Below are 288,358 nucleotides of genomic sequence, written 5' to 3'. Positions count from 1 at the left end.
TGTTCTCACATCATGTCTGTAGCAGAGGATACTTTACCTACATTCAGTGGCTTTTACCTTAAAAGTTTCTATGCACTAAGCATCTGTGTGCAACAGCAACTAGAAAGGAAAACTGGCTTGTAAGATGAGGTAATATTTAAACCACTAGTGATCCAGACCTTACCTCAAAACCAATACAAGGAAATGTATTGCCATTAAGCAGAATATTTCACAGAATTCTCTACTGACATAACACAGAGAACATTTCTGAAAGACTACCTGAGAATGCAAGTGAAAAGTGCTTTATCTTTATACAAAAAGAAAGAAGCAAAAACAGTGTCAGCAATACTACTCTACCTGATCCAGACCTCACAAAAGTCAAAGACCTGCTAGGCCTTGCTGCGTATTGAAATCAAACCCATGATGCTCTCTTCTCTGAGCTGCAGGGCAGCCTTCCACAGAATATGGAACAACTCAATTTTTTACAGAAGTGGTCGGCTTTGCATGCAATGAGGTTTGTGCTCATTCTGCAATGTATTTACATATAAAGATACTTGACCACACTGAGAGCAACAGACTTTAAATAAAAGTAGCCATTCTTCAATCATGCTTCAAGATTCAATAATCAAAAGAAATCTGTAGACTTAAACAGCAAATTCTAATAATCTCTCTCAGAGATAAAAAACCCACAAAGGCAGAAAGAAATAAACATCACTGGGTTCTTAGGCTGACCAAGTCAAACATCTATGGTAAGAAAGAAGACATTTTCTTCCACAATACCAAAAGAAACTAAAGCATTAAAAAAGTGGCAGCCTGAGACTGTGCCTTGGAATACAGGTCTTGTTCTGGGTCTGGCTGCATCAATTTGGCACATTTCCACTTGCTCAGTTCTCCTGTTGGCATTAGCTAGCTGAGGGAACAGTCCGAATCTCTAGTACCAGACCTTCAGCTTTGTTCCAGTTGCTTTGCTCTACTCTACATCTTTAGGTAGCCACAAAACCAATTCATCTAGCATCCTACATATTCCCACTGAGTGGCATCCATCTCTTCTACAGTCTTTGATATTAATTATGCCCCGTCCCTGAGAGCAGGAGAACACGCAGCTCTAATTTGTGCCAAGGACCAAACCATGGTTGGCTCCATGCTAAGATCCCTCAAAGCTGCCCTTGTGACTGTTGGGTGTTTTTCCAAGTTCATCAGACTAGAGAATCCGAGCCTTACAATTTATGGTTTGACTTGATAATGAAGACCAGCTTTCCATTGCTACTAGAAAACCAGAGTCTGTTCAACAGAAAAACATCTCCCCACTTCCTGGGGCACTGTGTTGGACTTCAGTTCTGAACACAAAAAGCCTAAATGAAGGAAAACCATGAAGGTCACCACAGACCTCACTCCCATGGAACTTGGGCCCACTATCTTTAACAAAAGGAGAGATGCACAAAGAAACCTCAAAGAATGGGTTAAATACTGCCAGTTCTCTAGGTGAGAAGCTTTACTGTGGACTCTATAGCTGCTTCTAGACAAAAAAGAAGGTGGAATTAAAAGGTTTTTAATGAAACACAACCATCAAAATTGACCTGAACAAACACATCACTCTCAAAAAGAAATACTTTCTACCATTTTGAGGCAAATGCAACCACTGGGTCAGAGTTTAACACAGTACTCTGTTAGGTCCTGAATTGTTACAGACTACTATGAATAAACCAAAGTTTCAGCTTGGGACTCTGAAAAGCAGAAACTTGGTGCAAACAACTTCTGAAAGATACTGTTTTCGTTCAGTTGAGAATGAAACTTATGAAGCTGTGCCTTCAGTTAACAGCAAGAGTTGAACAGGGAAGTAAGGATACAAACAGCCAGCAGGCCATGTAAATAAGAGATGTACCTTGTGTGCATATGGCAAGGTAAGCAGAGGACATGTGTGCATGAGAGGATTGGCTGCTGAGTAAGAGTTTGCCTGATCTTTACCCAGAATATGTATGAAGGCAAAATAAGCTCAGTCCCTATTAATCTGAAAATATTTCTCCATATATCTTTTACACTGAAAGTCTGATCTGGACAAGAACAGTCTCCAGCACATCTAAAATTAAGATATTTGCCTGGATAACTTATAAAGCTGATACATCTGAGAAATTTCAGATCTCTACTACATTTTAGCTACAGTTGTTAAAAATTCTTGTTTTAATTTTGAGCTTCCTTCACTTTTGTGTCCCATCAACTGCTAGGTGAAGCACCCATCTACCACCCATCCACTGGCACTGGGAGCTGTAACCTTTCCCCAGCAGCATGGCATGGTATGGTGGGAGTCCCACAACACCTGGTACAGTGTTATGCAGCTACATAGCTCTCCTTTGCCAAGGCAGACTGTGACCGTGATGCCCCTGTAGGAAGTGGAACCTTTTGCTCCTAATGCTATAGACCCTACGAAGGCTTGAGTAGATGCCTGGAGGTGAAGTACTAATTTCACTGATAGCCTGGTATAGCATATAAAGGGGTTGGTGGAGCAACATCTGTCAGTGATGCTCATGTAAAGCAATAGCTTACAGTCAGATCTCCTGTATTACAGCAAAACCTAAAGTGGACACAGGGTTGCAAACAAGGCAGCTTCTCTGCAGCAGAAGCTCCATTGGGATGTACCTGCCCTCACTACTTCATGGAGTGCAGACTTCAATCAGATTATCATCACGATGACTGACACAAAGCTGGACCTTCCTACATCTATGGCATAAAGAATTTGGGCAACTCTAAACAGTGAAAATCTGTTCTACATTTGAAATTCAATGCAGTAAATTTTACTATGGCCTTACATAAATGCATGGTTTTAAGCTGAAATAAGTAAAATTGTAAATGATACCACAGAGATGAAACTCTTATGAAATGTCTTTCAAGGACTCCTTGAAATTACATTTGGGAAACCAAACCCTCATGAAGTATCTTTCTTTCTAATAACAAGTGAGAAAAGAGGTTTGAAAATACATGTCTCCAGAAAATAAAGAAAAATCTGAACTTTCTATATACAGATGCAATATACATTATACATACTTAAACATACCACAGATCATTAGAAATTAGGTGAGTCTTGAAGTAAACATCAGCAGGACAAGGACCTGCTGTAGACATGTGATTTCCAGACAAAAGCAAGGACAAAAAGACTAAGAGGGGTCTTCAGGCTGTCTGAATCTTACATTTAAGTAGCTTTTTTAGCTTAAAATCAATAAAATGCAGGGCACAATCCGCTGATTTTCCAAGGCTATGATCTCTCTAGGTATCTTCAGTCATCAAATTCTTCTTCTTAGTCTGAAAGTGTCTGCGGGTTTTAAGTGTAGACTGTCACATCAGAAAGGCCCGTGCTGGAGAAACAGGCACCTGTGTTTCAGCTGAAGCACTACTGCGTGTGATGCACTTTTGGGCAGACAAATACCCTAGATACATGGATGTTCTCAACAAAAGTCCATATGAAGTCTTACCTGGTGAAACCTGTAACTAAGAGTGGCAGTAGAAGCAATATGTGTTTGCATCCACACTAACGTCTTGCGCAGATGTTACCGGTTAATCTCAAAGTGGAAACTCAGATGAAGGAGATTTAATTGGCACCTCCTACATCCAAGCAGATTCTTTGACCACTAGGCTAGGGTTTTTTTGGGTGACAGCTCTTTCCTTGCCTTTGCTGAAGCCAAGTCACTATTCTACCAGGAGTATATGAGTCATGGGGCAAGACTGTGTCTGAAAGCAGCTGAGTGCTTTAAGAGCAGTCAGCTGTAAGGGGCAAGGAGCTGAGTTTCTGGATACTGCTCTGGAATGCGTATGCATTTTACATTAGACCATCACTAATAAAAGCAGCCATTAATTACATTAACCAGTCTGGATTCTCCTTTGTATCTAGACAGACTGATTCCATCTCAATGACTCTAATGGATGGGACTCATAAAAATTCTAGAAGACAACACTGTTTTATTCTGTGTAGAAAGAAGCAACATCTCCTTCCTTGTTATTTGATACACTCACTAGCCAAAACTTAGGACTCACAGCACAAAGGAGGCCCAAGCTTTTTAAAGAACCCAAAAGAAAATTTCCTCCACTTAAAAATGTTACAGGATTTTCTAAACTGATATTAGTTATCTGAAGATTTAGCAGAAAATCAGAATGTTAAAGCTGGTCCAATACTAGACTTTGTTATTCTTTATTTCCCAATTTTAACTTTAAAGCTTGTATGATTAATTTATGTTATTTTCAAGAAGCCACATTTCAAAGGAAAGTAGTCACAGATAACATATTGTATTAGTTGGATGAAAAAGATCTGAATTAGTCTAGATCACTGAAGACTCTATTCCAGAGTGGTTATAGACTTACAAAAATATAAAACGTTTTCTTAGTGAAAATAATATTGTAGAACAGGCTTCTGCAGATGACTCAACTCTCTCAAAATTGATACAAAGTATCTTATTTAAGCTAAAGAGATAATACCTTAAGACAATACAAACAGGAATGTTCAAGGTAATGAGTACTTTCATGTTACAAGTTCTCAAGTCTGAGGGCACTGCATCAGGCTAAAGGACAATGAGATAAGAGCAATATTGCTAGTTACTAACAAATAGCAGATAAAAGACCTCTTCTGGATTCTGATATTAAGTGACAGCATTCTACACATTCCTGTGAGTTGAGAAAGTTTGCCTGAGAACAGCAGCTATGTTACATGTGAAGCACCACTAAACAAGCGTATCTCTATGTTTTGAAATTCCAGCGTGAGTAATGGCTCTTTCCCCCATCTCTCCAACTCGAACAGAAGCTCCCTCTCTCCTGGACATGCAGGAATAACTTGCCGTGCTTCAGTTTCCATTAAGACATATGAATGTATATGCTGAAAGTAAAGAGAAGTTCTGTAGGACTCCATGGCTGTGAGCCAATGTTTACAATCCCCTGGGTGGGAAATGACGGGTGAAAGGCTCTCCATGGCAGGCTGTAGGAGTCTTTGCTGTTGCCGACAATGACCTTCTGCCTCTATTTTCAAAGTAGCTCCCTTGTTAACTCCTTGCACACTGTGTGCAGAGAGGCCTTAGAGAGGAAATACTTTCTCTGAGAGCCCAAATCCACTCCCAGGTATCTGTTTGACAGACTCAGATTTCAGCAGTGGTTAAGGGAGCACGGACTAGTATGTATACTCTGCATCTGCTATTGGAGCTGTGGCACTGACACATAATTTTAGTAGTCCAGAACTGGGTTTAGCCGTGTTCTGCATGATACAAAGTGAATCTTCGCAGCTTCAGGGAATGGACATCAGTTTAGAGGCACAGGAGTTGTCAAACATGGAGCATACTGAGTCTCCAGGACCAAAAGAAACATCCAATTTACAGAGACATGATTTAGTTCTCTCTGTCCAGTCAGTAGCAATATTGTTTCCTGGTAGTGGCAATACCTTCTCCTGGGGTCTCCTTGAAAATTGAAGACAGACTGAACTGTCATTGGTGCAATGAAGATACACCACAACGGAGCACCCAGTGTGGAATGGAGATTACTGCTTTAAGAGGTTTTGACCCTCTCCTGCCTGACAATGTAAAATACAGGGTTTAGCAGATCTCTTCACATGTCACATCCCTTTTGCTGCTCCGTAAATCACTTCTGGCTGCTAACTATTCAGGAAGAGTCCTTATAAAAAGGATAAAAATGGACTTACAAAAAAGGCCTTCTAAAATGCTTCTTGAAATACATAATCCATCTTTGAAAAGGGAGAATAAATCAAATAGGAACTAATATTCAAGCACTAGTGTAGATGCTTTAATGTTCTCAGAGAGGGAGTCAAGACTTGTCGTAAAAACATTAACCTTACTATCAGCTGACCTTGGAATATATGTTTTCCTATCATCATCATGACACTTGTCCAAGTTTTTTCCCCACAAAGATCTGTTCTCAGAAGCAATCATTCCATGCAAAAATTTCTTTTCATATTCTCTGAAAGGGAACAAGAGTGCTTGCCACTTCCAGAAACTTTCACAGCATTAACAGCCACATAAGGACAGCAACATCTACCCCCTCCTTGAACTTTCAGAGGAAGTCCTTAAATAACATCCTCACATGGTCAGGAAATTCTTCTATGTGTGGCTCCATGGATGCTGAGGAGGAGAGAAGAAAGAAGCAGTACTAGAAATCAGAGCTTCTGCAGAGAAACTAGGCCCAAGTGCCAACAGCTCTGAGACTGACTCAGATCAACAGTCCCTGAAGTTGCTGCATGGTCTAAGGTTCTAAACTCTATAAACTTAAAGGTAAGGAAGGTAGACAATAAGCTGTTAGGCCCTCACTGGTTCCTCTGAGGCAAAAAATGTCATCCACGAAAAGGCTAATGTTATTAGGCCGTGTTAAAAAAGCCAATTGGACATCTCATAAAAAGCTCCAATCTAACTCCAAACATGCATGTAATTCCTAGTGATTTCAGTGGAAGTTCTGGGTGGTTAGAGGAAGACATCTGCAGGCAGTGAAATCATTAATATTTAGATCTGTCCTTAATTGCTAGTATTTTAAAAAGTAGTTTTAGAGACAAAAAATTAGAAATACCCTGTATTTTTCTAAAGAATACACAACTCCAGCTAATAAATACTATCTATTTTTTTCTAGAAAAATGGCAGCCTGCAAGGAAAAGGAATTTTTTATGACAGCAAACAAAGAACATATTTAGTTTAGAATGTTTTTCTTTTTTTGTTAATATGAGTTTATGTTACTGATGTTTAAAATCATTAATGATCCTAGGATCAGAAACTAAGTGTTTTCAAGAGCTAACAGTATTATTGTTTTTAGAAGGAAATGCTCAGGCTGAATTTAGAGTAAGTTAAATTTTGCAATACAAAGTCTTTACAAACATGAGTCTAAATGAGCCCTTCTTAAGCTTTTTTATTTACAAAGCATCTTTAAACACCAGATAAACTTCATTTTGTTTTGGGCTACTGCATGAAAATCTGAAAATAAAACTTTATTGAAAAGAAGTAGGAACAATACTAAAATAACCCATGAGCACAATCCAAGAGAAGGAAAACAGAAGTGAACTGCACAACTAACGAAAAAAAAAATTAATGGATTTTAAATCCTTTCAGTTAGAGCAAAGGTGTTATCAGCATCAATGAAAGAGGCCTCTAGTGCTTCTTCTGAGTAACTGAAGTGTTAGTTTGGCAACATGCCTTGAAATCACTTATATGGAGATTCACAGTATTTCTTAAAAACAAGTCTGGGGTGTAATCTTCAGGCTGAGAAATAATGTGGAATACTGGAGATGACCTCTCTGTACCATCTTACTGTTCCTGTCTCACCTGAGATGAACAACAGTTGACTGGGAAATGCTGTACACAAGAACGTTATGTGTTGTACCTCACACGAGGCACAAATGTAATTTTAATCAATTACATCCCAGGTAACTACAACATAGATTACGTACAACTCCCATAATAAGTGATCTATAAATGACCTTATTTTTCAAAGTTTGAAAGAATTTCCTTGTTCTTGACTGGAGAAGTGTACTTACAAAAATGAAGCCAATTCTAACTAATCTGACTTCCAGTGAAGTTTTGCGTACTTTACAATGAGTAGTAGCTCACTATGTGCAAATATATGATTTTTCATTTTTATGAGAAAAAAAGAGGAATCTGTAATTTGGAATGGAATTTTGGTATCAGTACATTTATGAACTTTGCTAACTTACGGGACTCTTTTGAGTCTCATGCCTGCCAGTGATCAGTAGAGCTAGGTGTGCTCATCTCTGCCATAGATCTAACCCTTTTCTTCATCTAGTGCTTATACACCACTTTGACAGCTTGTTCCCAACTGACATCCCTAACTGTGAATAAATTACATTTATAGATGCCATTTGGAACTGGAAATGTGTGGAGAGTCTTTAAAGTGAATACGAATCTGTTTCCACACGTGGTGGGATACACAACGGCTTGTTATAAGGGTATGAAGAACGGATCCATGCATAGGAGATAGCACACGTATTATTAAAAAATGACTGATTCTGCACCTTGGCTTCTACTGAAGGAAAGAGAAAGACTCTTCTGAGACTCTCTCAGAACTTTGCAGATTCCTTCTGTTAGGAAACTGCCAGCAGAAGCAGAACATATGTAACACATTCAAGCTTCTAGCATGACCTACTATTGAAGTTATCTATGTAAGACCTTATTTTCAGCAGTTTTTAACTTAACCAAAATTTCACTGATTACAATACCATTTTCCATGCTGTATGTCTCTGGAATATGCTCAGCTTTATTGGAATATTTCGGTTGAAACTGTTCAGTGGTTTCCATCAGTAAGGCTAGGGAAAACGACATGGTTTGCCAATATTTAATTCTAGGGACCATCTTTTTGAGAAATGCTGGTGCCATCATGTTTTGGAAAAAAGGCTATAAAACTTGGCCTCTATGTCAAGGATGTGCCTCTTGCCACCCTTGTAAAACCTGGTGCCAAATTTGGCCGTGTCATAAATCTCAAAACCAGCACATGCTCATTAAGGATTTTTACTAGTGTATAATTATTGCACTTTTGGAAGGTTTTGTTTTCAACGAGGACACTTCAGGACAGCTCCAGGGGGTTCAGTGGGACATCATGACATCTCAAGCTTTTGACTGAGTGCAGAAAGCATGTTACTCTATAAAAGGTTTATACCATGTCTGAAGAGGAACCTACCGGACTCAGTCACAGAGATGAAAACAGCTGTACACACTGGAGAAAGCTGGATTAAGAGAAGAGATTAAGATATCCCCTTGCAGGATTGAAGAACAATGGGAAGTGGGAGTGTGTGGAGAGTTGGGGTAATTGACACTGACTGAGAAAGAAGACTATGAGCTATGGAGGGAAGAAGCAGCAAAAATGACCAGTAAGGCATATGAGACCGGGATCAGACAGAACTTTTACTGAGGTGGAGACTGTTACAGAAGGCCCAAAGCTGAAAACACTGGAGACTGTGAAGTTGGTGAGAGGTGCGTCTGGAGCCCAGTGAGAGATAGACTTCAAAGATTATAGTGGGAACTAGATTCAGTAGAGACAGGAGACAGGACTGGAGGAGAGGTAGGAACATAGGTTTGAGAGGAAGGAATCGTATTTGTGTGTTGGAAGACAAACGGAAATCTCAGAAATCTACTGTCAACGTATCCTCCTTTCATCTAGTTTAATCAGGCACTTATGACAGCCATCCCCTACAGACAGGTATTCTGCTAGCTCAGGTTGAAGAAATCTATATGGCTGATCCATAGATTTAGCCCTGCTGATACCCAGAATGTATACAAATATAATGCCAATTGAAAATATCCAATATTTTAAAATATACTTTTCTTTTCTTACAGAAGAAAACTGCACACGTACAAAGGGATAATGGAATACTTGACTTCCATATTTTGCAGCTAAAGTCAATCACAACAAAATCTGTTCTAAAACCAAAGTCACAAACAAATTAAAAAACAAAATACTTAACACCAGAAGGAGCATGTGAGTTGGGAAATGAAGCCTGTGGCAACAAGAGCCATTGGTCACTGGAAGATGGTCCAAGTACATCAAAAAATGCTGTATAAATGTACAACTTAAGCTCATAAAAATAATTTATTCCTCATTAATTGAACCTGTTGTAGCTGCAAACCCCGTCACTGCCCAGTGCAGTTGGTTCTCCTCTCTACACATACTGTTAGCCTTCGCACCATCTTTCACCTTCTTTGGAGAGGCCTATATCTTCAACCTGTTCTTGTCTTCTCTGCTGTGTACTAGTAGTAACAAAATGACTTACTACATTGCATATAGTAAATCAGGAGTATAAAACTTCCTCATAAAAAAGACACCAATACTGTTAACTGTTTATAAAGACAAAGAAAATAGAAGAACAGTATCAAACTAGCATGTTTATGCAGGTCTTCTGTTTTTACCCAAGTGTTAATGCTATATTGTGGGTTTTTCCCTAAACCAGATAACTCTAAGGACATTGATGAGTTTAAAAAGGCAGCATTCACTTCTACTGAGGGTCTCCTCCTTGCAGCTGTTGCTGTGATGGGCATTTAATGAAATTTTCTCCCTCTTTTCTCTGAAAACTTAACACCTACAGTTTAACATTTAAAACTCATCTTCTGTTCAAACACCTCACAACAACAAAAATACATGTGCATTGACATAATTTTATTTCTTGTAACAAAATCATTAGATTCATGCAGCAACAACTGAACTGCTCCATACACAGTATATAGTTAAAACTGCACAACTGAAGCCAAAATATGCACAGCTAAAAGGAATGTTACAGGGGGGCCTCTCTTAGTGAACAAAGCAGGCTCAGTTTGGCTCTTTTTCCCTAGCGCTACCACATCCGCACATCGTTAGTTGGAAAATTCCAGATATATGCTGTAATTTTTTGTGCTTTTTTTTCCCAGTACACTTGAGGCTTTAGTGTCCAGATGCCATTTTCCCCCCCTTATCTGTCCCTGCTAGTTTGGGTCTTTGCCAGTTGTGGTCAACAATTAATACAGCAAAAGAAAAATACAGTACACTCCCTGGCAACTGGCAGAGGCTCACAGGAAATACCAAATAAAAACTTTATTATGTATTGTTTAACTATTTTGTTTGCCTGTGGGCCACCCTGTTGTTGGTGTAATTTAGAAAAGCATGCTCCATCTGGATGATCTGTGCGCAGGCTCATTGTTCCCAGAATCTGTCACGCACAATCACTGCTTCAGCCTGTGGCCCTCTGCAGAAAGAAGCAAAGGCATGGCAGCCCTCCAGCCTGCATTCCTTTTCATTAGACAACTTGTGACCAAATGTTAGAATAGAAGAGTAACCTTTTAATATTCATGTAATTAATTTACTTTCCCCTTTAATTATAAACCTTCACATGAAAAGAAGAAAATAAAGACTTCCCTTCATGATTCTCCTCCCTCCCCCATCCTTTCTATCTGCTTTTTGGGACACGGAAGGTGCTGGGAGTTTCATTATACATAGGTACCAGTACCTCTGTCCATTGGGAAATTTGCATGGTCTTAACATGTTTGCAGGCTTTTACTTTATGTATTAATTGCCCTGGAACATGGAATAGATTCTGAATTATAACAAAATGAGAGAAATTAAATTCTTTGCTCTATACGCCCTTGCAGCATCTGCTTCCTTGTCTTAATCAGTGGGGTAATCCATTGAACACAAAGCCATTCTTCTCTATTTGAAAACACAATAGACATCTAATTGAAGTTCCCTTTCACAGTAAGGTCAGCATATGACTCAAAATACTGCATCAGCTGGGATTTTGGCTGCGCAGGTTTAGGTGTATAGGCAGCACTTTGTCAATTCTGCTTTCCTGGAAAATGGTGGCATTTTTTCTCATAGGTTAGACCAATGTTGAACTGGTTATCATGATGCAAAAGTTTGCTCCCCACAACTCAAAAAGTGCCTTTGACTACAAGGGAAAGTATCTGAAGCTGTGAGGTCCCACCATATGAGTTAATTTCAGCACACCAAACCAGGGCTCTGATTTCCATGTGGGTAGTTTACCTCTTCATTGCTGCAGCCCATTCAAAGGAATCCAACTGTAGTAGGTTGTAATTCAAGTAAATAAAGCTAAGGTAGAAATTCTTGTCTTCGAGGCAGCATTTAAGTTCTTACTGCCTGATTTTGATTGCAGTTTCAATAGGTGATGAGGACATTAAGGACTCACAGTCACTTGGCATATCAAAGGATGGGGGCCCAAATGCTGTCAAGTATCCTATATAAGATGCAACGGTTTCTATGGCAACCAAGGCAATGTTACTGAACTTCACTAATTTTTCTTTTATTAAATAGGTGTACTGCCATGTTAATCTGCAAGTGATCAGCATAGATGTTAGTGGTTTTGATTAGTTCATGTACCAACCCATCTTAGGAATGGAGTGTAGCACAACAGAGTTTTTGTTGTGGTAACTTAAGCACAGAGATAATGTAATAAGTCAGGATGTTTTCGATGAGGGCAAGACTTAAAACGTCTTTTACTTAGTTTTAAATAGCACTTAATTGAGTTGGAATGATTCTTCCTGTGAAGTACCTTTAGCAGGGAATATAACAAAAAGATGACATTTATCATATTAATTGCAAATTTGGGGTATAATATTTCACATATTCACTGTGAAAGAATTCCAGCTATGTGGGAAATTAAATTGCTTTCATATAAAAAAGTAGCATCTTCTGTCCAGAAGGCAAAGCAGCAACTGGAAATAAAAGTGAATTCAAACACTCCTTGGCCTAAAGCAACAAGAAATTAAAAAAACTCAACCAAATAAAATGCAACAAAAAAATCCTTGTCATTGTATTTAGTATGGCCTAATTTTCCCTGTCAATGCAATGACTGTCCTGGTCTTTTTATGCTTTTTCACTTTTCCTTTTGCTCTCCTTTCTCCTAACTTCCTCCACGTACTCTATAGACTGCTAGAGGTGTGCCTCAAATACACAATTCTTGTGAGAAAGATGATATTAGAACTGTGCTAAGTAGAATTCAAAGAAAGAGATAGGATGGACTATATTATAGTCAGAACCCTACAATTTAAAAAAAATATTGCAGTATACTTATGACGAGTCATTAAAGATGTAACAGAGGTCAAGCTCCTCCTACGATTTCAAAATTCCTGTCCATTTTCATTTCCTGACCATATAAGCTTGAATACTAATGTAGAAACTCAGTAATTAAATTTACATGAATTTTAATGACATTCCTCAGAGGATAGAACCTCCAGAATGAGGAGCAATATGCGTAACTACACCCGCATGCTTATAAATATCAAAAGAGAGTAATACACTCACATAAGGAAATCTTCTTTCCTCTGAAGAACAGGAGATAATGTTAAAATCCTTGATTAAAATAATTATGTTGACTAACTGGAAGAATTAGTCTATTAACTAGGAATTTATCATAATGGATAAATTTAATGCTTGGCTGTAAATACATAATATGACAAAATGTCTTCAAAAAAGGCTATGAAAGAAAACTAGATCTTGATTCAAATTTGTACAGCTATAACACAATGATGTTCTGCTCCTCAAAGGAATCGTTTCTGCTGAGAGAATTACAACAGCAAAAGCTTAAGTGTAAACAAGTTCTTTCATGATGTCAGAACAGAAATCCATAGTTTCTCTGAATGATCTTAGCCTGACAGGACAGCCCTGTAACTTCCTGTTCCACTGACCAAATCTGGAATCCTTCACAGTGTAAAAAATGTCCCAATGCCATATGTATACATACACATGACATATAATGGCACATTTCCTGAAAATTGTGGAAGCATGCAGGAAGAGTTCTATTGAGCTCCTCACTTGGACAAGGTGCTTATACAGACCTATTAATTCTTGGAAATACCCACAGGACATTTCAGTACTGAAATGAATGTTCAATTAGGATTAAAGGGCTTCTCCATTTTAGCAAGTGCCTTACCAGGAATTACTGCGATGTTTGTGCTCACACCTCTGAATGGGTTCCAGGGCCTAAAGGACATGTAGGAAATCCTCAGAAGAAAATGTCAGATCCAACAGATATGATTGTCTGTTCAGTACTCATGCTGTCTTTTCAGACTTCTGGGCTTCATTGTAGCTGTCTATGGCGTTGTTCATGTTAATCATAGAATCACAGAATATACTGAGTTGGAAGGGTCATTGTGTCCAACTCCTGGCTCTGCACAGGACACCCTGAAAATCACACCATGTGCCTGAAAGTGTTGTCCAAACCCTTCTTCGACTCTGTCAGGCTTGGTGCCATGACCACTTCCCTGGGGAGCATGTTCCAGTGCCCAGTCATCCTCTGGGTGAAAAACTTTTTCCTAATATCTAACCTAAACCTCCCCTGACTCTGCTTCATGCCATTTCCTCAGGTCCTGTCACTGGTCACATGAGTGAAGAAATCAGTACCTGCCCCTCCGCCTCCCCTCATGAGGATGCTGAAGACTGCAATGAGGTCCCCCCTCAGTCTCCTCTTCTCCAGGCTGAACAAACCAAGTGACCTCAGCTGCTCCTTATAACACTTCCCCTCCAGGCTTCACCATCCTCTTGACCCTCAGAGAGCCTATTCCAATGCATATGAAATAAAAAATACATGGTTCTTTCCCTTCACCTTTAGCTGCTCTTCACGATAAACCATAAAATGCCTTCTATTTTTTCATACTAGTTATCTGCGTACTGTAGCCTACTACCACTGTTTGTGATGTTACTGAAAGCATAGAGGAAAAGAAAAACTTTGATTTTTTATATGACTTAAAATGCTTCAGGAATTGTGCATATTTTTGATTTTCTGTACCTACGATATGGGAAGATGTTAATAGTCCTCTTATTAGAAACATTTTTTTTTCATTTCTTGGCATGAAAAATACTAAGAAAAAATTATTAGCGAAGTACCCAGCAGAAAGTGACACAACACATAAAGTGAAACATATTACTCAATATAAAGAAGAATTAGCGTCCACTTATCATGAACATTTTTCTTTCTAGTCAGTCTAATACCTCCCTCAATTCAGAATGAATCTAAGAGTTTTGGAAGGATTTATGCATTTTACTTGCTAATACTGTGAGGGTCAGATTACACTTGCAATGCATCAGCTACAGGAAAAGTAAGTTCTGCATAAGCATAGCAGTTCCACTCTCAGACAACCTGGTCTTTGCACACTATGCTGAACACTAATGATGTAGAAAAGGGTAAATAACAGCTCCTTAGTCTCTTCTTAAGAACAAAATTTCTTTAAAAGGTGAGGGCTGGAGCTATCGGAAAGATCTGCAAGACAAATATTACCGAAAACAGAAGGGAAACGAGAATATGTAAACATAAAGTAAAAAAAATAAAATCAAAGTTGGGGGAAAAAAGTATCATCGCTTGTAAATTCTAAGAAGAGCTGTAGTTTTTGTCCTTACTTTTCTGTGAGTTAGTGATAATGCCCAAGGACTACAAAACGGGATGAATATACGCATATCTTCAGCAGTGTACGACTTCCATTTTCAGAACCTTATGGTTCGATACTGAAGCAGTGCAGAAGTTGATCTGTCACATGTGACTATACACAGAAAATGCACAGAGCCTCCTCACAATAGGGTGGGAACTCCAGCCCCTCGAGGGCCTCAAAAAATCTCAGCAGGGTAAATATATAGCTGATGTTGTAAACACTAAGTAGAGCGAGACAGAATTCAGGAAACTCAGGCTAAGTTCAGAAGATGTTTACATTAACTATAAAAACTGAAAACAGTGTTTACATTACGTGAGGCTTTCTTCTTTCCTAGTTTAATACAGATTCTTTATTCAAACTTGTTAAAACCTAATGTATACACTTTCTAATTTTTAATCTGAATTAATCTGAATGTTTGACAATGCAAACATTTTTGTTCTTAAATTTCCTTGGTTTATCTAATGTTGCTTTTTAACAGTTGCATCTATTACTGCCTATATCAAATTTCATTTTATAACATGGAAATGATACTATTTTGGTAGTTCTGCTGATAACTGAAGATATGAATACATTTTTATGCAGCAATAATTGTTGCGTTAGTTGATCTCAAGTGGCTACTTCAGTTTTTAAATGATGCACTCAAAAGTATTATTCATCAATGCCTTTTAATGTTATTTCACATTCTTGAACTGTGAAAACATTTTTCATTCTCTTTTGCATTAAAACATGGATCACTCATGAGGCCTTGAGAGTTTTAATAAATTGATTTGAAACTAGAGGAAAAAAACCAAGGAGGTTGTATTCTACAAAGTACCTGTGAGAATTCTGTGGCCAAAGCCCGTGAGCTGGATAGGCACTTACATCAATAGCACTTCCCAAGGTCATTGCTGTTCTTTGCATATCCTTCTCCTCCAGAGCAGCTTGAATATTTGTTCGCAGAAAGTGCTTGTATTTTTCAAATAGAATATGAAAACCTGGAATGAGATCTTGGCCACAATGAAGTTAAAGGGATGTTTTCCATCAGCTGCATCAAAGGTAGGATTTCATAGCACGGAGATTCAATAATACTGTGCCAGTTCACCATCAGCGAAATTTGCAGCTATAACCAAAGCGGCATAATTTTCTTGCTCCCCATTTCTTCATTTGTATCACAGGGTCCTTGCCAGTCAAATGACTATGTCTGGAGATACAAAGCTTTGTGTTTAAGACTTAGTTCGTAGTATAAATCCAGTTTTACTACAAACTCAGGTTTTTTACATTTTCAGATATTGACAGTAATACAAATGGCCTTGATTTCTGTTGAAAATTATTCACTTATCTCATAAATTATTTGATTTCATCTGGCTACATTGTATGCCACTGTCTGCTTTTAATGTCCTCTGAAATTTCGGTTCAAACCATGTTTAAAGCTCATAGTCAACTTCCCACAAACCAGATAAGTTCATAGTGGAATAACAGGGTCTTTTTATCTCCTCTGTTCCATCTACATAACTTTTTCTCTGGCAAATCTAGCTGCATTTTTCATAAACTGATTTTTTTTCACAGACTGGTGAAAACTAGCTTTCTGGAACTAGGTTATGCACCGACTTTGGTCCATTTAACAAGGTCAGACTGTTTATTCTTGACCAAATTCTTTCCCACTGTAAAAAGGTACTTTTAAATGCCACATTCCAAAACAGTGCCAGTAAGTCAATGAAGCATATTTTCCCACAAGAACTGATACCATGCACAGGCCCCTTCCTATTTAATTCTTCGTGTTTAAATTACATAAGGTGCAAGATATCTTTAGTGTCACAAATCACTTAAATCTATCCATAGATTACTGGCACTGAATCTACACAGTGCCAGCTGTGCCTTTATTAACTTAAATAGTTCCATTCATTTCAAAGCAATACTGTCTGAGCAGCATCAGACAGCAAGAAAGAAACTAAAAGACATTTCAGTACAAAATTTAAATATAAAATAAAAATACGATCTACTGCAATAGCCACAACAAAATGTAAACCAGTAAACATTTCTAATTTTTAAGCTATGTTTCTAAGTTTCTGGTTTTCATTTTATAAGAATATAAATATGTAAACAAAATTAAGGAAAATACCATCACATTAAGAAGATACGTCTACCTCTGATCCTCTCTGTTTAGATGTTATATTGAGCATGTTTTGAGATGTTTTTTCTTAATGTAACAAGGCACCTAGATCAACCGAGGATACTAAATTGCATACCAAGATTTTAGAAATTTCCAGTAATCCTCTTCTACATTTTAAGAATGACTTGATTAGTTCTGACCTTGCAAGTGCAATACAAAGCAGAACTTACAAGAATCACACAAAAAAATGTACATCCAAATAAAGCAGGGTTAAAAAGCATCAGCTACATATTTGTTCTGAGATGTACTGCCATTGAAATTACAGTACCAATGGTGGAAGTATATTCGTTGAAGTGATCAATAATATATTTGCAAGGTAGCCAAAACTTCCCTGCCTCTAACTAAGATAAGAAATATATATTATTCTAAAAGAATATTAGAAGAAATTTACTCAAATACACTGGAAGTGTTTAAAGTACAGAAAGCATTTAGGCACAGGAAATTTGTATTGATCAAAGTTTGATTATACTTTGATTTCAATAGAACACTTGAAATATACACCACTCCCCCAGATTAAAAAAAAAAAAATCAAAAGTTCTCCTATATGTTTTTTCACAGGAATTTCAACAGGACTCTATGCACTCTAACATGAAATCCATGCCACTCTCCTTTCTTGCACTTCAAGAACTCAGTCACACTGTTCAATAGAAAGCATTTAAAAAATCACCAAAACAACTGCGTTTCCATGAATGGTTTTAACATTTTGTGAAAAAAAACCTACTTAATTTCCACATTTTGTAGTCTACCCTGTTAAACAGCTATAATTTTCATTCACCATCACTGAAGAAGTGCCAGGCTTTATGCCAGAGTGAACCAAATACCTACTTTGACTGTTCCATCAAGCCAGTCAGTAGAAGTGGTGCTAATACCAACTAACACTTACTCGTATGTATCTCAATGTTACTGATATTCCAAGTAGATTAAAAAGTGTTACGTAATTATTCTCTGAAAACTATTGCCATGAGTGGTATTACGAGGTGTTCATACCACCGTAGAAAGCCTCAACTGATTTATGGTACTCCCAAAGATATTACACCTTGGCAGCTCCTGAGAGATTTCATTTTCAAGCTTGTACTTTTCTTTTAGGAGTATTAAGATTCTCACAGACTTAGGCCTTGCATGTTCTTTTGTCCAAGATGTTTCTGCTATGTATATAACAATTATACATAGACAAAACTTTCCATGTTTTTCAAAGACACAACATCCTCGGGCTGTATTACTTTACAGTATCTTTTGCCTGAAAATTTAATAAAAATAGGGGACTCATTAATTTTTTAAAGGCTGGGTGAGGAAGGGCAAGAAGATATGAAATGATGATAGAAATCATGTATTTCTTTGTTTTGTTTCATAAAAAAGGTGTAGAAAATCCTAGGTTTTTTAACAAATCAAAGAGGAGGATACAGTTTTCGTCTAGGACTTATTCCAAGTACTCCACTCAGAAGCTCTCAGCTTTCTCAACACTTTGCTGTATATGTTCCTATTGCTGTCTGTATGTGACTTGTGTGTCTGCATTTGTGCACTGCTTCCCATTGCTTCTCTCACTCTCTAAGATATCTTATCAAACACCACTGGCTCTTCCGCATTTCCATTCATATTTAAGTCAGACCTGCTCACCCACATAGCTTAGATTCCTAAGTGGCCTTGCATATGTCATGTATTTTGGGTGATGGTTCATATTATTTCAGCTATATATTCCAGAAAAGTGCTTATTTGCTTTTACAGATTTATCCAAAATATACCATTGCTTTTATGCTTCAGTTAGACTTCATTTCAGAGGAAGCTGCCTCAGCTCTGTCCATATCTTGATGGAATCCTTGATAATGCAGTTCTTTATGACTCACCAAGAGCTCAAATGGTAATGGTACCAGGATTGACTTGGGCTGGATTCATCTCAGCTGACTTCAGATCTGAGTACCATGTAGATGTTCACATCTGAACTTGTCACCCTGGACAGCCAGTGGAAAGAAGTAAGTTCTTCTGGAGTCTGAAACAGCTGACCTATGTTAACTGTCTTCTTAAAGCTAAGTCACTCTAGTGATTACACTGATTAGGAGAATACTTTGATTACCAGTAGACTACTTACTCAGTGGACTAGATTAGAGTTAGATGTTTACAGTTTGTCAGATAAACCCCACTTACACTACTTCTATATCAGGAGATATTGATGTGGCCTTCCAAGTCCCTTTACAGTTTTTCCTCCTTTGTGCTTTTCCTTTCAACTATTTCTCAGATATCTCCAAGAGACAGATTTTGCTTTTAAATAATAATAGGTTGTCTGGGACATACCCTGATAGTTTTATCCTAACTAGGAATGTATCACTATTACAGTTTTTTCAACTTCCTTTTGGCAGCATGCATACATATTTGATAGGTGCTCAATGGGGATTGGTTGGACAATGCTGAGTTTGCTACGGGATCCATTTCTTGACTTCTTATTGACCACTCCATTTATTCCGGTCAGCACTGGACAGTAATATACTCAGAATTTCTTCAGTATTGATTTTTATCCCCCAATTTCTCCTATCCCTCCAGGACAGTATCAAGTCCCCCTTTTTAAAAGCTTTTGCATGTGTTATAAGCCATTGAGCCTTTTTAACTTATGAGAGGTTATTACCAACTTTTCCTCAGAAAGAGATGAGCTCTTTGGACAGTTTCTGCATCAACCAAGTGGTCCAAATTGCTGACTCCTGTAAGGAGAACCATGGTCCCTGCAGATCCATGCAGTGTGCATGATATAAATGTGGATCATTAGCTCATACCTAGCCAAAATGAATGCTGAGACACACTATAGGTTTAATGACTTCTGTATGCTATCATAATGAAAGTTAGATGCTGATTCCAGTTCCTTTTGTGATGTTCTACAAAGGTACGCAGCTAAACCGTTTTGTTTGAAAAGCTTCAAAATTGCACATTCCTGACATAAATTTCCTCTTATGCCTGGGATGCCACAACTAGTGAAGAATTAATTAGACAGTAGTTCTGTTACTGTCAGGCCTCTTGGTTCCTTGCTTTGTGGTATCTTCAGCGATCTCAAAAAACTGCCTACCCCTAACACAGCACTGACTGACAGGCTTCTCCATCAGCAGCCACGTGCCTCACTGCTCCTCTCAGTGATACTGTAGCCAGTTGGATCTTTCTTTCTCCTGGGAAGAAACTTCTTTGCTGTACAACCATGGCATAGCCTGCACTTGTTTTCCATTTTCTCTGTGCCCTCCACTGAATAAAATTCTTCCTCTAGGTTAAAAAAGGGATTTCCCAGTCCCAAAATGTGCAACAGTTCAACAAGCACAGCTGAATCTTTCTTTAACTGATACCTGTAGTTATCACCTGCTGTTTCTCCACACTCCTTGTTGATTCTGTATCTCATCTTTAACTTCCAGACTAATGCCATCTGCTATCATCATTTTGTTACTCAAAGATGATATTAAATTCCACATGCCAAACAACTTTTCATCTCACATATCACAATGCTCTTGTCTGGAAGCTTTTAACTGAACAGGGGATCATTCCAGCTGCCTCAGTGGATAAGCCATAAACATCCGTCCTTCTGTGAACTACATGAAAGGAGAAAATAAAACTTTTGAGGATATATGTTTCTTTGCCAACGTATTCCTCATGGTTCCACTTAGGGTTGCACTTGCAATCAGAACTTGACTAAGGCACATAATCTGTCCTATCCTCAAACTTTCCCTCATACAAATGACAGTGAAGATAATTTAAAGATTCAAGCACCTCTAAATGTCTGGATTTTGCTGAGTGGCATAAGTTCCTTCCATACTACTGTGATCATCATCCAAATTTGTGGTGTTTCTGTGTCAATACTGCCATGGAATTGTAAGCTCCAGGATTTGTATTCAGTACAAGTGAAAACAGTTTTGAAAGTGTTTTGAAAAGGGATACGCAAAGAGAGAAGAACTCCTAAAAACTATTTCCAACACGGAAAATTAAAAAGTCTTACTCTTTTGTTAACTTATACAGTTAATAATTTTGCAATAATTTTGCAAATAATTTTGCAATGTTGGTCAATGCATAAATAAACATCTCTGATGTTCTGTTCAAGTGAGTGGCTGTAGATCTGACAACTCTGTAGACCTGCAAGTTTCTTGTCTTCAGCAGAAACTCCCCCAGTCACAGACTGTGTGTGCAAGGTAAAAGACTTCTTTTGGAAGCAACTCACTGTCCACTAGACATTCTTCCTCCTGTTCTGCAGAACACAACATCTGTATTTTCAGATCATTTGTGCTAGGAATAATGGGGTTAAAAATGTTTCTTCCAAAACCAGGTCATTTACCTTAAGCATAGCAGAAGAATCGGTGGAGAACAGGAGAAAGAAATATCGTGGACTGTCTTTTCCACTAGCTACTGAGCTTGTCCCAGCCAAAGACCCCTTGCTCTGAATTGCTTCTAAAGTTTTTTTTGAAGTTAGTGTACTTTTCCCTCCATCCTTTGGACCTCCTTGACACTATCTACTTAGTTAAGGTGAAAAGCAAGTACTATAGCATTAAGGGTACTATTATTCACTGTAATAAACAATAATTGTTTTAGGATAAAACTATTAATTTTGGATGACAATACCCATACAAAATATGATGCTGCTGTTTTGGAATCATAGCTAAGGATAAAGCCCAAGAACTAGCTGAAGGCACATCTCTGTCTCTACATATTTCTTAAAAACTTATTTCTTTTTTCCTGCTGGTGAACAATGAATGAGCTGTTTACATGGCAGGTTTCCATGGTAACAATCTTGCATGGGGCCCACATGGTACAACTTATATCTTTGTTAAATCAAAAAATATCTCCTGCTTCCTAAGACTCTACTCTCGTTATTCCTCTATTAAATCCACAACATGACCTCAGAACACAATCAGCACGAACTTGCATGTGGTTGTTTTACCTCTTTTTTTGCATCAGTTTTCTCCTGTTTCTGTGCTTCCTAGATTAATTGCTCATGTTTCGTAATGCTAGTTTGCTTTGAGTTTTTTTCTTTTTATCATCTGTTCTTTGTCACTCAGGCTCAGCAAATGATGAAAACTCTGATTCTGTTTCAAATCAATCTGAACTTTAAAAGCAAAAAATGTACCGAGTCTTCAAATAATATGCAGTCATTCAATTTTTTTATTGTTTTTTTCATCTTTACTGGAAAGCTACTACAAGATGCCGATGTCGTTACGATAGTTGCCCCGGAGAGCAGAACAACTTGCTGACTGCAAACCAATTCTCCACAAATCAGCTCTTCTATGCTGGTCACAAGTTAAAGGCTGTTTCACAGACTCTCTGTAGAACAAGTTTGCCTTGCATTCGTTGCAGAAATAGCAAAATCCAGTGCAATGGTTAATTTATCTGCTCCTTTAGCTGTCCTAATTCACACTCACATTCTAGAGACTCCATTTTCAAGTTCAGTTTTCCCAGTTTTGCAGTGGACAACTTCTATGCGCATTTTAGAACAACTGTTTTATTTTCAAATCTTCTCCTTCATTTTTTAGCATGTCTTATTCAGTAACTAACTGATGGTAAGATTTGCATATTTCATAGAACCATACATTTTACTAGACCAATATTGACTACTGCTACTCATCTGACAGACCTAAACAAAAACTGAAGGCCCTGCCTGTACCTCCAAGGTTTGACTTTCAGTCAGGAGCAATTTATTGAACTATACTGGGAGTTTTTAATATATACTAGTATGTCCTGTCTGGTTTTGTAGTCTTGAAAAGCATTCTGCAGTTATCTTCCATGGCACTTATATTTAACCGAATTATTTTTTAATCTTGGCACTTAGGTGAATTTTTCCTGTTTTATAAACCATAGTATTTTTTCTACTTACAAACAAATACAATTTTTGAGATCAGAATCTCTTTTTCCATTGTCTTTTAAACAGAATTGTTCCCCTAGAGTTTCAGACAAGCAAATTCTGCTGCAGCTGTATCATCTCAGAGATCTTACAGATCCCCAGAGTGTTTTGGCTTCTTTGCTTTACCTTGATTGCAAAACCCAGTCACCATCAGGCTCTGTGGTATCTACGTGTTGTAAGAATGCAAGTGTCCCTGGGTGTCTCTATCTTCTTCCTCTCTGTAGCTCTTAGTATCCAGCCCACTCAGAATGATGCCTGTTCCTGACATATATATCATGGCCTAATAGGAGGTCTGAACAGCTGTGGCTGAGTATAAATTCTGAAACTCTGTCAGAGCCAGGCTACCTAGAAAGGCTACCAGAAGTCCTCCTTTCTGCTGCCTTTCCTCACCATACCTGTAGAATACAATGTAGTCAGCTTCCCTGGGATTTTCTATTATTTGAGCTGCAAAAATGTAAGTCTGCGGGATGCACAAAGTAAAAAAATCATAAACATCAACAGTCTCCTGGCAGGTTCATTTTTATGTCCAGGTGTTTACTTCCACAGTAGTCTGTGTTTCTGCTTACTTGCACATGCTGATTCTTCTGCTCAAGTCCTTGTTGAAGATTATTTTTGTTAGCTACTTCCAAGTTTATTCAAGCTTTTCGGGCATCCCCTGTTTCATGGAAGGCCTTCTGTCCAGGTTTTCAGAAGTCAGGTTGCTCACTGATGGTGAGGTTCATTCCATTTCCAGATAGGGGAACATTGCAATCAGACTTCTCACTCCATCTGGACTTTTTCAACTTGCTGTACCAACAAGGATGCAATTTTTGCTTTCAGATTATCTTTCATTCCTACTTGTGAAACCTTTAAGTTGTTTTTTTTCTTCTTTAGTGAAGGGTCTCTCTCTTTTCTATCTCATTTTAATTCTTTCTGCTTTCATGCTAGCCTTTATTTTAACTGTAGCCTCCTTTGGTTTATGAGACCATCTCCGTTATTTGCTCTGTCTCAATAAAGTCAAGTAGCTCAGCATTTCTTTCTTTGGTAAATGAATTTTGCTCTGACATTTATGCCAATCCATCTGACCTGCTGAAAGCTGTTTCCATTAAGAGTGGAGCTCGTGATGCGCATTTCTGACAAAGCTGACTATCTGGAAGGGGCAAATACAGAGATATGGAACTGGAATGGACTACTCAGCCACCAAGATTTGCCAACTGCATCACAGAAATTCATCAGGCTCCCTCTCAAAGTCATTTATATTTCTTGCCTGCACTGGTCCTACTATAGGCTGCTTCAGAATCTCACTATTTTGTTTTCTAACTTCCTGTCAAAAGTTATTTAAGTTATTTAAAGTTCTGTAAGTTAGTTTAACTAGCTCTCATGCCATCATTGTTCTAATGTGTTCTCCCTCTCAGGGTCCTTGATCATGCTTTTAGATATGAATTGTATCTACTGTTATGATTAATTTTGTTAAATTAAGTCAGATTCTTCTTGCCTCACAGAAAAGAGTGTCCCCTGTTCCCTAATCATTAGACAGAAATGGCTGTTCTTGTTCAAAATCATTTCTCAACCACACAGAAAGTAAACTAGTATTCTGATGAACTAATTTGTGTTGTGACACCAGTATTTTATTATTTCTTAGAAAATATCCTACCTATAACAGTCTAAAATTCCATTTGCTCTTTTTGTTCATCTAAATGGTGACTCCTAGGCTGCATGAGATCTCTGCAGATTGCTACCAAGTTATTTGTAAGATATTGAGGAATTTATCTTGTAGCTCAATAATCCTTTTAGTGTAACTTATCTTCCTCCTCTCCAAATGTTGAAGATGGGAAGTCTAGAGAAATCTAGTGGAATTCTCTGGTGTCCTATAATTTACTGCAATCTGGAAAATCTAGGGCTATTACACTTTCACTATTTATCAAATGATATATCTTACCACATTTTGCAAGGATGAATGTATACAGAAATATGTAACTGACTTCTTTAATGCAACTACAAGGCCATGGTCATCTACTACCCATCAGCATATAATGACAAAGAATAGGATGGATTTAAATTAAGAGTGGGAAATTGAAGGCTAGACATCAAGGAAACTCTCTGAGAAAGAGGTTATATAGAGGTTTTGGAATAGGCTCCCATGGGAAGTGATGGAATCCATACTTCTTGGCACATTTGAAATTAATAGAGGCAAAACATTAGAAATGACACAATAGAACAATCTTGCTAGTTTCACAAAAGGACTGAATGATTTCTCAGCTCTTCTCATTTTGACCTCAAGAATTCCATACCACCAATACTGAGCAAGTACTAAATACTGTTAGGCTAAGACAAATTTCCTGGGGTGTACCTTACAAGAGAGTTCTCAATTAGAAATATCTTCTACAGCAGGACTTTGGCCAGCGCACAGAGGAAATTTATGGTTACTTCCCCGCCACAGCAAAAATGTGTCAGTGACTCATTTTTATTACACATTAAGCCCTAAGAGCATTTCTGTCAGCACTGTACAGACACCTGTCTTCACTCTGGAATAGCAGGAGCTCCAAGAAGAGTATGCTGTTTTGTCTGCTCCTCTTCCTTTGGCTGTCTCACATTCAAGTACCAAACAGGCCCATGCCTGTTTACTCAGTGTGCTCTGATAAGAGCATAACCTGAGGCTGCATTTTAGTGTTTCAGGATGGTTTGAAATTATGTGGGAACAGTTTTGTAAATACACAGGGAGAGACCTTGTCAAACAATCAAATTGTTTTTACAATCCAACCCACTCAATTATCACTGGGAGTAGATGTAAAAACAGACCCACTTAAATCAACAGAAAAATAGTACAAAGATGTAAATCACTGGGTGGGGGAAATGCATCACATATTTTTACATCTGAAAACAGAAGACAGAAGTGCAGTCACACAAAAGCGGGATGCTCTTTTATAATCTAGAGAAAATACGCAGTAGTAATTCTCTGCCTTCCCTTTCCCCTTCTACAACCTGTGCCCCCATTTTTTAAAGCAGATTGAACACAGTCTGTTCCTTACAAATTCAGTTCTATATCCTACAGTCTGCTCACCAGATATTTGTTTGAAAACCATAACGCAGTTCTATACCATTACTAGCAATGTAGACTGTATCTTATTACATGAAAGAGAAAGAGGTCATTTTATCTTCACATCAACATGTGAAGGCCTATTTGCACTGAGCACATTTTTCTTGCATCAACAGAACCGTGCTGTTGCAAACTACCACCAAATTTCACCCTAAAGTGAAAAGGGTATGACTCAAAAAGATAAGAGGATAATATTAAGTAATATTATCAGGTATCAGATTTAAAACAAAATATAGAGCTTTTCTCACAGTGCCAAAGTTAACTGCAGCCCAAAGCAGAAATGGTTCAGAAAGTAAGGAGATTACTTTATGGAAGATAGGTACTTGAGTAATTATTACAGAAGATGATCCAGACACAAGCTCCAGCACTGGAAATTGCTACATTTCTGAAAGCTGATTGCTGAAAGCTCTTTCTTACTCTCCTTCATAAGCATCCTCTGTTGAACATTATCCTTTTATAAAGCACACAGTCAAACTTTGGCCCAACTCAGCAAAAACTTCCTTTGTTCTGATATGAACTGTGCTCAAAGCTGTGCCTCTTTTCCTTTTTTTTTTTTTTCCACCAGCACAAGGTAAATTTATTCTGCAACGCTGCACTTGTGCAGCTGCAGGGCTGCAAAACATGCTCAGCTCAGTATGTACAAACTCTGTCCTCACATACCATATATTCTAATGTTTGCAACTCTGGAAAGGAGTTTTTGGGCACAGAAAATAGTCTCATATGGAGCCAATTTGCTTGTTTACTGTGAAATAATTTACTTTCTTTGAAAGATTAAAAGATAGGCTTTTTATGGTTCATGATAAACCTGGGCCTGAATCAGAGCAGAGGGTTGCATTCCCTGCATTCCTCACAGGTCTCAAGGGTGAGTCGTGGCATCAGCTGCAGAGAACAGCACAGAGCCCTGAACCCAGGCCTTGGCACGGAGTTGGTAAAAAATACTTCAAACATTGATACAGATGCCCTTAAAAGTTTTGTTACAGTCAGATACAGAAATAGCCTTAAATGAACCAGTAGCTGGTTCATTTAACATCTTCAAAACAGTGTAAGTCAGCATGAGCTGTGAGGTTTTGAAAAACATTTCCGCCTTTGAGTTAGTTATTTGGGTCCTTAATTGAACACTTCAGATGTGGTTTCATAACTGACTCCAACAAATCTAAGACTGTGGTGTCTAGGGAGTGGATGACCCCATCTTTCTGCTCACTCTCCTCTGTGTGTGCTTTATTCATGTGGCTGTGCAGTGATTTGCATTCACTAACCCACCTGAAAATTAACAACTACCTTTACAGGGCTCATTTTCAGACTGATTGCAAGGGAGCAACCACTACTGCCGATGCGAGGGAAGTGATGGGAGTGCATAGTCAAAAGCAGGACCATCCTTTCAGCAGCAGTAGAAGTGTTACATCTACATATGCCAACTGTGAAAGAGCAGCCGTAGATTATCTCTAGGATGTCTCTCTAAAAATAACAACCTTGCCATAAATCCTCTGTCTCTTCATGAGAGCAGCTAGTACTGCTCTTCCAGATAAGCCTTAAAGACTTTAAAGTTTCTTACGATGGCCAACAAAAATTAATAGTTGGTTTTGAAAATGATCCTATAAGATCATAATGCAGATGAATATAAGAAACTTCTAATTTGCTATTTCTGTCCACATATATTTCCATATTGCCCTTTGATTAATATTGTGACAGAGAACAACCTGTTTTGTCATTATTTTCATATAATTCTGAGCCCTCTTAGGGAACATCTGAACTGAGTGACAGCATCATAAATATATATAAAAATGTTTTTAGCCAGCTGCGGACTTTACTGTCAATGTGCCAATAATGATTTGAGTTCCTAAGATGACTCCAGAGATATATGACTCATTTTATGTGATGGAAATAACTTTCCTACGGGGTGTTGGGAGGATGCAATAAAGATACCTCCAGATGTTAAAATATCAGAAAAAGTAGTTTTTTTTACAAAGCCAGATACATGGACTTGTTATGCAGAACTGTGTATTAGGAGGGAAGACAGATTTTCCTTCAATAAGCCAATAATTTTAATCATACTGCATTCCTAAATAGCCTCAAACTCGCAGCAGCAGCATTGACCAGCTCAAAACCAAATATTTTGATCCACTGGATGTCTGTCTGTGACTCATTTTCCTTTTCAGGGACATTTGGGTGGACTGGAAAAATGCACCATAATGAAAGAATTGGAGATGAGGGCCTAAATCTCACAACAGCAAAGGCTCAGTGCATACCAAAACAATGTCACTTCCACCTATCAGAGGGAGGAAGAGTTATGCTCTTATCAAATCATGCATGAAACAAAATCAAGTATCACCATACCGATATCATTAGGACACTCTTTAACATAGTCCATATTTTCATTTAGTTTAACCAGCAGCAGGTGGTTGCTTAATTTCCACAGGTCTCCTCCTGTGTTTGATGATAACTGTGAACTTTAAATAGATTGCCAAATCAGGTCCATTTAGGGATAGTCAACGTATCTCAGGTTAAAGCTGCTCTGCAAGACACTCCTGGTCTGCTGGAACATATTCAACATAGGAATGGGCTCTGCAGAGTGTATATGACATGCAAATAAATATGTGGATTTTGGGAAGCACAGGAAGCGGTGACCACAAAAAAGGGAAAAAAAGAGACAAAGCCAAGGCAAAGCAAAAGAAGTTCTTTGCATCAGCTCTCATCAATCATATTGGCTCAGACAAGATTTAACATTTACATTATTTACTAACAGGTGGCATTTATTAGAAAACTACAATCAAACAGTGGGCAAAAAACAGGGAAGTACTCATTCCTCTTTGAAAGAGGCTTTTTCTATATTCTTTTGTTGCTGTTTTTGTTGCTGTAACTAATTTATATATTTATATTTACAAAGTAAGCCAGTTAGCAAAAATTATTTTATGCTCCCTTGCTACTATAACAACAAAATGAAATCCAAGTTCCTGCATGATGTGACATGTAAACCATTTGCACTGAAGTGACTGCCAGAAATGGAAAGTTTTTATCCTGAAGAAACACTGAAATAAAATGCTAGCATAATATAAAATTATTTACTGATAGCAACTGCAGGATTTTTTGTGTCTTCGCTTTTTAAAAATCTATTTAGCCAGGTCTAGTATTCAACTCAGCAGAGAAAGTGATGCGTTTTCCCATCTAATGCTGGGTAAATCTGAAAACAAGTGCGTTTTTTTAAAAAGGAAGACATAAATCAATTTTGTTGGAATTTCATGAGTTGCACCTAAGTGCAACTCAGATGCACCTAAGTTACACCTACGGTAAATCACATATGTTTTCAAAGAAAGTATTTTGTGTTACAAATGCTTAACATTTTGCTAGTTTCACTCAAGATCCTGATGCTGGCCTGGTTTTAAAAGCTGGACAGCTTCAGCTCCACCTAGATGCCATGATCACAATTGTGTGTACTTATCTCACTTAACATTCTTGTATGCAATGATTCAGCTTCATTTCCTTTCTTTAAGGCAGTTAGAAGTCAATAGAAATAGATAAATGGATTACTTCTTTTTCATAATACAACTTCAGATTTTCCAGACACCCACTTACTTGCTCCTTTGCTCAGAGAAAGGCAGAATGAAGTGCCTATTTTTCTGCACCAGGAAAAAAGTGACAGTTCATTAGCTTTTGCTATCAAGCTCTAAAATTACAGTCACATCGATCCACCTCCTCTGTCCTACAGAGCTTCTCTGTTACCACAAAGCCTATTCAAAATTTCCCCAAGGGCCAACACCAACACTTGAAAAATAGTCTAACTTTGTATGAAACCAAAAGCATGCCTTATTACCTACCATCTGAGATACCCCTGCCCGACCTCATTCTTTCTAGTTGCTGTTATTTCAGACCCATATCAGTTCTCAGTCTGAACACAGCTGGGAGCAGTGATCTCCACCCTGCCCCCCCCAAGCCTGCATAACATTTGTTTGAATCTTTTATTCATTCACTGATAGAAATATCAAGAGGTTTCTTTAAATGACAGCAATATGCCTGGACAACCAGTCTGCCAGAAGGATTCTTTAGCATTGTGTAAATAACTGGCTGTTAGAGAGAGATTGCTTTGAAGTTACTATTTGCAGCACCCAGAGCACTTGGGCTGGATCGGTTTTTACTGGATTACTTTCATGGCAAGCTCTTTTTTCCCATCTGAAGAGTTTCTTTGTGAGCAATGAATGAGGATGCATCTTGGGAACGATTTGATACTTCAAAAGTTGATTCTTGTAGTTTATCTTGCAGAAAGCTTCTCTTCTGAAGGAAATGCTGCAGAGCCCTTTTATCAATCACAATTATAGCACATGCAATGGGCCTTTTATCACTAGGCTGTCTGCACTATCACTTTTCAATATACTCCAAAGCAAATCCTTGCAAGATAGGATTTTATTAGCTTTTATAATGCTACGTTTTTTTTCTGCAAACAGTTCAAAACAAAACTGGTCTTGCTGTAGTCAATGAAAGTTTACTCACTTCCGTGTGAATAACTACAATTTACACTATTTTAGGAATGGCAAAATCAAGAATGTCTTCAAGTTTAAAAACCAGAAATTTGGGAGTTTGGGTTTGTTGGATTTTTTTTTTTTGGTTTTGTTTTCTGTACTGAGGGGAAAAAAAAAGAAGAATTTGCACACCCAAACAGCTAGACAAAGGTAAAAGTTAAAATCAGAAAAGAAAAATTGATGCCTAATACACATTTAGTAGAAGTTTCTGACCATCAGTCTGTAGAAGCAACAAAGACTGACATTTAAAACCATATCACATTTATCACATTCTAAGCAACACTCCCCTATAAGTTTCTACACACCCAGACAAAAGTTTATTTTGAAGGTGCTAAACACTAAATGTGTTAAAAGCAATAAATTTTTAACTTAAAAAAGCCATGGTCAATAGTTTTTAATACTTGATTATCCTTTGTCACTGAATGATTCAATTATTTTAATATTCTTTAGCATAGCTGCAATGACACTGGAATGCTTATGTGAACACAGTACAAACTTTCATGTAGATAATCCTTTAGTCTGAGCAACTCTTGTTCACAGCAATGCCAAGGGTACTAGCTAATGGGTTTTAAAACATGATTTCTAGCATGCAAGTATTGGATACTTGAGCACATGTACATCCTTTAGAAAGTAATTCTGGCAATGTTCTCTTACAAGCAGGTCTTTTGCCATGGTAGATGCACTCTATTTCTTTTGACCTTCCTTCCTATGAAGGCTACATGATCATGGGCAAACTCCTGCTCAGTTCTGTAGATATTTTTTCCTTATTATATGAAGAACTTTTCAAAAACATCCTACTGGAAAACTTACAATATTCTTCAATTTTAGCTTAAATAATTTTATGGATCAATTGAAGCTGCTACTGGTAACTGGGAAACAAAAAATTACGTCAATTCAGGAAGAACCTTTCTCTCGTTTTCTTCAAAGCTCTGTTTTGAGGTACTACATGATCAGTCTTCATTGATCTCAGCAAACAGATTCCTCCAGCTTTGAATTAGACTAAATCCTACAGGCAATGAAAAAACCTAGTCCCAAAACACAGGTTTACATATGCTTTATATGACAAGGACACTTTCCTATGCTTAGCAAAATGATCATACAATTTTCTGTTGCTTCCTGCCTTCATTCACACTGAAGCCAGGTGTCCATAGATGCATCACATAACAATGGGAAGACCCCTGCAGTAACTAATAATAAGAATAAATTGCTTTTTATCAACATGAGGCAGGCTCACTTCTACAATATGATGTAAAATGCAAAGAGCATCCTTTCAGTTTCTTTTCTTAGCAGTTCTCCATTTTCTGTTGTTATCGTAAGTGATACTGTCATGGCAGTTGTGATATTCAGAATAGAAAATGGAAGCAAAAAAAAATCATGAGCAGGCAACAAACCTAAATGATACCAAACACACACACAGTATGGCTGCTCTTCAACATGCTTCAGAGATGCCGTCCCAATCTAATAGCAGCTGACTGGGGGGCAGGGCCAGCAAATATGGAAATGGGGTCAAAAAGTGAGGAGCTAGCAGGGCATCTCCAGCACTAATGCAGGAGAGAGCTCGACCTTCTGTGAGTGACCTCATGTCTGAGCCAAGGACAACCAGGAGAGCCGCTGGGAGAGGGGCAATAGTAGCAGGGGTCCTAGTGATGCTGGGGGTGCTCTTGAACAGCTAGCTTGGGAAATAGCTGTGATTTTGGCTGCCAGGTCCATCTGAGCTTCCTCCAGCACAGCCCTATTTGGAATCATTTAGTAACATACAGAAGGAAGCACTGAATCCATATTCACAGAGGTGGAAAATCAGAGCGCGACAGTGCAGCATTTTCTCAAGTACCTGTGGGGTTTTTTTGGGCAAGATACCTCAGGATCAGAAACTTCAACCCTACCTGTCTGACTTAATGTACAAAAGAAGTCAGTATCACTACAGAAGCTTGACTGATGGAGTTTCAGAAAACTAGCACATAGCTATCCTTCACTAATCAGTCATGATTTAATTTAGAGCCAGCAATCAGTAATCGATTACTTGTACAACGTAACCACAACTTCAATCCTGGCTGGAAAGTAACTTTTTTCAGAGACATGAGTAACTTCAGTTGTAGAGATGGTTCACTCTGCTAGGTTAAAAGAAAAAAAAAAGCCTTGAGAACTTACCACTGAGGTAAGAGCCATTTGAAAACTGTAGATTCTTGCAAGGCCAAAGTCAGCTAACTTTATCTGCCCATTGCTGGTTACAAGGATATTTTGAGGTTTCAGGTCCCGATGCACCACACGATGCGAATGCAGAAAATCCAGTCCCCGAAACAGCTGAAGCATCATATCCTACATATAAGGAAGAAATTAATATGCAATTATCAAGAGGAAGTGCCAGGCAGACAAGCAAACTCCTTGTCATAATCTGCAAAACTGATTTACTAAATATCAACCTAAATATGTGCACAGGAGATAAAACCAACTAATAATATAAAATGGACAGGATGTTGTTACAACCAACAGACTTGAACAGGTATCCTTAGTGTATTGTTTCTAGTTGAACTGAAGCTGATTGACAGAAGTATTAAGATTAGTCAATATACTTAAAAGAAATAGCAAAAGCATGTCTGTAAATCCCAGGACAACTTTAAAAGAATGCTGTTCAAGTAAAAAAAAAATACATAGTAATTTTTTTTTAACTTTAAACCACACATCATTTTCCATCTCACTAGTTTATGCTTTGTCCTGCCCCAGTGAAGTGAAATTTTATCATTCATTTCAACAGGAACAAAGATCTGTTTCAATCAGAAAAACCGTTTAAATGACAAACTTCTCAGGATTTAATGTTATAGAGGGAAAAAGTTCACTTGGCAAAACCTGTTGTACAGAATTTACTGAATAGTACAGAAACTATCTTTAGATGAAAGTTTAGCACTAAATTAGTGTAATAATAATACCTAACAGTTCTTGTTTTTCTTTCTGTTTTGTTATATGACATTTCCACAGCTGAAGAAACTATTTGATCTATACTCATGTTTTCACATCAATCTTAGTAATGTGAAAAGAATGAACCAACAAACTCAAAACCAAATACTAGAAATCCCCTGAATTCCAAATTAGAATTATAATGTCAACTTTAGAATTATATTTGCAAAACAGGCAGTTACAAGAAGATGCTGCAACAAGAAAGCAACAAACCAGATAAAGTTTATTTTCTGTATGCACTTGACTTGAGCTCATGAAACTTCAGTTCTGTGTTTGCTGGTGACATATGCCCTTTCCATAAGCCATGCAGCAGGGTGTCTGCCAATCCTGTTATTAGCAACCAATATAATCTTGGAGAGGGCGTGGCATGAAATATGAGAAAAGGGAAGAAGGATAAATTGAAGTTGATTGCTTTTGTTCTTCTCTATGGACTTAGGCATGTTTTGAGTAAATATTCAAGGCACTATTAAAGGGAATTATATCTGAAAATGGGTTTAAAAATAGCTCAAAACATTCAAATTGATAACACCGCTTTAGTTGGATGCATTTTTAAGGGACACTTTACAGACACTGCTATGTAATTTAACACAAAATTATTATTTTCCTGTAATGTTCCCTGATCATCTTTACAGAAAATGTTATAAAATGTATAGATATTAAGGTTGGAAGCTCTAACCTGACCTCCGATAAAAGATGGCCACTTCTGTATATAGCCTGCTCATAAATAAATAAAAGGTTTTATTTGAAGACTGATGATGGAGATTCTACAATGAAGCTATGGATGCTGTGACAGCATTTAATTATTATCACCTCTGAAGGATAGTGGTAAACCAAGAACCCCATTTCCTGTTAGCTGATGCCTTTTATTTCCTTTGCTTCCCCAGAAAAAACTGAGATCTGATAATTTCGATAACTGGTATAATACAGATTACATCTTTAAAACAAATATACAAAGTGTATTTAATCCTCTTATATTTATGTTATTTTCCTTTGCAGTTTAGAAATTTGTGTAAGAACTAGGACTACAGCTCTGTGGGTTTCATTCATCAGCAGAATTAATACATGTCCTATCTGCTCACTCCCTGTCATTATAACTTATATCAAAATTCAACAGTCTGGATCAGTCTTGCAGATGTGAAGAACACACCAAGAACATTGAAGTGTATGGTTATTTTAAGTACGAACTTAATTGTTTAATTGAATGTGGGCCTATTTTTACTTTTTTATTCCAGGTAGACATAATATTGAATAAAAAAATCATTTAAAGAAATGAAGGATTAGTCAGTAGACCCTGGCAAGTCCCTTTTTGGTGACATTTATGCACCGTACTCATTTGTCAAGTATGTAAACTCATTCCTGCAGTTACCAAACATATCAAGAATATTTTTTCCTATAACTGATGCTGGTTTTGTTTCGACTTTCTTCCTCAAGCACAGCAAACACACTTCTGCTCTGTTCATAGCAAGTTGCAAGCAGTCTTCTTCCAGGCACAGGTAAAAGAAGAAAATATTTGAAAATGGAAAGTGATATATCTTTCCCTCCCTTCATAGGACTCAAGAGATGAATATAATTTACAGAAGTTCTTTTCACACAGAAAAAATGAGATGTGCTGCAGAAAAGTGTACCAGGAAACTGTAAATTTAAAAGGTCTTAGAAAGAAGAAGAAAAATTGAGGGGGAAAAATGCTGTATTTTCTCTTCCAGGAAATTCAGAATTAGTCCATATAGGCTATTCTCTAGTATTCATTTTGGACTGTTGATTATGATTATTACTTACTATTACAGGTATGAACAGATTTCAGTTTAAAATTATGCTGGAAGAACAGCCCAGAGATTCATGTGTGTAAAGAAGGGTGCTTGGATGTAAAAAGACTATTTGGTATTTTTGTCCTGTTTTTAAATTCCCAGCAACTTAGGAAAAGAGCAGAAGCCAAAATCATGACATGGGCTTATTATTACGCATTTTAAATAAGCCCCAAATAGTACAGCCTAGAATTTGATACTTATTTGCACAAATGGATTTTCAATACCAAAGCAAATAAAAGAGAGAATTTTAAATTGGTTTTTTATCCATAATGAATGATTAATTTTGTGCTGTACACAAGCCTAGTCAAAAACCATTAGGCCTCACATTTGAGAAATGATTTCATTCTCTTGTTCAGCCACTTGTAAGAAACATCAGATTCAGTCTGGGCTGTGTGCTTTCTTTGACACTGTAACACCAGAAGATACTAACCTTTGCTAGCAAATTGGATAAAAGCCGTAAACATGCACAAGCCAGATCACTACCTAATTAAATCAGGATAATTCCACTCATCTGACGGAAATGGATCCATTTTTATTAGTGATGAATACCCAGTATTATCTCAATTACTATGATCTAGAAATAACTGCAAGAGAGTCTTCATGTGCCTCAAGGATTAGTTTTTTCCATGTCTGCTTTTCACTGAGAAATTTTCTGTGGTAGAGAGGCATACTGCACTTCGGAATTACAGATAAAATCATATTTAAAAAGTTAATTGAAAAGTGATCAATTCTATTACACAAACAAGAAGTTTCATGCCTTAGGAGATTAATGGAACAAGCTCTAATGAGTCATGATCAAACCTCTACTGACGTCTATCAGATGTTCTTTGGATAGTGCATGTTTACAAACACAAGACACAGAATGTGCCTGTTGTTTCAGACTACACAGTTCTGTCATGCTCTAATATTACAAAACCTATGATGGCTGCTGTTGCTCAAGTTGAAGATATGTACATTATCCCCCTGTGGTTATGTTCAGACAATCATGGCTTTACAATTTCTTCCTTTTCAGGCTACATTTTCAATTCAGTCTATGCAGAAATCTAAAATATTTATCTATGACTGGAAAACCGAGATATTTTGGGATGCAACAAACAAACACACTTTCTTTAGAGGCAAATATGTAGCTTTAATTTTTGTAAAAGCCTCATAATGGAAACAGGAGCAAAATTTGTTATGGATATGCTGTATCTTTGCCTGTTCCACCATATATGGTATTGACAATGATTGCTCAGTCTGATATTTACTGAATTTATCAGCAGTGAAGTCAGGACCAAATTATGATGAACTTTTCAAGCAACACCGTATTATGTCATGAGTCTCAATAATACACAGAAGTACATTCTGCATATTCTTCCTCTAGCATCAAGGAGGATGGGGCTAGGCTTGGGCGAGGCTGAGCAGCTGCTGCTGCCTTTGCCAAAGGGAGCTTCACAGCACACACTTCCCCACTCAGGGGCCGCAGGAGCAAAAAGCCCGACCTCCTACAGACTTCTGTCTCCACCTTGTCCCCTCTTGACTCTATCTTTCACTGACCCCTCTTAATCTTCCTCCAGTGTCTGATCCATAAATCCCTTCCAAGCCATTGGCTTTCAAATACCACTCTGATTCTTTAAGAGTCACCAACCTTCTTGACTTGCAAAGAAAATACCTGTGAGTTATCTGCAGTAACTTACTACTTGTTTAAGACCAGCCAGATTCTCTGGAGGAGGACTCTACCTGCCTAACCCAAAAGAGGATGGCATGGCTTACGACAAAACATTCAAATATCTACTCAAAATAAAAAGAAACTGTGAAGTTGGTTGTGGTGTTGGTGCCTGGGCACCAGCAGCTGGGACTGCAGTGGCCTCTGTCAGGGGAGACCATGGGCTGTCTCCTGCCAGACACACTCAGCTCCAGCCAGCTCTGTCGGATCCACTGCAGCATAAGGCTGGGCCTATCAGCCAGGACAGTCGTGCTTCTGTGAAAACATAACTAAGAAAGGGAAGAAAAAGATGGAGGAAAAGAGGAAAAGGGAACAAAAGGAGTGAGAAACAGCACAGGAAACACCAAGGTGACAGGAGGAGGAAGAGAAGTAAGAGAAGAAAGAGGAGGTACTCCACGGTGGAGCAGATATCCACACTGCAGCCCATGGAGGACCTACACTAGAGCAGGCAGATATTCCTGAGGAAACTGCAGCCTGTGGAAAGGACCTAGGCTGGAGCAGACAGAAAGTGTGAAGAGGAAGGAGTAGGAGAGAGGAGCTGCAATGGACTGATCACAACCCCTCACACTCCATTCTCCTGTACTGCTCGGGGTGAGGACAGTCAGAAGTGATGTGTAGCCTGCAAAAAGACAGGGGAAGGTGTTATTTGAACATCTGCCTTTTTTCACCACCATCTGAATTAGCAATCCAATATCTATCTTGACTGGTATTAAACTAAGTTGATTTTCTCCAAGATGAGTCTGTTTTGCCTATGATGTGACTGGTAAGCAATCTCTCTTCTCTCAGACTATGAGCTTTCTTGCTTCTTGCTCTTTTCTACTTTCTGTAGCTGAGGTGGGGGAAGTGAGTGAGCTCCTAGGTGGAAGTTTGACTGCTGGGCTAGGCTAACCCACAACCGTGGTAAAGGCATGAATGCTACATTTTGTCTTGGTAAAGGGGAACACAGTAAGATGCAACCTGAAGGAAAACACCAAAGTAATATGACTTCAGAAGACACATGCACCCCAAAGTAACATACACTTATGACTGGCTGCTTGTTATGTGAAACTCAAACTCTTCCTCCATTGGCTACTACATAAAGAAAGAAAAACCTTTAACCAGATTGCTCTTTGTTATGGTGATAGGACTTCCTAATACCAAATAAAAGCAACACAGTACAGAACCTTGTCAGCTATAAGAAACTCTAAATTTATACTAACACATGCTTTGTATGGCTTTTTTTCATTTTTTTCTACCTGCCTATTTTCCTCTTCCTGCTCAATTTCTGTGCTAACATTTTGTAAAGCACAACAATCCTTTGAAATCTCCTAATGTTTCTCCTACTTTTCTATGGAGTATCTCATGCAGCTGCACAACAACCTGCATCCTTCACCCAGAGTTTCTGTCTATCTGTAACTCATTTTTCTCCTTTTGCTGAGCAGAATGCAATGTCCCTATTTTGGGTGGCAGGTGTTGGGATACTCATCCTGAACATTTCCTGTAGGAGTGTTTGCGTAAAAGGCGACCACAAGTGTAAACAAAGGAGATGAGTTTTAGACAGCAATGTGTAATGAATCAGTCAAGGTAGTTTGATAAAAAGGCTCACTGCCTCTCACTGAAACAGGACGTTCTCTGAGCAAAAGGGGAGCAGGATGAGGCTTCCTTCATATCCTACAGGATTATACAGAACCCTCAACCATCATAATGCTTTCAATTTAAAGAGTGATTTTAAGCATGATGGAATGAAAGTTTAAAGAGTTGTCACATTCTCTGAGGCCCATTTTTGAAGCAGAATAATTACAGCACTTCTATGGTTATGCTTTGTAACAAACAGTCAACATTAATTAATGCCAAAAAAACAATGGCATTCCTGAGGAATTACACAGTACAGATCCATGAATAGCAAAAGACATGATTAATGTTGTTATATTGAATCCCAAAGGCATTAGCAATAACGTAGTGATTCCCTGTTAAATACAGTGATTTTCTTTTTTAACTCTTGTCCTCACACTGCGCTGGGAACCCATCACACCAGCCTATCTAGAATGCCATGACTGTGATGGTGGGGGCAGACATGCAATCTGCCACTGTCTGCGGAGCTGCAGGATGCTCCTCTCCATGCAGCTGTCTGGGTGCAGTGGCTGGGACACAGTAAGAGCAGACAGATCCCTGCCTTTGTGCCCTGTTCCTTCTCTCAGGAGAAAGCTATTCTGCTCAGTCTCCCTGCAGGGTATTCAGACAGGGGAGGAGGAGGCTGCGCTCTCTGCCTTCTCCTAACCACACTACAGCTTCTCAGGAGTCATCCATGATCCAACTCGATATACAGGATATAAAGCTCTTAATTTTCATTACATTGGGCAACAGTTTATCTCAGAGTAGTTCTATTGCTTTTCATGAAAGTATTCACAGGGTTAAGGGTCATTCCTCATAAGAGAAGACTGCTGTGATATTCCTGTCAATGAACTACAGAGTACCAAGACAATGTGAACTTCGTAGCACGTCCAATTTAAATATGTTGATTGTTTTGATAAGAAAACAATACATTCAAATGATCCACTCACTTAGCCATGTTAATCAACCTTACTATACAAAACATTCGTTTTCTGTTCTTAGAGTAAAATGCTGTGCAGAGCAAAATACAGCCAATTCATTTAGTGCATTATTAATATCTCCCAAGCACACACAAGGAATTGGTCTAATAGTTGTCAAAATTTTTCTATGTTGATACCCTAAAGGTAAACAATCTACTGGAAAATAATTAACAATTATATATATTTTTAAATATGAAGTAAAATACTGGTGCAATTACCTCTGAATTGTAAAATTATTTTAATCATATCAGAGATACTTTAATACACTCAGAGTAGATTAAAAGATATTTTAAAATATATTCTCATAAACAGTCTCTAATCTATTTTAAATGACTTCTGTAAGAAAGAAAGCACAGATCATGCAAGGGATTCTGGATTATCCAATTGTTAGGATGAAGAACTCTATGGACATGCACACTCACAAAAATATGCATGTATGTATACATGCATTTTAATGTTTTGAATAATACCATTAAAGGCAATGCTATCTATGGTAGTCCACTGCAATAAACACTGAAACAAATATAACGAAGTTGTCTTGTTTTTTGTTTTGTTGGTTTTCTGGTTTTTTGTTTGTTTTTTTTTAATGGCTAGAACTGCTTGTGTAGCAATTTAAAAGATACAATACCTGAATGCATAGAGATTCTAAAACACTGTTTTGAAGACTATTTTGTTGCTATTGGAAGTAGAAAGGTAACCACGACTAGGAAGTCCTTTAAATTACTGTGAAATACAATAATCAGTCTATTAGTTCACAGCCAGACTAGTAAAACTGGCAAATGTCACTATTATGCACAGACCTGCCTGTGTATCACAAACATTATATGTCAGTCTCAGGCAAAAGTACCACAACTGAGCACAAAATTTAGGAAAAATACAAAATTTTAACTAAACTATAGAGGTCCATGGAAAAAAAGGCTTTGAAAAGCTCTCAGGCTTAACAATACTATTTCATTGCCATAAGTTTATGATTGAATTTTATGTATATATATATCATAGCTTTCAGTATACTGAGGCACTATTTTCCTTGATGGTCGTACTCCTGTGTGCAGATTGAATTCAATTCATAGCCACCACAGCAGGTTTAACATGTTCTAGTCCTCTGTCAACTGTCCCTTCTGAGTTAGAAAAGAACCACTGAATTTGCACTGCTGCAGAAACTAGATTATGACAGTAGATGCACCTGAGGAACCTTCTGTCTGCCCTCCTTAAGGGGACCTGGATTAATATTTTAGGGGTCATTAAAAGTTTCAGCCTAAGTACATGTCTGTTTTACCACTATCTTAATAGTGCCAGATTTCCACACTGATCTCAGTACCCGTGAACCAAAGACCAAATACAACATGTCTACTTAACATCTATGGGACACCTATGTAAATGCACATGCCTGGGCACACACGTGGACGCATACTATTTAAGTATATATAAGTCTTTCCACATAATTTTCTAATTTTATAGTTCAACACCTGTCGAGTCATTTTGCAATACAGATCTTTCAAGTTTTACTTTTTCCTCTGCTATTTTTTATATTTGATGAGAAGAATATGCACGACTGAAAGGAAACCTATGTAATTATTGTCCTACTTACTTATGTTCAGTCAGTCAGAGTACCAAAAATTCCTATCAAAGTGGAATTACCAGACATGCAAATGCAACATACAGTATCTCCTATCTGGCTACTGGCGTTTTTAAGATAAAATATATGCAAATTCAATGAGAACAGAGGGGAAACTTGTTTTAACAACCTGATAGAAATTGGCAAATGTGGCACTGTTAGCAAGACCTCTACTGTATGTGAAAATTTTATAGCAGGTAAATGTGACTGTGATTAATAGTCTTTTTCACTGCTCAAACCTTTCCACTCTTTGTGCTCTGTAGAAAAACCAACAGAAGGCATAGCTATTAACAGAATTTATGGATCTGAGACAAGATAAGCAAAAAACACAGATTTTTTCCTGTATCTCCGGATGATATCACAGTTTTGTACATCCCCAAATACTTTCTGGGAAACTTCCTTTCTTTTAATACAAGCTTTTTATAACTGTATTGAGACAGCCATTTCTCACAGAGCTTCCTGGTTTGACAAGTTCTTACACACTCAGTTCTTTTATTCCTCATACCATCTAAAAAAAAGATGAGGACTAAAATGAACCGAGAAATCCTCCAAACTCTTTACTGCTTCACCCAACTGGTAAGTTCCACACAAATGACTTAGCACCTGTGATTTGTATGCATTGGCTCTGAAGCCCCTTCCAGCACATGTCTAGAGACTGACAACAGCCCAAATTTGGTATCTAAGCATCACAGCAGGTCCAGCTGGATAGCTGGGGCAGAGCTGCAGTTTGAATTCTGGAACACACTTTTCATCATATAATTCCAGCATCTTTAGTAATCACGTTTCTCAACAGGACAAGTCACATTCTTCCTTCGACTGATGTTGTGAGCCTCTTCTGAGGTAAAAGCCAGACTTAAACTTGACTAACTCAATCTGTTCTGGAGCACTGTGCATACACCCCTATCTCTATCACCTCTCAGTAGAGCTTAGTATTTTCAGTTTTTAAAAAAGATTTTTGATTGCTCCTAATAGTATATATTTCCTTCTCTTGTTGTGGGACATCATTACCACTTCCTCTTCATAGTCTTTGTTTCTGCATTCCCCATCTGTATTTTGGGACCTCCTAAGCTGATCATCACTTGTTGCAATCCTTGTGGAAGCTCTCCTGACGTAATTAGATATCCATCTAAGAGAAGGTCACTCTATACAAACCTACGTCCTGAGGACCTCACTGCCACCGTCCAAGCTTGCTCGGCCCCGGCAGATGAACCTCAGGATTAAAGGGTGGGCTCAGCTCAGCGCACACTGTGTCTCACCTAAAAAATCCACTGCGCAGGCTCGAAGGGTAAAGACCCTTCCCAAATCTTCGTTCGCGAAGACTGGCCATACTACCATCCAGAAAATCTACAAAGCTGGATGTGACTCCCCTTAACTACTTCACTATGCTTTTGAGAGGAATTCACAGAAATCACTCTCTCACTCCCTGCTAGAATCTACAAACTACAGTAAATTATCAATCACTGATGAGTGGATTCTCCTCCAGTGCCCCTCACACCACTCCTTACAAGGAATGGCATCAACAGACCAACCCCTTTCCCTAAACAAGAATGCTGCTCAAGCAGCACTATAGCTCTTCACCAGCACCTTCCTGACACTGCTGGTCATAATTTACTCAAACTCCATGAAGGGTTAAAATATGGCATATGTTGACAGACAACACTCCTTGCTAACAGGAAAGACACTTTGCTGTGGGGCCCAGATCTCGGCTTCTCCTTCCCTGCAGCTGTCTGTGGATAGCAGCTAATTGTATCCACTTGTTTAACCTCGGGGATAATGTCTGGAGGGGACCAAGTGCCACAGGCATACTTTTTTTTTTTTAACGGTCATTTCCTCTCTGGTGTAACTTGCATGACAGCATGTGACAAGCAGAAATTAATGGGGACACTGCTGTGCCAATACCTCTTGAATTGCTTTGACACTGGCTGCAGGCTGCCTGCTTGGCCACCCAGCCAAGACCTCACATGAAATGTGGCAAGGGGCCCACAGCTCTATTCACTAACAAGCCAGCTGGTCAGTGATTAGAAAGCTGAAACAATGCTGTGCACATACATCAAGAAAAATGCTTTACAAACAGCTTCGGACTTAGGAGGTAAAGTCTCCCAGAAGAGTAAATCTGTAAATTTTTCTTAGGGACTGCTAACTTAAGCTAACATTAGAGATAACATGGAAGGCCCTGGAAGATGACTGCCCTACTCTGTCACCTAAGCACAAGAAGGGCTAACCCGAGAACAAAGACTAAGATCTTGATGTGCTCAAAATCATGTGCAAACAGCTTAGACCACATGGATTCTGGTCCAGAGGAGCATTCAAATTATGTAAATACATAGAGATTTATGACAGACTACTTTTCCTAATGGTCATCAACACCTTGGCAACATTACTGACATTTCTACAGAAATTCTCATTGGCTTTGTCTGCTGTGTTTACACTGATTTGTTTATACACTGATACATAACAACAAAGGATGAGTCTTCAGGAGCATCCCAGGGGATTTGGATGATCAGATCTCATACACCCAAGGCAGCTTTGTACCTTTCAGCCCAGACTTTTTTGAAAACTGTCAAATCCTTGGCTAGACACAAAAGGCTCAAGAAGATTGTTCCTTTAATTTCTCTCTTCACTTGCTTTTTTAAATAGTAGCCACTAGAAATGCATGGGCTCTTGATGAAACACCTGCACGGCAACAAGAAAGTAAGTTACGATTTTTTAAAACTGAGAAAAAAAGCAGTCAAAAGGATCCTAGTGATCAAAAACATAACCATCATTTGAAATCAATAAGACTTGGGTAGCTAATTCCTTTGGCTTCCTCACAATTATAAACTCATTCTAGTAATTTCTGTTTAATGGAAAACTTGTTTAAACATTATAATACAGCCTTGACCGATTTCTTGATATATAAGCAAATGTATTTTGTGGTCCATAAGGGCTCAAGGCCCTGTAAAAGAGGCTAGACAGTAGAGTCACTTTTTTGAATTAGAACTGGGGTTACTGAAGAGTTTGGACTTAATTTTGAGTGCTTCCATCATGAAAACTTTATTCAGCACAGTCATGAATGACACCCGCATGCTGAGGAAGAAGATGATCTCGTATCAGGCACAGCCAAAGTCCAATGAAGTCATGGGGACTCTATCCATCAAAGACCTGAGCTTGTCCCACTGCTTTTTAATATTTCCATTCTCCTCCCACACTCACTGCAACTAACAGGACCTTCAGAGAGATGCAGACAACCTTCTCTGAGACAAAAATGTCAGCATGACACCAGACATCAAAATACTGCTATTCTCTAAAGTTAGACACTTTTAATAAATAGCTAACAGTTTTTATTAAAGATATGAATACCAAGGAAATTAAGGAGATAATCTCTTCCTAATCTCTCCAGGGAATACATAATAAATAAAAGCTCAGTTATGTACTTTTTAAAAGCCACTTTTCAATTTTGGGGGTTTTTCTAGCTTGTAATGTACTTGCACAGCAGAAGAATCATGGTGCTTGTCAATGCTGTACAATGGCACTGGGGTCTACTACTACCTGAGCTCTAGTCGCAGGAGTGCACTTAATTTTGCTGCCTCTCTTGCTCCATATTATAAATTCAGGGATAATGGTTAACTAATTCATGAGTGTTGCAAAGATTAACTGGTTAATGTTTGTTAAATACGCTAAAGAACTAGAATTTGCTTTCAGTTGTAAAGGCTTAACAACCTTCAAGAAAATCAAGGATATACAGAAGAGGAAAGATATATTTTTTTTAAATATAATTTATGGGTATAAATACACTTCAAGAAAGAGCTGCGAGGGGACAGCTTGCCCAAGAGCTCCAATCCAATGACTTTACATATCATTTTGCAATGCTGTTATAGCATTGTTTGAGCTCTCAAAATAGTCTTCAGGATGAGAATCTGACTGATGCCTTACTACACCTAAATTAAAAGTAGGGGACAAGACAGCTGATTTTTGGAAGCACTCAGCAGATTGAGTTGTTCTCCATGTTTACAGCAGCAGTTCATTTGCAATTCTATTAACTTGAATTACAAAAAAATAACAGCTCCTGAACCAACAGCTTTGCAAGGGAAACAGGCAAGCACCTCTTCCTACAGACAAAGCATAGAGAAGAGATTTTGCAAGAGAAATCAGGCAAGTACACACAAGTCTTCTGTTTTCACTGAAAGCATGAGAAGTTTGCAGGGAGCACTAGACTACAGGAATGGCTACCCCTTCCATTCCACTTACATTGTCTATCACTTTCTCCTTTCTTTTCTTATCTTTTCTTTTACTTCTCTCTTTCTTCCCTTCATGAGCCCTGTTGCCCCTTCCTGCTCCATCCCCAGTTCTGACCCTTTTCATCATGCCTGCACTGCATCCCATCCCACTCAGCCATTTCTTCTACCACACAGTAGGGCCTGTGGTCCTACTCCACCTCTTTGGGTTACTGTCTCCCACAGGCCAGGTGATAATGAGTAAAGCAGGTCATCAGAAGATGTGAGTTACTAGCATGCCTCATCAGCTCATCTCTGGATTTCAGATATAACAAACTGTAGCAGACAGAGATGTGACTGTGATGTTTGCTGTGGCTGCAGTGGTGGAAGATGCTAAGTCTTCAGTTACACATTTGCTGAGTCTCTCCAAAGTAACATGTGCCATAGCCCATCCAGGGCTGAGCAAAATGACACGGATTTACATTAGCACAAATTAGTGTAAACCTTGCCTTGTTTTCTTTTGAACACTTGCCTGATCCTAAGAAAAGGACGCATCTTCAACTTGCAGTGACATAATAAGCAATGAGTCTACTTATTTCTTAATGTTAACAAAATAGGAAAGAATCAGCTCTACTTTGGGGGTGAGGGGAAAGGTGTAACGTGAATCAATAGTTGTCTTGAGAGGGGAGAAGATGGCCTCCAATGTTTCACAGGCAAAGGATATTCTCTCCCTTCCTTCATCTCCTGAATATTAAACAAAACAAACTCTAAGAGATTTTTAATAAAAAGCTGAAGGTATGTTAGAAGTTAGCGTGCAAAAAGAGCCAATCAAGGGAACAAACTGCTTTTATGAAGACGTGCCTTTTAAAAGTAAAGTGTCACAAATCATGCACTGGACAAATGCAGCTTGTAAAAAATGCAATATTGCTTCTCAAAAGGGTAACCTGTGACAAGCAGAAAAGTATGCTACTCATTATGTAAGCCAATTGGGAAAATAAAACTACCTATCTTCTTGTGTATCTTCACTATAACCATTCATGGAAAACCTATGAGAATAAAAGTAGCTACCATGAAGACAACCTGGACCACATATGTCTGTACTTTGCTGAATCAGGTCCCAGAAAGACAAGTCTTTTGTTTTTCCTCTCAACAACAATAAAATAAATACAAATCATACAATACAATATCAAACTCTATGTTATTCCAAAATTACAGTCAATTAAGTAGAAACAAACTGTATCTTCAGAAGGGCACATGAGAGAGGCTAGGGATCACTATCAAAGGACTTCTGTTTTCTTTTGTTTATTAAATAGCAACTGTATTATTGACTGCAGCTTTGCAAGCTAGTGAGCAGCTGGGTGTAACACATTTCCATGCTGTGTAACCTCTCCTTATGCTTCGTTAGATTCCTTATCAGGACCAGAAGAAAAGAAATCTCTCTGCTATGCTTTTCCTGTGGCAAAGGAAAAGACAAGATGATGACTTTCCAGCTCATTTCACTTGTACAACGTTCTCATCAATCACCATGGCGTAGGTCTTTGTTATTTTCATTGAAGGACTGTTCTTAGTTTTCTGTCACAATAAAGCGTGACTCCACTAATTAGCAAATCAAGGTTACCTCTACCACATTTGCAAAAGAACAAAATGCAAACATAAGGCTAAAGCTACTTCAGAAATATTTTCCAAGGCCCCAGCTTCACAGAGATAAACCTAAGTCAAGCTAGGTCTAAATTCCTTTCATTGAAACAGAGGTTAAAGAATGAAACACTTAGAGTAGATAATGTAAGGAACCTAAACTAACCATTTCATCGAGAACCAAAAGTTTTCTGCTTGTTTTGCAACTTTCTGCTCCAGAAACCAAGCAGAGAAAGTGTGGTTTATTTTTATATTAAACTTTCTGTCAAGTATGCATGTCTCTGAAGTTTTGGTTCACTATAGCCCACGCAACTTGGCCTCTATTCTCCTTTTCCTAGTCTTCAATAAGCCCTATAGACATCAGCAGGAATTACATGAGCAAACTATAAAAGGAAGGGATATCTTCTTCCCAAGGCAAAAACGTAATAAAAAGTGCTTTGTAAGATGGTCTCTCCTCCTTTAACGTAGTCTTTTTCTATGCATCTTCCTTTTTAGTCTGTGTTGTTTCTCACTGAATGACAGTTATACACAACATACTACTGTAATTACAAGCATACGGCTCAGAGATCGCTGCTGATGTTCTCAAGTCTCAATTTAGACAATTTTATTTAAATACATGAAAGACATCTGTATACTCTTTCATTAACTGCATTTTACATTTGTAATATCCTATGTATTCTTTTGGAACCATTTCCATTAAAATGCTGACTTTGGGGTTGGATTTCAAGTATTTCCTTTGTAACACTAAGGGAGGGGTATGTTACTGTCAAAATTTCTCTCTAAAAAGTCCTTGCTAAAATATTTACCCTGCTTGTCAGAACAGGAATATCTGAAGTTAATTCTGAATGAAAGAATATTTTAAAATGAATCATAAACTAGATGTTAAAAAAAAGCAACACACTGCCATGCCAGTGCCCCTTCCCTGCTGTAAAGCTAAATGAAAAACAACCCTGCATTTGCATCCACAGAATATTGTAACATTTTGGAGCCTTTTGAGATTCCCTAATTGTAGTTATGCAACAGAACCATCAGATCCTAAAACAAAGGACAAAAAATCAGCAGCTGAATTTACTGGCTTGGAAATTAAATGCTCTTAAGAATGGCTAACATGTCTTCTTGATTATTTTTGGCATTTGAAAGTTACGGCGCAACACTTCCTATTGCATAGACCAGAAAAGTGGGACATTTTAGAATACTTAGAATTTTTATGGTGCTGTTTGTAAAGTCACATATTTAGCAATAGTGAAAACTGTTGAGCAGTAACTGTCTTTGCCATTTTAATGAAAGTAATTAAAATGGCAAATTTTATTAATTATTAAGTCACTAATTTATTAATTAATTAAGCCACTAATTTCAAAGGGCCCTTTATGGTATAAGACACTGTTCAACATTAATACAGACAGAATGTGATGACATCTAATGAGCTGGTCAAAATAGTAAAATACAGCTTCTTCTTGTAAATGGGTATTCTCAACTGTCATTATTTTCAAAGAAGGCAAACGGAATAGCCTTTGGCCAGAACAGTTAAGATATTAATGAAAAACAAAATAAACAAACCAGTCCACCAAACCTTGTGATCCTTGGAGCCCTTTTCCATTACTGAGTCAATTTACCATGATGACCAGCTATGACACATTCTTGTGAATAGTCAGGAGTCTGGTTCCAAAGGCACAGACATTGCTTACACGTAAGTTTTGAGAGAAGACTACTTCCTCCCTCTGACAAAGCATTTAAACACAAGCAAAACACATGTTTATGACTAATCGGAGACTATGGAAACAACAGTTTCAACTGTTGTTTGCTCTAACCTTGGAATTCATCAGGTCAGTAGCACAAGGTAACAACTGATTCTCCTTTGTTAGCTCCTCTAATTCAGTTTTTCAACCTCATTTCTTCTAATACTGGAGCAATCTGTTGACATAAAATTAAACAGAAGCTTAAGTGCTTTGCTGGAGCAGAGCCTCTGCTCCTTTGGATTTTCTCCTTTGAGGTCTGAAGTTGAACCAGAAGGTGCAGGTATATATTCCAGCATGAGTTTAAATGTTTTATAGAAGAGACAGTTCTGTATAGCTGTAATGGTTAGAGAGAAGTAAGAACAACCTAAAATAGTGAGTTTATGAGTCTTTGGATAAGGTTTCCAATCCAAAAATGAAGGACAGATTTCATCCAGGAGCTCAAACCTTTGCAGTTTGTTTTTTCTTAATGGCAAACTGTTCAGGCTTTGCATGAAAACAAATGAAAGGCTGCTTGCTAACTGCTGCTAACAGCGTTGCTCCACACTCACCCCTGGAGAAACCCTAAGAATTCCACAGTTACACCACAATAAGATTTGACCCATAGCTGTGCTCTGGAGTACCAACACTGGCAAATCCTACAAACCCATGCCTGCTTTATTAAAACTACAAATAAATTAATAATTTCAATTTCTAAATATTTTCCTTTGCCATGGTATGGAGAACAAACAACAAACGGTATTTCTGTTATTTCACTCGTGTTTCCATTCTAAATTTTCTGTCTTCTAGCAGCTGCTTGTGAAGTTACTAATAATGTGTGTGTTTATTTGGACTTCTTAAAAAGGATATTCTCAAAATGGAAGGAAGCTGATTTTATTTCACTTTGAAACCTGAGAAACCTGTAACATGAACCATATGCTGATTAGAAAGCACTGATATATAAAGGAAGCAGTTGTGTAAATGTGTGATAGGGAAACGGCAGACCAGAGGAGAAGGCACTGTTTCAGTCAAATTAATGCTGTTGTAGGATCTGATTATCATGACTCATGTTTAACAAGGTATTGTGTAAAGGCCAGCCAAAAAGGAGGCACTATTATGGTGGGCACTACACAGTCAAGGGTTTTTACACAGCCTCTTCCATTAAAAGCTCACAGATAAAATGGACAAGACAGGCCCCAGGTGGAGAAACAGCGTGACAGTTCCATGATGTTACATTTTTATGGAAGTAGAGTCAGGAATGGATAAGCAAAATGGAAAGAAAAGTGATGGAGAGAAAAGTTCTGCAGAGAGGGAAAGAACAGCAGAGTGCTTTACACAGTGTGAATACAAAGTGAAAGTGAGGTGAAAAAATGAAGGTTTAAGGGAAGGATGGAAAGACGAAAGGGCTGAACAAACAGGAATAGCATAGGCAGAGAACACTGAGTTGAAATCACTGAAAGCAGCTCTCAGTGTCAGAGGTTTTGGTTTCGGTTGCCTCAGCAGCTGAGTATAGCTGGCTGATGCCAGTGGCTGGTGCTTCTCTGCAGTTTCGTGCCTAATGGCCTGAGGACAGGAAGCAGGGAGGAATCATGTCTGCTCTGGTATCCACAGGGGCGGGTGGGACTGAGGCTTTCATGTGTCCCTGATCCGACACACAGAGTAGGAGGGAGAGGCACAGCCTCAGCTGGGTCTCATATTATTCCTTCCCTATGACTGTAGCAGCTCAGCTGTATCTGGTGATGAGCCATTGGATTGACTCCTGGAATCAGTAGATATATATATGTGTGTGTGTGTGTGTGTGTGTGTGTATAAACATATATATACACGCATATATATATACATACACACACACGTATATGTGTGTGTTTGTGCACATGTATGAGTAGTGTGCCTTCATGTGTATACATGTAATGACAATATACACCAAACAACACTCTAGGCACAGGAGGAGAACTGATGCTATCCCCTAGTGCATTTGTGTACTTTTGACTCTTCTCTAAGCATCTGAGTTGCCAGTTCTGGCCTTTTCTGGGCCACACCTATTTTGAGAAAACGAACTTCATAGACAGTAGAGTGATGATCATCACATTTCCCTTTCCCTCAGTCAAATAGCAATATTTTTCAGCAAATACATTGAGGACTTTTACGATATGTATTTATACATGTACGTGTGTTTATGTGCCTATGTATTCATAAATAACACCAAAATTCTTAAAGCTAATTTTATGGTCTACATATGAAAACATACAATACAAAAAAATTCCATCCCTATCCACTCGCATGGGACTTTGGTATAAGCTAACACATCTGCTACAGAGAGAAAGAAACAAACACATCTCAATTAAATCAATATGCCACTAAAGTAACACGCTTCAAATTAATTTTTACTGTGGGATACAATAACCTGCCTATTCATTGGCATAAAACCAGTGCATACAGCTAGTTCAAGAGTATTAAATTTCTTTTGTGGTGGAGTAGAGAAAACAGCTTTATGGAAAAATAACTTATTTGATTACTATATTATCTTTTATTAGTTATGAGTTGTCTGTGGCCAAGTTTTGAATTATTTTACACTACAGCTGTATAACTGCTGTGAATAAATACAGACACTTCGTGAATATTCTAGTATAGCCAATCTGAGCTGCAATAACTTGGGTTGGCTGAGATGGGAAATGTATCCTGCCACAATGCTGCTTCTCTCAGATCAACTGAGTTTGACCCTTAGAATCTGGAGTTCAACAAGAAAAAATATGTTGGCCAGTTTTCCCAAATATCTACCTTATCACATCATCATTTGTGTTATTCTGTCTACTCTTCCCTATCTCTGTGTGCTTGTTTTGGGGTGAAGTACAGCTTTATGGGTGTACTGCATAGGGGACTGATTTCCTTCCAGTATAGAAACTACTATTAAGCAGTGATTCTTATCTGTCCTCACAAAAATCAAGAATGGCTCTTTGAATGTCCCCTCCTTATCTCACACTTGCTGCAATGTGACCTTCAAATTACTTGTCAAAAGCAACATATGGCTTGTAAGCAAAATTAAGAACATAGGTAAATCCAAACATTTCAGTCTATTGTTCTGCCACTGCTTTACGTGCACCATGAGCTGCAACTTTCTCTCAATTGCTCTAATTGTGGCATCTCTTTGATGAAGAGAAAGACACTGAAAACGAGTGACACTTCTGCTGACCGCTGAGGCAGGATGCACTTGCAGAGCAAGTTGCAACTGTGCACCACCACCACCACCACAAAACAAAAGAAAGCATCTCAAAAATACTCCCCACTTGGAAGAATTGCCACTGGCTCACTGTGGAACAGTATAGCACTGTTTCTGACATGCTCCCTGGCAGCTCAGCCCCACTTCTACACCTGCTGGAGCATTATTCCTACCACGTACTCCCTGTCTTTCAGGGTCATCAAAGCATTTCACATAGCAATTGGTACCACACTGATGTTCCAATATCAAAAAATCCAATCGCATTAATAATACCAGAGTGTCTCCAGAGCAGTAGGATCCCTAAGCCTTTTTATGCATCACATCAATGTCTAGCTCTGCTAAATTAACAGAAATTAAATGAGCTGATAGCAACACTTCACTTCCAGTGTGTGTAATATTAATATTTTGCAATATCTTGATCATAAATCCTGTTCTACCAAAGGTTCAATCTCCGTCCCTGCCCACAATTCAGAATTTCTTCAGTTTCTTAATTCCCTTTGACTTTCTGAATAAAGATGATTTCTGGCCCTCCATCTGTTGAAAACAATAGCTTCCTTCTGACTTCAGAAAAGATGTTTCCCTTAGGGCCCTGCTGGACTCCACTGGTGTCTTAAGAGTTTGGGCTACAAAAGAAAAGTAGGTTGAGATGTCTATTTAGAGAGCCCTTGATAGACATCGTTTCACAGTGATATTTCTAATTCAGTGTCATTGTTTTGAAAGACTAAAATTATTATTTCAAGCAGGTTGCTTTCATGCATTATGCTCCCATGTTGCTTGACTGCTTTCCAAACTGGAACAACTGAAAAAATGTGAAGCGCTCCAATGATTTTAAATCACTCTAGTCAGAACAGAGTGATTTAAAATTATTGGAGTGCCTCACATTTTTATGAGCTCTCAGTTTGCAAGCAATGGAGGTCTGAGCAGTCCTGGGCTGCAGCGCTGCACAAAACAGCTATACATTATCATCAGATTGAAAATGTTTGCATTTGAATTTGGAAATTGTAGGGATTTGGAGATATTTAACACCACCATAATTAAAATCAGTGGCTCTACACTAACAATAAAAAGGTCCAAGCTGAAGAAGTAACTGTATGGATACAACATTATATTGCATAAAATCCTGTGCTCAGCAGTCCCTTTATTCATGACTTCTCCTAACTCCTTGGTCAGACTACCTGCTACCAGCCACAGGAGACGTGGCTGTGTCTCTACATACACATGGTATGGGAAAGAAATTACACCACCTGCAACAGAAGGACCCACCACTCATTGGAGAATATCCACTTTTTAATGTTTAGTTCCTTCAGAGCCACCATTTTTGCAAGGCACCTGCTCTCTTTCCTGCTACTCTTTCATAAAGCAGTCCGGAGTGGGATAACAGAGAAAAAAAAAAAGACTTATCCCAGAACGACGTATCCATTCACCCCTTTTTTAAAAAATTTATTTATAGTGGCAACTCTTTAATTTATGACATGGATTCAGAACAAAACTCACAAAATAATCCACAAAAGTGAAATCCTTAGCAGCTGTAAATGGGCACCATTTCCCTAAGGCTAATGGATTTACACCTCTTAGTATCATCTGGGGGATCTGATCCACTATTTGTACACTCTAAATTCCTCACTCAGTTTTGCTTCTTTCTTTACCACAAAAGCACTGACAGGAAAACATGACTAACAGCTCTTCTCTTAGTATCTTTCTTATTAATTCGAGCAGGTTCTTTTCTTAGTGACTTTTAGCTTTGATGTTGTTAAATACAGCCACACTCTGAAGACTCTCAGTACTGGTAAAGATGTTTTCCTGGAATATCTTGTTTTATTTTCAGAATTGCATGATTGTGTGACATCTGCTCCACATCTCATACGTGATCAACTGAGTAGGTACAACCATGGCAGATGGCTGATGAGTCACCTCACAACACCGAACACTCGTTTGCTTTCTGAGAATCAGTATCTTCATATTAATTTCCTAAGTGTCTTGCAAAGATGTGACCAGTCAGCCTGATTTGATAGCAGGTAATGTAAATTACAGCAAATACACATGGACACAACAGCAACATTTATTCTATGAATGGGGCTAATATTTTAGAATTCAATTTATGTCTACTTTCAGATAAGCCCACAAAAGGAAATTAGGTCATCACTGCACTTTCTCAATTTCAGGCATTTAAATACCAAAATCTGTATACCTGAATCAGATGGGTATCTAGGCTTCCTATGCAAAGAAGAAACCAAAAAACATTCACAGAAGCCATTCACTTGGGTTAGGAACAAGGACACAGCAGAGAAAACATATACATTAAACCAGCACTCACTGTGATTTGGCTGCACTATTCAAGGCTGGGGGGAATACAATAATGATTCACAGATCACAGACCTGGGTAGAAACACATTCCCAGTTCTTCTAACGTCCCATGATAGATAACATATGCACCTGCCATACTGAAGACCTTTGTTCTGTTCCCTCCTCTGCTGACTGTCAGATTGAAACAGGCACAGCTCTATTAGCACACGTAGCTTGGGTAGCCTAAATTCTGATCAACTGTAAGAAAACCATTGAAAGAAGCCACAGGTTTACTTAAAATGACATTAGTTTACAAAGTTAACTTTGCTCATTACTAAAATTAAAGAACCTCAGTAACAGTCTGCTGTCCCCTCTCATTCTTACAGACTCTCTGGACTGGCAGAACAAGATGACTGGAAGGACCTCCAAAGAACCCATGCCAGTCCCACAAGCAACAGAACAAAATGTGACCACGCAGCTTAAACATGCCTCAGTCCCAAAGGCTAAAACATAAAAATGCTTCAGTGCTCTGTTAACTATTTAAAAAAAATAATCTTTCTGTGGGAGAGACGTGTCATTCCCATTTCCATTACCCTTATGTCAACTAACAAAAGTTTCTAATGAGCCCAGTCTGTTGGAGGCTCAACTGCTAACATCATTAACGTTACAAAGGACCTGTGCATGACTAACGGCTGTGTCCGAAGGAAACTGAACTCATACCTTCCATTTCCACATAAACTGCCCTAAAGTTAAAGAGTATCCCAGGAAGAAAAGAAGGGAGGAGACGATGGGCAGAGAGGAAAGAAGGAAGACATTGTCATTGCTGATTCTGATTCATGCCACATGGAACATATATTAATCAGGTCGGACAGAGGAAGCCAGCAAGGGTGAGCATGACTACAATCCAGTAATTACAAAGGCTTATTAATCAAATTAAGGGCTGAATATAGTTCTCTTTCAAAAGTGAACTTTCAAAAGTATTTAGAGTAGTGTTCTTCAACTTGCTGGCCCAAAGTATACTCCATTAAAAAATAATGGAAGAGCTACACCAGAAAAGATTTAAAATACCACTGTCCAAAATAACCTAGAACTCAGTAGCCAGAGCCAGAGCTAGAAAAATGGACTAGAGCATTCATGCTCCTGGCAACAGGGAGGGGAAGTGAGTGTGTCTGCCCTACATCCTAGGTAAGTATTCCCACTACCAGGCAATGTCTCATAGGAAAATTATGTCTGTCATGTTACGGGCACCTGTCTATATCTTCCTAAAACACCCTCTGGGGTGACTCTAACTGCAGGGCACTAGGCATTAGAAAGCCATTGCTGAGCAGCATTCAGACAAAAGCACTAACTGTGTTTAAATGATCAATATGGTTAGTTTCTCTGAACTGCTATGGTCTGACTACTACCTGCAAAACATAAATGAAATTCTTGAAGTGGTCCTGGTGTCACTTATATTCCTTTATTCCTAGCATGCCCTAAACCGGCAAAAGCCAAGCCTCGCTTCCCTAAATGTTATGTAGTGATGGGAGCTAATTCACACAGAAAAGATCTTTTGGGGCTGATAATTCTCTCATAGTAATTTTATGTCATTTAAGTTCTACTAACAATTGTTGATTTTAAACTATGGTGCCAAAGAGGTATATTAGATTCTTCAACATCAAGCTATCCAGAGCTTACTCGGCTCATTTGGCACCACTGTGTTGCTGACACATGCAGAACTTTAACAGATGGTCTTACAATACAGGTAGTTGTTTTGTACTGTGCTAGCAGTGAGGGGAAATACTCTACACAAATTGTCTGCAATTCTGGAAAATAAATGAAGTACAAATCCATATTAACCTCAAAAGCCAAACTATAAAAAGTCAGATTAGGCATTTAACGATGTATGTGCTCTGGGTTAAATGCTCAGCTGTTACAGAATGGCAGGATTCCCCTGCAGCCAGGAGAACTATGGTTTGCTTCAGTTTCTATGAGAAATATCCATAAAGATCATCATTAGAAAGGTATCAAAATGTATTAAAAATAAGCCTTGAGACCCTTCTTCATGTGATCAGCCCTGACTATCAGCAAAAGTACCTCCATAAACTGAGTGTTTTGACATAAACCATGAAGCAACAGGGCGCAACTTAAACTCTTTTTTCCTGTGCCAAAGAGGATTCAAGAAAAAACACATCAGCTACTGTGCAGATGTTGAAATCAATAGCAACGAACAAGTAAACAGTAATTTTACATTTTTCCTCACCCATTTAAAAAGATATGTATGTACCACAAGCTGAATTTTACAGTCACTAATTTCACTGACTGCAGTGGAACCTAGACTGTATATAAAAGACCAAAATTGCTACTCCTTGTTTCTGTGTGGCTACATTTTCTCTTTTATTGTGCCAAATTATCAGATATAGCAACTGGGTTGAACCAGCAAACCATATATACAGAATAGTGCTTTTCAAAAGTAGGCATAACAATTTCCTCCATCACTATATAATCTCCATGAAATGTATATTCACACATACATACTACAGTCTAATAGTGCAATTTTAGAACAGGGTTTTCAGAAATCACAAATATTTAATACAATGCTCACATCTTCTATTTCATTTAAACGAAACACAGCTCAAAAGATATTTCAAATTGAGATTTCAGAGGACTGGTCATTCAATTTCAATATATTTAGTTAGATAATATGCCAGTCACCTTGCACATCATTTTCACAATGTTAGTTATGTTGAAATACAGTTTACTTAGATAGCTTCAAAGTCCCAGGAGGAAGTAGAACTTTAATAGCATTATTGTAAAATAGTCTTACCAATCTAATATGTACATTCCAGTCTTCTGCTGGGACTGCATCAAAGCTGTAACCATTTTTCAGAAATTTTATTTTATCCACAAAGGTTCATTAAAAACCATGGTTGCTGGAACTGACATTATACATATGTGACTTTGATACAAGTGAATAGATCTTTATCTGTTTTAGTTCTAATTTCTAACTGAAAGATCAAACAACTCCCAAGTTTGAAGCTGTTAAATTATTAAAACAACTGAATTTCAAATAGGTTTCATGTTTTCTTTTCCTCCTTCAGGACTTTTGCCAGACTAAGATGACACAACATACTTCCACAAAGTACTTATACAAATGTAAAATAATCCATTCTGAAAGCATAAATTATTTTTCCTCATGAAAATATAAAAATCAAAAGAAATGTTAAACAGACACAGACAAAATGTAGAAACATCAATCTCTCAGCTTCTCTTCCCAGGCATAAACTTTGTTAAACATTTCAAGCTATGATCCTCAATGTGCCACTTTGCTGTGAAACTCCCAGGAAAGAAGTTCCTATATGTGTTTTACTACCAATAATGCAAGCACATCCTCTCCTGGGAAGAAGTCCTCCCTTACAGATGGTACAGTAAAAGATAATATGACAGGAAAACGTCATGATCTTCCTCCCAGTTACTGAGAGCCTTTCCAGCTTCTATAACAACTGGTCAGGACTACCCCTGTCCTTGAGCCCATCCTCTACAGACTGCAGGTCCATGATGAACATTTCTTGCTCTTGGAATGTATGGAAACTGTTCTGGCAAGAGGGGCATGAAACAAAAGTAGTCGCTTTGGGAAACAAAAGGAAAGGGATAGGAGCACAAGATTTATTTTATCCATTCTAACAATATCCAGCACTCAAACAGACACCTTTTAGGGAAGATTCAAGTAGTCTCAGCCTAAACAACATGAGAATCATCTTTGTCTTTCTGATTAATCTCTGAAAATATCCAAAATCTTTCTCCTTAAATACCTTTATAGTTTCAGTAGGCACTCCAGGCTCTGGAACTTTATCCAAGTAAGTAGTCAAGTCTTGATCCACATGTTCAAACACTAATGTTAACTTGGTCTCTCTGTCTGTTCGTGACACAGTGCACACATCAAACAATCTGAGAAGAAGAAAAGAGGAGGTAAGTATACAGGAACCACTACAGACATACATATCTTGCAGCTCATGCATGTCTATCTAAATTTTTTACAGTATATAGAATGGGAAAAGGAGCTTTCCAAAAGTAGTCGAACCTCTGAGCTCTCGATTCATCAGATAATGGTTGATATCAAAAGTACCATCTTGGTCTTTCATGTGTGAATTCTGAAACTGAATTAAGAATTCATCAGCTGTTCAATGTAAAATAATCACATGAAAAAATTTTTTTGACACAGTAACAAGAGTTAATACAGAAAGTTATTGTGATATTTATCCACATTCCATGCTGCAGCACTTGTAGTCATTAAAAAACCAAAAAAGTGAGAAACACTTTTGAGAAAAAATACAATGTTTGTGTGCACCTTCAGTTTCTTCCCATGTAACTCCCATGTTCACCATTTCATAGCTTTATCCCCTTTGGCAGAAACAGAATTTTTTGCTGATTACTTTTGTAAATTCCTGGATGCAAGGAATACCTTCAAAGTCAGGATACAGTTTGGAAAAAAGCTTTGTGCACAAGATGTCACTACTTCTCTCATCACTTCCTGTCATTCTTTTACTAGAAGACTAATCTGTACTTAATGTGTAATAATCATATGAACAAACATTAATTAATTATTAGGGTAATGTAACTGACTGTGACAGAAAATGTCTTGGCAAGTTTCTCGTAAAGACAAATACTGTTCTCTAAGATTCCCCCAATGGGGTATACATGTCCTGTAAACAGTAAATAAGTTTTCTGAAAAGTCACAAAGCTTCCTGAAAAGTGAAATTTGCTGGTATTTGGCTGCAGGTTAATAATCTGCAATATATTTATATAAATCAATGTGGAATGTAGCTGGACTGCCTATAACCTCAACACATGCAAATAGAGAGGAGCCAGACAGGTCTGAACATCTGAACATAAACACTGGAAAATATTTCCAACTGTATGATTCCTTTGCATTGACCTACATTTACCTAAAAATGTTCAAAATCATCCTTTTTGCCAGATATTTAATGCACTGGCAAAAATATATTTTCAACTATAGCAGAGTTATAATTCAACAAAAAAAGGAAAAAAATATTTCACTGTATTAAACATAGAAACAAATGTAATTTCCAACTTGCTGTGGAGGAAAACACTGATTCTCTGTTTAATTCTTCTGTATGTGGCTTATTTTGATTCCAGCATTTTCTGGCACAGCACAGTAAGGAACTCAGAGGAGTACAATTCTGGTTACATATTACTGAGTAATAATATTATCACTGAGTAATAGTATTATCTTTCTTTTTTATACACTCTTTATGTGAAACTCTAAATGCTTTACAGTAAATCATAAAAGCTCCAGATCCTGCACTGGGCTGGGTAGAAGCACAGCATGTTTACTCACAGAAAATACAGCTGCTGCCTTAGAAAGATAATAATTTAAAGCAAAGTTTAGATGAATTCATGTATTAGAAAAAGACAATATTTGGCACTGCTTGTGCTAATCACTCCAGAAATAGACTGAGAAAGACACAGCCTCTTCATTTAGTATTTTCCATTGGGATACAACTACTTTTTATAAATTATACTCTTTTACATCCACTGTGAGAAAATCACCCATGAAGTTGTCTTCTTTAGCTAGGAACATCTCTGCTGCCTATAGTGCACATCTCTTGAAGTCGTTTCCTTATGATTTTCTGACGGGTTAGCATTGCATGTGATTGCCTCCCTGGAACCGGCAACAGCAAAAGACCTTTTATTTAAAGAGTTACTATGTGGACACTATCCTAAGTGAAGTAAACATACCTCAATTAATACAGGATTTCCATATTGAATACTTTGTAAACACAAGCCCTGCCCTTCTATTATACTTACAAAAGAAACGTTTGAATTATTTGATTAAAGTAAGATCCGCTATGGGAAATCCTGCAAGTATTTAACAAGGTGTTTGGCTGGGAGTCATACACCGCCTGATGTGTCGATCTGAACTGGAACTCTGTTGAACAGATGCTTAAGGAGAACCTATGTTTTAATGCAGACAGTTTTTCAACGTAATTGTACTAAAGTAAAAGAAGCTTATCCTCTACAAATCTCTGTCTCTATTTTATTTTATTTTATGTGTCTAGTGCCTAGTGGATCTTACTACAATCTAGCAGAATACCTGCCTTCCTACAAAAATACTTTGTCATTTTTTGCAGGCAGAAAACTAGGTGATGCATCTTGAAGTCTCTATTGCTTCTTACAAAATGTAATCTGACAAATGCAATCAGTTCATCTTCATTTTATGATATGAATGCCTAATACTTTTATAAGGACAGTTACAAAAATTCTTTTGAAAACTATTGCGTCTACTGATTGGTACTAATTCAGTAACTAATCCCAGAAAGTCCCCAATTGTTACTGGACTTGCTTTTGAGACTCTCTTGAGAACTGCTATGAAGCTTTGCACTTTCAAGTGGCATAAACATTTTTTTCCTGAGCAAACTGAGATAACAATGATGGAGATCAGGCCTATCAGCCCAAAGCACCTGCAAGAAATACCAAAAGACAGATCTGACTGTAAGACCTGGAAAAAAAATTTAGGACGTAATTTCTCTCAGCTATTATTTGCATCTGTCAAACAGATGAGTGGTTATGTCTGGAAAATTACCTGGATCATAGTCAAAAGGAAGACCAAAAATGAGATACTTGCTGCTGATGCGTCCCAAGGCTTACTATTATTTTTATTGCAGTAGGACTAATCCAACATGAACACTTACCCCTTTACAGTCACTCACAGGCACTAAACAAAAACACAGTCCTTACCCTCTCAAGATTTCTAATAACATGAATTTACTTTAATTTTGTTTGGAACAGTGTCTCCCTAGGGAGAGTTACTTCCCAGCTTATGCATAACAGAGGAAGAGTACTGGAGCCAATAATTTATGTGGAGGAGAAATGTTTAAGAAGACACTGGTGAGATAAATAGTGGCATAGCAATATGCTACAATTTTAAGATATTGCTAGTCTGAGCAAATATACAGATGAAAAGATTTTGGTGGTCTCAACCTAACTCTGAAGGTATTTATCTGAATGACAGAAAATCAGCACAGAACTTAGGTACTGATACTGCTTATGCAGACACCACAAGACTGGGATACCAAGAGTATCACAGGCCATGACTGAGGTTTATTGACAAATATGGGGAAAGGGACCCGAATAGCTTCTGCTTTTACTGCCTCTGTTTCAGGTTAATCCTTGGAGTTCATAATTTTTAAGGGCACAGAAAATTTCAGCCTCTCATACCTAAAAGCATTGAAGAATGACAGTCAGGCACCCTTTTAGCCCAAATTTCAGCAGCAGCTGAACACTCCTGTGTTCTCTAGAAGTCACTCAGCAGTAAACCCCTTGTATACCCCAACTTTGTAAACGACGTACTCGTTGAAGAAAAACATGGTTTTACCCCAACTTTTAATATTAGCTACCTTTTCATTTCTTGCTTTTGAAGGAAAAAAAACTGCTGACAGAAACCAGTCTCTACTTGGAATCACAAATACCCACTGTATTGTAACAGAGGGGTTGTCTTTCAGATGAAGAAGACAATAGCTGGGCAACTGGAGTGGAACATGTGCGCTAGGAGAACCAAGTCCCAAGTAGCAAAAGAGGAAACAGAGCTTCCCACTCTGAAATGTATGACAGAGCTCTTCCCCTTTGTTCAGGACATGCTCCTTTGTCTCATTTATTCAGCAATTACCTACTTCTCCATGCCTCTGAAATCTGGTACTTCAGATGTAGATTTATCTCGCGCAAAGGTGCTTTAGTGAAATAATTTCAGATAAAAAAAGCACATATGTAGATAAGCAGACCACTAAATTCAAAGTATTTTATATTTTAGTTGCATTTTTATGGGATAACATTTGTAAAATCACATAGTAATGCAAGACCTAAGTTCCATTTCCAAAAGCGTCTTCAGGAGCTTCACAATGTGCTTGTCACGCCAGCTGCAGCTGTCCCGATCCATATCAATGCTTAAGATATCCCTCCACAGCAGACTGCAACATAATGTAGAGATGCTTAGACTCTGCTCAACAGAACAAACTCAGTCCTGAAAATGTACAGTGTGACAGCACAGCGCTGCCTGCAGCACAGTCAGCCAGCCCACTGTCAGCTCCATCTAGCAACAGTCAGATGCGCAGAGTCAAACTCAATTAAATAAAATAGGCTTGGCTTGGGTGTGCCTACACAGCTCATGGCAACTTTACATCTTAAATCCTTATTCTCTAGCTTTCTACTGGGTTCTTGGAGTTTGTGAACATTTTTCCTGCTTTGCTACCTTTCCAGGAAAAAGTAGCAAGATCTTCTCTTGTCTTCAGAAGAAATCTCTTTCAGGCAAACAGCAGAAAAGGGCAGAACTTAACATCAGACAAAACAAATTAATTTATCTAGTACAGGCAGATGTTATGCAGATAGATGTTTTCAACTCTGAAGTCACTCACTGTCTGCTGTGCACAGAGCAGAAAGAGCTACCGTGAAGAAGCAACTGCATGATGAAAGCAAGGCAGCAGAAAGTCCTGTCCTAGAGACTTACTCCAGCAGAGCCCAGTCAGTATTCTTGCTTACAGCCCACTCACCAGTGAAGTTTTAGGGGAAGGAAGGGGGACATTAGAATGACAAGGCAATCGTTCATCTGCAAGCTGAGCTTTGTGCTGTAATTTTTTCCAGTCTCTCTCCCTTTCTGACTTGGAAAAATTATTTAAAATGCTTAGCTGTATAAAAGAGGTTTTTGTTCTTTAAGTGTGTGTGAAGAAGAGAGACAGAGAAAGTGACAGAGAGAAATAGATGCTCTTGAAAGCGAAGTAAATAGCACTGGCTGAAGTCCGATAGTGTGGGCTGACTGGGCAAGCTTTCAACACTCAGTACCGACTGCAGCCCTGACCTGCAACACCCCTGCTCTCCTGCGCTGGGCCCCTCTCGAGCAATGACGGGCCCCGGTGCCAGACTGAATGGTTTTGTGATGCAGACACATGTCTGCTCCGATGAAACCACCAAAACTAATTTTCATTTTCAACAGAAGCCAAGATTGGTGCCCAAAAGATGAAAAAGCCAAGTCTGTTTTACTCACTGTGCCACCCAAGTCACTAAAAGATGCAGTTGTTAAAGTTTTACTTCAAGGAAAAATAGGCCTGACAAGATGTTCTCTGCAACTCCCTTTGTTTATAGCAGATACTGTTTATTTCAGCCCTCACACTGCCATCTCTCCTTCACCTTTTTTGCAAAGGGAGATTATTTTTAATAGACAAGGACCAGAAACGGGTTTGGTAAGGCTCCGTAATTCAAACAATATCCTGCCTCATGTAACTTCACTTCAAGACTCATCCTACAGTACACCAGTTTTTAAAATGCTTAACTCCTCACCAGTCCATTAACAATCTCACTGCAATTGATTTTATCCAAACTGGCCACACACTGAGTCATTGACATTACCGAGGGAAAATTACCAGCTGGGTGGTGCCTAAACATACTCCTGTGTGCTGCTGTACCAAAAAGTCTGTTGGATTCTCTGTGCAAGGGACAGGCCAAGTCACCCCCAAATCAGCAAAATAACATGGCCTGTTATGAAGACAGTCGCTGACAGATTGTTTAGGATCAGCAATAGCTGTCTGACCTATTCATAGTGCTCTCATGTGATCCTTCAGCAAGCAAATGTACACTTCCTTTCAAAGTCATGTACACTGCCGCTATACTGAGCACTCAAGAGCTTCCACTAAGCTTCCATAAGCTTCCAGTTCAGAGGACAAAGATGCTCCCATTCACTGGCAGTGCATGTGCATCTTTTATTAAGTTCTTTTAGATTTTCTTTAGAATACCTTCCTCAGGAAAAGCTGCATTTCTTTTTAGATTCCCTAAAATGCTCAACACATGATTTTGTTTAATTCAAATGAAAGGAGCATGTAGGTTATTCTGGACTCCCAGCTGTACCTGGTGCAAGTTAAGAAACAACAAAGTCCAGTCTTTATTCGTGTGTAGCTCACACACAAACTGATCGATAGACTCCACATTTCGGTTTACATTTTGAATTCAGGCCTGTGCCAAACCTACAAGATCTAAATCTAAGTTGATAGTCTCTTTCTAGATTTAAGTAAAAACAACAACTCTTCTTTGGAATATTTTACAACAACATAAATTATCATTCATTGCATAGTATCTTAATAATCTACTCTATGTACACTTGAGACTTAATGGTGATGCCAACATATCAAAAATAACAAAGGAAATAGTAGCCCTTCACTCCATATAAGTATTCACTGCAAAAAATAAAATGTACTGTTTCATACTCTGTACCACCTCATATTTTTTTTAAATGCTTGCAATATCACAGCCATTCCCAAGGTGTTTATTTCAGCTTTTTTAAAGTAATTCCAATGCAAAGTTGAGTACAAGCTCTTGCTTTTTATAGATGCACGGGGGAACCTAAAAACCAAGAAGCAGCTACCATAGAAGATGATAGAAGAGGTCCTATGTTTTGACGCTTAACCATCAATCCAGGGACTGTTGTTCCTCAAAGACCTTCAGGTTACTCTTCAGCCACAATTCTACTGGAGGATGGTGGCTCTACTCAAAAACCACGTGCTGTTTGAGTCTAAGTTAACCATTCAGTGTAGACTCAGCCCTAAGGAATAGAAGCAATCACAGCCTGACTGCTAGTACTCCTAACAGGCAAATCTAGTTGTCAGAGACACAGGGTAAGGGGCCTTTCTAAATGCTGTAAATATATCAGAGCTCTGATGATGCTGCTACCACTTCCCAGGAAGAAGGAACAGTACTGGCAGCACCTGAGAAGAGTCCAAAGCTATGCTGGTGATGGTTATAGCAAGTATTGTTATAGTGATTTTTGAGACACTGACACACTAAAGCCTTGTAAGAAGATACATTTCTATGTTTCATAGGTAGAGTTGGGACCACGCAGTTTATATTTCTAACAGAAGGATCAAGAGCTGATTTTCAGAGAGGAAAAGTTTCACAGTTCAACAATACTGTGAACTCCACCGCAAAAGCAAAAGATCAGAAAACAAAAGGAAAAAAAAAAGTCTTAAGAAAAATAAAATGCTAAATTGGCTAAAGTTGACAATAATGATAGGCATAAAGTAAATACATAGTTAATAAAGAGAGATGTTAATTTGAAAATAAAATTAATTCTTTTTATTCCTTTGAACTGTATTGTTCTAATGTATTCAAGGAATTATTAAGGAAATCTGTGGACTCTTTAATGTAACATGCTGTATACTCCTGTATTAAACAGAAAGAAATTAGCAGACACAGGAGTAAACCACAGTAAAACATTGTATGGCTCACTGTCATGCCCATTTGTTTGTATTTGGGTTTATTATTATGTATTATTTCTTAAATACACTATTCTTGTCTCTCTAAATGGCATTATACCAAAGGAAATCCTTGGTAAGAGAATGAAACAAGCACGATTGGGAAATCAGGTGCAAACTTTTAACAGTCTGTTCACTGCTATGACAGAATGGTCAGCTGACATAACACAAACTTTGAGTAGTATTTTAGGAGATTTTGTTAGATCTCTCAGTACAAAAATGCAGTTTTGGAGTTAGGGTAGTACTGTGCAGAGTAAACCTGTCCTAGATCTTGATCTTGCATGATCCACTAGCCCTGAACTATCAAAGAAATTATGCTGCGCTTAACTTCCAGCATGCAAAAAAGCAGGCAACTTCTAAGGAAGAATATACAACACCTAAAGCTTCATCGGCCTTACCTGCCTGATATCTTTCAGAAATGAAAGCAGCGAAAAAAAAGATAATTCATTGTCTCTGTACAGGAATAAAAGGTCAAAAAAGGTCATTTTTCTCTTCCTTATACTCAGCCAGTCATTCCTGGACAGAACAGTGTAAATCCCTATATGCCATTTAACCCATATCTAGCTTTTACCCAACTAGTGAGAACTCTACAACTCAGGGCCCTGCATGCAAGCTCCTCCCCCTCAGTGTCCTTATCTGTACCACAGTCTCTCCTTCTTAATTTTTAGTTGTTTTTAGTATTCAAGTTAATTCTTGAAGATGGGCATACATCTCTGAAAACTATGTTTGTGATTTATTCCAGGGAGTTCATCACGGTATTTGTTTTTCCTTCAATTCTGAGACAAACAAAACTGTGAACCGCTGCTTTTCCAGTCTTGGTGCACCAGAAAACAGCAGTGGATATGAACAGTTCTTGTTATCTTACAAATGGAAACAGCAATTTAACACCAGATATTTGAACTGCAAGAAAACAACTTCAAAAAATGTCTACATCTGTTGAAAGAATCTGTTTATGGATTCACCGGAAATGCTTAAAATTTCCTGAAAATTCCAGCACAAGTGGTTAAGCAGCGAACGCAGTTGCCAGATTCAGCAATAAGCCAAGTGAAAATCCAAAAGGTGTCTTACATTTTGTATGTTGATTTCCACGCATTTGTCATGCATGAGGCTAAAAGACACAGAAATAGAAATGTGGTTCACAGTGCTTTTTGTACACATGGTATGGGAAATTACTTTGATCAGGCTTTGATGCCAGATGTATTCCCAATAATATTCCCATGTGCCGTGATGCCAGCGGCACCATCAACTTTAGACAAAGGGAATTCCTCCATTCACTTCAGCAAAACCTGGAAGGGAGCACAGTGAACTCAAACAACCTTCGAGTGGTAGTGGTACTGTACAGTGTCCTGTTACCAGGCTCAACTTGCTACGAATGACATCCCATCTGTCCAAAAAGTAAACAGTACTCAGGCAATTTCCAAAAATCAAAAGACAAAGGCAATTTCTCACATGGGTAAGAAAAACAAACAGGATCTGGCCAGGTTTTTTGAGGCAGCCAGATCTGTACTCATAAACACTGCCCCCTTCTTTATAAGTTGTATTGTAAAAAAAACCCAACTGAGTGGTAGAGAGATAACTTTACGAGAAAAAGAAAAGAGTGAGGGGATATTTATTCTAAAACCAAAGTACCAAAACTATGGGACTAGGAAGTTCAGGTAACAAATTCGGCAGAAGGCAGATTTAAGGCTTGCAAGAAAACTAATAACTTCATTGAATGTATCTGTCTTTGGCTACCCATCATCAGACAGCACAAATGCCATCCATCTACACAACAGCCCAGCAAGTTTGTGAAGTGACCAGTTCTCCTCCCCTCTTCGGCTATCACGGAAGAGATACACCTCCTGTAATGGGGCTGCTCAGTGGTTGGTGGTTAGTCTGAATGGGTCATATATTCAGGGGAAAGAAGTATGTTGGTTCAGTCACTCTGGGGAGGGTACTGCTTGCTATGGAAGACGCCTAGATGACTAATTTAGACAAGATGCTTAAATGTAACTGAATTTAGAAGAGATGACTCTTTCCCAGGAAGACTATAACTGAGTAATTTTGCTTGGTGGGATTCCAGATTCTATTCAGTTCATTTTTGAAGATATTTTAAAGTATTTCTTCTCATGGGGAAGTTAAACAAAATGAGAGAGAAGTCAAAATTAAAAAAAAAAAAAAGACACCAAAACTGCCTCTGCTCTATTCACTCAAACCTCAAAGACCAGGATCAACCTTAAAAAGCTCAGCACACAAGAGCCTTTACCTAAGCCTCACAAAGTCAGTACATGTATTTAACTGGCTTTGGCACGGGTCCAGAATTTCCTTTAATTTGAAAGGGAGTTTCACCTGTGACAAACTTTCAGAATTGAGTTTAATATTCGTGTTGTGAAGAACAGAAACAAACGGGACTAATAAATCTTCAATAGAAATTTACAAGATTCTTCTGGCTTAATAAATTTAGCCAGGGGCAATTGCTCTTAAACACTCGATACATGAAAAGTGATCCTTTTTTCCATTAACATGCAAATTCCTTACACGTTTCATCAGAATTTAAGACATTACATCTTACAAGTTTTTTAAAAGGTGAACTTCACAGTGCTCTTTTTCCCATTCACAGGTGACCATACAAGCTCACTGGCGGTCTTGTAACTTCTTCTATTGAACTGTCTTTTTTTTTATTTTTTAAATTATTTCATAGCACATGCAAAGTAAATTAAAAAAATGTCTGCTTTTGTAAGATTCTCAGGTGCTTTCATCCTCCAGTTCTTCAGGTCTAATACGTTTCCTCCTTTTCCAGCCAGTTTACATAGCACTGTGAGCCAGCCATTTAAAGATTAGTGCACACTGAGTGAAGTATTCTAGAGGCTGTACAGCTCTTTAAGTATTTCCTTTAAGTTCTTGCACACATATGTAAAAGAAAACAAATTAAAGATTATTTGCAGAGTTTGGCAATGAAAATGAGGTGTTAGTAGTATTTTGAGCTGGCAATAAATTTTATTCGACTGTTTTATTACTTCAGGGCAAAGGCAACTATTTCTTTCAGGGCATCTTTTAGCAGCATGAGATGAGGGTTACATTTTAATGTATGGGTAGTTTTGAAATAAATTCAACATTTTGTTAATCATAGTTTATGTCGGATGTAAATATGTAACAAAACTACATTTTTGGTTGTTTTGCAACGTCATCTTTCACATTTCTGAAAGAAACGAGCAAAATGTAATAAATCTTGCAAAACAGGGTCTGGTTCCTGGAGCACTAAAACACTTTTACATCTCGGCAAATGAAAACAAGGTACGTCTACCCAAGCTCTGCCAGCAAACGAGAGCGTGCCCTGCGATGTCCGGGCAGACAGAGCTGGCTCAGGCTGAGCTGAGGGAGGCCTGAGGACAGCAGAACATCATGGCTGAGGCTCTGCAAAGCTAACATGGCTACATGGCTTCCAGCCAGCTCAAAGGCATCGGCAGAGTCGGGAGGCATCTGCCTGGGAGTGAGGCAGGGCTGGCTCCCATCTGCTTGCAAATGCTGCATGGACTTAACAAAGCAGTGGACACAGATTACTTCAGATCATAGAGCAAGGCAGTGTCAAAACTGTTGAGCCTTAACTCGCCAGGAATTGTCACTTCAGATCTGTTCTGCTCTTATACCGTTCCCTATGCCAGTATCTACCTTTCACACTTCAGAAGAATGCCGGGTGAGAGACATATATGAATTGTTTTATTAATGTAACTTTTATTTCAAGAATGAGACACGAGACAATGAGGGCTGAAGGAGCTGCTCCTCATTATTTTCTCTAAACCATCCCCAAACTCTACAGTCACCCTATTTACCTCTGTTTGGAGATACAGCACAAAAATTTATACCACAGCTGATGGTCTTGAGCCTTTGTAGGGTTGACTAAACAGGCAACAGTACACACTAAACAGGACCCAAAGAATCAGCACAGTCTACAGAAGCCTTTTCTGTAGTCAGCTTGCCTACACCAGTGACACACTACTTTTTTTCCCCCTAATTTTCACATTTTTCCAATTTAACAGAACCAATTATTCCTCCTGTCTCTACTTTAATGCTTCCATTTATCTTCAGTTTAAAAAAGTAGTCAAGGAAAAGACAAATGATCACAAATTATGAAATATATGTAATCATATTGGACATCATTATACATGTACAATTTTTTATATGAATTTTCATGCTTATTGCACCTCAGGCATTTAATTAAGGTGCCACTAAATTACCAATTATATCAACTGCTGTACTGTGTAACTTCTGAACTTCTGTGTGAATGAACAGTTATCAGTGGCACTGGCCTACAAAGATAATTTTTTTTTCACTGACATGTCCAATATACAATGGAATAGGAGGAGTGAGGAAATAAAATTTCAAACTCAAGGAGTTATTACATTGAATAGATACAGGGAACATATTAAGGAAATATACGATCTTAGATAGTAAAGATATGGCTCCATTAATTGCATGGAGAAAAAAAGACATCATAAAACTGTCAAGATAAGTGATTTGGAAGAAATGTCCCAATTATAAAATAATCTAGGTATTTCGGGTCATCAGTATATTTGATAATCACTTGTAGTCCAAAGTCTCACGTCTCAATGATTTTCAATTAGTATCCCAGTGCCTAGATCACAAGAATATCAGATTGCAATTAAAAAATGAGACCAGTTGCCTGCATTAAATAAGTACCCACACAAGAGGCATCTATGCTGAGGATGTGTAGATACCGCAGGCCACAGGATGCTTCCCGCAGTCCTGCACGAAATGCAGAGCTAGAATGAGAGCTCCAGCCCTGGAGCTTTTCCTTATGGTGCATTTTAGTTTGAGAGCCTTACTGTCACCCCAGGTCCCTGATGCAGTAGGATATTCGTGAAATAAAACTCCTAAGTTATTCCAGGAAGCTGACCTCTACCATTTTACACAGGATATTAAATAGACCCCAGCTGTCTCCACTTAGGGAGTGACTTAGTTCACATGTTTTATAAAGGTCCATTCAGTTGCTTTCTGAGTTATCGCAGAATTGAAGTGACTTTCTGTGGAGAAAAAGACAAACTATCTGGTGATTTCCCTCACCTACTTTTTGTGCAGGCGTATCTTGGTTTTCAAACATCACAACTGGCATCTGTATGTTCTAAAATAAGAATCTGTGTCCAGATTATGAAAATATTTGACCGACAAATATTTTGTCAGTCCATTCCCTGAAGTCCATTGGAAGAAACATAGACAGTGAAACTTTTTGGTTTTTTTTGCTAAATCCAGGAAGACACAGTGGTCTTGGTTTCCAAGAGTGCCTCCATGAACATGGAATTAGATTTTCCAAAGCAAAAGAACACTTTTTCAGGCTTGTGAAAATGACAGGGATCAAAACGTTAGAAATGCCAAGATAATCACGTTCATTCAGAAAATTCTGGAGAAATTATTTCAAGAACTCAACAGCCTTTTCAAGAAAAGTCTCCATTTAAAAGCTGACAAATGATATTGCAATATTTTTGTATACAGGATGTGCTCTGGGATGAATGAGTTCTGGAAGTGAGTGACTAAAGCAATTAAGGGATGGCAATTTCATGCTTGAAAGAAGACAGATTAAAGTGACCATGAATTTTGCAAGATTTGAAAAATTAAAAAATAGTTAATACTAAAATGAGACACATAATCCCATCATCTAAATATTGCCTAAAGCCTTTTAAAATATGTATTTGTACTGCAAACAAGAGGCAAAAAAAGCCGCCTATTAAAAAAATTAGTTCTGCTGCTTTTAAACATTGACATTCCCTGTTCAATGGCCTGCTGCAGTGGACTGTGCCCCAGTGACGTTAAGCCAATAGATGTTTACTTTTTCTGGATATTGCCCGGGCTCTTTGCCACTGACAATAGAATTTATAATTTTCATTTACTCTTTCCAGAATACATTTAATAAAATTTACTATTTTATTTTACTTAGGAGCAAGATGGCATTTCGGTTCTATGTTCCAATTTTCAGTGTCATGTAACCTTTTAAAAATAATTAGTTTCTGGGACTTTTTTTTTCTCTTGACTTGCCCTCATCCCCTTTCAATTTTTTAACTTAAAAACTATTCAGACATTTTTAAAGCACAGGCAATAAGCTAATTGCAGTCCTACATGTCTAACAATCCTAATCGATGTTACAAAATAATAATGCAACATCCTGGTATAAATGTAGTCAGATCTTGAAATTTTTATGGTTTTCCTTTTCCACATAAATACCATACATATGTAATATGCATATTCAAACAGCTTAACAGAGTAGCCTATTTGCTTTACTACTATTATATTGTTTTAATAGTTCCATAACAAATAAAGCTGTTTTCAAGCCTTGTTAAATTGAGCTATAAAAGAACTAGCTCCAACAGACACCAAAAGATATAAAAAATGATGGAGCAGAATCTGTTAGTATTATTGACTGGTTTTTATTTTGAAGGCTATTGCAGAGCAGTGTGGGCTGACATGTTTTGAGATTATGGAAAAATAAAAATTCCTTCAAAATTATTCTCTAAGATAAAGGTATAACACTACTGTTCTTCAAGAACCCAGGTCTTCAATAATTCAGACGGGAATATAAGTTAGACACCAGAATTTCCAACTATTTGCCATTGTACAATCATGTAATTTGCTCAAAATTAATTTGAGGCAATGAAACTATGTACAGCATCAGAATTTTACCAGTAATGACAATTTACCAATAACTAGCTCACTCAGTGGCAAATCCTGTACAAGACCAGTACGGCAGAGTAAAGGGTAATGACAAAAAGAGAAACCACAACTGAGAAAGCTTTGAAAGGTGCCTTAAACTACTTGTAGACTGCATGAGCAGCCATTTCCAACACATATCTTCAACTATTTTTCCTCTCGTAAAATATTAACAACTTTTTACCAAAATGGCTTCTGCTGGAGCTTAAAATTGGGTGCAAGACAAGCAGGCAATGCCCACCCATCCCAGATACATCCTGTTCCCTTTAGTACTTTAATGCCAAATGCAAACTAGAAACAGATTGTCTGAAGTCAGAACATTTCACAGAAACCCACACTCTGCTATTAGGGAAAGCACATAATTTTTGCCAATTGATAAAAGAAGTGTCTTGTACAAGCTCTTACCAACAATCCATATATTACAGACTTTGGTAAAAAAATAAATTGCCCTGTAAAACTAATTTCTTCTTCCATCTAATTTCTCATAGTCCAAGTACTCTCTGATATCAATACTAGCTCTTTGTTCCCCCAACCCCAAAATAATTTCCTACTTGATTTTGTAACATATGTTACTTGCTGCACAAACTTCCTACTTAGCGTTTCCACTTTTCACCCTCAAACTTTACTGACTGGCATTAATCTCATTGAGCTCTAGCAGGCTACAGCTGGGTGACCACTCAATTAGAATCATAGAACGGTATGGGTTGGAAGGAACCTTAAAAGATCACCTAGTGCCAAACCCCCGTGCTGTGCACAGGGACACCTTTCACTAGACCACATTGCTCAGAGCTCCATCCAACCTGGCCTTGAACACTTCCAGGGATGAGGCAGCCACAACTTCTCTGGGCAATCTGTTCCAGGGCCTCATCACCCTCACAGTAAAGAATTTCTTCCTAATATCTACATTAAACCTACTCTTGATTTGAATCCATTCCCCCTTGTCCTGTCACTTCATGCCTTCATAAAAAGTCCCTCTCCATCTTTCTTGTAGGCTCCCTTCGGGGACTGGAAGGCTGCAATTAGGTCACCCCTAAGCCTTCTCTTTTCCAGGCTGAACAATCCCAAATCTCAGCCTTTTCTCATAAGACAGATACCCATTCCTCTAACCAAATTGGTGGCTTTCCTCTGGACCCATTCAAACAGGTCCATGTCCTTCCTGTGCTAGGTACCCCAGAGCTGGATGCAGCACTCCAGGTGGGGTCTCACCAGAGTAGAGTAGAGGGACAGAATCACCTTGCTCGACCTGCTGGACACACTGCTTTCAATGCAGCGCAGAACACAATTGGCTTCCTGGGCTGCAGGTGCACATTGCCAGCTCATGTCCAGCCTCTCATCTACCAGCACCCCCAAGTCCTTCTTGGCAGGGTTGCTCTCAATCTGTTCATCCCACAGCCTGTATTGATAACAGGGGATGCCCTGACCCAGCTGCAGCACCTGGCACACGCTCGCTCTGCATTCACAATGGGGAGACTCTAATGAGAAGAATGAAGTATACTTTTAATATTCAGTTGGTTAAATTTAAGAGTCTGCTCACAATTATCTTACATTCCTGTTTTGTTACATGTGGCTATTTGTACCTTTTGTGAATCCACCATGATACACTGGAGCACAGCCATAAAAAGGGTGAAGAAAGTTTGGTGTCTCTCTTTGACATTCCCCACTCCTCCAGAGAGTTTGAGGTTGCAGTACTCTTAAACTGACCTGCTATATCTAGCAGCCAGGAAAAGGCTATAGGACAGAAGCAGCAGCCAGGATTTCCAGTGACAGGAAATAGCATCACACTAAGGAATAGTGTATGACCCAAGTGACAAAACATGCCGTTACAACTCTCTAAGTACCTACCATTTTAAATCTAAGCCTTTTCATATAATTCCTCTTGACAGTTAAATTTTTGATTACTTTTTGTTTCTTAATCTCTCTTTTCTAAAGTCTATTGTTACTACATCAAGTTTGGGAACCACCCCTTTCCCAAGGATATCAGATTTAATTATTGTGGCCACTATGACTGTGTGTCTTGACTATTAGAGTTCCTTAAACCAGCTTTGCAAATTCCTTCAGGTTAGGTAGAGAGTGATCTCTCTTTGTTGTACTCCAGGAACAGTTGCTTCAATGACGGTTTAAGTTTTGACTTTAAACCTTGTCTATTATGAACAGTGGTTGAAATTGTCCTTTATTACTGTTTTAGTAAACTTAATTGACTTTACAGCTTCTTCCAGAATTACAGGCTCAATATCCTTTCACTGATCTAGAGGATGGCAGAAGATTCGTATTTTCTTATGACTTAAGCTTTGCTTCTGCAGAATAGTCTTGTTTACTCTAAACTTTTGGTTACTGGAGTAATTTTCTGTATTTCCTTACAGACATTGCAGTATCCTACTAATTTGGGATATTCCAATATACTTTAAATGTCTTCTAAGAAGACTCCCTCATCGGTGTCATTCACCTGTCTACAATTTATCTACAGCCACAAGTACCTTTCATTTTCAATCAAACAGGTTACCTGACTCTTCTGTGCAAATCCTAACTATTCTTGCTGTTGTACCGCCAGGATCTTCAGTTCCAGTCTCATTTCTGTTTGCATGTTTTCACTACTGCATAAACATTTGCCTTTGAAATAACTGACTTCTCTAATAGATGTTTTAATCTGACCAAATAAAATTAAGAAGTAACGAAACCTTCTTAAGAGCAGAGGAAAGAATAATAAGCAGCATAGAATTCAGTAATGCCAGGTAACACTTTTTTTGTCTTAAATGATGTTACAAACGTAGCAATATGATGAATGGGATTCTGTACAATGAAGAGATACAGGTGCTCAGTTCTGCAGAAGTACTGACTTGTCTGGGCCCTTCCAAGAATGCCAAATCTTTTAAGTTTAATGAGACATTTAATTCTGATTTTCAGACTACAGTCATTGATTCCAACCTGTCTGGATATGGGTATTACTGCTTTGATCAAAACTTGTTGCTCAGCTTTTTATAAAAAGCAGAGAGAAACATTAAGGCAACAAATTGATTAGAGATGTCTGCGAGGAAACCACAAAGATCTGTGGGTAGGCCTATCTCCATTAACAATCTTGAAGGTTATCTAAGGATAAACAATGTATTAGTTAGAAGTGCAGATGCTGCTCAATCTCTATGTCATAAAGCTCACAGATACAAACAAAGTATGTCGATAGATGAAGTTAGCAAAACAAGATTCACTTTACCTCTACTTCCTAGTAGAGAAAAGTAATACAGGTCATTAACTTTCACTGAAGGGAGCTGGAAATCAGTAATAAAGGTTCTAATGCTGTGCTAGCGAGTAACATTAGAAATAAACTTTCAATGCTGTACAGTAATCAGAAAGTCTCTAACTGTAGCTCCAGAGGCATTTGCATTTGAAGAAGAGATGTATACAGCACTGAAATGACTGTGTCTGTGATGCAACCTGGAGTTCCAGGGTAAGCACAGCACTGCACAAAATGCTTAGGTGAAAACATAGAGGATATTGAGTATTTCAGAGGATACATACTAAGCTAGAGAGGAATTATTTGTGGTGCTAAAAGGGAGTGTAATTAGAAGGAGTGAAACAGAAAGTCTGTCAACAGAAGGTCAACAGAAAGTCAACAGAAACTCTGAATCCATACCAGTGAAAAACCTCCTAATGACTAAACTATTTTTATACCCCAGTTTGGTGAACTCAATAGCTGCAGCATCTAAAATGTAAATGGTGAAGTCTCAAATGTGCATGCTTGATAGGACACCTCTGCACAGTCTGCCTGTCCTAATGCATTTTTGTTCATCTTAAATTACGACTTTATGATTTGAACAACTAGAGCTGTTTGAATCAGTGTAGCTCTATGGACCTTAAATTCACCAGCCGAAACTCGAGCCTTAAATTTGCAACTGGATTACTGGATTAGCTGGAAGATGTGTATGCAATTTTCCCATTAGTAGCAAGTGTTAGGCTGGTCACATAAATGAACAATTAACTATGCATATTGCTTTTCAGAACATAATACAAGAAGCAGCAGAAGCTCCTCCTTCAGCTATAATCTTCAGGTTAAAATATTGTATATATGATGATCCACTACAGTAAAGTCAGAGCACTTACAGATAAGAACCACATTTTCTAGAGAATACCAGCTGACTATAATTTATTGAAGGGCTATCATTTATTATGAGATACATTTATATTCTAGACAGCCACAAGACTTTTTCTAGAAAAATTATGTCATTACCAGTGAGGGAAACTCAAAAGCAAAAGTCATATATTATACATAATACTGTAAATCTGAATTATCTAATTTTATCTTTAATATGCAACTTAAAAAAAGAAAATCACAGTATATTTATATGATGAGAAAAAGGTGTAGAAGGTCAAAACTCAGAGAATGACAATGTGGGAATCTTACTAAGACTTACTAACACTGATATAATGTATCTACGAGAATCTCACCGTATTTCTCTTAACATGCTGGATTTTATAATAACTTTATTCAAAATGCTGTTGCTAGGCATGTTTAAGTTTGTTGTAAATAAATGACTTTCACATCCTACATATATTTTTAATATCACAGTGTTTTTTAAAAATTGTATGATTCTGCATTTCTATGTGTTAAACATTTCCAATTTTTTTTGTAGAAACACTCATAAGGAGTCCAATTCCTTCTCATAATCAGAGAAAGTTAAATGTGACATTCAGTGGCTTTACAGCCTTCCTTTTCTATGGGGAAAGAGCAGAATGGGCAAGGTTCTCTAAGGCTGTTTCACTTCAGTGGTAGCTGTGTGTCCAAATGAGTCCTCCCCCAAACATCTAAGCACAGTCAGTACATTCCCAACTCCTACTGCCAAGTTAAAATGAAAACGGTCTTAGTTCAGTAATGATTGAGGTGGTTTGCTCTAATCAAATTAAACCAGCCAAATGTTCTTTTCAAAGGTAACTGTCTACTCTGCAGCTGTATGCAAAATACCACATCAAATGTGGAAAAAAAAAAAAGTGATAGAATTCTATCCTTACAGTAGAGCCCTGGCTCCACTGATGAAGAGAAACAAAAGCACCAGTGCAGCTAGGAATTACGATCACAGAAAGCTCCTAGAAATATGTTAACTTAAGAAACGGTGAACAAAGTACTGAAATTTCCAGTTTATAATTAATTGATTTCAGGGAGAAGGGAATTCTCTGGCATTGTTAAACAGCAATTTATCACACCGACTACACTTCAAATAGATATTAAAAGACTAGCCAAAGCTTCACATAAAAGAGAGAAGAAAAATCACACAGGCTTTTCCATTCTAGTTCTCACTCAGTTTCTCTGTTTCTATCAAAATATGTAACATTCTGCACTGACTAATGTTTCAAAAGTCCAAACTCAATAGGTTTCACTTAAACTCAGTATGATTCATCTGCACTAGAACTGAGTGCATTAAATACGGGAAATTCCTGCAAAGATGAATTAATGGCTGAGATAGTTTTTTTGGGTTTTATTTTCTTTTATTAAGAGAAGATCATCTGTTAATGATAATTCAGAGTGATAAACAGTCAGTGTTAGTATGAACCCTTTTAAAACAGCATGGAACTTTTTGCTCGGTCTGTAGATTATTTGCCAGATATGTCATGGGAAATCCAACCTAGAGCAATGCTACAAATATCAGCAAACTGGCACACCCTGCATTTAGGTATGTGAAATCACTTGGTCCTTCTGAGACTAGAAAGCCATCTTCTTCTAAAACCCTAAAAAGACATCTAAAGTATCATATGGAAGAGTGCTGTTAGAATTTTAAGGTTTAATTTCAAAGGGATTATTTAGTGGAATATTTCCTTCATTTTCTAAGGATGAGACAAATTTTCAAAGGTGAAAGGTAAATAAATAAATAGGAAAACCAATACAATATTTTGGATGCAATGAGGTATTTTGAAAGAGTTCAGAAATCAACAGACATATTTCCACTCTTTGATGATCATCTCATCAAAAGCTTACCAAATGGCAGTTTCCCAAATGGAAAATGTCAAAGTACACAATGGAAAAAACCACTCCTTGGAAAATTCTGAAGTGGTTTATTTATCAATGCCTTACAGTTTAAAGGTATAACTGTTAAACAATCATACATGCATGCTTAAAAGTATTTTTCAGAATTTAAAAAGATATGAAGAACAGGGATACGTGGAAAAATTTCCTCTCTTTTAAAAGAAAAAACTCGGCTTAGTTATATATGTATATGGGCACAGTTATCTTTCGATAATTTGTTAGATCATTAAGAAACAAGAGTGAAAAGCAAATCTTCTGTATACAGCGAAGTTTCGGAATGAACAGCAACTTCTACTTTACTTAGTGTTATGAAATTTCACAAAATAATTTTAAAACTTCAGAACTAAATTACATCACCTAAGAATTACCACAAAGACAAGTAATCACTCTTGATGTCAAATTCACATTACTGCTCCATCAGGATAGTTGTGCAATTTAACTTTTAATAGAAACATTCTCTAGAAATAAGGCTCTAATCTAATACATGATAAGAATCAGTATCTGTGATTCATATTCTAATGTATATTGTTCCTGAACTCTATTCAGAAAGTCTTAAAATTCAGTGCACTCTTCATGTCATAGCTCTTTCCAATTGATAATGCACTTAGATTTGTGCTAAGCTTCACACAGTGGCTTAAATCCCACCAAGTGTACCTGAGTGACTCACTTGGTGCTTTGCTAAGTCACAGCCTCCAGCTCCAGACTACCCTCTTTCAAACATTTGGAAAGCATCACTTTTCTTCTCCCTGCTTTGTTCCACACTTCAGCCAGAGGTAGATACCATGAAGCAAACCAGAAAGTCCCAGTGATTCTACCTTGGTCCTTGCTTGTGAGTGTGGACCATCCATTTTCTTGTCCTTTTCAAGGCTCAGTTTTGAATCCTGGATCCCACTCCATTAACTCTGGGGATGCTGATGCCTCACCTGGCAGTCACAGCCTGCCACCAACAATTGTTGTGGCAAAATGAGTTGGTTTTCCATTCTGTGCAAGACCCAGCAAAACTAGATCTCTCCAAGAACAGCAGACACAACCATCCACAGATCAAAAGAAGGCAGGGAGCACTGGATATAATCTAAAATGGCCAACATTTACTCTCACAAAGACTGGAAACATGCTTTTCGTAAAAAGCTTAGATTCAGAATAAGATAAAATACTTTTTAGAAAAAGCTCTTGTACTCCCTCCAGAAACTGAATTTCCTAAGGCTCAGAACTCTATTTTGTATTCAACCCTTCCTTCCTGATATGCTCTTATCTTGTCCTGTTTCTGGCAGATCATGTATTCAAACTACATCATCACATCCATAACTAATAAACAATTCATATGGACAGGAAGAATATCACTTATTTTCCCTGTACATGCTCATTCTGTGTATTGTAAGGTTGCAAGCAAATGATGACAGGCCAGCATTCATGTGCAGTCTCTGCCCAACGGTCTCTGCCAACTTAACAAATTTCTCCAAGTCCCACCTACCACCAAACTCTATTCAGTGGCAACCACAACATTCCCCTCTGCCCACCTGCCATCAGAGAAGCCATATTTCCAGGCCAGTAGTCCCTCCCTTCCCAAGACCTTTGCAGTGTCCCTTCTCGCAGTAGCTGGGCAGCGCAGGGACTGTCTCCCTTTCTCTCTGACCACCACTGCTCTGCAGTCTGGAAATGCTTCTCTCCCGCCAAAGCACTTCCTGTCTTCACATATGCCTTGAAGACCATCCTGTTTGTGTTAAACTAAAATCGATTCCAAGGCTCATTCAGTTTTTCCTTCCCATTACTCATCCACCATTTTTACCTCAGCTGCGATTCATCTACCACACTAATACTTGGCAAGTGTCAAGTTCAGTTTCTGCTCCACTCCATCCCTGCATCTTATTTTACTCTTTCTGTGTGCAAGACAATCCCTGCAGCTAGCAATGCAGGGGTCACCATTTCTTTGTCTCCTGGGGCCTGCCAGATGCCATATGAGTGGTGCTACACAAAAATAAATTGTATCGCACAAAACAGTGCACTGCTGATGTGCAAGAATGACTTCACACACTAGAAGTTTAACATTAGCTTGGCAGAAAAAGGAAGTAAGGAAGGAAGCAGAATTCACTAGAGACAAACACCCCCCAAAATAGAAATGTTTCACTTGACAGGATGGAACATCTCAATGATTTTGAGAAGATCATCCTTTAAACTTATTAACAGTACAGTAATAAAGCCAGAAGCCAATATTGGCGTCACCACAAAACGGAAAGAGAAGTAAAATTAACTACTGCCTTTTGAATATTTTTCCCTCTCTATGTTCCTCCATCATTTCATTTCAACAAAGAGAAAAAAGCAAAACAACTACACGTTCAAATTGCCTCGCAAAAGGTTAGCTAGGTATTGATGAGCTGCTATACACGTGTTCTGAATGCTTTATCAGGTCAGACAGGGAACGTTAAGATACTTATAAAAAGATACCTTCTAAGTATAGGGAAATTTTAAGCAGCAAACCTTTTATACAGTTCTGGGACCTTTGAGCAAGGTCAAGTAAGTGATGGTCTTTATGTCAGGGTACATGAGGATGGGGGAGTGTGCCCAAACCTCTCTCCCCCACACTCAGATTGCCTTGCCAAGGGAAACAGTTGATGGGCTCCATCAAGCACTCAAGTTGTCCTACTTAGAACAGTTGGGACCAATTCATTACTGTATGGTTATAACCCAAAACTGTGTATTCTATAGACTTCCATGCCATTTCCCAGAAACTGTTATCAATGAACCATTTACACCATCTGCCCACAGAGCCTGACTCCTCAGGCTATAAACTAGGTGTTAAGAAGCCTGTGAGATAGGAGGATGCTCTTGTCCTCATACCCTTTGTGGAGCTCCCCACCCTGAGAGAAGTGCTGGGCATTCCTGCCTGAACTGGAGAATATATAATCTTGGAGTCTTGGAACTTTTTTTAACCAGTCGTGGAATCCAGAGGAAGACTGCAGACCACCCTCTCAACCAGACTGCAGACCACCACTCCCGACTGGACTGCAACCACCACTTTTCAACCAGACTGCAACCACCACTTTTCAACCAGACTGCAAACACCACCCTCGACTGGACTGCAATCACCACTCTTGACCAGACTGCAACAGCACTCTCACCAACAGGTTTCCCCCTCTCCTTTTACTTTGGACTCAGGGGGCCCAAAGAACACCACTCTGTTCATGCCCCAGGGTGCTGGGTTATACATTTGGGTTTTGTGGGTTAAAACCAATTGTTTGTCTGTATAATCATACTTATTGTATTATTTTATTAAATTGTTATTCTGACTTATAATCTCTCTTTTGAGTTGAGTTCATTTCCCCTGCTGGTTTACCTTTAAACCAGCACAAAAGTGTAAACCTAGAGATAACATCATGGACCACTGGACTCCAAAAGTAAGGAAAAAGCAGCATGAGAGTACTGCTGTACCTCAGAGGGCAGTTTATGGTGTCATTTATGGATATAAAATAACATAAAAACTTGAACATGGCATAATTGTGCAGATACTCATAACTACTGTGTTCTCCCTCCACTGATTTGTATACCAAAAAGAGTGAAGAATAGAGTTAGACTTCAACTAGGTGCATTGTTCTGTTTAATGTAAGTCAGTCAGCTGGAGCATCTATTTTGCAAGTTAACAGGAAGGAGAGAATTAAGGTTTTTAATTCCTTCTTATATGGCTATAATCACCTTGAATGGCAAGATTTCTGACACTTACTTTTGAAATAATAACCCAGATTAGATTACATTGTAATAGGTCATATTCAATATAGTGTTGGTAATTTTAAAATCTAACACTTACTAACCCATGAAAATACTAAAGAAGTTGTATTTATTAAAAAATTATGAGACAGGAAGCAAAAATAGACAGCTTTGCAGCTTTGTTCTATTTGCTTAAAGTTTAGCACTATTAAAACTGTTGAATATAAATAGGATAGAAAACAAGCATGGCAAGAATTACAGTAATCTGTCTTGCATATCACCTTCCCAGAGTGTGAATTCAGTTTGATGGATTATTAAGATTAGGGGAAAATTATTCCTCTGATTACCAGCAGGAGAGAGATAAACTGAATGCAATATATAGCTGAATTTAGCATTATAATCCCAAGAAGAATTTTTACAGATATATTGCATCAGGGAATACTCCTAGTTTTACACACAAGAGTTTCCTGAATCTAATGTGTCATTTACTCCTGGCAAAGTCTGTTCTTTATCTACATATATTTCATTTTGCTCAAACAGAACAGCACTAAACTATGTAAGCGCTGGACCAATTTTTGCCAGATTTACTTACTGTATGTAGTAAAGTTTTAGTAAAGTACTACATCTTATGATCTGAAAGGTGAGCTAGAGGAGCATCTTAATCACCCTACCAGTTAAAAGGGACTTTCCCAAGCCTATGACATACCTAGTTTTAGAGGAATTCACAGTAAGATTTACTTTTGAAGATTCTATTTTTAACTTTGGTTTGTGAAGATAAATAGAGTAAGGCATAGTGGTGGAGAGGAACTAAGGGTAAATGTGAACAGGAGAGGATTTTAAGCACATTGCAATTACCCTTTTAACTGCATTTTCCCATGCCTTTCTATACACCATTCTTGACAGTGAAAAATTTTAGATCAGTCCTCAAAGCCTTACTTCCATTATAGTTCAGAGATTTCCACTAACATCACTTTTCTGTTGAATATCTTATTTCCTTTTGATTCTTTTCTTACAACTTTTTTCTTTACTCTGCAGTGAAATCTTATCTCATTTCATTATCTATCATTGTAAAAGCACCTGTGCTGCAAAAAATGCATATCTTGATTGTATGAATATGGACTTGGAGCAAAGGAACATGAAACAAACTTCTCATAATTAGTAAGTAGTAGCATGGAAAAATATGATAAATATTATGTTTAAAATTATTCTGTGCTATTTAGACATTTCTCCTTTATGTAGAAAATTCTCTTTCAATGCTAATGCCGGCACTAGGAATCACTTTTGGCTCTAACCATTTCTCAGATGAAGTGAATCTACAATCACTATGACAAACCTGCAGTAGCAATGCTGGTCCTGAATCCTGGTTCTACGACCAATAAAGCCATGGAGCTCTACTTCTGCCTGGTAGCACTGGGGCTCTCCTTCTGAAACTGTTCTTCATGTTTAGCACCATTTTATGGCGACAGAGAAGCCCTGGGCTGCTGTGCTCCACATTTGAGTTGAGCATGACACTCAGCCTAAGTTCATGTGGCTTGTGATTTCTGCCACTGCCATCAGCTGATGCCAGAGTACCACAGCTGAGCACAAGGTGTATGCGGCTCATCACTTTAAAGTCTAGGCTTTGACTCACAGAATGACTACTGGTTGGCATTGAGCAACTCATGGATCACACATGCCACTACTCAGAGGTAACACATACAACATATTCGCAGTTCCAACTGAGTTCTCTCAGGTTAGTTACCTGTAATATTCAGAAAAAAGCTCAGATATCCCCTCAAAATCAAAAACATTTGATGTTAAATACTGGTGTTGTTACCCTAGTACTCTGAAAACAATGTACATTTTAATCCAGTATGCAGACAATGCATTTGGCATTGTTTTTATTTAGTAGCCTGACCATGATAGCAGCTTCCAGAATGCATGTCCAAACAATGAACATTTTTTGAGCACAATATGTTTAATAATTAAGTAGAGTTAGGTCAGCAACTTAAAACTGCTGGTCTTCTTTTACGCTATTTCCTTTTCTCTGAGTATATTTAAATAATACAAAAATAGATGTTTAATTTCAATAAATTGCAAACTCTTCTACTGTATTTTGTAACAGAAGTGGGCCATTTAAATATTCTCAAATATTTTTTCTATTTTAAGGATATGATTTCAGTCACTCCAACGGGCTCTACAGATTAAAAACATGCACAAAAGAGGCGAGTTTTTGAATAGCATTCCTCACATTTTAGAAGAGATAATGTTTGAAATTGCTCATCTTCTCCTACTTGTTTGTGGAAAAAGGTGTGCAGCCAAGATCCCAAGCACCCTGATTCATCACAGACCAAGTCCTTGTGTCTGAAATGCTGCTTATGGCAAAAAGCACAGGCTTCACAACACCACTACGAGGACCTGAAACACACTTTCAGAGATCTTTATATTGAAATTACATTCTCATATTGCTGGTTGAAATACTTACTGCTTTGCAGAGAATTAGATTTCATTCAAGCCTGTAAAAATATTTGAAGCTTCAATGTATTTATGCAACGATCTGTCCAGATTCGACTGCACTTAAACCAAGCAAAAGAAGCCTGCAGCTGCATAGTCAGTTCATCAAATAGCTCTTTGGAAAACAAGAACTTTATTTTCATGATTCAAGACTAGAAAGCTCTTAAAAAAAATCTTTTACTTCACATGGAAAGATCTCAATGGCAGAAAAATTCATAAGTATTGTTATGTTGAATTATTCCCAAACAAGGTTTACACTTTCCAAATATGTAAATGTCTAAACCTGGACAACTGAATCCTCATTTACTCTCATAAATTAATGGGCTGGATTTCAGAGACTTTGAGAACTCCCAATTATCTCTCTACTGCCAAGGAAGAACTTTGTGGGCACTCCTCCGTAAACAGAGCCCCTCAATATGGTGATCAAATATATGTTGTCCACCTAAAGATATCCCCACTTTTAAAATTTATTTACTAAGCCCCTGGCATTACTAAGTGCCAGGCAAAATAATGGTTATTAAGCGAATTGTGGATTTGCTTGATTGGCAGTGGAAACATGAGCTGCAGTCTGTATCCCATTGCTCACTGAAGGGAGACTGATGACACGCACTCCATTATCAGTTTTTTGGAATACAAACACTGCCTATTCAGTTTTGACATAAGTAAGACTGCTACATTATGCTGCCTTAAAATAACAAAAATTAATTTATCTCTAGCTATTGACTTTTGAGTTTCGAATATTATTTTCTGCCTCATCTTTCCTCTTGCACCTAATAAAACCCCCCCATCTCAGACCCTAAAAAAAGGATTATTAAGGGGGCAAAGCATTTTGAAGGTCACCTCTAACTCCAGCGTCTATTTCTCTAGGCCTGGTGTTAGTGAAGTGCAAAATATTTTCCTTTTGCTATGCAATATATGCTTACAACAACACAAAGAACAGGAAATAGTCTTGCTAAGACAGCACCACCAGCAAGATGCTGACCAGTTTGAAATCACTGCATATCTGGGTATCTGCAAAGAGAACCTTACCTCTCAAAGCTTATAGTATTAATAAAAGATGCTCACGAGCTGCTGAAGGTTTCCAGCTATAGAAAAATCTAAGAGGTCAAAGTAGGGCTAGCTTTATCACTGAGAACAAATCATTTATCCAGGGTTTATGCTATTGACATGACAGAAGGGACATCCTGGGGTCACTGCCACCATTTTACAAGCAAGGTCTGACACCTGTACTGTTGCATTCTTGATAGCACAATCAGCAGCACATAGTGAAACTAGTACCAGTCAAAGAGGATTCAACCATGAGGCTGCCTGCAAAGCTTCAGGTCTTAAGCTGTTACTTCTGTTTAACATGATAATCTACAGCTCTCTACAAAACCATCTAAAAAGGCAGAATGCACATTTTATTACTGCTCTCATTTTTGCCATTTCTGTAATGAACAAAGCTGCTAAAAATCAGCTGGCTGGCAGTACTAATAGTTCAGACAAAACCAGGGAGATTTTTTTTTGATCCTCTCTTATGCCTGAGGAAATAATGTATATATGGCTCCTTGCCCATCCATTACAACACAGGTCACACATCTATGCCTCTGGAGATAGGTGTTTGTGTGTGTGGGAAGCAATGCACAGGGATGAGGTGAGGTCTGGCAGGCAGCACCACGGCCTTTTGAAACCTCAAACCACACTTCACGTACACAGTTTAGTGCTCACTTCAGCCACAAACCCAAACTAGTGTCCATTCCATACAGGTCCCCAAACTCTTGCTTGCCCGATTCACGTACTAAACCCAGGACTCCACTGATCAGGACATTGGTCCCACCTCCTCACCTGACCACATTGGGGTGCTCGAACGTCTCCAGGTGCCTCAAAACCGCCACCTCTCGGATGGTAGACAGTGGCATTCCCTCCTCACTGGTCTGCACCCGTACCCGCTTCAACGCAACAAAGCGACCTCCGTTCTTCAAGTCTCGGGCTTTGAACACCTTTCCGTAGGCCCCTTCCCCAATCTCGGCCACATATTCATACTGCTGGTCAGCCAGGTTTGTGCTGTCCTTATCCATGCTGGCACCACTCCTCTTCCTCTCGAGTTCCAAGTGCCTTGAGGTGGCTCTCAGTCTCGCTTACTTTCTGAAAACTAGTCCTTTGCTTGTGTTGCAGATAGGCCACGCACTTTGTACCTCTGCCAGAGGGGCAGTAGGAAGCTCTTGCCCTCCTGTTCTTGTTCCTTTTCTGTACAGGCTCCAATGTGCCTCCTCTTTCAGCCACCAGGAATTATCATACAGTCTTCAGGAGCATTGCCTGTGTAAAGCCAATTATATCTGGAAGGATAAACCAAGCAAGAAAAGTGAGTTTAGTTTACTTCGTTACTTTACATGCAAAGCAAAAACATGGTGGAAAGGAGGATGTGAGCCACGAGGGTGACATATGTATCAACGTCCCTGCATGACTGATACAACAGTACAAAGTTATCACAGTCTGCGCAAAAGGCTATGCACACAGCTACAGAGCAGTGGTGTGCTGAGGGGTTTTACTGAGCAATGGGCTCAGTATGACGACCCTGTGAGACATGGGTGATGGGGATGGCAGAGCTAACTATGCATGGCTGAGAAGAAGTTATGCCAAAGAACTTTTCTTCATCGTGCATGGTGGACTCTTGGAAAGATATCCCATTACTGTCACTTGCTTGCAAATAATAGCATTTAGAGGTTTGTGCCTTGGTCTGCTGTCTCCTGTGCTAAGCCCTTCATGAACACATCATGAACACACCGCAAGAAAAAAGGTCCTGCCTCAAAGTGCCTGTGGGGAGGAGAAATACATACATGTTTAAATGACAATAATACGTTATGTACTGAGGTAAATTCAGGAATGTGCACTTTAGCCAACTTATCAACAAGCAAGGGTTTTGGCTGTGGATACTGCTACCATTGTATCACCGGCAGTTCCTTGCAAACCAGTATGATGAAAGATGTCCTCAGGAACCACATGTTCTGCTGTGAGTGCATAAGGCTGGAGAGCAGAAGCAGTTCCTTCTGTATCCAGTTTCATCCACTTTCTGCAGGACTGGGCAAATCCTCTCCCTTCACAAAACTCCATATCAATTCTCTCCCTGCCCCTTTTTAATGTAGCAATACTATGACCACGACTGCAGCTCTCTCCCACACTGCATTTTTACCGTGCTAGGATTAAAGAGCTCCAGACAGCTCAGTCGGGGATCCCCTAAGTGGAATCCACGCACAAAGCCAGGGGTATTCCGCACACTTACGCTGATTTTACACCCTAGTTGCAGATGAAAAGAGCAGTCTCGAAGAAACCTGTGCCCGCTGCTCATCCCTTCTCCCCGGCTGCAGCCAGAGGCGGCTCCCTGCCTCGCCGGCGTCAGTTCCCACCACCACAGCTGCCACCGCACCGCCCCAGCCAGCGGACAGCCCCGCGTCACCCTCCTGCAGCATCACCGGCCGACACCGACCGCGGGGGGGGTCCCCCGCCCGCCCCCGAGTCCCGGGGGTCCCTTGCCCGCCCCCGAGCCCCGCGGTGCTGGGGGATCCCTGCCCGCTCCCGAGCCCCGGGGGTCCCCTGCCCGCCCCCGAGCCCCGCGGTGCTGAGGGATCCCCGCCCGCCCCTGAGCCCCGGGGGTCCCCTGCCCTCCGCCGAGCCCCGCGGTGCTGAGGGATCCCCGCCCGCCCCGGTCCCCCCGCGCGGCCGCCCGCGCCCCCCCGGCCCGCGCCGCTCGCAGGGCGCCCCCCCGGCGGCGGGCAACGGCGCCGCGTGTGCGTGGCGGCGGAGCTGGCGGGCCTCTGCCCCGGCGCAGCCGCGTGGAAACTTACCCGTGCTCGCCCTCCCCGGGCACGGCGGGGCACCGGGGCTGCCCCTGGCCCCCGCTGCCCCCACCGCGCCGGCGAGCTCCCCTCTGCGGGCGCCCCGTAGGCGGCGGGGGGTGGCGGCGGGGGACACGCGGGGAGACGCGTCCCCGCGTTTCCTCTCAGCGGATGGAGCGGGGGGGGGCGGCCCGGCTCGGCTGCGCGGCAGGACAACGAGGGGACTCCCCCGGCGGCTCCGCCGGAGGGCCCCCCCTCCCCCGTGGTCCCCTCCGCGCCCCCGCGCCGACCCCCAGGGCGTTGCGGCGGCACCGCGGATTGCGCTGCCCCGACCCGGCGGCCCAAGGGACTCGTCCGCGGTGCCGCCTGCGGGGGGGGGGGGTGCTCGGCGTGGGCTCCCGGGCCGGGCAGGGAGGGGGGCAGCGTGTGGGCCACGCCGCGGAGCCGGGTGCGCGGAGCACATGGGCGCCCCGCGTTACCTGGTGTGCGCCGCGGTCCCCTGCACCGCCACCAGCTCCCCAAATAATCCTCAGCCCCGGGGGGCGGGGGGGGGGGGGGAGAGGGAGGGGGTGAGTCCTCCCTAACACAAACCTCCCACTGAGCGAGGCGGGGTGGAGAGCCGGCCTGGGGTCTGCCCCTTCACATGGCGATGTCTCCGGCAGGTCCCGGCAGCGGCCGCCCGGGCCACACAGGTAGCTGCTCCGCGGCTCGGCCGCCCTCGGCTCGCATCCTCCTGCCGCCGCCGCCGCCGGGCTGCACCTTGGCGCAGAAGGAGCTCGCACTCGTCCCCCAGCCCGCTCCTCCCGCCCCCACCCTGCCCGGGGAAAAGGAAAATGCGAAATAAAAATCGCGGCCGGCGGCCCCCGGGGAGCTGCAGCGCCACGACGGCAGCCCCGCCGGCCGCAGCCTGCGGTGCGGGGCTCGGGCACCACCGGCCCTGGGCGCCGCCGCCGCTCCGCCGCTGCCCCGGCGCTGCGCTGCCGCTCCTCGCTCGCTCCCTCGGCCTCTGTTCTGCCTGGGAGCAGCAGCAGCTTGCTGCCTTTTTTTTTTTTTTCCCCTCTCCTCAACTTTTTTTTTTCCCCTTGCTTTCCCACGCTGGCTGAATGTGACTTGACCCCGTTTCAAAAAAGTTTGACATAGTGCTTCAACATTTCCGCATTCCTCCCCGACTACAAAGGCTGCAGCCGCCTCCTTCTGCTTTCTGTCTCTGCTCTCTGTCTTCACACTCAATGAAATCCTTCATGTGCCCCTGCCAAAGGCAGCCGCATACCGCAAGGGTCGCCGCGAGCGCCGCGGCCAGGCATGGCCTGGGGCGAGCGCCCCGGGGGGTCCCGGCAGGGCCCAGCCCGGCCCCGGCCCCGGCCCCGGCCCCGGCCCCGGCCCGGCCCCGCCGGGCTCGGCGCTGCACGGGCGCGGGCTCAGCCGGCTGCGGCAGCACTGAGAGCCCTGACTCATTCCTAGAGCTCCGCGTGCGAGGCGCTGGGAAATAACCCTTTTGGGGTTTCGGGTTTGGTGTTTCCACCCACCCCACCCCCACCCCCCATCCTGAGAAATAACTTTTTTTGTTGGGTTTTTTTTTTTTTCCCTTCTTTCTCCAAAACATCGCGGATTCTTCTGTGCTTTTTTTTTTTTTTTTTTGACTACTTTCCGTTCACAGAGAGCGCAGAGCTCCGGCAGGAAGTAAGCGCCCATGAATGCTTTCGGGAAGCATCAAGAAACTTCGTTGGTGGAGAACACCCCCTCGTCCCTCCAGCGAAGTCTTTGCCCCAACAGGATTGCAGCTGGAGGTGCACGAGGCAGCGGGGCGAGGATGGCACGGTGTGCGGAGGAGCTGGGCGTGCAGGCTGCCGGTTCTCTGATGCAGAGAATGTTTTATATAGAACCGATTCTTACAAATACTGAAATTCACCACAGAAAAAAAATAATCACAAAACAGATACCTATCTACTCTGTCTCCATGGGAAAAAACACACAGCCTAGTTCACAGTTCTCCCAGCTGGTACCCTCCAGCACATGCTCTTCTGGACCTAAAGGATGACTATGGTCCAGCTCCATAACCACTGCTTATACTGGTTTAACTGGGAGAGGGTGGACCCAAATCCCCTTATACAATTGGAAACATAATTTAACTAAGTGGGCTTATAACTCAAAAAGGGTATGTCTAAGACTTGGCATTATACACTGATTTAGAACAACTAAATATATATATATATATATAATACTGCACAAATGAAAAGAATTCATATCAGAAAGAAGTATATAATTTCTGACTCCAGCAATTCCACATGCCCTTCCAATTTCTGAGAGGTTTAGAAGCAGCACCTGGAGGGGGGGTAGCAAGAGGAAACTGGCTGAGGGCAGAAGGGAGACTCCTTATTTCCCCTGGAGAAAACAGGGAGCTGGTACCACTCAAGTCTTCAAGGAAAAGGCCAGTGGCATGTGAGTGCTTCCAGGAGATCATGCATATTTTGCAAGATCTTAATTTATGCTCATATTTTAGTTTTAATTACAGAAGTTCCTCATCAACTTCTGAAGTCCATGATTTATCAGAGAAATATTCTGAAGTTAATGGCAAACCTCATAACCTTTAAATGTGAAAGTGTCACAGATTCAAATACACAGATCAAATATTTCTTTTTAAAAGATGTGAAAAATCACATCACATTACAAGGTTCATATATACACACACTACCTCCCTTCATTTTTCTGTTTCATAACATTCATGCGTTTCTTAAATGTATATCCTTTCCTTTCCTTTCCTTTCCTTTCCTTTCCTTTCCTTTCCTTTCCTTTCCTTTCCTTTCCTTTCCTTTCCTTTCCTTTCCTTTCCTTTCCTTTCCTTTCCTTTCCTTTCCTTTCCTTTCCTTTCCTTTCCTTTCCTTTCCTTTCCTTTCCTTTCCTTTCCTTTCCTTTCCTTTCCTTTCCTTTCCTTTCCTTTCCTTTCCTTCTTTCCCTTCCCCTTTCCCCTTCCTCTTTCCTTTTTCCTCTCCCTCTCCCTAATATTTGGTCAGCTGTAACAAGCTTAGTACACAAACCCCTCCTCAGGTTCCAGAGGCATTAACTGTCTCACTTTACATGCAATAGGCTTCACTTTTGGGAGGGAGAAGTGAAGCTTTGGTTGCTGTCTCCCCCTGAAGATCTCTGGATCTTTAAAACTCCAGTCGGGCTCTGTTAACTGTGCTGTTTCCAAGGAGGGGCTGAGGGGCACCAGGTCCTTTTGCCAGATAACTGTGCAGCCTTGTGTTCAGGATGAACGTGGAAAGGAGATTTCTGCAGTCCCCTGACATTTACTTCCGTGCTCAAATGTGCTGATTTATTATTCTCTTAATAAACGGTGTTCAAGACAAGGTCACCCTTTCAACTCAAATTTTCCCAATATTTTGGGGAAGTATATGTAATGCTTCTGTCCTTTAAAAGTGTTCTGCCTTTCTGTGTGGTGATGTCAGTAGAGATTGCTGTGGGAGATTATATGCTCATGCTGTCAAACTGAATGAATTATAACATAAAAGTGCCACATAGTTACTGTGGCTTTATATGCTCCTCAGATTTTTTTCCAAGGACTTTTTCAAAAAATGATGTGACTACTTTTTTTCTTTCTCTCCATCTGAAGATCGGGTAATCAAACTACTCTGTATCCCAAAGTTTAGAGTTCAAATAAGCTATACAAACATCTAAAATTACCTAAACCAATTTTCTCAATTTTCTTTATATACAAGTTAAGTGATTCCAGGAAGAAATTTCCAAACATCATTAAATATAAACACCAGCTAAATGGATGATGTTACAAATAATTTGTTGTAGAGGCTGAAATTACTTACCTGAATTGTCAGGTTCTTTGAAAATATAAGATCTCCTACATTTGTTTTAAAGTTTAAAGACAAGAAGATGTTTCAAACAATATACATTTTAGAATAGTTATAAATAATAAAAAGAAACTTTAAATAAAAGATTTTTTCTTTTCATAACAACCTTTAAAAATGTTTAATCTTTTGTGTTCATGAAAACAACATGCTACTTTTAACATGATTGATTTAGAAGAGGTAAGTATATGTTTATTTTTTATCAACAATGGAAGTTTCCCTATACAGAAATTAAGAAATCCCTTACTTGTTTTATAATTGGCAGTATCTTAATTTTTAGAAATTTACAGCTATTTTTAGAAATTAATATTGTAAGAAGCTATTAAATATTGTTATAAAATGAATTCTAACTACCATTTGTAGTTATTTCTACACTTATGTAGTTCTAAAGTATTTTTTGTTCTAGAAAAACAAAAATTTAGGAATGTGTATTGAAAGAGGAAGAAATTTCTACACACTGTTTTCTAATTTTACATCAAAATTTTCTTTGTGAAATTATGTTTTTCCATATTTTTCAATTCCAGTATTTTTAATTCTAGCATTTCTTTAAAATCACAGTGAAAAAGAGAATCCACTTAAACTGAAATGCATTTAAAAAGGAAAATTCTAATGTATTATTTGAACTTGAATTAAACTGCAATGTAACTCCATCGAAACTAAAAAGAAATTGTGTTATATGCTGTATACGAATCATTTTCATAAAATCAGGTCTGAACTGTTTTTCTGGAGATAATGAATAAGCCAGTGGTGTGGAAATGGATAACAAGCAATTACCAGAATGAATATAAAGCAGTTGATTAAAAGAATCTGGTAGTGGTGGGCAATATCAAGAATTGTGGTGAATAGACTAAGACTCGGAAAGGATGAGACATAGTGTATTATTTTGCTTTGTATATTTTATCTGTGTTTCAGGAACAGCTGAGGTTCTGCTGGGGATTCAGAGTTTGATCTTATATGAAGTGTTCTGCAAAACATGAGATTTCCTTTTCAAAGAGCAGATGTTCATGAAGCTCTTGGAAAATAGTTTATTTTCATTATGGTGTTATTGCTGGGGTTTGTTAGCTTGCATCTTCAATCTCAGCTAAGATGATTTCAACCATTTTTTGGGGGCATTTATCCTCAAGAAAACACTGGAACTGATGAGAGACCAGCTATTCTTGTAGTAGAGATACACCAGTCAAAATCAACCAGAATTTGTTTAAAATGTTAGCATAAATTATTACTTTTTAGAAGTTCCCTTTAGCAAGCCCAAATAGGTCTTATAAACAAAAAAGTAGTAATTATACTGCATAGAAAATTGTTCCTGAAAAGATATTTTAGATATCATGTCTAATACCAAAGTTCGGAAATAATTATTCTCACCTATCATTAGTTGTGTTATAGGTGTGTGAAAACAGACTATAAATATATACTGAATATTTTAAAGCTGCTTTTGATGAAGCATAGGCATAATGAGAAAGATTATATAACTGAACACTAAGAATTAATTCCAATGTGAAATGTGAAAATATTGTTCATATGTAACTTCTTAGTTGAACAAGAACCTATAAAAATTCTAACATATTTACAGAAAAATAAGTCATTAATATTCACATAATATTTTCACTAATTCAAGTGAGAGAAAGTACTATCTAATCCATGTAAAACATATGCAGCCATGACATAATTGGCAGTGATTAAGGCATCTAAGCCAATTACAGTATGATTTTTTATTTTGGTTTTCTTTCAATCACAACCTTTGTTTACAGCAGATAATTTTATATTTTACAAATTATATCTTTCTGTTTTTACATTAATAAACTATACTGTAAGGCTATTGTTTCTTAGTACAAAGAACCATAACATAATGTCAGGCATTTAAGCATACACATATTTCCCCATATTTGTTTGTGTATGCTTTAGTAATTACCAGTCACAGGAGTGGCCAAGAAATGTGCCATGTGAAAGGCATGCCTACAACTAACACAAGCCTGTTACTTGTCTCTGTATACTCTGTATACTCCGAAGACTGCACCGAGTTGAATCCATCACCCATATTTTTCTATCTAGCTCTTAAGGCAAGAGCCAACAAATTTCATTTGCTCTCTTCAGAAAGTTGACTTTTGAGGATTATTCTGCAATGGATTATCAAGGGCAAAAAGTATGCCTACTGTCAAGAAAACAGCTTGCTATCTCTATTTGCATTGTTCCCTAAAGCTTTACCTCAGAATTGGGTCCCCTCTTGCACTCCAAACTGCGCAGCATTACCCTGAAAGGCAGTCTGCACCAAAATGCTTGCAGTCAGAGCCAGGGAAATAGAAGGATAGGAAAGGGAAGAAAAATCACTGAAAATAATGCTGCAGATCAGTAGGGAAAAAGTAGAGCAAACAGACGAAGACTTCTGAAGCCCTAACTCTATGATCTAGCACAGGGGTAGTTACAACATGGCATGCATGCTGCAGACTGTGTCCAAGGCAGTGGGGTCCCGGTGGCATGTGCCATGAGGCTGGCAGCCAGGCAGTGCCACTGTGGAAGCTGCTAGGTAGTCCAAATCCCTAACAAGAGTGACAGTGGGGAAGCAAGCCAGCAGAGTCTGCTGAGACGGGCACTGCCAGCTCATCCTGGGACCCTGCGGCATGCAGCACAAGGTGGAACTCCCAAGGAGCTGATGCCATCTCCCATCTGTGGTCTTTTGCTGGCACTCTTCCTTTTAGCCGAGAGTGCTGAGCTGAGGGGTGTCTTTCTTGGCCTCAAGAGTCACATTTTTTTGGAATGAAGCTCATTGGTGCAGAAACATCAGCCACCCTGAAGCTGGAAATAATCAGCAATTGAGGGACGTGGTAGAGGAGGGATCTGTGTTTTATTTGCTTCCAAATGCTTTGCCTAATTTGCAGTCATTGCTTGTTGGTGTTATATTCTACACTTCTTTAAAGCAATATTTGACATGGGTAAGATTCTTCCCTCTTCCTTTCTGCTCTAATTGTTTTAGTGGCTTTTGCATCTGCTCAGATAATTGTATTTACATCTTTGCATATACATTCATTGCATGGCCATATTACTCTTGTTTCATGCCTTTTGTAGAATACTTATTCTTAATCTCTGTTTTCCATTCAGTGCAGGAAAGAAGCAGAGACAAATCTTTAGCTGTGAAAACTGATGTTGTCTGTGGAAGCTTTAAAAGAACACCCTATTTTATTTGTACACCATAATCTTAAACTTTTTGTGTCATTATGGTCTTAAAAAATGACTCAGAATATGACTTATTTTAGAGTGTAGCTCTGATCTGGAAAGTTGGCCACAGAAAACAATACTTAGTTGATCTGGCCCCAAGTGAGCATAGTCTGACTGCTGGTAACAGTGACTAAAACGAGATTGTATACATTTTTCTTCTGTCAGCGTTTCACGAAAGGGAGCAGACTTTGAATGCAGATAATGCATCGACCAAGTTCTTAAACATGTTCCAGCTGTGGGCTTCATTCTGTCATGAAAAAGAACCTACCTTATCCCAGAGCCCACATGTTGTTTATGTAGTGGATGGCCACTAAGCCTTTTTTGTGTTGCATTTGGGAACTAGGTAAATTTGATCTGGAAATTGCCAGTTCACCCACAACTCCAGCATACCATCTGTATCATCCCATTTTGGAGATGAATGGCTTATTTGCTTCTGCTTAATGAAAAATGCATTTTTCATAGTGTGCTAGAAAAACTGGTGTGTGAGATAGGAACATGCCCAAAGCATGATGTCACTGTAAATTAATGAATATTTAGAAAAAAAATCAGTAGAAATATGACAACATGTGATCTCTGGTGTCAATCAGTAAAAAGAAATGTAATGAAAATTAAGTTGAAATTATATAGCGTTTTGACTGGAGAAAAAATTAATAGCGTAAAACTTCTAGGATCTGGTGAGAAACTGATGCCCTAAAGCACTAAAGCAGCATCCTGTCCTATCAGTAAGGTAATGGAGGGGATAAGGAATGGCTGCTGGTCAGCAGCTGCAACAGGGAGCAGTGCTTTCTTAGGCAGAAATAGCTGAGAGTTACGTTGTATCATTGATGGACTTATGGAGGTCTATCATAGAATCACAGAATGTTAAAGTTTGGAAACGACCTTAAAGATCATCTAGTCCCAACACCCCCTGCCATGGGCAGGGACACCTCCCACTAGACCACGTTGCTCAAAGCCCCATCCAACCTATCTATCCAATCTCTGCTATTTATTGATCTAGATCAGAAACAACTGGCTTAATTTACAGCACAGATCTGTGTTAGGCATTAAGAAACATTATCTAAAGACAGGTATATGGTTAAGTACAAGTATTCTAGTGCAGGGTCAGGCAACCACAAGAGACAAATATCTTTTGGGAATGATCTAATTCTGCTCCAGAGAACTGGGATGGACTAGGTCATTCTGAGATCATCTCCTGTTTAGCTGTATGTGTTTCTGATTATGTACCATTCCTGAGCACAAACACAGTCATAGTGTTTAATCATCAACAACAGTTGTGACAGAATGCATAATTTTTGGATAAGAAAGTAATTTTATATATCCTAGAAAGCACTGGGAACATGGAGACCCTGTAGCTAACTGCTCTCCAACATTCAATAGCAAGTGTTTTAACACTGATCACTCTATCTACAGTGTCACATCAGTGCACCCACCTGTTTTTTCCCAGTTATCTGGTAGTTACATAGCAATGATTTGCAAAAGGGGAAACTTGGTCTGCCTTACACAGTTCCATGTATTAGAAAGCTGGGATACAAAGGAAGGCAAACCTTTAACAGCAATCAAAACTAGTAGTAATGACAACAAATCATGCCAGCCAGTATTATTTACCTCTTTGGCATCCAGTGATGACAGTTTTGTGAAAACTGTCATAAACGACTAACACAATGCTGTGAATATTGGTAAGTGATGCCAATATACTCACCTATTGCATCATTTGAAATAGCTATGCACTTTAGAAACTCTGTCAGATGAAGATATATTTCTATACATTATATATTTTACACTGCCTTAAAAAATACTATATTATTCTTATCTCTATGAATCTCTTTTTAATCTCTTCAGCCTATGAAATGTTGAAGGAATAGTTGCCTTTTTGAGTGAAATGGAGGCTGTTGAGGATTATTCATCTCACTGTAGTGCCACAGGGTAGGGACTGATGGCTTCTGGTAAACAATTCTTTAATGTTGTCCATGATAGAGATTTAGAAATATAGTGTCATTCAATCCAAATTGTAATTGTTATTGATTTCATTATACTGCACCTTTGGTTAGACCTCGATATTTCTAGAGCAGGCATAAAATGCAATGCATGCTGAAGTAATGTATATAACAGTGGTTGTAACATGTTGTTGCCTACAGTTTTAAAGGAAAATTAGACTTTGGAAATAGTGGGTAGCTATGTTTTCAGGATAAAAGCACTTCTACTGGTATTCTCTGGAGTATGATGTGATCTCATTGCACATGGATTTATACACATAACTTCTATTAAAATCAATCAAGATTCCTTGCATAAATCCTCTCGTTTATCCACTGGAATAATGTGTCCCTTAAGGCTGCAATACAACTTAATTCTATTTAGTAAATGTAATATAATACTACAGTATGAAAAAGACTTGGGAAACTAATGTTGAGCATGCACTAGCTCATTTCAGGAGCATTCCAGATTCATACATACATGAGCTGTTTACTATCCACACATACCAGAAAGCTTCTATCAAATATAATTATGCAGTAGATTATGTACAATGGATGCCTGCCAATATTCCCTACTTGTACGACCACTATTATAGGAGGGTCAGTTCTGAGTGTGTAGTCTGGCCTTCATCAAGTAATACTCTTCTTAAGCTTCTTTAGAAAATTAATTTTTTGTTCTCGTGCCTGGTGCGAGGAATATCCTGTAGTTATTAAAAGCCAGCATTACTGTCAGGATGTCACATTTCTAATTTCTATACCAAGCAGATGAGGTAAACATGGGATTTCAGGTACCAGATAATGGAAACAGCTAATAAAAAAAAAAAGAGCAGCTATACTAGGTCAGAACAAAGATCTCTATAGTGTCTGTAGTGCGGTCCCTGACAGTGGTTAATAATGTATGCCTAGGGGAATAGTATAAGCGTGGTACTATCAGTTCCCTACTCTACTGTTACACTTTCAAGATAAAGGAAATTGTCTGATAGTTAGAACTAGGGATTAAACTCCCACAGTTCAAGCTCCTAGACTTGCCTCTACTATTAGTACATAAAGCTGAGCAAATAAGAAACAGTGTGCGCGCCAACCCAGCCATTGCTAACATGATTCCCCTATCCCTGTTTCACAGGGTCAAGACTGTGAAGGGTCCTACACAAGGGAGCAGTCATTAATCACTGTCATTATTTATGACAGGGGAGTAAAGCCATTATTTACCTCTTCTTAGCTAATAAGAATATTCCAAACTTTAATGGGAAATTGCATCATCTTTCAAGTGTGGGCATATATAGCCACACATGCGTGTACACACACAGCTCAAATATATTTCTCTGAATAAGATCTAACATCGCTGACAAAACCTCACCAGGTATTCAAAGGAGATGACATTAAAAGGTAAAATAATTACTTCATGGTTAAGCTGCATAATTGCCTATTTTGTGATAGTGTATATATATTGAAATCAGAATCAATAAATGACAAAGTTATCACCAAAATTATATTGAATGCTTTGGGTCCTTCTATGTTGAGAGACCTGGGAGTGCTGCAGTACTCCATGTCAGGGCAAGACCAGGGTGTGTACAGCTCCCTCTTCCTCCTCTTTTGCCTATTCTCTATGCCCCACCTTTTTGCAAAAGGTAAACTCAGATTTCAGGGTTGGACAGGACCTGCGGAACCTTCCCACTAGGATGGAGACACCCAGTGACTTACTGGGGTTTCTCACTGCAGATTCTGAAATTTCTAACATCCACCTAACATAGCTATTGTATTGGTTTTTTATTTCCTAAAAGCTTTGCCATGTAATAATTTACTGCACATATTTTCTAAGTACTTAAGGGAAAAACAAACCAGAAGCAAGAGCAGAAGCAAATAAAGGAGATAGGCGTATACAACCTGCTTCATCCAGCCTGTCCATTATTGGTGTAAGAGCAGCTCTTATTGAAATCTTTCTGTCTCTCTGCTTCACTGATTAAACTACCCTGATCTGTTTTCATGTCACAACTGAAAACATCGACCAGCTTTACCCTTTGGCACAGTTCAGTAGTGAACCTCTTCATACTAATTCTATGACTGAATGTTTGAGTTTATTCTTATATATGACTCCATTCCAGGAAAGACTAATGCATCAAAATGAAACTTGTAAGGAATTTGGATGTCCAGATTTATAATCACAGTCCCAAAAACTCCCACTCTCTTACTGCTTGAACTGAAGCACACTAAATTCAGTAATTCAGTTTTCTGCATTTGGGGATACGGGTATTTCCAAAAATGTCCAGCAATAATGTAGCACAAAGGTTATTAAGACAGCAATTTTAAAAAGTCTACAAAGAACAATAGGCTTCTCATAGGTCTATCCGAATCAGAATTTTGACTGGTTTCTTTTCAAGTATGCCTTTACATATTGTTTCCACAGTCCTTGGAAGCTCTTAACGGTTATGTGTAACAGCTTTGCCATAACACCTGCCATTCAGAGAAAACCAGATAGTTGCAGTTAAAAGCTAAAGGTGTTCTTGTATTTATTGTATAGACTACTTTCCCAGTACTTTAGACCACTGTTTAGCAAAGACTAATTATCCAAAGGATTTTGTTGCAAGATAAGGATCTTATTGCAATTTTCACCTCTTTTATTGTGTTGCATAAGCGTGTGGTAGCTAAAATACAAACATGCTGCATAGGACTGTCTTTTCTCTTGAGACCATGCCTAAAGGAAAAAAAAATAAGGCATGTGGTACTGCAGAAAATATTGCTTCTGTCAAGGTTCCTTCTGTCAGCTTTAGTCTCCTGAGGAAATGATGAATCCTTCTCTTTGCTGTCCTAAAAACAAGTGTAAAAGGTTGGGATGACATGACAGATGATTTTCTTACCATGCTTTGCATCACTGAAGAATGCATTCTCTGACCTCTTCTCTTGGCCATACTACAATTGAGAAAGCCGTTAGTAGATCAGTGGTTTTTTTGAGTGTTGTTAATTAAAAATTGACCCCTGAAAAACTTGGAAGCAGCTTAAAACTCATAAATTTGGAGTATTAGGTAGAGATGCAGGAAACGATCTCTCATATCTAACCTCAGTGTACTCTATAACAACATTGAGAAGCCCTGCAGAACTGCTAAACTCAGTAAAGACACTGCATGAAATTTAAGGATAGAAAAATGGAGCCAAGAAGACTAGTGTAAGGCAGAAACAATGCAGAAAAATCTGAATTTTGCCACCATGGTGTGTAAGAAGGCTGTTCCTGCCACAGGAAAGAGAGTAGCAGGGCTAAGAGACGAACTAGGACAGGACTCTGCAGAGTTAAGCTGAATCCAGCTGCCACTGTGGGGAGGGAAGGGGAGGGAGAGACAGAGACATCGGAGGCTTGTGGCGCTTGTGGCAAGCCTGCCCAGCGTGGCTGCCAGCAGTGCCACCGTACCCCCTTCCTGCCAGTAGCTGTCCCCGTCTTCTGGCGTAGGCAGAGCAGGCAGCGAGGCCACAGACATTGTGCTGCACCCTTCCTCCCCTCGCCACACATCCCCCTCTCTCTTTTCGCCGCTTTGCTGTATATTAGGCTTGTTGTATTATTGATACAGCCACGCCCTTCTCTCTTGCAGTCTTAAAGGTCCCTTGCTGCTGTTTTAACGTTCTTCTAGCATATGTGCATGCTTTCCTGGAGTACACTCTCATCCCCCAAACACAAATGATCCCTAAGTATCAGAAGCTACAGTATAATGGCAACTAAAGCTGCTTTCTGAGTGATGAAGAGGAATGGAAAGGGTGCTTGTGTATGTCAAAGACTCTTTCACTTTATACAGGAACCAGCAATGACGCACTAGAGTAAAAGAAATCATTCTTGAAGAGTTTGGGTTCAGCCTGCCTCAAAATTGTGCTCAGGGGAGTCTCAGGCTGCAAGGAGGAGCTGAACTCCTGATCACTGAAGGCATAGAAAGTTCAAGGCTCTTGCACCACCAGAAGAGGCTCAGTACCTTTTAAGACTGAACCAACAGTAAATTAATGGGCCTGTTTGCATTTATAGTTATGAAGTTAAAATCTTGGGTTTCTGTTTTTTGTTTGTTTGGTTGGTTGGTTGTTTTGTTTTGTTTTGTTTTGAAGTAGAAACCACCATAATAAGGGAAGAAGGCACAGAGCTGACTGGAAATCTACAGACACCAGGATGCATTAAAAGCGACAGCTTTTTTGTATGGGATGTGACAGCTCCTCTAAAAAAAACTATTTAAGGTTTGAGGGAGAAAAGCATGCAAATGGGATGCCTGGTTTACAAAAGTCCGTCCAGCAGCTTGCATGAGCTTCCAGGGGAGCTGCTGGGAACTCAGAGGCTTTCAAGGACTCTAAAGATTTTAAAAAACAGGTCTATTATTTAGTTGTCTAACTTGAGGGTCCTGCTTCTAAAGTCATGTTTTATATCTCCATAATAGGTTGGGAACTTATTCATGCACTAAAAGAAAGAGATCTGAGGGTAAAGATTACAGACTAATTTCACTTATTATCATCAATGAAATTTTTGGTGCTCATCATCCAAAAGAACAAATTAAAAAGATGGAAATTTAAGAGTGCTGCAACAGACTCCCTGTTGAGTAATATTTTATCAACACTTAATTTTTCATCGCAAAAAAAAACGTAGAAATGAAACCAGTAACTGTGGTTATTGCTTATCAGCTACACAACAAGAAACTTGACTCAGCAAAGTAAGCTGTCAGTGCCACACACATCAAATTAAGTACACAACTGCCTTTTTACTGCAGCGTAATAGTGAATATACAAACTTAAAATGAAACTACAAGGTGGTTATTCTAAATGAAAATTACTGATGTGAGGGTCCCTTGTGTTCCCATGCATGTATTTGGGTATTTGGAAACTGATTTTTATGTAGTTGTTCAATCTTTTAGCAGACAGGAAAGTATACGTTGTTCTTGAAAAAGATGAGGTTAATGTGAGTCATTGCTAAATTTACCCATTGCATTAAATCTGTAAAATTATAATTTTAAAATAAGTGAACAAGGTTACTCTGAATTCGGCATTTTACTTGGCAGCAAAAAAAAATCTCAATAAGACTCCTGCAGTATATCTGTACCAGCTCAGACATTTGGAATATAGAAGTTGAGCAAATTGCTGTCTGCCTTTCAATTAGAAACAGTATCACTGGAGATCCACATTATAGTATTTAAAAGCCTGTAACTGCAAAAGGTGAATCCATGAATCAGAGAAAAAATGGATCTGGATAGCCAGGTTCCCACAGCTCTGTTGAAGCCCACTGAAGTTAGAGCCTCAACCTTTCTTGTTGCCTGAGAAATATATGACAGTCCTAATTAATTGAAATAGGCTCTGGACATGCATAAAAATAACTGAAATTGAGGAAAAATGTGAATTTATCTTCCTTAAACGTCAGTTTCCCCATTTGTGTTTTGAAAATGTAATACAAATAAATATTATTATGAATTAAAATGATTAATTATGAATTAAATAAGCATTTTTACATGTAAAGGAGTAAGAATAGATATCTAAAATGTGTTCTAGCACAGTAGATACACAAGTTAACAAGGAATTTGCCATGGTTCTGCAAATGTGCCAGCTGCACACTAAGGAGCTGGTCATTCCCTGTCATGCTAACAAAGACCATTTTTGTCAGGCAGAGGCACCTCCAAAATGTTTCTTCTAGTTCCGATTATTGTCTGATAGGAGCTGTCTGCTTATGTAGCTATTCTGAAAGACATGCCGTAGTTAGATACTATGGAGAGGTCCATCTTCCCGAATTGTAGCTATCTAAAGTTTAGGAAGCTACTCCAGACAAACAAGTTATTTTCCCTCCATAGTTACCAAAGGTAAGCACTTGCAGAGAATTACTCATACTACTGCTTTTAATTATCTATTTTAAGTCCCGATGACTCATGCTATAAGTATTTATGTCTTTCTAAATGTAACACCTATCTTTTTGATCAACAAAGGTAGGTGAGATGAATGCCCTCTTTGGTGTAGGGGAATGTGCCTTTCCTTAAGGGAACTGTGCCTAATCAAAACACCATGAATGATCTGTGCCCTCTAAACTGGAGGGATTGGTGGTGGTTAAAACCAACTAATCCATGTTTCTGGAGGTGGATAAACTGTAGGATTTAAACCAGGAGATCAACCTGAGCAGTTTAGCTTTGAAACCATATCATGAGGTGATGAACTGTAAGTCCCTAATACCAGGAATATCAGTAATAAGACTGTGCTAAGAGATTAAGGGAAGTTTGACTGTTAAAAATTTAAAAGATAAAAAAATTAAGGAGACATCATTATCCCAGTACAAACAATATGTTACTAATGGCTTCAATCTGAAAATCTTTCCCCAGCGACAATACACAGGTTGAAGAAATGATGTGTGATTATAACTCTAAAAAGCAGATTTTTTTTAAGTCTACAATTAATTTATTTGGAGTAACCTCTGCAGTGTTCTGTTCCTTTGCCCTTTCAGGAATCTCTCAATTCTGGGCTGCTTCTGATTTTAATTAAGGGGAAAAATGATTCAGATATCTTCTTTCATGAATCCCAGAAGGGATGATCGAAATTATAAAAGGTAAAGGAATACTTTAGACTCAAGGAAGTAGGAATTATGAATTACAGACAATATACTATTATATTAAACATTCTTTTAAATCATCATTTTTTTTTCTTATCAAAACTTTGCCTTTAGCTCCTAGTTCCACTAACTGTCTTTTGAAATGGATGCCAGGCCTCTCCATTCTTTTTCTGTTTGTTCATTTTATCCAGGGGTGGGAGATAAATGTTAGAAAACAGAAAAAATACTTTGCTTCAAAGTGTGCCAATAGGTAGCTGAATACCAGCACTCTATGGGCAAAAAGTCTGTACTGACCACATTTTAGGCAGATCCACTGACTGCAATAAGAGCTGGAATGAGTACAACTCAAAAGTTGATTCCATCTAATGTAGGAAGGGAATCTCCTTTGATTTATATAGATTTCTATAAAAAGTGTAAATTACAATAGCCTGTGTAAATTAGGTTTAGTGTAATTTGCTTTTTTGTAGATATATTTTCATTGGAACAGGCTTTATCTAAATAGAGCTTTTAAACAACAGGGTCCACCATTCAAACCTTTTTTCAGTGGCGTAGAAACCAGACTTCCATAAAACAAATTCTTTCAATTGGGCTTTTTTTAGTGAAACTTAGAGGGTAATTTAGAGGGTTGGTGATGAGAGACAGTCTTGCAAAATTTGATGATGTTTCAAAGTATTGTAGTAATTTAAAACACGCAGCTTAGGAAATGCAAGAATTTTGTATTTAACCAAGAGGTCAGTTTCCTTGAGTTTTGAATTACTGTTGAAGTTGTTAATATATTCTGTGATCAGCTTGGGAAAGAAGTTATTTTCCAGGTGAATCTTGCTCTATAGCTGAGTGAGTTTCCTTCTCAACCCTTTGGTCTTGAAATGCTGCTTCAATACAGAAATAATAAGAGATTTCTAGATTTTCTAAAATTTTAGTTAGGTAAAAAATACCATGAGAGAATCACTCTTATGGCATTCTGAGATCTGATATCTAAGAAAACTAAGAAGCAGAGAAGCTAAAATGAAACAAAAAGCGAGAGAAGGTTGAACATATTTTTCAATATAGTAAAAACCATAAACCAGAGTAAGTCTAGAAAAAAACCAATAATTACCTTTTAGTTTCAATTAAATTTAAATTATTGATACAAACTGCAGTTGGTTGCTTTTATATTCACAGAATCACAGAATGGTTGAAGTTAGAAGGTATCTTTGGATACCAATCCTGCTGCTCAAGCAGGGTCACTTAGAACCAGTTGCCTAGGACATGTCCAGGCAGCTTCTGAATATCTCAAAGGATGGAAGTATGTCTCTGCAGGTAACCTGCAGCATTTGTTCAAGAAAACAAACGGATGGAAAGAAAGATTTTGTTTTGTTTCCTGACAGGACTTAAAAAAGTACCTCTCGCTTCTGTGAATCAAGGATTCAGTATGGATTTCCTTGGCTGCTTCTTTCCCTCTTCGTCTTCATGCTTAATTGATATTGATGACCTAATAGTCTCAAAATACAGGGAAAACTGATTGTGAACTTCATATCTTGTCTAAAGATACTTGTTTAAAAGGGAACATTGTCTCTCACCACATGAAATAATACCGAGTCTGTGGCTCTGGAGCACAAATACAGCTTCAGGGCATTGTGTGTGGCTCTGATGGAATCCAGAGGAGCTGAGGGAATTTCTCTCTGTGGTTGGGGACCACAGGAAAACCATTACAAGAGTGATTCCTGTGACCCATATAAAACAGAACAATAAAAGGCTGAGCAATGGCACAAGGGAAGACTCTTCCTCCTCTCTCCGCATGCGCAAAATAAGGAAAAGGACAATGAAGGAGAGAAAAAACCCCATACTGTAGTAAGAGATTGAAGATGAGACTGGGGAAAATGAACATTATTATTAGAAACACTTTTTATTCCCTGCAACATCTACAAAAGACGGTAGAATTATGATGAGTGAAGTGGTTGAGATCCACAATAAAAGGCTGAGCTTTGCACTATGGCATCTCTGTGTCTTCTCCAAGTTCAATGATCAAAGGTCAGTGCGTTCTACTCTTTGATGGCATTTTGTATAACAGTGAAACTTGAGTAGGACAATTCTTATTATCCCCATTTCTATGTGCCTATGCGGTTCTATTGTGGAATGATTAATAAAAAAAAAACCAAACCAACAACAAAACCAACACAGAAAACAAACAAAAGCAAAAACACAATGCAGCCTAAAAGTTAGTGGCAAACAAATAAGAATGTTTTGCTCTCTAGGCTCCCTCTTCTGGTTCTGGACTAGTAGTTTTTTAATGAGCACTGTTACTGAAATCATATTAATTTCTGTTAACCGAATAATTCCTTCAGTGCACAAAGAAATAAAGAGAAAATACTGGGGAAATAGAAGAAACTCCTTCTTGCTCAAGAAAAAAACTGAATCAATATCCCAAGAAAGGTTTAGCATTTTTAAGGTGTGGTGGCAAAAGGAATTTGAAAAATACTCAGCTAGTTATTAGTAAATGTCTAGTATTCGATAAGTTAGAGATGATGAATGTTTTATTTATAATGTATTAGATTCGGTAAATATTTAAACCAATATCCCTCTACAGCTTCTGTGACTTATTTGTCAATAACAGGTGTACTGGAACTGAAATATTTCCATAGCTTAAATAAAACTTTTTCCACAGTGGCTTCAGTAGACCATAAAGAACTATCTTGAAACCTAAAAGATGTAAGTCTTTCAATTCAGAGATTGTTGACAAACGTAATAAGTAAAGACCTGGTCATGTCAAAGAGGGAATGGCACAGAGCTGCAGCAGAGCACAGGTGCATATTTTTTCGGGGCACAACAATATATTTTTTTCCTCTTGTCATAAAACCAGAAAACAGGTCATTGCTTGAGGAAAAAAAAATGAAGTTTGGGTGTGGCAGCCTTCTTCCCCCCACATCCCACCTCCCAAGTACTTAATATATGTACAGAGCTAGAGACTTTAGTAATAACATACCATTATTTTTTTTCTGTTCACTTTTCTTACTTACCTGTGCTTGTTTAAAGGTAAACCAGCAGGGGAAATGAACTCAACTCAAAAGGAGATTATAAATCAGAATAACAATTTAATAAAATAATACATAAGTACGATTATACAGACAAACAATTGGTTTTAACCCACAAAACCCAAATGTATAACCCAGCACCCTGGGGCATGAACAGAGTGGTGTTCTTTGGGCCCCCTGAGTCCAAAGTAAAAGGAGAGGGGGAAACCTGTTGGTGAGAGTGCTGTTGCAGTCCGGTCAAGCGTGGTGGTTGCAGTCCAGTCGAGGGTGGTGTTTGCAGTCTGGTTGAGAGTGGTGGTCTGCAGTCTTCCTCTGGATCCCACGAGTGGTTCCAAAAGTTCCAAGACTCCAAGATTATATATTCTCCAGTTCAGGTAGGAATGCTCAGTACTTCCCTCAGGGTGGGGAGTTCCACAAAAGAGTGTGAGGACAGGGAGGCACCCTCCTATCTCACAGGCCTCTTAACACCCAGTTTATAGCCTGAAGAGTCAGGGGGCTTTGGGCAGAAGGTGTAAATAGTCTATTGATACCAGTTTCTGGGAAATGGCATGGAAGTCTATAGAATACACAGCTTTGAGTTACACCCATACAGTGATGAACTGGTCCCAGCTGTTCTAACTAGGACATTAACAGAGCAGCTAAACAATCAAGCTTGCATGTTTGTTTTTTTCCCCAAAGAAGTTCTTTATAGATTTGATAAATCTTAAAAGGACTCAATAAAGTTGCCTTAGAAAGCATCTTAAAAGGCATCTTATACTGTGGGAAAATTTACAGTTAATCACTAGCCAGTTTTGGGGAGTGCTGGGTAGTGTAGAGTGCACTCCCACAGTAGTCTGGAGAAGCTGTGGGTGCCTCTGAAAATCAGGTCAGAATTCTTTCAAAACAGAAGTGCCAGACATCAGGTTCATTCTGGTTTTTATCATACTAATGCACAATAAATAGCTGATACCGGGGGATTAATTTGGCCAATGTTTGTTGGTTTGTTTTGGCCCTGTAGTCGTTGAATCCATCTTTCTAACCTCCTGGAGAACTTTTGTCTTGATTGGAATTGCCAAGCAGTTACAAAGATATCCCACCACTTGGCTTCCAGGCTGCTGGGCTCCCACTGGGATAAACTGAAACCCATCCTGTCGTTTCAGTGGGGGGAACAGGGAGCACAATGACTGCTATAAAAGACATTGATTTAAAAATAAAAGTGGGGACCCCTCCTTAAAGAGAACCATGAAATATAGACTGAAAGGCATCCTTTTCACTGCACATTCCCTCTGCATTGCCTGATTTGCTTGCTTTTAACTATCTGAGAGCAAAGTGTTCTTGACTTAAATGAGTTTCATCCCTGAGCTTTGAACAGTACAAATATCCATCCTTTAGTCGTTCCCTTCAACCTGTGTTTTCCACTGCTGCATGCAGCTATACATGAATATGTCTTTCTTAACGTGTAATAGGGCTGTGATAATAGATTGTTTATTTCTGGATTGCAGAAGCTCTGAAAAGAAACACATACAATGCCTATGAAGAGGAAGTCTAACTTTACCATCTAAGGATTTTATGTTGTTTTATAACAGTTGAACTACAACGCATGGGCAGTATGAGTTCCCCTTATCTCTAGGATGCCTAATGCTTTCAACCACATTAAAATATCATTAATTTTGTTGGAAAGTTTGCATATCTCTGTGGTTTCAAATAGGTTTTGAAATTTGGCAGCGGTGTATTCTTGGAGTCAAGAAAATGCTTTTTGTGAGAACTATGTAGATCTGTTCAAAACTAGCCAAATTATAAGATGTCAAAATCCTGACCTTTCTGTCTTCAGGTGGCACAGCTTGGTTTGGCTCAGTACCAAAGTTCCCTGAGATCTGCTAATGCTGAATGTGTGTTTGGCCAATCTCTTAGCCCTGCAAACTGGAACAAGTACTAAGACAGGACATGCTAGCAGATCCTTCTCCTTATGCTTCTGCCATCATTTTCATGGGCATCCAAGAAACAATTCATTTTGGATTTTTCTCACCATGATATGAATTCTCACTGCACTTTCATGCTGTTGGCTTGTTAACCTAGGACTGCAGAACCTACAAAAGGATTCTCATTCCTTTGGATGGACATGCCATCTTGAGGCTTTCCTGCTGACAGTCCCTACAACAAATCTGAGAAACGGGTACTGGCATACCTAGTGAAAGGAGCTTCTACAGATAAAGCCTGCTGTGGTTTGAGTAAAGAAAAAATCTCCTGTCAGCTGAAACATGCCAGTGCTACATTTTATTGCACTATTTGTTTAAATTGAGAATATTACTTTCTGCTATCTTTTAAAGTTGTTGTTGAAGCAAAAAGCATGCTGTAGTTACGGGGGCACCTCCAGTATGATCCAGTACAACTGTGTTCAACAGCAGGGTTTACTCTGTAAGTTTGTATATGAGCTTCTCAAGCGAATTTCACAATATGTCCCAGAGCAAAGCACAATTTCTGTGAATATAGTGTTATAGTAAATTCATTTGACAAATAAAGGATATCCACTGAGCAGGAGTAAGAAGAGGGTTTTTTTTTTGGCTTGGATCTGCTATTATTTGTTGTATTTTCACTTATGTGCAGGTAAAATGTGCGTGCAATATAATATTTTCACATTTTTTGATGCAACTATGAGATTATGGACTTGAAGAATCACAGGCTTTGTTTACATCCAACTCTGTCGCAAAGTCTCTGTCTCAGACTCGTAGTTTCATGTGAACTCTAAGGCATTTAATGAATGCAGACCCTAGAGACAGCTTTTATCTGAGCATGAGCTATGCTGCCCTGCCATCTTGGTACCTAGTAAATCTCTGTTCACTTACAACTTTGGATGTCATCAGGGACATAATCATTTATGAAGTGCCATAAGTTATCAGAGATCCTGCTATGAAAAGCTTAAAATGTACAAGGCACAAAGAAGTAAGATACTATAATGACAGCTGCAAAGCCGTTTGGTTATTACAGAAGTTGGCTGTAAACAGACCTCTCTACTTTGGGACTTGTCTAGCCTTGAACCCCTCAGAGATGTGGAAGTGGCTGGGGCTGCCCAGTGTGATCCACTTTTACTGGGTTTTTCTCAGCTGGTTTTCTGAGCCAGAAAATGTTTTTTTGCATGGGGGTGTTGGCTTTCTTAGTATGGGCATCTCTAAAGTGAAGGGCTAACATACAGATGCTTTGTCCTGTGCTCACATTCAGTATTATTTATATATAAAAAAACTCCCAAAACATTTTAAGGCTTTCATGCCTGTTAACATAATTTAAAGGTTGGAAACAAGGAGGAACTAGAAGAATATAACAGGTGAATATTGATCTTGACCAACGCTCCATGAATAACTCCCAATAGATAGATATCAAAACAAACGCAATTAAATTCCTGATAGGAAGTGTAAACCTATAGAGGTAGAACTGATGAAAAAGCAAAAAATACTTGGACATATTCCTATCCAGGCAATAAACCAAGTGGTGTACCTTTTGAGTCATTACATGATGACGGAGTGTAAGAATTTTCCACAGCAGATATACACTCTTTTCATATGCAGGGATAAGGCATGCAGAATAGATAAAATGGGAAAAGTCCTTTGATGGTGATGTTTAAGATTATGAAGAAAATAGCCTGAAGAGAGCTTGTGCAGGCAATGAAGAGCATGTAAATAGAAAACAAAGCACAGGAAATAGGGAGGTGGTAACTGATGAAAAAAGATGCTGTATTTGTGTATCATAGATACAGGGGAAAGGTTCACAAATTGGAAAGAGAAGATGTGTTTTGACAGGGGAATGAGGACAACAAGGTTATCCACTTCATAAATGAGGGAAAGGCTGTGGATATGTCTACCTGGACTTTAGTAAAGCCTTTGGCACTGTCTCCCACAGCATTCTGCTGGAGAAACTGTCTGCTCATGGCTTGGATGGGTGTACTCTTTGATGAGTATTTAACTTCTGGATGTCTGGGTGCAGAGAGTGGTGGTGAATGGAGTTACAATCCAGGTCACTAGTGGGGAATCCTCAGGGCACAGTACCAGGGACAGTCCTGTTAATATTATCAGTGATGTAAAAGAGGGAATTGAGTGCACCCTCAGTCAGTTTGCAGGTGACACAAGTGTCCAAGTGGCCCAGGAGGCAATGGTATCCTGGCTTGCATCAGACATGGTGTGGCCAGCAGGACTAGGGAGTGATTATCCCTCTGTACTCAGAACAGAGAAAAGGAGGCTCGGGAGACCCTATCACTCTCTACAACTACCTGAAAGAAGGGTGTAGTGCGGTGGGGTTTGATCTCTTCTCCAGGTAACAAGTGACAGGACAAGAGGAAATGGCCTCAAGTTTGCCAGAGGAGGTTTAGGTTAGTTTCTTGCTGAAAGGGTGGCCAGGCATTGGAGCAGGCTGCCAGGGGAAGTGTGGAATCACCATCTCTGGAAGTGTTAAAAAAATGTGTGGATGTGGCACTTATGGACATGTTTAGTGATGAACATGGCAGTGCTAGGTGACAGTTGGATTTGATGATCTTTAGAGATCTTTTCCAGCCTAAACGATTCTATGATTTTCAAAAACTATGTATGCAGAGAGTTTTAATCTTGATTGCCTATGTCCTGAGGTGGGAAGTTTGTGCACTCCTATCACAGGTTGACTTGTAAAGCTACAGATGCTAATGAACAACAAACTAATGAACATCCTTTCATAAAATTCAACTACATTCTGCAACTACCTCCTGCAGAGCTGAATTTCAGTCTGAATGCACACTGCTGAAGGAAACGTTTCCTTTTCTTTGTCATAAAAGCACTGCCTTTGCATCTCTCATTTTTTTCAATCTACTGTTGCGGCTGCTCAGGACAGCAGATGGGCTCTGAGTTTCTGTGGTTTTCACGAGAATTCTCAATGTTTCAGCCAGGTATCTTTAAACTTTTGTTTTCTTTAGGATTCAAACCATATTCATCTTTACGAGCTCTGTGTGTACCTGAGACTATTTATCCTCTGCATTATCTATGATTTCACTCTGTATTAGAGTAAGGGAAGTTGATATACAAAGAACACCTTAGCAGAACTGAGTATATCACTTCTAGCTTTTTGCTCTGTGTTTGAATAATGGGGCAAGTTTTGTTACAATTTGTAAGGTAAAACAGTATTACGTTTAATACCACTATACACCCAAATGAAACATTGCTAACATTACTTGCTGACAAGAAACAGAAATACATTTATTGTAATTCTGTATTTTCCTTTGCAAAGAGTCAGAGTTTATAAGCAGAAAAAAAGATATTTTAAAGTATTATTTCTCATACGTTTATCAAAAAATGGTTGTAATCTCCAGTATTCTCAACCATCTTTAGCCATGGTACAAAAATTCAAAGAGAAAGTGCAGCAGGAATTTCCACTCCCTGTAATACTTACCCATTTTTATCTTATTCTAATGAAGAAAACTGCTGGGAAAACCAAGATTATTTTATTTCTTTTTTCAGTCTTATCAAAACCTTTTAAAGCCACTGTGATTTCCAAATAGGCAATTACATCTCCTATTCCTCCAGTTGATGTTTAACTTGAGTACAACACCTTTCAAACTAAAACTTCCTCTTTCAAGGCATGAGTTCTAAGTGTATCCTATAATACCATTGCCCATAGCAGCAACTGGCATAACTTACTATTATTTTTATCACTCTGAAGAGCACCTGTTCATTATTACTTTGATTTTATCATTTTAAAAAAATTAATACAGACACGCCATTTGCCCAATGATCCATGATTACTTGACTTCTTTTTTAATTTATTATCAAACTTTTTAAAACCATGTAAATTACATCTCCCACATTGTTTTTTATCTACGGATTTATAACCTACCCAAATCCTGTCAGGTTAAATAATGTTTACTTGTACTTTGCAGTTTCCATAGGATTATGAGGAGGCCAGGTAGTTGTGTTGTTCCAAACCCTTTCTTTTGATCACTTTTTTAACATTCATACTAATACAATAACATTACTGCAGCAGCTTTTAAGATTCTAGATATGACTTCTACTCTGAAGAGTATGTTCTTTATACTGTTAAAATCTCAACTTTTTCACAACTTAATTTCTTAAGGTTTCCCATTCTTACCTACCCCAGTGAGTTATATGAACTAATTTTTTTAGATTGTCCACAATATCTTCCAGAATAAAAGGTACTAAGATTACTAGTCTGTGTGGTTTTTTGATAGTACTATTCTAAATTTTATGCTGTGATATTCATATAATATATTTTACCTGACTTCTCAATTTGGCTAATTTATACCCATTGACATGTTCTCAGTCTTCGGTTAGTCTAGGATAAAACTGAAATATGAGACTGCAAACTATGGTGTTGAAAGATATTTCAGTGGGAGCTTCTCTACATTCTTGCTTAATGTTGGGACAAACTAAAGGAGACATGCTGTATCTTTTGAATAAGAGCTAACTAGATACCTTTACCAGTAATGTTATGACATCTTGTAAAAATAGGGTCACAACAACCTGATTTTTTTAGCCAAGTTCTGATTGAGACCAGTATCCTGTATTCTGACTGTTCTCTTGTTTTCATTAGTGCAAAACTGGGCTTTAACAATTCTTAATTACAGGCTTTAGGAACTGAAGGGGGCATAGGGATTTTGTTTGATCTCTGACATAGCACAAACCATATCTTTTTACTCTCACTACCTGCATCACAGTCTATTAAATATTCCTCAGCCTGTGCTGAATGTAATACGTTGTGTTCAACTATACTTTAATTTTCACCAGAATGTCTATTTTTTTGTATAGATACATCAAGAGATGGAGATTCAATTATTTGCTTTGTGCAAAATTAACCCTCACTCTCACAGGCAGTGTAGTGGGATCTTAAGCTAACAGAAAGCTGAACCAAAAGCTGTTGACCTGCATTTATGAACTGAAGCTTTTGTTCATCTCTATATATCCATCTGGTTTTGGCTGTTTTTTTCCTCCATTTCCTTTCAGACTGTCTGTCCAAGATCATTCTCCAGATAATCCCAACACTGCACAAAAGATGATCCTTCTTCAAAAAAATCAGTAAAATGTCACTTACAGGAAAACCAGCACATGAAAATTTTGGAATTTTCATTTATGTTGCAGTTTGTTCGCCAGCAAGCTATTGAGTGCATTGTACAATTTTGTAATATGTTAAGGCAGGAAAAAATATGAAGAATTTATTTTGATTTTTTTTTGCAAGTCAAGTGATTAACAAAAAATTTTTAAAAATTGCCAATGTTTTCTGATTTTGCTATTATTAGAGGAGGGCCAAGTAAAGGAAGGAGAAAAAACAGAAGAAGGAGGAAAGAGGGGAAGGAGGGAGGGAGGAGGAAGGAAGGAAGGAAGAAGGAAGGAAGGAAGGAAGGAAGGAAGGAAGGAAGGAAGGAAGGAAGGAACCTACCAGATATCATCAGCTGCATCTGTAATTTATTTTAGATAAATGTAGGCACAGATAAGAAGCTATCTGCCTTCTTCCAAGAACTGTGAACATGAAGATAACATTCTGTGCTGCATAAACAGCAAGAAAATATTATTAAAATGGTATGTGAAAGAAATCTAGAAAAGTCATTTTATGGCACTTCATAGTGATTTAATCCTTTGTGAATTTCCTACCTAATGTCAGTTGAACTAAATACAGGATGAATTAGATCAATTAAATAAAATTATTGAAAAAGTGGGCTTTGTCTTATCAGATAACCAATTGCATGTCACAGTATTTTTTTTCTTTTCTATATTCCTCTGTCTTTCTCTCCTGCCCTGATTTTGTATTAAACTAGAAGCCTGAAAACTATAAAAACTCATCTATAAGAAGCAGTAAACAAAAAAAGACCTACAAACAGAGGTGAGATCTACAGAGATTTTATGTATACTCTAGAGAAATCTATTGTCATGATTTCAATAGATTAAAGATTTACTTGGAAATTCTCCATTGAATGAATTAGCTAAGCAAATGAGTCTTAAAATTTGGTTTCTAAATTTTGTTGGAAAAGTGGATGCAATGTGTGGTATGGTTACTGTAAAGCAGAGCTACATCTGAATTCCACAGTTCCTCACGTTTTTTTGGTGAGAAAATAAGTTATCAATATCCTGGCCTATTTGATTTACTTTCAGTCATCTGAGCATTTCCAGCTATTGATCTAAAGCTTCTTTAATAGGATACCTTTTAACAAAATAAAAATAAAAAATTAACCACTATATACTCAGAAAATCAATATACAGTTCTAAAAGCAATCTTATTAATACATTACATAGAAAGTGTATATCGTGACATGGAGCATGAGAAATGTCCAGCTTTGTAGCCATAAAACAATGGAAAACTGCCTGTAAGAGGTATCTATGCTCTAAAAGGTATGTGTAAATATGGATATAATTACTTGTGATCAATCACAGAGACTTTGTGAGAGTTAATTGTTAAAATGTTGGTTTAGGTTATTAAACAAGTACATGGGCAATAGATTTCAAACACAGTATATTATATTATATTCCATTTTACCTTTGAGGGGTTGCTACATACTAATTTGAAATTATACAGGAGCTTGGTAAAGATGTAAGTGACCTTCTGATTTAATGATCGTAATCCAGATGTCTGCAGGACATTGCTCCTATGAAAGTCTCAGGAGAAAGAGATTTTTCATAGGATTTCCCAGTTGAAAATTTTGGCTGAAGTCAAAAGAATACTGCCTGTCATGCCAACATCTTGGGAGATTAGTTCAGTTATTAGCAATCAACAATCCCATTTTTTGGCTCTCTTCAAATGAGTGACTGAGCTGTATAATCTGAATGATGAGTCTCCTCTTTAATCATGATGTTCTTGTGGGAAATAAATAATGATTAATGATGTAACTGGGGATTAAGTTCTTTTGGCTGCTATTCTGTCAACCAAACCATTAAAACATCTGTCTGACCTAATATTTGCTCTGTTGATAAGATTCACCAAGCCTATATCTTCAGATGCAGTCTGCAAGAGATGGTCTGATGTCTCAGCTTGCTGGGGTAAATAAATAAATGAGAAGACCACATCAACAGAAATAAACCATTTAAAGAGAGTTTAGGCCTCCCCTACTATCTCATTCATTAAATGTAATTATTCCCTAATATAGGAGTAGGCAGAGGTTCTCAAGGGTGTCCTCAGTCAAATATTAATTTGTATGAAAGTAGAATGTGAATTAAAGGCAAAATTATTTTTCCTCATATTCTTGTAATTTGGACAGGAATAGGTTTAACTAGAACAATTCTTAGTATGGCCAGAATTAGATTCATGACTGAACAAACTAAAATTAAGAAAATCCATTAATTCATATTTTACTTTATATATGAGGCAGAGAAAGGGTAGTCATGTGGGATATGTAGCAGTTTCACTGGTTATCCTTGTCTTCCTATCCATGACATCTTGGTTACATGCTGGTACCACACAAGGGTCATCTCGAGTCATTGAGACATCACAAAGTTCTTTGTAGACAAACCCTGAGAAAACAAACACAGCAGCCTTCTTCAAAACCTCTTTTGAATGGCCTGAATGATCTGAAGATCTGGGTTAGAAGAGGAAGGAAGCAAATATACCAGTCAGCTGCTGACTTCCATTTCCTTAAATAATGGTCACTGTGTCAGATGCATGGTGTCCATGAAATTGGGACTTCCCCTGCACACCATAAGGCTGGAGTTAGTTTTACCACTGCACTGTGCCTTGCTACGGGCAGGATCAGCAACAGCCATTTCATGTGACACTAAAGGTACAATTACCTGCTGATCAATCATATGTGGTGGAAGAGAAAGAAGTTCAGATTTCTTTAGCCCTCCTGGGAAAGCTGTGCCTAAACCAACCACTTACAGTCCTAGCAATTTAAGAGGCAAACATCAGTGTCTCACTTGTGCTGAACTCCATTATATTCTCCTCTACTGGTACCAGAGGGCCTCGAATACAATAGGAATCGACTCTATTTCTTTTGCACCCTTCAGCACAATCAGCCCTAATTTGTACTTAAATTATATTTGTCCTACTCCTTTACTGCTACTTTTCTCCTGCTGCCTCACAAGAGTCTGAATTAGTCAGCAAGGACAAATCTTGCAATATTTTGCTGTGATTAGTTTGGCAAGCTACAACCATTCCCAAGCAGTGCCATCTTGGTTAGTAAAACCCTCTCAGTTTTCCATAGGACTAGACAAAGAGAAAGAGTGAGCCAGTCAGCCTGTATAGCCAGCAGAGGAAAGCTGGTGTCTGTCAATGGCTAAGGGGCTTGTGTGCCATAAGCTGCACCTGCAGTGTTTCAGCAACTGAACTGCAGCATCAGAGTTTGCAATTATTTTCCTTTTTTCTTGACCTCCATGGATGCCTTCATCTTAAAAACAGAGATGGAAAAATCTTATCTATAATTTCTCATAACATGCTGATACATTTGGTTTAAAAAAAGAGTCCATTTGTATTACTAGGAAGTGTTCAGGTAAGGTTATCCCTCAAAAGATTTTATACAAATACTGAGAGGAGGAAGGGGACAGCAATATGTGGAATAAATAAGTATCAAGTCAAAAACTGTCTTTTTGACATCTCTGCATGCATGAGAGTATTTGTTGGGCTATATAAAGCAGTCCTTTTCCTTTGCTCTCCTTCCATTAAGGGTTAAAGAATTTCCTTAAGGATTGTCAGGAAGATGCTTCCTTCCCTTTATAGCTGAACCCTCTATCAAGGGTAGCCTTGTTCTGGGAGCGTGTAGATACAAATTTGCCCAGTCAGGATATTGCACTCCCTCCTGACCTATCTAGACCTATTTCTATTTCACAGACCTCATGAGAACAGTCCCCCAATAAAACAATCTCCCCTTGCAGAAGGGTCAGCACCAGGCTTCTGCACAGCAGTGAAGAGAAAAATCAGTAAGAGACACAGTGTTTTACAATTTTCAACATATTTTTTGCTAAATGAGAACATAGAAGAAGGCTTTAGATACACATTGGATAGACAGCCCTAATGACAAGCAAGAGCCTTTGACCAAATGGACAGACTCACTCTATCCACCAGACACTTGGCAGAACTTCCAAATTTCAGACACCCAACCATCAGGAACCCACGTCCTTCCCTTCAAAACTGAACTAAGTTCACAAGTAGAATTTCCTTCCCTTCTAGTTGACTCTCTGCCCTCTAAGGCAAAGCCTTTTTATAGCAGCAGCTGCAATTGCCACAGCTGGTCAGCTTCCTGCCCCTCCTTGGGGCTGCAGTTAACTCCTTCCCTGCCTCTTGGTGTGCATGGACTGCACACAGCTCTTCATTATCCTTGGCACTACCCTGCTCTCAATAGCTTTCTGAGCCTTCAGAAACTCACTGCACCACTACTTTGTTATCTCCTACCTAAAGACTCGTAGCGTATTTCCTTGTAATTTAACTTGCTTGATTAAACAAGCAACTTTTCCCATGGAGTTCACTCCTTGCTTTTTAAAGAATGTACTGGGGAAAAGAGGCATTAATGACAGAAGCTTAGTCTATGTAATGATGCTTTCCAGAAAGGTGCTTACACCTGGCTGCAATGTGTGGATAGGATACCTCCTAGGGTGTTGCTCTGAGGTTTGGACTGCAGAGGCACCCGGCAGGGTCAGTTCAGTCCGGTCAGATCACTGACATGCATATGCATTTCATACATCTGAAACATTAGTCTTCAGTATATCATTTGAGTAACAGAATACCTTCAATTGTGTTATTAGGGGCCATTAAAACTCGAGCTGTGGAAAGACTGGTGTTTTCAAGGGAAACTGTTTGTAAATTAGCTGGAGTATGTGTCAGAGAAATGACATCACTTGTAAAAAAGAAGTGTAGCTCCCTAAATTTTCATGTTCCTATTCTGCTTAAATTTTCAAAATCACCAGTTCACTTTTGGGCAGAAATACTGGGCATTTCAATCTGGTGATCAATTTATTTTTAAAGGCATAGATAATTAGAACAAAAAATAGGATGAATAGGCAGGGTTGTTCTTTTTTAAAGCTATAAGTATCAATAAGAAAGCAGCCCTCACATTCATACCCCTGACCCTGATACTGCAAACAGTCAAACATCTGATAACTCCTATGAACATGGATAGTGAGAACTCTTCCACACAATGTCCTCTGTGCATATGCAATTCCAGGAAGCCTGAGCTAATTTATCACCCTAATATCTCAAAAAATCTGGCCCTGAGTGTCTGCAAAACGGGCGAGTATATTAAAACATAAAACTTGTATTTATTAAAAGTTACTGTTCAAAGAGACAAGAGACCAAATAATTTTTCACAATTACATAATAAAGCCAAATTTGAGTTTGTTATTAGCCACTGAAATGTGCACTTTATTGCACCTAAAAGGGGAAAAAAAAGGCTAAAAATAACACTTAATTATCTGCTGGTTGTTTCCAGACACACAAAGTGCTGAGGTTTTGTCCTTCTTAAGAAGATTATCTTCGCTTTTTCCTCTGGAATGCGTGTAAAACAGCTCTTGCCTTGCTGCAAGCTTTAGGAAAAAAGTTCACTGCTAAATTACCTGTTGTCTGGGGAGTTACATTTTGCAATAAGCTGCTGAAATTGCATTTTAATAAGGAGTCTTGACCTGTACTTTGTATTTCCCTGCAAGGCTCTACAAGCCACTTTTCTTATGGAGGTCCTGACCTGAGAAGCTCAACCTGGCTAACCACAGCCAGAGGGGGATAAATGCAACACCTAGGAGATTCAGTAAACAGTAAACCATTCCAACTTAATCTGTGCTAAAATGCTTGGAATGTGAGAGCCACTGATGATGCCCCTTGTCTGTGTGTCTGACTGAATCCTTTCTTTTCTGGGAGGAAAGCAGAGCCTGGGAACTAGGCCAAATGCCTGCCACTTACCTTAAATTGATCAGCCACTTTAAGATAAAAAACACTGAAAACTGCAACACCACGAAAACAAGGCTTCCTTCACATTAAATGCAAAATGCAACATTGGGCTTGCTGTGATCTTTTTTCTGTTTTGCTCAGTGTGTACTTTTTTCCATTTCTACTCAAAGGTAGAAGCCAACAGTCACAGCATCTTGGCCAAGTATTCATTAGGGTTTATAAAAAAGAAATTTATGGTTATTTAAGAGTTGGCACAAAAGCACGTTGTTGCTGGAGAAAAATATAGTTTTGAAAGAGTTCAAAACACTGGATGTATTATTTCAAGTAAAAGCTGTATTCTATCTTTGCCTGTTGTATTTAAAGAAGTATTGAAGTATGTGATTGGGATAACCAACAGGTAAATTTCTCAGTGGTTTTATGTACTCTAAATATTTAGTCAATTCAAGAATTTACTTTGTTCTGCAGGAATTATTCATTGCTGCAATAAAGATAAGTGCAGAGATAAAATAATGGAACAAAGTCATCATTCTTTGAAGCAGGTGCATCTACATGAGTTTTTTTCCTATGTCTGTCTTTTCTGGAAGAACTAATTAAGAGTACAGTAGCAAAAACTTATTTGTCAGAAAAAATTCAGGCTGCATTCATATTTACATATGGATATATCCAGATGATGGTACTGGTAAAGTCTAGTAGAATGGCACTTTGTCTTGTAGATTTAATGCCATTTCCTGAACTTAAATTTAAATCAAAATTATCGTGTCTATATTTGGGTTTTCTCTGTGTGGAATAGCTAGAAATATTTTCTCTCTAACACATGTTAGCAGAAGTGCCAATATGAAACCTGGTGTCTTGTAATTTCATTAGTTCTCAGTGCTCCATGTCTTAATTGAATTATTTGAACAATTTCTCTTTGCTATTTCTTAACACATTCATAAAAATCACCATTATGCAACATAACAGTTTTTCACGTAGCATCACAACACTGGTGCTGTGTATCTGCAGTCAGTCCTGTGGGGGAGCATCAGTGAATTTGTGCTGGGTGGACTGTGGTGTCCATGCAAGATCCCTGGGGACCACCCTGAGCGTTCACTCAGGGGCCCAGGATAAAGGTGAGGGGGAGTGTGCTCCTGCTCTGCTGCTGTGTGCCTTCCAGCAGCTGGATTTTCTCCCTTCTCTCTTAGGAGAGTAATGTGCTTGTATTTAATCCTTTTCTTCTCATTTTAATGTCAGATCAAGCAGAAAAGACACATGACTTCCTGGCCTTGGATGTCTTAGAAGCTGTAAGATGCTGGTCCTTCAGTGAGTTGCCTTAATTAGGGGAAGGTCAGCCAGCGAAAGAAGGCCAAAAGTAAAACAGAATAATATACTGCCTTGGAGGCACATTATTGGTTAAAAGAAGAAAAGCTCATGTTAGATTTACAAAACCTAGTGCTCAAGAGTGTCTCATTTTAGATTTGTCTCTACATATTTCTGTATCTGTGGCAACATCTAAAGTCACTGAGCAGTATGGACACAGCACAGGAAGACAGATGCTACTAAGGCCTGGAGATCTGTACTCATGACTGCACAGCAGAGACATCACTCTCTCCTCTGAACCTTGAGGAATTATTTGGTGTCTTCTTGCCCCCTACACGAAAAAAGCCAAAAGCAACATAAAGCAACCATTGCTTCAAGAACTTATAAGACAAATTATAATGGTAGCATCATTTTCCTTTTGAAAATGCAGCCAGTAACCTTGGAGATCCTTTTCTGTTTTCCGTCAAGATAATACATAAGCCCACTTGTGGATTTATAAGCCGCATAGAATGCAACTAGTGAGAAAGTATCACCTACAAGACAGAAGTCAATGAGGGATATATACCTCTGCTCTGGTCTGTGGAGGCCCCTCAGAAAAGGCATAAGGACCTTGGGTAATCCATGGTCTCACTTAACATAAAGCCAAGGTAAATGGCTGTGGAAAATAATGGGACTATTGCTTGTGGAAATCTGTGTTTTTGAAATTCCTGAGCCACATGATATCTTTTCATGATAGACTTTCTGTAAGGGCTTTTTGAAACCATTTAGATTTTTAGTACTCAAAGCATCCTTGGATAATGGGCTCTATGATGTAATTACATACTTTATATTCCTCTGGCTTGTTTTAAATCTCTTGTGTGAGAATTTTATCTGGTGATTCCTTATTCTTGAGATAGGTGTAAATGAGCAAGTTACTGTTCCTTGGCATCCTCTCCTTTCTCTACCCTCCGAATTTCTACTCCGCCCACAAAATGATAATACAGTAGCATAACGTTGTTTTCCCACTTTATTCTTGCTTTATTTCTCAACATGTTTTTATGGTTTTGCTTTTTTTTGAAAAGTCTTAGGCGTGGAACCAATGTTTTTGGAGAACTAACCAAAATGAGCCCAAGATTTCTATTCAGTGCCATTTGTAGTGCACAGTTATTTTTATCAAGCGATATCCCGAGAACCTTCTTTTTTTCCTCTTTGTATTAAATTCGCTATAGACTGCGGGTAGTGAAGACCAACTATTTACTCATACCTTTGTCCCCTGATTGCTAACTACCTTTTTGTTTATGGAATGACCTTCCTCCAATGACATTTATAATAATTTCTCTTGAGGAGCATTGTCAAAAGACCTTTTGGAAATTCATGGAAGCTGTATAGGCTATCCAGCAGAAATCTTCAATGGCCTGTAGAGGTGTGATTTTTGTGCAAAAGGTCTGTCAAAGTCTCTTCTAATACCTTCTAATACATTTGAATTCAATATTCTTACACCATTTTTCTAGTGTAGAAGGAACATTTGTTCAAATTTTACTTTGAAAGCCGTTTTAAAAATTGAAACATTGGCCACCTTTAGTTCCTTTAATTCAGTTTGTTGTTGGTTGAACTGAAGTGATGACATATATAAATAGCAGATCTCATAGTTCAGCAACATCTGGTTCTGGTGATTTTTTCCTGTTTATTGGATAGATTTGTTTGAAACCTCTTCTGCTGACATGGCAATTTGATACAGTGACTCAAATTCTTCACTTCTGAAGAAAGGCTGTGTGGATTCTCCCTAAGGCTCTTTGTGAGGAATATCAATACAATAACTCATTTAGCCACTTTGCCATGGCTGAGTCTTTCTCAAGTGCTTATTTTAAATTGTAATCACCCATTTGGCAGGGTCTGGCAGGCTTCCCGCTTCCGATATATTTGAAAATGTTTTTATTCCTAGTTATCCACTCAGCTAGTTATTCCTCAAAATATTATCTGGCCTGGTTTATTATGGCTTTACTTGCTCAGTCTTACATACTCTCGGATTTTCCTTACATGAACACAACTTTTACTTTTTGCCAGACCAAGTAGTCTCTTTAAATTTCTAATATTGTTCTCTACTGTTGATTGATTGATATAATAATTTTGTGTGACTGTTTAAAAGTCTCTTTGGATTGATATTATTCAATCACCTTGAGATTGTAATATCATGCCAGTAAACAATCTCCATGTCACATGCAAACATTTTATCGTTTTAGATAATAGGTTTTAATTTTATTTTTAAAATAGGACTCAAATTAAATGAAATGCTACTGAAGAGGCTAGCGTGTTTTTAAGGTCCCTTCCAACACAAATAATTCTGTAATACTTTTAGACTTGCTGCAAAAAGGATTTTGAACTAAAAAATACTATCCCTCCTACCCTTTGGGTTCCTCATTGGTCCTCTTTGTACTGCTTAGAACTACATCAGGAATTGCCTTTTCTGTTATGAATTTTGAACTTGTTGGTCTAGGAGGAAAACAAGAAATTCAGTCTCTGCATTGTAACATTTCTTACGCAGTCTACCCGGGCATAAATAACTCTACAGTTATTACTGTACTTCTTGTCCACTTGGCTCTCTTGGTTCCCTTGATGTGTCACAGTCATTGTCAGTCTCTGAGCTGGTCAATAGTGGTAATAACCTGATGTAATACACTTAATATTTCACTATCTTATTGCTTTCACCAATATCTGCCATTTTAATATTTTCATTTATCATTTAGTATTTCAGCTCATTTTTAGACTTATAACATATGTGTTGAAATCCATGTAAGTTTCTTGTCTGTTTTTACATCCTCTCCTTAAAGAAGGCTTTACTTGAACCTGTTCACTGTTTCCTTCTTTAGTTGTATCAACTTCATTTCTATCTTTTATTTAAGGATACAGTGGTTTATAACTTCCTATCTAGAGGATGCAGCATTCAAAAATCTCCCTCACTTGCCAGTTTTCTTTCAAACTTAAGAAATTTCCATTTGACCTTTTCTATTTTTAGCGTCAGCAGCTGATCCCATTTTAGTTTAAATGAAGATCATCCTTCCTCCTTGGTTTATTAAAAAAAAACCCCTCAAAAATCCATCCTTTCTTCCCTTTATTACTTCTACTGCCATGCATTGAAACTTAGTTTTCTGTTTTTCCTGGTTGCATTGATGGTGAGATAGAGCTACTGCCACAATGCCAAGCACTTCAGCAGGAAGTACAGAAGTTCCTTTCCAGACGTTGCAAGATTTGAAAGTTATTTAAGACCTGTATTTGAAATTCGTGGATTTCTTTTCATCTATGATATTCAACTTCTAGGCTTTAAAATCTACTAAAGCCTAACAGAGCAGAGTTGAAACTCTGTAATTTTTTCTTTCACGAAGTTAAATTGTACTGTCTTAGCGGGTGTCAAAATCTGACCAAACTTGGAGCCTACAAGCTCTTCCTGAAATTAAATGTTAAAACATAAATGCTTCTGAAACTGGGTAAGATGTAGATAAGAATTTATATATGTAGGATTTAAAATTTGTTAAACTCCAAAATTTAATTTAGTGTAAGTAACGTCCTAAGTCAGAGAGCAAAATTTTGAAAGCAGAGGTCACTGGGAGGTTTAGTTGGAAACTTCTTGTTTGTGAATAGCTAAACTACAAGTTCACCTAAAGTCCCTCAGGTAGTCTAAATTCAAAATACTTGAGTCCATGAACAGGGAACACTGCATAGGTGAATATGCAAATATAATGCCCCAGTTCACTTTTGCCTTTACACCTTGACCTACTGAAAATGAAACTAATGCAATATTTTTGAAGGCACAAATGTTAGTTAGGTACCTATCAACCCTAAATGTTAATGGGAATTGTATCCCATATGTCTCTTTAGAAGAAGAAGACTCCAAAGTGACCAATGTGCTTTTGAAAATGTTTCTCAGAGGTCATTTTTGCTTAAATAAGATTATATTTGAAAAAAAGTAACAATTTGATGTCTAAATTATAATCCTGAGATATAAGCAGAAATACAATGATCCAGGAATCAGAAGAATCAAAGGATCTGGAGATCCCAGAGCCATGAAGAAGAAATCCCAAGAAAACAAAGAAGAGATCCTAGAAAAAAGGAGAAATAACTCTCTCATCTTCTGATCACATCAGTTTTCTATCAGTAAGTTAAACTTTTAGTCATTGACAAGGACCCTGTAAATCATCCTTTGCAATTGGACCTACCTCCAGGAAATTACTTGCAAAGAAACAATCATAAAAATGGTCATTAAATGATTGGAAAAATGTTCTTTGCTCAAATAAGGAGCACACACCTGCTAAAACAAAACTCCAGCAGAAATAAAGCATGGCTTTAATTTAACACAAGAAAGATAAGCAGGAATTCTTCAGGATTCATTCAGATAATCAGAGAATCAATCAGAGAACAGTTTGGGTTGGAACTGACATTTAAAGGTCATCTCATGCAACCCCACAGCAACGAGCAGGGACATCTTCAACTATATTCTCAGAGCCCTGTCCAGCCTGACCTTGAATTTTTCCAGGGATGAGGCATCCACCACCCCTCTGGGCAATCTGTTCCAGTGTTTCAAAATCCTAACTGTAAAAAAAAAAAAATAAATTTTCATATCTAATCTAAATTGACACACTTTTAGTTTAAAACCATTACCCCTTTTCCTATCGCAACAGGCCCTGCTAAAAAGTTTGTCCCATCTTTCTTATAAGCTCCCTTCAAGTGCTGAAAGGCCACAATAAAGTCTACCCAGAGCCTTCACTTCTCTAGGTTGAACACTCTCTCAGTCTTTCCTCATGAGAAAAGTGCTCCAGCCCTCTAATAAACTTGGTGGCCCTTCTCTGGACCCACTCCAACAGGTTCACATCTCTCCTGTGCTGGGGACCCCAGAGCTGGATGCAGTACTCCATCTGAAGTCTCACTACAGCACAGTAGAGGGGTAGAATCACCTCCATCAATCTGCTGGCCACACTGCTTTTGTCAGCATACAATTGGCTTTCCAGGCTGCAAGCACAGATCTCTGGCTCATGTCCAGGCTCTCATGCACCAGCACCTCCAAGTCCTTCTTGTCAGTGCTGCTCTCAATTCCTTCATTCCGCAGCCTGTATTGATACTGGGCTTGACCTGACCTAGGTACAGCACCTTGCACTTGGCCTTGTTGAACCTCATGAGATTCTCATAGACCCACTCCTTGAGCTTGTCCGGGTCCCTGTGTATGGCATCTGTCAAGTGCACCACACAGCTTTGTGTCATCTGCAAACTTGCTGAGGGTGGACTCCATTGCTTTGTCTGGGTCATAGATGAAGACATTAAACAGTGCTGGTCCCTGAGGGACACACACTCCTTGTTACTGATTTACATGAGGACATTGCATGTCTCATACCCCAAGTTCCCTGAATGTGTTAACAGCTGCACTGCACAGTTTCTCTACTGTTTGTGCTAGACGCAGGACAAATGACTATCAAAGGTTTTAAAATTCTTACTTAACAAAGTAAGCATTATGAAAACAGGGTTTTTCTTATGTTTGATTTTTTTTTAAGGTCACATTTAGAAACTAAATTTAAAAGGAGAGAAAGAGGAGAAGTAGAACAAACATTGTTTCTATAGCCCTTAATATAGAGTAAAACAGCAAATAACCTGGAATTTCCGGATCATTTTCCATGTGTAAAAATGAATGTCTGTGGATTCTGAATTGGGGTTTTTGGACCTTTAACCTTAAACTTAAGCTAAGAGATAAGACTAGCCTCCCTGTCCCAGAAAATGTAGAAATGTCTGTAAGAAAATTTAGACCTTAGATGAACTCAACTGACTCCAGAGGTAAGAATCAAGATCAAATAAGAGTAATTAAGCTTACAGTTCAGTTGTTTCAGTTATGTGTCAAAAGTTGGACAGTTTGGATATGAGCCCATGATCCATCCACCTGGCTTAAGTTCAGAAGACAGAGCTCTTTATCAGTGTCTTGTTCTCATTGTGTACAGCTCTTTCCTTATCTTGCCTGTTGGAAATGATAGAGCCCAGCCCGGTATATCCTAACCTGCAAATGCCATTGCATTTCCTCAGTGGGAAATGAAGGGCCTGGGCCAAAGTCTTTTCTATCCACCTCATTACTGGAAGCTACTGCTGAAGAAGCTGCTGAAGCTGCTGCCTCTAGAAGCCAGAGAACTTTCACAATTATTCAAGTATCCTGGGCAGGCTGAATGAACTACATCATTAGACCATGGGATTCTTTAACCTTGAAAGATTTGTTTGATAGCCTAGCCAGAGGTCAGCAAGTACTTTTCTTAGGGCCTTTACAATAGGATTTGCCCTTTGCATTTTCTCCCTCTTTTCTCTGTTCTCCTGCAAATGTTATTGTGCACATTTTATAAAGAGGCAACAGCACGATGTAATAGATACGTGTTTCAACCTAGGCCACATGAGAGATTGTTCATAAGTAGCACTGAAAGATATCTGTTGCCATAATGTTGACAGCTATTTTAGTCTTCATGCAGAATGGAAGGTAATGACTTCCCAGCTCTGAGGTTCATGCCTTTCAAAAAATTATGACAAGACGTTTTAGCTGAGATTTTGAAAGGAAATCATATGCTATATTATCATTCTAATTTATAGCCAAATTATAACTTTTAACATTTATAAACCTTTTTTTTTCCTATATCCAAGATTATTCCTTATTTTGAGTGTGATTCAATTGAATATATGGAACAAAAAAAATCTATCCATTTTTCTTTTTTATTCTATTGAAGATAAAACCTGTATAAAGATTCATGGTACTATTTGACTAAGACCCAGTTTGATACTCTGCCTTTTATGTTACTTCACCTTACACACCATTTTTTCTATTATAGTCACAGATTTCTCTGTTGTCTCTATTTTTCTAAATGTTTATCATTAGTGTTAACATACCAACCTTTTTCTCTTTAAAAAGTCAAGGGGTGTATAAGATAGATTCAGAGTAACTCCCAATGACTTGACATTTTTCTCATCAGTAAAGCCTGCACTTTACTTATCTTTTCTCTCAGAAAACAAATGCTCAGCACTTGTATTTAGTTGTGATGAATGTCTACCATAGACAGAGGCCAACAGGACACATCTCATAATAAAACCTCTGTGTTAAAAACCAAATATTTTCCCTTGTTCCATTAAAAAAAAAGGCAGGAATATTCTTTTCCAATACTACAATCCTGAAATTTGGAACAAAATAGTCATCTTCTACCTTGGAAATGGAAGAGATGTCCTATGTTACAAGCATTTAATTGCAAAATTCCAATAGCTGTCACCTTTGACATCTTCCCTGCGTGAGCTGTGGGGAGGAAGGAAAGACAAATGTGGAAAAAGAGTCTGGCAGGCTGCTGAAGCCTCTTTGTTTTTACCCCTGTTCAAAGCTGGCTTTAGGAAACGAAGTGCCCTGTACCTGTCTTGAGAAGAAGGTAAAGATATCTAAAAGCAAATTTACTCTATGCAAGACACCATTATTTGTCATTAAACTTACCACTCTGGAGAGAGTGATGAATCTGATTTTCTTCCTATTTTGGGGAAAGATTACCAGGAAACTAATGAAGGTAGAAAAACTCAGCCCCCTTCAAAAACAAACCCCCAAAACAGGGCAAAGCTGGGGCTGTCCTGTGTTTTTCACAAATGTTGTTTTGCTGACATATGTCTAGCCTAGTGTGATTATGCCGTGTTTCACTGAATTAATCAGCTAGAATGACATGAATCATAATAAGAATTGACAACCTACTCTGTTGTCTTTGTACAGGCTTCAAAATTCAGCAATGACCACCACTCAAAAGCAATGGGTTGAAATCACACACAGATTTTGGACAGTCATGAACATGCACAATTGAACACACAGAATGGACTTTCAGAATGAATCTGAACAGTGAACTAATTCTTTCCATTTTCCCAACACTGAACAGAGTTATAGACAATCATCATGTGAATGTCATTCTCTAGATAGGGCAAAAAAAATGAAGTAACACCAGAGAGAAGTCAGAAAAATATTCTGCCTACTTTCTAACTCATGCACCTTTCAAAGTAAGATGAAGATCGATCAGAGCATACTCAAAAGTGGATATGAGCAAAAGTTTGGACACAGTACAAATATTTGCTTAAGAGTGGGCAGCCTCTTGAACTGTGTGTGTTTGTGAATCTCCAAAATTAACTTGTTTGTTTATTTATTTATTTATTTATATGAACTCTTAAAATCAAACCTTGTCAACTCTAGAATAAGAAACAGTTTTACACTAAATACAACAAAAACTTTAACTGACTTCTGTTACAAAGACAGAACTGAAATGACCTACATCCAGGCCTCTTTATCACCGTGAAGTTATTTATTAAAAAATCACGAAAAGAATCATTCCTCAAAGCAGTATCAGATAGAGTTGTCTCATCTCTATCAAATGTTATCTAACCTCTTATCTCCTTCAACAATAGGGATTCCACACTTCCCAGGACAATCTACACTAGTGCTTTCATAAGTTTCGAATTTTTTAACTTCCCTTGTTAGAGTTTTCTTCACTCCTGTTAAGTCAGAATTTGTTCCAGCTCTCTGTCTGAAAACTGTTCTTTAGTCCCTCTTTGTCTTTTTTGTCTTTAGACATCCTTCTATAAAGACATGAGGTCCTAGTAATTCTCCACACTTAAACTTTCCTCAAAATGTAGCCTTACTAGAGGTCTTCTCCCACTAACTTGCATGTTCTCCAGACAGACTTGTTAACAATCAGTGAGAAACAACTCACAGTTGTACAGTTAACTGTAACAATGTAAAGACTGCAGAAATAATGTGCTATGCTATTCTTTTTGTGATTCAATGTTTACTTACCTGGCTTACTTGTCATCTGCAGCATATACAAACACCTACTCCAGACTGCTGGCTTCTCTGGACAAGGAACTGATTTTCTTCTCTCTAAATCTCTCAGTTATTGTTAGAACTTTCCAGTGACAGGAGTAATGAAAAACACATATTTCATTTATATTGTGATGGGCTTCTTCTTCTTTCTCTAAAGTGTTGGGGAATGTGACTTGAAATGTGTGTGCCCAGGTAGCCAAGTTGCCCAGGTGGCCCAGAAGGCCAATAGTGTCCTGGCTTGTATCAGACAGTGTGGCCAGCAGGACTAAGAAAGTGATTGTTCCCCTGTACTCAGCACTGCCAAGGCCATACCTCGAATACTGGGTTCAGTTTTGGGCCCCTCACTACAAGAAAGACATAGAGGAGTGAGTCAAAAGAAGGGTAATGAAGCTGGTGAAGAGTCTGGAGCACCAGTCCTACGAGGAATGGCTGAGGGAGCTGGGGTTGTTTAGTCTGGAGAAAAGGTAGCTCAGGAGAGACCTCATCACTCTCTACAACTACCTGAAAGGAGGTCGTAGCTAGGTGGGTGTGAGTTTCTTCTCCCAGGTAGCAAGTGACAGGACAAGAGGAAATGGCCTCAAGTTGAGCCAGGAAAGGTTTGGATATTAGGAAAAAAAATTCATGCAAAGAGTTGTAAAGCATTGGAACAGACTGCCCAGGGAAGCGATGGAGTCACCATCTCTGGAAGTGTCCAAAAAATGTGTGGATATGGCCCTTGAGGACATGGTTTAATGGTGAACGTGGTGGTGGTGCTAGGGTTGCAGTTGGACTCAATCTTAAAGGTCTTTTCCAACCTTAATGATCCCATGAATCTACAAAAATGCAGAGAAGAAGCCTAGATAGCTACGCTGGAGGTGATGCTACCTGAACTGTGCTTTGGCAGCTTCTAAGTGCATTCAGGGTGGTTGGATTTTTACTTTCAAATATCTCAATAGTTCCAAATTTTAGAGAAACAAACACATTTTTACCTTTGTCATGTTCACAGTAGTAGCCGTACATTAAGACGGTCAAATCACAGGCGGAAGTGAAAACACAATGTCCAGTGCTGCCCGGGACCTTTTGCAAAAGCCCATGACGACCTATCTGCAATATAATACGATGACTTTGAGAGTGCTACACTGGAAAAGACTGTCAACAACAAAACACTTAAAAGCAAGGAAGATTTATCCGTCAAGTAGATTTACTATGTTTAATAAAGCAAATAGGCAACTTACGTTTTTAAATTTGTTGATCCATGCAAGTAAGACTTCCTTGCACAGCTTACTGCTAATCTAAGAAAGGAAAGAACCATCAATAAGGTAGGAAGAACGGCATAGCAAAAAAATATTTTGTTAATAATATATCACTGGCAATACAATTACATGCATTGTTTTAGTATCTGATTAAATAAGTGAACAATTATAGCCATTTTGAACTGGCAAAATTTCCTTGGTCACCAGTATCCCTTCAAAGGAACTCTGGCTGATAAAATGTCAATAAAGTGCTGCTGTTCAGGCATATCAGATTGCACTTGATTATTTAAAAAAAAATATTTGCAGTTGAGGTTTGACATACAATAAAATGAAGTTACAAAGGAGACCGGTTTTCTCTTTGTTAACGGCAGCTGCAGATATTAAATCAGCTGCTCCAAGAAGAGCACAGCTCACAGAACACTTCAGAACAGCTCATTTCTCAGCCAACTGCTTGAATATAGGATATTTGAACTAACTAATTTAAAACCTTTGAGGTTTTCCATTGATTGAAAGAGCAAGGAATGAGGTGAAATGTAAAGTAGATCTGGGATCATCAAGGTTCAGAAAAATAAACTGTTTTAATGAAGTGCCCAATTAATAAAAATATCATGTTTTTTGGGCCTGTGGTCACTTCCTTCACTCTTTTGTAAAACAGTAGTTTATCCAGCAATCTAAATTGAACTACAGTGTATTTTTTAAGTGAAAAAGCCCATATCTTCTGGTAAATCTGCAAATGCAAATTAAAGTTGTCTGTGTCTCATTTTTAAGTGGTTTGCATTTTTCATCCATTTGTGACAAAAATACAGAAGGCTGGCTAGACAAAAATTAGCAATTTGACTTAATGCCAAAACAATAGTAAGGCAATTACATTAGAACACCCTTTTGCAAATAAGCACACACACCTTTTCAGTTTCTTTCTCTTAAGATCCATTCTGTGCTAAGATCAACTCTTTTCTATTATGTGTGACTGTGGACTAGAAGACGGCAGTGAAGACTTATTGGTCCAGGTCACAGAGTTGTGTGTAGAACAGCGTGACACCGATGGAAAGTTATTGCTATCTAGTGAGCACACAGGGGCAAAATGAAATATATGTTTCAGTCCCTGAGTCCACATCACAAAAACAACTGCTATGTATTTGCTGGCAATCCTCTCTGTGTTAAAATTCAAAAACAGGCATGGAAATTCAGCTGGTTTTACTCCTCAGAGATAGCCCAAACTTTCAGGCATGAGGGATGTTAAGAACATAGTATGGAAAAGTTTACTGATTCATTTAGGCAGTTTATGTATACAGAGTCAGCAGCAGAGCCAAGTGAATACTGCAAGGAGTACTTGTGCAGAGCCCTTTACATTTTGAATACCTCTTTATTCGTGCTGCTACACAGGCACTTTTGAGGGTTTTGTCTGTTTGTTTCTCTTCTGGGTAGAAGGACTGGGGTCCGAAGTGCTAATCATCACAGGACAAAACTGCAAAACATGAGGTGAGCCTCCCCCCAACTGAGCAGCAGTAATGAATTTGAACTAATATGCAGAGATTGATGAAATTTGTCATGCTTAACTTCAGCCATTTCAGAGCTGTGGCTAGCTGTAGCAAGCTACCTAGAGCCCTTCTAAAGGTACTTAGAGTCCTTTTACAGTCAATGCAAAAATATGGGTAACTCCAGAAGGTTGTTTATCCAACCTACTTTACACAATTATCTTGGTGAGCTTCTTCCTCTCAGCTTACCATAGAGAAAGTGTTAATGATGAGCTTAGAATAGACACAACTTCTAGGTGGCTAAATGCAGATGTAGTGAACCCTGTACACCCAGACAAACGTACTTAAACAAGAGCATTCTGGTTACTGTCCTGATTTAAAAAGTTTGATGTAACCCAAACCTAAACCAGCAATCAAGGATCAAGGTGATCAGTTTGGTAGTGTGACAAACAGGTGCAGTGTTAGACAGTCAATAAAGACAATATCCCCTGTGGGGAGTGACAGCAAGTTTGTAATTTGGTAATTCCTGACCACATGAAGACATGTAAAACGATGCCTTCATTTTCTAAGTCAGTAATTAGGCCAGACAATCCCAGTTTCAGAGAGATTTAACACATAGCATCATCAGGATATGATCCATTGTATCCTTAAAAAAAACTATTATTTTTTAGAGCTGATATTTTACTTGTCTCTATTATTTTCTATAACATTATTGTGTAATCCTCAGATCCTATAAGAGAATGGAGATACTGGGAGCATTGAGGTGTACTCTAGGAACCAAAAGGTCTTGTTACAATACTTATACAAAGTGCTTTTACTGATCTTTTCTTCTCTCTCTCTCTCTTTTTTTTTTTTATTTTTTTTTACCAATAGCAGGAACAGGTTTTGTAGCTTCATTATGAAACAATGAAATTGCTATTCAGCCGTAGAGCATATACTGTCCCTCCTACATTAAGCTAAATGTTTTTTAATCCACAGGCTGACTTTTCAGTGCCTAGCTCTAAAAATCTTCTTTTTAACTTATCACTGGAGAAATGTAGGAATCACTTGGAATAAGCATGTGTACCTTCCTGTTCAAAATGCTGAAGAGGAGCTCCAAGTAAAGAATGGAGAGATATCATCCCTCCTACCTCTTTCTGTAGAATAAATGAGTAAAAGGACAGGAATGTTTTCAATTGTACACAACCTAAACTAGTATCCCATATCTCCTAAGGAGACTATAGAATCATACAGTCCAAAGAGTGAATGAATCCTATACAACCTTTTAACAGAATTCCTTTTCAGCATACTACTGCACTTTAAAGCTCTGATCTGTATGTCTTCCAGCTTTTCATTTTAAACAAAACACTCTACCATTTTAGTTTTCATTTGGTTTCTTACGCTTCACTCTACCTCTAAATAGATGTTATTTAATATTTTGAGATTTTTTCTTCATTTCCCCCCCTTATTTCTCATTTCTTGGACTTCTCAACACATCTTTCAGATGTGTTGAAATATCTCTTAGACGGGGGCCCTAGTGAGAAGGAAGATGAAGAACTAAAGATACTCCTTGAAGAAGAGAGAGTAATGTTTGCAGCCATTTCATGAATGGACTACATACACGTGGAGGACACTAAAAAAGAGGGGTGAAGCTAATGAAGGGTGTGGATCTAGGTCAAACGAAAGGAGGACATTTCTTGTGTTTCTGGGAAGGTACAATGAATCCAAGTGGTAGGCACAGAAATGAGATTTCTCAGCTTGAATTCTGTACAAACAGTGAGGAAACAAAGTTTATTTCAGTTTCTTTTAAAAAGCCAGGAGATGTTGAACAATCCAACAGGAGTCTTATGGGAGACTTGAAACGGAGTCCTGAGCTCACTTCCTTACTACTGGGCAAGAGAATGAAAAAACATGGTAGATGCTCCAAGCTCAGATTTTAATGTGGCCCTGGCAGCTGTATTAATGGTGTACTGGAGAGACATGAAGCCTACTCTGAGCAAGGTGGAGATAACCAGGCGGAAAGGAAAAAGGTTGCAGAAGGTCTTGTCTCCAAGCAGTATATATTTTAAGTAACAATAAATCAGCATATGTTGGACTTTGATTATTCTCAATGCTTTCCCTTAATACTAATCCTACAAGGCATAAACCCCTGCCAGCACTAGAATGGTATATATTATGTGAATTACTCATAACTGTACACATCCTAGTTCCCTTTTATGTTGTACTAGTTTAGTACCTTCACATTTCTGACTAATGTGAACCTGAGACCCCATAAATCAAGAGCAAAATGTAATAGAATTCTAGAGAACTGTTTAAATCTGACATTCAGTATACAGACATTTGCCTTCATAGCAGTTTGTTTCTGAGCAGAAGGGAAGCTCAATTTGGTCCATGTCACATTACCAATAAATACTACCTTGGCACCTTGCATCTGTAAAATAAGCACGTATTTCTCCATTTCTATGATGCCAGCATAATCATTCCAAGTAAGAAAAAAAGCAGAACTAATCAAGGTACATAGAGCTGGGGGGGAGCAGAGGAAAGATCAGATTTTCAGGAAAAACCTGAATTCTTTGAAGTCTGCATTTGAGATGAGAGGGCCACTGACAGACATGTAATTACAGACAGAAAACTGATAGATATGTGATTATAGACAGATGGTTAGCTCGGCAGGAGTTTCTGACAGCTGGGCTCCAGCACTTCTTCTCGTAAGTCTTTATGACCTGATCTTTCTTCAGCACATAAATATTCATGTACTTACATTTTTATGTATGATTTAGGTGTAAACCAAGTAATGGTTCTACAAGGTGTTGAACAACCTTGCCTTTAAAATTAACCATGAAAACTTATGCCAGGTGGTTAAATTTAAGCAGCCCTGCTGTCTTTATTGGGTTTTGTGAATCTTTCTATTAGATTCACTGGTCTGTGTCTCAACAGCCATGGGTAGGTTTTATTTAACCTGACTTCGGCTAGAGTAAAGTGAGGTGTCTATTTTAAGAGGTTCTTCAAAGTACCTTCAGAAGGAAATTCATTATGCCCCGTTAGGATATCTCAAACATGTGGGTACAATCAAGCCTGTTAATTAGTTTGGATTAATTTTTAGATTGGTTAATATTAAACAAAATGAACATTTGCCTAAATCGCATTCCCCGGGACATTAAAAAACCGAAAAAGGAAACTCTTCTTGTTTCCAACAAACTTCTCCAAAGCAAAACCAGTACAATTGCTATTTCTAACAGAAGCTCTTAGAACACTTCCGTTTGGGTGTCTGATTCAATTATGCACAAAATCTGTATTAGGACAAGGCATAGACAGGCACTGGCCTTTCATTTCTAGGCAGAGGACACCAAAATGGGGATAGGAGGAAAGTGACAGTTTGCTCTAATGAGATTCCCAAGCCACATAACCTGTAGTGACTGTCTCAGGTGCAAGATAAAAAACCCTCTGAGACAGAAGTCAGCTCTTCCCTTTCCCTCAGACTTAAGTCCTTGCGACCTCTCTCTTCCATTCTTTCACTCTTCATACCAATTTTCTCATCATAGACAGGGCAATAGATTTCTTTGATTTTTTTTTATAAGTATTGCAAAAGCTGAGGCACCTTAGACAGTGATATACCAGGCAGATATTTCTTTAGTAATTATTTTAGCTTTTTACAGGTAGATCAAACACTATCTCATTTTCATCTCAGCATCCTGAATGCCTTGATAGCTGTAAATGAGTTAGTTTGTAGCCGTGGCTCTGAGATCCTGTTACTACATATCTTGTTGATGTTTTAGCTTAAAAAAACCTGCTTCTGAATTTTCCTTCTGTCTTACCAGTTCTAGGCTATTCTTCCTGAAAATGTTTTATCCTAAGGTAACTTCATATGTGTTAAAGAAACATAAAGAAAAAGCATGAAACATTTCAAGTCGAATGTCTGTAGCTGTTCTCCAAGTTTTGGACCTCTTCTCTCATGCATTTAGCAATTAGTCCTTTGTGTTCAGCTCCCAGGCAAGTTATGCAGTGTTACATCATGCTGTGGCTTCTATATGCAGCTCAACAGCAAATTTACCAGTGTGAATTTGGAAGCAGTAGCCACTTTTGCAGAGATGTCAAAACCACAAACCCCCCAAAAATATTTCCATATCTTTAATTAAAATGCAGCTCAGTCTTCTCTGTATTCATTACATGCTAAATCTTTAGCACTTGTCTTGAAAGCTCTGCTGAATGTAGTTATTATGTTTTCAGGACAAGACATATTTTCTACACAGATATAAGCCAGGGATACCTTACACCACTTAGTCTTTGCAATTTGAACATGGTCTTACTTTTTAAATGAAGAGGCGGCTAGCCAGTTATTGTTTGCTAGTATTGTTTGCTCTCTTTCAATTTTGACAAACTATCTTGGTTGCCACTCATTTTTAAGATCTGGCATTAAACTAAATGTATCATATGATAAGACATAGAAAGAATAATATAAATTCACTCTTCCTAATTGCTGGTTGTATACAATCTTTTTGAATTCTAGCATACAGGTGTAGAACAAAATCCGTGTTACAAAACAAAGCACTGGCATTATTTCAACTTTCCTGAGCAACTCAGCAATTGTTCCAAGTTCTGAGATACAAAGTTACTCAGTGATATTTTACACCTGCAAAACCATTACTCTGGTGGAGACAGTGAAGGCGACTCTTACAAGAAGCTGTAATTCTAATTAGCACTGTCTCCTGAAAGCATCCAAATAGACTCTTTGTTGTATACTGCTTTCTCCATTTAGGGTCATTGATGATAACCCTCTGAAACTGTACTCTATGTTACCTGCCACAAAGCAGGCTCCTAACATAGTCCATGAAAATCTTTACTCACCAGACGTGGAATAAAGGAGGAGTGAAGAATCTATGGTCTAGTCTCCAGTGTTGTTTTTAATGGTTCCTAACCTGTAACACTTTTATTCCTTATTCCTACTCTGTGCAGTACAGATATACAATTTGCGAACTGTATCTAAATGGCCAGACAGAGTTCCTCATCTGTGCATTAACCAAAAGCAGCAGCATCCTGACAGATGTGCTTCAGCAGGAATGAAGCTAAATCACCATGCAAAAGAACAGTGATATTTAAAATTAGCAAGGTCTGCAATTTTTAAAAATATCCACTTTCATTTCCTAATCATTTGCAAGCATGAAATTAGAGAAAAATTAGCATGTGATCATTTTATAATCACCTTATATACAGTGGAGCAGTCACATCCAATGCTTCTGGTCAGTTTTTCTCCAGCCTAACTTTCCCTATATAACAATGCAGAATTTGTAAAAAAGTATTTCAGCTTACTTGGGATAATATAAATTAGCCAGGTGCAGATGTAGTGCAAAATTGAATCAGTCCCATAAAATGGAAAGAGTTCACCTCTGTAAGAATTATTTCCCTCAGGATACCTTTTGCCTTAACATTTAGTCATATTTTTTATTGCAATCATCTAAACCCAACCTAGTTTATATAAATATTTTCCATTTTTGAGAAACTAGATACCTTAAACTGCTTCAAGATGAGGTGAAATATGCATCTTTAAGTACTGGAGAACTGCTAAAATGTCTAATACAACCCAATTAATTTGTAAACACCCAGTTCTCTGGGAAAAATGTTCTACTTTCTGAAGTGTTGCTGGCCTATCTTACTCCTTTATATTAACTTTCATGTTTTAATATCAAAGCTATAAGTATATTGCTAATTTCCTGTAGTCAACAATTTTATGTACATGTAAGAGGTGGCTATATAAAACAAGATAATGAAGGAATGATATTTTTGGCATGTTCCTCTTTATGAACTAAAGGGTTCAGTGTTATCCCCTTTGCAGATACACTTGAACATGCTCGTTACATAGAAGTCAAATTCTATGAAAGAAACTCTTGTGAGAAACTAGTCACTCTAAGATGCCGTAGCCATTGTAAAATATAGAAGAAAACCTTTAAGCTGAGTCATTCAAATGCCTCTTCAGGATGAAGAAACAACAGTTATGGGTTATCCTTTTTTTTTTTTACATCTGTTTTACGGTGTTACAGGACAGTCTACTATAAATTAATTCTACTTGGTTAAGATAAATAAGGCTCCAGGGGACCATTTCAAAACTGTTGAGTTTATCTGCCAGTAGGTTGGAGTCTACATTTATTAATGGCACTGAATATTTGCTTAAGAAAATACCTCTCATATGTCTCCAGTATTTAGAATTATTTTCTTATTTTAGGTTGTAAAGATACATCATCTAACACTGATTGCTTATTTGTCTAAGAACAGCCATTAGCATCAACTTGTAAGCCAAATAAAAAACTTACTGGAATCCCATATAGAATGAAATTTTCCTGATTTTGTTGGATTTAATTTCATTCCTTTCTTTTTCTGCTATGTTCTCATTCAAAATGTATTTCTTAATCTCACTTTAGGTATGAATGTTCTACCAAATTAAAGTAAATAAACTGTAATCTTCTGCACCTTAGCAACATTCTTCTGTAGGCTCCATAGACAATGGGTTAAGTATGCCTCTGTTTTCTTATCTGTAATCAACTCAGTCTTATGAGGGGTATATTTATAATCCAATAACTCAAAGAGTTTTTCTTTTTCACAAAATCTGAAAAGAGTCCAATTCTGCTAACACAATTTCAATATTTGGGCTTTGATTTTATGGTTTGTAGACTTAGACGTGTTTTATTGAAAGATTTAAATTTTAAAGGTTTTCTTTTTTTCCTACTAATTTGCACTGTTGCTAAAAAATAAGTTATTTTGAGTTTAAATTTCTGGCTTAGGCCAGAAATCCTTATGGCTTTCTTTAATAAACCAGAAATCCTTATGGCTTTCCTTTATCCTACATAAGAAGTATAAATAATGTATTAGAATGCCCCCTGGAGGAACATTGTCAATGGGTATCTATTTTAGCCATCATCTTTTCAGTGAAGGGATCTGAGAAATCTCCAGTTTTAGTTCATTCCACAACTGACTGTAGTATTCATCACTTAGAACAACACAGCCTGTTCAGAACATGGAAAACACAAGGAAGTAGGATTAAGATACCTAGTTTCCTATTTTAAATGGAGACCACACTGTTTTTCTCTTTGGGGCAGTAAGAAAAAAAATATCCTCTATGTATCTACAAGCAGAGATCAAATGTGTTCATTACATGTGGAAATTCAGATCTTTATACTGAAGAGGGAATGACTAGAAGTTTTACATATTATTTCTACTAATGGTACAGTTTTAGGAAAATATGCATCTGAAAACAACAACAACACAAAGGAAACAAGGGTAAAAACTAATCAGACAATTCACTGTTTTTTAAAGCAAGGCTCCAGAAGACAGCAATCAAAACCAGCCTCACCTCAGCTCAGTATCTCTTAACTGACAAGAACACTGTCTCCTCCCTGGGTGAAGCGGAATTTAATCTTATGCATTGCTCAACAAGGACATAATTTTCTTTGGAGGAGAACTTGTGGGTCATAGAACTCTTTTTCTGAGAGATCGTCACAATTCATAAATAGAGAATGAAGAAAGGATGGAAGAGTGCTGAAACTGAAGGTTTTGTCTTTCTTTTATTGTATCTGTAGGTGTTAGTGTCTCTCATTCCCTATGAGGTAGGAGAATGGCAAAATCCTGATTTCAAACATTTGCTTTACTGTAGATATTGATATTGTAGATACTGTTGAGTTCAATAGATGAAAATCGCAGCATCTATAACAGGTAAAAAGTACACATCACCTACAAAGTGTGTCTGAACAGGAACTGATACCATATGTAAACTAGCTGCTCAACATCCTTCTCTGAGTACAAAGCCATTCTGTCATTGTATGCTCCCAAGGCAATAAAAACCTTGTAGATATAGAAATTGTTCTGAAAACAGGTCTTGCAAAGTTATGGTGCAGAAAATAAAGGTCCTGTGATGTGAGGAACAAAGCTTGTGGAGGTTACACATAGGAAACATCAGGGAGGAAATCATGGAAACCAGATTTGAGAGAGGCAGATAAATCGGAGACAAAAGCTGGTGTCTTTGTTGTACCATATGGACTGATGGGGTGACATAAAGAGAGGCAAAATTGTTCAAATACTGAGGACTTGGTAGGCAAGGCTAACAAGTTTGTTTGCAACAGTTATTTCCAAGATTCAGATTGGAAGGATGATAAATAGTTATGAGGAAGCTTTTAAATTGCCATGGTGAAAAAACATGATTAGTTTGTTAAAGGATTCACTGTTTGGTGTGAGCATTGAACATAAGAATATCTGAGTAGCCTATATTTTATAACAAACACTGTAAACTGTTCTCTCATTGGAGTAAGAAAACTGCAATCTCTGTCCAAGTTCTCTATTTTTCATTACATCTGCTGAAAATTTGGTATTTCCCACACATTACTAAGATCTCAGCAATACACACAGTTGTGCAAAAACATGTGCAAACCCACTTTATTTCCTGTTGCTTAAATGCTTCCACAATGACAAAATGAAAATCTTTTAACCTAGTCCAGAAGTCCTAACAGAAGGTGTAAACTGTGGTAACCCATCTCTGCAGAACTTCAGCTTAAGATTGCATTTCATGTTTTACAGCTCTGATAATGTCCTGTGTGAGGATCTGAATGCTTAACTGGTTTCTGTAGGAGTAAACTGAAAAGCACAGGTGAGTTGGGTAGAGGCTTTTGTTGTTTGGCACTGATCATAAAGCATGCAAGCGGAGATTTTGGCAAAGTCCCTGGATCTGGGTGATTCCTGAACACCCCATCTGAGTCAGTGGCTGGTGAGTTAGCCAAGCTGCACAAGAACAACTTAGGTGTAAGTTTTTCTTTATGGATATAAGTAAGAAAAAAAACCCCTGTGAGAATCCTTGAAGCATGTCTTAGTATGGGGCAGAAGGGAAGTAGTTTCCATGGTTTGTTCAAGAGTCTTAGTGCCAGACTGCAGCTGAGATAAGCACATTTCAGTGCACACCCTTAGCTCTAGATAGTCCATCTTCTTGCAGCAGGTCAGTGCTGCACTTGTGGGATCCTCGGTTTTTTGAATGCAAAACTTGTTTCTCTATTCCCCAAAAAATTGGCAAAAGTTTGGAGTAGTTCTGTCATAAAAGGGACTTCAATCTCAAGTCTTCCTCCAGCAGTGCATTGTAGACAGAGTGAATATCAGTAGGTTAAAAATACAATTAATTTCCCAACCTGAGGAACAGGTAGCACTAATGATCACACATGTGTGGAAGCTCCCTGTACCACTACAGAGACAGAAGAAAAACATCACAAATACAAAAATAAAAGTACAGAAAAGGAGTCTTCCATGTCCAGCAGAGTGGAAGCTTTTTTAAGTAAGGCAAGGGCGATATCCAAGGGCAGTGCGTGCTATCTTGCCGCACTGTCCATTCAGAATATAGATGACAAATATACATGGGAAAATATCCAATTCTCACATCCGAGGAGGACCAGAAATTATGTCTTTCTCCTCAACAACAGAGAAATATTTGATATTCTTTTATTGTATGTAAGCTATTCAAAGCTTACATGTATTGAGGATATATTTTGTTTTACCAGCTGTGTTACAAAACTTTAGTTATCACTGTGAGCACATGGATATGCATTTGTTTAGCCATTTACTTTCTAGGGAACACAAACTGATCTTGGGATCTGAAAAAGGGTGGGTTACCCAGTTTTCCTGAAGCTTCATCTGATGCTTTAACCCCAAATTTGTGCCAGTGAATCAATCTAAATAACTTTACTAGCAAGTATTTTAAACTAATATTTCTCCTCCATGGGTTTTTTTCACTGCAACATAAAGAGTTAGAGTGGACTGATTTTCCACAGTAAACCATTTACACTAGGACTATATGTTAGAGTGTCCTGGCCATTGTGTAAGCCTTTATTCCTACTTCTAATTACTCTTGGTACCATTTCTTTGAGCATGCTTCTTCTTGCTCTTCTGCTGGATTAGTTCTTATTTAAGCATATAGTTTCTTATTCTAGATCATACTTTTTTCATTCAGCATTGGTACTGGTTTGGGCTGTCAAGTTCTTTTTTGCACATTTGTGTTCACTGGACCTACTCAGTCCAAGAAGCTGTGCTTTCAGAGCTCCAGGAAATTTGTTAAGCATTTGCCTGAGACAATAAAATATATTTTCTATCTACTGCCATACTATGTCTTTTAAGATTGTTTCCAAGATCTCATATGCTTGTTGTTAAGTCCATTGATATACAACTTCCTGGTTTATCTTCTCAAGTTTTGGAAGTATGCCTTGATAAAAATACTGCTGTTTCCAGGAACTTGTCCTAATTCCAGTGAATTTTTACAATTTTAGCTTCAGAATTGTGCCTATTCCCCTACCAGTTCCCTTTTAGGCGTCTTCCTGCCATAGTCAAAACTAAGTCTTCCTTGATAATTTAATTTTAAATATTTAGATATGCATTTATTTGTCCTTAATGTTGTTTGGATTTTTTGTTTGTTTGGTGTTTTTTTGTTTTGTTTGGTTTGGTTTTTTCCCTGTCTGTAGTGCCTATAATTTTCTAGTTTGTGCATTTTCTCCCTCTCATATACTAAAACTTTTCTCAACAGATACTGATTTCCTTCCTATAAATTTTGGGTTGGGGTGTTCTGTTGCATCAGAAATCATTCTAACTTAAAAGTGATTTTTCTTTACTGATTTACTAACTTTATACAGATTTCTATTTATTTTTCTCCTCTTCAAAGTTTCTTCTCTGATATGATGATTTGTCTTGTATTATGATATCTTTAAATTTTTTTTATTTCTTCCTTCTTAACTTTTTTCCTAAACTATTTTACTGCAACTAGGAAAGTAATTTTCAATAGCTGCTCTTCCCAAATTTTCTAATGATTTAAAAGTACCCTACCATTTCTTCCTATTGGCTCTAATGTGGCATGGTTATTCCTACTGTATGTGACTGGATTTAGAGTTTGCATAATTTCCACCTGTGCTGAATCAGTCCCCAGTGAATGATTTTCTGTACGTTACTGAATTTCAACAAATTTCCATTACCTTCTCATACTGTTCCAAAGTCTGTTTACAAAGATCAATGGTGTTTTACTAAATAGAGTCTATACAGATCCCAATCAAGTTTTTGAAGTCTAAGAGCCCTCCTCGTAGGTTTGATTCTGGTTTAACGCATCCAGACTTCACGTTTGTCATTTCATTGATATTAGATTTTCTTCTGACCCACAGTGGTATAAAGCAAGGCTGAGTTCCTCTGATTCCCAGTACAGAATGTAACAAACTGCTCAGTTTTTTATGCCTCATTTCCAGCTTTTAGGTATAAAATTGTTTCAGTTCTAGTTGGCTCTTGCACGGTACATTAAAACTTGTTTTCAGTTTGCTGGACTTCCCCCAACTAACAAACATAATGCATTCAAATGCAAAACCTAATATTAGAAGTGAAAAGAACAGTTAAAGACATTTCTTTGGCCTGACTCAGATGAGTAATGAGGATACAGATTTCCCCCTGAAAAGATTTGTTAGCTTAATGTTATCCTTGTGAACTGTACTTCAGAAATAAATGCACAAAGTACTTACACCAACTGAACAAAATGGTGAGACTGTTTAAGCAAGGAAAAGCATGGTTTTTTTAAGCCCTGCATCCCTAAAATGGTATTGATTTTGGTTAACTTTGTTCTCAACAAGCTTCCTTGCCCTCAGTTCCCTGTAAACTCTAACCCTTCTCAAGGTGTTCTCAAGTGTCCAGTCTTAGAAATTGTAAATATATGAATACTATTGTGTATGATGTTCATGCTACATCAGTTCACTTCCCTCAGCAGCTGATGTGTGCAGGAGTGTAGCTGACAGGTTGAGGGAAGTCATTCTCTTATGTTCAGCACTTGTGAGACCAGATTTGTGGTACTGTCTTCACTGTGGAGGCTCCCTAATGGCAACAGTCATTGATGAACTACCATGAACCTGGCAGTGGGTCATGAAGATCACTGAAGACCGAAACACATGACTTCCAGGAAAGGCTGAGAAAACTGTTTTAGTTTCACATTAAGACTAGAAGTCTTAGGGGGATTTATTGATGTGTTGACCTATCTAATGAAATAGCTTAGAGAAGATGGAGCATTAGTGACAGGACTACGAGGCAATAGAGACCAGCTGGAACATGGAAATCCTGATCAGATAGAAGGGGGAAAAATTCTTATGTAGTGGCTGAATACTGAACAGGTGCCCAGAGAGGCTGTGGAATCTCCATCCTTCAAGACATTCAAAACTTCACTGGACAAGGTCTAAGCAACACAATCTAAGTGACTGAGGGCTGGAGGGCACCTAAATCTACAAGGTGAGATCCAGATGTCCCTTCCAACCTAAATTCTTCTATGGCTTTCTGATTCTGTCTTCCCAAATCCTGGCTCTGGTTTAGAGCTTTAGAAATGTGTAGGCCAAAAAGAGTATCCCTGAGACTTTAAAAAAACTCCAAACCATCAAAATTCCAGAAAAAGACTAGACGGAAGTTAACAGACCAGAGAAAAATTCTACTGGCATCCAGGTTACCAGTATTAGCCCTGTGAAAACAGTCTAAAAAGACTCCTCCAACTGTAATGAAAACCAAATTTTGGAAACAGTAAAATTAAGTGAAGTGCAGTTTTAGATCTGCAGCATACCCATGCCTGACAGGTTTTTCTTAGTAATGGCAAGTCTCAAAATTGGCTGTTTTTCAGCAACATGCTGTCGTATACAAGATATCCATCAGTCATAGTGTGTCTGCTTCCCTGTCTCCCCTCCTGACTTTACAGGTTGGTGAACCTCTAGTAAAGGATCTGTCCAAAGAGAACACTTGATTGTCCTAAGCAGTCTCTGGTTTAGTAAGGCAAATATCAAAGTTTGATCCAGTTGTGTGTGGTTTTTTAAGATGTCTTTTATATGTACAAGGTTGAAAATTTTACAGCCTCTCTGGGCAACTTGTTCCAGTGCTTCATAAACCTCAACAGCTCTGTCTTCAGAAACACTGCTGCTTGGTTCTGTTTCCATAAAATCTGTTCTTGGCACTTTTTGCTATCTATACTAATAATCAAGCAGGAGCAGGATCCCATATATTCCATACTGTTTGTTATATTGACCTGGTTTTGGTTTGTGCTTGTGAGCAGTTGCCCAACCAGTGCTTTGGAAAAGCATTTAATGTGCTGTGAATCATTGTAATAGTGACTGTCTGCACAAGACAGTTCATGTGTCCACCCTGTGTGCTGGATGAAGGAGAAATAAGATGTATGAACACATAGCTTATTTCTTTTGCTTACATGATGTACATTTAACCTCTTGGCTTAAATGTGCATCAGAACATGAGAACAATCCCAAATCTGTTCTATGTAGCTGTGACTCACCCTCACAAGACCCCAGTGCTTCTTTTCTCTTATCATGAAGCACTAATATAGGCAGTTGTTGCTGAAAAGAAGTTATTATTAAATAGAAACAGTACATTTCTTCTGACACAGAAGACAAAAAACATATTCTGACCTTGTGATGAGGATTGAGTTGGTGAGCAGGGTACAAGGCTTGCTATCCTCATAGGATATACTGGAGTCATAAAGAGATGTCTGACACCTCAGTTCCATTTTCTCCTTGCCCTTGTATAATCTGGTTACAGTCTGCCCCACATATATCTATCTCCTTTTACAGGTTCCATTTGACTGATTCCTTGTTTTAATCTTGGTTCATATATGCTGTTCATGTACAAACAAAATGGTGCATTTCTACTTACGTAGACATGTTGTTATTACACCTGTAATGGAAAGTCACACCAAAAGAAAACCTTTCTACCTGTTAGCTAATCATTATATTAGTAACGAATCATATACACATGTAAGATGCCATAAAACTAGAATTTTTCTTTTGAGGTGCCACAGACTTATATGAAAACTTTTGCCTTGATTTGACAGTCCAAATGGAATTGCTGGAAGATGCATAGAAAGAGAAGGCAAGCACACAGGCTTTAAAAACTTTAAAAGCGGTGGAAATGCTGAAGTATTGTATTGATAGTGTCTCAAATGTTAGAAGTTTGGTGTGAAGCATTCTTTCAATAATATGAAAAGATGGAAGTTTTAGGGAACTGTCAAAGTTCCAGTAAGAAAAAGGTTGAAAACTCCTGAAGTAAACTACTTTTACAGCTGAAGTTACCATGCCACAGCAGACCAGAAAGACAGGTTTCTATGTCATTGCCTAGATACACAATATCTCCCAAACCTGGAATAATGTATTTTTCCCTTGTGATTTCACTGTGGTGCAGAATTAGCTTGTTCAGTGCTTTGTTTCAGGCTCTTAGTAATGCCAAGTACTGCAGCAAGTCACAATTGATACGACTGAACAGAATGAAAGTCATCATATCACATACAAAGAATGTAAGACACATCTGTGTTATGATGTTGCAGGGCATCCACATGCCATGCAAGATAGGCTTCTTGAATAGTCACAATATTGGTGATGATGGTGTTCATGTAGCAGTCATAGGCAGAGGGAAAAAAAAAGGAAGAATGTTGCTGCAGTTACATGTGAGCTGAAATAGGTGTATTGTTTTCATTTCACTTTGAGCAAGCCTTACTCAGGACTGCTGCAGTGAAAGGATTCCAAGAACTTGAGCATCTACTGACAGAAGAATTGGGAAGTTTAGCTTGTCAACATCGAATCTAGCTTGGTACTTCTTTTCTAGCATGCACTAGTAGAAGGACTTCTGCAGCACTGTGTATCACTGTAGAATAGCTACACATTTACACCAACCTTTTCCAGAGGCTCTCTCCTTACCACTTCTGTATACAGCACTTTGGACCTCTTTGATTTACTGTGGGGAAAAAAAATATAATAACTTTGTCAGTGAATATCCTCTGCAAAAGGAAGAAAATTGTTCAGAAATACAGTGTGAGTACAAGTTGGTAGTGGCCAGATTTCTATGCAACCTGTAACAGCCCTGAAAATCAGACCTATTTATGGTAGTGTTGTTGCTCTGACCTAGACAAAGGTAAGCTTTTTCTTGCAAAATTTCCTGATTCCCCAGTTGAAAAAACCAAGAAACAAAACACAAATAGCAGAGAAAGGGAAAGATAAAGTGACAAGAAAAGGAGAAAAGAAAGAAAAAAATTACGGGAAGAATAAAAGTAATTGAGGGTACAACAATAAAAGAAGAAAGAAAAATAGCTTCAGAAAATTTGAGTCAGAAATAGGGAGGGGGATACTGAGAAAAGGAAACAGAAGGAACAGAATGAATGTAATACAGCACTGGTGTAATGCAAAGTTGCCTACAAATCCAAAATCTATTTTAAAGTTCATTGTGCTTTCGCTGGGTACATGCAACACCCACAGTCTTTGCATTCCAAATGTGACTCCAGTGGCGTAAACTAATGTTATCCCATTCCAGTTCTACAGCAGCAAAAAGGGCTGCATGAAGGCAATATTCTAGAGAGAGAACGGCAGCCGTAGTATATTTTCTTCTACTGAAAGTGTTGAGTTCAATAGATGAAAATCGCAGCATCTATAACAGGCAAAAAGTACACATCACCTACAAAGTGTGTCTGAACAGGAACTGATACCATATGTAAACTAGCTGCTCAACATCCTTCTCTGAGTACAAAGCCATTCTGTCATTGTATGCTCCCAAGGCAATAAAAACCTTGTAGAAATTGACATCTGTGCAAAAATCTTAAATAAAGCGTATTGATTGAATAACTACCAGTTCTAGAAACATAATGGAGAGAAGTGTACGTTTATGAAAATAATCTGAAATCTGAAAAAAAATTCAGAACAACCTGAAGTAGAATTTGTGAACAAACAATAGTACAGAGATTAGTAATCGACCTTACAGAAGCATTTTTTTCCCTGATTACAGCTGTCAAAAAAGCACTCAGGACTTAATAAGAAAAGATCTATTTCCTTTTCTCTTTGTGTTTTATACAGAGATTTTTAAAATCTGCAACTGGGTAAATAAAGAAGTTTGATGGAAACCGTCTAGAAGTTAGAAGTTACTGGGAAAGGGACAAATCACTAAACTAAAATCAAAGTTCCAGTATGACTGGAGAGTTTCAAGTATTTTGAATATCAATATTTTCTCTTAGAATTAACATCTGAAATCCCTTCTCTGTTTGACCTTCTCCTGCTCACATGTGACAAAAACTAGCTGAAGTGCTTCTCGTACATCTGACAGACATCTAGAAATACAGATATAATGGGAACTAAGAACCAGAACAAAGCAGAATTCACTTTAAGGTCAACTTCTTCTTTGGTTATGACAAACACGATCCTCATGTGAGAGGAATAGGTGTGAGCCTTTTATGGCTGATTAGTGAAGAGGTTATCCTAAGTGGTCTGCTCTGAATTACCTTACAAGGTACTACTGACAAAAAAGACAGTTTAACCTACCAATTTCTTAAAATAGGCAAATCCTGCAAACAGAAATCCCTGTACAACACAGTGACCACAGATGTGGTCAGATTGCCTTCTGGAATTATTTTTGCACAAGACTAGATCAGCTTTTCCTAAAACCAATACTAGTTGCAGATGCATAACATCTTAGAAAGTTAAAAAAGATCATACTGGCTACCTGACCAAATATCACTAAAAATATCTGCTATGGTACTTTTACATTTTGAATATAACTTAAACGGATTTGTTTCCATGTATCAGGGCAACACCTGGGAAAACACGGGTGGACAAGACCCCCATATGCCGTTACACAGACACAGCACAAAATGATGGACTCTGGCTGAGAAAATTTGAAATCTGAGGATGGTGTTTCTGTGGGTTATGTGAAAATTTTTTTATCTACTAGTTGCATGGCTCAGTGAATTCATTAGGTATTCAGGTAGCAGCAGAAAACTAGGAAGTTGCTTTAGGTCAACTACACATGAAGCAGTTCTGATCCTGAAACAATTACTGGGGTGCTGAGGTCCCATTAAATGAGGTCTGATTAAAAGCTAGAGAAGTGTGATTACAAGGCTTCTGGATCAGAGCTGTCTTTCCCTCGGGCAATTTGGAATACAGGGGAAGTGGCCATGCAGTTGTCTGGATTTCTCTATGCAGATATGTTCTGCAGATGTTTCTTTCAAGTTTCAAAGGATTTTTTTTTTTTTAATTTTCTGTGGAGATTAGGTTAAGGGAACCTAAAAGTCCCAAGAGCTTGGAAAAATAATGAGGGGGTGAGAACCTTGCTAAGTATGATAAAATTGTATGTTACTTCAAGTTGACTAAAAATTTATTAAGTCAAAGTAAAAGTCAAAGTGCACAGTTGGCACTGTCACTTATTATGTAGAGTCATAAAGGACTTCATGCATTGTAGGGCAACACTTCTATAGGGATTCCACAAGGTAATGGCTGGACCCTGTGCCTTGCACAATCAATTGTAAAGGTTTTCAATGCCTTCAGTCTTTTAGGATCTAGACACTAGAACGATATCTGGAAAAAAACAGTTTGTAGGAACCCAAAACAATGCTTCACCATCTAGAAATACAGTTCCCTTACACTACGCTACAGCACATTTTATCCGAACATTGTTTGGATGTGTGCTCCATGTCACCCAGAAGCACATGTGCTTTTAATGCATACTGTTTTTAGGGCAATCAAACTGACGTGGAAAGAAAAGGAAACACTCAAGAGACAGTTTTGACATGGACAACTAATAAGCACTGTTTGGGATTTATAATTTTTCATGCAAAACCAAACTGAAAGACTAAAATCGTGTAAACATGATTTGATAAGCATTTTGCGTGTAGAATTCCCTTTGATGAACACCCTTTTGGTAGTACAAAAATCTCACTTTGCCCCACTGAACATTAACTCGTGAAATACACTGAACATTATGATGCTCAGTTAAAAATGAGTTACAAGACCACCTTAAAATTAAACTTATTTAAATTTTCTATTATAAAAAGAATGATCTTGCTTTCTGCAAACATCAACAGTAGACTTGTATCAAATGATCCAGTATTTCCTACAACCATAAATTATGTGGATGCTATGTGCAAGCTGTGTAACTGAGACTATAAGACTCCAGAGCAAATGCTCTAAAGAAAAGAACTCCCTGTGTTTGTGAAGGCTCTCATGTAGCAACAGTCTAAGTGTGCCTTTCTCTCAAATGGAGAGAATCCAAAAGTTAAACCATCTGCTGGGATCTATAGATAAAGCTCTCAACCTGTCAACCAAGAGTCATGATTTATTCCTAGTTTCAGGACACAAAAATGTTGATGTGATATACATTTTTTGTTATGCTCTTTGTGAACATTTTCCTTTTTAACCTAAGCCCTCTTAGGACTAATGAGATCAACATAGTTTGTTATACTGAAGTACTTGTTCTACCTGCAGGTCTCTGAGACTATTTTCCCCTTATATTGCATGTCTAGAAAAAAAAAAGCAGGATAATAAAAAAGGAAAAATAGTAGAAAAAAATGTTTCCACAGAAGACAGAACATGCAATTCTGAGTTAGTTTCTTTTCAGGTGCAAACAAGTCATTTTCAGGCAGTCTGACTAACATTTACACACCTGGCCTATTACATACCTCTCAAAGATTGCCACAGTAAACTTTCAGTTTTAGGAATATTAAAAAAATTCTGCTTCTTAACCAGGTATATTTTTAACCTTGATTGCTTGGGAGAAAAAAAAAGAAAATATATGTCATCCTCTTCTTTATTAGTCAACATCCTGTTCTAGGAACAATCGATTCTGAAATAATAAAGGCTTTCTGACTCTCCAGAGGTTCTTAGGTTCTTATTATTGCTTTTGGATGATGATCCCCTTCTGTTTAGATTTACTGACTGCATTTATCCTGGTTGACAGGCCTTCTGATACCTTTAGAGTTGACTGCAGAGTTGTGTGTGATGTCAAGCACGCATGGATTCTAAGAAAACACCTTGTTTGCATGGTCTGTCCAGGGACGTGCTATTGTCTTTCTTTTGTTTAAGTAATACCACAATGACCCATTAGACCAAACGATCTTGAACTGTCTGAGGGAGTACTGACCACAAATACTAACCCTGATATTTGTCTCTCTCTCTTTATAGAGCTTTCCAGAGGACACTCCATTTCCAGCTACCTGAGCATCAGGTCTGCACTGATGTGACTGAGTGGAGCTGTGAGTCACAGGCCAACGATGACCCTGCCAAAGCCAGTGCTCAGACTTCTGCTCACCACAGATTTGTGGATTTTTTTTGTTGAAACAAGAACTTGATGAGAGAGAAGGCTTTAGAAGCTGATCACAGCAGGACCCTGACTGAAATACGTGCTTTGACTTCTCTGAGAGGGTTATGTCTCTTCATTATTGCTAGGAAGCCCTAGCAGAGTGGCCAGGTACCTAAGCAACTAAAAGTGGAGGATTTAAAATCCAGTCTTTGCAACACAAGTGAGGTGAAGTATTGGGGCCTCTATCCTAACAGCTGGTTTTTGTGGGTGAGCTCCTGAAAAATGACTATTGTTTGTTACAGTGTATGGTGATCCTGTGTGATTAGGTTCTCTATAAAAACAATTTTAAAGGTGTTTTGTGCTGTTGGAGCTACCACTGCTTACCCATTACTAAAATAACACTATAGAAATATTAGTCTCCCTGTAGGCACAGTGACTGAAGAACAAACCATTTCACACTGACTAATGAGTAAGGGGGGGTGGAGCATTTTGAATTTTGCATTTTATTGGAGCACAATGAAGCATATGTGCATCTGTGAATGTGTGGGGTTTTTTATCCTCAGAGGAATATATAAAATTAGGTATTCAAGATATTTATACAAAGGCTCATTTCATTTTCATTACTCTAAATGCAGTACTTGATAGAGGCTATTTTAAAAAATGGTGTAAATTAACTTTCACCATTTGCTTACCCCTAAAACTAAGACCAGTCATAGGGATAGCTTCTAAAGGTATGTGACGTGAAAACCACTGTAGACAGCTAGTAAAAGCATACATGTCTTCTGTAGTTCTCAGATTAGAGCTCAGTTACAACACATATAAATAGACACAAAGAATTGCTATTTTAAAGACAAAGTAGCAATAAGGAGTTACTGACAAATCAGAACTCTTTGAGCAGTTTAATTCTATGATTCAGTTCTAAAAGACAGGTTAAATTATTGACATGCATTGAGCAAAATGCAGAAATACTTAACAAATGTTTCTGTCCCATATCAGGAAAGACACACATTTACACATTTCTCATGTTTTGATGATAGAGTAGTTTGCAACCCATTAGTAACTCTGGAGTGTGATAAACAACATTTACTAAATGTTTTTAAATCAGTAAGCTAGATAACTAGGACCCAAAAGTGGCTTCAGGAGTTGGTTGGGAAAATGTCTTTTTTAATAAATCCTGGAACAGTGAGGAAAGTCTAGAAGAGTAGAAATGAGGTAACATTGATTCAGTATTAAAAAGGACATAAAGAAAGGCCTCAGTTATTTTGCTGCTGTGACATCAGGTCCAGACAGAATAAAAGGAAATATTTGTGTAATTCAGTTAGCAGAATGTATGGGTGGGAATAGAATTCACGCTTTTCAGTAAAGCTCTATGTTCTTTAAATTGAGGATTTTAAACTAGACTGTAGCCATTTTAATAGAAAATTCCAAGTTTGCTTGGTAAAGGTAACTGGACAGGTGAAACACCATAATTCATAGGATGTTTAAGTCTTACCTGGTGTTCTGCTGGGCATCACCACTCTTCAGTGCACTAAAACAGTTTATGAACCAGTTTAACAGAAGTTTTAAAAAGTAATCAACAAATCAGAAGTATTTTCACTAGAGAATCATTCTGTCATTATGACATCATGACATCAGCAGTTTTGCAAGTGATCTGGGAGTAAATGTGAAACTAGTTCTGCTAAATTTAACAGGTAAAAAAATGGTTGCTGGAATAATGCAGAGGAACCAGATTAAATAATAATCCCATTCCACAATCTCACATTTTAATACAGCTAGATAGAGGACATATATAGAAGAAGAAGAAGAAGACATGACAACACCACCTTCTAACTGGGGAATAGCAAAGAAAATTTCATATATAAAAGGTTAGTTTCACTGAAAAAGTACTTCTTAGAACAAGGAAGAAGAAGAATAACAAAAATATACATTGGTGGTAGCTAAACAGGGATGAAACTGCTAAGGGGAAATGGAGAAATCGGTCTGAAGAACAATCAGATATCTTCTTAGCATACGTGGTTTAGCTGAAGACAAAACAGAGGACAGTGGTGAGGGACTGAAAAGCAATGGCCTGTGATATACTGATTAGACGCTTGGATCTAATGATCTCTTCTGATCTTAACCTTGACAAGACAACAAGTTGCTTAGTTTAACTGCAGGAAAGATAAGGTTCTGAGGTGCAAATGCTCTCAGCAGAAGAATGGAGGCATGTTTATTTGCAAATAAAGTTAGTTAAGACAAACTGCAAACCCATTATTTAAAGTTTATTACATACATTTTGGGTTTTTTCTATAGAGTTACATTTCATAGCTTTCTGTGGATCTGCTTGGTGCTAAAGCTATGGCACAAACAGAGTTTTACTATGGGGTAGGGACCTCATAGAAGAAAAGAAATATATTTAGAATGTAGGTGGAAGACAAGTAATAACAAAGGTCAGATAACTCCCATGTTGCCTTAACTAAATAGTTAGGACTAGTAACCCTTTGCCTATATTCTGGAAATGTTTGGTAAAGATAAGCAGTCTGTTGTATTGTTAATCCATCAAGCAATGTATTACCAAGGCAAAGCTTTGTTAAGTGTGCCCAGAGACCTACAGCTGTACCTCTTCAGGCTTGCTTTATGGTGCAGCAGAGTATGTGTGTGGTCATGTAGACCTCCATACTAGGCTGAAGTCTGCTCCTGTTAGTTCTCCTACCTTAAAATGGGGCAGTTCAACTGAGTTGGTTGCTTTACTGGCGGATGAACTTCTTAATGACCAGCTCTTTTAAAGAAACTGTGGCAAGCTGAAGTCATGTATACAATGCTCAATGAGGTAGTAAAAATTTTACGGTATGTAGAAAAAAAAAAAGCAGAAAGATTTGCAGAAGCATGTTTGGTTATGTTAACCTCATCACATACATATTCAGGGCCCTGCAAGATATGCAGCAGATTAGGAACTGCACACAGAAAGTACATTAACATAGAGCAAGCCACTTACCCTTATCACTTCTTAGAAACATGAACAGAACTCTGGTAATAGGGAATGAATATTTAAGTAATGAGTACAAACATCAGAAGAAAACATATCTGAATATGATCTATATGTTGATTTACCCTTAACTCACTGCTGTTCCTAATGCACGTCTAGTCCAGAATTCACAGCATGATTCACAATTTTTTTTACTTCTTCTAAATTAACCAATCCCTCTTATGAGAGGGTCAGCGTCTATCAACTTCGGCAATGTTAGTTTAAAAACCTTTACAAACCATCACTAGCTCTCCAGGATCAAGGATATTATTCCCGAATTTTCAGGAAAAATTGCTTTGTGATCTGGCATTTTTAAACTCATACTCAGTTGGACATATATTTGAAGTAGCTAAAATAGTTTGAAAGGGAGGAGGGGAATGAAACTCCATCTTATTAATAAAGTGTTGTTAAGAAAAGTGAGTACGCCAATTGTTAATGCAACATTTTACAAAAGTCCTTGCAGGTTTTATCCAAGCTGTGTCCCTGCCCAGCTAGTGAAAATGTCATAACCTCTCATCCAAATATGCCCCTCTAGCCCTTACTAATTCCTACATTTTTCTCATTCCTCTGCTGTAATGTTAGTTTGCTTACTAAAGTGTGGGTACCTAACTTGAGGTCCAGCTGCTACTGTTTGTGAGCCAATCCATAGGACAGTGCATATTTTTGAAACACTGAGGCTGCTGTTTCCCTGTAGAAAGTAAAAGTGTTTCCCTGATAATGCACAACCAGCTGGCTGACCAGTTTTTGCATATGTACAGTCAGGGTTTATTCTTCATTTCACAGCATTCTGAGACATTCACCACTGATTACTGTCTAAAAAAAAAAGGTTAGATTCTCTTAATCAATTCATTCAAAATTCCCAGGAATCCTTAAATTGTTCATATTCATCAAATCTTAAAAGAAAGCAAGGGTAAAAACCTGTACTATTATCTGACCTGAAGGGATTTATTACAGATACTTTATGCAGGATTTAAATAGATGCTTATAAAGCAAGATAAACTTTGAAAGCATAACTTCGTATGTTACCACAGATAACTATGGATAAATACATAAGGAAAATTAAAAGTGATGAACTAGGGTCTGAAATACTCTAGCTGTTGTTTAAGCTGAGTTTTAATGTCTTAAAAGACATTTATGTTGTGGTATGTTTCCTGGACTGAATATCTATGTTATATAAAGGCCACTGAAGTGCTCTCTTCCCCTTTCCAGTTAGTCTTTTTAGTTTAGATCAATTGTCATCCACCTGAACATGAAAAGCCACTTCTAATATTTTTCCCTCAGTGTTTTCTCTATCTGCAGTAATCAATAAAAGAAATTTTAAAAATATAAAAGAAGAAATCAATTAAATTTTATCGAGCATCAAATGGTGTTTTAACAAAACAAGGGGATTTGCTGAAGAAATGTTTCAGTGAGGAAGGAAATACCATTGACTTTATTACAGCTGCCTAATGTTTTCCACGAACTGCAGAAAATAATTCATTGTATCTTAGTGACCTACAATAACAGCTGACTGCTTGCACTTGATGGAAATGTGATTTGTGCCTACTAAAAATTAACTATTTAACTTCTCCATATTCTTCTCTCTGGTAATACATTAGTTTCCTTTGCATTCTGTTTTGAACTGCTTTGTGAGACGTGAACTCCAGTAAACACAAACACCAATTGCTATTCGATGTTCTCCCATGAAAGAAGAAAAATACGGTCAGACTGCATGCTTCTGTGAGCCATAAACCCCATGCTGAGCTCTAAAAGAATGCACTTAGATGAGGCCCCTTCGTTTTAACAGTCATTTTATCTCAAAGGTTCAATAACGTAATAAATAAAGGAACATTTCTGACAGTTGCACATGTGCAGACACATGCATACATATGCACACTCAGCAGAAAGTTCCAGGGTAAGAATGTTAGAGAAGAAGAAAAACCAGTAAGGTTCAGGGCTGGACTAACTGAAGTGACAGTGTAAATGGAAAAGTAATAATTTGTCTAAGTAGTGTGAAGAAAAATGAGCAGAGCTGAGGCAGGAAGAATGGGAACAAAATCTTTGTCTATTGCGACTTGTTAGATTTACTCCTACTGTTGTTGCTGCCTCCAAGAAACAGAAGATGGATCCAAGCTATCCTGCTGCAACTGACTTTGCTGTAAGTCTGACAGATTTCATATTTGCCATGTAATACCATCCCTTCAGTACACAACTTACAGAATATGTTGTGTCTGCACTAGGCAATAGCACCAAGATATTGTACACATACCTATGAAGATAATACTGTATGTATACACAGTATCTATCTACACAGTGTGAAACTGTATATGTAGGTACATCACATATACAATATCTATGAACATTTACATCCACATTGCATGTATATATAACCACTGATGGATAGCCCTACCATTTACTAGGGAAGGAGAATTTGTGCAGGGATTATAAGGAAATTTTACTTTAATAGGTCACCTGAGATCCTTCATGTTCATTCAGAAGAAATAAGAATGTTCATTTCACCTTCAAAAATGACCAGTATTGTATGTCCCCATAATTTGTATGAAAAATAGATACGAAAAAGGGATATATCTACTTTGATTTTTATTTTATATAACTGGAATGCACTGCTTGTTTTTTCTAGTCTCCCTAATTTAAAGGTGGATAACTAGCATGGACCCAGGACTACTTCCACTGAAGTAATGCACTTACACAGAGGTAAACTAGTGCAAGGAGACACTGGAGTCTTCATTCTACCATTCTACGCTAGTGGGATTTTGTTTATTCCTTCAAATGTGTGAATGGAAAGACCACTTCGCATTACTGAAATGAAACAACACTGTAAGCAAGGAAGTGTTAAGATATTACTGCAGTTGAAGATCGGCCCTTTTAAAACGGTTGAACCACTGTATTATTTAGAGTGCTATCTAAGTCTAGACCTCCATTTTATATGCTACTCAGAGAATGTCATAGTGAACACGACAGCGGCTCTCATCAGCAAGGAAACTGTTTTCTAACTTGCTCGTGGTGTGATGTCAGGGTACTACTCACTGAAATATGAATATCAGTTCCTTAGAGGTTGGTGTTTAAAATACTAAGGAGGCCTGCTTATGAGTTGAGCTTTCTTAATATCAGGAATCAAGAGAATATGCCTGTTATTTAATCTTACCCTTTCTCTGTAACATCTATAACATCTCTGTAAGTTCTCCACTTCATTTCCCACCTGCTGCTTGAAGTACTGGAGACATGTGCCAATTGCCCCTATGCATGGGAAGATGCAATTGGGCTCAAAGAAGAGCTGAAATACCAAAGTGAGAAGGAACCTGTGATTGTTGAACCACAACAAGCTATATAATGAAAAGTTGGACTCTTCTGTCACTGAGGGGTCATTCAAAACACTTCCCTGAGATCATTCATTGTTCTGTCCATCTTTTTATTTTTATATCCTTCCTGTCAAAGGGAAATGATTGGCTAAACAACTGGTATAAGCTACAGCAGACTTAATGCCCCCACAAGTACCTTTATATTGAGCTCAAAGACGGTGAAAAGACGCTTATATTCATATAGACCTATATCTTACCTTTACAGGCATTTAAACAAAGAGAAAGTATGTAATGTAAACCTTGATAAACAGGTTCACAATAATGGTCGTATACTTAAATACAGCGAAAATCAAATTCTACAGAAGGGCAACACCCATCATTGAGAGTTGTGTCATAACAGACCTTGCAGACTAACAGATCCGATAACTAGCTTATGTGATTCTTATGAACTGAAGGTGGATATGTCTGACAGATTTTGTCTTGCTTGACCTCACAGAAAACATCTATATGATGCAAACAAACGTCTGAACAATTTTATAAAACATACTGCAAAGCTTTCTGTCTCAGGTGTTCCAGTAACATGCTTCAGGCACTCATTATGTAGAAAACATCACTAACTGATACTCACTTTTTACTATTAATTTCACTGGATATACACTTTGGAATATAAGAGGCAAAATACAGATGCCTAATGGGCTTTCTCTACACCATCATATTCTACACTTCACCTTTCTTCTAATATCCCTTCTCCCTAAAGGAGCCTAAATTGCCTCAAACTTTTTAGTCTAAATTGCCTCAAAATTTTTAGTCTGAATTTGTGCTGAAATCCTTCTCTGCCCTAGTAAGGATTTTATGACAGCTCTTATGATCTTACACTCAGGTTAGCGAGGTAAAACCTTTTCTATGTGGTATTAAAATGTTTACAATATTATTCCCAATGTTTTTCTTAGAGTGACTTAATTTCTTGCTTGCTTTTCAATGACTCTTAAAAATGGAGTGGATCTTTTTTTTAGTTTGTAATAATATATAGGTTTTGTCAGCAGATTTATAATATATCAACATGCACAAGTAGTTTGATTTCTTTGACTTAACCTGCACTGAAATCTCTATGTTGTCATGTTTCTACTTTTCCTTATTTCCCCTTGTTCTTCCTAGCCTCTTGACATTTTACTACACCTTTTCCCTCTTTTACCAATGTTTGCTATTGTTTTTCCTCCAGGTTAAAAAACAGGAGAGAAACTCTCACTTAGAAAAGATCTTAGAGAGTCCTAACACCTATGATCATACTGTGGAATTTTATATTTTAATGCTATTAAAAAAAAAACCTGAAAAAAGTACACTGAGAAATCTGCACAGATATTGCTTACAACACCAGCTGATAATGGTGCTCCCAGTGGCACCAATGCCAACAGAAATGACAGCACTGAAGCAAATATGGTTACAAGACATAGCTGTATCAATGCTAAGGCATAAAAGAATCAGTTCCATATTCTTTGGTTATACTTTTGAACACTATTATTTTAAGAATGTAACATAAATTCACATTTTTTTCCCTAAAGGACCCCTTCAGATGAGCATGTAGTAATATCTTGTACACCTTCTAATTCCTGTGAGTGCACACATGATCCAAAGTGTATGTGCTAAATGTGTTGTTCTTCCACTGTCAACATAATTGTTCTTAAGTACAGTTCAAAAGATGAGATGGTTAACTAACTGTGCACTTTCTCAAGTTACAGCCATTCTAAATGCAAATTAGGAAGCTGATATTACCCTTACACACAACAAAGCGGGTGTAAAATATTTCCTGTAGTGTTGTAGATATTAGAAGTACTTCAGTCAATGGTTACGATTCTGTATCAGTTTGGTGAGCATTTCAGTAGCTGAGACATCAATATTTTCTTACTGCAGCTTCTTAACAGGAGCTGTGTTTTGCTCTAATGGAGTTAGCTGCATGCAATTGCGGCTAAGTCAATTTTGTATCGTGGGCGTGTAGCAAAACACACCTCCAGTGTTCGGCTTGGCGTGTCTTTAGTGAGCAGCCAGCTTTACAGGCAAATGTGAAAGTCTAGAGGGTACCGTAGCAGAGAAACCACAGTGGAATGCTACAATGAAAACATTAAGACTGGAAGCCCTACAAAACATAAACATTAATAATTATTCTACAAAAAGCTACTCAGTAAATAACTTATGGTAATAAGCTTTTTTTTTTTTTTGCATGCTATGCTAATGGATCTTCTGTGGAAATACAGTATTCTCTCTTACTTCTTAAATATATCCTGACAATGAGACAGCTTGCTCTTTCTTGCCAGGTGGACTTTTCCCTTCCTCTTTCTTCTTTCTTGTTCTTTCTTTCTTTCTTTTTCTTTCTTCCTTCTTCTTGTTCTTTCTTTTTCTTCTTCTTTCTTTCTTCCTTTACTTCTTCTTTCTTTCTTTTTCCTTCCTTTCTTTTTCTCTTCTTCTTTCTCTTTCTTTCTCCCTTTTTTTCTTCCTTCCTTTCTTCCCTTCTTCCTTCCCCTTCTTTCCTTCCTTCCCCTTCCTTCCTTCCTTCCTTCCTTCCTTCTTGAATAGACAATAGAGAAATTTGGAGTCTCTGGAAGGTTTGTCTCTCTTGGGAGTTCAGCAAATACTGGCTTCCATGTCTGACATCAAAAAGTAGCTTTCAGGGACGTCTGCCAGGTTTACCAGGGTGCTCTGCCCTTTCAGACCCCTGTCAATCCATACAGTTGGTCCTCCACAATAAACACATGCAAGTGGGACATCTCTCTTTCACATGCTAAAAGGATTCAGTGTATATATCTTGCTAGAACTGGTGCAGGCAGTGGTTCCTGGAATGGTGACACAGGTCATCTGTAAATCGCCTTTGCTTCAGCTCCTCGGCTGCAAGAGCAGCAAGCGCTGGAGCCAGATGAGTCCAGAGAAGAGGACTTTGCTAAAGGTTGGCCAGCAACCAAGCCACAGGCAGAGACACTGGTACATAAATACATTCCAGTGGTTGGCATCTGGGCCCTGCAGCTGCCAGCACACCTAGTGTGTGGCCGGGGTGTTGGCTTCAATACTAGAACATTTTGAGAGGAGGCCAACAACAGTACCAGAGAAGACAGTTACTACAGAAAATTAAATTCAGGTGCCAATTTGCTTGCTATTTCAAAAGACAAAATTTTATCTCATATGTATAGTTTTGAACATACCCACATAACAGTTAACAGAAATATGCTGATATTTGGTAGTAGGGGAGGGGGTAACATACTCACGTAAGTGAAAGGATGCTCCTTGGGGCACTGGTTAACAAACACAACCATACCCATTATACTATTCCTTAATTAATGCACGAGGTTTCCTTAGAGACCACAGCTCTGTTGGGGGACACAAGTCTGGCGTATTTCTTTCCAGAGACAGTGGGGGGAGAGTTATATAAAACAAGATAGAGGTGAAATGAAAGATATGCCACAAGACAGCAAGTTTCAGCTCCAAGACAGGGACTGTCACTATTAATGTGTGAGCAGGTCAGAGAGTGGTCATGTAAAAACAGAAAGGTGTTATTAAACCTTTAGAACATAATAGAATCTAACATGTGGCTTAGAGTATAGTATATCTAATGGGATGCATGCTACACAGTCCCAAACTGTATCAGGCTGTATATCCAGCTCTTCAGTGGAGACTATATCACAACAGATGATTACATTTAATAATATGTTAAGAATATACAGGGTCAATGTAAAAGCAGAATCTTTGTCTCCTTTTCTTTTTAAAAATGAAAGCCCTTAGGTACTTAAAATACTTGAGCTGTACTAGCAAAAACTTCATAGAGGCTAATTTACCAATCAGATCACACGTTAATTAGCCACAGGGATTATTGTTTTAAACACAGCATTCATTTTCCTTTGAACCAGGTTTGAGGACATTGCTCTTGCATGATTCTGCAGTCCCTGTCTCCCCAAGCCCAAAAGCAATGCTGGAGTGCAGTGCTTCTCTGGAGAGCTCTCTAAAACTGTGAGGCTAAGATCCTGTCTCAATGACTCACAGACCTCCCACCAAATCTTCTCACTTCGCAGCATCTGCAAATTCAGTTAAGAATCTGAATGTCAATCAATGGTTTTCTCTGGCTCAGTAATCATTCACAATAATGATTTTGTTATTGAAACTTCAGCACCAGTTCTGTTGAAGATTTACAGGCCAGAATGGAATCCAGCTCTCTGGCCTTTAATTATCCCAGCTCTATAGTGCTAAAAAACATAGAAAAAAAATCAAAGGCACTGAATTAGATATAACTTTACAAGCTCTTGGGACATATCAATTTAGAAAGACAACATGGTAAATCGAAACAAAAAATCATAAATTTCTATCATATATGGACTTGAATAAATAAAAACAAAACAAGAAACATCAAATTGCACTAGAAACCTGTCAACAATCTACTGTCATAATTTTCTTATGAGAGCTTAGCTTTTAAATGCCTGCCTCATTCAGACTATAAATTATTGGTGAAATCTTCAACAGTTAAAACGGAAAGATATAATAGTCATTCTAGTTAATATGAATGTTTTCTTAACTCAGTTAAAGTCTGCAGAGTGAGAACCAACTACCTTAAATCCTGGCTTAACTCAATAACTATTTTGCCTCTGAATAAAGCTGTTGCATATTAAGTGTTTGATTTTAATCCCTTTGTTATAACTGAGAGTTTACTCACCAAATTACCATGTTCATGTCAATATAAAAAAATATTGTATGTGTATCACAGGAGAGCCTGTGAATTCAAATGGTAATGAGATCTTTTCTTTTCTGTTTCTGTGTTACTGGACTAGATTGTGCTGTACTGGGGCTTCTTAACAGTTTGATGTCTGTGGAACAGATGGCTGAACAGAATGAGTTACTGATGCAGATGCAAAGTTGACATAGAACCATCTCCAGGCAGTGATAATAGAGATGGATGGCTCTGGGAGGGAAAGTTCACAAAATGGTGTATCTTATCAGCACACTGTAGACCCTAATCCTTTAACATTTCAGCTTGTTCTCAAGAAAGATGATTTCTCTTTGCTATTATGCTCATTTTGTTACTTTTGCTACTGGCCTTTTCATGACAACTGCAGGCTGAAGAAATTTAACCAATAAAGATTTGTTCTAATATAAAAACCCTACTTCCAAGACTAGTTACAAACAACTTAATGAGGCAGGACTTTAAAGCACCATTTTGTTTTTGCTTTCAGCAAGACTCTCATCCCTGCTCTATCTTTGCCTTCTACTTGGCCTTTTGGGAGCGCAGGTCTGTATACTAACATGTAATTCCCAAATGATCCCTATGGCCACACTGATCATCACTACCTTGAAATCTCCTATACACATTGGCCAATAGGATTTTTACCAAGGATCTCAGCTCTTGTTTCTTACGTTCCTCTGCTGTGCAGTCCACTGGTCAGTCTATCATGAGGTGGTAACACATGTCTGAGGTTTTGTAACTTGCCCTATATTTTTGTTTCATTGGAGCACACACATCCCATCATATGCATAAACTGGATCCATCTTGATTGCTTGAACTAAACCTGTTCTTTTCTCGTTTCTCTCAGTTACAAGACTTACACACTGCATTTATAATTGAAGAAGGTGGGAATTTAGCACAAAACCAGGTCTCCTGTCTTCCCTTCTTTCTCACTTCTTCTTATTATCATAATTATCAATTCATAACTGTCATTATATTATTTGCTATTGCAACTTTCTCCTTCAGTCTTCCATCTGCTGCAGAGTCAGACCTCTTCCAACTCAACCATACCTGCACTGAAGCTGGTGCTACAGTTTGGCTCAACAAGAAGCAATGGAGTCCTAAGCTCCTCTCAGGGAACACAGTTGCTGAGTAGGAAAGAGTGCGTTTTTCATTCTGAGCTTTTAAGCAACAGCCACGAACAAGTAAGTGCCTATGAAGAGAAAGTCAGAAGTTGTCTTGTGACAGGTTACATAAAGTGAAGATTTAGGCAAAGGGAAACCAGAAAAAGCTTCCTGCGGCAGAGTCCTCAAATAAGCAATGTGGTTTTGTCACTGCCAACACTCCCTCCACTGGAGGGTACATTGTTCTTCTAGCTGAAATCAACCCAAAGTGAGCAAATCCTCGTGGTGCTGGATCTCCTCATTCTCTTTGGGCAAGGCAAAGTCCCTCCAGCTGAGCTCAGCCACTCTCCTCCTGTCTTTTTTGCTCAGGATGCATTAACTCTTGACACACTGACACCTGGATTGGGCCCAACCAAGCTTCCCAACATGGTTGTTTGTGCTTAGACAAAGTCCAGGTCACTTGCTGCAGCCCTGTTGGTCTCCACTCCTACTGCTGAGCATCTGCCCAAAGGGCAGCAGTGATGGAGAGGGCCACATCCCACTGCTCTGGCACAGGTGACACCCTCACACAGGTCCACGCTCAGCCCCCTCACCACACCACTGCTGGTTATTCTCCCATGGGTTCGTGATGTGGTGGGGAAGCGACAGGCCCCGTCCCACTGATGGTGGATTTCGCTCACGGTTACTCTCGTGCGCCTTGTGCGCATTTTCTGGAGCAATTTCCCCGCGGCTGTGGGGATGGGGTTTTCCATATCCCTCTCACGTGGGCACGACACGGGCACGGGCGGTCTCTTGCTATCGTGACTAAAGCATGTGTCAAGAACGTGTCTTTTCTCTCCAGAGGCCGTTTTCATTACAGAACCAGGACAGTCTCGTCACTAGCACCTCTTCAGCTTCAGCTGTCCACTTCGAGCATATCTATGCAAGAGTATAAGATCTGAGTAAAACCTATTATTCTTTTAATTGATATTTCTTTATAACGACCACAATGACCAAATCGCCTCCCTCCCTCCCTGCCTTCTCCCCGCGGCTCCCGGCGCAGCCGCGGCGCTGGCGCGGAGCAGCAGCGCCGCCCGGTGCCCGCCGAGCCCGCGGCCCCCGCCCTGCCGCGGGGCTGAGTCCGGGATTCCACTGTGGCTGAGAGCTAAATAATCTCTGGCCTTTTTGTCGTTCTTGTTGGAAACAGAAGCCCCCAGGTTCACCTCTCATCCAGCACCCGTAGGGCTGAAGTGTGTGAATAATCTTTGTTGCTGCTGCCGTGCAAAACTGCTTCATCGCCTGACTCGTCAGCCCAGGAGATAAACCCAGCAGTCATTTGGTAAAATTCATCCTGCCTTATTTTCTCATTCCACGGATGCATTAGTTCGTTTAAGCCCTGAATCTTTAAACTCTTGTACACATTTGTGTGAGAGAAAACCCAACAACCCAGAAATAAACAGAAGCACATTTGTTCTATCAAAAACTTTGAACCACACCATTTTGGTCTGAAATAAAAGTGTGAAGAGTATCAGAGACACTGCTTCTTGCACCCGCCAGGGGTGAGAGGAAGACTAGACAGCACCAGTAAAATTTAACACACGAATACTAAGTTATTCTTACATATTTACTATGAGTACATAGGAATATATTCCATTTCACAGATGGAAATATTGGCATAACATTGCTTCCTTTATGTTGTATGGAGACTGAATGACAGATCTGAGGTTTCACTTCAGGCATTACCAGATAACACGTGTGGTGTACATGTGGTACCCACCTCAAGTTTATGAAAAGTGGGTTTTTCCTATTGAGTAGACAGTCATTATGAAGAAATAACAATAAAAAAATATATTTTCTCAAATCTTACTCTTGCAGAGATATGCTCAAATCTCAAAGTGGATAGCTGAAGTTGTTGAGGTGCTGATGACAAAACTATCCCAATCTGTAATCACAATGGCCTCTAAAGAGAAAAGACATGCTTTTGCCATGCACTTTGGCACTGAATTACTTACATTTTGATAGACACATTCTTTGCACAGGCAAAAGAGGGGAGTACGGCAATAAAGCTACCTAATCTTTCTCTTTGAATATCTAGGGATGGGACTATAGCATCAGCAGGAGTAGGCAGAACTGCAGACAAGACAGAACCACCAATATAATTTTCATCTTTTCCTCTGAGAGGCGACTGGAATCTCCTCTGATGTTGAACAGCTAGGAGATGTCCTGTGTGGATGCTTTCCCTAGGAATCTCCAGGTAATCCCAGTACCCTATGGTATATTTTTACCCTCACTCTGTGCCCACCTCAGGTGTGGAGAACGTCTTACTACTTTCCCTTTTATCTGCTTCTTTGCAGAAGCGTTTTATCTGTTAGAAGACAGCATATCCCCCTCCACTTTCCCTTTTCTAGAAAAGCTCTATTTGTTCTGTCTTTCCTCATGAGTCCTTCAGTCTCTGCTCTGGCGGCACATCTTGAGAGTCTTCAGCCAAAGACGTATTCCTTCTCCTCCCCTCCTCTTCCCTCCCCTCCTGTCCCCTTTCCTCTTTGTGTGCTTTTTTGTTCCATTGAGCTTTTTTCTCTTAGGCATCATAGCTCTCCATATCTGCCTCTTGTCCCATCACCTTCTGTTTCTCAGTTCTTGTTCCCTCTTACCTAGTCTAGACCCTGCAACTGTTCTTATCCTAAATCTTGGCAGGATGCTCCAGTCTGTTTCCCCTAAGTTCTCCTTAGTGAAAATTTTTCTTTCTGTTGCCACTTGTGAAGCCCCTCCATGTTCTGTACTTCTACCTCTGATTTTAGACAAAGTTCCTCAGTATTCTTAACTTCCACCCCCTAAAACGATATTTGCAGGTCTTACACTTTTCCAAGAGAGGATTTCTTAGCTCCTGTTCCCACACAGGAGTTCACAGTCCACAGATGCTGCCTGGACATGATGGGGACCCTGACCACTCCATCAGCACGGTGGAGGAAGCTGCTGAGGGAGCAGCACAGTGGTTTGTGAAAGCCAAACAGCTCCCTGGGCCTCCCTGTCTCTCCTCCTTCCTGCAGACCTGCCTTTGGCTCCTATACAACCAAGTTGTATCAGGTTGTCTCCTCCAGGTTTCTAGACTCAGGACTGAGTGCAGGGCTGTGTTTTTAGCACTGACCTGGCCAATCACAGCCCAGATCTGCAACTTCTGGGCTGTTACCTGTGTGTAGACCCTTCTGCTAAATCCTAAATTTACATATTCCCACATAGGAATGAATGGCAGTCTTTTCAGGCCTTGCAACTTGATAAAATTAGGCCTGTGCAGATAATTTTCCCCTCGCATCTACCTTTTTTTTCCTTTAGCAGAGGAAAGCCTTTTTTAAACACTACTCCAAAAAATTCCTGAGTATGCTGGCATAAGCTGATAGAGTTGTTTAACATGAGCAATACAACATATTTTTTCCTTGACCTCACATTTGGAAGCTGAGCCTTTTGGCTTTAATTAACATAAAATATGTCTGAGGCAGATATTTGTGATGGGAGAGCTTAGTTTTCAAAATACAAAGATCAACAAAGTTATGAACCATAAAAAAAAAATCTTACAAAGTAATGGAAAATAGGAAATTCTTGTAAAAAGCAATTCTGTCACCGTTTTTCTATCACATATATATAATCAAATATAGTTCCACACTGTGCAATTAAAGATGCTATCAAATACCTGTATTTATTATTAAACTACTACTAAAAATACAATTTTATAACAAACAGACTACTGTATACAAATAATAAGATCTTTACTGTAAACTAAGATAGGCATAGAATGCAGTGTCTGGCATATGATACACTGTACCAGATCCCAAGTGTTATTAGTAAATGTGCATGTGCTGGGAGCAAAACAGTCTTGACTTGGGGAGTTTGACTTAATTTGTTGCCAATTAACATAAAACTTAAATTACTGATTGGGATATTGAAAAGCAAAGCAGACAAACACCTAAGCAGACACAGGGAAATGCCTTTCTTCCTTCCTCTTCAACTTCAGTCCAACACCTCTCCTTCCATCTTCCTAACCAAGGTGACAGACCTGCAGCAAAGGAAGTTGGTCTTTGCTGTGTAGTAGTTTACCTATCTCTTTGAAAGAGGTTTTACTCTGCTAGAAAAAAAGGCAGATGCAAGGGGAAAATTGTCGGCACAGGCCTAATTTTCAATATTTTCTTCTGCCCTTCCTTCTTGTTTCCTCAGCCCCAGTGGGTGTGACCTGTGGGCTGCAGTCCCTCAGGAGTGTCCCTGTCCCAGCGTGGTTCACCCATGGACTGCAGTCCCTTAGGGATGTCCCTGCCCTGGTGTGGGTTGCCCATGGCTACAGTCCCTCAGGGGTTTCCAGCCTTGAAAAAGGTCACCCCTTTCCAGCCCAGGATGGTTCATGGCCTCCCCACCAAGAGCACCCCTCAGCAGCCCACCACTGCACCCTGTAGGTGTGGCCAACATGCCACCCTATACAGCTCAGTTGGGTTTGAGCACATAAAAAACTTGCAGCTTTTAGGAGGTATGTTTGACTGAGATGAAGACTGAGGTTTTCAATTGCCATGAGGCCATGGCAAATTATTTGCTGTAAATCTTTATTTAAAAGGGCAAATACTTTACTCCTTGATAGACTGTGCAGCAATATCCTGAGGTCTAACTAGAACAAATAAAAAATTTTCATGAAAATTGATCCTGTATTATCCTATCTGAAATAAAAGTATACAGTTAGAAACAAAGAGGATATGGATTAAAATGAAATGTACATTCTTGCCAAGTGAAATACATTTTGGCTAGAGTTGAAAAGCAGTCTGGATTATATAATAAAACTCTTTATCTGTATTTACAACTAAAAAAAGACCTGCGCTAGAGCAGAGTGGTCCACAATTTGTCAATTTGTTTTTAGTCTGCTGAGATGTCACTTAGTTTCACCTGCCCCTCAAAGAGCAAAGATGACTTGTGGGGTGAACAAAGTGTAGTCTTGCAGATCTCTTTCAGGCAGTTAATTGCAATGAACTCCTCTGTTTTTCATGAATCATATGCCCAGACAGTAGTAACTTCTCGTTTCTGGTGCTTCACACCAATATATTTTCCCTTTTTTTTGAAAATATTTGTCTAAGCATAGCAGGTGGTTTTATACATGAGCAAGGCAATACAATCAATGACTACTTTAAGCATTTAAATTGCCTGGTTTTTTGCAAGGATCAAAGTTGCTATGAAATCTGTGACTGGAAGAAACTGGTGCCAACTGGTGTGTGCTTCTACAGCACAGCAGAAAGCAGCAGTATCTTTAATAATCACATATTTAAAAATGCCCTGAGAAAGTAGAAGACAAGTGCTTCAGTCCTCCCACAAGATGTACAGCTTGGTTATTCATACAGGCCCATGTACAAATGCATTACATTACTCAAGCATGCACAATAACAACAGAAAAAAACCCCGCTGCTTTGCAATTGAATGGTCTTTTACATTACTCTTGTGCCAAGATGACACCAGATACAATGGAGCATCAGTGAATGTTACATGATACGTGGTTTCTCGCATACATGCCATGTTCTTACATTACTTATACAACAGTATGAAAATCACGGTGAGATATCTGTCATTGCAAGCAATGGCAAAAAAGTTAGCCATGTAGTAGGGTTCTTAAAAGTTTTATCATTTAAAGTTAACAACATTTTCAAAATCATCTTTTTTTATAATTCTCTCTCTCTCTTTTTTTTTTTTAATGACAGTAGAGATAATTCTGCATGGGTTTGAAAGACTAACACAGTGAGAAAGGAAATACAATGGACAGCCTGAAGTTGTAATTTGCAATTATTGACCAAAAAAACCCAAACAAAGCAAAAACTAGTTAAATGATAATTTTGCCTGTAGAAGCCTTGTAACTGAGAAACTGCAATACCTATTATTTTAATGACAGATTTTGTGTGGTATGCCAGGAGATCAGCAATGGAAAACCCAAGGTAAAAAGACACTCTTTCTATATATGGGCCATTTTTTGATAGGCGTGAGGGAACAGGCTGCACTGGTATCCTGAAGTTTCATTTCTGCCATAGCCTATGTGATAACATTACCCTCAGCTCTTCTATCCAAAGGAAGCAAAATCTTGAACAGGTGTTTCCTCCAGATATTCCCACTCTGCCAAAGGGAATTCAGTTCATGTTCTGGAAGTGAACTAAGAACCTGATCTACTTTTCCTTTATGAACAAATCTGTCCAGACTACTGCCTTTTGCCAGATAGAAAAGAGCCAGAGGCTACCTAGAATGATGCAGAGTTCCACAGAGTTCTTTGAAAGACTCATTTAGGCATTTAACAAAAGTTTCCATTTTCCTTGAATCTTCATTTAGTCGTTTGATATTTTGGGTCAGAACAACATAGAGGCTAGGAAGAAAGGCTCTACTCCAGGAAGTTTGGTTCACTTTCTGTAGAACGCTTAGAAGCTTCTCTTTATTTCCTTAGGATGATGTAATTTAGGGGATTTAGGTTTAATGCAGTTAAGAACAACATTTGCCAAAATCAAATTCTGTTCATCTTTCCAAGTTACTTGTTAAATCTTCTCACACAATCGAATACATTTCTACTATGTCTTCTATTTCTCTGTCAGCATTTCTGAGGAGGTATTTAAAAATTCCAGAAAATGTGTCTGCTTGGAAAGCCCCCCCAGTGTCCCTGTGTGCTTCTATATACTGAGAAATGGACCACTTTGAGACCTGTTTACTTCTTTTCTCAAAACTGACATAACAATATTTCTTATTTCTTGTATTTGGTTAAACATTCTTGAACCTTACTCTCCAATTTGCTTCTATAATTTCCTTTATCTGGTCTGTGGTCTATAACAAGATTTCTTTGTATTTGGTTAAACATTCTTGAACCTTACTCTCCAATTTTGCTTCTATAATTCCTTTTATCTGGTCTGTGGTTTGAAAAATACAAGGTAGTCTTCCAAAAGTCAAATGCCCTTTTCACCTTGATTACAAAATACGTAAAAAGCTGAAATAATGTTCAACAACCTTGAACATTTCACTGTCTGTGTTGGGGTTTTCTACATAGAATCATAGAATCAGCTGGGTTGGAAGGGACCTCCAAGATCATCCAGTCCAACCCTTGATCCAGTACCGCTGCGGTTGCTAGACCATGGCACTAAGTGCCACATCCAGTCTTGTCTTAAAAACATCCAGGGACGGAGAATCCACTTCCCTGGGCAGCCCATTCCAATGTCTGATTACCATCCCTGTAGAGAAATTCTTTTGAATATCTAACCTAAACCTCCCCTGGCACAGTTTAAGACCATGCCCTCTTGTCTTGCTGATAGTCGTGTGGGAAAAGACCAACATTCAAAACACTTTTTTCCTGACAGATACTTTGTAATATTTTTTCTACACTGTTAAGTCTTTTTTGCTGAAAATAGGAACGTGCCAAAGGACATCAATAACATAAAGACCAGTTTCTATTTCTCCCAGATAACCAGCAGTTTTGTATATTTGAAACTTTCTTTTAAGGTTTTGATACTGCAGATCTTGTTCATTGACTGCATTTTTGCTTGCCTCTGAGATTCTTGGAAAGCCTGTGAAGCACTCTTAGCAAGCTCTAGCAAGTGTTCCAGTTTCCCAGCTGTCTGAGCTGCACTCTTTGCGCCCTACCCCATCTCTAGCTGACTTTTAAAGATTTGACCTTGTGTATCTGATATGTATGAATTGTGTGGTGCTCTTTTTTAGCTGTTTCATCCCAGTTTAATGCAGAGTCATATTTCCTTTCTTTAATGTAGAATCTTGCTAAGGCCTGACAAATGTAACCGTTTTGCTCAAATCTAAAGAATGCTTGTTCTAGCACATATTCCACATCACCACTCTTTTCTTCCTTATGAATGGCTTCAATTAAGGGGGAAAATGATGTGTCTGACTCATCACCATGTTCCTTGCGCTGCTTAGCAAGCAGCAGGGTTTGTATATCACAAATAAGTTTGTCTGGCTTTAATGAAGTCTTATAAAATGAATCTTCTTTCAATAACTTTAATGTAATTGCACTTTTAATCAAGCCATAGGTTAGTTTCAATTCTGTTAGGCAGTGAGATACTATCAATGGATGAATGATACGAAGACATTTGTATTTCATGTGTACATGTACCTGATCAGATATTAGAATATTGGAACAAATTCCCATATTTTCTATTAATTTATCTTTTCTGAAGCCTACGACTTGAGAATTTTTTCCTAGGATTCTTCACATAGTGATATTGAAATTGTAGATTTTTTTACATATGAGTTTAACAGTGTTAGATAGCAAGCAAGCTGTGCTGGTTTAGAGGCAGTATTCAAGTTATGCAAGGTATTTTTTACCACTTTTTCTATATACTGTGGATCAAAGTTTTTCTTCATAATCATAAATGAATAGAAATGGTCAGGATTTGAATATCTTTTCAATATCTTCTAGTTTTTGATCAAAGGCCCTTTGCTCTTTCTCAGAAAGCACACGTTTTATAGGAACACTGTTCAGGGAATTGATTGTCAAACTTTCGTCAGGCTTCTGAGATCTCACACAGTTTAGAATGATCACTACACGTTTTCCATACCAAAGGTATTTTTCTGTTATAGCTGTCTGAATTTTTTTCTGCAGAACATCAACATTTTCTTGCTCTTCAAAATCATCCACAAGAAATAATACTGGTAAATAGTCTGTGTCATCATTTGTTCCAAAGGTGAGTAAAGTTGTCACCTGTGTTCCAATATTACTTTGTTTGTTTTTCAGAACAGGACATTTGAATTGCTTCCGGAAATTCCAAAGGATATGCATAGATAATGTTGTACCACCACATCCTGGGTGGTGGTAAAGGTTGATAATTTTTACAGGTGGTTCATTAACACTGTTAGATGAAGATACAATTAGGTCTTCAAACTTTTCATAACTGTCCCTTCTGATAAATTCTGAAGCATAGTTTTCAGAAGAAAAGTAGAAATTCCACCATGATACTTTACCACCTTGATAAAACTCTTCTTCCCACTCTTTCAGGAAATTTTGAAATTTATCTTCATCATTCTGTATTCCTGTGCCTTTGCATTCATTTTCACAAGGTATTTCTAGTGCTGCCATGGAACTTTCTTCTTTGGGAGAAGAACAGTAGAATGACCAACAGAGGGCAGAAGTCTTTCAGAAGACCGTGTATGTGGTGCTAGTTTTGTGATGGTACCATTTACCATTTCCAGTGTTACATTAGAAACACATTTCTTTGAGAGTGCTTCCTCACTGACACCTCTAGCATGCAGAAGATCTTTCCATCACTGGTATGTACCTGCACCGATGCAAATGTAGACCATGTCTTCTAGTCCCTTTAATTCTTGGTAAAATGTCATAAAAGTTTCAGTAAGGGGATCCGCTGAATCTTCCACTCTGGAAAGCAAAAGAAACACTATTAAAAACTTTCCATTTTGCTTTACGTCTTTTTGTGAAAGAAAGGAAATAATTTTTCTGATGTCAGCAGCTCTTTCTCATTGCCATGAAGTGGAATCCAATGGTAGTTCCTAGTTGCCTTTGAAGTCTGATCCACCATTACAGAATAAGTTAGGAACTGGCTGGATGGCTGGGCCCAGAGAGTGGTGGTGAATGGTGCTGCATGTAGTTGGCAGCCAGTCACTAGTGGTGTCCCCCAGGGATCAGTGTTGGACCCAGTTTTATTTAATATCTTTATTGTTGGTCTGGATGAGGGGACCAAGTATACCATGAACAAATTTGCAGATGACATCACACTGGGGGGGAGTGTTGATCAGCTGGAGGGCAGGAGAGCTCTGAAGAGGGACCTGGACAGGCTGGAGAGTTGGGCCAATTCCAACAGGATGAGGTTCAACAAGGCCAAGTGCCGGGTCCTGCACTTTGGTCACAACAACCCCATGCTGTGCTACAGGCTGGGGACAGAGTGGCTGGAGAGCAGCCAGGCAGAAAAGGGACATGGGAGTTTGGATTGACAGGAAGTTGAACATGAGCCTGCAGTGTGCCCCAGGTGGCCAAAAAGGCCAATGGCATCCTGTTCTGTATCAGGAACAGTGTGGCCAGCAGGACCAGGGAAGTGATTCTTTCCCTGTACTCGACAGTGGTGAGGCCACACTTGGAGTACTGTGTCCAGTTCTGGGCCCCTCAGTTCAGGAAGGATATTGAGGTGCTGGAGCAGGTCCAAACAAGGGCAACGAGGTTGGTGAAGGGACTTCAACACAAGTCCTATGAGGAGAGGCTGAGGGAGCTGGGGTTGTTTAGCCTGGAGAAGAGGAGGCTCAGGGGAGACCTCATCACTCTCTACAATTACCTGAAAGAAGGCTGTAGCCAGGTGGGGATTGGTCTCTTCTCCCTGGAAACCAGCAACAGGACAAGAGGACACAGTCTTAAGCTGCACCAGTGGAGGTTTAGGTTGGACGTTAGGAAGAAGTTCTTCACAGAAAGGGTGACTGAGAATTGGAATTGGCTGCTCAGGGAGATGGTGGATTCACCGTCGCTGGAGGTGTTTAAGAAAAGACTGGACATGGCGCTTGGTGCCATTGTCTATTTGACAAGATGGTGTTAGGTCATAGGTTGGACTCGATTATCTCAGAGGTCTTTTACAACCTAATTGATTCTGTGATTTTATTGTATGGTCTGATGTGACAACCATTCCTTCCCCAAAACTGGCTCTTAACCTAACATTCCCTAGCTTCTGATCTCAGTAGGGTTTGAAGCAGTATCATCCTTCCTCCAGTTCTGGCCTCTTCTCTTGCACTGATTGTGTGGCGAGCTGGTCCAAGGAACTGCAGCACACTGTTATACATGAGCTTAGTCTACGGACAGGTCAGATCCAGCCAGTTTTCTATGAGGTTGCTTGAGTTCTTTATTAGCGTGGGCCAGATCATGCCAGTGGAATGAGTGGAAGGTGCTGTAAAACCACATACTTGTATGGACATGTGCATTTGCAGGCTTCCGAAATCTACAGCTGAAATTGTTATGCATATTCTTTTGTGTTATGCAATGTTACAAAATTATACTTCACAACCCTTATTTCTTGTGTTGGAAGTTCTAAGTAGATTATATGCATGACTGATGAAGCTGGTACAAATACATTTATTGAGTAGTCTTTTCTTTTCTCAGTTTCCTAAAGAGGCATCACTGACAAATGGCACTCTGTTTTCCCTTCTCATGCTGGCAGTCAGATGGGGATGCTGAAGCTCAGTAGTATTTTTGTGAAGTTACATACTGCTATGACTGCAAGTTGTGCAAACTTAGCTGAATTAGCTAGTGTGAGTACTGGTAGCAGTGCAGACAGACAGCAAGGATGCCTGAGGAGCTGAAACCCAAATTATTACTTACACTTCCCCTGAGCTCTGTGGCCAGCGCTGAATACCTGTGTCTGAGAAAGAAACTTAGGGAGTCAGAGAACTGGAAAAAGCTGGACTACCAGGTGTCTTGACAGAAGGAACCTGCAGACCTCTCAGAGGACCCACGTGGGTCTTTCCTTTTCCTTGTCTTATTAGAGATGGACAAGAAGCGATCACAGTCTCTTTTTTAGAAGAAATTTTCTACATACTAGAGGACTTACTTAATCTTTCTTTGTATCTTTTCCCACCAAGAAAAAATGTTTTTTTAGGCCTGTTCTAAACTTTTTCTCATTTATGTTGCTTCTCTACAGCTTTCCTCATTTGGCTGTATTTTCAGACAGACTTGAAAGGAATTTCAAATGGAATCCAGTTTTCTCATTGTCCTAACCTGCTGTTTAGAATAGTGATCCAGAATATTTGAATGTATTTGGAATTTTCTGTACTTTTAAATATAACTTGTGGATGGGAATAAGCACGACAGACTCAAAGGACTTCAAAAGCGCTTGAAAGCCAGATTTTGAGTTTAATATGATTTGATTAATCAGCATACAAAAATTTAGCAAGATGAAGTTAAAGAGGAAAGTGTAGCTCTAAGGAAAACATTTGAAAGATGTCCAACACAATTTTAGTTCTCTCCCAGGTAAGCTTTTGTCTTGACTAAGCAAAACATCCTTATACCTTTACTATTAAGATGAAAACCAGTTACATAGAAGATACTTTTTAGCACTACAGGAAATAAAAAATATGTACCTTGATGAAGATATAAGTGTTGACCTTCAACAGTAGTTTCCTAAATAAGAACATGTGTCAATTTTTGGTTGGGGTATGCTATTGTATTGAGTTGCTCTAGGTCAGAAGCCCTGCCCTAATATCTCTACATTAAATTGTATCTGAGTTACAAGATCCTCTGTAACCAGCAGCTTTGTACTTTGCCCTGGAACGCAGCGTACAGCCTGAGGAGATACATTCATATTATCTTTCTAGGTGGAGCAGGATTTCAAACATGCTGGTATTTGCATTGCATGTTTAACTGAACTGTGATGCAGATTTACACTTGAACGGATTCTTAAGATGTCTAATCTTTTGTCTATTGTTTATTTACCACAGATTCTAATCATGAAATGATAATTTGCTTTTTTCCCCTCATTATTTTGATGACACGGCACAACTGTCACTTTCCATCACAAGGCTGCATCAGTTTCATTGCTTACAATGTGATCTCTTTATATCTGCTTGTGAAGTCTTTGGAAAGTTTTGGAGCAGTTCTGCCTCTCTAGAAAAGTCCTATGGCCTCCACGGAAAGGCAGTGAGGGAGCAGGGCTCCTACTCTGTAGAAGCTGGGCTCATTTCATACTCATGAGTCTTTAGGAAGAACTACTTGTTGAACAAAACATTTCTGTACAGACTTACATAGACTGTTATACTCTCAGCCAATGATAAAGATTGGATACCGCACTTGAAAGTTTTTAAGAGATGCTTATGAACAACATTCTGCAGTTTTTTGTGTATGGGCAGAGAATATACTCAAAAATAGAGCATGACTGACTGTTCAAGGGCATCTAATACAGCAGCATTAAAAAAATACTTGGTTAGCCACAAAAATATTCACAATACAACCATTTAGCTACCTAGAAAGTACCTATAAATCAGGAAGCCTCTTCCAGGACACAGGATTGAGGAAATAGTCCTCCTTTAAGTGTACAACTCACATGAGACGTGATCAATTCACGTGTCTACCAGGAAGTTAGTGTTTACTAATATAAGCTCCTTTCCCTTTCTCTTTCTCACTGTCCCATGCATAGTTATCCAGAAGCTCCTGCCATGTCCTGTGGGAAGCCATTGCCCTCTAGCTTCCAGAAAGATGTATGATACAGATACATTATAGCACCATACTGGTGACAGATTTCCAAAGGAATTATTCTAACACTAAAGAAAGTCCATAGAAAATACGTAATTCTATTTTATCTGAGTAAGGCAAAAGAAGAAATAAAAAAGAAGCTGCTTGAAAAATTGTTTTAACCTGAGATCATAAAACAATAAGGTCTCTCCTTTTCAAGTCTCAGCTTTCTACAGCTAAAGCATGGAGGTACATGCACAGTACCGTGCACAGTAGTGTTTTATATCTTGCTTAGCTGGCCATGCATGTTTAAGGGAGTGTTATCTGGAGGCATACATTCCCTTTACATTAACATGAACTCATTGTGGTATAACTGCTAGTGTCATTTTTGCTGAGACCTACGTACTAATCATCTCCCTCTCTGAGCTCACAGAATCACAGTTTGACTAAGGCTGGAAAGCCCTCTGGAGATCATCTAGTCCAACTCCTGCTCAAAGCAGGGTCTCAGGAAAATCTCATTCCCTAGCTATTATACCAATTAATCTTTACAGTATAAAAATTGTATTAACTTTCAAACCTAGGTATAGTTTACATTGTATACTGAATAGCCATGCTTAAGCAAGCAAAACAGAGGACCCCAGCTCATGGTAATGAGGACAACCTAGTCCCTGAGATAAGTACTTTGCTTCTTGGAAACTTAAAAACTGTCCATGAAGGATAAAAGATACCCCTGGACAACCAAGATAGCACCAGCATCCTAGCCCTAGCCCTTCTAACATATATTTGAAACCTTCCCACTGTCTGTCTCCATAGATAAGTAACTATAGCAAGACCAACTCCAGGGCCATCTGATCAATAGAGAAGCTGGTGGATGATGACATCCTATAAATATAGTTGCTTTGCAAAGTTTTACTCTGGTGAGTAAATGGTAGTGTGTGTTTGTTAAGCAGCAATTAGTTAAATCATGTTGCACCCGAACGCTTGCATTGCTTTGAATGGGATACCTCATATGCATGAATAAAATAATTACTCTTGTAATTCTATGCTTTGCATCCCAGATTCTCTCCTTAGATGGCATGGGCCAGTGCAAATTTTAGTTCAGCTACAGCAGGTTGCCTGGGACTGCATCCAGTGGGTTTGCAATATCTTCAAGGACAGAGACTCTACAGCTTCTCTGGGCAGCCAGCCACTTCCAGAGTGTGACCACCTTGATACTATAAAAGATTTTTCTTATATTATAAAATTGATAAGATCCCTCTGAGGCACCTCTTCTTCAGGTTGAACAGTCTCAGCTTTCTCAACTCACCATTGTATGGCAGATGATCATTGTTGTGAGTCTTCTCTGGATTTGCTCTGGTGTGTCCATGTCTTGTACTGGGGAGCCCAGCCCTGGACCGAGCACTCCAGATGTGTTTCACCAGTACTGAGTAGAAGGGAAGGGTCACCTCCCTCACCCTGCTGGCAATGCTTCTCCTAATGCTGCCCAGGTCACTGTTGGTCTTCTTGATCTTCCTGCAGTCTTAATAGGACTGTGGAATATAGTCTGTTGCCCCGTAAGAAGGGGTTAATATTTCAAAGCCATAACAAAGTGTAAGATGGAGCATTCCCATATGAGCAGTGGTGACAGCCTATATTCTTCAGTATTCTTATGAATTGCCTTTAAGCTATGTAGTAAGAAAAGATCAAGTACTACACACCACCTTGTGACTTGGTACAAGTGCTTGAAGATGGTCTGACTGTTGTTGCTGTTCCTACACTTCAAACTTCCAGAGTTATGGCTTACGTTCCCCACCTTTGATCTCAAGCCCACAGCCTCACTTCATCAAAGCCATTCTTGACCCTTATCAGTGGGTAAATGAAATGGCAAAAGCCTCCTCCAAAAGGACTGGGGGAAAAACATGGCAAGACTTTTTTAAAATCTCCCCCCACCCCATTTCAAGCTTTGAACATACTGCTTTCTCATTATACCCAACTCATATTTGAACAGCCCAATGTATACATCATCTAGTTCACTGGATAAACCTTCCACTGGTTTGGTAAAATCTGGAAAAGATTTTACATTAATAAATAAAAACTTATCAATCTCTTTTGAATGTTGTAGTTCCAGGGAGAAAAGAGCAAGAATACAATATGAAAAGGCTGCCTTTTTCATCCATTAAAATTACACGACATTTCAGAATTTGTTTTTTCCCCATAGTTTATTGTTTTTATACCTTCACCAAAAGTATTTCTCCATGAAAAGTAGCTCAATGCACTGTGCAGATTTTGGAAGAACAGTAAAGAATAAGCACAGTTTGAATAGGAGTTTAAACCACCAATAGATGTTTGGCTAACAGCTAGTAATACACAAGATGCAGTGAAAGAAAAATAGATGAGAACAATATAATATCAGCAGAAGGCAACTTGCCTGTGTTTGCTTTCTGTCCCTTGCAATAACATAATTCTATTTGCAGAGCTGGTTCTACTGCCATGGCTAGTAGAATTATTTAACCCAGACAATGAATTTTTCTTCTTTCTATAATAAGATAAATTTCCCTACCAGTTGAGTTTTTCTCTGTAAATTTTGGTTGTAAGTGTAGAGTGAGAATGTGGAAGTGGAAGTGAGAATGTGGCAACCATGACCTGCATACAGAGCCCCCAGTAACAATTTACTTGCAACAGGCAGATTTTTGTTTCTTATCTACCAGCCTAATGCTACGTGTCCTTTCCAGTGAAAATGCATACCCATAAATGGACCCACAGAACTATTAGGCATTATGTGATGCATAAACAAAATTATTTTATTAAAATTACAGGTATTTTTACAGGTATTTTGCAGAAGTTTGACAGACTGTTAGGGTGGATTTTTGTCTTGGATTGCTGAGGTCATCTCACATTATTGACAAATGGCTTAATCCAAAACAGCTTGCTGATCCATTATCAAGACACATACACAGATTCTGAAACAAAATGTTTGGGGAAACTTAAAATGCACTTAAGCATGGGCTTAAGTGAGCTTAAAAGCATGCAGAACAGAACTGATATTGAACTAATTTTTTTTCATCAGAAAAACTTAAAAAAATGTATACTACTGTCAGTTTTAAATACAAACGCTGTAGAGATGCAGAAACAGTATTTTTTTTTTTTAATCCATCTGCACTTGCTGCCCTGTGGCCCTGCAGTGACACTAAACGTCTGAGATGGTCTGGATGGAATGGTCTCAAGAAATCTGTATGCTCATTTCAGAGCACTCCATCAAGAAAAGAAAAAGAAGTGGAAAATCAGACTTTGCATATCCCAAAGGGCTGTCTCAATGTGAAACACACAGATGAAGTCAGCTTTAAGTGAATGATGGGAGAACCTCCTGAGTTCCTAAGTAAGTCCTTGGGGACAACTTCAGCCCTTTAGAATTTTGCCCAAATGTTTATACTTACAGCCTCTGCCTGATGCCTTCATGTCAGAGGGTTGTTTCTTAGGGAGCAAATCTGGTGACTACATTCTTTTAGATTACATCAGTACTTCTTGCATATTTGGGCTGCACCAGCTGCCTCTGTGAAATGCCAAATTCTATTTTCCTCACATGTAATGGTGGAGATATCCTTTTCCCCTTTTTGCAGCATCACAAGATCAGAATATTCACTGAAAACTGTGTTATTTTTCCTTGTGTTTTAAAGATGGAGACAGGAAGAATGTTTACTAAATGCATATTAGGGAGGTACTTTAAATGAGTGGAAATAATTTTTCATAAACAAGAGTGCTTTAAATAATCCCATTCAGCCTGTCTTAACAGATGGAGACACTGTATGCTTTCTCATTACTCACACTAATGACTTCCCACACAATTAGCTGTTACTGAAGTATCCTTTTTTTTTTCCTGCAGATTAATTCAGTTCATAATTCCCCTTTTCCCTGGCTGTAGCCAACTGACACCATCTAATAGCTGACTCTGAGGAAATAATAGTCAATTTTTCTGCAGGATTCAGATGCCTGCTAACAGAAGCTTCTGAAGAGTATTCGTCTATTTGTGAAGGTACTTGTAGCATGCTGTTTAAACAGAGTAAGATCAGTTTCACTTGCACTGGAGAATTACAATTTTAATATACAAATAGCCTGAACATTCTGCAGCTTTAAGAAATAACTTGAATATTACTTGCTCTCCTAGTCAATGAGAAACACGCTCTTCAGCAGAAAACAGAAAAACAGTTAAAATGCAAAGGAAACAGAATTTAATGAGAACACATTATTTTGAATAATATACATATGTATATTTTTAAATTCTAACTGCCTGACAGATCAGCTTCTATGTTTGTAAATTAAAATACGGTGTCACATTAAATGAGTTAAAAGACTTTATTTTAAAACTCAAATGCAATCTGTCATATTGCATTTATTACTTTTCATGGCAGTATTCTTGTAAAAGTCAACACCAATGAAAAACTCTCATATGCAATTTTTGCCATTTTTTAATAAAACAAGTCAGGGTGGCATCTTGGGCCTGATTTCTTCTTGCTCCTCTACTGATCATTTTACTAAAATATAGGTTTTATACTGCATTTTTAAAGTTGTCTCTTTGTCTTCTGTTCACCAATAAGGAAAAGAAATTAATGAAAAATACGTGTATTTTTCAGGGAATTATTACTTTAAAAAAGAAAAAAATTAAGAAATGGGCAGTTTGGAGCACCCCAAGGAAAGGGACTGTCAGTCTGAAGAAAAATTGCTATTTCAAGCAAAGGTGGCATAAGCCTTTGCCATTCTTGGAGTTGTTGGCATTTCCTTTCAGTATGTTATAAAGAAAAAGAAGTACTTGCAGATGCTTTGATTTCCTGTTCCCATGTCTTCATATACATCTAGGAAAGAACATATATAGATAGATATAACAGTTGTCCACAATGCTGCCTTTCTTTTCTTTAAAAAAACCCACCGTTGTAAACATGTAAACAAACCAGCAGTTCTAATTACAGAAGTAAAACAGTTCTTCAGCCTGCTCTTGGGGCACATTTGCAACCCATTGACTGAATTTTCAGTATGCATAATATGTCTAATATTTAAAAGACAAGACAGATTTGAACCATAGATAATATAATTGCTAATATGGCACCCTGCATTGCTGCTCTTTCAGTACAGATATTTCAAGCTGCTCATGCATTACCAACAATATGTATCGGAGCACTTGCTAAAGGGTGGTGGTAATGGTGGGCTGAGTCAGTGCAGTCCACAGTACAAACCCTGTGTTGAAATGCCTGGCAAGACTTTGCATCCTCACTGCTCTTCAGTAGCTGGCAGAGCAGAAATCTGTGAAATGATTAATGCTTGATCTGAGAGAAACACTGTGGATCAGAGGAGAGGGAGATGATGTAAAATTATCTTCATTTGGAGTGAAAATGAGAACCAAGTTACAAAGAGTTTCTGTTATCAGAACAGTTGAGGGCTGTCAGTGTTTATCTGTAAAAGCTGGCTAAACCTCTAGCTCATTAGCATTTACAGCCACCTTCATATTTCTTTCATATGTGGAAGAGCCTGTTGTCCTGTTTGTCACACAATTTATATTTTGTTTAAAAAAATGTGCAAAAAATGTCATAAAAACCCCAAACCAACATGGCTTAAAAGAGTCTTAATGAATACTTGAGTATGTGACAATCCTGTAACTCCCACTGACTGTGGAGAGATGGAGCAGAACAGTTTCCTCAAAACCTGACTTTGAGTTTTCCATTTGATTCTTTTGAGGAGCAGAAGAGGTGAATCTGCAAAAGACTGTTGTGAACAGCAACTAATGTGAACACATGAATATAAAACTTTGTACAGCCAGCTATCATCTCACCTCATGTTTCAGCTGCAATTAGGTTATGAGTCCAGCAGTCCAAACCCAAGAGAGTTGAAGAGTTTAATTATTTTTGAGCAGTATTTTTACCTTTTAAGAGCTGATGTGCATTTAAAATTTTGTAACTGTTTAGAGTGTCAAAGGCATAAGTACATGTGTGGATAAAAGGATAAAAATGCTGATAAAAGCACAAAGAAAAGTGGAAGGAAAAAGCTATTCCCAGGTGTTAGGCATTGGCTAGTTTGTGAATGTGCCTGTACTCTCATTGGGATTTCTAAGAGAGAACACCAGCTAATGCTGGTGAAGTTACACTCAAAAGAGGATCTGAAGATTTTCAGACTGCAAATCTGAGAATGAAACATTGCTTTTGACTTTTCTTTGCACATTTATTTTAATAAATTTATGGAATTACAGCAGTTCCAGTCGGAAGCACTGGGAATAAGAGCAAAATGATCAGTTTACTAATAAACCTGTTTGGCTCCCATATCTGTTCTTTTTGTTTTGTACAAAGAGAGATTCCTGCCATAAGCAGAGCGCAAGCAAGTTTTGTACCATTTTTCTCATGAATATTGCTGATTATTGTACAGATGGCTGCATACCAAGTCTGTGGGATTCATCCATAAGCAATCATTACTTTGCACTACAGGAGTTTGCAATTACTTTCCCAGCTTTATTCCCTGTTCTGTGGTGTTTTGTTTTTCCCTTATACCGAATGCTGAAGCATCCTGCTGTAAGCACCAGTGTTGACTGTTGTCCTTATTTATTTATCACTCAGAGTGTTCCTTCTCAGCAGGTCAGGAATTGGAAAATTCATGAACGTGGTCTTTCTAATCTGAGTAGTTTACCCAGTATCATGCTTAGCAGATTTTGTGTTATTAGTGAAAATTTTGTTCCTATGTTTCTTTTTTAAAATATGAAATATGAAAAGAGCAAAACGGGTTTATGCAAATTAGTTCTTTACAACTACAGAATATGCTTTGCGAAGTTTGAGTTGAAATCTGAACTGTCACAAAGTTGAAGTTACCTTTTTGTTGCATTTATTCCTTTTTTCAGAGGGGTCATGTGTCAGTGAGAGAATTGAGAAGGAAGACATGTAGGAGGGAAGAATAAAAAAATATGTATTTTATGAATGCTATTTTGTACATCTAGCTTTAAAAATCATCTTAGGGTTCAAAGTGAAAAATGCCAAGCAGAACAAAAGCATAATTAGTAATTCATTGTTGCTTTCTCACAACTTGTTTTTACAACCATGGCTGTATGTTTGCATACGTAATTTGGACATACAGTTGAAGATAAAACCGGCACAAAATTTTTTGCACTGTAAGTACAGCATGCTAATGCAGTCACATAAGCATTGTGATTACTAAGCCAACTGATTAGTATATGGGTAAGAGTGTGTATTTTTCTTTTCAACGGAAAAAGAAATAGAACACATCATAAAAACATGGACAATGTGATATAATAGGCTTGTTACCAAATAAAGTCTTGTGTGCTGTTCTTAATTTGTAAGAAAGACTTTCAATATTCACAAAAGATTTATGGCAGCTATACTGTAATTCTGCAATTACAGAAACTTTACACTGTACCCACTCTTCTTATGCCAAGAAGTGCTACACAGTAGGTGACTTGAATAAAACCAGGTCTACCAGACGCAAACCACATAAGAACAACATGCTGTGGCCTTCCTGGTATTTAACTCAGCAAAAGTGTTTCTGTGGAGTTCCCAGACAAGGTACTGCAGAACAAAATTCTTTTGCTCTAAAGACACTGCTTACTCAAGCAACTAAGCATTGCTCATTAATATTTCAGTGGCTATTTTAATAACCATTGATAAGTGATCAGCTAACCAGTTTCAACATTGCAAAAAAGCCCACCCTAACTCTACTTGACACATGGCTGGCAGGTTTGGAAGATGTGCTGTCAATCAAGTTGCTTTGATTGAATATTTAACCTGTTCAGTAGGAAGTGCTGATGTCCCACTGCTGTGAAGCTATAGCTACCACCTTAAATTATGAAGGAATTTTCATCTGAAATAGTGTTTGAAGATCTTACCTTTTTTTTCACACTTACACAAAACTGGCACGATGAAACAACAGACTGGTCTTCAGGAAAAGTGAGGAACTGGATAGGAAATGGTGGAGGAACTAGTGTAGCTTTTACCTGTTTTCCTTCCTTACCCCTCTCAATGGAATCAAATAACAGCTACCAAAATTAAATTGTTCCAGATGCTGAAGTTTTTGCCTTTGAGCTACCACATGAGTGAACGCAGCCTTTAACTTACTGTTGGTGGTCTTGTTGTGGCTGGTCAGGAACATGCTGAATAACTTCATAAACCGTATTAAGCATATCCTGGCCTGGGACAAAGTCAGAGCCAGGAACAGATTGACTTGAAACCTAAAAGTAGCAAAGTGTATTCCTACTGTAAGTAAAAATAGGAAAAGATTTAACAGAAATTAGACTGATAATGTAACTTGTCTTTTTTTTAACTTTTCATCAGTGTTTTGTGTGGCTTGAACAGGTCATGTCTATTAGTTTACATTTCATTTTGGGTAAGTATTCATCACATTTATAATAAGGCAAGTAATAGTTTTAAATTCAGTTAGCACCTTAGAAGATTTAGGATGTAACTTCTGCATTTAATATAGCAAGTACTTTATATTAACATACTGCAAGTCAAGAAAGGAACATTCAATAAAGAGAGAAGCAGAAGAGCAGACAGTAAAAAGGAGAGCATATTCAGGGCATGGGTTCAGCATAAAACTCCCACTAGCACGTCAAAGACAGAGAAGTGCAAAGAATTTCCATAAATGAAGTAATAATGAAATTGTTCAATATCTTCAGTATATTAATCTGATCTTATGTCCTAGACTTATGTACCTAGACTCCCCATCCATAAGAAATTCCCAGTCCTTCTGCCTATACCCTACCTCCAGTTCTTCATTATCTCCACTTTCTTATTTTCCCCTTTCTCTACTAACCAAAATCATAGAATCATAGAATCATAAAATCAGCTGAGTTGGAAGGGACCTCCAAGATCACCAAGTCCAACTCTTGATCCAACACTGCTGTGGTTACTAGACCACGGCACTAAGTGCCATGTCCAGTCTCATCTGAAAAATCTCCAGGGACAGTGAATCCACCACTTCCCTGGGCAGCCCATTCCAATGCTGGATTACCCTCTCTGTAAAGAATTTCTTCCTAATATCCACCTAAACCTCCCCTGGCACAGCTTAAGTCCATGCCCTCTTTTTTACTGATAGATGCCTGGGAGAAGAGACCACACCCCATGTGGCTACTACCTCCTTTCAGGGAGTTGTAGAGAGTGATGAGGTCTCCCCTGAGCCTCCTCTTCTCCAGGCTAAACAACCCCAGCTCCCTCAGCCTCTCCTCACAGGACTTGTGCTTGAGTCCCTTCACCAGCCTTGTTGCTCTTCTCTGGACCTGCTCCAGCACCTCAATATCCTTCCTGAACTGAGGGGCCCAGAACTGGACACAGTACTCCAGGTGTGGCCTCACCACTGTTGAGTACAGGGGAAGAATCACCTCCCTGGTCCTGCTGGCCACACTGTTCCTGATACAGAACAGGATGCCATTGGCCTTTTTGGCCACCTGGGCACACTGCAGGCTCATGTTCAGCTTCCTGTCAATACAAACTCCCAGGTCCCTTTCTGCCTGGCTGCTCTCCAGCCACTCTGTGCCCAGCCTGTATGGGGTTGCTGTGGCCAAAGTGCAGGACCCAGCACTAGGCCTTGCTGAATGTCATCCCGTTGGAATCAGCCCAGCTGTCCAGCCTGTCCAGGTCCCTCTGCAGAGCTCTCCTGCCTTCCAGTTGATCGACACTCCCCCCCAACTCAGTGTCATCTGCAAATTTGCTGATGATGGACTCAATCCCCTCATCTAAATCATCGATAAAGATATTAAATAGAACTGGGTCCAACACTGATCCCTGGGGGACACCACTAGTGACCGGCTGCCAAATGAATGCAGCACTGTTCCCCACCACTCTCTGGGCCCAGCCCACCAGCCAGTTCCTAACCCAGCAGAGTGCCCCTGTCCAAGCCCTGGGCTGCCAGCTTTTTCAGAAGAATGCTGTGGGAGGTGGTGTCAAAGGCTTTGCTGAAGGCCAGGTAGACAACATCCACAGCCTTCCCCTTACCCATCAGGCAGGTCACCTGATCATAAAAGGAGATCAGGTTGGTCAGACAGGACCTGCCCTTTGTAAACCCCTGCTGGCTGGGTCTGATCCCTTGTCCATCCTGTAGGTGCTGTGTGACTGCACTGAGAATGATCTGCTCCATAACCTTGCCAGGCACTGACGTCAGGCTGACAGTGGATCAAATCAGTGAATGAGTGGATCAAATGCCGACTTTATCTGCAATACTACAAATCTGAGTAACTGAACATAAACCAGAGGAGTTTCTCCTTGAAATTTTGCTGAAAATTATTATAGATTTCTTTGCTTGTACATCCACTCTGTTGTCCTTGTCACTAGTCTCTCCCTTCTGACCTACAAAGGCCCCGATTCTTGCAGAATTGTGATATGATCAGCCTAAGGGATATAGAATCATAGAAGGTTTGGGTTGGAAGGGACCTTAAAGATCATCTACTTGCAACCCCTCTCCTACCATGGGCAGGGACATCTTTCACTAGACCAGGTTGCTCAAAGTCCAATCTGACTTTGAACACTTCCAGTTATGGGACATTCACAACTGAGACAACCTGTTCCAATGCCTCACCACCCTCACAGTAAATAATTTATTCCTAATACATAATCTAAATATACCCTCTTCAGTATAATATCACAGTGTACTGAAGGCTGTAATCATTTAAGGCTGATCTCTAAATTAATAAGCCTCTCATTGTCACAAACTGTCACAGATACAGTTCAGCTCCTCTGTTTTTAAGCCTTTTATCTCTGCTGCTGTGAAAGTCTGTCCTCTCCACTAACATTTATGACAGCACTCTAGCCCTATAAACGTATATTTCAATCATCCAACTCCATCAGAGAATTTATTAGTCTATGACTGGTTTTTTTCTAATACATCATGTATTGTGAGTACTAATCATAATAACAAAATAGGTGTGACAATGTGACCCTGTAACCATGCTTTAAGAGCTCTCCCTTACCTGAACATATTGATACTCTCAAAAGGCACAACATTCTACTGCCAGAAATTTTCTCTAGCATGAGAAAGTTGCTCTTCCACTTCCTCCCAATTTCACTCTGTTGTCCCTAAATTTTGTGGCCTTGTTTCTGATTTTTTCTTGGTCCTTTTACACAACATTCAGAATCATCTCCAACTACTATACAGTAATCTCGGCAAAGATGCAATGCAAAGGATTTTTTTCTGCTAGCAAAATTCCTTTGCTTGTCCTGCCCTACAATACATGAAGCTAAACAAATACTTTTAGTGAAATACAGCTGAGATTTGGCTTACATATTTTTTTACAATGAAAATTTTAAATACCTCCCTGAAACTTTTCTGCACTGACTGAGTTGAATTTTGCATGAGCAGCAATATTAGGGTCAAGGGACATAATGGCATCACAATAGTTACTTGTGGGACACAAGGGGTTCAGTGTTACTCATCTACCCAACACTACTAATATTCTTTTAATATAGGTAGCTGAATGGAGATTCCTGTCTTTAGAGCTTGGGTATTCCTTACTGCACCATGTTGATTACAAAGTACGGAACTAGTAATGCAGTAAAAAAAGAGTAAATACTGGGTAAACAAAAGCCATGAATATAGTGTCATATAAACATCTGTAAAAAGCAACAAGGAGCAAACCTACAGAAGGATTCTAGTACAGATATTTAGCACACCTTAAGAAATAGATGAGGAACCATCTGCTTATGATATAAAAATCACATACCCTAGAACCACTGCAAGATCAGGAAAGCGACAAACTCATATATCCCAAAATCATCTGAAGCACTTTTCATGTCCTAATTTAGAACAGACAAACACGAAAAAAAGGATCAGATGTAATATGAACCTGGAAAATAATGGCTGGCAAAGTATTTTGGCCTAATTTTTTAAAACATCTGAATACTGTTTATGTGATCTGATTTAAACTACTTTCCCTGCCACGCTCCTAAACTGGTGTAGAGTGAGGCAGGGCAGCTGCACAGCTGGTGTGCACAGTGCTTGGTGATCTCCAACATCTTGGACCAAGCAAGGAGCATCTTGCTGACCTTAGTTTTGGTAGAGCCTTGGTACTGTCTTTGCTGGAAGGCTAAAGTGACAATTTACTTTAATTTCCCATAGAAAAGAGGCCCATCCATAAACTCTGCCAATCTACACTGTAGTGAGGCAGTACCACCTGAATCTTTTACAATGCTGACAATAATAAAAGGAAACATGATACTAATAGGTGCCAAATTATTATTTGGGATGTCAGGTACAGCTTTGTATTTAGGTGTAGTTAACAGCTGGTACTTAGGCGTAGTTAGTCTCTTTCCCTACCCTCCCACTGTCCAGGACATTGGAGACTCTCAGCTGTCTCTTGGGCATCACTCCACAGCAAAGACTGCAGCACCAACAACAATGCTGAGATCCTGTCCTCTGATATCACTTGTTTGGGTGAAGGGCTCTCTGCACTCAAGTGAAATTCTTACCTTCCTAAGATTTTTAGAGTTCCCTATTTCTCGTGCACGTAGCGGTTTACATGCAGTGTCAGAGCAGTCTGCTCTGACACTCTGGTAGAAAGGGATGGGAATAAAATGCTACCCTTCCAAAGGATGGCTGGTCTCCACCATATCCTGCCCAGGATCATGTGGGAAGGATTGTGGAGGGAAAAGAGAAAGTGAAAAAAACCACTCTGGGTCCTGATGACAGAGAGAAAGGTATACAGAATATGGCAGAAGGTTAAATATATATACTGTAATATCATATTATTATCTCATGATTTTGTAACAATTGGTGCCATGAACATCTGTAATTGTGATCCTCCCATGGTGTATCCCCTCTTACTGCTATCCCAGAATGACATTAATTTATGTGATATGGTGAGAGCAGTGGGATACAGATGACTCTAACCTCAAAATACTGGAATTAACAGCTAGAATTCAAGGCCAACAAGGTACATACTACTGTGAACTCCAGGCATGAGCTAAATCTATGCTGACTTGTCATTTTGGTCCTAAGCTAACATAGAGGTGCACAACTCAAGTTAAAACACACACTTCCCTTCCTTGTCTTCTTTCTTTTTTATGTGGAGATTTTTTTTTTTTCAGGAAAGGATTTTGACCTTATGCTCTATATTTCTTTTATTAGCATTACCTGAAAAATGCCTGTGCCTTTCTGTAATCAGCCTCTGGCCTAGAAAACATAAACGTGTCTCAGTTTGACGTCACAAGCCAAGGAAAGAAAATTAATACGATAACATACAATTCTCTTGATGGAAAGGACTTCAAGACCTAAGAATGATTTATTTTGTACCTGCTTTGCAGCTTCTGTTGTATCACTGAAAAGAAGAAGAAGAAGAAATTATTCCTTTTGCTCTGACGATTCAAAAGAACAACTGGACTGTGCCTAAGATTTACATACCTTTATGTGGCTGATATCTTTTCCATAGGAATAAAAAAGTCATAGCTAGGATCAAAAATAATGAAATTCCTGTTATTACTGCAAGTGAAGATAAAGATTTTCACTTCTGGGCCAGCTTTTCCAACCCTGTGACAAAGAAGATGAATACTGTATTTAGTTTCTTACTCTCTACAATGTGCTACATGACACTGAAAATACATCTTTTGAAATTAATTTGAAGCTAGTAAAGCTGCATAGAGATACAAAACAGGTAAAAAATTTGGGGTCTTGTGAATTGGTAATATTTACTTTCCCCACAAATCTTCAACTAGAAAGCAATGATATGCATATCAAACACAGTCCAGAAGAAGGTTGGTACCTAGAGCTAAATGAAGGTTAGTTAATATAATTCACAAATCACAGCATCACAAAAAGTAGGATTGTATTCTAACTTTAGGCATAGAGACACTGAACTACCAAGAAACAGGTGACAATGTGAGCAGGTTGTGTTAGATGGAAGGAAATCTCTACGTGGTAGGAGCTGTAGAGTAGGAGGGGATAAAAGAACCATACACTTTTTATCAAGATTTTTCAGATCACTGATGGTCTGGTTGTTTATCAAACGCCATAAAAACCCAATAAATTATGTTTGTTTAATTCATGTCTAAATATATTAAAATATTTCTTTCCCTTGCTCAGATCTTTTGCTGGGATATGTATTAGCAGCAGTTTGCCAGCAGGATTTACTGATACAACACAAATACAAATTGCCTAAAATTACATATTCAAAAGCACATGGAAAACACTTGCAGTGAATTCTGGAAAGACAGGAACGTGATAGTTAGGAAGTGCCAGACATAGTTGCTTGTGCACCCTTAATCTCCTCCTTTGCTCTGAACTGTGCAGAATTCTCATAATTGACGGCCATGTCACAATCCATATATGTAAATTATTGGCATATTTGTCAGTGCCAGCTTTATAAATACAATTCAAACGTGTATTATTTAGCTGGATGTATTTCCTGTACTTGATGAACTCCTGTGTAGAGAGCTAGAGTTGCTTACATCTACTTACATCTCCATTGTACACTGGCATTGTGCTGGCTGCATGTGCAGTGGTTATCATGAAGATTAAATATGAGGATTTAGAACTAGATGTGTCCTGAAGATAAGGGAAAATAAATCACTCCAATTTCACCAAATTTTTTCATGGTCCTTCAATGTACTGCTTTCCTTAGGGGAAAAAAAGGCCAAATGCTGGAAAATCAGATGAGTCTTAAAATTGTCCTTTAAAATTAATATTGCAAATTTAGATTCAATAATCATACCAGTGCAGAAAACAAAGACATGCTCTGCATGCATTTAACATACTCAAGTTGACTCAACTTGAGAACTGAGCAATGGCTTGTGTACATAATGAGATACCTCCTCTTATTTTGAAATCTGGCTAAAACTGGGTAAAAAGCTTAGTGCAGCTGTTGATATAATTGTAACTTATTGATACAATTACTGAACAGTGCTTGATGCTTTTTTTTTGATGCTTGATCATTTGTAGTATTAATTAGGCAGCTGTTTATAGCACCATATAGATGAGTTTCTATCCTTTAGTTGGGAAGTTGTGTAAGGTCTTCTGAAACATCAGACTTTCTGTTGCTGCTGAAAATGGGGTTTCTGATATTTTAAAAGGCATAGTCCAGGTTCCATATCTAGGATTATGGGGATAGGGAAAAGGAATATGGAACAACTTTCATAGTCTTTGCTTGGTATGTTTATTCAGTTACAACCAGAATTTAGCCTGAGCAGCATCTCTGAGATTTAGCCTTGAGTGTGAATTCATACCTCTCGGAATCAGTCAGTGCTGCATTGCAAAGTGTGGGCTTGACATCTGGATTTAGTGCTATCTGGATAAATACTCATCAAAAAGAATATGGTTACAGAGGGGGAAAATGGTCTTTTTACATTTTTTTAAATACACAGGATAAAATAATAATACATATTTAAGTATTTGTAATTAGGAAATGTATGTATTATTCAAGTGCAGGGGCCCTCTGGTGGTCTAGTGGTTAGGATGCGGCGCTTTCACCGCCGCGGCCCGGGTTCGATTCCCGGTCAGAGGAGTCCCCCCGGGCAGATGGAGCTCGTTAGCCCTGTAAGGCCATCCATCTAAGAGAAGGTCACTCGAAACAAACCTACGTCCTGAGGACCTCACTGCCACCGTCCAAGCTTGCTCGGCCCCGGCAAATGAACCTTAGGATTAAAGGGTGGGCTCAGCTCAGCGCACGCTGTGTCTCACCTAAAAAATCCACTGCGCAGGCTCGAAGGGTAAAGACCTTTCCCAAATCTTCGTTCGCGAAGACTGGCCATACATTTCAAGTGCAACTTACCATGAAGCTGTGGAGTTTTCCCTTCTTTTGGCCCTTTGAAAGGAAATCTCAGCTACACTTCTTAACACATATTGATGAATATTCACATATATATCATAGCTTACATGAACTTCCTGGAGAAATGTCATGTTTATTTCTATTGACACAGCTCTTATTGCATTTGCTTTCACCACTAACCACAAAGTTTAGTTTTCAAGTGCAGTATTTTCATTGTAAAATCGCAACGCATCCTCCTTCCAGCATACTGAAAGCCATGGATTTGTGATGAATCAATAAATCATCCTGAATGATGGACATCTGCTCTCCTTGTTTATCTGACTAACAAATGGTTGAGCTCTTTGTTCTGCACAAGTGAAATTGCTTTGTTAAATTTTCTAAAGGCAATCTATTCTATCTTGTTGAACATTAATAACATGCACTCCTTTATCTGAAAATACTTGTATCCATCTGTACTAATAAAGAGATATCACACTTCCTCAATATCTTGTTCTTCCCTGTATGCTTCTGGAGATTTTCTGAAAAACTGCTTTGTTGCTCTTTAACACAATCTGATAGATGAGCTGAGGTTACAGTGTAGGAGAACAGAACCTAGCAGTCAATCCAGAGATTCACAAAAATGACAGTGAAATAATTTTTATGAACATAGTAATAAAGCCCCACAAAACTTCAGTCTTAGTGGGCCTTATTTGAAGTTGTGTCACACAGCGAGTAAACCTTGTATCGCAAACCTTGAATGGCCAAAAGCCCCTTTACTGCATTGTTAGCCAGACCTCAATTCTGATAGATACTCTAAGAATTATCCCTTTCTATGCAGTTGACACTCCAATCAGATATTACAGTTACAGCAATGACATTAATTCTTACCTACAGAAGTAACCACGACTGTGAAGTGAGTTTCATCTCGTTTTCCAGTCATGTTGTTGAAAGCAAGGCACATGTAATCTATTGTCTTCTGGGCCACTTTATCAGATACAATTTCCAGATGGGGTCCATATTTGATTACATGAGTGGTATTGTCATCCCTTCGAATCCACGAATAAGTATTGGTGGATTTGAATCTGCTGAACAGTCAAACAGTATAACTTCTCCCATGTCAACTGTAAACACTGCCCCTATATTCAGACCTTTATCTGACTTAACTCTAAGACCATAAGGTCCATCTGCATTGAAAAAAAGAAAAAGAAAACACAGTGAGAAAATTAAAATCAAAGTATATAATTAAACTTTAAACGGGAGCATATCTCTAAACTTAAATTTTTTAAGTTAGACTAGCCTTACCTAGAATCCATTCTAAAGGCTACTCTAGCTTTCAGTTCAATAACTGGATCTCTACTAGGTTAGCTCAAACTACATCCACTTGATATTGGTTTATTTGCTGTTTAAGGAAAAGGCACAGGTCTATGCATTGATCAGTATGATAAAAAGAATGAAACTGAAATCAGTTGGAAAAGCTATGAAGTAAGGGAGTATATCTTCTTCAGGGGCATATTTGATTTCTACTTCAATGCCAAATTTACTGATCTTTTTTCAAGAGTAAGTCCTTATGCTGAAAGAAGACTGTGTTTCTGAATATAATTAAAAAGGCATATATTGTCCAATAGTCATGTGTTCATTACTCAAAACATTGAGCAGCTAGGTATTTCTAGGATAATCTTCATAGGAAAATGAGAAGAGAAACAATATCTTTAAATATATAGGAATATTTCCCATGTTATTTTTATTAGATCATTTCAGATCATGGGGCTTTTATATCTTTATATGTTAAAATGATTTTCAAGTTTTGAAAGTATAGAAATTAATGTAGAGAATATAATACTCAAAATGTGCCTTATTAAATAATTTTTTTCAGTTAAAAAAAACCCTAATAATTTTATTGTTGCTAATTCCCTAAGGACTTATGTGAATGATCAAAAATGCACAGACTTAATATTGACAGAGCCAAAAGAAGAAAACATGAAGAATATCTTTTTGGTAGGATCCCTGAAGTTCAGTAAAGCTGCTGACAAGTGCCTCACACAGAACAGCATAGCAAAAAATGGGGACAGTACTGCGTCCATTGTAGACAATGCAATCAAGTAATATTTACACCTTCCTATGGTTGTCTGGAAGAATTAAGATAATGTAGCTGGGTTTGAATGTGAAATTCCTTGCTGCATGAAGCTGCACACTGGTACATTTCAGACTCTCCTTCTTACCAGGAAATCAGGCTGATGTTAGAGCTTCCTCTAACGTACACTTCTATTTACCCATCTGTCTTTTTTATTACTCATTTATTCTTTAAGAACACACAGGCCACCTGCAGCGCCAAAACAGGCCGTTTTTTGGTATGCCTCTGTTTTTTCTGTTTTGTGAAGACTTAGACAAGAGAATGTCTACCACACGTTGACTTCAGTTTAGTCCACTTTGAACCAAATGTCCACATTTCACAACATATACTTGTCAAGCTTTTTATTTTCTGTATTTATTTCCTAGTGGCAAGCTTTTTGCAGCCTCATTTTAAGGACGGTGGTCAACATCATGCAAAATATTTACTTGGGAAATAAAATACAGATTCACTTTAGCATGAATTAGTGCTGCTCCCAACTAGATTGCAGGGGCCACTTTGAAGAATAAAGGCATTTTTTTAAACTCTAGATGCTGGGCTGCTTTCTTCTCTGCAATTCCCGAGTTGCTTTATTGTCTCCAAGGGCCAGCTAACCCCTGTAATGAGCACTCCTCTGAAGCACAGACCTATCCCAGAACAACAGGCTCTTTCAGGTATTTACTTCCCCCCTTTTTCAAATGGGAAAGGATAAAGGAGTACTGATCTTTTTCATAAATGAAAGTAAAGACTTCACACACTATTATAGGCAGGAACATACTTTTTTACTTTTCAGAGCAATTTGTTGCTTCTTCCTATCCAATTTCCTTTCTTAGAAGAATTAGCTTTTATTTTCACTGATAATACAACCTTTGATATGTGTAAACAGAGACTAATGGCAAGAATAGCTGACTGTTGGGTGATTTGCCACATATGCAAAAGAATCAGAACTGAGTTCTGATACCGTTTTATGAGTATCGTAACAGTGCAGCATAGAAAGGTAACACTGACAACATGACTACACTTTTTTATGAAAGCTGCAAATTGAAAGAAACCATTATAAAAACATTGACCCACACTGGCTGGGGATGTATGTTTGAAAAAAACAGAGAGAGGTTTCCTTAAGAAACAGTCAAATCTTGGCAAAATCTGAAAAGTGGCATTCCTTGCTGAAGTCAACACAAGGATTGGGTAACCCTTCTGCTTCACCTGGCTCAGTTTTTGCCAAGGTAGCTGACAGCTGACACAGCTTCAAGGATGATCCTGGAAAAGCAGGTAATTAACCATTTCTGCTCTATAGTAAATATATTCCAGCTTTGGGAAGTCCTCAGGAAGAAAATCCCACTTAGCTTGTAAGTTCAACTCCGTGAATACAGCACAAAAGTTTCTGCTGCAGTCTCTAGGACAACAGCTTTTTCCAGTCTTGAAATAATTAGTTTCTGGGTCAGACTACTACAGTAGCTATGTTCTGGGTGCATTATCATCATAGTTAATGGAGAAGCAGAATATACTAATAAGAAATGAAGAAACACCTACTTTTGATACTTAGTAAAAAACCACAGTGACAGCCTTCATGGATCCCTCCGCTCTATGTCTCTTTTCCAGTATTGTTTTCAACATGCCTTTTGTCTCAGTAAAAACAGTTAACTAAATGACTTGTAAATAATAAATCATCCTTTCTGAGTAACAATTTACTGCTCTATGGGAATATTTCCAATTGCTCCTATCACCATGAGACTGTTACAGTTTCCAAGCAGATGGCAGGTATTTACCGTGAGCGACCTTTTCTTTATCACCTCCAGTAACTCCCCCACAGCAATGACATATGGCACAGAGAGAGATCCCAGGGCCTGTTCTGGATTGTTATTGACAACTGGGAGCTGGGAGACAAACTACCTCTGCAGGCAGAGGTTGAACCAAATTAAGTGACTTCATATAGCTCAGGAAGTAAGACCTCAATCCCCATCACTGACTTGGATACAGACAGCAGCAAATGTATTGCAGTCTTTCAGCATTGCATTGTTTTAACATTTTTTTTCAAATCTTACATTACGCACAAAGCAAACCGTCAGTTCTGATGAATTACAAAGGACATTCTGAAAATGCAAATACTTAAATGCTATTTACACATATGGAGAAAAACTGAATCTCAAAGTTTTTGATATATACCTTCATCTTTTGAGCTGCATATCCCAACCACTCAAACAGCAAAATGTTCCAGAAAACGTGGACACTTGAAGTAACTTTGACATTTTAAAATTCTGATAAACAATAGGTCAAAAATAAGTTTCCAGTTTAGAGATTGGGAAGATTTTTCAAATTGCTGTAATGTAGTTGAAGTGAGAAAAAAGGAAGAAGCAGTACTAGGACTGAGACTGAAGGTCAGTGCAAGTGTCCCAGACACCCATCAGTGTGATCAGTGCTCTGGAGCTGATCCTAGTGTGCAACAGGTCAGAATGCAAAGCCATGCAGGCTGTGCCACAAACAAACAGAGCAGTCTGAAACACTAGCAAGAGTGGCAGATATTTTTCTAGCTTGACCTGATTTTATTGCATTGTAAGAAGGCTGTTGGGCTGGATATAGCGGACCCCAAGTTTGTGTATGTATTCTTTGAAAAAAGAGGTGTATAAGGCCCATTCACAGCTCATTAAAATGAAAAAAGCAATAGAGGTACTGAATTCATAAATCTTCATCTCTCACACTTAGCACTTTAAACACTTAAGTGAGCTGAGATTCTGACTGTACAAAAGCAGGCATTTAAAAATGTGCTACCTTGAGGAAGAAATGTTTTTTTTTTTTAAATTATGGTAATGATAAATTAAAACTCCCATCGTGCTGGAGCTATTTCCTTGTAGAGTGTTTTAGCATGATTCCTCTGTCTAATGAGATAGAAGCTCAATTCACATCTGCCCTGTTTAGGACTCTCTGCAGCAGCTCTTCATCTTCATGTCTGCATTGCTGTCAATTTTATAGGTCTGCATTAGTGATCAGCTCATATCAAACAATGTCCTTGTTAATCTTTGCTAATTTAGGCAATCTTTTTCTCTGCTCTTGTGCAGCGTAGAGATCCTGGACACATTGCTTTAGGTGCAAGAATTAGAATTATCTAATTCTTCCAAGTTATAATTAAAAAGAAATAAGTAGAAGAATGAAAGAGGTGAAAGGAGGAGGAGGAAAATATGACAGTAAGAGGTGTAGGTTCTGAATTTGTTGGTAGTGCAATCATAACAAGTCTAGGGCATATACTGCCTACCAGCTGCCAGATGAACGAGTTTGGTAAAAGCAGGAGTGAGCACTAACACTTGCTGGACAGGAATCCTGTTCCAGACCTTGCACTGTGCCATCCCCTCTGCCATTTGTTAAACTGGTTATATCTGAACAGGATTGGTGGCAAAGTAGGTCCTGACCTGTCTGATTTCAGCTCTCCACTGAGAATGATAGTTCAAACCCCTGAGGACATGAGGAGTAGAGGTCACGTGTAGCATGTGCTACTTGCAAATCTTGGAGGCACTGGGAAAATGAGTGCCCATTCTAAGATTTATACTATAAATTGTTGAATACTGATTAATCATTCATGAACTCAATCTATGTTCACAGTTAGTTTCTCAGGTGCCTCCATTCAGCCAAAATATATGGCTACTTTATGATTATTCTTCTGGCAACACTGGTCTTTATGCAACTCTTCTTTCTCCCCATGTTTCCCATTTGATGTGGAAAGCAAACACCCTGTTCATCTCTAGTGTTTGCTAAGCCTGACTGAGTTCTCTGGATCTCTTCCCATTTCTTTATTTTCTGTTTCTTTCCAGTCTGAGATCAGTGCTCTAGGATCTGCAGAGACTGCACACAGCATTCTACACGGGTCTGACTTTCGGTGTGCCATTAGTATTCCATTGTTTCCTTGTTGGAAATCGTTTGCCCATCACCCTAGAATTACATATGTCTTCTCATGGATGAATCACACTGCTAGTTCACAGAAATCTTGTGATAGCTCAATCATCCGGGCTCACTGCCTTGATTATTTCCCAACAGATCTCAATCTCAGCAGCAGAAGTTCATAATTTTTATTCCCTAAAAGCCATGCCCATTTATTTTTTACTAGCAAATTTCATACCAGTTCTAATACTATGTTTTAGTTATTCAGTCCTCCTATTTATGTTGCAGATTAACTTCATTGAGATATTCCCATCTTTATGCTGGTGCCATTACTGGAAGCATTAAACAGGACTGGACTCCAAATGATCTGAGGAAACCCACTAACACCAATTTTTAGCCTGGTACTTTCTTGCTTAGCTTTTTGACACTGTTTGGCACCTCCATTTTTAACAATATTTACATGTGTAACCATCTGATTATTTTTTTTCCTTTAAGTCCCATCACCTCCAGATATCAAGATGTCTACGGAATTCTTATTTGAATTCTGCAGTGGAAACTGATCTTCACAACTACACAACACTGAGTAACTTGATATCCTATTGTAGTTAGAGCTATTACAAACAAGCTCATTTGGAATGCAAACTCACATATAATGTTGACTCAACTGTTTCTCTGCCCGTTTCCATAGTTAGAGCACTCTTTCCAGCTAGATCATCATACTAAAGTAGTAATGAATATTTCATATACTCACAATATATGGTTGGTGCAATTATCTCACTTTCCATTGCACTGACAGGGTTAGATACTAGACAGCTGTAATTCCCAATGTCTTCTTTTACAACAGGAACAATTAGAAGTGTAGCATTGTTTGATGAAAAGGTAATTAGGGCCAGCATGGAGACGCTTCCCATTTTCATCCACTGGTAAGTTACCCTTGTACCTTTACCCAGAGTACATTTTAGGTAATATTTCCTACATATTCCACTACTCCTGAAGATGGTTCAGTATGTACAGTTGGCTTTGTGACTGGAACTGTAAAATAAAGAGATAAGAGTTGTTAAAGTGACAAGCCACTATATCAACAGTCTTCATTGTCAAGATGATTCAAATAGCAGTCATCATTCTCACTGGAAATTACTCATACTTCAAATTTTATCTATTAAATGTGGTTAAAGGTTAAAAAAGAAAGCCATACTCTCAGCTGGTGACTGCAAGAATTGTTACAGTACTTGAATAAAACCAGACTGTTTAGATTACTGGTAATAAGATAAAGGCTGCAGTGAGGTATACCACAGCCTCCAGCTCCTGCCTCACATACAAATCACTGAGGCCATAGAAATGAAAAGAGCACAAAACATGACACTGCCCATGATGTATGACTTCTCAGTACGACTGCCCACAGCTTTGTCCACACTGGGCACCACTGGGTGATCCAGTCGTGAGGATGGCTGCAAACTGGGATGGGTTTGTCAGTTAAATGGCAGCTACAACTCCATCACCTCAAGATGTCATTCATCTCATTCTTCCAAGCCCAACAGTTACAGGGCTCCCTCTGTGTAATCCATAAATTACAGTAGCCTCTTGTCATTCTCTTAGATAATTCTACCTCTTCAGTTTTTTACTTATGATACAGAAACATCAGTCAATATATTAAGTTTGTTTAAAGATGACATATTTTATCATTCCCTCCAGTAGCGGTACAAAACAACATAACTTGTTAGAATTTATTAATGTATGGTTGCATTAAACGATACACTATTGTAACTGGATACTAAGAACCAGTACTTCAAAACTATTGCAATTCTATTTTCAGAATGAAGATACCGTCTCTTACTAACTTACCATCAACAGCTACTTGAATCTTTTGACTTGCAGCTATTGTCCCATTTCCACGACATTGACTTTTACAAGATAATTGCCCTCATCACTGATATGCAATGGATTGATCATCAAAGATGCATTCGGTGGTACAAGGGTAAACTTGTGCTGGTATTCCAAGTCTGGAACTACTGTTTGATTTACAGAGCCAAGCAAGTATTTTGGATTACTTTGAGGCCTCTCAAAAAGCCAAATTATCTGGATTTCAGAAGCTGTAGCATTGAAATTGTAGTCAACAGTAAGATGAAGTGGTTGTCCCTCAATACCATGGATGGTATGAGATGGTACTGTCAACTTTAAGGCAGAACAAATACCTGCATAAAAATGAAAGAACAAACAAATAAACAAACCCAAACCACAACTGGAAAACCTGGAAAACTTGAATGAGAAATTCTCACCATGAAAAAACTCTCAATGTTAAACTTACACTTTTTTGTACAGTATAACTCAGATATCAAGTAAGAAGAGGCAGACGGTCATTGACCTTGGTGAAGTTGGGTCTAGCTACAGCTTCAAAATATAAAGAAAACCAAAGGAAGGACCTTTTACTGTTGAAAGTTTGAGAAAAATGAGAAAATGTACACTTAAATTAATGTATAAAATATTTTCCCTTTAAAATATTTCAAATTCCTAGGTCTCATACTCTCTAATAGTCTTGGATTGCACACTCAATTTTTAGGAATTTTTTCTAGGTTGGTTCAGCTACAGAGCAACTTCTTAGTTGCTTTGCCAGTTACATTGAGAAACTGACTGAAAATGTGACAAGCAGAACTTCCATGAATGTTTGATATAATTATATATAGTTATTATTGATGACAGCTCAGTACCTGCAAGACTAAACTCATGAAACATTACTAAGCCTGCAAAAGTCAAGTATTCTGATCTTAGGAAATTAGCAGAATTGATGTTGATATCCACAAAAGCAAATTTTTCAGCTACATGATTAATTCTGTTCTCCAAGAATTCTGTCTCTGTTATGGTGCAAAAAGGCCACTCCTTGGTTAATCATTGTCTTTCCCATGTATGTTTTTTTTTAATCATTTTTCACTGTGCCAGCCTGAGACATATTTAGAGAACATTATTAAAGGTTTAGTCTCAGGACTCAGTGATTGATTTTCACATGAACTTTTCCACAGAACTCAAAAGAACAGCAATGATGTAAGGCATAGACATTAATGAACTGATTTCACAACACCATTATAATTGATAAGATTTTACAGGTGAAGAATTTAAGCCCAGAGAAAATTAACAGCAAAAATACCCACTTATTTTAGATGATAATTTTGAAATATTAAGGACTGGATTTCCCAAAATACATATAAATATATTTTAGTGTGTTCAAGATGCAATTCCTATTGACTCCAGGTTTAATTGCTCAGCTTTGAGTGCTCAAAAATGCTGAAAAGCAAGTGCACTGCAAGTGCTAAGACAAAACCCTAGGAAAAAAAAGGCAACCTCTCATAAGTAAGAACGTGTAAAAAAAGGGATTTAAGTAATCTGACACTGCATAAGAGCACACTGGAGACTGAGAATGCACTGCCCAGGACAACACGCAATGTTTTCACCATGCACCATCTATTCTCTTTCTGCTACTGATCATCTTTCTTTGGAGCAGATGATCCTTGAGGTCCCTTCCAACCTGGGATTCTGTGATTCTTGACAAATACCTGTAACCAAAAAGTAAATCCCCAGCTGAAGCACATAGAGTACATTTCTACCTGGAAAGTGTTGTGTAGAAGGGGGAGGGCAGAGGGAGCTACGTGTGAAAAATATGTGACTGTGCTATTAAAGACTGCTAAAAAAATATGCGTGTAACATTTCTCAGAGGTTAATTCCCTGACAACCCTACTGCACAAATCAGATTTAAATTGCTGTTGTCCAGTTGAAAAAACCAGAGAGTAACTTCTCAGTAGAATCCTTCAGAAAATATGTAATGTTGGAGATCTATTTTATATAACATATCAAGTACATTTCAATTTTTATATCAACTGAAATGAAGTAAAAAACATCTCTCAAACAGAGAGCTGGGAGATCTGTAAATGATCAGTTAAAAGATCTGTCCATATCCTTCCTCATTCTTTACACATGATGCTGCTCAATTTCTGGGTTTATTTAGCTATCAATAAGCGATCGTGCTGTTGGATAAGAAGCCAGTAACAGCTGCAATGTAATCATAAAATATGTAAAACAAATAATATTTCTCACAGATCTGTTTGTGCAGAAAATTAGCAAAACCCAAAAAGGTCTTGCAAGCACCAGGGTAAGTGGGACCACCAGTACGAAAGGTAACACCATACTAGAGCAAGAAGAAGAGAATTTTGGCTGGAAAGCTTACTTTCTCTGCAGTTAAAAACTGGGGGAATAGAAACTGCAAATTAACATTGCTCCACTTGATTCACAGGGAAAATTGGCTCCGTGTAACAGCTTGGAAAGACATTTGATGTGCAGTTAAGGAAATTCTTTTAGCCAAGACGAGAGGTGGTGAGGGCTGAAACTCCATTTTTCCCGTGGTGTCCCTTCAGGAGTGGCTTGTTGCTCAATCAGGCTCTGCTAGGATGATTTTGTGGACTGCCACCAGCACACAGGAACTTCTCCACGGCTGGTAGGGTAAGGGACAAGGCAGGTTGAGACTGGGGCAAGTTATTAGAAAATGGTGTTCTGTCGAAGGCAAGGGTTTTACAGGAGCACTGATGGAAGAATTCCGGTTTTTGCAAAGACCATATCTTCTGCAGTCTGGTTATCTTCTCATTATCTTCTTCACCAAAAGTGTTTTCAGGTATTGGAATGGGCTGCCCAGGGAAGAGGTGGACTCACCACTATCCTTGGGGGTACTTAGAAGACACGTAGACGTTTTGATCAGGGACATGGTTTAATGGTGAAATTGGCAGTGTTAGATGATCTTAAGGGTCTTTTCCAACCTAAATGGTTCTATGATTCTCTTGTATTAGACTAGTCTGGATTTTACATTTAAACTGAAGACCGTTTTGACTAATCCTTGAATTAATGTTAATAGCAAAATCAAGCCGATGTGCCAAACTAAATTCATATTCATCAGGCACAAATTCCATATAATTATTCCTATCCCTACAGCCTTCCAAATATGATACATATTTTTCCAAGACAATGTAATTTCAGAAGCTAGTTTTTGTTTAATGACCATAAGGGTTGTACCAAAATGACCTCCACTTGGAGCTCAGTGATCTGTGCTTTGCTTCCATCTCACTTTGCTATCACCAGTATTAGCAAGCACAACAGAATTGTTGACATAAAACAAGGGCTGCAGTTTTAGTTTAAATAAAAAAACTATGACATAACTTCTGAGTTTAAGGCATAACTGAAACCTGCCTAGTGAGGTTTTAGCATTCTCTGAATTAACATGCACATCTCCTTGTCAAAGTGAGTTTAGACTCTCAACTGCTTTTCACCAGTGTTCATTTAGCTCTTCAGCTCTCCAAACTCCCTGAACTCAGTGTAAAATGTCACTAGATCAGTGATAATAGTTTTTGCATTTTTTTCACTTTTTGCAAGTATGTTCATTTATGAAAAAAAACCCCAGATATAATGGATCAGGGAAGCTGTGATTTCTGTATCTCCATTTACATTAGGAAAAACTCGGACATACTGTTCCCCGGGTTGGGATTTTTACCCAAGAAAAAGTTCTACTGAGCTTTGTTACTGGACTTAATTTTAGCTTCTGAGGCCAATGTCTTCAGTGGGCTTTGCATCATGTCTCCAATGCACCTGGTTCTTGTCATGATATTAAGTATGAGTAGCACATTTCCCTTACTAGAAAATGTATATATCTGAGTAAGGGTATAAGACGAGACTTCCTGGTGAACAAATGGACTCTAAAGTACTCTGTTTGCATGACAATATCTCTAGTAGGGTTTTAATGAAAAACATCCAATAAAGTTGTAATGTAAATAAAACATACATTCGCTGTGTTTTTTGTCAACCAAAGACTTTTCATTTTTAAAGAAGAGATCCAATAATCTTCATATAAATCTGCAATTGTTATGAAGCAAAAACTCTTGAAAAAGTATTTAGCACAAAATCAAGGAAACTAGATGACTTTAATATAAGGTTCACAAAGAAGAGAAAAATTCTTATTATAGATGAAAGATTAGAGGATGCACTACACTTGTAATATTATATATTTCCTCTGTTGACATTTACAAACCCAATTAAATATAGAAAAAGTTAATTACAGTAGTTTGTAGAAATAAGTTTCTCTTAACATTTGACAGGATATTCTTGTCAAAGTGCATAGAACATCTGTTTTTTATCCACTGCATGGATAACAAATTCACACTTATGAAAACTCCACCCAGATACCAAACAAATGCACTATTACCGGGGAGACATTCTTCATTTGACTAAAAGCTTAATTGTGTTTTAAGTACATTTAAGTATTACATATAAATTAACCATAATGAAATGAAAAATAATGTATCAGCACTGTCTCAACAAATTTTTAAAGTGGTATGTTTAACAGCTTCTGTATAAACTTTGGTTTAGAACCTCTCCAGCCTTACTTTTTAAAAAGAATGCACAACGTATATAGTACTCAATAAATGTGACTATATATATTTAATCAATGCCCACATTTTACATATAGGTTATGTATAGCACTCATTTTTGTCAGGTGCTAAAACTTTAGCTCCCCTCATAAAACAGGGTGCCAGTATCTGATTTAAATGATTAAAAGCTTTTAGGCTACTTTCCTGAAATAAAACATCTGAGAACACAACAGGAATATCTTTAAATTTATAAAGATAAATCTTATAAAATCAATTTCCATTTCCACAAGGACAATCAAATATAATTTATACTGTATCTTACCTACAAGTAGAAAATATATTCTGCACTCTAAGTCCCAAAAGAAGTTGGCTAAGGGGCTCCATGAAAGCATCCTGTCCCACACAAATGCCACCTTCTCCTCAGCACTAAGCCAGGGCTTGGACCTGCAGCTGGTTTATTTGCTAGGGAAATCAGCAATGAGTTAACAGGCCCTATCCTGTCCCCTGCCTTATGTGATTTGAATATGTGTATACAAAGAACAAAGGGAGTGGAGCACCTGTTAGATGAGCACCCATCTTCATTGCCTTCCCCGGCAGCCACAGCAAATATGACACAGAATGTAATAAATGAGGCACACAATACAAAGTACATTTAATTAATAGAAGTAAGTAAACACACCAAGTGTACAGGTTATATAGTTATTAACTTCCCTTAGTAATAGTTCCATAAAAAATACCCTGATGCTACATGCTTCTGCTTATTTCAAACTAGAATTAGTACTCAGAATATTTTTTTTCAGATCTTTGCCAATGACAGCCTCTCCTCTTCTGTTACAAAAAGCATTAAACAGCTATTAAAGAGCCTCACTTAATTTTTTTCCTAGCACTTTTCAAGCCCATAAATTTTCTATACTTTTTTTCCTTAACATAAGCATAACTCAGCAAAGAGTTTACTCCCTTTCTCTAAACAACACATGATGTCAAGTGTCTATCAGGTATCTTCAAAATAAGAATCCTATGGCTAGAGTGGACAGCTTACTACAGTTGTTGAGCTAGCTGCTGATTATTGTTTGTTCTGCATTAATTTACATCAATAAATTAATATTAATGTAGGATTTGGATTTTGTCCAAACCTGTCACTCACCATAAAAATCAGCAGCAAATCAGGCAAACCCTCCCACACTTGTGCAGTAACAGTTTGCGGCAGCAAATATTTGCAGCAACAGAGATGGTTTATCCATACAAAACCACATTATATTTTTCACTATACAGCACTTAGGCAGGCTATTATGGATTAACAAATATTAGGCTAGACTGTATCCTGCTTTGTGCAAGAGGGACTAGTAGCAAGGAAATGCCTCCCCTCATCGTGTGCTAGGAGTAGGGGTACAGCAAGGTCCTAAGTCCCCAGCAGAAGGGCCAAACATTCAATTTTTACCGTAGTTAAAGGGAGGTGAAAACACCCAGATCATTCCAGGTCCAATGGAAGACATACAAGGGTTATGTCAGGCAAACAAAAACAGAAATACAGTGGTCCCAGCGGAAATAATATCACCATCTGACATTAGCCGGGAGATGAAGAGGGTATTTCACATATTCCCAAAGGCTTCCTGGCTCCATTGTCCTGCCCCTTCTGAATGTTGTTGTTTACAACCTGCTTAATCCACTTAACTGTAGGCTAGATATATCAAATCACAACCTTTTATAAAACCCGAGTTAGAAATTACTATCTACTATTTCAACATGTATTAAACTATCACAGGTTCCAACTAATTTCTAACTGAAATGGGAGCTTTCACATTGGCAAAGAGCCTGTGTTGGTGCTTTAAACACCCGATATGGGCAAAGACATTAAAAAAAACCCCAAACAGATTAGCAGTTATGTTTTTCAAGTGTGTCCCCTCATTTCCAGCATTTGAATAATTCTTGATGTCACTAATATGCTGCAAGTTTTACACTGAATAACACACAAATGTAGTGCATGCTAAAAATGCATGTTATTTTTTCTATAGAATTCTAGGTTGCGCTAGTCGTTAAATGGCATTTAGACTTTACGAAAATCAAAACCTCCCTCTTTTGAATAAAAGCAACTACATTAAAGCAACATTATTTGCTGTACTAGCATTTTGAACATCTGTGTTTCTGCGAATTTTAGTTATTTTATTACTAAGAAGTAACTTCGTTATGTGCTAAACTTGTTAGAGGTTTCCACAGAAACAATTACACGTGATATGCCTTATGGTAGCCAGAAGTAATGAATTCCTGCTAAAGAAAGCAGTGAGGGGACCATCGGTCCTGACCCTCCTTTTGACACTATGTCGTTTCAGACGCCTGCTCTTACCTGACCTACCCTGCAAAAACACACTGGTCAGATGGGGGATAACCAACAACAGGATCGGGAAACACGTGCTGGGCTGACTTATGTGCACACTCTATAAACTCCAGAAGGAAAGACCACCTTTTCTGGAAGTAATACTGTGCTACAGGGAATGTGTTAGTAGTTTTACTGTTGGATGTTAAGCAAAGGTTGTCAGATAAATTCTGCCTTTTCTTGCATTGATATAAAGTAGATTTAAAAAGCTATCTGCTTTTTGTTTGTTTGTTTGCTTGCTTGTAGCTGATATGTATACAACCAAACAGAGATACAAGCCTGTTTTGGCGACGCAAAACCCCATCACCCGTGACCAGGCCAGACGCACTTGTGCATAACCCGAAATAACCCGCGGCAACCGGGAAATGCTCATTGTCTACGTGTACTTTCTAGTTTCTCTCCGCAGACAAAGCCTCGTTTTGTCTTCTCAAGTAACTGCTTTCAAAGTCTACACAAGCGAACCTCAAGGTCCAAACACTCCACCAGCACACCCCAAACCCCAGCCACCCCCGCGCCCCGCCGGGAGGAGCCGGCCCAGCGCTGCCGGCGCCCCGCAGCCGATCCGCGACGGAAGAGACCTCCCACGCCCGAGCCCTTCCCGGAGCCCTCGCGGCCGCGCTGCCGGGGGTTGTAGTCGGGCGCCGCCGCCGCAGAACTACCGGTCCCAGGGAGCCGCGGGCGGGCGCGGTCAGGTGGCGCCCAACATGGCTGCGCCGTGCCCCGGCGCCGCGCGGGGCCGCTGAGCGCTGTCGGGGGGGGCGGCGGGGCCATCATGCAGAAGATCAAGTCGCTGATGACCCGTCAGGTGAGCCGTTCTTCTAAGGGGGGTTTCTCCGCGGGGGTCCCGGGCTCTCCGAGGGCCGCCGTGCCCGGGCCCCCTGGAGGGCCAGCGAGGCGCGGGCATCGCCCTCTGCCCGGCTGCCCGGGGGGAGAGGGCTCGGGGCGTGTCAGGTCTCTCTCGGGGCACAGACATCCACCTTGTTTTTCTCTTTACACCGAGAAAGGGAAGCGTGCGCAGGTGCCAGCGCGTAGCTGTGTCACACTAGACTAATCGGTGTTGGAGATGACAGGGCCGGCCTGTGTCATGTTCCCTTTTTGACATGTAATTTTGTAGCGCTGGGCTGTGTTTCGGTAGCGTGGCTTTGTCTGACAGCAAACGCTTTCGGTCCGAAGGTAGGCGAGGCTGTGGAGGTGCCGGGGACGTATTTGAGTGGGCACATATTGAATGTGTGTCAGAGCAGTCGGTGTGTGTCTGTCACCGCACTGCCGTGTACCAGTTGTACCAGTGGTCTTTAGGATTATGTAGATCTAAGCCTACGTTTGGACCAGTATTTCTAAGATTGAGAGCCTTTTTAAAGAAGTGTATCAGCAGAACATTTGATAATTCATGTATATGAGATACATCTGAAATGAAGCCTCTTTGTCCATGTGTCTAGATTGGAGAACTTAAATAATCACTTGTGTCACCTATCACATCAAATATTCTAGATAGTTACAGAAAATGATGAGAAAGTCAGAAACTTTTCTTTTTTAAACTATGTCTTCAGAGTCATAATGCTTATGCAGGAGGCAGGGCTTAAAAATGAATACTGGCACAGAAATGGAATTTGCAAAATAATCTTCTGTTTCCCTTCAGTATAGGGGTACTTGATGAGTTTACAGCTTGACTAAGAAAAATAGTGGGAAGTCTGCCCTGTGTGGAGATGTGGTCTGAAAATAATGCGGCTTGAACAATTTTCAGTCCTTGGAAAGGATAAAGTTCCGTTTAGCATTTGATAAGTGAAACTTTTGATTGCTTCTGGAGATAAGGTGCTAGTACTACAGATTTTTGAGAGGATATGTGAAGGATTTTGTGTGAAGTACAAGAAGCTGCAGCAGTTGCTTTGTTTATTCCTTACCTTGAATTTCTGATGCATAGAGGTGAGTCATCTTTGATGGTGGTAACTGGAAAGGGAGGATGTTTTGAAATGATGCACAGTGAAATCTGAGAATCAAAACCAAAATGAAGAGGTTTTGCATTTTGGGAAGATGAGGCAATTGTAAAATATAGTAGTTATGAAGTGATGTACAACACTTTAGCGTTGTCCTTTTCAAAGGACAAATACAAAACTTTTCTCATTGTAAACTCATATAGTAATTTTGCAGAGGTCCTTTTGTTTCAAAGAAACATAGATACCTAGAGCCTGAAAGGGGCTTGCAAAAAAACTGTTGGCATCAACTGCGGGAGTACTTATGGTTTTTGGACACACATTCATTTTAAAATTTAAAGTAATGTCTGGAAGTTGAGAGGAGGATGTAACTGAACTTTATTGAAGAGAACGTTAGTAAACTGCATTGAAAAGGTGCATAGTGCAGCATAAAGTTGGAAATGCTTAGATGTTTGAGGAGCATAATTTACAGACCAATGGTCTTGCTTAAATGTTTCTAGAATGAGGTCTTAGCCTTCCAGCCACATCAGAGTATTTGTCAAAGGACCTACAGGTATCTGTTCAACATCAGGTAAGACTTGTGCAGTTTGATTGCAAGATACGTAATCAATCATAACTGATTATGAAAATTCTCTTAAAGGGTCTAAGAAGTCCTCAGGAGAGTGTTAATGACCTCAGTCCTGTTGAAAGCTTTCGGATTCCTACTAAGGTATGATACAACATCCCTCCACTCCCATGTCCTTAGTTTTTATTTTTTCATTTTATAGTTTGATGACACTTAGTTGTGTCTTTTTTTATTAAACACAAGGTTTGCTGTTGTTCTTTTTGAGAGTTTTGTTTCTTGCTGAAAATATTTTATTTTATGAAAGAACTAAGAGCTGTGAGACAAACCTGTTCACCAACTCTGAATGAACTTGCATGAAAATTTCTTTCTTGAAACTTTTGAGTTGTCACTGGATGCTGATCTTAATATTATCTAGGTTTCTTGCTGGAGTGAATTAAAAAAAAAGGAGAAAGGAAAATGCCTTTTTTAATGTTTACTTTGGAAAGTAGATACTGTATGGGTAGCCTGTATAGTTCTGGTCTTGATATTTAGCCTCTTCATGGTTTTGGTGCTGTAAGTATATTTTGTAGGGTCATGGTTTTGATCTTCAGCATATATAGTTAACCTCATGTTCTATTTTAAAAGTTGTATCTTTATAATAATAATAGCTTTTGGCATTTTGTGGGTCTCAATACTTAACTAATGGCAGCTCACTCTCATCTCACAAGTCATGCTGAATAACTTGTGTGTCAGGGAACAATTACCACAATATTTGACCGTTCCTTATACCCTTTTGATCTGAGTGGATGATTCACAAGACTTCTGTGGATTTATTCTATTATTCTCCCCTAATCTGGGCTTTACCTTTAACCAGTAAGATATTTAAGTCACTGACTTGAATTTGGATGGCCATTTTACAATAAAAAAACAACCCAAAAGACTGCTTGTGTTTCTTTGCCTCTATATAAGTACTGTGTAATATGGTGCTTATGCTGAGGCCAACCAGAAAATCAGCATTACAGTATATTTAAAAAATCAAGTAAGAATCTCTGAATTGGTACGTGACACTATTAAACAGTGGCCAATATATTGATATCAACGAGCAAAAGTATTCAGTCGCAGTCGCAATGATGCTGAAAGAGCTGTCTCATCTCCATGGCTTAGATTTCAGAATTGCAGATTCTTGCCACACACACACACTGAGCATCCAGTTTCAAACTGTGTTTTTAACGAAGTTGACTCTTCATGTAAAAGTAGATGAAGGGTATCTTGGCTAGATTTCTGTTCTGTAACAGTTTGATGTTACGTGTCTGGTAAGTCTAAGCTGTGTATCAACAACAATGGGAAATCAAATACTTCTCAATAATTTGTATTTTTTTAACACATTTATGTCAAACATATGCAATGTGAAAAAATTATGTGCATCTGTCCTGCAAACAGAAATCTGTGCCTGAAAAACCTAGATTGCATCAACATTGGAACTTTTAATCTGATTACTTTTTTTTTTTAGAGTTGATAGAATTAAAGTGTTATTCTCTCCTGTGCCACAGAATAAAGCTTTTATATTTTTCAGTCTTTTAATATTTAGGGTAGATTTAGATTAGATGTTAGGAAGAAATTCTTTATTGTGAGGGTGGTGAGGCACTGGAACAGGTTGCCTAGAGAAGTTGTGGATGCCCCAACCCTGGTGGTGTTTAAGGTCAGGTCAGATGAGGCCCTGAGCAACCTGATCTAGTGAAAGGTGTCCCTGTCCATGGCAGGGGGGTTATAACTAGATGATCTCTATGGTTCCTTCCAACGCAAACCACTTTGTAATTCTATAATTGTGGTTTTTTCCTTCAAAAATGTTTTAAGTGACTAGTTCTCAAAATAACAACTATATTCAGAATATACATTCTATATTTGGAATATATTCAGAGTTGCTTTTACCTCCTTAAAAAGCTGTATTGAATGAAACTCTTATAAATTTGAGTGGTTATTTGATTATCTGTATGATGCTCTTAGCCATGTGGTTTATATTCAGGTAGTACTGTGAGGAGCTGGGAATTGGACTTCATGATCCTTATGCATCCCTTCCAACTTGAGCCATTCTATGATTCTAAGAGTATGATGAATAAAACTACTGTGTTTTGATCAGTTTAACTTCTGGCTAGGGTCCCAAGCCATTTGTCACAGTAACTTTACTTCCAGCCCATTTCTTTAAGAGGAATGATTTACATTGTCATACCTCCTCAGCTTTGTTAAAGCCTTTATTGTAGGATTTTACTTTTCAGGTGATGAGACATCAGATGAGGCGCAGTAATATGTTTCTTGTCACTGCGAGCATAGATTCAGATATGCTGAAAACAGGAATTTTGAGGGTTGGGGAGAGGGAGATGTTGTCTCTGTTTCTGGTATGAGTAACTGCCAAGGAGGTTAGGTTTCAGTACTGCACAGAAATTGAAAGTCATTGAGCTTTTGGATATTGGTATTTATTTTGATCTAAAGCTGTATTCAGTGCCCTGGCAATGTACTGATGTCACAAAACAGAATTGCATTATAATTATAGGATCAAGCAGCTTTGCTGGATATAATCTAATGCCTCTCAATAATTATTGTATTTTAATGGACAGGTTTGGTAAAGAGAATTCAGTTTTGAATACAAAAGTAAAGACTTAGGAAAAGGTGCAGATTTTTAAAGGCAATGAGTAAAAGCATAACTGTACTGTTTCAAGCTGCTACTTGAACACAAATGTTGTTCTTTGCTGCCCTGTTTTTATAACTGTTTTTGTTTATATCTTGAATCATGAAAGTCTCAAGATGTTTGATGACAGAATGGTTATGATGCTGCACTTTCATCATCACACTTCCACATTCGGTTTCATATCTCCAGATTGATTTAGGGCAAGTGTTACTGAAAGCTTCAAAAAACTGTGTTAAAGCTATGGAGGGGTATACAGAGTGAAAGGCTGCAGGGCCAGCATGAATTACTGGAAAAAGCAGAAGCCATTGATAGATCATGCTGACTCTGGGAACAAAACCATGTTTTTGAGATGAGGGACTGTCACACTAGTTTGGAGGTCAAATGGGAAATATGGAGCACAGGAAGAAGAACATGTTCACAAGTCATCTCTTGATGGCAAATCCGGCAAAATTCCTTTGAGTGTTGATGTCTGGAAGTTGTTGGTTTGCTGACTGCTTGCTGGCCAGCATGTTCAATGATGATTGTGCTTCTCAAGTTTTTATTTTTAAGGAATGAAATTATTTGGTTCCTGGGTATTTTACTGAGTGAATGCACTCACATTAACCAGTATTCCAATAAGTTCTGCAACTATCTTGAAAAATTTCAATTTGCTTCCATCACATGAAGCCAAATCACTAGCAAAGTTGCTTTACTCTATGTTCCAATACAGACTCGTACAGCCAACTCACACAGGGAAGTATGTGTATAATAGTAATTGTATCATAGTAAGACGTAAGTGTATAATAGTTTAAGTCTCTGGTAGTGTCTGCAGAGCAATCAAATCTGAACTGCTGGGCTGGATATAACAGGTTGACCAGAGAAGCTGTGGATGCCCCATCCCTGAAGGTGCTCAAGGCCAGACTGGACGGGGCTCTGAGCAACTTAGTCTAGTGAAAGGTGGATTGGAATTAGATGGTCTCTAAGGTCCCTTCCAATCCAAACCATTCTATGATTCTGTGATGATTCTATGATATCTAGAAGAGAAAGGTGTTTGCAGAAAGATTTAATATCTTTTTTGTCTGAGATACCTTACTTCACTGGTATGCCTTGATTGCCCTGGCAAACGGTAATTCTTTTTGAACCGTTCTGGAATTGTCAGCTCTGTTGTTTTCCAAGCTGATAACAGTTTTGTTTAGCAGATTCTGTCACAAAAGGGTGAGATAGGTATTTTCTGTGCTTTAATTCAAGTGTGTGGGGTTAATGATGAGTTGACTTTGAATTAGATTATGTTTATTTTGATGATAATCAGCTCATACACAATATACAACTGTTTTTTGACTTTGTGGTTTATGGTGGTAAACAACACCAAAAGTGTATTATTTAATGCTTTTCCTGCAGATATAGAAGTATGGCTTTCTTAGTCTGTGTGGGCTTCTATTTCCCCAGCAGTAGGTGAGTGCTTCAAAGGAGTGCATTAAGTGGTGGTGTGGCTAATAGCTGTTCTATAGATCAGCTTTGTTGTTCTCTTAATCAGGAGAGCTGTTTTCACAGTTTGTTTTGGTTTAGTGAGAACTTTTTAATAAGTACTCTCTATACATACTGAAGGAGGAAAGAGCAAAAGAGAGTTCTGGGCTTTTTGCATCAAAGATAGGGAACACCTTAAACTTCCCTGTGGGACTGCCTTCCTGCATGTGGGGGAAAGTGGGCGAGAAGAAGGGAGGGAAAACAGAGTGAGTTTATGGATATAGTTATATATACATTATAGAACACATATTTTATATCTATCTATTTGTATGTAGATAAAATTAAACTATTTGGTTTATGTATATATGTATATAAATACTTTTTAATATTTTTTAATTTTGCAGTGGTAGGATGTTGCAGTATACTTGCTGATTGAATCTGTTGAGCAGAGCCCTCATCCTGGTATTTAGGATTAGCTTTTAACAGAAGTATTATTCCTGTTCAAAATGGAAGGATATAAATCTACACCATATTCATTGGTGTGTTTTTGTTTCATGACAAAGAGAAGGAGGCTGTGTCCAAGTGAGTATAGCACAGATTTGGCTCCTGGCACTCTCTGGGTAGAGGTACATAGGCTGTTTCTGAACTTCTGCTTCTAATTAGATTAGAATTTTTTTTTTTATCTGAGTAGTATCAGTTACCTTTTTTCAACGTCTTCACTTCCCAAGTCTTTTAGTTGATAGTGACTGGAATACAGAAGGTGTTTGCTTCAACTCCCTACCAGTAATGCTTCATTCAACAGAGCAATATTGGTTTTGCTGTTACAGACAGCATAGAATACAAGGAGAGTGGGAGTGTGACGCACTGGGAAATAGCTGGGTAGTCATCTAAAACTTGCTGAACTGCATTTCAGATGAGTCTGCAATGAGATGACTCTTCTGAAATATATTTCAAGGAATTGCCACAGGCTCCTAGATGGTAAACTTTTATTTCCGTGCAACAGGAAGGCAAAATGATGTGAGAAGTGTGTGGATGCAAGCACTGTGTTTTACTTAGCAATGGCTTCTTCAAGTATATAAAGCAATCAAACTGGTAGGGTTTTTCTTTTTTCTTTCCCTTCTTAGAAGCTGTCTTTCACTGATCTATTTAGGGAGCATTATGAAGAGATCTGCTGCTGAGGGTTGCACTGATGGCAACCTGACAGGATAAATTGTATTTCCATGAAAGTATGATCCAAAGTACTGGGGGAAAAAAGAAAAGCACAGTTGGTTTCACAAGTGACACAAGTTTTACTCAGAAGGTGAAGCCTCTTGCTGAAGAAAACTTTGGAAAAAGGAGTAGCCCGTGACACATCTTCTTAGATGGCTGTTGGCCCTTTATTGCTTGGAGAGATCCAACTGCTGAACGCGTGTATTAACGTGGGCAGGTGGATTAAAGTGACTACTGTGGGATCCACCTTGCCAATATGCTGCTCTTCTTCATCTCCTATATATCTAATTGATTCAGTTTAGCAATGGCAAAGTCCTCTGCATGATTGTTATCATATGATTCCCTCTGTTCCAATTTTTTAAATTCAGAATAGCACTTGGAATTGCTGAATTAACATAAAATTTACTATCAAGTATGTTTTAATGATGACTTTTTTTAAAGGCAGATACTTAAGTGGCAATAGTTAAAGGTTTTGAGGTGAAAAAATGCCTTGAGGGATTCAATAGCACTTCCTTCTCTCCCTCTGCAAAGTGTGTGAGTACAAGCTCCACATTGCTAAATCTGGCCTTTGCTGAGGCTCCTGAAACTGTGGGCTTATTTATATATAGCAAAATTGTTTTGTATATCTAACTGAAGGGATGATGAAAATTGAATATCAGCAAATAAACTGTAGCCAACGGTGGTTGCATCCTTCAGTGGTGAGTGAATACATTGGCCTTCAGCATATTATTCCTTGAAACTAGTGGAGTGTAATGTATTGGAAGGTGCAGGTTATCATGGCATAAAGTCTGGTGGCAGACAGTGTAATTTATATGGGAGCTAAAGCTTATCCTGGAGAGTTATCTCATTAGACTGCTTTTCTAAAAAAATATACAATATAATGAAAAACCTTGTCCATTTAAAAAATATTTTCCTGATTAGTATGTTGGCAAGAAACACAGAGGTGAATGGTCTTTCTGAGGCAGGATAAAATGCTTTCTTAGCCATTTTCCTAGTCACATCAACATCAGCTTTATGTTTGTTTTGGAAACTGTGGTGTTCTATGACAGCAAGAAGGTCATTGATAAGGCTTCATTGAAATCCTAATATTAAAAGCACGCCTCCAATTCATTACCACATGGCTCCAAATCCAGAATATGTGTCCACAGATGTCAGTTACCTTGACCTATGTATTAACATATTATTTCACCAATATGACCAATATGACCAATATCAGTGGTGCAGATTTTAAATGATCTTGAGGATTTCTCCTTGGGTTTAGTTTTTCATCTTTTTTCTGTTAGCAAACAGCAATGCAGGAACTTGTAGGCAAATATCAGATGATAAATTGGATCATTACATTTGCAGTGGTTCAGTAGACTCTGTTTCCTGTCTTGGATAGTTTTTAATTTTAGTTTCATATAGCTAAAACTAAACATACTGTAAGATGTGAAGCTGATTTATAGAGGGATGTACAGTATAAAGCTATGATTTGTTAAGGAGCCCAGAGGGAAATATTTTTTGTTTGTTTTAAGGGCCAGGAATGCATATGGTTAATTAATAGCTTCATTGCTTTCTAAATTAAATTAATGCAAAAGTGGTATGCCATTGAGTCTGAATGTGTGTGTCCTCTGCCAATCCGTGCGCCCTCACGCGAGGGAAATTTCAAACCATAGATTAAAAAGTTGAAACAGACTCTAAAAGGACTATTTGTTAAAAATCTTTTTGCTCTCATCCCTAACCAGCCCTCCTCTCCTCCGTTTCTCGTGATCTTGGTAAAGCTGAAACAAGACGTGGAAAGGTGTCACTGCTGGGTGAATTGTGTGGCTGGCGCTGAAGGGACAGTCCTGGCTGCCTGGAGTGCTGCCTGTCTCTTTGGTGCCGGTGTGGAGCTACAGGCGCTTCCTGCAAACTTGTGTTGGCACCTTCTGCTGTTCAGTGGCAGGAGCTGACCCAGCCTTTGCTTTCGTCTCGGCAAGACGCTGTTGCGGCTCGTGGCACTTGGGAGGCGCTCGCTAAGAGCGGGACCACACTCCAAAAGCGTCTTTAAGAGTTTGCCTAAAAAACGGCATCGGTTTCCTTTGACATTGTTATTTATTGTTGTTATAGATGTAGTTATTGATCTGTATTATTTCCTTGTTTCTCTCGGCCTGTCGGTGCAGTCCATGCCCTCCCTCGTTCACCTGCCGCCGGTGCGTGCTGTTGGTAGATGGGTCGCTGCGTTCACCTGCTCTGGTGGCAGTGACTGCATCAGGCGTTTCAGACGAGATCAGAGGCGCCTGGGGCCGCCCGGGGCCGCCCGGAAGAGAAAGAAGGTGGTTCCGAGGGCTTTTCTCCGAGTTACCCGCTGCCCCGTCGCGGCTCGAAGACTCCTTCCAGCTGCGGCCTCGCCCGCGGCCCAGCGGGTGGCGCCCGAGCACCGCCCGCTCCTTCAGCCTCGGTTGTGGCCGCTCGGGATCACGAAATCCACTGGAAATCTTTTTTTTTCTGTGTATCAGAGCCGCTGCTTTTCGTCTGCCCCCCTTTTATTTATTTTTCTTTCCTTTCTTCTTTTTTTTTACCCCTCTCTTCTTTTCCGGTCAGAGGTATTTCAGAGAAGCAGCGGCTCCTTCTGATGCTCTTCCAAACCGTCCACTCGTCCACCCCTTGGCTGCCTCCAACTCTGTAGAAAAACAGCACCTTGCTTGCATTAAAAGTGTCACTTTGCCTCGTAACATGTACACATTGACCTTGTTTCAGTTGATGTACAAAAGAAGCACGTTAGTGGTTGTTTAGTCAATTAATCTAAAATCTGATGTCTCTAGCTAGTGAAATAAGCCCTTGAGCTCTTGGTGATGAAAATACAGGCACTTTGTCCCTGTAACAGCCTGGCACTGTTGGGAGGCTTAGGGTCATTATGGGACTCTTCAGTCCTCTGGATTGCTTCACCAGGGTTTAATTCCAATATCAAGCAATTTGGTCCATTTTATCTTTATTTTGATGGAAGAATATCCTAGCACTTTTCCCTTTAGAGTGACTGATGAAGGATTTTTCATTCCTTTGCTGGGAACAACATCTGGGACAGGATAAGTATTAGTTGCAATGTCCAGTACAGCAGGGGGAGTCTCAGTTCTTGGTTTGCTAACCACTGGTAGCAGCTGAGTCATCGAGAAGACTGAGGGGAGATCATGACAGCAAGGAGGGGAATGCCTACCTCTTGAATATTAGCTTTCAGAAAGCTGACAGCACGTCTCTGTTTAGACCACTGTGCTAAAATCTGAAAGCTGTTAATCTTGTGCAAAGAAGGCAGGTCTGTTCTGGGTTTACCTGTAGAAAATTCAAGTGTTTAATGACATGACTTTTATTTCAGTGAATTGTGAGTGCTGACTTGGAAAGTTATACATTTGTAGTGTCACTGTCTACCTTACATTTGCAAAGAGGATTCTTCTGATTTTAAAAATTCAGGTTTTATTTGTTTAGGTTTTGGTGTTTTGTTTTGTTTTGTTTTGTTTTGTTTTTTCCTTCTGAGGAATAGCCTGCCAGTTTATTTTTAGTTTATTATGAGAATTTCTAAACTTCGGGGGGAAAAATCCATGGACTCAACATGCATTTGTGCCATAAATGTATTGTGTTTAAATGAGTTTAAGTGTTTAAATGAGCTGCAACGTTGAAATCTGTTCTATGTTTTTTGAAATGTTTTAGGTATCTTGCTGTCCCTAATGGGAAGAACAAGCCACAGCATACTCATCTTTCTGTTTTTTGCCCTTGCTTCTTGTACTAATGTTGTAAATGGCTTTTGAAAGATTTTTGATTTGTTAAAATATTGTTTCTGTGAGGGTGTGTTATTACATTACGGAAATCCTTTTTTGTTTTGTACAGGAGGAGTTCAGAGAACTACATGAAGAACCAACTGATCCTCAGGCACAGCAGGAAATAATTAACAGCATTGAAGAAGTTTATTTTTCCAATGATTCCTTTGATATTGTGAAGTATGAATTAGAGGTAAGCTTTTCTCTGCTTAAGAGAAAAGACAGCAGCATAACAAAAAATGAAGATCAAAAATATGCTTATTTCAATGAGCTATTTTTTGTTTTGTTTCTTATATCTTGCATTAATATGAAACTGTACTCTCCTACGTCATGTTGCAGTTCTAGTGTATAGTATTGGTGCAGTCTCTTTTAATGTGGTAGCATTAATATCAGTTGTGCCAACAGGCACTTCATAATTCAAAGTATAGGGAAAAAACCAAAATGTTCAGGAAAAAAAAAGTCGGTTCTATATTTTGAGTATTTTTTTTAGCAAACTAACTGAGACATAATAATTTCCTTGTTGGGGGTTGTGTGTATATATATATATGGCTTAAAATTAAGTAACTTTGAGGTAATTATGAGGGAATTATGATAATACATTGTATATCTTACCACTAATTGATTTCAGTATCCATCATTTGAAATAATGGATTAATTCTACAAATTAGATTGCAAAATCAGTAAGAATGTTTCTTTAATGAAATTGATTGCTTAGTTAATACTACATGTGATTTAACATCCTTTAATTTCTCACTGAATTTAATTTATTGTTTATATGCAGAGGCTTCCTCCAGTACTTAGTCTTCAAGAACTGGAAGAGTACAGAGACAAATTAAAACAACAACAAGCTGCTGTAAGTAAACTTGTTTCTTCTGTACCCTCACACAATCTGCATATTGTCTGTAAGTCTAGCAAGAAGTGTAACTGAAAAAGTTTTGGTTTCTTAAATGCTTTAGATATTATGCAATTTTAAAAAAATATTATATTGTGTGTCTTTTTAGTGGAAAAGCATCACTACCTCATATAATCGTATGAAATCATGGAAGTAAGTCTTAGTGACAAGTATAGTAACGAGCAAATGTGCTATTTCTTTAGAAACTTGATTTTCTGAATGTTCATCTTTTCATGTCTATTACCAGAAAGGTCATGTTCAACATGGCGCTGAATGGTGCAGTAGTATCTTTCTTTTTGCGGGGTTTCTAACAACGTAAGACGTAAAATGTTTTGAAAACTGTCTCCTTGGAGATGCTGTTTTCTATTACTTTTCATTTGCCAATTTGTTAATTGTCCACAAGAGTTTCTAGTGAATACTGGTACAGAGTTATTACATAATAAACTGAATGGAATGTTATGAGTAGTCGAAGGTGAGAAGTCGAAGCTGCAGTTTTTGAAAGGTACTTGTTATATTCCTGGCTTTTTTATTTTCTATTCATACATTAGTTGTTGTTCCATTGCTCTTTTAAGATGAATAATATGGTACAGGAAACAAATGTATTAACTGTTGCATTTGGAGAGTATCCGCAGGTAAAATAAAAGCAGTAGTCCTAATTCATGTCTTTAAATGAAAGAAATGTATAGAAGGGGAATGTTCCATTGTTAACAATACACAGGGAACAAGTGCCTTCTGCCTAAGGCTGCTTCCCCCAGAATATACATATGAAATTATGTGAAGTACTAGTGAGAAGTTGAGGAAATGAATGAATATTCCAATATCCCATATTTCTCACCAAGAGCTATAAGAAAAGAAGTTGTGAGTGGTAGGTTTTTGTTTTATTTGTTTTTTTTCTTTTTTTAAGTTTAAGGGAACATCTGGTGATTACCTTGTTTTGAAAGGAAATGCTCTCAAGACTGAGAAAACTTCACTGAGATATTCTGAATAACCCTAATGTGTGTTATCAATGTCTTGGCCATTTTTGCTTTCAGGATGGGAACTGGTTGCAGCTGGGGGAATAGTTTCAGGGCTTGGCTGCTGCTGAAATATTTGAACTGGAAAGTGCATGCAACTAATGAATAATAGGGGTGAGAACTGAACACAAGGTTTCCAGTAAATATCATCCAGATGTGTCTTTCTTTTAGAATACAAACAGGTAAAAGCCAAGACTTTTGACAAGAAACATGTGCCCGGTTCTTTCCTACCAGCTCCCCAGTCAGGATTGGACCTTTCTTGTTTGTTCTTTAATCTAGTCAAAATGTGTTTCTGCTATAGGAAGGAATTGTTGCTTGGTTGTTTTCTTCCTTAGGCATGTGCCAAGGTGCTAAAGTTTTTTATATGCTGTATTTCATGTCCTTGTGTCATATTTCCAGGTGGAGTGTGAGAGACTGTTGCATGTTTTCTTCTTCTGTCTCAATTATTGTCCATTTATCTTGTGATAGGTCATTTAGATTACTGTCTGCCTTAAAGGAGCTTAGTGTCCTCTGTGGAAGACAGAATGTTGTATGTTGTTAGTTCAGTCCTAAAAATATTTTAATCGTGATTTGAATAAATTATTAGGTAGAGGACTCAAGAAGTCTGTTGACATATCACACAATACCTCTGCTTTTGAAAAAGACTAAATACTGCCTTTTTCACTTCAGTGTCTGTACCTATAGGTAGCATAGGAATTTACAATGGTGGTTTAGAGATAATACCAACTTCTAAACTTCTCTTATACAAAGCACTCATATGAGTGTGAATTACAGATACTAGAGCTCTAATCTTCCACTTCTCACTGACTGTTACCATCTGCGTTTGCACAGCTGATCTTGGTCATGCCTTTATTTTTAGAGTCACTGTATACTCTGTATTTTCTCTAGTTTGCTCATTGGTTTTTCATTCCACTGGATGGATTCCAGCTCACTCTACTTTTTTTAATGTATGTATCATGACAACTTTAATTTGTAATCACCTTACTATGGACAACTTGTATTAGAAGGCTTCTTGAGTTGTATGTCTGCTAGACTTCATTTTAATTAGTAGGCTAATATCCTCAACTGTGTTGTTTTTTCTTCAGGAGATGAAATATTTTTTACTGATGGGATTAGGAAAGAGGCAATTGTTGGTCCTCTCAGAAAATGTTGTTGGCATGCCTTGATAACCGTGGTGGTCACATTTGTTGCTAGCAACTGCAATTCAGGATTCCAAGAGTTAACAGAGCACAACTGTATCTCTTATTCACTTGTACTGCTTTAACAGTGAAGAATCAAACTGTTAGATTTGTACTAGAGCAATGCATAACCAGCAGGTATATCCATGTCCTGGATATACCTGAAGTTTCTTACAGGTACAGGGCTAGAATGAAGAACATGTTGGAAAAGGGAGGAAAAATTTCACAGGGCATAGACTGTGCAGTGAACAGAACTTCTTAAGAGCCCGAAGGTCACGTAGGCTTGTGTGGCATTTGGCCTGATAACATCCTTTCCTGACCACATCCCACTCTGGAGTGGTTCTTTTGCTGTCCTGCAAGAGGAACATTTTCTAAATTATAGAACTAATGAGAGGTTTTAAGAACCAGCAAGAAGTTTTAAAATTGCTTTGTGATTCTGACCTGCTTTTAATATGGAAGGAAGAAAGCATAGCTAGGTATATGCCCCCTTTTCCAGATTGCTAGCTGATGATATTGTAATACTTTGAAGACCATTTGTATGCAAATATTCTTCCAGAGGATGGGAATTTACTTAGTGGAGCCGGTAGAAGTTTGTTACAGGAATGCTTATTGAAGATCCCAACTCCGTGCTATGTTTGACTAAGCAGGCAGGTGTAGAAAAACCTCATTGTCTCTCTTTGCCAGTAGTGTACTGTGGGCTGGCTGTCAGCCAGTTTTATTTTATTTTTGTTTCTGGGAGTATTGTTCCCTGAGAAGAATATATAACAATACCAATAATTTCTTTGTCATGTTTGAAACCATTTCTTCTTAAATATTTGTAGTCCCTTCTGAAAAACAAAACAAAACAAAACACACTGTTCTCAAGCTTGCATTTACAAGACTGTTAGTGATGTATTTCTTTTTAAGCTTCTATGTTTGTGCACAAGAGGTTGATTAAGGTAGCAATGCCTTTTTTTTAAAATTCAGTACAGACAGCAGCTCTCAGTAGCATTCCACTTACTGTTACTTCAGAACAATGAGGAAAATTTTAAAATACGCATATTCTGTGTGCTAAAGAAAGGGTATAATGTGCACAGGGTGAGTATTCATTTTGACACAGATTTAATTTAATGCAGTGTCAGTCTTTATGGCTTTCTTAGATCTCCGTCTATCATGGCTTAATTCCAGCTGGCAATGAAGTACCTTGCAGCCACTCACTCATTTCCCCACCAGTGGGATGGAGGGGAGAATGGGAGGAGAAAACTCATGGGTTGACATAAAGGTAGATAATGCAAAAAAAATAGCTGAAAAGTAGGTAAAGCAAAAGCATGTGAAGCAAAACAAGGAATTAATTCACTGCTTCCTATGGGCAGGGAGATGTTCAGCCATCTTTAGTAAAGCAGGGCTCTATTAAGTGTAACAGTTATTTGGGAAGACAGGTGCCATCACTCTGAATATCCTTCCCTTCCTTCCTCTCCCTCCAGCTTTACATGTTGAGCATGTCACCATATGGTCACATAGAGGTCATCGTATTGACCCTATGTCCCTTAGGTCAATTGGGGTCAGCTATCCCAGCTATGATCCCTCCCAGCAAATTGTGCACTCACTGGTGAGGTGGTACAAGTAGAAGAGGCCTTGATTCTGTGCAAGCACTGCTTAGCTAGGACATCTCTGTGTTATCAGCACTATTTTCAGTGCAAGTCCAAAACAAACCCATATTACTACTATGGAGAAAATTAACTCCAGCCCAGCCCAAACCAGCACACCTTGGTAGATGGTTAACTTAAATTTGTACTCTAGTAGTTGGATGAGCAGAATATACTTGCAGTGTGCCAAATTATTTATGTACTCTAGCATGTTCCTTAACAAGCAGAGAGTTAAGGGATTAATTTAAAAATGCCCACTAATCCCTAGATGAAACTGTGAACATTTTTCTTACCTTGCTTCTAAGGAAAACTGATCATAATTTTTATGATTTTTTTACGTTGTTGTCGAATATCTATTAAGAAATTTCAAAAATACAGAAGTAAATGATAGAGAAGCACAAACTTGTAGAGCTTTAGTATGGGGATGGCCTACTTAATTGAGATTGCTATGTATTACCTGGAATGTTCTTCTTTTTAAGGTATCTAAGAAAGTTGCAGACTTGATCCTTGAGAAACAGCCTGCATATGTTGAGGTAAGAAGACTAACAGTTACTTTTTAAGAGTGAACTGCTCAATTTTGTGATGTTATAATGCTGCACTGGTTTCATTGGGGATTAAGTATAGTCATCTGTTAGTAGGGATGCTCATGCCTGGTTGGAACCAGGCATGCTAAACCTCTATAGTGAAAAGAATCAAGGGCATATTGAGTTGGAATTCCTAACCTCTAGTGGACTTGGAATAGGAGCTGCTCTAGTGCCTATGCTTAGGAACAGTTTCACTGATCTCAGGCGGTTGTGAGAAGAAAGCATGTAAGAGAAGACTGAGCTGGAAATAGTCTCACCATGTCAGAGATCTCTTAAAAGCAAAACAAAGCAAAATTGCTTTAGCTGTTTGCAGTAGAATATTGGCATGGCTTCTCTCCTTCCTCCCAAAACATATTTGCAACAGCTGTCATAATGATTCTCTAAAATGAAGATGTTTTTTCCTACTCATTTATTCTTCATACTGTTCCTATAACGTGTGGTCAGCACTGCCTGATTTTATGTGATTGTTTCAGGAAACAACATGGAGAATTCTGCAAAGTGGAAAATGGTGATTGTTATCAAGTTAGTCTGAGAATTATCGTGTGATGAATAGTTCTGTGTATGTACAGCACCTTTTGTCACTGTTGTCATACCAGTGATTATGGCAATTCACAATTTGGTCAAGAAGCTGTAAAGAGTGTGGGAGAGCAATGGCTTGTACTTCTGAATGTGTAACCCATGGTAGATGTCATGGAGCTGCAGTTATTTTCCTCTTTCATCCTGAGGGCACAACATCCTCTTCTCGTTGCTTGTGCTTATGGCCCGTGCATCCAGCCTTACTGACCCTGCCATCTGTGCTCTGGCATTTCACTGGGTGAAAGGAGGAGTGCTGCTGTTTAGAGATAAATGTGGGGGATTGGGCACTGCTTGGGTCATCTCCTGCAATAGCTGGTGGAAGAAAAAAGCTGTAATAGTAATGTTGTTTCAGTTTTAGTTAAAGGAGTGAGGTGGGAGGCTATTGCAGAAAGAGGCTGGTAAGTGCTACAGTGGTTGACACTTTGTAAGATAGTGTAGAAGGGGGTAATTGTGTGGTATAAAAACCTTCTGGTATTATTGCACTGTCAGGTGTGTTTGAAATTGATACTTTTGAGTGAGTGCTGCTTTTCTGAATCCAGCAGCTTCACTTTGAAAACCTCTTCTCACTGCATAACAGTACTGCGGCAAATGTGCTGCTTGCATTTTGCTGTGTAATGTTAATGTTCTTATCGCAGTAACATCTTAGTAAGGTGCACATGTTTTATATCAAGAAGTGCTTTCAGGTGTTCCAATGGGACAGTTAAAAATCCATTGTGCCACTAGGAATCTTTTAAAAACGTTTTTTTAAGTGCATATTTGCCTGATTAAGTCAATAATGGCATCTCCAGTTCAGTGTCCAATTACAGTAGCAGGTCATTAGAAGAATAAAAAAATGCAGTTGACTGTCTCCTGGACACATTTTAACTGTGCAAAGTAAAGTTTAGGGATATCATGATTTGCACCCCATTTCTAGTATGAAATACTTGTCTAACAGGCACTTCTATGGGCTAACAGAGGCATAGCACAGACACAGGGCAATGGATTTATAGTTTTCCCTTCTCCTTGAAAGGAAAGGCATGCTTTAGGAACAAACAGCGGGTGGAAGATTGTCTTTGAGAAGAGAAAAAATTTATTCAGCCCTAAATGCTGGGCAGAAGACTCTCTCTGGGGACCTTTAGACTGCATTTTTTCCTTGCGCCTCTTCATCCAGTCACATTCAAAGGAGAGATTTTATAGAATCTTTGCAAGAGGCAAAACTGGAGTTGCTCCTTATTGTATGTGTTTCCTCATGAAAAAGGAAATAAAAGCCTTTTGAATAACTCTCATATTTTCAAAGTATGTTTTTAGTAGGTATTGAGGAAAGGAATCTTTGAATTTGGTTTCTTAAGATATTTTGCATATCAGCAACTAAGCTGTCATTTTTACAAAAGCAACGTTGGTAACATAGAGGAGCTGATTTTGGTGAAAGGTGCAGCTCAGTGATTTGGAGACTGACCAGGAGCTGATTTGGAACTGAACTAAACTTTGAACTTGTTTTCGCTTGTCATATCTTTAGAATTAGTTTGATTTTCAAAGTGAAAGTCTCCCTTCCCCTCATGGAAAACACTTGATATGTTTTGAAATGATGAACAGAATTTAAAAAAAAAATTATCATTTTCTGTAATGTGGGAAAAGCATTCACGTTTCTACAGTACTGTTCCTAACAAAAGAAATCCTAATGGTTGGGATTACGCTAGGCACTTCACTGAGTCAAAAATCAAGCTAAAATCAGGTCACCTCTGCTGAAGAGTTTTCAGCTGAAATTCAACAGGATACAATTAACATTCATTATGAAGTGACATCTATTAAATTGGTAGAACACAAGTGCTTCTAAACAAGAAAATGCTGTGTGAAACATGATTTTTTTGTTTGTTTTGTTTTGCTGCTCTCTGGCATATTAATTACGCCTGTCCCTGTGTTTCTGTCCGTGAAGCTTTGATCATTCTGTTGTGATGCACTAATGGTTTAGAGATTCTTAGGCTAAATGTATAATATATAAATATAGAGAGTCCCACTGCAATGGAAATGGATTTCAAATATCTAACTTCAAAAGAGAGTTGTATTTTAAAAGATAGTTTTCATTAATGTTACATTGCAATGCTTAGCATATATAAAATGATGAAACAAATAATATATACAGCAACTCTACAAGGTCTTTATAACATCTCAAGAGAAATCTACTAATCACTAGTCTTTATTGGTGTGTAGCACAATGTTAAATTGTATATTTTTTCAACCTATTGTCTCTCTGTAGGAACTTGAACGTGTTACATCATTGCAGACTGGCCTTCAGTTAGCAGCTGTTATTTGCACAAATGGAAGAAGGTATCTTGCTTAAGTAACTGCAGAGATTGAAAGGGGGGAAAAGTATTTAAGAAGAAATCTGTACACCCAGGAAGTTTGCTTGCTGATGATATTTCCTTATTATGTACTGAATGCTATTAGCAGTAGTAGTTAAGGATACTAAAATGATTGCAAACTCTTGCAGCTCTCACTTTTGCCATTGGGGGTTCTCTTGAAAACAGGAAGGTTTTGAGATACACCACTGATCCACAGACAGATGCAGAAGGGAGGATGTACCTTTTTAGTAGTCTGTTGATATCTCATTTTCTGAGTTTCCTTAAAAATGCTGATGATCTTATTTTGTAGCATGTATTTTGATGGACATGTTAGAATTGATTAGAAGTAAGTTTCATTTTCTGAATTTGTTGAAGATTATGTTAATTTGTAACTTTTGCAGACACCTGAATATAGCAAAGGAAGGCTTCACACAAACTAGTTTGGGGCTTCTTGCAAATCAGAGGAAGCGACAGTTGCTTATTGGACTGCTGAAGTCTCTGAGAACAATAAAAACACTGGTATGTATAGTTATTTTTTTTCAGTGGGAAGTATTTTTCTTATTTTCTGTGTAGTTATTGTTCTTTGTTTTTTGGTTTTTTTTTGTAGCAAAGAACTGATGTGCGTTTGAGTGAGATGTTGGAGGTAAGTCCCTGCTGGACTGGTTAAATTTGAAGCTATTCTAAGTCTACTTTTGTCTCTTCCCTTCCTCTTGCAAACAGGCTATGGCTGTGTGTGCATCCCCTTGTGTCAGCAAACTTTCTTATTCTGTACCAAGCAGGAATGTACTCATTTTCAGGCAGTGTAAATGTTGCCTTCTGCTCATTAAGCCCTGTACAATGATTAGCTTTTAATTTCTGTGCTGTATTTTGTCGTACAGGAAATCAACTATCTACTAGTAGGAGTTGTCTTGAGACAGAGGTGTGGGTGTTGCATTCACACACAGACTCTGATATCTGATTATCGTAATCCGTCAGTGATATTTAAGGGCTGGAACTGCTGTTTCTAGCTGAGTGCAGTTTTAAAGTTGTGCTCAGTGTCTGCTCCCAATAAGTTACCCCAGATATTGACCAGTTTATTGTCTTTACTCCAAGAAGTTAGTAATGGAATATGCACAAGAGCTATTAGTAGCCATTCACAGAAGAGGATTTGGAAAGGGTTCCCAATTGAAAAAGGCTAGAAATGAAGCTACAGTAGCTTATAGGGCTGAGCTGCATCTGGAATACATTAGTAATATATCTTATGCAAACAGGCTTTCTGATTTGAGCTCTGTTAGACTTAATGGAGCAAATACCAGGTTTACAATGGAGAAAGATGCAAAGACCTGTAAATGCAGCAATCATTTTAGACCAATGTACTGTTCTGTTTTCATCTAATAGATAATTTATTTGGATTTTTTTGTGTATTTTTTTTTAGCTAAACTTGATCTGCATTAGAACACTGCTGTTAAAACCAATTTAATTTCAGAACCTCCTTTATGATAATAGCTGAATATAAATTGCCCCTGCGTTTCTACTCTTCAGTCAATGACTGAAATGCCAGTAACAGCTTTGTATTTGAGCTCTCTAAAGCACATATTATAGCTGATGTAATTATGACAAAAAAGGGAAGCTCTTAGCTATTAAAGAGGGTTTTCCTTTCTCTAAGGCTCTTTCTGGTCTCGTGTCTAATAAAATACAAAAATAGTAGATATATCCAAGGCACTGTCCATGTTCTGATGGCAAGATCCTGGGGTTTTATATTTTTGTGTCTGTGGTTTTTTTTGGTTTTATCCTGACATCTTCATATATTTCCTGATTCATCTGTCTACCTGTTAGATACTCTTTTTACAAATTAGGACCATGTGCCCATATTTTTATTCTAAAGTATGTTCTTTTTGCCCTAAGGCCTTGCGTGGTCTGAGGCCACTTGTATTTAAATTAATTTCTAATAACCTATAGAATGTGTCAATTTAAATAGTGTTTATTTGGGCATAATGTTAGAAGTGTCTTCCTTGTCTCTTTTTAGGTTTTGTAACCTAAGCCTGCCAGTGTCTGAACTTACCTCTTTCCATGCTCATGAATAGATCATACTGTATTAACAAAGGTTGGAAAGATGTTTAACTGAGATGTTAGTTGTTTTGTAATAAAAATTTTCTGATGTATTTTTTATGAATGCAAAAGGAAACAATACAGCAAGTTATTTGCATAAGGTAATGTAATAGATAGTGTTTTCAGACGTTTCTGATGTCTGTTTCAAATTCCAAACTACTTGCACATTAAGTGCTGCAGTAGACCCTCACTCTTTTCTTTTAACTTTACTGTATAGACATGAGGCAAAATATTTTATTCTTAATGTTAATTTGTAAGCATGCAAGCAAAAATGGGTGTTGTACTGTTGCTTCAAATGAGCTTTCAATTGTATTTTATCGTAAGGAAGAGGATTATCCAGGAGCTATTCAGCTGTGCTTAGAATGCCAGAAAGCTGCCAGCACCTTCAAACACTACAGTTGTATAAGGTAAGGTAACATCGTGCAGATTTTAGCTTCTGTATGATTTTATTTGTAAATTGTATAGAATCATAGAATCAACTGGGTTGGAAAAGACCTCTGAGATCATCAAGTCCAACCCTTGATCCAACAGCACTGTGGTTACTAGACCATGGCACTAAGTGCCACATCCAGTCTCAATGTATGAAACAGTGACCATTAATTCTTCTTCTCTAAAGAAAGTTTGATAGAAATGTTATTTTCTTCTTAGAAAAGTAAAATTGAGTCAATTATAAAAATATAAGTATCCACTGTAATTTCCCGCTTTCTGGTACCAGTACTAACCAGTCTTCACAATCATAACACTGTATAATCTGTGTTTGGACTATATCATTGTTTTGTAACTGTTGTAATATGTTGGCAGGTAAAGTTTCAACTAAGACTGAATTATAACTGTGCTACAACATGCAGCCTAGGGATACCTGAGCTGATTTTTTAATAAGCAAGTTTATATTCTGGAATTAATTTACCTACAGCAAGATGGCCTCTGGAGGATAACCTACCCTGATTCTTGGCAATGAAATTAGCAAGTGCAGAATTTCATGCTGACATGAAGAAATTGCTTTCAGAACTGGAACTAATCCAGATATCTGCAGTTCCTAACTTAGAAAAACTTGATGTTTCCATACTTTTAAAAAGGAAAAAAAATAAGCAGGAAATGCTCATAAACTCCAGCAGGAGATGTAGTAACATCAAATTGTTGTGGAGGCTTTTCTGTTTGAAGGCTTGTTGCATGTGGAGAAACAATAAGGAAGTATTTTCTACTCTAGTTTTTAATGCCAGCTTTTTTTGATGCAGTTTTTTTCTATTTAAACCTTTCTTTGGGGGATGTTTTGTCCGGTTTATCTAATGGAACCAAAAAAGGAGGGTGATGGGCATAATCTTTAAGCTACAGAACTAAGTAGGGAGGCTAGAATCTTTTGATAATTAACATAGGCCCCTTAGGAGAAGATTCAGAGCACAGAAGGAAGTTGTTTAAAGTCAGGTATGGTGATTATTTAATGAAAAGTGTGTTTTCCATGCATGAAGAGAATATCCTGCCTATTTCTGTGTTGCTTTGACCCTTCTGAACAAAAACATAATAGTCATGTTTTGTGTCTTATTTTTCTGGCCAGTGTTCTAAAATTTTTAAACCTGATTGTTGCAAAGGCGCAGTGGTGCCTTTCATTGTCCTAAGGAGTGTCTCTTAGGGTAGCTATTTTTTGTTAATCTTTTTATACCAAGTATAGCTCAGAGAAGTGAAATAATGGTGTTTAAAAATTTTTCTGAGAGTTTTGTAAGCTTGAGTTCTTTTATAGCATTTCTGTAACAGATTCCTGAGCAACAAAGAAAAGTTACTATAGTTTACAAAGGCCTGACAGCCTTGACCTTTCTGGGTATGTTCTGCTCTAGACCACAACACCAAACCAAAACATTTAAAGCATGAGTTTCTTAGGGGTTGAGAATGTCTTTGAATACTTGGTTGAACCCTAGCAGGATGGGGCCTTATCTGGGCCATCTTAACAGTGTTGTGTTGTAAACCTAGAGTTATGTGCTGCTGCAACAAATACCTTAATTTGAAGCATTAAGAATACTGCATATGCCTGAAGTAGATACCTTTCAATAATAACAGTGGTGAGATGGTGCTAGTCTGACACAGTAACAGCAGCTTAAATGGTTTATGATAAATTACTATATTGTGGCTTGGTAGCAGGCAAACGTGTTTTTGGAAACAAGGAACTTGGTCTGAAATATTAATGCAATCAGTAATTTTATTTTAAACATTTTTTCTTTCATTAATAGTGAGTTAAATTCAAAACTGCAAGACACCTTGGAACAAATAGAGGTAAAAGTTGATATATTGATGTTTAGTATATTTTAATATTTAACCTCTAAGTATATGTTAGTAATTAACCTCTAAAGTACTAGAGCTTTCCAATACAATGTTGTTAGCAATTACAGAATGTGCACATTTCTTTCAAATACTCTCTTTGGAATGCTATAGTCAGTGCTGTTCATGTGAACTTTTGTGATGCAATTAATCTAAATGCTCTGTAATATGTTGTCATACTTATGAGCCCAGTTCACCAGTTGTGCCAACTGTAAGTGGTAGAGCAGTCAAATTAAAAAGTCAAATAACATTTGAAGCACTGAACTTCTGTGAGTTCTTTAGACTACTTGTAAATAGTTGTGAAAAGTAAATCAGCAGCAAACCAATAGGTTTGGATAAGCTACACAAGAGATCACAGTTTCACTGGAAATTTTAGATGTCAGCAAACTGCTGGATAGGGCCACTGCTAAGCCAGAGGAAGTAAGACTTAAATAATTGTGAAGGATGCAACAAAGATCAGTTTTAAGTTAGTAGATAGTATCACAAAAGCAAATGAATATAATAACATGGTAAGTGTCTTGCTGGAAATTGGTGGTGAAGAAAAGGAATTCTTTTAACTCCACTGTTAGGTAATTTTGAGCTGGAACTTGGTGAGCTTTTTGTAAGAAGTCTGGTAATGTAGATATATATCATGTGTATGTAGTGCATGTAATGCATACGCATGTAATGCTTAGCAGGAACTTGAATTAGCTGTTCCAGCAGCTCTCTACACCTGTGGTCATATGCTCTTTAGAAAGTCAGATTGGTGCATGTATTATTGTACCTTGTTATTAAATTCCCTGTAAAATTAGAACTTTGTTATATTTCCTTCAGTTAGACTAAGTTAGAAATCCCAGCTCTCCCATGTTGGGGTGCTAGGCCTTCTCAGTATCGCTTTGAATTTGATTTCAGTGAAATAATGTACTTTTTACTGTGCTTGTTCTTGGAAATAGTGGAACTCATTGGCTGATAGAAATTTCAGACTGAAATACTTATGCTCAAGGAGTAACATTTAAGCATCTCAGAATAGTCTGATCGTGTACAATCTTGGCTAGTTTACAAACATAATTATCAGACTGTTTAAGTAAATGTCTTCCTCTTTTACTGTCATTTAAGTAATGTATTACTTGGCCTGTTTTTATCTGGTGTTTAACAGTCTTTCATTTATATAGGAACAATTGGACGTAGCACTTTCCAAAATATGCAAGAATTTTGATATCAATCATTATACAAAGGTTCAGCAGGCTTACAGGCTGCTTGGAAAAACACAGGTTAGTACTCATCTTCTGAGTAAGTTACAAAGAACAGTCATGTAACAGTGTGGAACTTTGAGTACTGTGATGGAAATTTATTTTCCTAATTAGTCCCAACTGGCAGCTAAGCCCCACACAACCACTCACTCTCTCCCCTTTAGTGGGATGGGGGACAGAATTGGATAACAGTGAGAAAACTTGTGGGCTGAGATAAAGACCGTTTAATAGGGGAAGCAAAAGCTGTGCACACAATCAAAGCAAAATGAGGAATTCATTCAACACTTCCCATGGACAGGCAGGTGTTCAGCCATCTCCAGGAGAGCACGGCTCCATCCTGTTTAACAGTGACTTGTGAAGGCAAACTTCATCACTCTGAACATTCCCCCCTTCCTTCTTCTTCTCCCAGCTTTTACTACTGAGCATGATGTCACATGTTATGGAACATGTTGGGGTCAGCTGTCCAAGCTATGTCCCCTCCCAACAACTAGTGCACCCCCACCCTCTGATGGGGTGGGATGAAGAATAGGAAAGGCCTTGACTCAGTGTAAGCAACAGCTCAGCAATAGCTAAAACATCCCTGAATTATCAACATTGTTTCCAGCACAAATCCAAAACATAGCCCCATACCAGCTACTATGGAGAAAATGAACTCTATTCCAGCCAAAATCAGCACACTAATGCTTATGAATCTTACCTGGTATTCAAAGGCTTTTATAATGCTCAGATCATTTAACAGTACTTGGCAAAGGTAAACTGCGTATCACTCCAACACGTAGCATACATAGCAGTTCCGTATTTCAGCTCTGTTTTTAATGCTGTTTGCACTATTAATTGATTTTGGGCATGTGAATAATATTTTTCAATAGCTAGATCTGTGTTACTGAGTTGTACACAACCTGTACCTGACATGTGTGTTTCCATTTTATATTGTACTGTAACACAACAGGAATGAAGAGATGAGGAGATAGTTTTTTGCAATAAAATATGTCTCAAGGCATAAAAAAAAAAATCATAGAATGTTAAGAGTTGTAAAGGACCTTAAAGATCATCTAGTCCCACCCCCTGTGCCGTGGACAGGGACACCTCCCACTAGACAGGTTGCTCAGGGCCTTATCCAACCTGGCCCTGAACACTGATATATGTTCAAACATACACTGTGGATATGTCCTAAAAGTTACATCTCTGCATGCCTAGAGCATTTTTTTGTGTAAATGGTAGATCTAAGGTCTCCTGTAGGATGTAAGTGCTGGTGCACTGCCTTGAGTCTTCATATGGTTTCTCTGGGAAGGTGGTGAACCAATTTCCTTCTGAAGCAGATATGAAGTATGGGAGCTAATACCAAGGTCCTGTGAAGTAAAGAGGGATAAAGAAACAAGAAGATCCTGGAGGCATGTTTTGTCGGTGATCAGTGTTCATAACACACTGAGGCTGAGCATGGTGGTGCCAGTGTAGCAGTGATGATTTGCTTGGAGAAGAGATTCCTTCAGAAAGCTTTAGTTGCTATGGGTCACGTCAAAGTGCCTATCCCTTGATGAAGACAGGACAAGAACCCCATTTGTTCTTTATAATGCTTGGGTTTTTTAATGGTATTTCCAGATTTCAGAATTATATCTGTTAGTAGATTGGCTTTTTTTGGGTTTGGTTTCATTTTTTGTCTGTTTCTTTCTTTCTTTCTAATTAGAACCATTCTAGCAAAGTTGGGTTCTTTTTTTCATGGCTCGACAGTGATAACAGTGTAACTCTGCAATAGGATAGAAATGGATTTATCTTCCCATACTTTGTTAATGTGCAGAATTATTGGAGTGCCTAGAGTCTGCAACTTAAAACTAAGGGAGAAGATTAATTAGGCTTTTCCTTTGTTAGTGCATTGTATGCAATTTCTTTATTTACTGAACAAAAGTAGATATAATGCATTCACTGCTCCGAAGTCAAGTGCATGATATGTTGAGAAAGGCAGATTGTTTGTCAGAGGACTGAAGTTTCTGAACAAAATAAAAGTGTTATTTGTTACTGCATGGGTTTGGCTGCTTTGTTCTCACGATAAAGTGACTTGGCTTTGACATTCTTTTTATTACTATTAAAGTAGGTATTTTGAACTTGTCCTAAATATAATTTAGTTGCATTGTTACTGAAATATCTCCCATTTGACCCCTTCTCAGTAAACAAAATGTCAATAACCTTCAGTATATTCAGTAATTCTCATATTTCATTTGTCATTCTGTTTTCTTTGATTCAAGTTAGGACTAGCTGTAGAAGATTGGTTGTTTGCAATAGGATTTAAGCAGAATTGCTTTTTCATTTCTTATGGGATGATTGAGTTCTCAGCTCTTGTCAGTAGCTAAAAATGTCAAATAGGAAGTAGTGAAAGTAAACATTTCAAATCTGCAGGATCTGATAACTTCATTCTGGCATTTGAAAGATATTTTTTATTGGTTCCTATATATATCATATACTGATTATTTGCATATCATGAAACAGTGAGAAAATTCCATTTCTGAAGTGGACTTATGTTATGTACAGTCCATTAACAAGATGAAAACTGAGGAAACATCCTGACCTGTAACTCAGGCACGCTTGTGGCAAAATTAATATGTTATGCCATCATTAGTCCCTAGTACATGTACTGTTATATCTTTCCCTGGAAAAAGTAATCTATTTTTAAACAAATGTCTTTTTTTCTGTAACGAGGAGTTTTATAGGAAATTTATTGATATGAGGTACATGCCTTTCTGTAACACTTAATGCTACTTTATATTCTTCAGTTTGGCAAGTGGATGGATTGAAGACTTTGTAATTGTGGTTTTAGTTTTAATAATTGCAAAGGAAATATTTTTATTTTAGTTGGAAGTGTTTCTAGTGGGAGAAAGAGCACAGATCTCAACTAATTTCTTTTTGACACAAAATCAGTGATTGGGAGAGTAAAAGAATGAATGAGTAAATTCTATAACTAGCTATATTATATAGGTGTACAATTAATATTTACTCCTGTTAATGTAAAAAACCCAGTGAATTGTAGAGGGAGGATAGATTGTAATATTATCAAGTTCTATGTTAGATATTTTTGAGACAAAGATTGAAAGCCATACTGCTTACAGTTTCTTCTGTTCAGAACTGAAAAAAAATTACCTTAAAGGATGATGGCTTAAAGATTATGGCGTATGACAAATTGAATTTTGTATTTGATTTTATGTCACTCCATTTCTTTCAGACAGCAATGGACCAGTTACATATGCACTTCACTCAAGCCATTCACAACACCGTGTTTCAAGTAGTCCTTGGATATGTGGAGCTGTGTGCAGGAAACACAGACACCAAATTTCAGAAGTTACAGTACAAAGACCTCTGTACAGTATGTAATTCTTGTACACATGTATATTTTTTAATCTGAATTTTTCCACTGTTGTAAGTGTGCCTTATGTCAGTAGGGACTTAGTTATGAAAATAACTCTGCAGCTACTATAGTTTATTAGTACAACTTACAGGCTAACTGAGAGATTTGTTATTCACAGCTTAATGCTGATTTTGATTGCACTAAATCTTAACACTTTGGACTTACTGTGCACTCCATCTAAATGCAAAGTAAATCATAGGATACAAACAGAACATTTCAAAACTCCCATGTCTTCAGTATAATATGCTAGTTATTTGCATCATTATTAACTTTGAACTCTGTTCTAGTGCATTTAGGTCGTATTCACAATTTCTATAATACTGCATTTCAGTAAGGATTCTTGTAAAGATGCTAACTTAATTTGAGTCTTCCCAAATGACTTTGTATCAGTTTCATTGCATTTTTGATATCAAGGTAAGGAACAGCTGTTATATTGAGATGTAAAAGCTTGATAATAGGGAAAATGTGGACTGGGAATAACCATATATTTCCCTCTAGTATAAATTTTAGGTGCAGTTTCTTCCACATCTGTATTTTGTTTATTTTTTTAAAATGTTATTAGAATGAATTACTGTATTTTGAGTAGCATTTTTAGTTCGCTCTTTAGTTTTTTCACTTGTGATTTTACTGTTACACCCTGAGAAATTTGCTTAAACTTCAGTGTTGGTGAGGAAGAATGTTAGACATTTTAGGTGGTTCTAACATTGATTTAAAATTGGAAATTATATTTCTATCTTGAATGTTCTGTAGGATGTTTGTTTCAGTCACAGGCTAAATCCTTATCATACTTCATCAGCTCATGGACCCATCCTGTCAGTTGCAATTTATTAAATTAAAGTACAGTCCTAAGAAGATTTAAGTTCATACTCGGATCCACTTTCTGCTCTTTCACTTCTCGTATCTCCTGGAATCATGTAGCTTCAACTAGTAAACACATTGACATTGAAAACCATTTAATTTTAAAGAGGTGCCCCTTTGACTTTGAAAGCTTACATAATCTAAGGACCTTCACATGAATAGACATATGAAAAATTAATTTATTGGGAATAATTGACATAAGTATTAATGAACAGAATGAGAAAGGTTCCAGATGGGTGGAATTCACACTTCACTGAGATCAATTCTAGCTGAAGAAAGCCAGCAAAACCTGATCTCTGTTCTCTAGACTGCAGCCCTTTCATCTTTCGGCTATAAGTCTTCAGAGTGTGGTTTTATTTTCATTTCTTACTTTCTAATCCACTTTTTGTCTAAATTTATTTTTGCTTTATACTTATGTATGTCCTTTAGTTTATTTCTCATTCTTTGCTAATGCTAGTGATACTAAGCCCATTTATTTACACTTATAAACAGTACTACTGAGCTGCTTCTGACAACTTCTAAATACAGGTTGTGTGCTGCTGCTGATCCTTATTCTTTACAGTGTGGAGGAATCTTTCAGATACTTGGAAATATCACATTTTGTAATACATAGGAAAAGAGTGGCTTTAACTGCATGGTTACAAAATTACTACCTCTATTTCTATTTGGTTTTACTTATGTAAAACCTTAATGAGATGATGCTTAAGTTATGTGATCCTGCAATAGCTGGAATCTGGCAGTCTGTATAAAGGAAGGTACTGAGACTTTGGGACTATAACGTACTATGAATAGTGCTGTAATTTGCTTGACATTTAGTTTTTTATTTTTTCATTACTCTCTTGGTAACAATTAGGTATTTAGGGACAGGCTGCAGATGGGCAATTTTGATCTCTTAAAAACCATGCTGCTCAGTGTTGGTTGTTACCTGTTGCAGTGCATTTGTGAAATCAGAATGCTGAATAAACTGGACTGTCATAGCAACTAAATTTCTAACTTCCTGCAGCAAAAACACTAGCAGATTTTTATCTCTTGCATTTTGTTTTGGAGGAATAAATTGTTTAAGACTAAAATATGACCTTTCTTTTTCTTTGTTTAGTTCTAGTGAGAACCCTCTTCAGGCTATCTATGCTGTTAAGCCAGGATGCTCTTAACATATAAGTGATTATGGAGTACTTCCTCTAATTAAACAATGGAAGTCATATAAAATTGAAGTATTCCTTTTTGGACAGATCTCCTGTTGTGTGTTTCTAAAAATCTGTCACAATGAACTCATTTAGCTCATTTCTATTTTATATGGGTAGTGGGAGGCTGTAGTGGCTTTTTTTCTTTGTTTTGTTTGTTTCTTCAGATACTGAAGATTATAACAATGTGAGTTTTTTAAAAAGAATAATATTTTCAGAAATTTTTAAGCATTTATGCAAGTTATGTACTTGTGCACTCAGACTCACTATTTCCTTGTTGACTGTTTCTTTTCCTAGCAATGTGCTGTGCTCTAGCTTTTACATCCTTTCACTTTTGGAATACTACTGGAGCAGGGCAGAGTTTGGCTGCTTCATTTTCAAGTTTTGAATTTCTATATTCAGAGAGTATAAGTCCAAAGAAATCCAGTTGTTCGTTTCCTTAGTCTAAATGGAATTAACTTGGTATTAGTAAGTGATACTTTCTTCCTGCCCACCTGAAGGCCAGTATATCTTCAAGTATAATGATATGCATAAGCAAGGTTTAGATTTTATAGCTACTAAACACCCTGATGAGCCACATTTCCTGATGAGTTGGCAGAGAAAATGGCTGAAGCAGCGGGTGAATTGGCAGGACAATTTACTGTTTGAATAATAAACTTATTACCTTATTTTGTTCAATTGTTAGTAAAGGCCTATAGTGTCTGAGATTAAAATGTCTCAATAATGCAGTCACTAATGTATATAAACTCTTCAGTTAAAGGATGTTTTAGGAAAAAAGTAGTTGTCTCAATTGTGAGAATTTTTATGTACCAAGAACATGACTTTTTTTTCTTTTTTTTTTGTCGATATGTCCAGGATGCCTAATTTATATCCTTGAGGAAGCTCTGGTTTGGTAGGGCACAGAACCAGGATAATAGTTCAGTTTAAAAAAACACAAACAAGCATAATGAAAGGACATGATTATTAACATGAAGCCTCCAGATGCTTTTGCTAGTGACATCTGTTAATGCTGAAGAACAGTTTCTGAGAGTCCTTAATCATAAGTGGAATTTAGGCAAATATGACTTGAGCGGTATGTCCTACTGCCAGGAACATTATTTAAGCTTGGGAAACGAGAACATGATTAAATAGAAAATAAAGATGTGCAGTTTATAAATTTTTTTTACTTGAAAGCTGAAAAATAGGAGGAGTGTAGGAAATCTGTTCAGTGTAATGTTTATTCTCCAACAAATGTACTGAAGATGATCAGTGGTGTTACTGATCCTTCTTGAGAAGGACACACCATGTTTTGAAAGCCTCAGTGAGATCAGTGGATGAGGATGCAGCTGAGGGAATTGATTGCCTTAATTAAAGATTTGCTCTCTATGGAATCCATGGTTGATTCTTTTGGTGGTTATGTTGACACCCTGTTGCAGAAGCAGTTCATATTTTTGAAGAGTTTTCTTGTAACTAGTGTCAAAACTTTTGTACCATCATGGATATACGTATTTGGGTTAGCAGGCACACAGTACCCAGTTGGTAAAAGCTAATTAGCCTTGCAGAAGCCAGCTGTGGACACTGATGTAGCTATTGGAAAACATGATATCTTTTCTAGAGCAGTGTTAGTTGGAAGTGCTAATTTCCAGACTTCTGTGAGAAGCTTTAAATAACAATGTAATTAAAATCATATCTATGCAGCTGGACTTTACCCTTGTCTATAAGTTGTGACACTGCGCTTCACAGTGACTGAGACAAGGGTGGCGTAGCATTGCCACTCCAATGAACAATATATTTTACAGTTTTTTCTTTATCCAGCAAGACCCCTTCTCGAAGTCATCCTTTTTCCTGACAGTCTCATCTTAGTTATTTCTTCTGTGTATCTCACTCTCTGATAAAATAGATACTCTTTGCCTAAAGAGTATCTGAAATCATAGTTGGCTCTTTGGAGCAGGGTAATTCAGGGAAGTAGGGCAGCTACCATCGAAGTTTGTTTGCTTTTAAACTACTCCTTTATATGTCATTCAACCCAATGGGGTACTAACCAGGATGACTTCTATGTACCACTGAAGTACAAGACTCTGCATCATTGAAAAGATGGAGTGTCTGCATGTCATGGATGTCTGCATCCCTCTTTGATAATGAGATGTGCTGATCATTAGACTTTATGGCTTTACCTCTGTCTCTGCCTCATTGTTCCATAAATATAAGAGGTGTTTAACATATGGGCCAACTGAGAAAAGAGAAAAGTGCTAGCAAACAAACTTTGCACTTTTGGACAGTATTTGATTAATTGACTAAAATTAGGAATTTGTCACCTCTCAAATACATTTTAAAATGAAACTGATATATATCAAGCACCTCAACTGTATGAATATGGAAGGGTTTGTATGGTTTGTGTTGCCACTGTAAAAAACAAACACAGTTTTGAAGTTTCACAATGTTATTTTGTTTTTCTGTAGCATATTACATCAGACAGCTACATTCCATGCCTGGCTGATCTCTGCAAAGCCCTCTGGGAAGTCATGCTCAGTTACTACCGAACGATGCAGTGGCATGAGAACCATGACCAAGATGAGGCAGCAGTTGTGTCTTCTGGTAAGAAACTTCTGGAAACAAAACTTCTGATATTTGGATATAACTTTTCTTGTGCTATATCTTTGTGGTCTTGACTCGGTGCCTTCAGCCTTATTGCTTATAGAGTGCAGGAAGAACTGAAATACTCACTGGATTTTTGTACTCTTCAGTATAAGGTTCATTTTTTAATGAATATTTGTATGTGCCAGTCTTGTAGATATAAATGCATTTATTTTAAACGATTCTTAGGGGACATGTCCTTCCCCTATTGTGTGTTGTAAAATCAAGCAGGTATTTATTGCATGGAAACATTATCACAGTTGACAACTTATTCAGCCACAGATGCACTTACAAAACTAGTTCCCCTTAGTGTCGTTCCTTGTGATATCCTGAAGAAAGAAAGTAACCTGCGCTGCAAAGCCTTTTACAGGAACCATTAAGCCTAATGAAGTGGTATATACAGTCATATGAGTAATTTTAAATTCATTGCTTTTTTACACGCATGCCAGAGTGTTTTGGTATGTTTACTACTAATCTTCTGTCTCTTAGTTTTTAAGGTTCTGGAGATGTGGCTTAGCTGTAATGTACAACTGGAATATAGTTGATCTACTGAATCACTTTTTCAAATACCTCTGCAATGATAAAGCACACAGAGGGAATTTTGCAAGTACAATTTCAGAGGGACTATAAATATCTACTAAAGGTTTTTTCTAAAACTTATTGCTCATGCTGCAGTAATTACTAAACCCATACATGGAATTCTCATTCCATACTTACTAGTTTAATGGCTGTGATATGTGCGAATGCCAAAGAGTAAAATTCCTGTAGAAAGGGCATGTATGTGAGAAGGAAACAGGGAGGCAGTTCAGGATATTATGCTAAAATTGTTCCCTCAATTAAACCCCATACACAGAAACAATAGAAGTAACAGGCTTCAGTGTTGTGTGTTTGTCTGCATTTTATCATTTTGAGAACTCGAGGCTGTCCTGGTATTTTTCTGTCATTGTACCAGTTGATGTCAGCACTCTAAGAAAGTACCTGAAATGTGTCAAGGGATTCTTGATTTTAGGGCACAAACACAGCTGTAGAAGTGAGAAGCTGGACTTAGATGGCATGATTTACGTAGCTCTTTCTATTTTAATACTGAAGCTTATCCAAAAGAAGTCCTGCTTGGATTACTGAAAGGAGGTTGCACTTCATCTAGGTCACGTATCATGTGTTTGTGATTACTGAGGCCTGTTACAGATGTTAAAATGTACTTTGCCTAACTTGTAAATAATTGCCCTTCTGCATTTCTGAGGAAAGAAGTGTGTCTGCTTTATATCTTCAAATATTCTGCTTGTTATTTTTCTGAGAAGTCTGAAGAGCAATTGAATGGAGTTCAGAATTTGCAGTTTATTTCAGTTATATTGTGGACTGATCTTTGGGGATTACCTTTTCTAAGATCAATTGAAAAAACACTTGAAATAAACTAAATGGAAACAGATATAAATGGAATCCTAATTATTTTAAAATAATGAGACATATTTTAGAACCTTTCATGAAAAAGGAAATAATCATGAGATTTAGGTTGCTGAAGCGTTCTGTAACAGAATAGCAGTAAATCATAGTGAAATGTATGGTATTAATAGTTCTATGATTATCAATAACACTTAATTGCTCTAATATACTGTTGGAAAGACAGAATTAAGCGTCAATAGGTAGAACTTGTTTAATCCTACTGAAGATAAAATTAGTGAACTAAATTTATCAACTTCATAGCATGAAGTAAGTTCTGTGTCACATTTAATGAACTGTTGCTTATTCTGTGATTTTGTTGCTTGTACAGTAAACAGCAAATTGCTGTGATAGGGGGTTTCATTGCTGAAAATAAACTACTTACTGGAAAATTTTCCATGGCATTATTAGTTGTGGTCAGAGCATTGTTCGTGTTTGTACTAGAGAATCAAATAGAAAATGAATTTTAAAGGGACTTGTGTGGGTCATTTTTGTCTTCCCTGCTCTAAGCAAAGTGAACTTCAAAGTTGCATTGGTTTGTGTGAGGCCTTGTCTGGTTCAGCTGGATTTTTACATACCATAAAATTTACTGTGACATGGATGTAATTTACTTGTATTTATGCAACAATGATTTAACAGAAGAATGAAAGTGGGCAGCAAAATGATCACTTGTAGCATTTACTGATTTCACAAGTGTAATCCTAGTGGTAAAAGGATTACAGTTGGTGTAATCCTTGGTAATAACTCTAATATCTATAATAGATTCAGAGAAAAGCAAGAAGAAAATGATGCAAGATGTAAATCGAATGTCAACCATTTTAATTTTCAAAAATTTTCATTTATAGTACTGTGTAAATTCTCTGCAAGATCTGCTTGCTATTCAAAGAGTGAAAGAGTGAGGCTAGAGGACAGAGATGCGATTGATTTTGGTGGGTTTTTTTTTTCCCTTTCCTCTGTCCAGCAAGGATTAAACAAAAACCTTTTGTTATGATTGAAGGCTGCTTTTATGAGTTTTTGAGAAATACTGAAAAACATAAAGAATTACTGTATTTAAATCAGGCATCTAGAAGAATAACTCCTTGGGTGCTTTTGATTCTTGTGTTTCTGTGTAATTATGAACATTTATGTGTTCTGCTACATGTTACAAATTCTTCAAAGCAAAAAGTATAAATGCTTGTGGACCTTTGTCTAATACTTGATTTTCAAGGAAACTATCCTAAATTAATATGTTTGGATGTGTGAAATTAGCTGCAGTACAGTTCATTAAAAGACTGGAAACAAGACCTTGTAGCATGACTGTCTGTAAACCACGTGAGCACTGGGAGATTGACAGAGAGAATGGTGCATGGATTTTTCATTGAACAATAGCATTTATATGGCAATGTCTGTCCAACCATTCCTTCGTGAGTAGCAGTTTATGAGTACAAGGACTATGGTCTTAATCTAGAGAATACGTCAAAGACACTGACTGTTTTAGGAGTGGCCTCAATCTGCAGAAGTTTAGAACAGAGGAGGTCGCAGAATCATACAAAGAGCGTGCTGTGGCTCAGATAGCTGGGTTTGTTTCCTTGTATAGTCTGAGAAATGGTAAATCCACTTAGAGTTTTTCTGGTTGGCTTATTCCTTCTGTTTATATTTTGTTTAATCTTCCGTGTAAATCACTTATGAAAATGCATTTGTCAGAATTATTACTTTCAGAAGATGAACATATTTAGGAGGCTAATATTTGTTTTATGATTTTTATTTCACAAGGAAAAATTTTTTTAAATGCCCTGCAAGAGTAGATATAGTGTGGAATTATGTTTGGGTCTTGTTTGCATATCAAGCAGCCTTTTATCATCTCATTTTGAGTAATTAGGGTAAATTCTCAGTTAATCCGCAAAAGCAGTCTCAGTGACTTTAAAGAGGAAAAAGTTGAATATAGCTTTGCAACCTTGGAAGAAATGAATATTTGTCCCTAATATAAGCCCAAATTCCAGACCGTATTTTGTTATGTTTTTAATTCTGTTGAGGAGTTATTCAGTTGACAGTACCAGAGCTTTTACATTCTGGCTGCATATATTATTATACTAGTTCTGTATTCCTGAGTTCTAGCCTTGTGGGCAGACATATTGGCTAGACAGTTCTTCTTGATAGTGTTCATACCATGGTCCCTGGCTTGCGGTTGAAGCTGTCTCAGTGTTTGATAAAGTTCTTAATTTAATAACATGTCCAAATACACCCATAGCTCTGTCTGAAAGAAATTAAGCAAGGCCAGCATCCTTCTCAGTATTCATATTCCACACATTTTTTTAAATTTAAATGGAGTTACAGATGTTGAAGATTTCATATTTTTGTTATTCTTGTTATGCTTATATGTTATGTAAACATTCATATAATAGGTAACAGTTCTTGTTCTGAGAAACATACTCTGGAAGGGTTCAAAGCAGAAACCAGATGGTTGAGGGGGAAAAAATGTATATCATGCTCTTCTACTTACACAGAGTCTGGCCTAAGACTGGGAGTATGAAACACTGTTAAGTGCTGTTTATGATTAGTGATAGTTAGAGAAGGAAACTCTGCTCACTTGACAGTGAGTACTGGATGATCTGAAGAAGACATGGTCAGAACATGGTCAGACTGCTGTGCTCTTTTGTATTTCGGTTTAGTTGAATTGTCAGTGTCTGATACCAGTCATAACCATTCCTGTCACTGGATGCTTTTCCTTCCTTCTCTTAAATATGTGGTAGTCCAGGTAATGCCATGGAGATCTGTTCTGCACACATCTGAAAAGGTTGATCAAAGTCTTGTGTCTGGCCTCCCATTCCTTACTTGACTCATTAGTAGAGTGCTCGCAGTATTTACATGATACTCATCCAGACTGCAAGGTCTGGATTCAGGGCGAGGCTTGACAAGTTGTTGACAAAAATTTCTTAGTGCTGACAGATGGAGGACAGTAGGTTTTTTATGTTTCTGGACTCTTTTGCAATTAGACATGAAAAATTGCTCTTTCCTCTGAGGAAACTGAAACTAAGCCAGGAGCTTTTCTGGAAAAAGCTGTGAAGCCTGATAATGAAGAACTGCAAAGGTCAGTCAGGATTAGCTCTCACTGTGGTCCTGGTAGCACATTACCGTCTAAATAACGCTGCTGTGACAGGTATTTGGTATGCAGGTGACATTTTTGTCCTTGCAAGTTTTGAATGACCACATGAAATCCTGTCCCTGCATTGATGAGGTCAGCTCATGAATGAAAAGCTTCTGGAGCTGCACCTGAGGCATCTTGTAGCATCACACAGTTTAAATGCTGAAAAGGCTACACAACCTTAGTGCTGTCTCCCTGGTGACCTTGGATTGCTTCTGAATTCCCTGTTGATGCTAGAAATAAAATGTTATTATTTTTTTAGTATTTATTTATTCCACATAAAGTGTTCTGCAAGTTAGGGCTGACCAATACATTACTGCAGGTCATTGAGGAGCTGTTAAAAGTTCTACTCTTTCCTTTGCCTTCCTGTCTTCATTGTAGCAGTGTAGTATCTACCTGGCTGTGAAGTCTGACGTTAAAAAAGAGTCTATCTTTCAGGAATATAATCTAAGGCAAGAATGTTAGACATGCCCTAATCTGTTAGACATGTCCTTTTTATCTCCAAGTGAACTCATATTATAGATAGTAACTGTCTTTCCCGTGATATCATAAACAACTGCTTTCGTTTGCCTGTTTATTTAGTTTTCTCCAGGTCCTTCTCTGCACACCTATAGGATCTGGGCTTTGTGCTGCCTGTTCCTGTGACTCCTAGGCAGAGGGGAGGAGAATTCCTAATGTGTGTGCAAAGTGATAGTTTAAGGCTCAAGTATTCTTAGTATTCTGAGAGGAGATGCTGGGATCAGGAGTAAGGGAAAGAAATTTCTTTGAGTTGGGAGCCTTTGTGTGGAGGTAGAGAGATGTGACCGGCTGGGCCAGGAACAAGGGACTGAAAACTAACTGCAGGTTGCAGAAGATATGGAAAGACTGATCTGAGCTGCACAGCAATGCTAGGGTACTGCAGGCCATCCTAATTCTTCTGTGTTTGCAGCCTCTTGAATGATGGAACGGAAGGAGGATTGTATGCTGTGTAATATTCCAATGTGTTATTTTATGGGATTTTTTATTTTTCATGTCAAATCACTAAATGGTTCAGGCTTTTGAGGACACATATAGCTTTTCTCCTTCTCAGGGAAGCAGAGTTATCGTTTGTCTGTATAGCCTGGCTAAATCTGAGCTTTCCTGTGGTCAGTCATAGACTGTGAAGCAAACTGTATGACACTGTGCCATCACTGACTGCAGGGGTAACTACTGCAATAGGCTCACAAACTGCATATAAAATATTACCTCTTCTTTCTGAAAATGGAAATCAAATCTATTTCCTCCATGGGGACAGGGAGAGCACATGCAGGAGCAGTTTATCATGCATTACAGTGCTTTTTTGGAAAGTGATGCAGTGCTGTGGGAATGGTTGTATGATTGACATTATTTCATGCACAAGCGTAGATTAGTATGGGGAAAAGGAAAGAAGATGCCATATCGTTTGCATAGCATGGAAAAATTCCAGTATTTTTCTTTGGAGTTGCAGTAAGAATTTGCTGTGGCATAAAGTTAAAAATCTTGCTTCTGAAACTTTTAAGTTCATGATTCTTGTCTACAAAGGTAGAATGTCTTAGAGAATCTTGTTGTAGAGGATAAGCAGTGCTCACTTAAGCACTTAATTTTTTTTATTTGAAATATCAGTATATGTTGCTCTTGTCTTAATTTGTTTAATGGGATATCTTTCTCACATAAAAACCGTCACGAGCTTTCCTGGTTTGCATTAGCATATAATACTTATATGTGCATAATTCATTTCCATTCCAATGTTTAGAGCAAAGTAGGTCTCCTGGAGTTTGCATAATGGATAATATGGCAATAGCTAAAGGAAAAGTTTCATTATGGGTAAGAAAATAAGATACATTTCAAAGCTTTTGGAACTATGTACAGTGCCTTTCACCTTAAGTTTCAGATGGCAACAATGTGATGGGAACTGAAGAGAATAGTTTTGACCGCAACTATGTGAAAAAGAAATTAGAACATGGGCTTTCACGAATATGGCAGGTATGTTTTTTGACTCTTTTTCCCCACTAAATATTTGTTCCCTCCCTTCTCCCGTTATTAATTATAGTTATATTTATGCTAATCTTCTTAAAGAAATATCTCCAGGGATTTTTTTAAAAGTGATTTGGTTTGATTTGAATATATCAATACCATTGAAAAATAATTTCTGTGACTCAGTTACTGCTTGGTTGCTACACTTACAAACTCAGTCAAGATACCAAGATATAGTAACAAGACTTTCAATTTGATTCCATTTCTCACAACCTGTGTGTGCTGCCCCACTATCTGTTTTCTTTTCATGTGCTTTTCTGTGTTAGCACAGTCATACTGCTTTATATTTCCGGTATAATCAGAGCTATGGAGAACTTGGAGTCTTGTGAACCTGCCTGGTTTCACAGTATTCCTGATCTGACCACTGGATAAGTTTGATGTGCAGTGATACCCAGATGTATGATGAAAAAGCTGTAATCCTGAACTCTGCTTTTGCACTGATAATAAAGCATCTATGATTGACCTTGTTGTATAGAGTGTTAAAGAAACCAATTATAAAATTACTTTAGAGAAGTCATCCCTGTTAAAGAAAATGGAGTTCTACTCTAAATCTCAAAAAAAGAAGTTATAAGTGCAAGCAACCAAAAAGTGCTAATGAACCAGGCATCTGAGCCTTCACTTTTTGTCTTTAGTGTATTAGGTATACAAAAACTTGTTTGTGTTTTGTAGGATGTTCAGTTGAAAGTGAAAACATATCTTCTGGGAACGGATCTGTCTAACTTCAAATATGACGACTTCATATTTGTACTTGATGTTATCAGCAGGTATACTGATGTGGTTGTAAGACCATTTAATACACGTCCTCTCTGATAAGATAGCACAGTTGATTAAGGCTGATATTAACATTTTGGCTTCAGTCATATGTGCTGAGCTTGAAGAGCAATACTTCTTTATGTGGGAGTTTATGAGGATGTATTTGGGAGAGGTAGTATGAATTACTTTGCTGCTCAAGTAGTGCTTAAGTGTGATATGATTTCAGTATTGTCTGCCTTTAAGATTTGAGATGTGTGGGTCTAGCAATTTTGTTTCTAACAGCTTTTAAAGGGACTCTCAGTCGAGCAGAGAAATACTGTGGTACTGCCAACCTTTACAATATTATATCTTTCAGTTTTGGTAAAAAAATGACAGATTGAGATTGTGAGCTGACAGCTTGCCCTGCATACTGGGATCTCAAAAAAACATCTATTTTGCTTATGGCTCTTTGTCTCTATGTGTATGGAACATAATGATAAGATTTAGAGGGAAATGAGACATGGGCTTTTGTGGAATGCAGCCTTAGCATTGCAGTGTAACACTGGTGCTCTGCTTTTATGGAGATACATGTTGTACACTCATGGTTGGAACAGCAGTATTAAGAAATCAATAAATATTTCTAAACTTTGTTTTATTACTATAGGCTGATGCAAGTTGGAGAGGAATTTTGTGGCAGTAAGTCTGAAGTTTTGCAAGAATCTATCAGAAAACAAAGTGTTAACTATTTCAAAACATACCACAGGTGAGACTGCTATATGTGCAGTGAATGTTTCTAATGGCATTTAGTTTTGCTGGGTAAATGCTTTTCCGAAGGAGAAGCCTTTGCTTCTGCTATGGTTGTGGAAAGCCCTAGTTCTGTAGCTGGCAAGCCAGATAAAGATGAACAATTTTTTTTATGTAGAATTTTGCAGGTTACCTCTTAAGTTGTCCCCTGGCATCCTGAGGATGAATGCCTCTGAAGTCCAATCTTTGTAGTGAATTGTTACTTCTTTTTCTATGCTACTGCTTAAAAAGAGTGGTCCTGTATGACTATGAAATTTTTTTTCAATGTGCAATTTTGTCTTGCATCAAAAAAGATATTTAGAACTGAGTCCGTCCTTTTGAGTCATGTTTTCATGGTGTTTTCATTGGCAGTATCTAATTACATTTCAGTCAACTCTGTTGTTGTATCTGAGGCCAGTTATATGTGCTGTCATGGACAGGCAGTCTCTGGACTCAAATATGATATATGGCTATGACAGCTTCAAGACTTGTCTTTCTGTTTACTTGTTTTAATTGCCTTGATTTTCCAAATATTTTGGTTTGGATGATTGGCAACTTTTTTCTTCCAGTTGGTCTAGCATTATGTTCTTTCTGTGTGTAAAAAGCTAGAAAGATATGAGAAGAAATAGAATGTTCTGTGTTCTAAGTAACTTACTTTCCTAGTCTTGATCTGTTGTCATCTGTCATACAGCTAATACATCCAGACATATTTGGTCTGAGACTTTCTGCCTAAAATCCATAAAGTATGAAAATTATGGCAGGAGAACATGAGACAGTGTCTAAATTCAGAAGATGAGAATGTGGTTTAAAATTTCTTCCAGCTTTGGTAGTTTGTAGCTAGTATTTCTTTTTGGACATTTGATGAAGAGCTCAGTTGCAGTTTGTCTGAAAAGCTTGAGCTTTAATCATATCTACATTATGTCTTGTCAGGAGATGCCACCTATCTTTATTTCTTGAAAGCATTTCCAAATCCTGAACTGAATTTCATTAACTGATTTTGGTCTACCTAACCATCTTTTACTACACTGCCTTACCACATAATGCCTTATTTGGTTAAGTAAATATCATTTTGACTGCTATGGTTTTGCTTATGTTTAACTGCTTAGGGACTAATTTTCTGAATTATCTTTGGGTAAAATAAAGGTTAAGGAACACTGATGGAATACATATAGAAATAATTTTTTGAAATAACTTGTGTTTTTTATTAATGTAATGTAAATCTTGTGAAAATAAAAGGAAATATTTATTGATATGACTCAAATTGTTTGAACCTTTTAATACTTCCTGTGTATTTTATGCTGTGTGGGTATTGTGACGATTAATTGGCTGATGTTTTCATCCTCAGAAGGAAAAATATTAAAAAACCCTGCCTCACAGCTATGTGCCTTAGGTTATTTTATATAAAAGCTTTAAGCATCTTGCCTTTTCAGATCAAGCTGATGTGGCTTTCACTCCTCTTGTGTATTTAATTGGAGGGGAAGAAGAAAAGCAGTAGCGCTTTTAAGGATTAATTAGTACATAAAAGCTACATAGAGTTGAAATGCTTAGTGTCCAGGAGTAATCAGTTCTTTTTTTGTGTAATTTGGCATATGTGACCTCCTGGGCAGTGTGGGGTTATAGAGAACTGCCAAAACAAATAAAACATTCAAAGGAATTGGCCATGTAATTCAAAAAATGTAGAAGAGAACATAGTACTAGAGCATATGTGAAGCCTTTTTTGTGGTGAAAGCTGATTATTTTGAGAAATTTGAATGGGCTTTTGGTGAAGAGCATCAGTAAGGTGCTTTTTGGAATTCAATTTACTTTTTGTACTGATACACTTGTAAAAAGGTGTGCCTGATCACTAAAGCTTTTCAGAGAATGAATGCATCAGGTCTTCTGTGTGTGCCCCTTTCTAGACATATGCTGGTGAAAATGAAGAGTTCAAATACTTTGTCAGAACCTTGATTTCAGCTTTGAAATGCTACAAAGCCTGTTGCTGTATGGGTTTTAAATGTTTGCTTTTCTGTGATTCTTTCCCCTTAGTCTCCCTCACAAAGAATTTTAATCTAACTCTGGTTTTCACAGCATCTCTGTCTGTTGTTTCTGTTGGCTTTTCTGTGAGGTCTGCAAGCTGAGGCTACTAAATGCACTGAAAATAGCCCTTGAAGTCTATTTGCATTTAACTGGTGAATTTGAATAGACACAGCAAACTGTAGTCATAATTCAACACATTGCTTTATCTCATTGAGGCAGGCAAATTTTAATGGTAGTGGTGGCTGTAGTTCATTATGGAAGTAGTGGTATTTCTAGAATATTTTATTGCCTAATTAGAAACCCAGTGCATAAATTACCAACTGATACTTGTTAAACAAAGCAATATACCAGATATTAAGAAGAAAAGATAGAGCTATGTGACCTCAATAAGCAATCATTGCTGTCTTTTCCTCTGTGTTCCACTTATGTGGCAAAATTTTTTCTTTATTAAAGGTATTTCTGCTTATGACCAAACAGAGGCTTTTCTAGTGATTAAAAACATAACAGAAACAATGCAGGGATGTAATGGCTTGATTACTTTTCCTTATTACAGTTTCTAATTGGTACCAAATGAAAGTTAAGCTATGAAGAAAAATACAGATTAATAGCCATTTAATATTTCTTCTCTGAAAAGTTGAGATGCCCGTGAGACATGAGTTCTTTCCACTTCCCTTTGCTATGTGTTGGCTTCAGTGTGTTTGGTCTTTCAGAAGCTGTTGTGCTGCTGATAGTGTTGCTTTCTACAGTTTACATAGCGGAAAAAAAGTCCAGTGTTGCTGCATAATCATAGATGTCCCTCTATATTTTGTAATGGTTTTGACCAAAAAGATTCATTTCCAAATTTTGGAGATAGACATTCTTTTAGACTTTCTCCAGAGGTGTCATGAAAAGACACTGTGTTAGTAGCCACAGCTTTTGTGTGGTCTGTCAGTTGAATTACTTAAATGTCTGTTTTCAAGTGTGACTTTTTGTACCGTTTTAGAAGGCATTTTTTACTGCATAAGTTAAGTAATTGTCTACTTTCTGATTTACACTTCCTGCCAATTAAGAGTATTCATTTATTGTTTTTCAGAACTCGTCTTGAAGAACTAAGAATGTTTTTGGAGAATGAGACCTGGGAACTTTGTCCTGTTAAATCAAGCTTTAATATTCTGCAGCTTCATGTACGTTCTACGTATAAAACATACAAATGTATTAATACTTTAACAAGTAAGAGTCCAGGTATTCTAAGAAGTAGTAAGATCCATGAACTACTGTTCAAATGTTTTTAGTGGCTGCTAAAAACTCTTAAGTTTTACTTCATGATATTGGAAACCCAAGAACCAAATGGTTTTAAAATGGTAGTGTTCCTGTTTCAGGCAGGTAGAGGTTTATGGAAGATGTTGTAAGCATAATGTTAGCCTTTATTTTTCATGTTTTAATGTACTGTTAATATGTCTGTTTTCAATTTCTAAATTGTTTGTCTGACAGTAAGATGCTAAAAGATGAGCGCCTGAAAGTAGTGGCATGAGTGCTCACTAGCTTGTACCAATCTGGCATCTGTTTCTGGAAACATAGGTCATACTGGCTCATTTGGAAAGGAAAAAAAATATTCTTCTGTGCTGAAGTCCAACTGAAAGCAAGTAATTGGTGTGCTCACTTTCTGTCCTAAAGTGATTTTTGTTAAGTTTAGCATGTGGTGAATGAAGTTCACTTGTTTTGCCAAATAAAACATGGTGCCTGTGATTAAAGCTATAACTAAAGTGAAAAATGATTTAGTGGAGCAATCTTAAGAAAAAGATAGTTTTGCAGCTTCTGTAGAGTTAACTGTAGAAGCAAGCAATAGGCTACTGGGACAGTAATAGTACAAAGGAAAAAGGAAGAAGGACGCTCAGTAGCATCCAGTAACAAAAGAAATAATATTTTTAGTAGAGAAATGGGATTATAAATCATATATACTGCTCAAGGGACTGGAGCAGCAGAAAATTGCAGAAAGTAACTGATTCGTTTAAGCAAACAGAAATCTAATATTATAATCCTTTTAGCTGCATGTGTTTTGATCTTTAAACCTTCAGTTAAATGACGATGTACATTTTACCATTGTTGAAAATCAATAGCTAGAGTTTAATAGATAAAAATGGTATATCAACTAAGTCAAGATTTTTAGAAAAAAATGTCAAAAATCATGCCTTATGTGTCCCACTTGGTCCATTTATTTCCAAAAGTTTTTGCACTCACCCAGTGATCAGAAAGTTTATCTGCAGTGGGTTTGAGAAATAAAAAATTTGGAAAAGAACTTTTTAAAAATAAAGTGTTAGCAAGAAAATTTCAGCTTTAGTAAAGTTCTTGGTAACTTTTGTAATGAAAACTACATTTTTGGATAGAATTTAAGTTGTTTTATCTCCTCATTTCTGTGAAATAAAAAACCAATTAGCTTTCACGTAGTTTTAGACTGTAAATACTTTCAGAATGCAGATGTATTGCATGTCATAGTGAAAAACTGCTAAAATTGCCAAGACCAGCAGTATAAGATTGCTACTTTCAAGGTTAACTTGAGGCAGCGTGAAAAGCATGTTTAAATAAGCAGCAATCTTTGGCTAATTATCCAAAAGTTTGGTTTTATCCTCTGTTTTTATAGAACTGCTGTCATAATAATACTGAAACTGCCTGATTAAAGTTGTACTTTATTTCTATTAATAGGAATTTAAGTTCATGGAGCAGTCACGTTCCCCATCTGTGTCACCTAGTAAGCAGCCTGCTTCAGCAATTTCAGCAACACTGACGTTATTTGAGCAGTACTGTAATGGAGGAAACCCGTTTGAAATTCAGGCCGACAACAAAGATGATGAGACAGAGGACGTGCTAGCTTCCAATGGGGTATGGAGTGATTCAGGAAAAAAAGAAAAAAAAAAAAAAGAAAGCATATTGTGCTTTCAGTAAATGCTGATTCCTTTTGTGTAACAATGACGGCGAAATGTCTTGATACAAGAATCAGTTACCTGCAGTACTGTGTTGCTTTGCTTTTAGCAGTGCCAGAAAGTCAGGCATCCTTTTTAAAGTTCAGTTTGTTTTTTAAAGGTGTGTGAGGCTCAGTCTCAGACAGAGCAGGAGCTACTTTAGATAGTAGGCATTAGTTTGCTAGTAAAGGATTGCCTCATGCTCTGCATGTAGGTGCTGGTATTGCTGCAAGCACTGTGGTGGAGATGGGTCCTGTCAGGATGCCATATGCCTGCTCTGCTTGGGCTGAGAGTGGCTGCCTCAGCAGTTCTGCAGTGGCAGGCTGTGGTTTTCCTTATCCTTTACATAGAAAGAGAAATAACTTGCTTAGGTAATGTGGGATGAAATTTATATGGAGGCTTTATGTTTTGGTTTCTTAACTGACTGGTTAAGATGGAGACACGTTTTAGAACTTAAAATTGAAATTATTGCAGATGGAGGTTGCAAAATTTTGTTTCCAGAGAATGCAGACATGTTTCCAAATATTTTAAGAAATATCGTGACAAGGACATAAGCAATTATTTACTTCTTAAATAATCTATAGGATGGTGAGAACTACCAGGATTTCTTTTGAGAATTTTAGAGTCTTTGTAACTGCTTAGTTGTTGCAGTTTTGGACAACTGAAAATGGGCCTCTGGACCCAGTCACCTCAGCTCTGTATCTTGAGCTTCATTGAGATGCTTTATGTCCCTTTTCTGTAGCTTCTTAAAATGTATTTGTTGTGATACAGTTAACTCACAGTATTGTAGCATTCTTCAACTTTGATGAATCTTACCACTGCCTATGGGTTTGTCTGGGCTGATTGCCTAAACATTTGTGAACTGATTATTGCTACAAGATACTTGAATTCATTTCATCACTTTAAAATTTTACTGCAGACTGTGCATATTCAAGATAGATTTTTAAGATCTCTTTGGGTTGAGTTCACTATTTAATAGTTGTGAGTTACTGCATACGTTAAAATGCAGATGCATTTAACTCATTAAATAACTTTTCCAGATCATTAATAGCATTAGATTGAGGAGACTTAATAAAGTATTTTTCCACATTAAATTTTTTTCTTAAAATCCTTTTATTCTATGATGTTGAGTTAATTAATGTCAACTGTCAGATTCATATATCAGTATGAGTTATAGTTAACGGTTTGTCCTCAATTTATCATTTTACTGTCACTGGATTTTAATTGAGTCAGCATGTCATTTATTATATATTAGTGCATAATAAGTGGTGGTAATTCTCTGTGCTAATGTTCCACCCAAGTTAGTTAAACTGTGGCTCTTTTTGTCCTTAGCCACGGCTGAACTCAGCTCATTTTCTAAATAAATGAGCTGCTTTCATTACAGCTTTCCTTTGTCTAAAATGTCAAGAGGCAGAAATTTTGCCTGTGAATACTATTGATATCAATATTTCATTTTAGAATGTGTCTCATACTACATTCTTTTTTTCCGCCTGAGCTGTTTTTGCTTTGAATTTTTGTAATGTGGGATTCTCGCTTTTATAATATGGTGCTTTCATAATGCTAGGTTTTACAAGTCTCAGGAACTTGGGGTTTGGGCTGGGAATTGCCAGGTGTAATGAAAAAATGTATTTCCTAGTGTTTCGCATGATGGAGAGACTGGGTTTTCCTCTCTAGAGAGGTCTTATCCTTTTTTAAAAACCTGCCATTTCTTAAGGATCCTGGAATCAGACTGTCTGTCATATCTGTCACTTTTGACTACTTGGATAAAGTGGCTTCAAAGCAATGTACATGTTAAGGAAAATTAAAAGGAAAAGTGATAGGGTCTCTTCAAGTGCATTCTGAAGCCTGATGGGTGCGATTAACATTGTGATCGCTGTGTAGGTGTTCAGGAAAAAGGGTTGTATCACAGAGCATCAAGTGTTTGTTTTTCTTTAATCTTTTCTGTCTTAAGAAATTCACTTTGTGAAAAAAATTATTTCATTATTTCTGAAGTGTCTGAAGCATGTATGCTAGAGAACAACCTAGAACACCTGAAAAAGAGATTGGCATTAAATACTGCATTTAATTGGAGTGAAAAAAAAATTGCAAATTACAGGTGTAAAAATCCTAATTGTACACTTTTAATATGTATGTGTGACTTCATATTTATAAAAAGCATTTATTACCTGTATTTGTGACTAGTATTTAGCCACAAAACTCTTACTCCAGCAATAGTAATAGATGTCCAGCATGGAAATGCTAAACTGTATTTTCTATGTGCTAGCCTGTGTTGCTTATTGTTTTCCAGATATCACCTTTTAGGGTCCTACCTCACGTCCTTGAGTTGAAAATAATTCTTTTGTGATCTCTGAAACGCAATTCAACAATTGAACAGAGAGAAACAGTTTCAAAAAACCAAAAATGCAGATGAGAGTTTGGAGGCAGTAGTTGTCTGTATCTACTTCAGTTTCATAGTTTTCAAGAGGTGGAATTACCATCAAATGTATACATGAAATGTATAGAAAGGCATGTCTTGAAGCAGGTGTACATGATTAATTTGTCTATGCTTTCACATATTTTGTAGGGTTATTCTGGAATAATTTGTGACAAATGAAGCAAATGGTGCATGAGACTTTCTTCCATCAAAAAGGATTTGTTTCTTGAATAATTACATCAATATTTTAACTATCAGGATTCTGTGTCTTTAACCAGATAAGGGATGGTGTGTGTTTTAAAACAAAACCAAGAACCAATACACACAAATGAATGCAAGCATACTCCAAACACCTGATAGAGGTTCTGAGAAAGCAAGGGTGGGTGAGAAAGGAAAATACTTTTAATCTAGGTCCCAGTGATTTATTCCACTGATACAGTTGAATTATATCATTAGAGTACTTCTCACAATCATATGGTGTCGTGTGGGTTTGGGATTTGTTTTAGTTTTTGTTTTCTATGAGGAAAGATACGCCAATTTGGGTTGCAGAATCCTGTTGCTTGCATGCTCTGCAATATTTGGTTGTTCCATGACAGTGAAAAGTTTGTGTGCATAGGGCATACAGATGTATGCAAAGTTATCTGCCTTTCTGTTGAGGTAGATAGTATGGCATACATTGCAGAAAAATGAGTGAGAAAAAAAATTACATGCTGATAGAGCCATGAGAAATACTTACATAGTTGTAATAGCATTTCAGAGAATCACAGAATATGCTGAGTTGGAAGGGACCCGCAAGGATCACTGAGTCCGACTCCCGGTCCTGCACAGGACCATCCCCAAGAGTCACACCATGTGCCCAAGAGTATCATCCAAATGCTTCTTGAACTCTGTCAGGCTTGGTGCTGTGACCACTTCCCTGGGGAGTCTGTTCCAGTGCCCAACCACATTCTGGGTGAAAAACCTCTTTTTAATATCAAACCTAAACCTCCCCTGATATAACTTCAGGCTGTTTCCTTTAGGTCTTTCACTGATCCCCAGAGAGAAGAGATCAGTGTCTGCCCCCCTCTTCCCCTTACGAGGAAGTTGTAACTGCATTGAAGTCTTCCTTCAGTCTCTTCCAGGCTGAACAAACCAAGTGACCTTGGTCTGTTGGTCTGTTTTTGTGAAGTGTTTGTGCTTAGTCAAAATTGCATCATCTCTATCAGGTTAAGTGGTTGAACGACTCTCTAATAGAAATGTCTTTTGGAGTATTCTAAAAGCAATTCTGCAAGCAACTGCAAGTTTGGTTTTTTGGTATTGTATTTTTAAAAAAATAAATGTGTACAATATAAATAAGTATTTTTGTGAAGGAATAGTTTAGTCTTTCTTGCAATAATAATTAAGGATTGTGTAGTGTCAGGTTTTTTTATTTTATTACCATTGTAGGGATGAATTTTGAAGTTTTATTACTATTTTTTCGGATTAGAAAGTAAATAATAAAATCTCAGATATGTGGGTACTTGATACACCAACTAGAATGCAAATAGGATGGGAGAAATAGGATGATGCAGATATTTATTCAGTCAAGATCTGAAAATAGAAATGCACTTAAAAATGGCTTTGTATAATTTGCCTGTTGCATTTTTAATGAACCTTGTCAGCAGCCTTTCAACCAGCAAAATTATTTGTATTATGATCAAGGTAAAAGACAAGAAATTACCAAAGTGCCACATTACATGAGTGATATTATTATAAGAGATATGTTAGTATATTTATTTATTTATTTGTTTGTTTGTTTTGAACAGTACGAATCAGATGAACAAGAAAAAGGTGCATATCAAGAGTATGATAGCGACAGTGATGTTCCTGAAGAGTTGAAAAGAGATTATGTGGATGAGCAGACAGGAGATGCCCCGATAAAAAGGTAAGTAGGCTCTGTGAGTCCTTGGTCTAATTTACATGCTTTTCATCTCAGTACTCTAAGTAGTTCACTTTCTATAATCTACAACAGTGGAATAATAATTAAATAATCTTTATGCTGCCTGCACAGTTAGAAGGTCTCAGCACTTAGATCTCCAGAATGGGGAGGAACATAATACTGCTCATCATTATTGCAGAGAGAAGCTGCAAAAAGCAACATTTTGAAAGAGGACAAAGGCTTTCTGAAGCAGGTAGTAGAAAACTGATTAGCAAGGACTAGACGTTAACTGAAGGTTCTTCTATAGCAGCTGTTGTGCATATGTATAATTTCTGTTGTGTCAAAATCAGTTGTTTGCAGACAAATGGCTTGAGTTTTGGGCTTCTGCTTTTGCAGAACAGTAAACTTCTACAGAGGAAGAAAAAAAAATTAGATTCTTCCATAGCTTAAAGACAGTCCTTTGGAATTTTAAATTATCTTTTTCTTTGAGAATATATATACACACACATATATGAATGAATCTATATATTCTATTTTGATGAATATAATAAAAAATTAATATATATTAATATAAACAAAAGCCAACTCTGTAGCCTTTAAAAGGATCTGAAATACAAATTTCTATCTAGTACACTGTACAACTTAGATGTCCGTTCAGACTTTGTAAGGCAGGCTAACATTATTTTTATGTAGGGATTGCAGGAGAACCAAAATGCCATCACTTAGGTCAAAGCAGTGTAATGGGTTTTTTACAAAATAACTCCTCAGGATAAAATATTGTTAAATGATTCTATAAGATACGTCATGTAAACTACTTAATTTCAAAGAATTGATGGAGATATGTTTAAAAATTCCTTAATTGGAACAAACAATATTTACTGTCCTTATGTTTGTGCTGTGAAATTCAAGCATTCCGAATTTTTGGAATAATATTGTTTTGAGCTATGGCAGCTGGCAGAAGGTTTCTCTTATAGGAAAATAGAATATCTGGAATTGCAAAGGATCCATAAGTATTATTGAGTCCAACTCCCTGCCACTTGCAGGACTAGACTTCATGAAAAATTCAATGACTTTTTTTAACTTCGTCTTCCTCAAAATTAATTCCATTTTCAGATAGTAATTTTCATCTGTAGCTGACTAATCTGTCCCTGTTTTGATGTGACTTGTGTTGTTTTCATTTTTTACTTCATGAACTGTGGTCTTGAGTCAGAGTGATTAAAACGGTTCGTGGGGCAAGGCAGAGGCCTGTATAACTCAAGCCTTGGACTACAAGTCCAAGAAATACCTTTCTCTAGTACAATTCTGTGTAAATTAGGTCAGGCTTCTCTCTTAAATGTTAGAATCCTAACCCAGTTATACTTTGGCATAAATAAAATGCTGCACCAGAAGACATACTGACATGTGAAAGAAGGGGGGAGGAATAATTTATTTTCTACTGAATTTCATTTGTATGTCCTCGAGTATTGTCACATTTGGTGTACTTTGTTTTCTTTAAAGTGTTTCTCGAGAAACTCTGAGGAGCAGAAAGAGATCAGATTACAACCTCAATAAAGTGAATGCACCTATTCTAACAAACACTACCCTGAATGTAATACGGCTTGTTGGTATGTAGAACAACTGTAGTTTTTTGTAAGTGTTTTTGATTTTTGTGCAAACGCACCTATTACAGCAAATATGTTGAATGAAACTTAAGACCTTAAAAATATACCTAATTGGGCTCCTTTTCTACTCTTTGAAAATGTTAATAAAATAGGAATAAATCACTAAACAAGTATTTTTTATTTAAATAGACAAATTTGCTTATATCTTATGGGTTACTTCACTTTGAAAGTTAATCTGCATGCTTATATTGATTTTTAACTTATGATGGTGGATTATTTGTCTAATGTATTGAATGTGTAAAAAGAGTGGAGATAGCATGCAAAAAGATGAATGTTTGTGTTGCTGATGTGTCTTATTAGATGCTTTGTCTTAAAGTAGAATTGTTGCAGAAGTAAGAATTTACAGACTAGGTTTTTTTCCCCTTTCATTACACAAATTCTCACATCCAGAAAAATTATTTTTACTATGTGGTAAACAACTAGAAGAAAAGAACTCACCCGTACTATAATTTCAGTAATTGAAATGCATCCCATTAATCCCTAGGGAGTTTAGGGAATCTCTGTCCTTGGATGTGATCAAGACATGACTGGAAAGGCTGCAGAGCAACCTCATTTCCTTACACCTGCTCTGAGCAGGAGGTTGCACTAGGCCACTTCTTCAGCCCTTTTCTAGCCACGTTTTCTATGAAAACACTTGCCTCCAATCTAGGTCTAATGGAATTGATTTTTTGTGATCATGCCTTCCATTTGATTAGCTACATAATTGTACAGTAGCTACTGACTTTCATTTTTTTCAGAGAAGTAACTACCTACATTTATCAGGTTAGGCAGAAGAGAGAGGAATTCTGTATGTGTTGCATTAATGAAGTTTGTCTTCAATATTTATGTGCTTGAAAATGATTGTTGTATTTCAGAGTAAGCTCTTTTAAAAAAGGCTATTCCAACACTTGATTAGTACCTTTTGCTGTCTTTGGGGGCAGCATGTAAATCAGGAATTAATTTTCTAAAGGTTTTTTGCAGGTTTGCTGAAACCCTTTTTTACCTTGAGCATTTACAATATAGAGCTGAAATGAAATTTGAGATTATTATGTTGTAACTTTTCTGGCGTTGGTTTGTGAGTTATGTTGGAGAGATTTGTTTGCTCCTTTCTAATCTAAGAAAATTTAGAATTGAATCTGGAAACCACTCATAGCACTTTCATGCAAACCCCAGCCTCTGCCCATGTCCTAACAGTGTGGGAGTAGGTGGAGCTGTAGTTCTGGTTTTCCAGTTTTACATAAGGAGTCTTTCTATTTGTGGGTTCTGTTCATAACCCAAAATTAAACGTAATTTTCAAAGCTCATATATACACTTTTTTTCTCCTTCTGGAATTATGATTAATTTTCAATTTTTTTCTGCTATTTGGGGTGTTTCATATTGTTTTTGTAATGACTGATAATACCACTATTAGAAACATGGAATTGGAAAAGAACCTCCTGCAGCCCCTTATAGGAAGTTGTGTCATTTACTACTGCCTGTAAATGTGCATGTTTTGAGCTCCGGCATAAAAATACTTTTCTTCCCACCACTCTGTCTAATAGGAATTGTATTCCAAAACCTTAACAACTTAATGGTTAAAAAAAAAAAAAAGAAAAAAATTATCCACATACTTTCTGCCCACTTGATCTTATGCCAAAAGAACCTTTTGTGTTTAACAGATTGTCTTGTTCTTCAGGGCATACTGTGCTACTGGATTTACAGAAAGCAATCCTATTTCTTCTCACTCTCTGATTTGCTAAACAGAATGTACCAAGCTTTTTAGCATCCTCTATATTTATCTGCCAGAAACTTAAATCTCCTGCTTTCTTACCAGTTGTTTTTCTACTTTTGTTAGAGTATTACCAAAATAATGTGCAATACTTGGAATGACATCTCGCTGCATTGTGTCTCTGTTGTATTATCAACATCCCAGTCACAAGTCCCTCCCTTATGTACATCTTTGGATTTCTCACTTCTTGCTTGTACTGGCAGTTCAGTCCATCTGTAATGACCTTGTACAGCTGGCAGGTGTACAAGGTGTACTTTCCTATTGTTTTGCCAAAGAACAAGCTGCTAGTTTATAGTACAGTAGGGGCATCAGACACATTGCTTGAACTAATGGTTAATGACTACAGAAACAACAAAGAAGATACTCCTGTTTAGGCAGACTATTGAATGTATTCATTTTTTCTCCCTCCTTGTCTACCCTCTTTTCTTGTGAATCATCCCTATTAAATGTGAAAATAAGCATGTTGTTGTTTGGCAGATTTGTCTGGGTATGATGCTAGGTTGTAGGAGATCCTGGTGTGATCCACTCCCTTGGATTATCCTCCTACAGGACTGCTGTGGAGTGTGCCCATCTTTTGAAAACAGTCTCTACTGATGCCGTGGAAAATTCCAGTTTGTCTTGCACTGTGTCAGATTTTTGCTAGGAAAATACCACAGTTCTTAACAGTAATTTTGAGGAGTGTAACTGAGATGATTGTGTAGGATCCCTTCTTTGTCAATGGTGAACTCTAGGTGACTCCAGAAAACGATGTAGTTTGTTGGCTGACCTGGATGTCTTTGCTTGCGTGTTATCTCTTACCATTTGACTTGTGGAACTGCTTGAACTCTGCACAGGAGATCTAGGCAACCAGTGTGGGCTCAGGGTCTAGTTTCTGAGTTGGACAAAGTGAATTACATGTGCACCAGTGGTGTGACACCTTAAAAATTAAGTAGAGGCCTAATGTAGTACAGGGGACACTACAGATATGTCCTGTCTACTTTTGAAAAAGTTCAGTTCCTTGAAAAAAGGCCGTGTTGCAAGTGAGGTTTGTTTTGGTGGCAGTAATGTGAGTACTTAAACAGTTTTTGTCCCTGCTGCATTTTGTCACTGATATTCTTGGCTCCTGTATGATGCATCAACACAATGTTTTGTAGATCCAGATCAGCTCCCTTATCTTAGTTAAAAACAGATAATAAAGGAAATTAGGGTTAAAAAGGGAAGTGTGGAGTGAGATGAAGATGCAGATTTAAATTGCTCAATCAAGTAGTAGAAATCGTTTGTTCGCTTTTTTGGAATGGAGTAGTACTCACGGAATGAGTAAAACAGTGCTCATAAACCATTTTGAACTATTTTTGTGTACTGTATGCTTTGTATATGTATGCTAGATGAATAAAACAAAGTCTAGCTTAATATTTATAAACTGTATAAATGAGTTGCTAATGTATAATTGAAGTGGGAACTGCTACAATTTTCTTTAATTCGAATTTCACGTGAACAGACCAGTTTATCAGATTTTCCCTCAAGTTAATAAACGAGGTAATTATTTCTCTGTTTCCAGTATAAAGTAACCATGAGATTAATATATAAAGTTAATTTTTTCTTATAAATTCATTGCATGTTGACTTGAAATGTAAAGGAAGAATAGACTTGTTAAATTTGTATGAAATATTTTGACTAAGCCCTATATATCTACAGGAATAATTAATGACTACGTCATTGTATATATTGATTGGGTGATTTCTTAATTAATATCTTTCTGAACTAAGAAATAGTTTAATGAGTATTTCTTAGGTTGAGTTTTTGTAGTGCTGTTTTGGCCTCTTTTTGCTTGTGTTGTGAATGATTTTTGAGGAGAAACTCTTAGATTTTGCTTGCTTCAAAATCCAGTAAATTTTAAGAAAATAGTAATGGTGATGCGGCTGAAGTAAGTGATTGGGCACATAGCATAGAACCTCATGTGACTTAAAAAACCCTAAATCATATAGTCTTTCAAAATTATATAATTACCATGGACTTTACGCTTTTTCCTTCAAAGTGGCATTTTAGCTCTTAATGGTACGTTTTCCTTCCACCATTCCTTTTCCCTGGTCATCTGGATCAGAGGTTCCTGAGAGATGGTCTTATCAGTGAAGACTGATGCAAAAAAGGCATTTGGTTTCTCTGCCATCCCTGTGTTCTCTCACCAGGGTCCCATCTCCGTTTAGTAACAGACCTATATTTTCCTTAATTTTCCCTTTGTTGTTGATGTATTTGAAGAAGCCCTTGTTGTCCTCGTCATTCCTGATCAGATTTGATTCCAGATGGGCCTTGGTCTTCCTTTCTTGTTTCTACTTACTCTGACAACATCTCTATTCATTCCAAGTGGCCTTTTCTTGCTTCCATCTCCTGTATACCTCCTGCTTATGACTGAGTTTTTGGAGGTGTTCCTTGTTCATCCACACAGGTCTCTCACCCCTTTTCCCAATTTCTTGCTCATCGGGATGTACTGTTCTTGAGCCTGGAAGAACTGGTGTTTTAATACTGACCATCTCTCTTGGAAGGATTTTCCTTGCAAGGCCTATTCCCATGGGATTCTTCCAAGAAGATCCCCGAAGGGATTGGAGTTAGCTTTCCTGAAGTCCAGGGTTGTGACCTTACTTGCTGCCCTGCTTCCTCCATACAAGATACTGTACTCCACATGTCACTGTAGCCAAGGCTGCACCTGATCTTCACACCTTTGAGCCTTCCTTGTTCGTTAGTATAATGTTGAGCCACACACCATTCTTCATTGGTATCTTCCACCATCTGTGTCAGGAAGTTGTGAATGCTTTCCAGAAAGCTTCTGGACTGTTTGTGCTTTGCTGTTTTGTTCTTCCAGCAGATGTTGGGGTGGTTGAACTCCCCCATGAGAAGCAGGGCCTGTGACCACAAGGCTATAAAAGACTTCATCCACTTTCTCCTCCTGATCAGGCATCATGTAGCAAACACCCTTTCTAGTCTGCCCTTTTACCCTAACCCATAAGCTCTCGACTGGCTCATCACCCACCCCAGGATGGAGCTTGATACATTCCAAGTGTTGCCTTATATAGATGGCAACCCCACCACTGCGCTTTCCCAGTCTGTCTTTCCTAAACAGCGTGTAGGCCATCATGACAACATTCCAGTCACACAGACTATCCCACCACACCTCTGTAATTGCGATGATATCAAAGCCCTGTGACTGCACACAGATCTCCAGTTCTTCTTGTTTGTTCCTTGCTCTGCGTGCGTTGGTGTACAGGCACTTTATAGTGGTATATCAGTGCATCAGTATCCCAGTGGGGGAGTGCAAGGGGATGCCCGATGCTCCTGTCTTATAGTCCTGTCTTTGGTTGCCAGTACTTGCTGGAGGTATCCCCACTTAAACCTTCTTTTGATGCTTGGGTGGTCACTATAACTCTCCCCTTCCCCCAGCTTTCCTACTTTAAAGCTTGCTTTTCCAGGTTGGCTGTTCTATCGGCAAAGATTTGTGTGCGCTAATTTGTGAGGTGCATCAGTTTTATATAGAGTAGTCTGGTAGAGAATACTTCTACTTGTTATCTTTAAGGATAGAAGGAGTGCTGGAAGCAGTGCTTCAAAAGAAACCTGGCAAATGTTCAGCAGTTTTAGCTATTAGCAGGGAGCCTCTAGAAAGTCAAGCTGCTTTGAGTTGCTGAAACTGTTAAGTGGTGGTTTCAGGTATTGCTGGAAGTTCTATCATGGTGTGGATTTGTTTGTGCTGTTTGGAAATGTTCTTATATATCCCTTTTTCACCCCAAATAGGAATTTTAGTGCAATTAGGTAACAATGTGTAGAAATGAAAAGTTAGTGTCCTGTTAGAGGGAGCAACTAGGAGGAAATGTTCTTGGAACAGTTGTTGTGTCAAGATGCTGAGTGATGTAGTAATAGAGAAATGTTCTTGGCATCAGAAGATTTTTATAGGGACAATACTTGGGCAGTGTACAGTGTGTAGCCCTTTGGAGGAGTGTAAGATACTACCCAAGAGATTACGTTTAATATTCATGCCAGCTGCACAGATATATGGAAGTCTTAACTGTCCAGAATGTGACACATCACTCTTATGTTGTGTTTAGGTTGCAGGCAGGTTTAAAAATGTGTTTATCACAGAGTAAGTGGAAAAAATCAGCCTGTGGCAATACAGAATATTTACATAGCACAGATGAAGGTGACAGTTGCTTTGATTGGGGTACCATCATTTCCCAAACATCCAAAAATTTCCACATTGGACTGTGCATTTGGGTTTTCCTATTGGAAGGCAAATAGAATTTTTGAAGTCTGCTTTTCAGTTTGTTCATAATACTGTGGGTCAAAGCATTAATAATTATGCATAGAGTTAACGTTTGGTCTAAACTGCCAAATATTGAATTTTACCACCTGTGTCAAATGTCCAAAAATACCAAAATATATGCTTGTGTGTGTTAGCAAACAGGGCTACAGACACATAGCATTCAAGCAGGGATTGAATTCTTTCTAAGCTAGATAAAAATCTGGAAAGTAGCAATATCAGGTTATTGGTTGGTTCTTACCAACCAATATGGTGCTCTACCATATTACTAGGTATGTAGCTGTATTGTGTATTTGTCAAATTAATGTTATCTTTGCTAACCTACCCAATTACTCGCTTAAAAAAATTTAAGTAACTCCCCATCACCTTGGTACTAAAAGGTAACTTTGTTTCTCTGTTACCCAGTTTCTGTGATTAAACCAAGATTTTCTGTATCTATCAGTAAAATACTTTGATGGGCACGGCATTAACTTGAAAAACAGTGTTTTTGACTACAGGAAAAAGAAATTGTTTTAGCACCCTCATGTAATTTTTTCAACCTCTCACGTCAAAACATGTCTGAAATATGACAATTTGTTAAATGATCTGCTATATCCTACGTGCTGGGTAGGCTGCATTTGTGTTGCAGTTCAAAAATTACTGTCTCTTACTATAATAACCAAAAGCTTATTATATATTCTTTATGTTTTTAAAATGCTAAAAGAGCAAGCAGGATGTCATTTTTGAGGTAACCAGCAGGCAGTCTGGGGGCTCTACAGTATCAGGGTTTTCATTAAATCCTCTTCTTGTATGACCTGATGAAGAGCCATGCCCTGTGCTGGAAAACAAAATAACTGAAAACTATAGGCCCCGTGAACTAGGCCTGCAGGGAAAAATTTCTTCTGAGTCCAAATCATATGATCAGTTTAATTCAGATAACATATAGATGAAAGTCCCAAGGTTGTTTTTTTTAATTATTTTAAGAAATTTTTCATTTTCTCAAGTCAAATGTGTTACAACAGAGAACAGGAAGGAACAGTCTTCTCCCTTTTACTCACAGTCTGCCCCTCTAAAAGTATTTCAAGTGTACATCTTAAAACCGGTTGGGATTCTTACCCCAGGATAAAAGGGAGAGAGAGCAGGAAATGCTATAGAACCAATGTGAAACACATTATTTGTAGAGTTCTTCGGTAAAATCCAATCCTGGTCATATCATTTTTATGCTGTGCTTTTCTATTGCTTGAAAAATATCCCTATATGCATATATGAACACACACTAATGCATAAAATCTTCAGTGGCTCTATATAGCACTTGCCAGAGACTACTTAAGGGGATTATTATTTTTTGGCTAAATGAAGCTGAAACTTGTAGAGGATTCAGAAAGTTATATATTTTGAATTTGGTACCAGAAGGTCAAGAATGTCAGAAGACATTTTGATATGGATTAATGTCCACATTTTGAGAAATCTTGAGGCATTTGTGATGTTTTAGGTGTCATTTTTATCTTGGTTTTTAAACCTCCCAATCTCTAAACTTAGAGTTGTTGTTTATCAATATTGGAGGCTAAATAATGTACTTCGTAAAGCTGGTTTTGAGTTTTTAGAACTTGGCACTGTCTTTGTAGCACTTATACTGAGAAAGCTGATCTTCTGTATTTAATTTTTAAGGGAAATACATGCAGATGATGAATATTCTGAAACCAATTGCATTTGATGTGATCCACTTCATGTCCCAGCTCTTCGATTATTATCTGTATGCAGTCTATATGTTTTTTGGCCGAAATGACACGGTAGGTGGAAACATTTTTAGTTTTCAAGCATCACTGTACACACAGAAGGAAAATACAGAGGAGATCTCTTTGCTTAAAATACTACCCAATATGTAATCCCAAAAAAATTAGTGGCAACAGAATGGATTTGAATGTAGAAGTAAGAAAAGGCTGATTAGATCAGCCATAAGGGAAATAAGTACTGAAAGCATTATTGTCACTAGGACATTAATCATGTTATGTTTTGAATAGATAGATTCTCTGTTCTTTTTTCCAGCAGTATTAGAAGGGAGGAAAGAAACCGTGAGACACATATAAGTAGTGGCAGAAAGTGGGTAGCAAAGGAGCAGTCTGCAGAAGAAGGGTGGTGATTTTGAGCCCAGAGAGTGTGAGGTGTTTTATTTTTCAGTATGTATTTCTCCAGCTTCCATAAGAATAGTAAAAGAAAAGAGGAGAAGGGGGCGATGAAAGTTAAATTGTAACTCAAGTTTAAGAGGTTTGAAAAATACTTTTTCAGATCTAGTGTTCTTCTGTCAAACTACTTGCACTAATGAAAACATTTTTCAGTGATCTTGTAGTTGAAATAAGTACTTGTTGGCAATGTCTTTACATAACATAGATCACTTTCAGTTGAATTGTCTTTAAGTGTTTATGAATAATTGCATGTAAAAAAATTTTCTCCTCTCTTGGCCCCTAAATTACTCCACAAGTAGTAATATGAAGGGGTTCCAAATTCATCATCATCTGTTGGCAAATTGTAATGGATTTTCAGACTTGGCATATGGTTCTGAATGGTTTTGAGCTGTTCTATTTGGAAGGGCAAATGTGCTTTCAATTTGTATTTACAAGACGAGTGTTTTGGTTTTTGAATTTTTTTTTTTTCTGGTTGGTTGTTTTTGTTTTCTTTTGTTTGGTTTTTTGTTTGTTTGTTTGGGTTTTGATTTGTTTTGTTAAGATAATTGATTTCTGTTGGCTTTGTCAGTTGCTCTGATATTCACATTGTGTTGCCTTTTTTTTGTTTTGTTTTGTTTCTTTTGCACCTCCCATTTTGTGTTCCTAAGTCCATACCGACTTCCTTACTCTGTGCTTCTAACAGAGAACAGCACAGTGATAGGCAGGTAAACATTATAGCAGATGGTGGTAAAATTGTGATGTTTTTGTAGCATGCCTAATATTTGTTTTGACAGATGATTTTCTGTGGGAAACACAATGCTTACAAGGGTTTATGATTGTAATAAACCCTCTTGTAATGCTGCTTAAATATCCTCACTCTCCACAGTGTTTATAAACCTATAGAAAGTAGAGATGGGTGATGGTATGTGATTTAGACCACTGAGAATATTCATGGTTTATTTTCATTTACAAAATAAATTCAAATGGGATTCTCAGAGTACGCTGGCATAACTTCAAACATAAATGTTTGAAATTATTTGTGAATATTGTGCTTATGTTGTATGTATGAGTTAGTAGGTACATAAGGAGAGTGATTAATTGTACAGAGTTCATTGCCTGTTCCATGAAACCCAGGGATTTAAAATTAATGTGTTGAGTTCTGTGTCTGGTCACGATGCTGAGTCATTGTTCTTTCCAGAGCTGTTTAGAACCATTATCCTAAGTAGTCAGTATTTAGCTTTCTTCACTGTCAAAAATTGTAATCAGAATTGCTCTTTCAACAACACTTTTTTTATTTGTGGGATTCAAGTTAAGGCTGCTTTGTCTCAAATTATGGAGAAACCCAACATAAGTTAACAGAAATTGGCTCTGTTTAATATCTACTCGCTACAGTGTAAGACATTCATGAACATGCCACAAAATAATCTTCCTTAGCAGAAAACAGGTGAGGTGAGTTTTAATTTTTTTTTTGACAGGATATCACACCAATCTGTAAACATAATTTTTTTTCATAACTGAAGGGAGTTATGTAAAATTGGTGATGAGTAGAATTATTCTGCAAATTGTCTAATGCTCTGCTTACTAGCCGTACTAGGTCATCAACCTGTGGAATTTAAATACCTGTCATTTTGCATATAGAACTAGCAAAAACTTCTATGAAGCAAATCAGATGTACTGATGAGTGACACGTTCTGTGTTAAGCCATGAGGTTCTGTCTGTGTGGAAAAATTCTGAGTAACAAGTATTTTTTGATATTTTTTGTTTGCTTCTTGGTTTTTTGCCACTCATACATATGGGTACATGATTCTGACTTCAGGCTGTAACTGGCTGCCTGGTAAATCTGTTTTAAGTAGTAAAACACTACTTAATATGTAGTGTTCCATGGAAATTTAAGTTTATTTTTACATTCCTTTTTATTCAGATATGTGTCAAATATGAAATTACCCTTTTTTAGAAAGAAATATATCATTATATATTAATTATATAATTATATATTATAATTATATTAAGAAATAAGTAAAAGTTACTGATAGCTATTGAAAGTTAGCAATCAAAATGTAGAGAAAGAAAGAATTAGCGGTAGATTGCATGATGCGTAGTTTTCATGGTGCAAATTTCTTAAAATAAAATTTAATGGCTGAAACATGCAAATAGATTTTTAATACATGTATATTTTTCTTTTAAGTAGGATTTTTTTTCTGTTTGTTCTTACCCTGAAAGAGAGAATAGTCAGCCTTGAATTTGCAGTCCTTATGCCCACTTCTTGAACAGCAACTATATGACATTAAGAATTAAGGATGTGTTTCTGTAAGGGAAAAATGTTATTTTATGTTTCAGTCACATACCTGCAAAATCAAAGGCAGTTCAGAACTGATGCTCCTACAGTAAAAAATTGAAGAAAAATACAAATTATTTTTGTAAAAATCTTACTTGCAGAAAAACAAAGGCATGAACATTTCTATTTATCAGTTTATCAAATGTGGACACCAAGATAGTGATTATGTCTCCTAGATCGGGTTCTAGATTTCATCAGAGTGTATTTTCAGTGGGAATTCAGCTCAGATGTAAATTTTCATTTAATAGGTAGGAGAATTGGGGCAGATGGACATCTTAAGTCAGAAACTTAGATTCAGTAGATGGGGACCTAAATTATACTGGTTTGTCTTTTAAAGAAGCAGAGGAGAGGACTTGAACTCAAACACTTGGCTTCCCTGATTCAGCCCATTGAAGAAAGTCGGATAATACAGTGCGCAACAGTGCTCTAAATATTATTCAGTAAATTGCCTTTTGGTGTGAATCACATACCAGAACTGTATTCAAATCCTTCAAGATTGTTGACTTAAATGTGTGTTTCTTAGATGTCCATTTCCACCTTCACTGTTTTGTTAGTTTATTGGTTTTCTTTTTAATTAAAAGTAGAAGATAAGTAGTTACAATAATTATGCATGTCAAGTCAGACCCTCAGCTGGTATAATTCATTGCACTTAGCAGGAAATTAGTATAGCTATATTGATTTATCCCAGCTGAGCCTCTGCACCATATACTCCTGAGCCATTAACATGAAGATGGCACATTTCTCAGGTAGATCTTTATAAGCATTAAGTGATAATGACTTTTTTATAAAGATCAGTGGTTATAATTTCTACATATGCAAGATACATGATGGATAATTAAATGAGATTTTATAGCTAGAGTGAAGACCATTTGGCTTGGGTGTGGTGTGCGTGCAAGTCTCTGAGGGGACATTGTGGTGCACCATCAGGGCTCATTGACCAAATGAGAAAACAGAGAGTCCTGCAGCCAAATACAGTATTATAACAGTAAAGGATACTGGTTGTTTTATTGACATGAATGATAAGATGTCATCTTCATGAAAGATACTTATGTCGGTCCTCACACCAGTGCAGTGTTGAGTGCCATGAGCTCTGTGGATTTTCTTTTCATTTTGTATGGTTGTGATTATGTGCTAAAACTTTAATGTAAGTAAATTGTAGATAGTCTTTGCAAACTTAAGTTTTGCTGTATAACTGTAAAGTTTAAACCAATGAGTTTTCCTTTCCCAACTTATATAGAATGTATTTCTTCCAGTTTGAATTAACAGGGCTGGGCCTCAGTAGCAGCAGATTACGCACCACACTGAACAGAATCCAGGAGAGTCTGATTGATCTGGTAAGTACCTGTATTTTGTTAATGCTCAGTGGAATAGAGGTCTCCGTACAAAATTTAGGAATTATATTTCATCTTGGCTTTTGGATTTTTTCTCTTTTCACGTCAGTGTCTGTAATGAGAAAGGCTTGGTTTCATGATATAGAGGTCATTATTGTATGAAATGACTTGTTTCTAATACATAGCAAAACTAATTTAATAGCTTTTGCTAGATGTAACAATGAAATTCTGTATTTAAATCTTCTATTACAGTTCATGTAATAAAGAGAGACAATCAGTATTATCCTTATTAAGAGAGGTTTTGTAAAAAGAAAACCAAACCAACACAATAGATGACTCATTTTTCTTAGGTGAAAGAATAGCAAGACAGTAAACCATCCTAAAGATTGTTTGTCTTTCAAGATAGTAGAGGTAGTATACAAAGTCCTTCATTAAGTAATTTCTTAATTTTGAGGAACTTTCCCTGATGTATTTTTTACATTGTATCCCATTGGTCACTTCATGACTTATTTTCAAAATGTGAAAACTAAATGCAGTGCTCTGTCACACTGGTAGTAGATTACTGTCTTTCACAGGAGGATAGTAAAGGAGACTTTAGGTAGATTTTGTGGATTCAACTGAGCAGCAGAGTTTATAGAGAAATATCAATAAGAACTACACCAGAAATGGAAATTTAAAGTTCTCTTTTTCCACCAAAATATAAATGCCTTCAAACATTATGAATAAATTTCCTAGGGGTGTGATAACTGGCTTGTATAGTAGTTAATACTGTGGATGCTACAGGAAGGTTTTATTTTCTAAGGCTTCTGCCTTAGAAAGAAGTAGAAAACAGATGCTCTAGTCTGACTTTCACAAAGATTTGACACTCCACAGAAATATACTTTATGCCTTTTTAATTCCTTGAAGTATTATATCAAATCCTAAACTGTTCTCTCAGAGAGGTGTCTTAAAGGGTTTTGGGACCATTTCTTATTGAGTCAGTAGAGGGAGCATAAGATAACTAATAAGACTAGGCCTTTAAAAAACAGAAAAAGGCTACTCATCTTAATAGTCTTCTCAAAGGCAGTGTATTAAGAGAGAAAAATTAATTCTCAGAAGAACTTGCAGTTGAATCAGTTAAAGATTATGGAAAAATGACAAGCTATGGATCCATTCTTTAAACTTACTCTGTAGTGATGGTTCCTGACAGTGCTTTACAGACTTGAATTTTTTTAGCTGTTAAAAAAATAAAATCAAAATAAAATAAAAAAATAAACCAAACAAAAACCCCAAACAAGCAAACAAACAAAACCCCAACCCCCCCAAGTTTCTTGGAGTAAAATGGAAAAATAAGAGCAGTTCTTTTTCTTCCTCAGTCATTAACAGTCCTGTAACAGATAATGTTACTGTCAATTGAAGTTAATGGTTCAAGGTATGATTTTAAAGGGGAAAGAAATCTTAGCTAACTCCTATTGACTTAAAGGCATTCCATGAGATTTATTAATATCTTATGAACTTATGCTGGTCTTATACTAAAAATGGAAATTTTTCACTTTTTGATTTATGAGGAAGACATGCTTCTGATTTCAAACTTTTACAAATATACTAATAATGAAGTTTTGTCCAATTATGGCTCTTTCTCATCTCTGCCCTGCTATTGAAGATACTGGTTTAAGATTGATCTGAAATTTCTTTTGATAAATAAATGAAATAGGTTTAGTTAAAAATAAATAAAAGGGGCCTACCAATTAGCAAAACTGCCTTTATTTGCTTTCTTATAGTAAATTATTTGGAATTGTCCTGGCAGCTTACAGTTTTCTGTAAGTAGTTTTCTGTGCGTAACCTACTTTGCCTTAAAGAAATACTTGTAGGCTAACTCAGAAGTATAAAAAATAAAAGCACTTTGAGTATTTGTTTCAAAATAGTTTAGGGTCCAGTTTAATTTCTGAGAGGTAAGAGAACAGTATGACTTTCAAAAATTTGTTTGGCTGCATTGTACTGCCCTTAATATGTGTATCTGAACTTCATAGTCAGGCCCTTGCACAGATAGTACAAAATGGGTTTCATACAGATTTCTGCTTTGCAGCAGCTTCAGAGTTAATAATTTCAATCCTCCAGAAATAGCACTCTAAAAGCACTCTACTCATTCATATCGGCAGGATGTATTAAAAAGAAAACACAGAAAGAGAAGAGTGAAAAAGGGATGAAGAGGTGCTATCCTTTCAGCCTCACTCAGATGTGATTTTTGATTAGGCTAAATACATCAAAACAAGTCCCTGTTTCTGAGTTGCCTATATCTCCTCACTTGGAGTTCCTGAGTGGGGTGTGTAGAGATACTTGCACACATTTGGTCCTTGTGTTTGTCATTTCTAACAGGAATGTGTTTTTACACAGTAATGATGTTCATGTTTGTTCACTGAGACCTGTAAGCCCCCAGCTAGGTACAAGGCATCAATCAGAATGGTGTGATCTGTGATAATTGGTGGTTTGAAAGGAAAATTTGTACTTCTGATTCCTTGCTTTATCTGTTTCCAACCAGCATCCTTATCTTCACAAAATGTAGTGTACTCGTGATACTGCCATTACCTAGATGTTGTCTGTGAATGTCCTGTGTATATAAATAGTTACTTTGAGCGATATTGCTGCATTCAAAAGAGAATAGTGGGGGCAAATAACTCATAAATATTTCATTGCAATGAAGTTTGCCCAAGCAAAACAGAAATTTAGATGAAGTTTCTTAGAGTTGCTCTGCCTTACAGCAGTAGGAAATAAATCATTGTGGTAAAGTATACAAGCATTTCAGTGCAATGTATAGAAGAGTAGATGGAAGGAATTAGTGATATAAATAAGTATTGGTCAGTGTATTTTATATTCTATCTTTGCTTTGGCTTTTGATCTCTTTCCCCAGAAAGTATATGTCTTTTGAGGGAGTCAGTAAGTTAGAGACTGATGGTGCAGAGAAGGAAAATGTAGATTTTTCGTCTGTGCAAATAAGGATTGGTAAGATTTTCTTCATGCCTGACTTTCCAGCCCATTTTGGCTTTGACTCTTTGATGTTGTGGAATGGTACGGTTCTGTTACATTAGTCCCAGTTCTGGAAACAAACATTTACTAAAATGTCACAGCACAGTCCTGCATTACTTAGTGTGGACATACACCCTGTTATGTATGTTTTTTCATACCAACGGCAAGCTCTGGAGAATCTTGCTGTGGAATTTGTCACTTGACATGGCAGTGCCTAGCATAGGATGCAGCTCCTGAAGGTCATAACTAAGGTCTTCAGTGAAATGGTAGTTGTGATCCTTGATGAGGTTTGCTTGGCTGAAGATAATTTCTGCAATTTTTTTAATCCTTGCTTAGTCTCCTGCTGCTTAAAAGAAAAAAAAAAAAAAAGAAGAAAAAAAGAGGAAACACAATTTGTGGTTTTTTTCTTTCCTCTCTTTGAAAAAGCTTTCCATAAGGTGTATAATGACAATGTTTAAGATGCTGTATGAATTGCTTGTCAAAGGAAGAAAACTCTGTGTATACAAAAGAAAGTTCTGACATGACAAACACTTTGAAATTATGCTAGGACTTCTGCAGCTATTTTGCTTCCTCACATTTATTCATTTAGAGTTCTTCGTACAACTTTTTTTGTTTACTTGGCTGTATTACCAAAGTGGACCAGAATAATTTACTGAAGTTTTCTAGCTTATTTAATTGAATAAATTTTCTGGGTTTTGGCAATTGCTTGATCTCTCTTTGGGCGGTCTCTGAGCCATCTTAGTCACTTCAGACTCTCCTTCCTGGGCACTCAAAACAGTTCCAGAGGAGTGCAATTGTCCACATAGTTACAGCTGAGCACCTGGGAACCAGTGGCAGCTCCTGCTGAAAAACTTTCTTTGTATAAGAAAGTGCGGCAGTAAAAATGTGTGTGAGAAGACCAGATTGTTTTACGTGTTTTTTTGTAAGGTAGTGGTTCAGGTTCCCAAGGCTGTGGCAGTGGGCGTGCTTTTCTTTGGTGTCTCATTTGATGTTTATTTTTTTTAGAACATAGTTAATGACTCCTTTGTGTTTGATGTCTTTGGAAGATGCAAAACTGAAAGAGCCTTTCCGATTTAGCAAATCTACCTCCCTGTTGCCTTGGCCTACCACACCACAGGAGGAAACTGTCAACTAAAATCCAAGACAGTTAAAGTGAAACTTGTGAATTTTTGTTCCTCCACGCCTCAAACCATTTTAACAGCTTGGACACTATTATCTTCTCAGTTGTTTTATATTCTTTATGTCACTTTTGGCTTGGCTTTCATCCAAGCAGTAAACACATTCTGGTGCTGCTTTGTCTATGGCAGCAAAGTGTTGATCTTTCTGCTCATTTAATTTTCACCAAGTGCTTACACATTTTGACATAATCAATTTTCACCTGTCCTACCTTTAATTGCTGCAGTATAATAGGTCTGTCAGATATTTTGCTATCAGAATAACCTCCCTGTTGGTTTTCCACTTTTCACCTGATCATCTGTGCAGTATCTTTTCTCTTGGCTTTTCAAGATCTTCAATGCATATTCCTCTTTGTCTCAGTCTTGACATACAGAATGAGTTACACTACCACTAAGTTCCATTGATGTTTCTGGTCCTCATTGCTCTCCTCTTCTCCTTAGGCAAAAGTGTCTGAAAAAACCTGTGTGAATAGCAATGATTCTATTTCAGGTCACTTCTCACAGTTGTTCTCTGCTGTGAAGCCTGGAAGAAACTCATGGTGACTGTTGTGGTCAGCTTGAGCCTATTTTTCTTCCTCCTTCTTTAGTTACTTCACTGCAATTTCCTCTCATTTTATTTCTATCTCCAGTTGAAACAAGCAAACAAACAATCAGCAAACTTCAAGGCTTTTTTTTTTTTTTCATTATCTTGGTTTTGGCTTCATCTTTGTCCAATTTTTTGCAGCCATTTGAGAATTAAACTGATTTGGTTTTTTGAGTCCAACCGTAAATATTATGTTTAAGCATTATTGTTGTCACATTTGTTGTGTGTTCATATGCTGCTTTACCACAGACATGTTGTGCCACTGATCTTGCTTTTGAAGAAATTATTTTTACTACTACTTTGTCACTGTGTTATTGTTATTTATTTTCATTCCAAACATACAGGCTGATATATTGTAGCACCTGTCTGGCCACAGAGTTTCTATCCCCAGAGCCATAAAAGGCTCTTACTTACTGAATCAGTGCCATGTCATGCCTACTGTCTTTATCTGTTCTGGGGTTTATATTACCTTTACTTTGTAGCATTTCTTACCTTTTTATAGCCTGTGTATAAGCATCATATGAGTAATTAATCCAAAGCCAGAACTACATTTATGTTTTCATGTCCTCATGCGGTTTTGGGAAGTAGCCAAGCTTCAAGGGGTGTCCATTTATACATCCACTTAGACCAATATGATAGCTCTGGGAATTTCTTCCTTCTGTGATTCCTCTCCTAGCTGTAACTTGTATATACATGTACAGATGGGGGTTTTCCCTATTTTTTTTTTTTTAATTTTGCAACAGGGCAATGGTGTAACCTGTTTCTTACTACAGTTACTGTTCCCTTGCTGTGAGTATTTTCTGGTTTTCTGCCATCAAGATGTCTTCAGAATAGAAGTTTTTGTGGAATGGTAGCTTGATTGAGTACATCAATTGTATTTTACTTACATTAGCCACAGCTCACATAAACAGTAAAGCCCACGCATAAGTAACATTCCTTTGATATGTCTTCTCATTTGGTTGCTGTAAGATTGAAAATACTATCTGCAAGGGTGAGAAGTCAGTTTTGCAAAAGGCAATTGGGCTAAAGCCTGTTTGGGTGTTAAGGTGTAGTGAGAAGTTTGTTCTCTGCCTTTTTTTCTTATTTTTATTTTTTCCTTAGATACTGATCTATATTATATGATTTTTTTCACCCATTTGAACACTATACTGTTCAAATAGAATACTCTGTGGTTATCTTTAGATTCAGGCTTGATTTAAATTACCCCTTAAAATTCGAAACATTCCTTCATCTTATCTGGCATCTGAAACTGCTCAGCTGGAGCCATCCTTGCTGGTTTTGTGGGTTTTAATTTGTTTAATTCTTTGTTTTTAGGAGGTCTCTGCTGATCCTTCAGGAACTCTCACAGCTGCTGAAGAGAGAAAAGAGAAGGTGCCAAGCCCACATCTCAGTCATCTTGTAGTTTTGACATCTGGCAATTCACTGTATGGTTTGGCAGAGAGAGTGGTGGCCACAGAATCCTTGTAGGTTGTTTACTGTACACAGTATTTTGTAATCATTGAAACTGGGGATTGTTTAAGAAATTGTGATTACAAGCCAAAACCTTCTTGAGAGCTGAAAAATTCCTACATCTTAATGACACTTTAAATACCAGTGATAGAGGTAATTTCTTTATTAAAGATAGAGGGACCTGACCATCTGGTCTAACAACCTGCAAGCACAACAGTTAAATTTTACTGCAGGTAGTCCAGTAACTTGTGCCAATACAAGAAAAACATTTCATTTTAAAGAGGCTAATTTAATCTGTATGGTTCATTTTAACCTTATATTAAGTACTCAAATAATGATGGCTGAGACTCAAAACTGCTTAGTTCATATTGGTTTAGCTTGGATTACCATATTTTTTCCAATGGGTGGAAGCAGAACTGTGAAGAAGAGATTATAATGAGCAAATAATGCAAAGTTACACAGTGGTTTTTATTTGATCAGAATAATAGTAAGGGTCAGGTAGGAATTATTTTTTCCCTACATAAGATGACACTTAAAGATTAGAAATTAATTTTAAAAATATATTTTTTCATTTACTCTTAGTTAGAAATGTATTTCCTTGTTATGTTGTTATTAACAAATTCTACCTGTGACAATGAATATGATACCAAATTCTGTCTTATAGATTCACTAATGTATAAGTAATTAGGAATTTTTTTTTTAATTATGACATGGATTTATTAATATTGTTGTTCACTATCCTGCAATATGGAAATTGCTTGACACTTGGCCACTAGACCTTGCACCAGACTTTTGCAATGTATCCTGAGTAAAACAGAAATATGCATTGTTGGTATTTAAGCCTTAGTCTCTTTATTTCAAGCATTTTCTTTGCAGGCATATTTTAAAATTGTCAGAATTGAGAATACTTCTTGTTATGCTCATGAAATTGATACAGTTCTTCTCAGGACTAAATTTTCCAAGGTTACATATTGTTATTGTCAAATATGTCAACTGTAGAGTAAAAATTGTAAAGAGACATACCAAACATTGCATTTAGTTCACAGTAAATTTTCTTTGCTTTCAAAGGGTATTTCTGGCTGAGCAGTTTGAATTTCTTCAACCTCATCTTGATGCAGTGATGCCAGCTGCCAAGAAGCCTTTTCTTCAGCAGTTCTATTCTCAGGTCAGAATTGTGTAATTACAGTTGATTTTTGAACAGAAGATTTGAAACTTGTACGTTACAGTGCAAATACTTGTACATAGTAGTTATATATTGTTCCTAATAGCCAGAAATTTACTGAATCGAATTTTATTTATATTCTGTTTCAGACAGTGTCAACTGCCAGTGAACTACGTAAACCAGTTTATTGGATTGTTGCTGCTAAAGCCATTGATTATGAACAAATGCTACTTCTCATGGCTAATGTGAAATGGGATGTGAAGGAAATCATGTCACAGCACAATGTATATGTAGATGCTCTTTTAAAGGTGAATACTTTATGAGAAATGGTGTGCTGGAGTTTATAGAAGCATTAAACTGTTTTCAGTGATGATTTTTTGACTACATGGTAGGTGAAAGTGACCACAAAAGTTTAATGAGTCTCATGTCTAAGTCTAAAATTGTAGAGAAATGTGTAGCAAACAGAGTAACATTGAGGAAAATTCAGTGGATAGAGATAATGTGTTTTGTTTTTTTTTAACAAAGTCTATTTGCTGTTCTGAATAATTTTGGTGATTGTCTTAGGAGCTGTAGGTCAAATCACCACCGATAATGATCACACAGTATCTAATTGAAGTTGCTATATTTAGATGTTAATACTTGAAAAGGAAAGTAAGGGAAGTTATTCATCCAACTTCTCAATTGCATTCAGTAGAAGTGGTTATACAATTGCTACGTCCCTTTCTCATTCTTTTATATATGCCTAAATAATGTTTCTAAAGGTCTTCAGGGGGAAGATCTGGCAGTAGTAGAATTATACTACTACTATATCACAGAGAAACTGAAATTTTTATAGTTTTATTTTAAAGATGTGTGAACTGTGTATCCCAGAAAAAGCTACACATCTGTGCTGAATAACAGTTTCGATAACACCTTTGTACTTTGTAGCTCTTCTCTGCCTGAAAAAAAATCAGGGCAAAGAAGGAAGAATTTGACAGAGGATATATTGTTGCACTGAATTTGTCAGAGTCTTTGTGATTACCCTTGTTTATACTGCCATGGCTTTTTGATATCAGTTTGTACTTAAAATAGTTAATCACTGGGGTAAAACTTTTTCCTTTTGTGAGTGTGCAACTGCTGATGAATTTGCTTCAGGACAATCAGGTCTAATACCATCTAAAACCAATTCTGGTCTGTACATTAGATGGCTAGTACTAATTACTATGAAAGCTTTTAGGTTACTGCTGAGCAATTAGTGATTTGCTGTGTACACTAGGACTCCAGGAATGTCAGATATAGGTGGTGTCTATAAGTAATAATCAACTACTTTCAGCCATGTGCACATATATGCAAAATCCTATATTCAGAGTATGTATGGAAGCAGATAAAATGGGGAAAGATGATTGTTCGAGAAATTGATTGTCGTGGAGCGTTAGGCATCTTCAGAAGTGGGAGTTGTATGCCAATTAAAGCATGACGTTGTGGTACCCTACTTCTTCTTGCCAAATTCATCTTTCAGAAAATTTGTGTTAAACACCAATTGGTTACTGAGATTCCTTTCTGATTTTCTTCACTTACTGAATTTTTGATGAGGAAGGTTATAAGAAGAAATTAACAGCCTTGGAATGAAAACACTTTGTTGGACAAATATGGTCTTAATAGGCTGCACTGCAAACTGCTTTTGCTGGTTATACAGAAGAGTTCATTATCAGTCTGCTTTATATTTAAGTAATTTGATACATTTTTTAAACAATAGAAGCATGAGTCACCGGCAGCAAACTTCTGTTTCACTTTATTTAAGTCACAAAATCATTGTAGTAGTAATTACATTCAGTTACGACTAGTTTCTCGCTCCTAGTATCAGCTCAAATCCATCCAGGCCATTGATGTTTCATGTGGAAACAGGTGCCTTCCCTTAACCTGAATTGTTATCTGGTGCTGCAGTGTGCTCCTAAACTGTTAGATTTGGCCTCTTTCAATGGATGCTCTCAGCTGCTTTTAAAGCACTGAGGAACTATCTAGTCTGAAAGGTTGAAGAATGAAAAATGGTTACAATATTTCTGAGCTTCTCTTTGAAAGCTGATGGGGTGGGTATTTAGAGGGATAAAGAGATCATCGCTGGATTTTCTTCAGTGGCTGTATATTGACTTAAAGAAGTTAAATATGAGTTTAGGGAGTGAGACAATGAAAATGACATTTGAAGGATAAGCTACTTGGTTCATTTTCAAAGGTGTCATTTTCACAGAGAACTACAGCCCTGGGGAGCAGAGCAGCATTTCCTTTTGAAAAAAAAATCACTGAGGTGATGTTGTGAATTATATACCAGAAAGTGGTATGTTTTCTACTTTAGACATTAATCTTGTCTATTAAGTAATCTGTGTCTATTAAGCTTCTTTGCTTTGCTGTTATTTTTCAGTATTCTCTTTCATGTGCATCTCTAATTCTTTGTTGTTGTTGTATGATGTATAGAGTATGATCCATTTTTTGCTAAAAGAATAAATATCTTTTATATTTTACCAGGAATTTGAAGAATTTAACAGAAGGTTGAATGAGGTGTCTAAGAGAGTCCGTATTCCCCTGCCAGTCTCCAACATCCTTTGGGAACACTGCATACGCTTGGCCAATAGAACTCTAGTGGAAGGGTGAGTAGTTCATGAAAGTCTTGCTTTTGGGTAAGTATGTCTGTAATGATAACATATATTTTATGGAAGTTCTAATTTTGTAGTGCCCATGTGCTTTTGGGGAGCCTGAAAAATAGTGCTTAACATACTCCTTAGCAGCTGTTTCACAGAGTGTGGCCCTAAGCCTAAAAGGGATGGTCTTGTTCCTAGATACCTCTGAAGAATGACATCGAATGTTTCACTGAAGCATTTGAAAACATAGTGCTCTTTCAAAGCTACTTCTGTATGAAAATTATCATTTCCCAGCAGGGCAAGAAGAAAGTTAAAAGGGTAATTGTCAGCATCTCAGTGATGATACAATTTATCTTAGCCAGGAAGAAAGATGGAGTTGTCAACCATAGCCATCATCTTAGAGTAGCCTTGGAACAGGATTTTTCCAAATGCATCAGGAAAAGAAAGGTGTCTTAGTTGGCTTGGTCAGTAGAAGCTTAAGCACCTTAGGAACTGTAACAGCTTGCTTATCCCTCTCTTTTTTAATCAGTGTCCCAGTCTTTCCAGACTCAATATTGTAGCCTAAGTATTGTAGACCTTTCATCCACTGCATTTATTTTTGTGAGTTTGTCCCTTTGCTGCATATGTCTGGGCTCTCATCACAACTTCTTCTGCATCATAGAATGTGTGCTGTCTTCCACTCCTTCTTTCCGTATTTCTTTCCTGGTTATCTTTACCCTATGCACTTCCTACTACCTATTTTATTTCTTTACATCCCACTCTCCTGCTGTCTGCTCTAAATTAGGACCTCAACAAAACATCCTTCTTCTCCAAGTGTTAGCTGCCTTTTGAGGATTGTCAGCTTTCACTGTTTCCATCAAACCATCATTTTTTAACTCATGCCCATTTCTTTTCATGCCATGATCCTTTTGCAGTCTCTCGAGAGATCAATTTCATGTTCAGGGCAACTAAATCCAGCCATGACCTCCCTCTGGCTTCTCAATTCCTTCATATGACATATGACCTATACAACTATCTTTCCTTTTTGAAATTTTATTTTCCACTTATCATACCTCAAATCAAAATAAGTGAAATAAAGACTTCTCTCTTCTCCTCTCCCTGCCCACCTTACCTTTCAAGTCAATAACACTCAGGCAATCACTATCAACCTCCTTTCTCTCAGCCTTTGTGTTTTGAACTTGTTTTCTTACATCACAATCTCACTCATCTTTTGTGACTTCAGTGTTCATGACCCACTTCATTCTTAGCTCTTATGTCTTATTCCATGCTGCAATTTTGGTTCACGCTTATAACTTACCATGAAACTTTCACTTTAACCTAAACATTTCACTGGCTGGTCAGGGTGGATTGGGAATACCTTGCTGATATAATTTGTCCTGTACCCTTTCTGAGAGTGTAAAGAGGACTCATTATCATCTCCTCTCAAATATTTGCCTGTAATTTCTCATTCTTGCCCAGTTCTTCTTTTCTTACATATCTTGTAGTTTCTTTTCCCACTGGGGAAAGGGAAGGAAGGTATTCTGAACAGCTGACTCCTGAATACCTTTGTAACTTCTTTCATCTCTGTTTTCCTTGAATGTAGGGAATTCAAGACCTGAAGGAGGTGGTTTTCCTTCAGTTAGCCAGTCAACTGAAATTGCTCTCATTAGGCTCTTTACTGAGTGAAGAATCATCTCCACTACAGTGATATCTTTCTTTGAATTTTAACCTTCCCTATCTCCACTTTCTCTGCTGTCTCTTGTTTTCCAGCTGGCTTCTTGAGCCTATTAAGAATCTTCTTCTAATCTTCTATGAAGATTAGAAGTCCTCCAGAGGACTTTTGTATTGGTGTCCTCTCTTTTTGCCTCTGTTATTTTTGCATTCTGCAAATTCTTTCTACATACCAACTATAAGTGTGAAATTTCTTCTTACTCTTAACCTGATTTTGCTGCGTATCTGGTTTTTAGCTGCATGTTTCTGCTGCATCCATTGCGTCAGACCTGATAATCTAGGGACTGTACAATGATAAGGGCTGACTTCATCAATCAGTGGAAAACTGAGCTTGTTCTACATTCGGTAGAGGAGTAGAGTGGGGCAGGATTATAAATTGTGGCAGCAGCCTGTGGGTGAACTGGATTAAGTCTCTCAAGAGACTGTGCCCCAGACCAAAGCCTTTTTATTCCCTGTACACAACTGAAATTGGCATTAAGGGCATTGCAGTGTCATTTCCTTTGATCTTGACAAATGCAATTCCTTACCCATTTTAAAAACCGCAGAGATCCTTTTCCTCATTTGTTGCATATCACCCCACTGTAATCCTTGCTAGTATTACCTGCCTTAAGCTCATCTAGTGTCTTCTCTAGCCTGTCACCAGTTTTCTGTCAATCATTAACACACTAAGTTCTCAGAGAGATTAGGCAGTGCTGCCACCCTTTATCCTCTGGTTATTGTGGCTGGTTTTGAGCAAACAGCTTTGTGCCTTTCTTTGATGTTCCCACTCAGTTGAACAGTTCTGGTGACCACTCCTAAAGCAGTCATAGTACCTTTCAGACTTCAGTGGTCATGATCGTGTGAAACCACTGTCCAGTGTGCTGATGGCCATCGATTTAATTTCCTCTAGCCCACTTACAGTAAGATGTTCAATGTAGAATTTTTATTGGCTTTGGGAGGGGCATGTGTTTTTTTTTAGTATCACTGGGTAAAGTGGGGTTCTGTTTTATGACTGCGGCTAAGACGTATCATAGTAATGCAAATACAGCTCTACAGGAGACATCCTAGAAGTTCTTGTCTGCTTTTAATTTAAAACCATAATTATGTTCCTCCTCAAGGTTTGAAGGGCTAGGTTAAACAACTTTGAGAAGCAAAATTAATTTTTATTTCCTTGTAAGTTTTGCTTTCCGCTGTTTCTCTTTTTAGTTATGCCAATGTAAAGAAGTGCAGCAATGAAGGACGTGCCTTGATGCAGCTGGACTTTCAACAGTTCCTAATGAAACTAGAAAAGTTAACAGACATTAGGCCTATTCCAGATAAAGAATTTGTGGAGACCTACATTAAAGCATACTACCTAACAGAAAATGACATGGAACGCTGGATAAAAGAACACAGGGTAAGAGTTAAATTTGCATTCTTTTATTGTCTATCAAGAAAATTCACCACGATGATAAAATCATGCTAACAACTGTAAATAATGTGTTAAAAATTAATATATACATATATGTGCATATATTAATTTATTATGATAAAATCTGTGTAGGAAGAAGTATAAATGTAATTGCATGTGTGCATGTATGTGTTCATTCTCACATGAAGTCAGTATGTATTTGTGTTGGTTTAACGTCTGATGACTAGGAAGGATGACTAAACCAGTCACAGCTACCTACTGTATCCAAAAATGTAGAGAACTAGAGCAAAGTGAAATTGAAAACATTTGTGTGCTGTTCAGAATATGCCAAAGTGCACAACTCCATCATCAAGACGTAGGGTTTGAAATTGCACCATAAAGTTTTGCATTGCCTTTTGGAGTAGTTTGCTTAAACTAAGCTGTAAGGCACAAGGAATAAGAATAATTGCTTTTTCTTTCCTTATTTAATAGTGCTTAATCAGGATTGACATTGCTCTCTGAGATGTCTTCATTTAGCATGCTTTCATGATAGCATAAACTAACAATTATAACAGCACTGTGTAAGTAGTGGTCACATGCTATTGGAGATGCCCGTTGTTGAAGTGAAAAGTCTTTTGAAGTGGAGCACTTGAAATTTGTATTTTGGGATTACTTTAAATCCCACTAGAAATGAATGAAAGAAATTTGTCTTTAATATAATTTTCCTTGTTTTACCTGGAGTCAAGAGAGAGATTGTGAGCTGTTGTTTGATGACCTGTGTGGAAAAACTCTTGTTTAAACCCATTAGTGGAAGCTGTGTTTTGGATAGTGTTAGATATAAAGGTAATCCTGGCAAATATGGTGTTTTCACAGATGTTAAGAATTCTTGTCTTAACATTTTTGTCATTTTTCCCTCCTTTACCATGTACTGAAATTAACATTGTTTGGAGACTCCGTAGACAGAAGCATTTAGAAGCTAATTGGAAATGAAAAGACAAAATAAAAAAGATCAACTTTTGTCACAGTTTGTGTTAAAAACTTAACCATTTGCACACATATTTCCCACCATGCCTCCCAAAGAATGGAAAAAATATTAAAAATTGATTTATATACATATTCACAGTTACTTTCTGTGAACTCTGTCCAACACTTCTAAAGTCTTAAGCATTTTCCATTATAATCTGCCATGTAGTGAAATACGTTTTTGTCCTCTGCCTCAACTCTGAAAACTATCCAGACCTGACTTAACTACCGCTTTAAATCTGCCTTGTGTACTGACTGCTGCTATGTGAAAAGTCCACACTGAGAATGTCTGCATTTTATTAATTTTCTATCTTTGGTGTTTTTTTCTGGCGTAACATGATCTGCTTTTGTTTGCCAGGAGTACTCCACTAAGCAGTTGACCAATCTGGTGAATGTTTGTCTGGGCTCCCACATCAACAAAAAGGCAAGACAGAAGCTGTTAGCTGCCATTGACGACATAGACAGGCCTAAAAGATAACTGGAGAAAGCTGCTTTCCTTGTGACTTGTACCTTTTTCTGTTCTTGTGAAGCATGCAGACAAATCTCCCATGAACTAATGACAACATGAAATGTTGTGCATGACCTTTCTTACCAACATTGGAGGCACTCTGAAGTGACATAGTGTTCTAAAATATGACTTTTCTAATCTGTAGAATTCTTTTCTGTTTTCTTTCTTTCTTTTTTTTTTTTTTGTTACTTGCCCTTAGTAAAGGGCCACTGTTTATGTATCATTGGTGAGCTGTATATTTTGCAAAACTTATACTGTAAGTAAAATCAAAATCAGAGAGAAAGACACTGGCTTAATATATCATTGATGCTCTTTTTAAATAAAAGGGCTACTTGAAAATATGATTTCTGTCCTCCCTGCTTTTACCCTCAGAAATTGTGCTATATTATGGACCAGTGTAAAATGAAAGGAAATGTACAATATTCGATCGATGTATCCTGCATGTGGATTAAGAGTGCAGATCAACTAAATAACTCTCATGTTAAAGCCTCTCATCTTTATGTGTATTTAAAAATGTCTGTTTATTTCAGAATTAATTTAGTCATATCAAAATTATTGACTTCATATTAATAGAAGGTAATAAATACTGTACACTAGTATGATTTCTTTGTGAGAGTTTGTTTTTCCAATTCAACAACTCAAAATGTCAGCAATAATGCCAGGGAATTAGAATAATGTTTTTCTGGCTGAAGTTTTGGATTGATACTAAGATCTTCCTGTTTCCTGCTCTGCTGTAGACATCCTGAGTGATCCTGAGCAAAACAAAATGGCTTGGCTGCATATTTGTCCTAGAAATCAATTTGTCAGAGCTTCACTGACTAGACTGAAGTTTTCAGGTTTGCCCTTGGTTTTCAGTATGTAAAGTTGTAGAAATTTTATTTTTTATTACATAATAAACTTTTTGCAGTGCTCTCAGACCTTTTAAAAGGAAACACTGAGCTAATAGGTAAAATAATTCACATGGATGCAATCCACTAATGTATACAACATGCTAAATTCTCACTTTGTGATTCATACTTGCTATTGTACTTTAAATTCAGACATGGGAGAATCAGGACATACAAATGACAGCAGTAACCTAGTGACAGAAAATTGTCCCTTGGATCATCAATTGCTCTTCTCTGTGGCTTAATTTCCTCTTCAAAAGTATACTGAGCATCATTGTGTGAGTTCAAAGAAAGCCTGTGTACAGTTTTAGAAGAATGACAGAATTTACATTTTAAATATTGACTGTGTGGTATTCAGCTTCCTTGTTTATCTGTATATTTTAAAGGAAATAAGATTTAAAACAAAATTTAACACCATTCTTTATTGACCATGCTGTCATGTCTAGTTCTATTTAAAACTTGCTAAGCGGTTTGTCACCATGTAGGTTGAAGCTGAATCACTTTTACCCTCATTAAAAAGGTGGTTCAAATGAAAGTGTGGACTTTTGTGTCAGCATATCTGCCCTGAAGTCAGATCCTGAGCGAGAGCTCTCAGAAGAAATAGAAACGTGTCAGAGACGATTAGTGTAAAATATGTTTCAATTTTCTTCTCTTGGATGAAATAAGAAATTCAGATATCTTTACCAGAGCTTTGGTGAGCTGAACACATGGTTAATTTCTCCTGAACTGCTTAGGTCACTGTAATTTGATTGTGTACCAAAAGGTAGGAGTATAAGCATTGACTGGAATGTAGAGTCAAGGTGAGCGATTGCATGAACCATAGTCAGCAGTGATTTTTTGTAGTGTACGTATAGTTTGGCTTCTTATTTTTAAGTAAGCCCCCAAATAAAAGAATGTACGAGATGCAGTGTTAAACCTATGCAACAACTGTTTGATCTTCATTCATATATGCCTCAGAAATTATATTTTCCACAGAAGCCTTCCCTTGCTCCCCATGATTGATGCTAAGGGCAGAGCCACGTAGCTTAGTGGCCTACATACACTCTTAGATTTAACTGTCACATTGCCCTGTATAGAGTCAGGAGTTGGACTCAGTGATCCTCCTGGGTCCATTCCAGCTCAGGATATTCTATATTCCATGGTCCTGGGTGACTAATGAAGCCAAGTTTTCACTGAATGCTGAATTGTTAACTTACTAAGGGTCTGTTTCATAGTTTCCATCCTCCGATGTGAGAATTTTTTACAAACCATTGATTTTTGAGCATCTTTGTGCATCTTCATTCTCCTGGGCAATAAGAAGCCTCTTATACTGCTTTTTGTGCAATAGAGAATATTGCTTAAATATCGTTTATGTTTTAGAGGAGAGTTACTATAATAATAAGAGAATTTCCTTCAGTCTCCAAGTAGAATGACCAGCAGTGCAGAGGTGGACAGTGCATCTATCTGTCCTTCTTTAGGACAGATTTAATGAAGA

The 288,358-nt window shown here is 38.0% G+C and overlaps 4 protein-coding genes and 1 non-coding gene across 12 annotated transcripts in view; 2 read left to right on the top strand and 3 right to left on the bottom strand.

The window, feature by feature from the left end:
* Positions 1-89,046, bottom strand: part of CDK6 (cyclin dependent kinase 6) — a 138,432-nt gene extending 49,386 nt beyond the window's left edge. Inside the window, exons 1-4 of one of the 5 annotated variants that reach the window (XM_032674977.1) lie at positions 88,728-89,046; positions 86,149-86,639; positions 57,930-58,065; positions 32,600-32,767 (exon numbers count right to left, since the gene is read on the bottom strand). In XM_032674977.1, coding sequence (XP_032530868.1) covers positions 32,600-32,767; positions 57,930-58,065; positions 86,149-86,381 — 537 coding nt within the window. In that variant the 5' untranslated portion in view covers positions 86,382-86,639; positions 88,728-89,046. Of the gene's footprint in view, positions 1-32,599; positions 32,768-57,929; positions 58,066-86,148; positions 86,640-87,583; positions 87,680-88,145; positions 88,228-88,615; positions 88,684-88,727 lie in introns of those variants that run through there. The other 4 variants (XM_032674942.1, XM_032674951.1, XM_032674960.1 and 1 more) reach the window with 4 other exon arrangements.
* Positions 89,047-170,885: 81,839 nt separating this feature from the next.
* LOC116787604 (sterile alpha motif domain-containing protein 9-like) lies at positions 170,886-178,042 on the bottom strand. The gene is given in 7 exon segments (XM_032689396.1): positions 170,886-171,034; positions 171,037-171,219; positions 171,222-171,728; positions 171,731-171,921; positions 171,923-172,601; positions 172,604-173,024; positions 177,983-178,042. Coding segments are annotated over 7 exon segments (2,190 nt in total).
* A 6,708-nt stretch (positions 178,043-184,750) lies between these two features.
* On the bottom strand, positions 184,751-207,602 carry HEPACAM2 (HEPACAM family member 2). Its single transcript, XM_032711413.1, is given in 15 exon segments — positions 184,751-184,867; positions 185,523-185,535; positions 188,362-188,412; positions 189,760-189,798; positions 189,919-189,943; positions 190,027-190,152; positions 193,253-193,432; positions 193,435-193,548; positions 199,093-199,220; positions 199,222-199,255; positions 199,258-199,302; positions 199,305-199,373; positions 200,184-200,234; positions 200,237-200,533; positions 205,062-207,602. Coding segments are annotated over 15 exon segments (1,359 nt in total). The 5' UTR covers positions 205,132-207,602.
* On the top strand, positions 192,050-192,121 carry TRNAE-UUC. Its single transcript has one exon. It is a non-coding gene; the product is annotated as a tRNA-Glu (tRNA).
* Positions 207,603-207,785: 183 nt separating the features above from the next.
* VPS50 (VPS50 subunit of EARP/GARPII complex) lies at positions 207,786-286,599 on the top strand. Of its 4 annotated transcripts, none has more exons than XM_032699426.1 (29): positions 207,786-207,915; positions 209,679-209,747; positions 218,755-218,877; positions 219,466-219,537; positions 223,872-223,925; positions 226,786-226,856; positions 227,272-227,389; positions 227,478-227,513; positions 229,283-229,365; positions 231,178-231,220; positions 232,417-232,515; positions 235,706-235,846; positions 240,366-240,501; positions 246,987-247,078; positions 247,799-247,893; positions 248,526-248,624; positions 251,733-251,823; positions 253,340-253,516; positions 257,794-257,912; positions 259,404-259,510; positions 267,244-267,365; positions 268,406-268,462; positions 271,326-271,406; positions 277,479-277,627; positions 278,682-278,778; positions 278,925-279,083; positions 281,275-281,396; positions 284,283-284,472; positions 285,848-286,599. In XM_032699426.1, exons 1-29 carry the CDS (start codon positions 207,883-207,885, stop codon positions 285,965-285,967), a joined length of 2,955 nt encoding a protein of 984 aa, XP_032555317.1. In that variant the 5' UTR covers positions 207,786-207,882; the 3' UTR covers positions 285,968-286,599. The 4 variants fall into 4 exon arrangements, with proteins under 4 accessions (XP_032555317.1, XP_032555306.1, XP_032555335.1 ...); XM_032699415.1 differs by having other exon boundaries at positions 246,981-247,078; XM_032699444.1 differs by lacking the exon at positions 268,406-268,462.
* The last annotated feature ends 1,759 nt before the right edge of the window (positions 286,600-288,358 follow it).

The sequence above is a fragment of the Chiroxiphia lanceolata genome, chromosome 1 (assembly GCF_009829145.1).
Source record: "Chiroxiphia lanceolata isolate bChiLan1 chromosome 1, bChiLan1.pri, whole genome shotgun sequence".
Classification (NCBI taxonomy): domain Eukaryota; kingdom Metazoa; phylum Chordata; class Aves; order Passeriformes; family Pipridae; genus Chiroxiphia; species Chiroxiphia lanceolata.
This window is presented reverse-complemented; position numbering and strand designations above follow the sequence as displayed.

Excerpts from the sequence above, each read along its gene's own strand:
- VPS50 (XM_032699415.1), top strand. The coding sequence starts at position 207,883 with ATGCAGAAGATCAAGTCGCTGATGACCCGTCAG. Across the intron at positions 232,516-235,705 it reads GGCTGCTTGGAAAAACACAG|ACAGCAATGGACCAGTTACA; the intron begins GTTAGTACTCAT and ends CATTTCTTTCAG. Across the intron at positions 284,473-285,847 it reads GCTGGATAAAAGAACACAGG|GAGTACTCCACTAAGCAGTT; the intron begins GTAAGAGTTAAA and ends TTTGTTTGCCAG.